The sequence below is a fragment of the Stenella coeruleoalba genome (genome assembly GCF_951394435.1).
Source record: "Stenella coeruleoalba genome assembly, chromosome: 1".
Lineage (NCBI taxonomy): Eukaryota > Metazoa > Chordata > Mammalia > Artiodactyla > Delphinidae > Stenella > Stenella coeruleoalba.
Window position 1 is genome coordinate 21,572,527 of NC_137169.1, and position 288,358 is coordinate 21,860,884.

General features: G+C 42.5%; 7 protein-coding genes and 1 pseudogene across 20 annotated transcripts in view; 4 read left to right on the forward strand and 4 right to left on the reverse strand.

The window, feature by feature from the left end:
- Positions 1–14,651: 14,651 nt before the first annotated feature.
- Positions 14,652–26,242, forward strand: THEMIS2 (thymocyte selection associated family member 2). Its single transcript, XM_079936247.1, has 6 exons — positions 14,652–14,756; positions 17,006–17,146; positions 21,198–21,608; positions 23,231–24,294; positions 25,271–25,427; positions 25,859–26,242. Exons 1-6 carry the CDS (start codon positions 14,663–14,665, stop codon positions 25,909–25,911), a joined length of 1,920 nt encoding a protein of 639 aa, XP_079792373.1. The 5' UTR covers positions 14,652–14,662; the 3' UTR covers positions 25,912–26,242.
- LOC307192240 (programmed cell death protein 2-like) lies at positions 18,537–19,560 on the reverse strand (the record flags this gene model as incomplete). Its single annotated transcript, XM_079932944.1, is given in 2 exon segments — positions 18,537–19,031; positions 19,033–19,560. Coding segments are annotated over 2 exon segments (1,023 nt in total), but the record flags the coding sequence as incomplete, so codon positions are not given.
- A 2,247-nt stretch (positions 26,243–28,489) lies between the features above and the next one.
- RPA2 (replication protein A2) lies at positions 28,490–45,771 on the reverse strand. 2 transcript variants are annotated; one of them, XM_079941203.1, is made up of 9 exons: positions 45,496–45,771; positions 45,150–45,256; positions 41,347–41,448; positions 40,312–40,425; positions 37,292–37,366; positions 36,451–36,567; positions 31,790–31,897; positions 31,521–31,615; positions 28,493–30,364 (listed from the first exon to the last, which is right to left on the reverse strand). In XM_079941203.1, the coding sequence occupies exons 1-9, from the start codon at positions 45,503–45,505 to the stop codon at positions 30,280–30,282; spliced, it is 813 nt and encodes a 270-aa protein (XP_079797329.1). In that variant the 5' UTR covers positions 45,506–45,771; the 3' UTR covers positions 28,493–30,279. The 2 variants fall into 2 exon arrangements, with proteins under 2 accessions (XP_079797330.1, XP_079797329.1); XM_079941204.1 differs by lacking the exon at positions 37,292–37,366 and having other exon boundaries at positions 28,490–30,364.
- Positions 45,772–65,142: 19,371 nt separating this feature from the next.
- On the forward strand, positions 65,143–89,020 carry SMPDL3B (sphingomyelin phosphodiesterase acid like 3B; the record flags this gene model as incomplete). 2 transcript variants are annotated; one of them, XM_079930347.1, is made up of 8 exons in its annotated part: positions 65,143–65,221; positions 75,388–75,601; positions 78,100–78,197; positions 83,196–83,339; positions 84,365–84,537; positions 85,674–85,854; positions 85,934–86,067; positions 88,342–89,020. In XM_079930347.1, 8 exons carry the CDS (start codon positions 65,143–65,145, stop codon positions 88,705–88,707), a joined length of 1,389 nt encoding a protein of 462 aa, XP_079786473.1. In that variant the 3' UTR covers positions 88,708–89,020. The 2 variants fall into 2 exon arrangements, with proteins under 2 accessions (XP_079786473.1, XP_079786474.1); XM_079930348.1 differs by having other exon boundaries at positions 65,161–65,202; positions 75,369–75,601.
- Positions 89,021–89,591: 571 nt separating this feature from the next.
- On the forward strand, positions 89,592–101,645 carry XKR8 (XK related 8). Its single transcript, XM_079916895.1, has 3 exons — positions 89,592–89,909; positions 91,966–92,162; positions 94,923–101,645. The coding sequence occupies exons 1-3, from the start codon at positions 89,617–89,619 to the stop codon at positions 95,630–95,632; spliced, it is 1,200 nt and encodes a 399-aa protein (XP_079773021.1). The 5' UTR covers positions 89,592–89,616; the 3' UTR covers positions 95,633–101,645.
- Positions 101,646–101,835: 190 nt separating this feature from the next.
- On the reverse strand, positions 101,836–225,013 carry EYA3 (EYA transcriptional coactivator and phosphatase 3). Of its 11 annotated transcripts, XM_079915922.1 has the most exons (20): positions 224,985–225,013; positions 224,423–224,522; positions 165,964–166,064; positions 155,649–155,692; positions 152,554–152,633; positions 151,430–151,466; positions 147,670–147,736; positions 144,704–144,840; positions 137,158–137,295; positions 130,364–130,449; positions 127,381–127,564; positions 125,001–125,140; positions 120,801–120,884; positions 119,213–119,302; positions 117,081–117,139; positions 114,810–114,970; positions 112,483–112,597; positions 111,035–111,156; positions 104,166–104,266; positions 101,878–102,659 (listed from the first exon to the last, which is right to left on the reverse strand). In XM_079915922.1, the coding sequence occupies exons 5-20, from the start codon at positions 152,608–152,610 to the stop codon at positions 102,579–102,581; spliced, it is 1,659 nt and encodes a 552-aa protein (XP_079772048.1). In that variant the 5' UTR covers positions 152,611–152,633; positions 155,649–155,692; positions 165,964–166,064; positions 224,423–224,522; positions 224,985–225,013; the 3' UTR covers positions 101,878–102,578. The 11 variants fall into 11 exon arrangements, with proteins under 11 accessions (XP_079772039.1, XP_079772042.1, XP_079772043.1 ...); XM_079915916.1 differs by lacking the exon at positions 151,430–151,466 and having other exon boundaries at positions 101,877–102,659; XM_079915917.1 differs by lacking the exons at positions 151,430–151,466; positions 224,423–224,522; positions 224,985–225,013 and adding exons at positions 193,603–193,762; positions 203,072–203,095 and having other exon boundaries at positions 101,877–102,659.
- Positions 225,014–250,244: 25,231 nt separating this feature from the next.
- On the forward strand, positions 250,245–251,232 carry LOC307196767 (translationally-controlled tumor protein-like; annotated as a pseudogene). Its single transcript has 2 exons — positions 250,245–250,547; positions 250,884–251,232. The product of its transcript is annotated as a translationally-controlled tumor protein-like (transcript).
- Positions 251,233–268,488: 17,256 nt separating this feature from the next.
- The window catches only part of PTAFR (platelet activating factor receptor), a 23,036-nt gene continuing 3,166 nt past the window's right edge, over positions 268,489–288,358 (reverse strand). Inside the window, exon 2 of the mRNA XM_079940336.1 lies at positions 268,489–271,720. Coding sequence (XP_079796462.1) covers positions 270,646–271,704 — 1,059 coding nt within the window. The 5' untranslated portion in view covers positions 271,705–271,720 and the 3' untranslated portion in view covers positions 268,489–270,645. The remainder of the gene's footprint in view (positions 271,721–288,358) is intronic.

A 288,358-nucleotide genomic window follows, 5' to 3' on the forward strand; every position in this document is an offset into this window, starting at 1 on the left:
CATTTCTTCCAGGTTGTCCATTTTATTGGCATAGAGTTGCTTGTAGTAATCTCTCATGATCTTTTGTATTTCTGCAGTGTCAGTTGTTACTTCTCCTTTTTCATTTCTAATTCTATTGATTTGAGTCTTCTCCCTTTTTTTCTTGATGAGTCTAGCTAATGGTTTATCAATTTTGTTTATCCTTTCAAAGAACCAGCTTTTAGTTTTATTGATCTTTGCTATCGTTTTCTTCATTTCTTTTTCATTTATTTCTGATCTGATTTTTATGATTTCTTTCCTCCTGCTAACTTTGGGGTTTTTTTGTTCTTCTTTCTCTAATTGCTTGAGGTGCAAGGTTAGGTTGTTTATTCGAGATGTTTCCTGCTTCTTAAGGTGGGCTTGTATTGCTATAAACTTCCCCCTTAGAACTGCTTTTGCTGCATCCCACAGGTTTTGGGTCGTTGTGTCACCATTGTCATTTGTTTCTAGGTATTTTTTGATTTCCTCTTTGATTTCTTCAGTGATCACTTCATTATTAAGTAGTGTATTGTTTAGCCTCCATGTGTTTGTATTTTTTACAGATCTTTTCCTGTAATTGATATCTAGTCTCATGGCGTTGTGGTCAGAAAAGATACTTGATACAATTTCAATTTTCTTAAATTTACCAAGGCTTGATTTGTGACCTAAGATATGATCTATCCTGGAGAATGTTCCATGGGCACTTGAGAAAAATGTGTATTCTGTTGTTTTTGGATGGAGTGTCCTATAAATATCAATTAAGTCCATCTTGTTTAATGTATCATTTAAAGCTTGTGTTTCCTTATTTATTTTCATTTTGTATGATCTGTCCATGGGTGAAAGTGGGGTGTTTAAGTCCCCTACTATGAATGTGTTACTGTCGATTTCCCCTTTTATGGCTGTTAGTATTTGCCTTATGTATTGAGGTGCTCCTATGTTGGGTGCATAAATATTTACAATTGTTATATCTTCTTCTTGGATCGATCCCTTGATCATTATGTAGTGTCCTTCTTTGTCTCTTTTAATAGTCCTTATTTTAAAGTCTATTTTGTCTGATATGAGAATTGCTACTCCAGCTTTCTTTTGGTTTCCATTTGCATGGAATATCTTTTTCCATCCCCTTACTTTCAGTCTGTATGTGTCTCTAGGTCTGAAGTGGGTCTCTTGTAGACAGCATATATAAGGGTCTTGTTTTTGTATCCATTCAGCTAATCTGTGTCTTTTGGTGGGAGCATTTAGTCCATTTACATTTAAGGTAATTATCGATATGTATGTTCCTATTCCCATTTTCTAAATTGCTTTGGGTTCGTTATTATAGGTCTTTTCCTTCTCTTGTGTTTCTTGCCTAGAGAAGATCCTTTAGCATTTGTTGTAAAGCTGGTTTGGTGGTGCTGAACTCTCTCAGCTTTTGCTTGTCTGTAAAGGTTTTAATTTCTCCATCAAATCTGAATGAGATCCTTGCTGGGTAGAGTAGTCTTGGCTGCAGGTTTTTCTCCTTCATCACTTTCAGTATGTCCTGCCACTCCCTTCTGGCTTGTAGGGTTTCTGCTGAGAGATCAGCTGTTAACCTTATGGGGATTCCCTTATGTGTTATTTGTTGTTTTTCCCTTGCTGCTTTTAATATGTTTTCTTTGTATTTAATTTTTGACAGTTTGATTAATATGTGTCTTGGCGTATTTCTCCTTGGATTTATCCTGTATGGGACTCTCTGTGCTTCCTGGACTTGATTAACTATTTCCTTTCCCATATTAGGGAAGTTTTCAACTATAATCTCTTCAAATATTTTCTCAGTCCCTTTCTTTTTCTCTTCTTCTCTGGAACCCCTATAATTCGAATGTTGGTGCGTTTAATGTTGTCCCAGAGGTCTCTGAGACTGTCCTCAGTTCTTTTCATTCTTTTTTCTTTATTCTGCTCTGCATTGGTTATTTCCACTATTTTATCTTCCAGGTCACTTATCCGTTCTTCTGCCTCAGTTATTCTGCTATTGATCCCATCTAGAGTACTTTTAATTTCATTTATTGTGTTGTTCATAATTGCTTGTTTCATCTTTAGTTCTTCTAGGTCCTTGTTAACTGATTCTTGCATTTTGTCCATTCTATTGTCCATTCTATCTCCAAGATTTCGGATCAACCTTACTATCATTATTCTGAATTCTTTTTCAGGTAGACTGCCTATTTCCTCTTCATTTGTTAGGTCTGGTGGGTTTTTATCTTGCTCCTTCATCTGCGGTGTGTTTTTCTGTCTTTTCATTTTGCTTATCTTACTGTGTTTGGGGTCTCCTTTTTTGCAGGCTGAAGGTTCGTAGTTCCTGTTGTTTTTTGTGTCTGTCCCCAGTGGCTAAGTTTTGTTCAGTGGGTTGTGTAGGCTTCCTGGTGGAGGGGACTAGGGCCTGTGTTCTGGTGGATGAGGCTGGATCTTGTCTTTCTGGTGGGCAGGTCCACGTCTGGTGATGTGTTTTGGGGTGTCTGTAGACTTATTATGATTTTGGGCAGCCTCTCTGCTAATGGGTGGGGTTGTGTTCCTGTCTTGCTAGTTGTTTGGCATAGGATGTCCAGCCCTGTGGCTTGCTGGTCGTTGAGTGAAGCTGGGTGCTGGCGTTGAGATGGAGATCTCTCGGAGATTTTTGCTGTTTGATATTATGTGCAGCTGGGAGGCCTCTTGTGGACCAGTGTCCTGAAGTTGGTTCTCCCACCTCAGAGGCACAGCACTGACTCCTGGCTGCAGCCCCAAGAGCCTTTCGTCCACAGGGCTTCTTAATTTGGGATGATTCGTTGTCTCGGGGTCTACATTCTTGTGGGCAGCATAGAGTTAACTTCTTCTGTCTGGTGGGGGTTACAGTATCAGCAAAACATCTAAAAGGATATGGCTCATCATATTATCTCTAGCCCGTGAAGAGGAACTAAAGGTCCTTGACTTTGTTTAATGGGAAAACTATTATTATTTCGTCTTTTGTTTTGTTTTAATATTTATTTATTTATTTGGCTGCGCAGGGTCTTAGTTGTGGCATGCAGGACCTTCATTGCAGCATGCGGGATCTTTTTAGTTGTGGCATGTGGGATCTAATTCCCTGACCAGGGATCGAACCCGGGCCCCCTGCATTGGGAGCATGGAGTCTTAACCACTGGACCACCAGGGAAGTCCTAGTATTTTGTCTTGTTTGACTGTTTTACTTTGTTTCTGCATTTTCTCACTTCTTGGATTAGATTTATCCTTTGGAACTAGGGGAAGGCCTAGGAGGCTAAAGTTTTTCCACAAATAAGAGGCAGGTGGAGGACCTGGGGGGGGGGGGTGGTCTGTCCCAGGAAGGCACCATAGCATCTTGCTCGGTTACAGAAGGTTCTGGAAATTAAAAATGTAAAAGCAGAAAAAAATTTTAAAAGTTGTAAAACAGCTAGAAGATGAAGTCTATGAAATCTCCTGGAAAGTAGAACAGAAACTCAAGGAGATGAAGAATTGGTCCAGAAGATACAACACACAAGTAAAAGATGCTAACAAAAGAGAGAAAAATGAAAAACAAACAACAAAAAAAAACCAAAACAAGAAAGTTTCTAGACCTGAAGGTGTGAGTCTCCATATTAAAAAGATTCACAAGTGCCCAGAAGCAAGAATGAAAGACCTGCAGAGGGCTGAGCATGTGAAAAGTCAGAGCACCAGGGACAGAGAGAAGACTCCCAACCTTCACACACAAGGAGTCTGGGGTAAAAATGACGCCGGACTCCCAACAGTAAACATGTTACTCCAAGACTATGGAGCCATGTTCCAAGTTTGGGGGAATACTGTTTACAACCTGGATTTCAATACCAGCCAGATCATTGCTGAAGAATAAACAATGCTGTACATTAGATTTAGGCTTAGACACAGTCTGAGAGAACTTGTTTTTTAAAGATCATGATAGGGACTTCCCTGGTGGTCCAGTGGGTAAGACTCCATGCTCCCATGCAGGGAGGAACTAGATCTCGCATGCTGCAACTAAGACCTGGGGCAGCCAAAATAAATAAATAAAAATAAATCTTAAAAAAAATAAAGATCATGATAAAACACACATAACATAAAAGTGATCACTAGGTATATGGTTCAGGAGTGTTAAGTATATTCACATTGTTGTACAACCCATCTCCAGAAATTTTTCATCTTACAAAACTGAAACTTGATCCCCATTTTCCCTCCCTCCAGGCCCTGGCAGCCACTCTTTTACTTTCTGTCTCTATGATTTTGACTACTCTAGATACCTTACATAAGTGGAATCATACAATATTTGCCCTTTTGTCAATGGCTTATTTCACTAGCATAATGCCTCAAGGTTCATCCATGTTGTAGCATGTGTCAGGATTTCCTTCCTTTTTAAGGCTGAATAATATTCCATTTTATGTAATATATACCACATTCTGTTTATCTATTCATCTGTTGATGAATACTTGGGTTCCTTCCACCTCCTGGGTATTGTCAATAACACTGTGATGAACATGTGGGTGTACGAATATCTGAGTCCCTGCATTCAATTCTTTTGGATATATACCTAGAAGTGGCATTGCTGGATCACATGATAACTCTATTGTTAATATTTTGAGGGAGAGATAAATTCTTTTAATCTCTGCTGAAAGGAGACAGCAGACCCTGCTATTCCCTGCAAGCCCAGAAACTACATAGAGGTTTTTGTAGTGTTTGGAACCCAAAGCCTGACCCAGAGGTCTCTGAGACTGTCCTCAGTTCTTTTCATTCTTTTTTCTTTATTCTGCTCTGCATTGGTTATTTCCACTATTTTATCTTCCAGGTCACTTATCCGTTCTTCTGCCTCAGTTATTCTGCTATTGATCCCATCTAGAGTACTTTTAATTTCATTTATTGTGTTGTTCATAATTGCTTGTTTCATCTTTAGTTCTTCTAGGTCCTTGTTAACTGATTCTTGCATTTTGTCCATTCTATTGTCCATTCTATCTCCAAGATTTCGGATCAACCTTACTATCATTATTCTGAATTCTTTTTCAGGTAGACTGCCTATTTCCTCTTCATTTGTTAGGTCTGGTGGGTTTTTATCTTGCTCCTTCATCTGCGGTGTGTTTTTCTGTCTTTTCATTTTGCTTATCTTACTGTGTTTGGGGTCTCCTTTTTTGCAGGCTGAAGGTTCGTAGTTCCTGTTGTTTTTTGTGTCTGTCCCCAGTGGCTAAGTTTTGTTCAGTGGGTTGTGTAGGCTTCCTGGTGGAGGGGACTAGGGCCTGTGTTCTGGTGGATGAGGCTGGATCTTGTCTTTCTGGTGGGCAGGTCCACGTCTGGTGATGTGTTTTGGGGTGTCTGTAGACTTATTATGATTTTGGGCAGCCTCTCTGCTAATGGGTGGGGTTGTGTTCCTGTCTTGCTAGTTGTTTGGCATAGGATGTCCAGCCCTGTGGCTTGCTGGTCGTTGAGTGAAGCTGGGTGCTGGCGTTGAGATGGAGATCTCTCGGAGATTTTTGCTGTTTGATATTATGTGCAGCTGGGAGGCCTCTTGTGGACCAGTGTCCTGAAGTTGGTTCTCCCACCTCAGAGGCACAGCACTGACTCCTGGCTGCAGCCCCAAGAGCCTTTCGTCCACAGGGCTTCTTAATTTGGGATGATTCGTTGTCTCGGGGTCTACATTCTTGTGGGCAGCATAGAGTTAACTTCTTCTGTCTGGTGGGGGTTACAGTATCAGCAAAACATCTAAAAGGATATGGCTCATCATATTATCTCTAGCCCTTGAAGAGGAACTAAAGGTCCTTGACTTTGTTTAATGGGAAAACTATTATTATTTCGTCTTTTGTTTTGTTTTAATATTTATTTATTTATTTGGCTGCGCAGGGTCTTAGTTGTGGCATGCAGGACCTTCATTGCAGCATGCGGGATCTTTTTAGTTGTGGCATGTGGGATCTAATTCCCTGACCAGGGATCGAACCCGGGCCCCCTGCATTGGGAGCATGGAGTCTTAACCACTGGACCACCAGGGAAGTCCTAGTATTTTGTCTTGTTTGACTGTTTTACTTTGTTTCTGCATTTTCTCACTTCTTGGATTAGATTTATCCTTTGGAACTAGGGGAAGGCCTAGGAGGCTAAAGTTTTTCCACAAATAAGAGGCAGGTGGAGGACCTGGGGGGGGGGGTGGTCTGTCCCAGGAAGGCACCATAGCATCTTGCTCGGTTACAGAAGGTTCTGGAAATTAAAAATGTAAAAGCAGAAAAAAATTTTAAAAGTTGTAAAACAGTTAGAAGATGAAGTCTATGAAATCTCCTGGAAAGTAGAACAGAAACTCAAGGAGATGAAGAATTGGTCCAGAAGATACAACACACAAGTAAAAGATGCTAACAAAAGAGAGAAAAATGAAAAACAAACAACAAAAAAAAACCAAAACAAGAAAGTTTCTAGACCTGAAGGTGTGAGTCTCCATATTAAAAAGATTCACAAGTGCCCAGAAGCAAGAATGAAAGACCTGCAGAGGGCTGAGCATGTGAAAAGTCAGAGCACCAGGGACAGAGAGAAGACTCCCAACCTTCACACACAAGGAGTCTGGGGTAAAAATGACGCCGGACTCCCAACAGTAAACATGTTACTCCAAGACTATGGAGCCATGTTCCAAGTTTGGGGGAATACTGTTTACAACCTGGATTTCAATACCAGCCAGATCATTGCTGAAGAATAAACAATGCTGTACATTAGATTTAGGCTTAGACACAGTCTGAGAGAACTTGTTTTTTAAAGATCATGATAGGGACTTCCCTGGTGGTCCAGTGGGTAAGACTCCATGCTCCCATGCAGGGAGGAACTAGATCTCGCATGCTGCAACTAAGACCTGGGGCAGCCAAAATAAATAAATAAAAATAAATCTTAAAAAAAATAAAGATCATGATAAAACACACATAACATAAAAGTGATCACTAGGTATATGGTTCAGGAGTGTTAAGTATATTCACATTGTTGTACAACCCATCTCCAGAAATTTTTCATCTTACAAAACTGAAACTTGATCCCCATTTTCCCTCCCTCCAGGCCCTGGCAGCCACTCTTTTACTTTCTGTCTCTATGATTTTGACTACTCTAGATACCTTACATAAGTGGAATCATACAATATTTGCCCTTTTGTCAATGGCTTATTTCACTAGCATAATGCCTCAAGGTTCATCCATGTTGTAGCATGTGTCAGGATTTCCTTCCTTTTTAAGGCTGAATAATATTCCATTTTATGTAATATATACCACATTCTGTTTATCTATTCATCTGTTGATGAATACTTGGGTTCCTTCCACCTCCTGGGTATTGTCAATAACACTGTGATGAACATGTGGGTGTACGAATATCTGAGTCCCTGCATTCAATTCTTTTGGATATATACCTAGAAGTGGCATTGCTGGATCACATGATAACTCTATTGTTAATATTTTGAGGGAGAGATAAATTCTTTTAATCTCTGCTGAAAGGAGACAGCAGACCCTGCTATTCCCTGCAAGCCCAGAAACTACATAGAGGTTTTTGTAGTGTTTGGAACCCAAAGCCTGACCCAGAGGTCTCTGAGACTGTCCTCAGTTCTTTTCATTCTTTTTTCTTTATTCTGCTCTGCATTGGTTATTTCCACTATTTTATCTTCCAGGTCACTTATCCGTTCTTCTGCCTCAGTTATTCTGCTATTGATCCCATCTAGAGTACTTTTAATTTCATTTATTGTGTTGTTCATAATTGCTTGTTTCATCTTTAGTTCTTCTAGGTCCTTGTTAACTGATTCTTGCATTTTGTCCATTCTATTGTCCATTCTATCTCCAAGATTTCGGATCAACCTTACTATCATTATTCTGAATTCTTTTTCAGGTAGACTGCCTATTTCCTCTTCATTTGTTAGGTCTGGTGGGTTTTTATCTTGCTCCTTCATCTGCAGTGTGTTTTTCTGTCTTTTCATTTTGCTTATCTTACTGTGTTTGGGGTCTCCTTTTTTGCAGGCTGAAGGTTCGTAGTTCCTGTTGTTTTTTGTGTCTGTCCCCAGTGGCTAAGTTTTGTTCAGTGGGTTGTGTAGGCTTCCTGGTGGAGGGGACTAGGGCCTGTGTTCTGGTGGATGAGGCTGGATCTTGTCTTTCTGGTGGGCAGGTCCACGTCTGGTGATGTGTTTTGGAGTGTCTGTAGACTTATTATGATTTTGGGCAGCCTCTCTGCTAATGGGTGGGGTTGTGTTCCTGTCTTGCTAGTTGTTTGGCATAGGATGTCCAGCCCTGTGGCTTGCTGGTCGTTGAGTGAAGCTGGGTGCTGGCGTTGAGATGGAGATCTCTCGGAGATTTTTGCTGTTTGATATTATGTGCAGCTGGGAGGCCTCTTGTGGACCAGTGTCCTGAAGTTGGTTCTCCCACCTCAGAGGCACAGCACTGACTCCTGGCTGCAGCCCCAAGAGCCTTTCGTCCACAGGGCTTCTTAATTTGGGATGATTCGTTGTCTCGGGGTCTACATTCTTGTGGGCAGCACAGAGTTAACTTCTTCTGTCTGGTGGGGGTTACAGTATCAGCAAAACATCTAAAAGGATATGGCTCATCATATTATCTCTAGCCCTTGAACTAAAGGTCCTTGACTTTGTTTAATGGGAAAACTATTATTATTTCGTCTTTTGTTTTGTTTTAATATTTATTTATTTATTTGGCTGCGCAGGGTCTTAGTTGTGGCATGCAGGACCTTCATTGCAGCATGCGGGATCTTTTTAGTTGTGGCATGTGGGATCTAATTCCCTGACCAGGGATCGAACCCGGGCCCCCTGCATTGGGAGCATGGAGTCTTAACCACTGGACCACCAGGGAAGTCCTAGTATTTTGTCTTGTTTGACTGTTTTACTTTGTTTCTGCATTTTCTCACTTCTTGGATTAGATTTATCCTTTGGAACTAGGGGAAGGCCTAGGAGGCTAAAGTTTTTCCACAAATAAGAGGCAGGTGGAGGACCTGGGGGGGGGGGTGGTCTGTCCCAGGAAGGCACCATAGCATCTTGCTCGGTTACAGAAGGTTCTGGAAATTAAAAATGTAAAAGCAGAAAAAAATTTTAAAAGTTGTAAAACAGTTAGAAGATGAAGTCTATGAAATCTCCTGGAAAGTAGAACAGAAACTCAAGGAGATGAAGAATTGGTCCAGAAGATACAACACACAAGTAAAAGATGCTAACAAAAGAGAGAAAAATGAAAAACAAACAACAAAAAAAAACCAAAACAAGAAAGTTTCTAGACCTGAAGGTGTGAGTCTCCATATTAAAAAGATTCACAAGTGCCCAGAAGCAAGAATGAAAGACCTGCAGAGGGCTGAGCATGTGAAAAGTCAGAGCACCAGGGACAGAGAGAAGACTCCCAACCTTCACACACAAGGAGTCTGGGGTAAAAATGACGCCGGACTCCCAACAGTAAACATGTTACTCCAAGACTATGGAGCCATGTTCCAAGTTTGGGGGAATACTGTTTACAACCTGGATTTCAATACCAGCCAGATCATTGCTGAAGAATAAACAATGCTGTACATTAGATTTAGGCTTAGACACAGTCTGAGAGAACTTGTTTTTTAAAGATCATGATAGGGACTTCCCTGGTGGTCCAGTGGGTAAGACTCCATGCTCCCATGCAGGGAGGAACTAGATCTCGCATGCTGCAACTAAGACCTGGGGCAGCCAAAATAAATAAATAAAAATAAATCTTAAAAAAAATAAAGATCATGATAAAACACACATAACATAAAAGTGATCACTAGGTATATGGTTCAGGAGTGTTAAGTATATTCACATTGTTGTACAACCCATCTCCAGAAATTTTTCATCTTACAAAACTGAAACTTGATCCCCATTTTCCCTCCCTCCAGGCCCTGGCAGCCACTCTTTTACTTTCTGTCTCTATGATTTTGACTACTCTAGATACCTTACATAAGTGGAATCATACAATATTTGCCCTTTTGTCAATGGCTTATTTCACTAGCATAATGCCTCAAGGTTCATCCATGTTGTAGCATGTGTCAGGATTTCCTTCCTTTTTAAGGCTGAATAATATTCCATTTTATGTAATATATACCACATTCTGTTTATCTATTCATCTGTTGATGAATACTTGGGTTCCTTCCACCTCCTGGGTATTGTCAATAACACTGTGATGAACATGTGGGTGTACGAATATCTGAGTCCCTGCATTCAATTCTTTTGGATATATACCTAGAAGTGGCATTGCTGGATCACATGATAACTCTATTGTTAATATTTTGAGGGAGAGATAAATTCTTTTAATCTCTGCTGAAAGGAGACAGCAGACCCTGCTATTCCCTGCAAGCCCAGAAACTACATAGAGGTTTTTGTAGTGTTTGGAACCCAAAGCCTGACCCCTGCTCCCAGAACTGAGCCCACTTCCTTCCCTCTGCTGGCCAGCCATGCAGGTGCTGCAGTCCCTGCTGGGAGAGAAGCATCTGATGCAGGGAGCAGGGAGTTTCTGTTCTGTCCAGTCCCAGCTGGGACATGTCGGGGCAAAAAGCTCTTTGGGCTCACACTCACTTCCCCTGGCCCAAGCCCCATGGTTCCACTTTCTGTGTTCCCGCTCTGCTCTGCCCCCAGTTCCCTCCTCGGGACCTCGCTTGTTCCCAGGCCTGAGCAGCTCCTGCCCAGCCCCCCTCAGCTGTCACCCCTACTGATCTGCGCCCCTGCAAGATGTCTTGGGACCCTCCACTACCCACACCCCCAGAGCCAGCATGCCCTAGGCCTTCCCTGAGGTCCTGGGGCTTGAAGGGGTCTTGCAGCTAACTTTCCACCACACAGGAGGGAGCAGAGTCAGTCCTTCGGAGATTCACAACCACACATGGCTCCTCCTTGAGGAGATGCGAGTACTGAATATCTTTTTCCAGAAGGGATGTTCCTCCAGTGAACATCTACCAGGGAGGGACATCCCTCCAGGATGGTCTCCACAGCTGTCTCAGGGAGGACTTAGCAGAGAGTCATTCATGTGTATAAACCAAGCTACAGAAAATCTAGCAAACAGGCAAAGAAGACAGATTACCCCTCAAGCCCCCATGGTTCCCAGCTCCGGGAGCGTTACTGGTTTCCCGTGAGTTTTCTGCACACGATGGGCAACTCGATGTGTGTCTGCTGCTCAGGTGGGGTGCCCTCGACACCCAGAGGTACCATCACGTGGCAGACTGTCGTTCGATTTGTGGAAGGGCACACGTCTCATAGCCATCAGGGCCAGTGCCAGAGGAGGAAGTCCACAGGAGCCCAGGGAAGGCTCCAGGCTGTGGGACAGAAGCCTCGTAACCTAGCAACCAGCATGCAGAGGGCTTCCAGCCTCTGCCAGCTCACTCACCCCTGAGCAGAGGCAGCCTCCTCCTCTCTCCCATACCCTGCCCTTGACCTTCCTGACTGCTGGCCTGTTTTCCACCACCTTGGGCCAACATGCCACACTGGTGGACATTGAAGTGGACAGCAGGACATTGTAACCACCATGTCCAGCACTGCACCATCATTAGTCCCCTTTTCTTCCTGGAAAGGATCATCCCACCCACTTGGATGTTGCCTGAAAACCCCAGGCCACATGACAACACCTGCAAGAGTGGACGATGCCAATGCAGCAGCAAGGGCCCCAGTCCCCAAAAGTCCCCCTGACCATCGGCTGCCCACAGCAGGTCCCGAGCCAGTCACCTTCAGACTCCAAAAACGCGACAGAGACTGTGGAGGAGACTCCAGCCCTTGGTCCTGGCAGGCACCCTCCTCTCAGCTCCTTCCCACGGCAGCTCCCCAGCCTCTCTGTGAGCCTGGGATTCCCTCTCCACACCCCATTCGGCTCTTGAGGGACCTGGGGAGGCCCAGACCAGTGTTTTGGGAGTGGAAAGGGCTCGGGTGACGGCCAGCATAGGCCTGGCTTCCAATTCCATTTCCTCCATTTGCATATTGCATAAGAGCAAAGAAGAGTTTCCCACTCAGACTCTTATTTCCCTAAAATAGAAAGCAGGGTGCTGGGAGAAGGAAATAAGAGCTGAGATCTCTAAGAAATGACACAGGCACAGGAGGCCCTAGGGAAATAATAGTGATAACAGATATCGAGCGCTTGGCATGTGCCCAGATGCCTATGTTACACTATCATTTTCACCAACACCCCACTCTCACCAGTTCCCATTGTACAGAGGAGACTGAGATTCAGAGAGGTTAAGGAACTTGCCCAAGGTCACACAGCTAAGTGATGGAGCTAGGATTCAAGCTCAGCTCTATCTCCAAAGCCCACCTTTTTTTTTTTTTTTTTTTTTTTTTTTTGTGGTACACGGGCCTCTCACTGTTGTGGCCTCTCCTGTTGAGGAGCACAGGCTCCGGACGTGCAGGCTCAGCGGCCATGGCTCACGGGCCCAGCCGCTCCGCGGCATGTGGGATCTTCCCGGACCAGGGCACGAACCCGCGTCCCCTGCATCGGCAGGCGGACTCCCAACCACTGCTCCACTGGGGAAGCCCCCCACACTGTATATTTCTTACTGATGACTCATTTATTTTGCAGGTGGAAGTTTGTACTACAGGAGCTTCTTCTTGAAGGTCAGGGCTGGACCTGATTTCAGCTGGTTCATGGGACAGGCAGTGGTGTCTGTAAACGTCTATGCAAGGAAAGAAAAAGACGGAAAGAAAACGACAAAAAGTACAGGCAACACAGTGGCAAGGAGCACTCTCAGCGACCAGAGCATGGTTTCTAAACACCATTCTCCAATAAAAGGAACCAAGGCTTCTGGGAGAAATGCCTGATTGTAGGGTGAGGGCAGGGAAAAGACAAGATGACCCTGGAGCATCTGATAGCACCAGGCAGTAAGGAGGTGCTCAGAGAAGGGAACAATGGGGATATGGCAAAGGGTCCCAGGGGCCAGACTGGGGGAACTCCCAAAGCTGGAACAATCTGAGAAACAAAATAAATAATGTAGTATTAGATTATAGTCAAAAGTATAAATTAAATATACATGAGTCCATACTGACATAAATAATTGAATAAATAAATGGGGGAGAAGAGACAAATCTTTCTTACGGAAGAATTCCAGATAATTGATTTGGATGCTGCCCCTTCCAGGAAGCGGGGCTGAGTTCCCCCTGAGTTCCTTCCAAAGAGCAGCTTTACTGTGGTGAAACCTGGAAACACCACCTTAACCAAGTGGTCAAGTGTAACATCACAGTGAGAAGTCACGTGGATATGTCACGTGCCCCCCGGAGGGTGTGATGAGAAGGACACCTTACCTTGGTAGTATCCTCCCCCTAAAATTCATAACCCCAGTCTAGTCATGAGGAAGACATCAGAAAACAACAACAACAACAAATTGAGGGACATTCTGCAAAAATACCTGACCAGTACTCTTTAAGACGGTCAAGTTTATAAGAACAAGGTCAAGGAAAGGTTGAGAAAGTGTCACAGACAGGAGACATTATGACTAAATGCAATATGGAATCCTGGTTGGGATCCTGGGCCAGAAAAAGAACAGCAGTGAAAAAACAGATAAAATGCAAATAAAGTCTGTAGTTCAGTTAACAGCAACGCAGCAATGTTGGTTTCTTAGTTTTGGCAAATGCACCCTGGTAATGTGAGATGCTACCAACAGGGGAATTTGAAACTAGCTGAGGGATATATGGGAAATCTCTACTATTTTTGCAACTTTACTGTAAATCAAAAATTAAAAACAAACAAACAAACCACACACACACCCAGGCAAAATAAAGAGTAGAAAGAAACACAGCAAAATGTTCGTTATATTTGGGAAAAGAATGTCCTCTTTTTATTTGTCAAATGCCTTTAATTAGGGTTTATTCTTTTCATTTTAAACTTTTGTTATTATTTCTGATTAGAAGTCCTCTGTTATTTTATAGTGACAAAAAACGAAATAAAGCATTTTGTACAATATCTATATTATCTCATTTAATCCTCACGATCAGTTTAGAAAAGATTCTTTCTTCCATTTTACAGATGAGGAAACTAGAACTCAACACCAAAGTGATTTGCCTAAAGTTATATAACAAGCCAGAGGAGGAGCTGGGACTTGAACCTCTGTCTGACTCCTGAGGCACAGGGAGATGGAAAATCCTTATCCCCTCCGGGGTCAGGGGAAGTGGTTGGTCTCTCTCCTAAGCTGATTTCTCTTTAGCCCAAGGAAGACTTTTTAAGTAGAATTGCGTCCTGGAAAGGTAATAAGCGGCAGAGGACCATGGAGTGTCCCGGAGAGGGATTCGGGAGGCCTGATGCTCTATCTTCCTCCTCAGACCCAAAGGGCAGGCTGTGTTCCTCCTGTGAGACTCAGAACTACACCAGGAGGGCCGTGTTTCCTCGTTCGGAGAGGACAGGGGGTATAACGAGGGTGAGTGGGAGTCGGGGGTTTCTCCATCTTCATCCTCGTCTTCCCTCCACTATGGGGCACCTCACTGATGGCTGGGCTCGTAGGGACCAGCTCTTATTTACTCAGAGTCTCCCGGATGTCAGGTCCTGGTCTTGACCTTCTAAATCCTGCCGCCAATGTGAGAGGTGGGTACTGCAACCCCCTTGTAGAGACAAGGGAACTGAGGCCGGGAGAGAGAGGTGGCGCGTCCCAGAACGCGGAGTCTCATCCCCAACGCCCCTGGGCGGGGCGCTCCAGCCACCCCCGCCCCCCTGGGCCGGCCGGGCGGGGCTGCCGCGCTCGGCGGCGGGCGGGCCGTTCAGTGTGCGCCCAGCGAGCCGCGCGGACCATGGAACCTGTGTCGCTGCAGGACTTCGTGTGCGCCCTGGACCCCGCCTCCCTCCCGCGTGTGCTGCGGGTCTGCTCGGGTGTCTACTTCCAGGGTGAGTGAAGGGCCGAGACCCCTCCGACCTCGGCCCCGCGGCGGACCGGTTCTCCCTGCCAGGGCGTTAGAAACCCGGGACACTGCGCCCTGGGTTCGAATCCCGACGCTGCCGCTACCCAAGTTGTGTGATTTGGGGCCACACTCCAACTTCGCCGGGTCACGGCTTTTGCTTGCGTGGAATGCGGGATCACTGATTGCCCCGCAGGGTGGTGATGGGAAGTCCATGAGCTCAGATACTCAAGTGGGTGGAACCGAGCCAAGCTGGGGCGGAACTGCGTTGCGCATTGCATGAGGTCCTACCGTGCAGGGTTGCGGCATTCAGGCGCTCACGACGCCGGGCTATTGCTTGATTCTCAAGAGCCAGGTCAGCCTTCCCCTCCGTATGCCCTCCCACTCCTCCCCTTGGACGTTTATCTACACGTCCTTCTTTCAGTCCCCCCATCCCGCCTTTGCCCTCTGCTTGGCACTGGGCCGTACTTGATCCGATCAACTCTTCAGTTCTCAGCTAAAATGACTCCTCCTCCGGGAAGCCTTCCTGGCTCCTTGCACACCCGCACATCTGCCCACATGGCCGCAGCCCACCTGGTTCACAGGGATGGTACACAGCTGGGGCTTAGTAGTCATTGCCTGAAAGGGTGAGAGGGGAGGGATTGACAGGCAGTGAGGGGAGAGGCGGCGGCTCTGAGGGTGAGGGAGGACCTGTGGGTGACTGAGTAGGAAAGGTGGAGGGCGAGGAGAGAGGGAAGTGAGAGTCTGGGTGGGGTGCAGGAGGCTACTTCCTTAGAGAGCAAACTACGTCTGAGTGCCCTGCCTTATCCTGTTCCCTCCATCCGCTCCCTTGCTCCGCCACAGCAGCTTCCAGAAAAGTGTTCTGAGGCCCCAAGTGGGGTTCCTAGATCAAGGGTGAGACGCCTGGAGGGCCCCACAGGGGGCAGGACGGGCCACCACACCATGGGGTCTCGCCAGGCCCACTTGGGAATCTGAGGGATCTGGGTTCAAATCCCGCTCTCCCTGGGGGCTTCCTGCAGGCATCTGTGCTCTGTTTGCCGTCCCCCTGACACCCCGTCCCACTGTGTGTCACAATACTTGCGTTTCCTCATTATGCTCCCCGCCGGGGAGGGGGGTGGGGGGGGCTGGAGTGGCGGAAGTGAGGGTAAGAGAAGAACCTGACAGGATGAGAGTGTGGGAGTGGGGTGAAGTGGAGAGGGGCAGATGGTGATACTGATGGGGCAGATGGCTGTGGTCACCGCGTGGTTAGGAGCCCCAATTCGGAGGCAGATTATGTCCTGGGCGGAGTCCCAGTTCTGCCTCCTATTACCTGATAATCTCGGGCGGCCCGTTCACCCTTGCCAAGGCTCGGTTTCCGTATTTAGAAAAGAGAAACTGTCCTTCCCTCCAGGGGCAGTCATGAGTCTTAAGTGCTACGACACGTCTGCAGTGCCGAGCACAGCGCCGGGCATATAGTAAGTGCTCAGCACCAGGGCTGCTCTTGTTACCAGCCCCGAGCGTCTGTAGACAGAAGTGTGTGTTTTATGAGCCTGTGTGTATTTTCCTGGGGATAAGGGGTGGGATTTTCATCAGTTTCTCAGGGCTGTTGTAAAGGACCCTGCCGGGGCTGCCCTGGGGGTGCAGTAGCGTCAGGTGGCCTGGAGGCTTGCCCACCTGCACTGTCTGTCCCTCATCAGCAGGATGGGTCGCTGTGTGTGAGAGATCTTTACTGAGCATCTTCCATGCTCTGGACCCTGCTATAGCCCTTTAAACCTTGTAAGTCAGGGCCCAGACCCGCCTACTGGGCCCACCCTGTCAGCAGCCCGCCACCCCCTCCTGTGCTTCTCTTAACAGCAAGTCATCTGAAGAAGAAAACGCCAGTGTGGGTGTTTGGCTTTGTGTGATCTCGGGGCAGTCACCGAACCTCCCTGGGCCTGATTTTGTAGCTAATAAGGGAACTGGGATTTACTGGGTTGTTTATTCATTCATGACTTAAACACACACACTTCGAGGCTGGGCCTGTGCCGGCTGAGATGCATCAGTCCTGCCCTGTGAGCTGAGTTCAGGAGGCAAGGGGATGTGACCACAGAGGGGTACAGTCAGCGCTAAAAGAAGGCAGAGCGGCATCAGGGAAGAGCATTCCAGGCACCGGAACAACGTGTGCAAAGGTGTGACCGAGCAGTGCCTGGGGGGAACAGGGCACAGGCGGCGCAGCGCTTGGCCTTTGCTGAACGGGTGAAACTGACTCTGTCTCCGCAGGCTCCATCTACGAGATCTCCGGGAATGAGTGCTCCCTCTCCACAGGAGACCTGATCAAGGTCACCTGTGTTCGCCTCCAGAAGGTGGTCTGCGAGAACCCGGGGACGGGCCAGACCATGGAGCTCGCTCCCAACTTCCAGGGTAAGGCAGGCACCTCTATCTCCCTGAGTGTCCTGGAACCCTCCAGGCACACCCTCGGGCACATGTGACCCCAAAACAAACTCCCACCCCTCTGGGTTGGCACACACTGCTCTCACATCCACCAATACCCAGCCCCGAGACCCGAATGTCCTCTGAGTGCTCTGACGGTGTCCTGAGCTGGCATGGCTGTGTCCTCTCCGTGTCCATCTCTGATTACATCTGCCTCTTGGCTGGGCCTTTTTTTGTTTCATGTCTTTGTCCACGTGCCAGTTTTCATGTTCGCTCCCACATTCACTCACCAAACATTTATTGACACTTGCTGTGTGCCAGGCCTCGTGCTGGGGGCTGGGGTGTGGGGTTCAGGATGAAGCAGATGCAGCCCTCTCCGGCGGGGAGTTTCCAGGATGGCAGTGAGGAGGACAACAGCACAAGTAGGCACCAGTTTGGAGAGGGCTCCGGGCAAGAGTGGCCTGCCTCTCCAGAGGTCTGTGCAGGCTTCCTGGAGGAGGTGGCACCTCAGCTGGAGGAAGGATCCCAGCTAGAGGGAGTAGCATGAGCACACTGGTGCTCCAGAAACCCCCTGTAGCGCATTCATTGCAGGAGGTGTGTAGTGTGGTGGACCATGGGCCTGGACGCTGAAGCCAGCAGCCTGGATGGGAATCCCACCTCTGCCGGCTACTAGCTGTGGCCGTGGTTAGTTCCTGTGACCTCTCTGCGCCTCAGCTTCCTCTTCTGTAATGGGGCAGTCAGCCTTGATGTGACAAGTAAATGAGTTGCCATGTATGATGCACTTAGAACAGGGCTGGGCTCAGAGCAGGCACCCTCTGTGGGCTTGTCCTCAGTATGGTTTCCTGTGATCGCTGAAGGGGACCAGTGAGGGCATGGGTTCCAGGTGAGAGGCAAGTGGTGGGGAGGTGAGCGGGAGCCAGACCGCAGGGGGGCGGGGGGGGGCTTGTGTGGGGCACGGACACACTTCGTTCTTTTTTTTTTTTGACTTAATTAGGCACATAACCCATTTTTATTATAGAAAGAAATACACATATAAGTAAAAAGATCATGTCACTTAGTCCCACTGTTCAGTTAACCAGTTCACATCTAGTGCATATCATTCCAGATATTTTTGGTGTACATACACGTGTATAAATATTTTTACAAAAATAGCATACTATGAATACCATCTACAATGGTACCTTGGCATCTTTATCTTACTTGATGTACATATAAGTCTGTATCATTAAGACTGTGTAGCCTCCTGCTGGACAGATACACAACACCTAAAACAACATCTTTGTGTATCTCTGGTATAATTATTTCCTTAGGATAAAGTCCTAGAAATGGAATTGGAAGGTCTAAGAGATGATGAATATTTTGAGGCTTCACACCGTTGTCTTTAGGCGGTATCTGTTATATCTTGCTTCCAAACAAATTCCTCTGTGTAGCCAGTGCCCAGGCCACAGCTTTCAGCACAGGTGAAGACAGCCAGGACACCCCAGTCGACACTCCTGCCCAGTCTGTCGGCCTTCAGGTAGTTGAGCAGATGAGGCATGATGTGGAATTCAAATATTCTCTTGGCACCACAGGGGCAATCTGGGATATCCTTTTCTTGAGGGATATTTTCACCAGAGATCCAGATGGGGGCAATCCCTCTGCCGTATCTGAGAATCCGTTCTGGCTCAAGGGATATTTTGGTTTTAAACTTCTGGAAAATTCTGTCTTCCCTAGATTCATGTTTTGCCATGGAATCCAATTCTTCCTCAGGTGCTTCACCCATGCTACCTATAATCTCTGATTCATCATCTTTTTCCACAACTTCAGGCATAATCTCATCTTCTGTTTCTATTACAATTTCAAATTCTGGAAAAAGGAAGCTGTGGTCTGGAACTGTTACTGTCCAATTCACCTTCTTGTGTACAAGCCTGCTTATGTCCCAATCTCCAGTCCAGAGTCTGATGCTCCTTGCTGCAGTAATGTGCCTTGCGACATCGGGAGCCTGTTTTGGGGCCTAAACAGCCACAAACTCTGCAGAGATGAGCACCGGACTCGAGCTGGAGGCACACGGATTCTCCTGTCTCCGGCGGAGGATCCTCAGAAGGTGGCTCATAGGCGTAGAAGTCATTTCTCCTAGGCAATTGATTTCTAAAAACTCGTAGGCCGGCGCAGCACGGTGGCGTTTGGCAACAGAAAAGTAAGAGACCGAGGTGGAAGGCGAAGGCGCGGCCCTGAAGCGGTGCGTACAGCTGCAGCAGGAAGGCCAGTGGGCGGCCGCACAGCGCGCAGGCCAGCCCCGCGGGCCCCGGCAGCCCGGCTGCGCCGAGCCACTGCGGCCAGACGCCCACCTTGCTGGGGAACTGCTCGCTGCGCAGCCGCCACGCCGGCGCCGCCTCCACTTTTTTTTTTTTTTTAAAGTCTTTATAAATTTAATTTTATTTTTTTATAAATTCATTTATTTATTTAATTTTTGGCTGTGTTGGGTCTTCGTTGCTGCGCATGGGCTTTTCTCTAGTTGCGGTGAGCAGGGGCTACTCTTCGTTGCAGTGCACGCGCTTCTCACTGCAGTGGCTTCTCTTGCTGTGGAGCACGGGCTCTAGGCGCATGGGTTTCAGTAGTTGCAGCACACAGGCTCAGTAGTTGTGGCTTGTGGGCTCTAGAGCACAGGCTCAGTAGTTGTGGCGCACGGACTTAGGTGCTCCGTGGCATGTGGGATCTTCCCAGACCAGGGACTGAACCTGTGTCTCCTGCATTGACAGGCAGATTCTTAAGCACTGAACCACCAGGGAAGTCCCCACATTTCAGCCTTTATTTTGAAGGTATTAAGTAGCCAAAGCGCTTTTAAATAGGGAAGTGATGTGTTTTGTTTTGTATTTTGAGGGTTTTTAAAAAATTTGAAATAATTTCAAATTTACAGAAGACTTGCTAGAACTCCTGTATACTGTTTATCCAGATTCACCAGTTAAGCATGTTGTTACATTTGCTTTCCCTCTCTCTGTATATTATATATACATACACACACACATATATACATATGAACATATTACTATATATGTGTGTGTATATATATCTTTTTTCTGAACCATCTGAGAGTTATAGACATGATGCCCCATTACATCTGAATACTCCTCCCAGTATTTAGCGTAACTCCTATAAAACAAGGACATTCACTCACAAAACTGTAGTTCAGTGATTAAATTCAGGAAATTTAATATTGATACAATACTACTGTCTAACCCACAGTCTGTATTCAGATTTCACCAGTCGCCCTACTAATATCCTTGATAGCCCGGTGTTTGCCTTGATCCAGAATCTAGTCCCAGATTGCACATGACATTCAGTTGGCCTCCTTTAGTCTCCTTCAGGCTGGAATAGTTCCTCAGCCTTCCTTTGTCTTGCTATCAACATTTTTGAAGAGTCTAGATCAGTACGTTTGCAGAATGTCCCTCAGACCGTCTTTGTGTGGTGCTTCCTTGAATAGATTTGTGTTGAGGGTTTTGGGCAGGAAGACCCTGGAAGTGATATTATGTCCAGACATGGGGTATTTTAGGCCAGTCTGGTGGCAGAAGAATGGACAGGGCAGGGGGAGGGGTAGAGGGGTGGTCAGAGGTCATTTGGCCAGTAGCTCCTGGGTTTCTAGTTTGGGAGGGACTGTGGCACTCACCCACCCAGAATGGGGTGGTAGGTGCTGGTGTGTGGGAATGGAGCAGTGGTGAGGTATCTGGAGACAAAGATGGCAAAGTGAGAGGCAGGTGGGGTCGGCAGGTAGGAAAATGTGGCAGTGTGTCTGTTCTGTTCTGTCTCTGGTGACAATCCCTCTGTGTCCGTGCCTGTGTCAGAAGGAACTGTCCCCACCCTGCCCTCACTGTCCATTTGCAATGGTCACTTGCTGCCTGCCATCCCTCAGCCCTGCAGCCTGGATATCCAAATGCTGGCCCACCCTTGGCCCCTGTCCTCGGGGGATTCTGGCTGGTTCTCTGCAGCCAGACCTGGGCATGGGATATGAGGGCCTGGGCTCGGCAAAGGTCTGCCCCACCCTGACACCCCCTGCTGTGCCCCACAGGCAACTTCAGCCCCCTCACTGGCCCCCAGAGCTATGGAACCCTGGAGGAGCTGGTCTCTGCTGCAACCCAGAGCTCCAAGCAGCTGCCCATCTGCTTCATGTCGACCCACAGAATCACCACCAAGGCCAGGGTGGTGCCTCAGGAGCAGCCCCTCAAGCTTGAGGCTGTGGAAATGCACCTCGGGACCTGCTGTGCCCGCTGTGTGCTGGGCACCGGGGCCCAGCAGGTGATTCTGCACTTGCCCCTGTCCGAGAAGGGGCCCTTCTGGGAACTGGAGCCTGGGCCCCCTCGGACTCTGCTCCAGGTGCTGCAGGACCCGGCCCTGAGGGACACCATCCTCACCTGCCCTGCCCTCCCCTGGCACTCCCTGACCCTGATGCCCCAGTATGAGGTCGAAGCCATCATGCACTGTGAGTTCCCCGGGCAGGTGGGTGGGCCCGGGGGCGGGAGGGACAGAGGGGGCCCTGGGGAGCTGCTCTGATGGGAAGATGCCCCCTATCCCCGTGGATAGTCCAGGGATTCCAGGTGGTTTACCTGGTATATACAACGTAACAGAATAAAGAATCCCCAATAGTGGAAGTTAGGTGCAAAAGGAGATAGGAAAACGGGTAACTTGAGTGAGGTCCCACGTACTTTATAAAGTTTGGCAAAAGTTGGGCTGTGAGGTTGCCCGCAGCTAGGACAAAGAAACATAGTGTTAGAAAGTGCAGCGTTGACCATTTGCTCGGGAGAAATATATTTTCCTGTTGTTGGGGAGAGCAAGATTGTTCGTGAAGGGCCTCCTGTCTGGGAGGGTACTGTCTGGCTGAATCCCCCAGCTGTTTCATAGGTTACTTCTTAGGACAGGCTGGTGGCTGCACACAGAGGGTTGGTGAAACGGAGGCAGAAGCTGGCCAGGTCTGGCCGGTCGGAGGCCAAGCTGGAGCAGAGGTAGAAGAATGGGTGTATGTGTAGAGGTCCCCAGGGCACCCCCATTCTTCACCCTCCACTCAGCCTTGGCCTCTTGACTGGCCAGGTTCTGCCTCTGCCCCACCAACCCTGCTCTGGATGCTGCCAGCAGCCTGACTCAGTCCTGTCCTAAGAAACAACCTAGGCTTTGTTTACTAGTTTTTGTAAAAATAACAAGTTGACTGCCCTGGAGAATGAGGCAGCTCAGGTAATTTATAAAGCATTCTGAATTAAAAAACAACAGTATAATGAACCCAGATGTGCCCATCTCCCAGCTTCAGCCGATTATCAGCTCATCTGGCACAGAGCAAAAATCCCAACCATGTGACCTGAGGGGAGTCACCACCACTCCTCGGAGCCTCAGTGTTCTCATCTGCAAAACAGGGAGAACATTCCGTGTGGTGTGGCTCAAACAACATAGTGGGTGGGCCAGTTTTCCTCAGACTCTTACAGAGTTTACGCACCAGGCGCTATCAATGCCAGGACAGGAGGAGGTTGTCCAAAGTCATGTAGTCAGTGTTTTTCTTGATTTGGTTCTATCTATTTAAATCCAGAAAGGATTTGGAAAGACAGCTTATAAAATGACATTCAAAATTCAATTAAAATTTTAAAAGTGAACTGATTGGATATTCAGTGATATTGAGGAATTATCAAATTATTATTATTTCAATGTGATCATAGCCTAGTGGTTATTATTTTTGAAATTTTAATTACCCCTTCTTTTAGCAATACATGTTGAAACAGTCACAGATGGCAAGATGTGATTATTCTGATTCCAAATAATCCAGTGGAAGGGGAATGGATAGACAGGGATATAAAGGAAAGAAAATGGGCCATGGGTTAAATGTTGAAGCTGGGTGACAGGTACATTGGGGTTCACTATACTATTCTACTTTTATAAATATTTAAAAAACTTTTTATAGTAACTTTTAAAAAAGAGGTTGAAGGAAAGAGTGGGCAAGGAATCTGGTACAACAGGAAAACGCTGGTAGGAAAGAAAAGATGAAGACAGGAGAGAGGTTAGCAGGCTCAGACCTCTGAGGGGTGGAGGGTGCGCACCTGAGCTGACCTCTCCCCTCCACAGTGCGCAGGACCATCGTCAAGATCCCCTCCACGCTGGAGGTTGACGTGGAGGATATCACCGCCTCCTCTCAGCACATCCACTTCATACAACCGCTGCTGCTGAGCGAGGCCCTGGCCCGGGGAGGCCCCTTCCCCCTGCCCACAGAGATCCTGGAAGTTCCGGAGGGGCCCCCTATCTTCCTCAGCCCGTGGCTGAGCTCCTTACGGAAGGGCCAGAGGCTCTGCATCTATGGCGTGGCCTCGCCACCCTGGCGGGTCCTGGCCTCAACCAAGGGCCGGAAAGTGCCCAGACACTTCATGATCTCTGGGGCCTACCAGGGCAAGCTGCGGCGGCGGCCGAGAGAGTTCCCCACGGCCTACGACCTCCTGGGTGCTCTCCAGCCAGGCCAGCCACTCCGGGTAGTGGCCACGAAGGACTGTGAAGGAGACGGGTTGGAGAACCCCGAGTTCATGTCCCTGGCCATGGGAGACAGGCTGGAGGTGTTGGGGTCTGGCCAGGCCCTTGGGGTTCAAGAGAGGGACATGAATGTCCTGGTGTGTCAGCGGCTGAGTGACCAGCCTGGGGAGGAAGAGTGTGAAGAGGCAGAGGACCAAGAACAGATTCTGCTGCCCCTCCACTTCTCTGGCGGCTTCGTGGAAGAGCTGGGTGATGGCCGGCGCTACAGCCTGCAGGATCTGATTGCCCAGTTCCCACTGCCCTGTGAGGTCAAGGTGGTGGCCAAGGATGCCAGCCACCCTGATGACCCTCTGCCCTCCTTCCTGGGCCTGCGGCTGGAGGAGAAGATCATGGAACCCTTCTTGGTGGTCAGCCTGGACTCCAACCCTGAGATGTGCTTCGAGGTCCCTCCCCGGTGGCTGGACCTGACTGTCGTGGAAGCCGAGGGGCAGCCAAGCCAGCCGGCTGGGCCCCTCCCCGTAGTCCCAGTGGAAGAGCTGACAGAGGCCTTCTATTATCACCTTCGGAAGTCACCGGCCTTTGAGGGTCAAGCTCCCCCGCCCAGGCCTCCGAAAAGTAAGGGCCTCAGTGGGCAGAAGAAGCAGGTCAGCAAGGCAAAAGGTGTCAAGGTACCAACAGAACCCAAGTGGGCAGGGAGGGGCCACCTGTAGGGATCATTAGGGTCCTGCCATTTCTTCTTTGTCTGTCTGGCATCATGCCTCTTACAGCTGTACAGGACATGCAGTTTGTTTATTTTTGAATTTTATTTTTTTATACAGCAGGTTCTTATTAGTTACCTATTTTATACACATTAGTGTATATATGTCAACCCCGATCTCCCAGCACTGTCACAAAGAGTTGTGACAAAGGTACAAAGAGTTGAGACCTCCGTCCCAGCCTTGGTTCCTGACGGCTCCTCTGGGATGGCTCCTGCTTGTTGCCCTAGAACCAGCAATTTCCCTCCCTGGGAATCAGTATTCTCCGCTGCTCATCAGGGAGCCGTACTGTTTGCTGTTGAAAGCATGACGTGGGGGGAAGAGGAGCGGCTTTACAGGTCACTGACATGGCTCTGCGTCTGAAGCCTGGCCCGGCCAGGGGTCCCGTGTGTGGCTTGACATGGCACACTCTTTCTGAGCCTGGTTCCTCACGTGTAAACTGGGAACTCAAACAGCTCCTCAGAGAGTCACTTGAGGGTGAATGAACGGATATGCATACAGCTTCTGGCACATGGTAGGATTTCAATAAAAGTCCTCTTCCTTCTGGGACCCCTCTCAGCTCTGTACTCTGTTTGTCCTGAGGCTTTGTGACTACTTTTTTCTCCTTTAGCAAAAGATTTGGAGGACAATGACCAAATCCCTGTGTAAAAATGCAGAGACAGCCTGTCTCTAGCCCCCAACCCTATCATGTTTCACCCTGGCCCCTTTCTCCCCTGCCAAAGAACAGTTCAAGTGCTTGTAGCAAAAACACCTGGCGTCCTGAGAAGCCATACACTGAAAAGTTCAGAGGGGAGCAGAGGAAGTGAGATTTGAAGGAAATTGCATTTCAGGTACTCTCTTACCCCATTTCTTGGGACCCTGCTAACTTCTGCTTTTTTTTACCACTTAGTCTTCTGAAGCCTTCGAATTGCAGGAACCACCTCTGATGCCTAAACCCAAGAGGAAGACCTTGCGAAAGGTCATCAAGGACAGCTGCAATTTATACAGTGCGATTCCTGGTCACAAGAAAGGTCTCAGGCCCACTAAGCCCATCACTCAGGATACAAGTGAGTCTGTCAGCCCCTGTTCACCCCTGTCTTTCCTTCTCCCCTCCCCCATGCCATTCTGCTGCTGCTTTTGCCTCTGATGGTGCTGGCCATACCCTCAGCAGGGCTCTGCTCGTGAGCGACCCTTCCACAGTCCCAGTTGGATGGACAGGCCTATATGAGATGGGCGTAGGCTGAAGGGTCCCTACTGTCCTTCTCCCAGTGGCTCCAGGGCCCTGGCAAGGAAAATGAGTTCATCTCCCAACTACCCTCCCCAAGGCACACAGGAGAATGTTTGCAAAGTGTTCAGACACAACAAACTGTGGTTTCTGGGCTAGCAAGGACCTTAGAGCATCCAGACCAAGCCCTCCCCTGTTCAAGGGACGAAAGTACCCTAAAGAGGGGAAGGAACCTAAGGCCAAAGGTCCTCACTGACTTGGATTCTTTTGCAGATGATGAACACAATTACGAAGAAATACTTGAGCAGTTTCCGAAAACCCTCTAGGTGCTGGAGAAACCTTACTTCCTAACTGCTGCTTCTCAGGGAACCCGAGATATCAGCCAACTATTACAAGCCTTTAGAGGACCCTGGACAAGGTCTCTCAGAAATCAGACTGTGGACAAGGAGTGGCCGGGTGGGGACTGACTGGAAATAGGATAGACCCTGCACCAGCTTCCCTCTGGCTCCTCTGGGCCCAGCACCTTGCATTTGGCTCCTTCAGGTTCAGAGCTTTGGTATCAAGTAGCCAGCTGGGTTCTACTCAATCCTGCACCCCAACACCAGTTGTCCCACTTGTTAGTGCAGAAAGGAATCCAAGACACTGCCCACCTCGGTGACGGCAGCACAGTGCCTCGTGCCTCTTGGTAAAGGGGACTCAATCCTGATGACACACTGCACCGAGAGCCTTCTGTAATGCTGGCCGCCCCTGCTCCACTCTCTCCTCTCTCTCGCCGTCCCCCACCCAGGCTCCGAGCCCCTGAGGGACCAGGACTGTCTTCCTCATCTCTGCAGCACCCAGCACATGACCGTTGTAGGTGACTATCCAAGATTATTTCACTTTAAAAGCACAGAATAAAAATGACATCTGAGCTTCGGGAAAAATGATAAGAGATGATCACTTATTAACTTCTGTCTGAGTACCAGACCCTTTACAAACCCTATCTAAATCAACTCTCTGAGGTAGACAAGGCCTGGTTTTAAAGATCGGGAAACAAACTAGTCTAGTGTGCTTCAGCAGGCAGGCTAGTCATGGGCCTGGGTCAGGATCCTTGCTCACCACCTACAAGTGATTTTAACCTCTCTAAGCTTCAGTTTCTTCACATGCAAAATGAAACTAAGTTATCTACCTCAAAAGATTGTTTTAAGGATCGACTGAGATAATATCTGTAGAGCATTTATCACAGTGCCTGGCTCGTAATAAATATTCTGTAAACATGTTAGTATCATTACTGTTGACCAAGATCTGAGAGCTGTACCTGTCTCTAAAACCAACGCCCCTTTCACATGCTTACACTGTCTCCTAGTCATGGAATTCATCCCAGTGTTTATACTGTGTTCCTGGGCTGTGGAGACAGAGCCAGTATAACGAGATAAGAGAAGAAATACAAGCCTGTGCCTATGCAGAGAATAACTCAGTTTCCAGGGTCAGTTAAGGCCTGTTTAGTAAGGTAAGACCACAGGCCTCACTTCCTAGAAGTAGTGGGACTTTGGTTTCTTGGGCTAATGCAGTCACGGAATTAAGCACCATGGTCAGCGGAGGACAGGAGAGAGACAAAAAGATGGAAGGAGTGTCCAGTGGAGGCGGGAGCCGAAAGAGGGTCAAATTCCCACTCCTGGATTCGAGGCACTACACCTGAGTGTGTCCTTCCTTTGCCTCCTAACATCCCTCTGGCTCTCTGGACCCATGTACTTCCCAGGCCGCCACACTCCAGCAGGGCATTCTCCAGGTGACCACTGAGCAGTGACTACGTGCTGCTGGGCCAGTCCCCAGTATCTAGCACCCATGCTCATCTCCACACCAGTTCCCACGCCCTCCTCCACAGACGCAATCTCTACCACACAGGAGGACCCTGAGGAAGAGAGTACTCTGGGAAAAGCAATAAGCAAGAGACAGAAAGTTCCTCCTTGGCACCGAACCCCTAGGGATCAGGACCCCATGCAAATGTCCACAGTTTCACGTTCGCGTTTGCAGTTAATCTTGGCGCCAAATTGAGCAAGATCACAAAAGGGGGGCAGAGGAGAGGGGCCACCAGTTCCCACAAAAGGGGGTTTCTGAGTGGCCAAATGCTGCCATGAGGAGAAAGCCACCAATTTCATAGCAGGGAAAGCTGGGCTTAAAAGGAAAACATGTTTGAAAACCACAACTGTGACTGTCTTACTAGAGCAGTAAGGGTAGGAAGGGAATGGACCAAAGGCAGATACCACCCTCAGGGTGCTTTTGTCTTCTTTACCTCTGGAATAAACCGCTGGGTGGTGGGGAGGGAACTATAATGGGGCTAGAGATTCCCCCAAGCAGTGGTCTCCAAAGTGAGGACACAAGATGATTGACTGGGAAACAGAGAAGAATTACAGTTGACCCCCAACACGGTCAAAAAATCCACATACAACTTTACAGTTGACCCTCCTCACCTGCAGATTCAACCAACTGCAGATCGTGTAGTATGTGTTTATTGGAAAAAATCTGCGTATAAGTGGACCTGCACAGCTCAAACCGTGATGTTCAAGGGTCAACTGTATTGGTACATCCTTTCATATTTATTTTTAATATCCTTTTTAATTTCTAATTTTGAGTGTTTTGTAATATATATAACAAACTAATATAGTAACTGATATAGTAAATAACTGCTAAGTAAATGAATATAACCTGGGGATGCATGCTCAAAAATTTATCGAGTTTTGAATTTCCCTCAACAACATTTTAAAAAACAAATCTATTAATTCACATAGGACACTAATTCTTACTGGCTTTTCTCTAGTTAAATCCAATAAAGTACCACTATTTCCCAAGGAGCCTCATCTCCCACTGTACACCTAAAGAGATCTTCCTGAGACTAGGCTAGACTCATGGCTTGGCTGTGACACTGGGGATTTCTGAGAACTTGGGTCATAGTGCTGTGCCTGCTGTCTCAACAATGTACCAAGAGAACACTGTATACCTGACATCCCAGGTGACGACAAATATCCAAAATGCAAGTTCCCCTGGCTTGAGCAGGTAGAAGCTCTACAGAGGCTGGCGTTTCACTCTGCTGAGCAGTGGCCTACCTCTGCTCAGCCCCACGGGCCTCCATAGTGCTCAGAATCCACAGAGCTCCTGTGATACCGTGTCAATGCCAAGGTGGCAGGGAATTCAGTACCCCTGAGTAGCTACTCTGTGTTATTGGGAATGCTGAATCAGCAAGTCCTGGGACACCAATTTCTTATTTTGCTTTATATTCCTAGTAGCTGACCAATGGGTTGACACAGTAGGTATTCAATAAACACTCGCTGAGGGCTCCCCTGGTGGCGCAGTGGTTTAAAGTCCACCTGCCGATGCAGGGGACGCGGGTTCGTGCCCTGGTCTGGGAAGATCCCACATGCCGCGGAGCGGCTGGGCCCGTGAGCCATGGCCGCTGAGCCTGCGTGTCTGGAGCCTGTGCTCCGCAACGGGAGAGGCCGCAACAGTGAGAGGCCCGCGTACCACAAAAAAAACAAAAAAAAACTCGCTGAATTAATGAGTAAGTAGTTTTTGATTGCTAAATCATAGAATTCAAAATCAAAAGAAAAAGTGACTTCCACCCAGAACCACTGCTATTGCCCCCTTGCCCATTTGAGGGCATTAGCATGGTAACTAGAAAGAGAAGTCCACCACCCATAGAAGTATCCTATCATGCATTCCATATTCAAATGTATATGCTTTTTTAAACCTGTTTTTAGCCACTGTTCTTTCTTTTAGGCAAAAATCAAGAATGGACATACTTGCAAATGAACATACTGGTTGACTGACTTTTAAGCGTCTGCACAGCTCCCCAGATGGGAACTATCCTGCACGTACAGAAAATAACAACCACATTGTTGTTCACTGTCAGAAACCAAGGGGGTGGAGCCTTCTCCACACAGCTGCTGGTAGATCTCATTTAGAAACACAGTTGAAGCAGTTACAGAACTTTTATTTGCATGTTACACCTCATTAACTTATCTCTGAATTAGCTGAGATGATAAAGTATTAATTATTACAGTGTAAAAAAAAAGAACATTTTTACAAGTTACTGCAATAATAGAACTATTTTATTAAGCATATGAATGTACTTATTTTGTACAAAACACGTATCTTTCTCTCTGCCCCATGAAGCCACCATTCTAGAACCCCATGCTTATAAAAACACACTTTGGGCAGCAATTATGACAAGGTGAAAGAAAGTGCAATTCTGAAAGTAACAACACATAACCACATAACCAAAGTGGGGAACAAAAACAGGCAGAGGTTAGTGGGCTTTGTGGCTAGCTCTCTGCTGACAGGCCCTAGTCCTGCTCTCAACAGGAAACAATTTAGGCATAAAAACTCCTGAGTATTATTATTATATTATTATTTAAGTAATACCGCCCAACCCTTCTTGGTAGCATCCCTCTTCCAATTCCATTTATCCTGATATTGCAACTAATTTGTAAGTTCTTTAAGAAATTCCGCCCTGGTTTACATCCCTGTCAGTTGCCCATATCCCTCCGAGCTTCAAAAACACAGAAGAGTAGTAAGTTTCAAAAGGATGTCAATTGAAACCTTTTATAGATGAAACCTACTACCTAGAAGTCAACCTGCCAAATATATGCACAGCTGGAGACGAGAGACTGCATAAAAGGTCCAGCTGGAAAATATCTCGGGTACCCAATTAGATCCAGTTATTCTGCATCTGTGGATTTAAAATGATCATCATCCACAGTGGAATAGATGTGTCCCTCGTTGCTTAGAAAATCCACAGCTTGCCTAGAAAGAAAGAAAAAACCAAATGCAGAAGAAAGGAAACTGCCTTTTGGATATGGCCGAATATGTAAACTTTACTCATTTCCCTACTTTCTATCTTAGCTGACAAGAATTCATGGCCATTTTGCTCATGGAAGGCTCTTGCAGGGAGAAACACCAGTAAAATTACAAAACTGAGGTAATCCTTGGAGACAAAGGCTTTAGGGCTGCCTTGGATGCCTCTCCCAAGTTGTGTAAAGCAAAGAAAATAGGACCTCACTTAAATACCAGTGTAAGCAAACTGAAACCAGGATCTAAAGCTATAGTTCCGGTTGCATATAATGTCTCCCAATATAAACAGCTATATAAAAAAATAGCTCCTCACTCATCCACCGACCCTCTCATTCCCCTCTGGGAAATCAAGTTGCAAGAAGGAAAGGAAAGGTCTTTCTAGAAATGGTATGACACCTTCAAATCCTTAAAGGCCCTCAGGGTCAGTGTCAGTAACATATTTAATAAGAGTAACAATTTATAGAGCACCTACTATTGTGACAGACATTCTGCACCTCATCATCACAGTAACTCTAAGATAGGAATTATTATCCTCATCTCATAGGACAGGAAATGGAATTAGACCTGAGTATTCTTTTCTGTCGAGACCTAGAATATCAACTGATTTATAGTAACAACTATCACAAACACCATAATACTCAGTTTGTTTGATTAGTTCATTAGAATCAGGAAGCTGCTTGTCTAACAGGTTATCAGGACAAGGATGTTGGAAGGACTGTCTAATGGCTTCAGGTCCAGATAGCCTGAGGAACACTGCACACTGGGGACAGCAATGCCAATGCAAATGTACACCTGAGGACTAGGAGCTTAGGATCTCATTCCTCCAGACTAAATTCCACGAGAGGTATCTGGTCAATTTTTGCTCAAAATTACATCCCTTGCACATAATGGTACTTAGTATTTGCTGAATGAAAAATGAATGAGTGAAGTGACAGGCAGCACCATCTTTGTGAGTCCTTTTTCTACTTTTCCATGACTGAACAACTTCGCTTTTGTTAGTCAACAGTTTTTTTTTTTTTTTTAAACTTACTTCTCATTACCGGGAAATCCTGGTGAGGGGAAACGGGTACAATTCTGGAGCCCTAGTTCACAGAAACCAAATACTCACTTGATGGAGGGTACGGTCATGTGTTGGAGCTGATTCTTGAGATCCTGAAAGTTCAATCCTTCAGGCCTTGGGCAAGCCTTAATCAAATTCAGTACCTGAAGATTCAAATCAGAAAGATTTTAGCAACTACTCTGAATCAGCTCCCCTATGTAAGCCAGAATCCCTTTATAGGAAAGAAATGAGTCAGGTACTTAGCACCATTAAGGAAGTAACATAATTTACAACTAACTGTCTGTGTCTTGCATGTCTGGAGCCACTCAGCTGTTTACCTGGTTCTGGGCCACAGTGAGGCCATTTGTTGGCATGAAGCTATTCCCACCAAAGTTCCCAGCTTCACCCATTCCTGGATTGCTGACAGGTGCTCTCCCTGCTGAGGGCTGAATTAAGAAATAAGTTTACAACATTAGTAAATTCACCAATTTAAACACAGTCCTTGCTCTTTTAAATAGCTTAATAAATAGTTTACAAAAAAACAATTTAAGCAGTTTTTTTTTTTGGCTGTGCCACACGGCTTGTGGGATATTAGTTCCCTGACTGGGGATTGAACCCAGGCCACGTGAAAGCGTGGTTAGAGTCCTAACCACTGGACTGCCAGGGAATTCCCTAAGCAGAGTTTTCCCAATAACAACTGCTTCCCTTGGAAAGGACAGCTATTATCTAATGAGTATTTCATAGGAAGATAAAGTCATTCTCTGAAGCATATCACATCAAACCGAGAGAAAGGTACTTCCTGGATCCTCCTTTTCTTTTGTGATGTGACAGGAGCCAGAGGAAAAATAGCACTGAGAAGAAAATTACTGAGATCTGCTATAGTGGTATCTACCTCTGGTGCTTCAATCATGCAAGCATTTACTGAGTGTCAACTAGGCATGAAGCATTACAAAGAGAGAAAAGGAGACATAGTTCTCATTACCCTCTCTTTTCTTCTTTTTTACCACCAAACTTTTAAAAAATAATAGATTATAGTCACTGTTTACATTTCCCAGCACTATTTGGATTCTCTCCAAATATACCTCTGAAACAGTTCTCACCAAACGTACCAATGCTTATCAACCAACACAGCCAGTAATCCCTTTCAGTTCTCATAACACTTGACCTCTCAGAAGCAGACACTGCTGACCACACCCCTCTTGAAATGTACCCCTCCTTAGGCTTCCTGACACCATATTCTTCTGGTTCTCCACTTAATTTTCAAACTATACCTTCTCAGTATCCTTTCTCAGCCTCTTTGTCTACCTGTCTTCCAAAAAGCTGATAGTTCTCTCAGGATTTCATCCCAGACCTCCTCCGAGGCCACAAATCCTCGTTACCAACCATCTACTGAAGACCTCCACTTAGCTATCTCACGCACTTCAAAATAAAGTTTACTTTCCTCCCCAAACCTGCTTGCCCTGGTATATTCCATTTCTATTAGTAAGTCCAAGCCCAGTCCTGTAGACCTTGGCCATCTTTGAGTCTCCACTCGCTCACCTCCCACAGCCCGTCACCACAGCCCATCACCACAGCCCATTAATACAGCGTTCAGTGGCTCGAATGGATCCTCATCACCCCTGATCTCCTGACTGGTGTCTCAGCTGCAAGTCTCTCCTATTCCAATCAACCCTCCTCACTGCTCCAAGTAATAACTTCTGATCATGTCTCTCCTCCACCTAAAAGCTTTCAGCTGGCTCCCCCTGCCTGTGAAAATAATATAAAACTCCTGGATATTAGACTGACTACAACTAGACAACAAAGTCTGTATTTTATTCTTGACCATCCCCTTTCAACACAGGGAATTCTTGCCAGTCACACACACGCCTCTGACATGTTATTCCATGTCTGGAATGCTCCTCCCCTCATCTGCTTGGGAAACACCCTTCTCATCCTTCAAAGCCCAACTTAATTGTCACTGCCTTTGTGAAGACTTCCCTGACATCCCCCCAGGCCAAAGTTAGTTGTGTTCTTCCTTCTTGGCTCTCACAGCATTTGGCCCATTCCCTCTCATAGTAGCCATCGCACTGTTTGCCTGTCACTTTCTCCCATAAGCCCCTTCAGCTTTGCACAGTGCCTGGTGGGCAGCAGGTGCTCAGTCAATGTTTAATTTATTGAACGGAATAAAGATGACAAAAGATTAAATATGTTAAGTACTCATTACAAGTAAAAGAGCATTGTGGAAGCTCATCAGTGAATCCCATGCAGTCAAGAGACTCATTCATTCAACAAACGTTCATTAGGGCTTCCCTGGTGGCGCAGTGGTTAAGAATCCACCTGCCAGTGCAGGGGACACGGGTTCGAGCCCCGGTCCGGGAAGATCTCACATGCCGTGGAGCAACTAAGCCCGCGTGCCACAGCTACTAAGCCTGTGCTCTAGTGCCCCTGTGCCACAACTACTGAGCCCACATGCCACAACTACTGAAGCCCGCACGCCTAGAGCCCGTGCTCCGCAACCAGAGAAGTCACCACAATGAGAAGCCTGCGCACTGCAATGAAGAGTAGCCCCCGCTCACCGCAACTAGAGAAAGCCCGCGCACACGCGCACAGCACGGAAGACCCAACGCAGACCAAAAAAAAAAAAAAAAAAAAAAAAAATCATTAAATGCCAATGCTTCGAGGTCATTTAAAAAAAACCCAAAATTCAGTCATGGTCTCCTGTTTTCAAGCTAGATGCCTTCACGTTGCTTGCTGGTGAGACAGAAGTCCTATTTTATGATCCAGTAATACTGAACTGAATGCTATTTCTTCCCTGGATACCTCTGCTGAAATGACCTCATAAACATGCTTCAGGTGCGCCCCTGCTCCCATATGTGTATTTTAAGACTTGGTTTAGGCATCACCTCCTCCAGGAGGCCGTTTTTGATGTCCAGGTCAGGACAGGAAACTCTTCTCTGTGGTTCGACAGCACCCTGCACTTGCCACTCCTCACTGCTTAAGTGATCTGAACCCTCAATGCTTAAGGCAAACTCTTTGAGGGAAAGGATTATTTTATTTACTCCTCAATATAACTGTCTATACTCACAACTTCCACCCATCCTCACTTTAAAACCATTTTTATCACAGAACATTTGATATATATGTATAGGTTATGAAGTATAGTCATAAAATAAACACCCTAAACTTTCTACCCAGTCCCATTCTTTTTAACCCACATTTCCCCTAACCATTGCTGAAGCCTCTCTTCTGAAGATCCACGTTTCCAAATCCGACGGACCTCTCTCATCACCTTACTTGACTTCTAGGCAGCATTCTACTGTTGAACTCCACTCCCTCCTTAAAGTACTCTTTTCAGAATATTCTATAGAACCACATTTCCTGATTTTCCTCCTGCCCAACTGGCAACTTCTCTTTCTCTGGCTCCTGCTGTGCCTCCAGACTCCTAGCTCTGTGTCTCAGAGCTTAGGTCTCTTACCTCTTAACTCACTAGTTATCTCGTCTCATCCGAGGCTTTAAATACCATCCACACAATGACTCCCAATGCTCTCTCTCTACCCCTGACCTCTCCTTTGAGTCCCAGCTTTATACAGTCAGCCGTCCATTCTGGTCTCCATTTGGGTGTCTGACACGTTGCATTTGCTAAGTCCAGAACAGAACTCTGGAGTTTGCCCTTCAAACCTGCTAGCTTCATCTAGTTACTCAAGCCCCAAACCTAGGAGTTATTTTTGAACCCTCTCTTTTCTTTATATCCTATATCTAAACCATTAAGTCCTGTCAGCTCTACCTTCGAAATGTATTAGAATCCAACCACTTCTTACCCAGCTGCTGCTACCATTCCCCAGAATTACTTCTGTTGCTATTGTTGGTGCCTCATAGTCTACTCTCCACACAGCAGCTCAAGTGAGCTTTTAAAAAGGTAAATCAGACCACATCACTTCCCTAGTCAAAACCTTCTAAAGGTTTAGTGTCAATTAGAAAAAAGTAATCCTTACTATGGCCTACAAAGCCCTACATGATCCGGGTCTCGCTCCCTTGCCTACATCCCTGTACCACGTCCCATGTCATTTGCTTCACTCCAGACAGTCTGGCCTTCTTGCTAGTCTCAAGTATGCCAAGCTTGTTCCAGTCTCATGGCTTCTGACACCACTTGGAATGTTCTTCTCTCATTTAAAATTATACCATTCTTATTCCCTCCATCACTGTCTTCTCCTACTCTGCTTAATTTCAGAGTACCTATAACTACCTAAAATTATATATTTGTTTTCTTGTTGATGGTCCATTTCTCTCAAGAATATAAATTTGAGGGCAGACACTTTACCCATCTTGTTCACTGCTTTATTCCCAGGGCCTAGAATGATGATTGGCATATAGTAGGCTCAATAAATTGAATGAATGTATCTTTGTATCCCCAGGGCTTAGCAAAGTGCTTGGCACAAAACAAGAGGCAACAGCTCCAGTCCCTCCTACTGTAACCAGTCTTCCACCTTGCCACCAGAATCATCTAAGGGCACTCTAATACTCAGATCAGCAAACCCATTATGTGGTCCTAGATGGACTTGCCAAACTCAATTTGTACCACAGAAAATGTTGAGAAATTTCGATATGAAGCAAGAAATATAGTTGCAGGGACAAAATAATGGTGCATAAATAATCCTGTTTAGCCAATAGGTTGGAAGGAAAGCAGCAAAATGCTATCTTAGTTGGGGTTTTTCTCTGAATATGGACTGAAAATCCTGAAGCTAAGAGCTCAGCTGATAATTATGTGTCTACACTTGAAGCTTGTCTTGGCCTCAGCCATCCAAGCCACCGGGGTTAGAGGAACTTGTAATTTTGAGAGGAAAGTGTTTCATCAGGAATAAAATAACACAGCAAAGCTCATGGAGAAAATTTTTTTTGAGGACTGAATGATGACTTTCTTGTGGCTCAATCTTCAAAATGTCAAGGAAATCAAAGCCGGAGCACAGAAGTGGTTTAGGTTTTTTCAGGGAAGAGAAAAAACGACGAGAATGAAGCTGCTCACCTGGCTGCTAGACTTGCTGAGCATCATGTGTGCATTGACTACTTCCAGAATATGTGTGGTGAACTCATTCATATCCTCCAGGGGCATGATCTTAAAGGCTACCAGGCTTTTCTTGTTCTATCAAAATAAAGAGAGAAATGTGAACAAATAATGAGCACATTCAAGTCAATTTCAGGTCAAAACATTGTGGCTCCTTTCTTGGTTATAGTATTTTACTAACTGAGGAAAATGTGTTATATACTGAAAATTTTTAACTCAGAGTTAATCCAAAAACAGTCAATGAAATATAGTCAAAAGAACAAAACTAGCACAGAGATGTTCAATGACTTTCCCAAGGTTATACAACCAGAGTCCAGTCTCCAAATCCAGTGTCCGCCTTCTACACCTAATGAATGCCATAGATGGCAACTGTAGGCTGAGATCTTGTTCTTTCTCTACCTTTCTGTTTGTTTTATATTGAGGAAACCCATTATTTCCTTTTGAAGAAGAAAATAATGAATTAACTTCAATATAACTCCCATTAAACATAGAGACTTACTAAGTCTTAAGTATCCTAAACTTAGGCATGACCCCAGAAACTGCTTCATGCAGATACATTTTTTTTCACCCCGTACGCGGGCCTCTCCCGTTGCGGAGCACAGACTCCAGATGCGCAGGCCCAGTGGCCATGGCTCACAGGCCCAGCCGCTCCGCGGCACGTGGGATTCTCCCGAACCGAGGCACGAACCCGTGTCCCCTGAATCGGCAGGCGCCACGAGGCGCCGTGTCCCCTCAATCTCTGCGCCACCAGGCAAGCCCCATGCAGATACATTTTAACTGTCGTTTTTTTTCCTGACTTTACCTGAAAAGATCTCAGATGACCAGCCACTTTCACATATGTTTCTGGAGGAACCACAGTGTTTTCACTGCTGGCATCCTAACAGAAAAAATACAAACACACCACTTAGGTTTTAGTGATGCTGGTGAAAGCCTCTTCAAAATTTCTAAATTATGTACAGAAAGAGAAAGTTACAAAGTAAGAGCTAAAGGATCCTAATGTAGCACTACCTAGTTTGCCCTGCCTTTTAGAATTTAATTTTTAAAAAATAAAACCAGGAATTAGAATAAAAATATGCAAGTTCTATGTTATGCACATCAAAAAACAAGCAAACGATTATGGCACTCTCATTCAGTGTTCTTAGGCACACAACTTTCTGGTGGACATACTTATTGGCATAGCAACTGTACTTTTAGAAATTTAAGAAAATAAAGAACATGTATTAAGATTTAGCTTTAATATGGTCAACTAATCTATGACAAAGGAGACAAGGATATACAATGGAGGAAAGACAGTTGCTTCAATAAGCGGTGCTGGGAAAACTGGACAGCTACATGTAAAAGAATGAAATTAGAATACTCCCTAACACCATACACAAAAATAAACTGAAAATGGATTAAAGACCTAAATGTAAGGCCAGACACTATAAAACTCTTAGAGGAAAACATAGGAAGAACACTTTTTTTTTTTGGAAGAACACTTTTTGACATAAATCACAGCAAGTTCTTTTTTGATCGACCTCCTAGAGTAATGGAAATAAAAACAAAAATAAACAAATGGGACCTAATGAAACTTAAAAGCTTTTGCAAAGCAAAGGAAACTACAAACAAGACGAAAAGACAACCCTCAGAATGGGAGAAAATATTTGCAGACGAAAGATTAATCTCCAAAATATATAAACAGCTCATGCAGCTCAATATTAAAAAAAACAAACAACCCAATCCAAAAATGGGCAGAAGACCTAAATAGACATTTCTCCAAAGAAGACATACAGATGGCCAAGAAGCACATGAAAAGCTGCTCAACATCACTAATTATTAGAGAAATGCAAATCAAAACTACAATGAGGTATCACCTCACACCAGTTAGAATGGGTATCATCAGAAAATCTACAAACAACAAATGCTGGAGAGGGTGTGGAGAAAAGGGAACCCTCTTGCACTATTGGTGGGAATGTAAATGGATACAGCCACTATGGAGAACAGTACAGAGGTTCCTTCAAAACCTAAAAATAGAATTACCATATGACCCAGCAATCCCACCACTGGGCATATACCCAGAGAAAATCATAATTCAAAAAGACACATGCACCCCAGTGTTCATTGCAGCACTATTTATAAGAGCCAGGTCATAGAAGCAACCTAAATGCCCATAGATAGACGAATGGATGGGCTTCCCTGGTGGCACAGTGGTTAAGAATCTGCCTGCCAATGCAGGGGACACAGGTTCGATTCCTGGCCCAGGAAGATCCCACATGCTGCAGAGCAACTAAGCCCATGTACCACAACTACTGAGCCTGTGCTCTAGAGCCCGTGAGCCATAACTACTGAGCCCACATGCCACAGTTACTGAATCCCATGTGCCTAGAGCCCGTGCTCGCAACAAGAGAAGCCACGACGTGAGAAACCCGCGCATCACAACAAAGAGTAGCTCCCGCTCGCCGCAACTAGAGAAAGCCCGCGCACAGCAACAAAGACCTAACACAGCTAAATAAATAAATAAATTTTTAAAAATAATTAAAAAAAATAAAAAGGGTAAAAGGAATATATTTTCTTTAAGTCTATTTTCTGCATGTTTATACATATACTCATATATATGTTGCTTTGCAAAAATTGGGCCACACCATGCATACTACCTTTTTTTTTTTTTTTTTTTTTTTTTGTGGTACGCGGGCCTCTCACTGTTGTGGCCTCTCCCGCTGCGGAGCACAGGCTCAGTGGCCATGGCTCACGGGCCCAGCTCCTCCGCAGCATGTGGGAACTTCCCGGACTGGGGCACGAACCCGTGTCCCCTGCATCGGCAGGCGGACTCTCAACCACTGCGCCACCAGGGAAGCCCCATACTACCTTTAACATGCTCTCTTCCTCTCAACAATTTATGGTAAACAATTCTTTGTGACAATACATACATTTCTACATCATTTGCAGTATTTTAAAAAATATACCAGGATTTAATTAATAATATCCTACTGCTAACATTGAGATTCCTTTTAGTTTTCCATTATTATAAATAATGATGATCAACAATCTTACAACTGAATCTTTGCGTGTATCTTTAATTATTCCTGAATGCAAATTTCTGGCAGTGGAGTGGTCAACATTTCTGAGATGATTTTGATCATCGGCTGATTTTTGAGAAAGGTGATGCTCATAACATCAAGGTAGGGCGGTATCCACTTCCCCAGACAAACAGTGACAAATCACTCCATAAATTAAGCTCCTACTACTCTCAATAGAAGTGGACATTGCCATTCTCTTTTCTCCTCTGCCAATTTAATAAACTAAAAATGGTATCTTAATGTTAAGTAAACTTGCTTTTCTTATTGTTGTTGCAATTTGTATTTCATCTATTATGAATTACTTGTGCATTTCTTTGCCCGTTTTCCTAAGGTGTGGTTGCTTTTTCCTTTTTGCTTTGTAAGAACTTTCAATAATTGAAAATTTTAAATGTTCGTAATATTTTGCAAAAAATTTTCCCACTAATTTAAATAATATTTACTCAGGGCCCACTATGTAACTGGCACTGTTCTAGGTGCTAGGGATACAGTGCCAACATAAGAATCCTTGTTCTCACAGAGTTTACATTCTAGTGTGTCCTGTCACTTGCCCTTTAACTTCGTTTATAGTATTTTGGGAAGTTTAAAAGATTTAAAATTTTTTATGACATCAAATGTATTGGCCTTTAATGTTAGGGTTTCTGCCTTTGATGTCTTGCTTATGTTTTATTTTTATAATAAGATCCACCTTTAAAAAGTAAGACTAAAAAAGTTCAACATCTCCAAAGTCCCAGAGTAACCCCACCCTGATTCAAAACCAACTACTTACATCTGTGTCAACCCACTGGCGAACATCCATGGGTGCAGCCGTCATGTCATCTATTTTGTAAACAATGTTGGTTGCAGCCTTCTCTGCATTTCTGATTATCCCCACGATAGTGACCTAGACCAGAAGAAAAAAAAATTTGGTTTTCTTGGAAACCAAAGCAACACTTATGTATTTTCTTAAAAATATTTATTTATTTATTTATTTGGCTGCACAGGGTCTTAGCTGTGGCACGTGGTATCTTCACTGCAGCATGCGGGATCTTTAGTTGTGGCACATAGGCTCTTAGTTACGGCATGCAGGATCTAGTTCCCTGACCAGGGATTGAACTTGGGCCCCCTGCATTGTGAGCATGGAATCTTAACCACTGGACCACCAGGGAAGTCCCTATGTTTTTTTTTCATAAATTTATTTATTTTAGGCTGCATTGGGTCTTCATTGCTGCGCGCAGGCTTTCTCTAGTTGCAGTGAGTGGGGGCTACTTTTTGTTGCAGTGCGCGGGCTTCTCATTGCGGTGGCTTCTCTCGTTGCGGAGTATGGGCTCTAGGCGCACGGGCTTCAGCAGTTGTGGCTCGCGGGCTCTAGAGCACAGGCTCAGTAGTTGTGGCGCACAGGCTTAGCTGCTCCACAGCATGTGGGATCTTCTCAGACCAGGGCTTGAACCCGTGTCCCCTGCACTGAGGCGGATTCTTAACCACTGCGCCACCAGGGAAGTCCCCTATGTGTTTATTTATTTTTTTTTGTGGTAAGCAGGCCTCTCACTGTTGTAGCCTCTCCCGTTGCAGAGCACTGACTCCGGACGCGCAGGCTCAGTGGCCATGGCTCACGGGCCCAGCCGCTCCGCAGCATGTGGGATCTTCCCGGACCGGGGCACGAACCCGTGTCCCCTGCATCGGCAGGCGGACTCTCAACCACTGCGCCACCAGGGAGGCCCACCCCTATGTATTTTCACCCCTATGTATTTTGTTGAGATGTTAGTTTTATCTCATTCTTCATTCCTATGATTAAGTGACTCTTCCACAAATTATTTTCACTTACCTGTGAAATCTCAACATTTCCAATTCTGAACACTTCATCAACCAGAGTAGCAGAAAGCAGCTGAGATATGGTACAGGGTACAATATGCTGAGCTCGGGCTCTCTGAAAAAAAAGTATGCATACATCCAATTAAGAAAATAATAACTACTGTTCATTTAGCACCTGCTATGTGCCAAGCACTTTACATATATTATAACATTGAATCTTCAAAATGCACCTCATTATCCCTGCTTCACAGAGATGAAAACCAGGGTTATATAGCTAACAAATGCCACACTTTAGATTTCAAACCCAGGCTTGTCTGACTCCAAAGCTCCTGATGAATGGATAAGTTTGTGCAGTACTAGGGATCACCAAAATGAGTAGGCCAGAGTGCAAACAGCATAAGGAAGATGACCTGCTTCTGGAACAGACTTTTAAAGGAAACCCCACCTTTAGGAGCTGGCTTTTTATCACAGATGAGATGGTACTCAGAAGGGGTTTGAGAGATGGCCAGCAGAGACAGAACATTGGAGTTGTTCTAACTCTCATGATAAAATACAACAGAAAGTTAGAGGTACAGCTTTAGGATAGATGTTCTGACAATCAAATGTGAGTATGGGGAAAATGGGATAAGGGCTTGGCCACACTGGACATCTTAAAGGAAAGGGACAGGAGGTGATGGGCAGAAGAGGACACCCAAATCACATCCAGAAGCAGCCTAACACCAGCATAAATTCTTATTTTTGCCTACCACTGGGCAGAGGTTGTTTGGGGAACATAAAGATGAGTAGAATGGAATAGGATTTGCCTTCAACATACTCCTAACTTAGGGGAGGTAAAAATGTAAATAACGAGCCTGATCTTGATACACTATAGAATGAGATGCTCTATGTAGGATCTCGGAAATATTTTTGGCCATTTCAAGAGGGAGCATTTAGGCTGGACCTTGAAGCACAAGAATTTCGACAGTGAAAAAATAGTGGGTAGGGAATATGCATTATAGGCTGAGGGCAAACATGCACTCTCATAGACTCTTAGAGGGACCATGTACAAGATGGAAAAAGCATGGTGGATTAAAGATTACGGTTCTTCCTGTTGGAGATCAACAGGATGTAACCCAGTAACTGTTCCACATGTAAGACTGAACATAGCAGACTCTTGGTCTTCATGGATTTAGCAGTTGAAGCTTATCCCTGAAGGTCCATGATACTCGCAACATTTCACTTTGCTGAAGCCTAATTTTGAATGGTGAGTACTGCCAGGATGGTAGAAAGTAAGCCTAGCCAACTACCAGCACACATGTCACAACAGGCAGCAGCCAAGCTTGAGTGTAAAGATTATGGCTCTACCACTCAGGAGCAGTGTGTTCTTGGTCACATTTCTCTATTCATCTGTACCTCAGTTTCCTCATCTATAAAACTAGGAATAATAAAATCATTAAAAATCATTATGAAAATTAAATATATGGTGAAGTACCTAGAATAACTGGCACACTGTAAGCACTCAATAAACATTAGGAATTATTAGGTCAGCTATTGTTCCTCACTCTTTATAGCTGCAATAGCTTTTAACAAGGATATAAAGGAATCAACTGTTTTTCAATTTTACTTTATAGTATTTTATAAGTGAAGTTATATGCTATATTAGTATTTATATATTTAAAATTTGCTGAGGTCCCAGGATTTAGCTCTCATAGTCTACTATACAGTTTTCACCTATCACACCTGAGATTTTCATTGTATCTTCAGCATAAGAAAACTAAGAGCCACTGTGGTAACAGCAGCAAGAATATGGGCTTTGGAGCCAGAAAGTACTACAGACCTGTGTTCAAATCCCAGCTCCACAGCCCTGGACACACCACCACCTATTCTATAAAATGAGGATATCTACCTTTTGAGTTGTAAATGAAATATATAATGTATATGAAAATGCTAATCCCAAGCGCCACATGTAGTAGGTATTCAATAAATATTATTACTCCTCAGGGAAAAACGTTACAGATGGGTAATTATTGAGGTGTTAGTAAATACCTTCAAATTCATCTCAAATCACAGCAAGTTCTTGTTTTTTAATGAGCACCTATTATGTGCCAAGAACTGATCACAAAGAGTTTCCAGTTTGTTCCAAAGAGATTCACAGAGAGGGTGTCAGCACAAGTACTGATATGTTTAATTCTGAAAAAAATTCTTTTCTAGCTGACTATGAACCACTGGCTACTCTGACAGTACTATAAAAAACCCACCATTTTTAAAGGCAAAACATGGCATTAGAAATTTCACATGATTCAATCAAATATAACAGGTTTATAGTCAACAGGAAACATTTTAGATAGAGTGTTTATCTAATTTACTGTGGAAAAGGCACTAGATTTAAACATAAAAAGACCTGGGTTTGAAACTCCAGTTTATAACCATCATTGTTCTCTGAAAAGCAGTCTTAATACACAGCCCCAGGGAGGGATACTGAGATTAAGAATTCTAACAACCAGAATGAAGAAAAATAGTTAAGATAAAGGAGAAAAGATGAGAACCAATGATCTATCTTTTGTTTTTTCCTTTACAGCCTCAAGGAAGACAAAGTTAGAGGACTTGGAGTCCCCTCTGGTCTTCCTGGGAAAAAGAAAATTACAATAGACAGAAGTTGCTCATCAGATTTTGGATTTGTGCAGCATCAATGTGTGGACTGTCTAACTAGCTATGCAAGCTCAGGTGTCCCTTAATCTCCCTGAGCCTCTGTTGTGCAATGCAGTAAATAATAATTAACTCACAGGATTATATAAAATAATCATATGAAAAATATAAAGCAATGCCCAAATGTATGGGAATTATCAATGGATTTTTTTCCCACTGACACACCCTTGTGAATTACCAGTTTAGGTAAAAGCTTATCAATCTGGACATAAAACACAGAAGCTACTAATACTGAATCTTAACACCAAATCCTATATTTTTTAAAGGATGAAATCAACAGCAGCTATTAAATTGAAACTCATTTCTGAAAGAGTGAGTAACAAGCATTTGGACAGCTTTTTACAGATCACTTTCCTATACGTTACCTCATTTATCAATTCTCAGAACCACCCTGGGACATGAGTAGTACTAGTACTATTATCAGATGAGAAAAATCAAGGGCCACCAAAACCAGCAGTGGAAGCTGCTTCGCTAAACTCACACCACCAGTTAAAAGGCAAAGTTGATTCTGGACACCACGTACTCTGGCTCCAATGCTCAGGTTCTTTTTAATAATACTCTCTGGAACCATTTACTGAAAGCAACTCTGGGGCAGGTGTAATTATATATATATATATCATAATATTAAGTCTCACAACAACCTCGTAAGGTATCTATTATTAATCCCATTTAGTAGGTGCCAAACATATTTCCAAGAAGGTATCATTTGTCCAATGATACCCTGCAAGGAGTGTCAGAGCAATGGTGGATCATAGATCCACTAGACTTCAAAGACCATGTTCTTTCCACCGCATTAGAGCACCTCATTACATTTCATTTAAAAACGACTTCCAATACATGAAGAATGTAAACTAGGCTATACAAACAAGTTCACTTTTCCCACAAGGTTGATTTCATTAGTTCTATTGGTAAATTTCAAAATAAAGGCAAGGAAACAATGGATGCAAAATTAGGGGAATTTCATTTTTCAAAATTACAGCACTCAATTATAAGATTCAAAAAGATAATAATTGACAATTATCGTATCAGCTCAAGTTTAACACCCTTCCTTCATCGCATAAATTTTCTCTCACAGATGAGTCAGTAGCTTCCGGACAGTATAAGATAAAACGAAGTACGCTTTCAACCTACAGATTTCTTTTCGGCCTGGGAAGGTGTCGGTGATCCAAAGCCCCCAGGGGACTGTGTGTAGCTTCCGGTTCCCCCAAAAGAGGAACTGCTATAGCTTTCAAATCCACCTGGTTTTAAACAACAACGGTATTAATACCTGTTCCGCCCTCCAAGCCTCTGAAAAATCCACAGGACCCCCAGACTTCACCCTAGCCACTTCCAGCGTCTCCTTAACCTCCCCCCGACCCCGCACGCCCCCGCGGCCGGCCCCCGCCCCTCCCCCACCCCCGCCGCCACAGGCCTCTCCCACCCAGCCCCTTGCTAAATCCTTCTTGCGGGTCTCGTAATCCGCCCCACTCATCATTACTGGTCCACATCTTCGTCACGATTCCCTCAGGAAAGAGTTGCAGAAGGTTCCGGTCTGGTGGGTTCCCCTAACCGCCTCCGAGCCCTGAGGCGGCCGCTCCGCTATATCTACTTTTCGCAGGAGCCACAAACTCCTTCCCGCGAAAGACGGAGCCAGTCAGCAGCCAGAACTCTTCTCGCTTCAGCCAATCAGTGCTCACGAATCTTACGCCTTTTCCCGTCTTCTCCAGCCGCGCTCCCGAAAACGCGCACTCTGCTCCCGGGAGGGTAGGAAGCCTCTGCGACCATCGTTACTAAGGGCAAAAAAGACTGCGCAAGCGGAAGTAAGGCTGAGGGACGTTGTGATAGGACGGTGTCTCGAAAAAATAACCAATCAAGATGATATTTCCGCTCCTCTGGCCGTGTCACCCCCCGTGACACCTTACATCACTTCCTTTGTACGGCCTCCTCCTGTTCCCGCCAAATTCTTCCCAAGCGACGCCTTAATCTAAAGGGTTGTAGTAGAATTCCTGCTTCCGCATCTGGGCCTGGCGATCACGCAGCATTTGCGCACCCGGGGAAGTCAGTACTGGCTTCACGGCACCTCGTGGAGTTGCATGTTCTTTTTCTTAAAAAGCCAAGTTCAGTTCTTTTATTGCCACTTTCTCGTCCTGATTTTCCCCAGTGAGGCAATGAGAAACCTACACTGTCTTTCCCAGAATGGCAGAAGATCTGAGAATGACATCCCCCCAACCTGTTCCTCACCCCGCTCTAATCCAGTTTCGCATCCTCGGTTGCTTCAAGTATTCTTCATATAACACAGTTGTGTCCCTACTATAGAGAGTGGAACACGTCTGTCAGTTCTTTGCTCTAAATACTACTATACTGTTAGGACTCCTCCTCCCTCCCCCAATTAATTTATTAAAAAATATTTATTGGGCTTCCCTGGTGGCGCAGTGTTTGAGAGTCCGCCTGCCGATGCTGGGGACATGGGTTCGTGCCCCGGTCCGGGAAGATCCCACATGCCGCGGAGCGGCTAGGCCCGTGAGCCATGGCCGCTGAGCCTGCACGTCCGGAGCCTGTGCTCCGCCCACAACGGTAGAGACTGCAATGGTGAGAGGCCCAAGTACTGCAAAAAAAAAAGAAAACAAAAATTTATTGATGTCTCTTTTGTTCCCAGCTCAGTGCTGGCCACTAGGATTCAATGGTAAATAAGATAGACATGGTCCCGGGCTTTTGGGCCATTGTATTTCCTTTGCTAAAACTGCAGGCACTGTTTTTTTTTGTTTGTTTTTGGGTTTTTTTTTTTTTGGCTACGTTGGGTCTTTGTTGCTACTGCACGGGCTTTCTCTAGTTGCGGCAAGCAGGGGCTACTATTCGTTGTGGTGCTCGGGCTTCTCGCTGCGGTGGCTTCTCTTGCTACGGAGCACGGGCTCTAGGCGCGCAGGTTCAGTAACTCCACGACATCCGGGACCTTCCTGGACCAGGGATGGAACCCGTGTTCCCTGAATTGGTAGGCGGATTCTTAACCACTGCGCCACCAGGGCAGTCCCGCAGGCACTGTCTTAAATATTTTACATTAATTAACTCAGTCCTGTGAGGTAGGTAAATACTGCTGTTGTCCCCACTTTACAGATGAGAAAACTGAAGCTAAGTTGTGGGCGTCTATACTGAAGCCCAGGAAGTCTGATTCTATCAACCAGTGTAGTTAGTATACCTTCTTGAACATCCTAGACCTGGGGCACAAACTCACATGACAACTGGGCTCAGGCAGGAAAACTGTAAATATAGTGGATTGAATAATAGAGGGGAATTTTTTTTTAATTGAAGTATAGTTGACTCACATTGTGTTAGTTTCCGGTGTACAGCAAAGTGATTCAGATATATGTATGTTCTTTTTCCTTGTAAGTTGTTGTTTTTTTAAATTTTATTTTTTTATACAGCAGGTTCTTGTTAGTTATCCATTTTATACATATTAGTGTATACATGTCAATCCCCATCGCCCAATTCATCCCACCACCACCACCACCCCCCAGCCACTTTCCCCCCTTGGTGCCCATACGTTTGTTCTCTACATCTGTGTCTCAATTTCTGTCCTGCAAACCGGTTCATCTGTACCATTTTTCTAGGTTCCACATATACACGTTAATATATGATATTTGTTTTTCTCTTTCTGACTTTCTTCACTCTGTATGACAGTCTCTAGATCCATCACATCTCTACACATGACCCAATTTCGTTCCTTTTTATGGCTGAGTAATACTCCATTGTATATATGTACCACACCTTCTTTATCCACTCGTCTGTCAGTGGACATTTAGGTTGCTTCCATAACCTGGCTATTGTAAATAGTGCTGCAATGAATACTGGGGTGCATGTGTCTTTTTGAATTATGGTTTTCTCTGGGTATATGCCCAGTGGTGGGATTGCTGGGTCATATGGTAATTCTATTTTTAGGTTTTGAAGGAACCTCTGTACTGTTCTCCATAGTGGCTGTATCCATTTACATTCCCACCAACAGTTCAAGAGGGTTCCCTTTTCTCCACACCCTCCCCAGCATTTGTTGTTTGTAGATTTTCTGATGATGCCCATTCTAACTGGTGTGAGGTGATACCTCATGGTAGTTTTGATTTGCATTTTTCTAATAATTAGTGATGTTGAGCAGCTTTGCATGTTCTTCTTGGCCATCTGTATATCTTCTTTGGAGAAATGTCTATTTAGGTCTTCTGCCCATTTTTGGATTGGGCTGTTTGTTTTTTTAATATTGAGCTGCATGAGCTGTTTATATATTTTTGAGATTAATCTTTCATTTGCAAATATTTTCTCCCATTCTGAGGGTTGTCTTTTCATCTTGTTTGTAGTTTCCTTTGCTTTGCAAAAGCTTTTAAGTTTCATTAGGTCCCATTTGTTTATTTTTGACTGGGGTCAGTCAGGAAAACTGTAAATATAGTGGATTGGATAATGGAGGGGAATTTTTAAAACTTTTTTCTCCACAGTAAGAAAAGCAACCACACAGGCATAATGGTAAATAGCAACTGACATGAAGAATATGGGGTCAGTGTTGCCAGGTCATCTTAAGTTTTTTTAGCAGGTACCAGAAGCCTGCATTTTTATGTAAACATTTCAGAATTTTGTTTATAAGTAAATTTAAAAATTAAAAGGAACTTCCCTGGTGGCGCAGTGGTTAAGAATCTGCCTGCCAATGCAGGGGACATGAGTTCGAGCCCTGGTCCAGGAAGATCCCACATGCTGCGGAGCAACTAAGCCCGTGCGCCACAACTACTGAGGCTGTGTGCCACAGCTACTGAAGCCCGTGCACCTAGAGCCCGTGCTCCACAACCAGAGAAGCCACTGCAATGAGAAGCCCGAGCACCACAATGAAGAGTAGCCCCGCTTGCTGCAACTAGAGGAAGCCCATGTGCAGCAACAAAGAAACAAAGCAGCCAAACAAACAAACAAACAAAAAATTAAAAATGCTATGTAGGCCAAAGAAAAGGTATCTGTGGGCCAGATGTTGCTTGTGTGCCGTTTCTTTCCTACGTAAATTCTGTTAGCGTCCAAATCATTGCTGAGAAATAAACAAGATACAGCCAAGAAGAAAAGTCATATCAAGATAACATTATTATATTAAGCCTAAGGTGATTGAAACTTTCATAGTCTGACAAGTAAGAGCATATTTATGATATGTAGGATTAAATGTTAGCAATTAAGAGTAATTGGGAAATTTAAGATGTGGGTTCACTTGGAGTAGTCAGCCTCATTTGCGGTTCAACTAGTTATAAATTCAGCTGAGAGGATCATACTTTTAAAAATAAATAAAATGAAATATGAATATCTTAAAATATAACAATGCAAAACGTCAAACTAAGGTTTTTGCAAATCTTTTCAAGAGCTTGATGATCTGATAAATTGAGCAGAGGGCTCAGTTTTCAATTAGCGCTAAAATGATTAGTATTTACCTTTTGTTTGGGGAGGGGCAGTGAATTCTCTCAAGGTTTAGTTTTATCAAGTTGAAGTCTTCCTGTCACATAGAAGGGATTTCTGAGAAGTCTTCCGTTTCCCTCTCCAGGTAGACTGTTATCAGGGAAACCCACAGCAAGACTGAGAAAAGGAGAAATCACCCTTTAAAAGCAATCTGGTGACACATCCATTAGGATGGCTACTATTTTAAAAATAGAAAACAAGTGTTGGTGAGGACATGGAGAAATTGGAAACTTTGTGCACTGTTAGTGGGAATGCAAAATAGTGCAGCCACTATGAAATACGGTATGGCAATTCCTCAAAAAATTGAAAATAGAATCATCATATGATCCAGCAGTTCCATTTCTGGGTATATACACCAAAGAACTGAAAGCAGGGACTCAGTTACTTGGACACCCATGTTCATAGCAGCGTTATTCACAAAAGCCAAAAGGTGGAAGCAAACCAAGTATCTATTGACAGATGAATCAATAAACAAAACGTATGGGACGTACAATGGAATATTATTCAGCTTTTAAAAAAGGAAAGAAATTCTGATACATGCTAAAATATGGGTGAACCTTGAAGACATTATTCTAAGTGAAATAAGCCAGTCACAAAGGACAAATATTGTATGATTCCACTTATATGAGGTACATAGAATAGTCAAATTCATAGGGACAGGAAGTAGAATAGTGGCTACCAGGGGCTGGAGAAAAGGAAGAATGGGGAGTTATCATTTAATGGGTATGGTTTCCACTCGGGAAGATTAAAAGTTTCCCTACTTCCCTGGTAGCAGAGTGGTTAAGAATCTGCCTGCCAACGCAGGGGACATGGGTTTGAGCCCTGGTCTGGGAAGATCCCACATGCTGCAGAGCAACTAAGCCTGTGCACCACAACTACTGAGCCTGCGCTCTAGAGCCTGTGAACCACAACTACTGAAGCCCATGGACCTAGAGCCCGTGCTCCGCAACAGAAGAAGCCACCACAATGAAAAGAATGCGCACCGCAAGGAAGAGTAGCCCCCGCTCGCCAAAAAGCCCACACGCAGCAACGAAGACCCAACGCAGCCAAAAATAAATAAATTAATTAAAAAAGAAAAGTTCGGGCAATAGATAGTGGTGATGGTTGCACAACAGGAATGTAGCTAATGCCACAGAACTGTACTTGAAAATGGTAAAAAGGTAAATTTTATGTCGTTTGTATTTTAACACAATTAAAATTTTTTTAAAATCCACCCTGGTATTCATTGAGTATATGCCACAGGCCAGAAACGTGCATTATCTCTGCTAAATTCTTCGTATGCATTATCTCCCAAAGTTTTTGACCTGCCATTTAAACCTCCAAGTTCATTTTGCCTCCACATTATAAATACACATATTTTAATCAGAATGTTCTCAACACTGATGAATTTTCATTTAGACTTAATTTCCTGTTCAATTTTTTGTACAGTGAGATTTAGCCATTTCTAATTTTTCCATTTTCAATTTTGCAGAAATCATTGTGAATCCATTCTTCCCTGGGCAAACTTTACAATGAGTGTTAAATTCATCATTCAAATTTGATTCATACCAAATTTTACTGGTTTTTCACATCTGCCACTATAGTTTCATGGGTGCTCATTTCTATCAAGTACAGTTTGATTCAGGGAATTTCTGGTAGTTTTCAATGTTCACAAGATGTGATTCTCCTTTTTTTTTTCCTAAGACAATTTTACTGGATGGAGTAGCTATTTTCAGTTTTATATTGTACTGATTATTTCCACCAGTAATAATCATTATGAATTGGATAATACTGATAGAATTCTTTTAATATCAAAGAGGTTTTTAGAAGTGGTGCAGAACACTATTTGTTTAATGCTCAATTTTTTAACTCTTATAGGTAATAATCCTTGAAATCAATCTTTTGGGTATTTAAACATTGTTTACAAACTTAAATATCCTTAAATTTTTTTTTTTTTCGGTACGCGGGCCTCTCACTGCTGTGGCCTCTCCCACTGCAGAGCACAGGCCCCGGATGTGCAGGCTCAGCGGCCATGGCCCACGGGCCCAGCCGCTCTGCGGCACGTGGGATCCTCCCGGACCGGGGCACGAACCCGCGCCCGCTGCATCGGCAGGCGGACTCCCAACCACTGCGCCACCAGGGAAGCCCATCCTTAAATTTTTAAACTGCAATTAAAGTGCTAGTATGGCTGGCTGATTCTTATGAATACTTCAAATATCTTAAAGAGCAGACAAAATACAAAAATGATAATTGTGAAGTTAATGAAGTTGAAGTTTCAGGGCTCTTTGCTTGCACAGCCTCTTCCAAAGCCCTTCTTTTGTTTAGATACCTCTTTAATATCTTACTTTGCATTCTTTTTCTTTTTCTTTCTTTCTTTCTTTTTTTTGCGTTACGCGGGCCTCTCACTGTTGTGGCCTCTCCCGTTGCGGAGCACAGGCTCCGGACGCACAGGCTCAGCAGCGATGGCTCACGGGCCTAGCCGCTCCGCGGCATGTGGGATCTTCCCGGACCGGGGCACGAACCCGTGTCCCCTGCATCGGCAGGCGGACTCTCAACCACTGCGCCACCAGGGAAGCCCTGCATTCTTTTTCTTAAATAGGGCTACACAAATTGTTTAAGCCTCAGGCCCAACAAAATCTGGTGCCTCCTTTCTCCTGCTTCCTTGGATCATTGCTTTATTTATTTTATCATCCTATGGTTTCTGTAGTATTATCCTTGGCTTTCAAACATTCAATCAGACTGAAAAGAAAAAGATATGTCATCTTAATCCAGTTGAGGTTATTGGATCTGGGTCTTCAATCAATTTATTCTTAGTCAGGTCTCATGACTTGCTTGTGTGGTCCAAGGGGACTGTCACCAGGCCACAGATGACTAAGCTGAGCTTCCTTTTTGTAATATCTGTTAGACTTTTAAAGTCATACCTTTCTCTTAGGTTTTCATTGTTTGCAACCAAATGTCTTTTCTCAAAATCATGGGCTTTCAGTCTCACTTGGGCAGCATTATATAAACTGCTGTCCTGTTGTTTTCTTTTAATTAGTTAATTAATAAATTTATATTTATTTATTTTTGGCTGCATTGGATCTTCGTTGCTGGGTGCAGGCTTTCTCTAGTTGTGGAGAACAGTGGCTACTCTTCATTGTGGTGCGTGGGCTTCTCATTGCGGTGGCTTCTCTAGTTGTGGAGCACAGGCTCTAGGTGCTCAGGCTTCAGTAGCTGTGGCATGCAGGCTCAGTAGTTGTGGCTCACGGGCTTATTTGCTCTGTGGCATGTGGGATCATTCCCGGACCAGGGCTCGAACCCGTGTCCCCTGCATTGGCAGGCGGATTCTTAACCACTGCGCCACCAGGGAAGTCCCCTGATGTCCTGTTTGATACATTGATGGGGACTTTTGCAAGTTTGAAAATTCATGTATTCTTATTGATATACTATTTTGTTATATTCATAGGGCCACCTGAAGGCTTCACTTCCTAGAAGAGGAGGAGTAGTCTTTGGTGTTAGCGGGACTCTAGGATGGTTGGCTAATTAGCTCTTGGAGCCCCTTCTTCTTGGTTATTGTTTGTGAGCAGTCCAGCCTGTCAGCCCATCTTGTTCTGCACACAATTCCCATTGTCTGGGACTATTTGACTTCTCACAGGTCTGTGAATTTCTTCTTTACCCAAGTGGGAACTGTACATATGTATACTTTATAAATAGGCATCTAATTAATAAAAGAAGCAAAGTGTCCATGTGTGTATACTTATGAAAATAAGTTAAACATATCCTGTACTAGTCACAGTCTTGTGTGTTTCAACTACCTTTTCATGTTCTTTTCCTGTGTGGACTGTTATCCTCATGGCCTTTCACAGATGCAACTTCTTCCAAAAACTGTGACAATAACAATAAGAAAATCGTTATCATATTATTATTAATGCTGCAGTTGTCACATCTTGGCCAGCAATGGGTTGGTTCCTTGGACCTATCAGCGCTAAGGAACCTCATGTTCCTTAAAGCCTTCTGGCTTTCTGGCAGCAGGAGCGCATCCCACCCCATCCAGCCTAAACTTTTTCCCTAGACACGGCCTCAGTGCTCCTCCTTTGAATGGAGAACGGTACAGGGGGCCGCTGCTGTTAGAGCCCTCTTAGTAGTCACTCAGGAAGGGAAACATTTATCTTTTAAGGTTAGGAGTTTACATGTATTTTTCCAGTTTAACATAGCATGTTGCTATACCTTACATTTGTTAAGCTGACAGATAAATTGTGGATAGTTTTTTTAATGTCTTGGAGGAAAGGGCATTAGATTGGCAAAGACATAGGATCTGGGTGTGTCTCTGGATTGGGAGGGCAGGATCTAATGCCCTGCTTTATTCACTTCATCTTCACAACAACCAAATGAGGTAAGCACTATCATCATCCCCATTTTACATATGAGGAAACTGAGCTTCCCAACCTTTTTTAAAATTATATGCGCATGTAGAAAATAGTGCTTGTTGGCACACTGGACTAAACACATGAGGCTGGCAGGGGCCAGAGGTGCAGGGGCTAAAGGGGCACTCATCCCAATTTGCCCAGGACTTTCCCATTTTTAAAACTAAAGGTCGGAAAAAAAAAAAAAACTAAACTAAAGGTCGGGACTTCGCTGGTGGCCCAGTGGTTAAGAATCTACCTGCAATGCAGGGGGCACAGGTTCAAGCCCTAGTCCGGGAACATCCCACATACCACGGAGCAACTAAGCCTGTGCGCCACAACTACTGAGCCTGCTCTCTAGAGCCGGCGAGCCACAACTACTGAAGCCCGTGTGCCATAAGTACTGAAGCCTGCACGCCTAGAGCCTGTGCTCCGCAACAAGAGAAGCCACCGCAATGAGAAGCCCATGCACTGCAACAAAGAGTAAGCCCTGCTCAACACAACTAGAGAAAGCCTGCGCACGGCAACGGAAGACCCAGTGCAGCCAAAAAATAAACAAACAAACAAACAAATAAATAAATGAAATTAATCTATTAAAAAAAGAAAAAGAAAAAAAGAATTAAAAAAAAAAAAGAATCCTCTTGTCGGTGCAGGGGACATGGGTTTGAGCCCTGGCCTGGGAAGATCCCACGTGCCATGGAGCAACTAAGCCTGTGCGCCACTACTACTGAGCTTGTGCTCTAGAGCCCATGAGCCGCAACCACTGAGCCCACAGGCCACAACTACTGAAGCCCGTGCACCTAGAGCCCGTGCTCTGCAACAAGAGAAGCTACCGCAATGAGAAGCCTGCGCACCACAACAGAGTAACCCCCGCTCGCTGCAACTAGAGAAAGCCCCGGTGCAGCAACAAAGACCCAACACAGCCAAAAATAAACTAAAAAAAAAAAGACACACACTCAAAAAAACTAAAGGTCTCTTGTCCTGGAAATCCCTCCAGTCCCATTCAAACCAAGATGGTTAATCACCCTTCAGAGGTGTTTGGTTAGCATCTCCAGCTGCACTAAGCCCAGCCTGCCTGGCTGACCTATGGATGACTATCTCCTTGCTCCTGTGAACTTTTAGTGATGCACTGGTGTGCCTGGACATTCCATGTGAGACTCAATAATCAGCCTGAGGTCCCAGGGCTAGCAAAAAGACCAACTGGATTGAATGCAGCTCTATGTGACTCCTGAGCCCAACTCTTTTTTAAAAATAATTAATTAATTAATTAATTAATTAATGGCTGCATTAGGTCTTCTTTGCTGCACGCGGGCTTTCTTTGGTTGCGTTGAGGGCTACTCTTCGTTGTGGTGCACGGGCTTCTCATTGTGGTAGGTTCTCTTGTTGCGGAGCACAGGATCTAGGCACGCAGACTTCAGTAGTTGCAGCACGCGGGCTCAGTAGTTGTGGCTCATGGGCTCTAGAGCACAGGCTCAGTAGTTGTGGTGCTTGGGCTTAGTTGCTCCGCGGCTTGTGGGATCTCCCAGACCAGGGTTCAAACCCGAGTCCCCTGCATTGGCAGGCAGATTCTTAACCACTGCGCCACCAGGGAAGCCCCCTGAGCCCAACTCTTAATCATGATGTTTTTTTTCCTGTACCTCCTTTTTGTCCATCCCCTCACCCTTGTCAGCTCTTCTTTACCTTCAAATGCTTAGTACTTTGATGCTGTTGTCACATTAAACAAACAGAGGTGAAAGGGGCTTATTCTTATTTTTCTCAAACATATTTGCAATTTTAAGGAGTGCCCAGGGTTCACTGCCGCACTATTTACAATAGCCAAGACATGGAAGCACCCTAAATGTCCATCAACAGACGAATGGATATAGAAGATGTGGTAGTATATGCAATGGAATATTACTCAGACATAGAACAGAATGAAATAATGCCATTTGCAGCAACATGGATGGACCTAGAGATTATCATACTAAGTGAAGTAAGTCAGAAAGAGAAAGACAAGTATCATATGATACCCCTTATATATGGAATCTAAAAAAAAAAGATACAAATGAACTTATTTATAGAACACAACCAGACTCACATACATAGAAAACAAACTTATGGTTACCAAAGGGGAAAAGGCAGGGAAGGGATAAATTAGGAGTTTGCGATGAACATATATACAGTTCTATATATAAAATAGATAATCAACAAGGACCTACTGTATAGCACAGGGAACTATACTCAGTATTTTGTAATAAGCTATAAGGGGAAGAAATCTGAATAAGAATATATATATGTATATGTATATGTATAACTGAATCACTGTGCTGTACACCTGAAACGAATACAACATTGTAAGTCAACTGTACTTCAGTTTAAAAAAAGACATTTAAGAAGACCTAAATACGTAAAGAAATAAAACAACTTCATGGGCAGAAAAATTCAATATCATAAAAATATCAAGTTGAGAAGAATTGGCCTGTAGATTCTATGCAATTCTAATAGAGATTCTCAACAAGGTTAAAAAAAAAAAAAAAAAAGGGTGCCCTGGAAGAGGATACGTGCCCAGGAGGACTGATAGAACAGAGATACCTACAAAAGGGTGACAGTGCCTGGTCTGGATGCCTTTTATGAACTTTGGACTTTTCCCCACAGTCATGGGGAGCCACTGAAGGTTTTGAAGCAGAGCAATTACATGATCTTGCTGGTAGACTGAGGGACTGACAGACAGATTGAGGGACTGCCCAAGACTGGAGACAGGGTGATCTGTTAGGAGGCTGGAGAAGCAACCAAGGTAGTAATGATGTGGGCCTGAATCAAGGCAGAGGGAGTGAGAAAGAGAGGGACAGATAAAACAGAAGTCATAGGAAAGGGGAAGGTTTAAAATGTCTTTAATTTATTAATTTTTTATTCATCCAATCAGTCTTATTTAGTCCACTATTTATTTATTCAACAAATATATTTTTAGTGCCTATTAAGTGCCAAGAGCTATGCTTCCCCTGAACTGACTCTAGTTTTTTTTTTGCGGTACGCGGGCCTCTCACCGTTGTGGCCTCTCCCGCTGCGGAGCACAGACAGGCTCCGGACGCGCAGGCTCAGCGGCCATGGCTCACGGGCCTAGCCGCCCCGCGGCATGTGGGATCTTCCCGGACCGGGGCACGAACCTGTGTCCCCTGCATCGGCAGGTGGACTCTCAACCACTGTGCCACCAGGGAAGCCCCTTGACTCTAGTTTTGAAGCTGGGTCACAATGAGAAATAGATCAGGAACTCAAGAGCAGAAGCAGGCTTCTTCAGTTCATATTTGGCCATGTGAGTTTGTCAGTTGTGGCCAACTTCAGAATTTCTCTCTGGGACCTTTAAGGATCAACCATTACAAAAAAACCCAGCTTAGAGAAGACACAAATTATATAGTATAATTTGAGGCCCCTCAGGTTTCCTCGTTAGATATTCATTCTTTTGGATCAGTCACTGCAGCTGCAAAGGGAAAATTCAATTAATTATTTTATGATCTTTTCACTTCCCTGCTCCAAAATCTTCAGTGGTTCCCCATGACCTATAGGATAATGTTCAAGGTCCTTGGAATGGAATCCTAACTGGGCACCATCACAGTTATAGTTTTAGGTTTATCTGTATGAATCTTACTGAAGCCTATTTGTCTCACAAAACTATAAATTAGTTTTGTTCATCATTGTATCGCCAGCACCTGGCACTGTTCTTGACCTTCTTGGACTAAGCCCTCTGTAGACTTGGACCCCAGGCCAACCACAGCTTCCCAGGAGCTCGGAGGCCAGGAATGGACAAAGGTCCTGGGCACTGAAGGACTGACCCCCTCATTCCCATCAGGGTATTTGTTTTATCTGCATCACTGAGGTTATAGAACTAAAAGGCTACAGCAAAAACGTGAAGAATGCTTGCCTTTATCAGCTTTCATACCACATGTTTTTCTCCTAAGAGTGATGTGTATTTTCTGGAGATGACAGTTGCCAAGAATCAAATAAGTGCTTTGGGGCAATTTGAAGAAAAGCGGCTGTTTTGTACTTAAGAAGGAATGGTCCCAACCCTTCGGATTTCTCTGCCTCACTTACCTTTTCCAGCAAACGCAGGTCCAGCAGGCCAGGCTGAACCCAGGGAGAAGCCATTATCATTTAGGTAACCGGCTCCTGGCAGAGGGCTGAGTAGGGCCTGAAATACTCCCTGGCTCCACTCTGAGCCCTGCTGGGGTCCCTTTTTCTTTCTTTCTTTTCTGGCCACACCGCACAGCTTGTGGGATCCCAGTTCCCCGACCAGGGAACAAACCCGGGGCCCCTGCAATGGAAGCATGGAGTCCTAACCACTGGACCGCCAGGGAATTCCCGGGGTACCTTTTTCTATTCGTGAAAAGTTACCTTGTGGGTTAGTGGTGGTGACAGTGACCAAAAAGCTGTGGTATTTAAAAGAAGTCCCTGCATCCAGCCTAAAGCTGAGTAAGACTCTAGCACCCCTCAGAGGGGTTTATAGGAGCACCTAGGCTCTCTCAGAGGTCTCCCCCTTGCTCCAATTTCAAGCCTAGTCATTGCCAGCTCCCTGCTCAGCCCTCAGGGAACTGCCTGCCCTAGACTCCTTGCCTGCCCTCCTTCCCTACGGGTCCCACGGGTTACCTTCTAAGCTAACCTCGATGTGCCCTAGATACTGTCGAGCAGGTATGAATCAGGCCATAAGCTAAGAAAAGCACACTGACTTATTTTCATTAAATCAAAAGCAGTTGGTCCCTGAGCCCTCTCCTCTCTGCACTGGCAGAAAATTCATCTTGGTGGTTATTTTGATGCCCTCCTCCTCCTTGGGGTGACCCAGGGCCTGAACACAGATGGCGCTGTAGTCTTTTTCTTTTTAAATTGAAGTATAGTTGATTTACAATACTGTGTTAGTTTCACAAGTACCACATAGTGATTTGATTTTTTTTTTGCAGATTATATTCCATTATAAGTTATTATAAGATATCGGGTATAATTCTCTATGCTAAACAGTAAATCCTCGTTGTTTATCTATTTTATGTATAGTAGTTTGTATCTGTTAATCCCATAATTCCTAATTTGTCCCTCTCTCCCCCTCCCCCCTTTGGTAACCATAAGTGTGTTTTCTATGTCTATGAGTCTGTTTCTGTTTTGCATATAGATTCATTTGTATTGTTTTTTAGATTCCACATATAAGTGATATCATATAGTATTTGTCTTTTTCTGTCTGACTTATTTCACTAAGCATAATATTCTCTAGGTCTATCCATGTTGCTGCAAATGGCAATATTTCATTCTTCTTTATGGCTAATATTCCATTGTAATAGTCCATATATACACCACATCTTCTCAAGCCAGTTGTCTGTTCATGGGCACTTGGGTTGCTTCCATGTCTCGGCTATTGTAAATAGTGCTGCTATGAACATTGGGGTGCATGTATCTTTTCAAATTAGAGTTTTTGTTTTTTCCAGATATATACCTAGGAGTGGAATTGCTGGATCATACTGTAGTTCTAAGTTTAGTTTTTTAAGAAACCTCCACACTGTTTTCCATAGTGGCTGCACTAATTTACATTCCTATCAACAGTATAGGAGGGTTCCCTTTTCCCCACATCCTTTCCAGCATTTATTTTTTATTTTTATTTATTTATTTTTGTCTTCATTGCGTAGGGTCTTCATTGCTGCGTGCAGGCTTTTCTCTAGTTACAGCGAGCAGGGGCTACTCTTCCTTGTGGTGTGCGGGCTTCTCATTGTGGTGGCTTCTCTTGTTGCGGAGCATGGACTCTAGGCTCGCGGACTTCAGTAGTTGTGGCACGAGGGCTCAGTAGTTGTGGTGCACACGCTTAGTTGCTCCGCGGCATGTGGGATCTTCCCAGACCAGGGCTCGAACCCGTGCCCCTGCATTGGCAGGTGGATTCTTAACCACTGCGCCACCAGGGAAGTCCCTATTTGTAGATTTTTTTGTTGATAGCCATTCTGACCAGTGTGAGATGATACCTCATTGAGCTTTAGATTTGCATTTCTCTGATAATTAGTGATGTTGAGCATCTTCTCATGTGCCTTTAGCCACCTGTGTGTCTTCTTGGAGCTTTAGACTTTAGTTGTCCATGGATCCTGCTGATATAGTCAGCGACTAGCCTTGTACGGTTCTGAGGGGCCAGAGGTTCTGCTGTGACTCTGACCCCAGGGCTTTGCCAGGCTGGGAGCCTTGTTGATTAGTTTGTGTAATGTCCTTCTTTTTTGCTGAATGTAAGCTCCATGAGAGCAGAGGCTTTGTTTTTCTCACCTCTGTGTCCCTAAGGCCTAGAAGCTAATAGAGTTTGGATATATATTGAACCCAAGTGAGTATCTCAGACTTCATGTCTGAAGACCGGCTTCCTCCTGGACACCTTGACACTTTTGGAACCCAGCAACTTCCCTCTGCTTCAATGGTTGGGCCAGTCTCCCTTCTCTTGTAGGTTCTTCCCTTCCCCTTTCTAGAGGACAAAATCTGGAGGTGGCTGTCTTCAAGAAGCTGTGGCCTTCTACCTGGCCACAGCCTCCCCCAAGGGAGGGGATCCTTACTACCTGCTTAGATCAGGTTTTCAGAAAAGATACAGGGAGAACATAAATTAACACAACAACTCCCCTGCTACACTCTATTAATTCCACTGTACTACGAGTTACTCACTCCCTCATGTAGACCCTCATTGCTTTTCTCTAGGACTTCTCTGCCTCAGCCTCCTTGCTGGTCACCCAGAACAACCACCTTCTACAGAGCCAGTGCGTCTTTCTAAGATGCTAATTTGGTTGCGTCTCTCCCCTAGTTAAGACTCTTCCATGGCTCCCCACAGCTCTCAGCTCAAACCACTGAGCACGGCTTGGCTCCTGCTTGCTGCCCCTGTTCAGGACCCCAAGCCCCAATATCACCCAACACAGCTCCCTGGGATGTTCCAGCATCTCTTAGCAGGAGTTGTTTCTTCTTCCTGGAATACCCTCTTCCCCATTTTCTCCTTCTTCTGGCTAACTCTTACTTGTACAGGCAGGCCTCCTGTTTTGAAAATTTTTATTTTATATTGGAGTATAGTTGATTAACAATGATGTGTTAGTCACAGTTTTACAGCAAAGTGATTCAGTTATACCCATACAAGTATCCATTCTTTTTCAAATTCTTTTCCCATTTAGGTTATTACAGAATGTTGAGCTGAGTTTCCTGTGCTATACCATAGGTTCTTGTCTGTTATCTATATTAAATGTAGTAGTGTGTACATGTCAATCCCAAACTCCCAATCTATAGCTCTCCCTACGCCCTTTCCCCCTAGTAACCATAAATTTGTTCTCTAACTCTGTGAGTGTTTCTGTTTTGTAAATAAGTTCATCTGTATCATTTTTTTAGATTCTGCATATAAGTGATATCACATGATAATCTGTCTTTGTATGATAATCTCCAGGTCCATTCATATTGCTGCAAATGGCATTATTTCATTCTTTTTAATGGCTAAGTAATATTCCATTGTATATATGTACCACATCTTTATCCATTCCTCTGTTGATGAACCTTTAGGTTGCTTCCATGTCTTGCTTATTGTAAACAGTGCTGCAGTGAACACTGGGGTACATGTATCCTTTTGAACCACTGTTTTCTCCGGATATATACCCAGGAGTGGATTGCTGAATCATATGGTAGCTCTATTCTTAGTTCTTTAAGGAACCTCCATATTGTTCTCCAATAGTGGCTGTATCAACTTACATTCTCACCAACAGTGCAGGAGGGTTCTCTCCTCTCCACACCCTCTCCAGCATTTACTGTTTGTAAACTTTTTGATGATGGCCATTCTGACAGGTGTGAGGTGATATCTCATTGTAGTTTTGATTTGCATTTCTCTAATACTTAGTGATGTTGAGCATCTTTTCATGTGCCTCTTGGCCATCTGTATGTCTTCTTTGGAGAAATGCAAGCAGACTTCATTTTCTTGTGCTTCACTTTATTGAACTTTGTAGATGATGAGTTTTTTACAAGTTGGTGTTTGGCAGCCCTGCATCAAGCTAGTCTGTTGGTGCTATTTGTCCAACAGCATTTGTCAGTTCATGTCTCTGTGTCATATTTCAATAATTTTCACAATATTTCAAACATTTACATTATCATTATATTTGTTACAGTGATCTGTGATAATAAGTGATCTTTGATGATGTTACTATTGTAATTGTTTTGGGGTGGCATGAAACGTGCCCCTGTAAGTCAGAGAACTTAATCCATAAATGTTGTGTGTGTTCTGACTGCTCCACTGACCAGCTGTTTCCCCATCTCTTTCCCTCTCCTTTAGCCTCCCTATTCTCTGAGACACAACAATATTGAAATCGGGCCAATTAATAACCCTACAATGGCCTCTAAGTATTCAAGTGAAAGGAAGAGTCAATTGATGAGACAAAGTTTATTGTCTTATTTTAAGAAATTGCCACAGGGACTTCCCTGGTGGCGCAGTGGTTAAGAATCCACCTGCCAATGCAGGCGACACGGGTTCAAGCCCTGGTCCAGGAAGATCCCACATGCCACGGAGCAATTAAGTCCGTGTGCCACAGCTACTGAGCCCACGTGCCACGACTACTGAAGCCTGTGCGCCTAGAGCCCGTGCTCCGCAACAAGAGAGGCCACCGCAATAAGTCCGCGCAGGGCAACGAAGAGTAGTCCCCACTCGCCGCAACTAGAGAAAGTCTGCATGCAGCAATGAAGACCCAACACAGCCAACAATAAATAAATAAATAAATAAATAAAAAGAAATGTCCACAGTCACCCAAGCCTTCAGCATCCACCACCCTGATCAGTCAGCAGCCATCAACATGGAGGCAAGATCCTCCTCCAGCAAAGAGATTATGACTCACTGAAGGCTCAGATGATGGTTAGCATTTTTTAGCAATAAAATATTTTTAAATTAAGGCATGTACATTTTTTAAACATAATGCTATTGCACACTTAATAGACTACAATATAGTGTAAACATAACTTTTACATGCACTGGGAAACCAAAAAATTCATGTGACTTGGTTTATTTATTTTTTATTTATTTACTTTTTAATAAATTTATTTATTTATTTATTTATTTTTGGCTGCGTTAGGTCTTTGTTGCTGCGCGTGGGCTTTCTCTAGTTGCGGCGAGCAGGGGCTTCCCTTCGTTGCGGTGCACGGGCTTCTCATTGTGGTGGCTTCTTTTGTTGCGGAGCACTGGCTCTAGGCACGTGGGCTTCAGTAGTTGCGGCGTGTGGACTCAGTAGTTGTGGCTTGAGGGCTCTAGAGCTCAGGCTCAGTAGTTGTGGCGCACGGGCTTAGTTGTTCCACGGCATGTGAGATCTTCCCAGGCCAGGGCTCGAACCCGTGCCCCCTGCATTGGCAGGTGGATCCTTAACCACTGCGCCACCAAGGAAGTCCGTGACTTGCTTTCTTTGATATTCACTTTATCGTGGTGGTCTGAAACTGAACCTGCGATATCTCTGAGGTATACCTGTATGTTAAGATTAAGCTGGTGGAACAAGCATACAATTACGTGCCTTGCGATGCAATGCAGCAGGAAGGACACAAGGCCACATGAGACGTCATCTTGCCAAAAAAAATCAATGTCATCAAACATGACATCTAAATGTCATCAAACCTCTAGATCTAACTACCAGTTTATAGGAAATATGGGGGACAGAAGAATAACTTAAATGATACCATGAAGAAACAATCAGCCCAATACTCCAGAATGTGGGAGATTTCATAGGACAGATGACCTGGTTCCACTGACAAAGAACAAGCAAAAGTGGGGGAGGGAGAGAGGCCTAACATTAAAGAGAGACTTAAGAGACACATCAACCGCATGCAATGTGTGGACCTGGTTTGGATCCTGATTTGAACAAACCAGTTGTAAAAAAAGTACTATGAGACAATCAGGGAAGTTTAAACATTGACCAAGTATCTACCTGGTGGTAGTAAGGAATTACTATTGAGATAGGCTGGGACCTGGGACCCTCTATGGGAGTGCTTTCACTTGCACCTGGGCAAATGTCTCCTTGAGCAACAGAAGACAAAGAACCTATAAGGGGCTAAAAATAACTGCGAACATGAGCAGTTGGGACAATTATGAAGAATAAGATACAAAAAGGCCACAAACCAACTGCCACTTCTGAGGTGCTGGGAGCAAAAGCAGGGTACTATGCATGATCCCCACACACAGCACTACCAAGGGATGGGCAGACCATCTAAGTCACCCCTTCAGCCCAACCCACTGATCCGCCCCTACCCTCATCGCATTTAAAGAGCCAGCCCTCCTCCTTGGAGCGCAAGCAAGGGCACCTGTTTCTTGTTTTCCTCCCTCGCTGCAGCACGAGCCCCAGTAAAGCCTTGCCTGAATTTCTTATCTGGTCTCTTATGAATTTCTGTTGATTGAAGAGTCCAGGGATCCCAGGTTGGCAACATTATTATTTTTTTAGATCTGCTATGGTATTATCATTGGGTTAGCAAAAGAGAATCCTTATCTTTTAGAGATATATACTAAAGTGTTTATGGGCAAAATGATATGATCTCTGGACTTGACTTTAAAATAATCCATCGGGGTTGGGGTGGGGGTACAGTAGAAGTAAGATTGGCCGTGAGTTCATAACTGCTGTTGCTGGAGGATGGGTACTGGGGTTTCCTTACACTATTCTCTCTACTTTTATTTATGTTTGTCAATTTCCATAATGAAAGAAGAGATGAAGTCTGCGTCACCTCCTCCCAGAAAGCCCTCTCACTTTCCTCAGAGGGTTAGATCCCTCCTCTGGGCTTGTCAAGCCACCTAACACAATGAACGGCAGTCCAGTGGCTTACTTCTCCCTCTTGAGGGCAGGGTGGCCTGGGGTCCCCTCTATCTCCATGGGACATGGTTTCCGGCATAAATGAGCAGATGACTCTTAGTCTTGATTCATTTGTGGTCAAGCATCTCAATCTCCAACAAGCAGTTATGTTCCTTTGGTGGCAGAGGCCTGACATTTTATACGGTATGTTTGTTCTGCTGGGGTGGGCAACATGAAAGCTTCAAAAGTAGTTATTTGCCTGTCATTGACTGGGGTTGAGTGAGTCTCTTGGAGAATCCAGTTGCTGGCTGTACCAACATTCTTTGAGGAACTGGCAGGACTGGTGCTGCTTCCTACTTGAGAGTCCAAAGTCCTGGCAGGTACAGCTCTTTGGGCAAACCCTGCTCACACCCTGCCGGGCAAAGGAAGAAAAGCCAGAGGAGACAAAGTCCTCCAGTGTCTGGGACACTCAGCAACAGGACAGGAATTCTGCTCTGGCACGTGGCCACCAACACCTAGTTGGGAAGCCTGTGGCTTGAACACTTGCTCCGGGAGAACCCAATGGCTCCCATGAGACGAGTCCCCAGGATGAGGCTGCCCGAGCTGCTGATTTTCCTGGCCCACTGGGGAGTCACCAAGGCTGGACAAGGTAGGCACTGAGAATGCCTGTGATCTCTCTGTTTGGTACTATGAACTCAGGGTCTAGGGCTGCTGGAAACTGTTCACAGAAAGCTGAAAATGCTGATAAAACTAGCAAGGCAGGGAGCTAGGCTGGGGAGACTGGGTGAGAGAGTTAGTGGGTGGTGGAGGTGCTGTTTGAGCCTGAGATTTTAAGTGGGGGTGACAACTGGCCACAGGAGGGACATTGACATTGTTCAGAGGTGTGGGTACGTAAGAGCTAGCCAGCTGGTAGAGGTAGAAGGCGGCAGGAAGGTTCAAGAATTCATTCAAAAAATATTGGTTGAGTAGCTCTCAAATCTAGTATTTTATTCAAACTCTGTTGAGGCATTTTACTAACCTCATTCCCTTTTTTTAAAAAAAAAAAATTTATTTATTTATTTATGCTGGGTCTTAGTTGTGGCATGTGAACTCTTAGTTGCAGCATGCATGTGGGATCTAGTTCTCTGACCAGGGGTCGAACCCCAGGCCCCCTGCATTGGGAGTGCAGAGTCTTAACCACTGCACCACCAGGGAAGTCCCCTCATTCCCTTTTTGACCTGTAAAACACTTTAGAATTTCCTAACAGAGTTTACTCTTGTTTAGAAATTTGCAAGGGCTTCTTTTCTGCAAATGCCACCGGCAGATTATAATTTTGGCAACAATGTAGGTCTTAATACCACCAGACTTTGACCTACATCATTCATGGTATAAACTTTACCCTTGCAAGATAACTCCTATCTCTCTCTTAAAACAAAATCAGTTAGCCAGACTCATCAAGAAAAAAAAGGAGAAGACTCAAATCAATAGAATTAGAAATGAAAAAGGAGAAGTAACAACTGACACTGCAGAAATACAAAGGATCATGAGAGATTACTACAAGCAACTATATGTCAATAAAATGGACAACCTGGAAAAAATGGACAAATTCTTAGAAAAACACAACCTTCCAAGACTGAACCAGGAAGAAATAGAAAATATTAAAAGACCAATCACAAGCACTGAAATTGAAACTGTGATTAAAAATCTTCCAATAAACAAAAGCCCAGGACCAGATGGCTTCACAGGCGAGTTCTATCAAACATTTAGAGAAGAGCTAACACCTATCCTTCTCAAACTCTTCCAAAATATAGCAGAGGGAGAAACACTCCCAAACTCATTCTATGAGGCCACCATCACCCTGATACCAAAAACAGACAAAGATGCCACACAAAAAAGAAAACTACAGGGCAGTATCACTGATGAACATAGATGCAAAAATCCTCAACAAAATACTAGCAAACAGAATCCAACAGCACATTAAAAGGATCATACACCATGATCAAGTGGGATTTATCCCAGGGATGCAAGGATTCTTCACTATACGCAAAATGATCAATGTGTTAAACCATATTAACAAACTGAAGGAGAAAAATCATATGATCATCTGAATAGATGCAGAAAAAGCTTTCGACAAAATTCAACACCTATTTATGATAAAAACCCTCCAGAAGGGAGGATAGAGGGAACTTACCTCAATATAATAAAGGTCATATATGACAAACCCACATCCAACATCCTTCTCAATGGTGAAAAACTGAAAGCATTTCCTCTAAAATCAGGAACAAGACAAGGTTGCCCACTCTCACCACTATTATTCAACATAGTTTGGAATTTTTAGCCACAGCAATCAGAGAAGAAAAAGAAATAAAAGGAATCCAAATCAGAAAAGAAGAAGTAAAACTGTCACTATTTGCAGATGACATGATACTATACATAGAGAATCCTAAATATGCTACAAGAAAACTATTAGAGCTAATCAATGAATGTGGTAAAGTAGCAGGATACAAAATTAATGCACAATCTCTTGCATTCCTATATACTAATGATGAAAAATCTGAAAGAGAAATTAAGGAAACACTCCCATTTACCATTGCAACAATAAGAATAAAATACCTAGGAATAAACTTACTCAAGGAGACAAAAGACCTGTATGCAGAAAACTATAAGATACTGATGAAAGAAATTAAAGATGATACAAACAGATGGAGAGATATACCATGTTCTTGGATTGGAAGAATCAACATTGCGAAAATGACTATACTACCCAAAGCAATTTACAGATTCAATGCAATCACTATCAAACTACCAATGGCAATTTTCACAGAACTAGAACAAAAAATTTCACAATTTGTATGGAAACACAAAAGATCCCAAATAGCCAAAGCAATCTTGAGAAAGAAAAACGGAGCCGGAGGAATCAGACTCCCTGACTTGAGACCATACTACAAAGCTACAGTGATCAAGACAGTATGGTACTGGCACAAAAACAGAAATATAGATCAATGGAACAGGATAGAAATCCCAGAGATAAACCCACACACATATGGTCACCTTATCTTTGACAAAAGAGGCAAGAATATATGATGGAGAAAAGACAGCCTCTTCAATAAGCGGTGCCGGGAAAACTGGACTGCTTCATGTAAAAGTGAAATTAGAACACTCCCTAACACCATACACAAAAATAAACTGAAAATGGATTAAAGACCTAAATGTAAGGTCAGACACTATAAAACTCTTAGAGGAAAACATAGGCAGAACACTCTATGACATAAATCACAGCAAGATCCTTTTTGACCCCCCTCCTTGAGAAATGTAAATAAAAACAAAAATAAACATATGGGACCTAATGAAACTTCAAAGCTTTTGCACAGCATAAGAAACCATAAACAAGCCGAAAAGACAACCCTCAGAATGGGAGAAAATATTTGCAAACAAAGGAACTGACTAAGGATTAATCTCCAAAATATACAAGCAGCTCATGCAGCTCAATATTCAAAGAACAAACAACCCAATTCAAAACTGGGCAGAAGACCTAAATAGACATTTCTCCAAAGAAGATATACAGGTTGCCAACAAACACATGAAAGTATGCTCAACATCACTAATCATTAGAGAAATGCAAGTCAAAACCACAATGACGTATCAACTCACACTGGTCAGAATGGGCATCATCAAAAAATCTAAAAACAACAAGTGCTGGAGAAGGTGTGGAGAAAAGGGAACCCTCTTGCATTGTTGGTGGGAATGTAAATTAATACAGCCACTATGGAGGTTCCTCAAAAAACTAAAAATAGAACTACCATATGACCCAACAATCCCACTACTGGGCATATAGCCTGAGAAAACCATAATTCAAAAAGAGATTGGGACTTCCCTGGTGGCGTAGTGGTTGGGGGTCCGCCTACCGATGCAGGGGATGCAGGTTCGTGCCCCGGTCCAGGAGGATCCCACGTGCTGCAGAGCGGCTGGGCCCGTGGGCCATGGCCTCTGGGCCTGCGCGTCCGGAGCCTGTGCTCCACAAAGGGAGAGGCCACGATAGTGAGAGGCCTGCGTACTGCAGAAAAAAAAAGAGAGAGAGAGAGAGAGAGGTACCACAATGTTCATTGCAGCACTACTTACAATAGCCAGGATGTGGAAGCAACCTAAGAATCCATCGACAGATGAATGGATAAAGAAGATGTGGCACATATATACAATGGAATATTACTCAGCCATGAAAAGAAACAAAATTGAGTTATTTGTGGTGAGGTGGATGGACCTAGAGACTATTATACAGAGTAAAGTAAGTCAGAAGGAGAAAAACAAATACCATATGCTAACACATATATATGGAATCTAAAAGAAAAAAAAAAGGTTCTGAAGAACCTAGGAGCAGGACAGGAATAAGGACGCAGATGTAGAGAATGGACTTGTGGACATGGGGAGGGGGAAAGGTAAGCTGGGATGAAGTGACAGAGTGGCGTGGACATACATACACTACCAAATGTAAAATAGATAGCTAGTGGGAAGCAGCCGCATAGCACAGGGAGATCAGCTCTGTGCTTTGTGACCACCTAGTGGGGTGGGATAGGGAGGGTGGGAGGGAGACACAAGAGGGAGGGGGTATGGAGATATATGTACACATATAGCTGATTCACTTTGTTATACAGCAGCAACTAACACAACATTGTAAAGCAATTATATGCCAATAAAGATGTTAAAAACAAAAAATAACGAGATCAGGTTAGCAAATGATATAAAAACTTCATTGTTTGGGACTTCCCTGGTGGTCCAGTGGTAAAGAATCCGCCTTCCAATGCAGGGAATGCAGGTTTGATCCCTGGTCAGGGAACTAAGACCCCACATGCTGCAGGGCAACTAAACCCGTGCGCCACAACTATTGAGCTCCCGCGCCTCAACTACAGAAGCCCGCGTGCAGCAAACTACAGAGCCCATGTGCCCTGGAGCCTGCCTGCCACAACTAGAGAAAGAAAAAACTGCACGCCACAACTAGAGAGAAGCCTGCGCGCCGCAACCAAAGATCCCGCATACCTCAACTAAGACCTGACGCAGCCAATAAATAAATAAATAAATGATAAATTTAAAAAAAAAAACAAAAAATTTGTTGTTTTTCAAGAAAAAGACAAGCTTTCCTAAGCTTGAATTTATAGTTATTAAAAAAGAAAACAAAACAAACAAGCAAACAAACAACAATAAATCAAGACACAAGAAAAAGAATGTCCTGGGCAATAAAAGAATGATTTTAAACCAAAAAATATGTCATGCACTATTCTAGGAACCAGGGACACGGCAGAAATAAACAAAAGTCCCAGACCTGGTGAAGCATTCCTTCACCTCCGGAGAAACCTCTGAAAGACACATGAACAAAGAAATACATATTCCAGGAAATAACAAGTGTTATGGAGAATAATAAAGCAGAATAAAGGAGTGGAGGGGATGGCAGGGGGAGATACTTAAGGGATAGCCAGAGAAGAGCTGTCGAATAAAGTGACATTTGATCAGAGATTCAAGGCAGCAAAGGAGAGAACCATGTGGACGTCCAGGAGAAGAACATTCCATCAGGATAGGATGGAAAGTGCACGGGCCCTGAGCGGGACGCACAGGCGATGTGTGTGAGAGAGAGCCTGAGGCCAGCTGGCTGGAGCAGAGAGGATGGGGAGGGTGTGGGGAGGGGTGTCAGGGGTTACAGAGGTGGGGGTGGGGCTGGTGGCAGCTCATGTACAAACCTATAGACAATTTTAAGAACTCAGAGTGAAATGGGACATCCTTAGAGGGTTTGGGACAGAGCTGTGGTGTGATCTGACTTGTGTGAGTTTAAAAGGACCCTTGGGCTATTGTACGGAGAAGCGCCTGTGATGGGGTAAAGGTAGGGTGAGCAAGTGATCTCAGTTTGCCTGAGACTTTCCTGGTTTTAGCACTTAAAGTTGGGCGGCCTTGGCAGTCCCTCAGTCCTGGGCAAACTGGGATGACTGCTCATCCTGGTAAAGGCGAAAGAGCAAAACCAGTGACGAGGCTACTGCCATCATCCAGGGAGAGGAGGGTTGCTGGGAGATGGTCTGACTCAGGACAAGACTTGCTGACAGGACTTCCCTGGTGGCGCAGTGGTTAAGAATCCACCTGCCAATGCCGGGGACACGGGTTCGAGCCCCGGTCCAGGAAGATCCCACATGCCGTGGAGCAACTAAGCCCGTGAGCCACAACTACTGAGCCTGCGCTCTAGCACCTACGAGCCACAGCTACTGAGCCCAAGTGCCACAACTACTGAAGCCCGCGTGCCTTGAGCCCGTGCTCTGCAACATGAGAAGCCCGGGCACCGCAACAAAGAGTAGCCCCCGCTCGCCACAACTAGAGAAAGCTTGTGTGTAGCAACGAAGAACCAACGCAACCAAAAATAAATAAAATAATAAAAAAAAAAAGACTTGCTGACGGAGGGTGTGAGAGAAGGAAGACTCAGAGGTGACTCCAAGGTTTTTGTATCAGCAGCTGGAAGGACGAGGTTGTCATTTGCTAAGATGTGGGAGGAGGGGAGGGCGGTTTGATTTGGGACATGCCCTGGGAGGGTGTGTCATTCCCTGGGAGGGTGACTGCTTGGGAGAAGGTCAAGAGTGGCCGTCCTCCATCTACTTGGACACAGAGGCCCTGTTCCCCTCTGGGGGACTCAGGGACCTGCCAGTCTGACTGGAGACTTAGGAATGATTGAAAGTATCTCCACTCCCTCACTCTTTCACTTTTTAATATGTTTTCTTAGAAATCCAAATGCCAGCAGGCACCCCCTTCCCAAGCCCAGGGTCTTAGTGGTTAAAAAGAATCTCCCCTGCAACCAAAGCACTAAGATGTTTATTGCAGTGTTGTTTATAATAACGGAAAATGCTGACAGCAATAGAATAGCTGAATAGATTATGGTAAAACCACCAGACAGAAAAGTTTCAAGATAATACCATAAATTGAAAATATTAAGTAACATTTATTAAGTACTTACTATGTGGCAGGCGCTGCTAAAATTTTTACATGATATCCTCACAACAGCCTTGTGAAGTAGGGATTATCAGCAAGGAAACTGAGCCTTAGAGAAGTTAAATAACTCACTCAAGGTCGCACATCTAGGTAAGTGTCTGAGTCTGGACATGAACCCCGGCTGTACATCTTCAATCTGTTTATAAAATAATGTTATATAAAAACACACAAAGAGCGACTTCCCTGGTGGCACAGTAGATAAGACTCCGTGCTCCCAATTCAGGGGGCCCAGGTTTGATCCCTGGTCAGGGAACTAGACCCCACATGCCACAACTAAGAGTTCACATGCCGCAACTAAGAATTCACATGCTGCAACTAAGGAGCCAGTGAGCCGCAACTAAGACCCAGTGCAACCAAATAAATAAATAGATAAATAAATAAATTAAATAAATAAAATCACACAAACAACAGTAAGGAAAATAGCCAAGAAGTGCTAACATTTATTTTCTGAGCACTTACGATATGCCATGCTTGTGCTTGACATATGTTGTCCCTTTAAAACCTATTTGAAAAATGAAATGAAAAGACCTCCTTTGATTTTTATAGTCCCTGTAAAGTAGGTACTATTACCATTATATCCATTTTGCAGATGAGGAAAATGAGACTCAGAGGGGACACAACACCCGCCCAAGATCCCGCAGCTGGGAAGTGGCAAGGCCAAGTTTGTACTCAGCCACTTTATCCGTCATGCCCTTTGATGGGTCCTCTTGGGATGGTGGGTTTTATAGGTACTATTTTCTTTTTCTCTTTTCTCCAAACTTTCAGGAATGTATACGTCTATAATCTAAAAATGGAATTAAATTTAAAAGGAATTCCACAGCACCTGTAAGATTTTTCAGAATCCGAGTCTCTTCCTGGAGTGCAGACCTTTGAGACACCAAATCAGATAGCGGTCATCCCTGATTTGCATAAAACCGTGGGGATTCTAGAGCCAGCAAGTCACAACTATTGAGCCCGTGAGCCTAGAGCCCATTCTCTGCAACAAGAGAAGCCACTGCAATGAGAAACCTGCACAATGCAACGAAGAGTAGCCCCCACTCACCGCAACTAGAGAAAGCCTGTGTGCAGCAACGAAGACCCAATGCAGTCAAAAATAAATAAATTAATTTAAAAAAAGACCTTATTAGACTTTAGGAATGATTTTTGCAAGTCTCCTCCACCCCATCGTGAATCATTGTAGAAGTATCTCACATTATCTATGATTTTATATATATATATGTGATTTTTAATATTGCATTTGAAATGGATTGTTGGTTTTGATACCACAGTTTTTGTTGTTTTTTTCTGAACTTCGGAAGCAATGCACTCTTTTTCAGGCCTCAGACATTTCCATGAGTCTTACAAAACTATTAGGCCCTGGGCCCTGTATCTGTTGTCCCCAGTGTACAAGGTGGGCCTGATGACTCCTTTGGTGAAGAAGGAGGAGGGCCAGGAGACTTTTGCCTGCCCAGGCACAGGGAGCAGAGCTGAGCTCTCAGAATTAAAACTAGAGGGTGTGCTGTGCCACTGGTCCTCCACTCAAGGAGGACCAGCCAGGAGGGGACAGGATCTGTTTTCACATTGTTCTGTTTCAAATGTCCTGGCCCCAGACCTGCACTTTCCTGCAGAGGACAGCAGCTGAGGGGACGCTGGGGCAGGCAGGGGAAGGACACAGCCACTCCCCTGGTCCCTTCTCCCTTCCATGGTGAAAGGGGACTTTCAGGACACCCCAGGGACCAAATTCAAAGTAACTGCTGCTTGGCTTTGCTGAGTGCTTATGCATATTCTCATATTCTCTCATTTTAAACCTCACAATAACCATAAAAGCTGGGGGGCGCTGTTGTCCCCATTTTACAGATGAGGAAACAGGCACAGAGTAAGTTCACCCAGCTAGTGGGCACTGGAACTGGAATTCCAACCCAGGTCTGTGCCCTCAACTTCTCACTGGATCTGATGCTAAATTTATTCATAGTCTTAATAATTAATGAATAACAATGACAGCTAAGATTGGTATACCTTTTCTTAAAACTCAAAGATTATATGAATACTTTCTTACTGTAAAATATCCAAGCAGTATGAATATAGAAAGCATCTTAATTTTCATGAGATTCCCCAGGTGAGGCAACTGCATGGTAATGTTTGAGAAGCTCTGGTCCAAAGGATAAAGTGTTAAAGTGCCCAACTCCCCACACCCTCCCAGTCTCACTCCTAGCCCCGGAGGTAATTGCCAGGGACAGTGGTGTGTTGAGAGTCTTCTGGACTAGCTCTTTCTTGTTCACTGTCTTATTTGATGCTCACAACAAGCAGGGCAGACGTCAAACACCCTCAGGCCAGCTGGCTTGCCCAGAGAGCCTGGATTAGAAACCCGATAACCTGCCTCCCTCTCCAGGAGGTGCCCATCCTCTTCTCCATGACATGATTATTAGAGCTTAATTCCTCACATTCTGTGACCAACTCCATAGAAGCCTGTGGCTCCCATCTTTTATGGGTAACATAGAGGTATTATAAAAGCCTTCTGGGGGCTCTGAGTCAACATTGTGTCTCAGCTTTGCAGTCAGAGAGGTTGGGTTTGAGCCTCAGTTTCCTCATCTGTGAAATGGGCAATAGAATCCCACCTCACAGAATGGTTGCAAGGATGAAATGAGATGAGCATGTGAAGGGCACCTGGCTAACATTCTTTGAGTGCTTACCAGTCCAATCATCCTCCCCACAGCCTTGCTCATTCATCAACTATATGGGCATCTTCCACATCCCAGGCACTGTTCTGGGTGCTGAGGACACAGGGATGAACAAGACAGGCTTTATGCCCTCATGGGACTGACACTAAAGAAGGGGAAGATGGCTGACAAGCAAGCCAACAAGATAAGTTCATATGTGAGAGTGCTCTGAAGAAAATAAAACTGGGGGAGTCACATAGCTAGTGACCAGAAGGGTGGGAGGAAGTGGAACTTGAGCAAAGGTAGTCGGGGGGGCTTCTCTGAGGAGGTGACCTTCGAGCTGAGGCCTGAATAAAGAGGAGAAAGCAGCCATGCGATGACCTGGGGAGGACTTGGGAAGGTGGCAGAGGAGCCAGGAAAGAGGCCCTGTGAGGAGAGCGGGTGGGTGGGGTTGGGCAAAGCAGCAGAGGAGGGAGCTGTGATCAGACTGCACAATGAGGGCACTGCAGCCTGAGGTGGAGCCCCTGCCTGGATCTCTGGCTCTCTCTGCCATTCTTTTCTTTTTCTTTTTAATTAATTAATTAATTAATTTATGGCTTGCGTGCGGCCTTTCTTTTTAATTGCGGCGAGCGGGGGCTACTCTTCATTGCGGTGCACAGGCCTCTCGTTACGGTGGCTTCTCTTGCTGTGGAGCACGGGCTTTAGGCGCGCGGGCTTCAGTAGTTGTGGCACGTGGGCTCAGTAGTTGTGGCACAGGGGCACTAGAGCGCAGGCTCAGTAGCTGTGGCACACGGGCTTAGTTGCTCCACGGCATGTGGGATCTTCCCGGACCGGGGCTCGAACCCGTGTCCCCTGCACTGGCAGGTGGATTCTTAACCACTGTGCCACCAGGGAAGTCCCCCAAAGAATTCTTGAGGGTCACGCAGTCCATCTCTCATGCTGCTGCTGGGGACACTGAGGTGGGGAGTTAGAAAGGGCCTTGTCAAAGGTGAGAGGTCAGGGACAGAGCCAAGCCTGTTTTCTGCTCTGCTCAGGGCCTCCCTGGGCAAAACCAGGCCCTGGGTTCGGAGAAAACTTCCTTTTACCTGTGCAAGCTCCCTTCCCCCAGCCCAGGGTTCCCTTGACTCCCTCCACATCCAGGCTCGGGGAGAGACCTGCACTGAGCAGGGACTCCTTGCCTCTGCAGGGAAGTTCTGGCACGTCTCTGACCTGCACCTTGACCCGGACTACAAGGTGTCTGAAGACCCCCTCCAGGTGTGCCCATCCGCTGGCTCCCAGCCGGTGCCCAATGCGGGCCCCTGGGGCAACTACCTCTGCGATTCTCCCTGGATCCTCATCCACTCCTCTATCTACACCATGAAGGAGATCGAGCCACGGCCAGATTTCATCCTCTGGACTGGGTGAGAGCCGTCACCACAGCTACCCTTCCCCGGGCCACCGCCTGTGCCCCCTGCCTGTCTGGCACCTTCCCCACACCATCTCCCTTAGTCCTCACCAGCCCTGTTGCGGAGAGGATGAACTTGAAGCTCAAAGTTTGTCCAGGGGAGCCTGGGCCTGGCTGATTCCAGGGTCTGTGCCCTTGATCTTGTGTCTTACGGCCTCAGCAGAATATGGCTCTCACTGAGGCTGGGGACACGGTCATGGCATGTCTGGGCATGTGGGGAACTCCCGGATTTTTAGTTGGGGGTGGGAGTGGGGGTCGCTGAACACTGGTGCCACTCCCAGCGGGGTTTGGGGACTGCAAGCCCCAGAGGTCCAAATACAGGGAGGGGAGAAGGTAGAAGGGCTGAAGGTGAGCCAGCATTGGGACCAAATGTCCTGGTCAGCTGCAGGCCAACCCCGGCTGCCTGGCCCTGGGGATCCTCACTGGTCAGAGCGCTACTCTGTGCGGAGAGAGCTTGAGGGGTGATTTCAGCTCAGCCACAGAGATGCCATTCCTGCTGCTCATCCATGAATGCTGCTGGAAGTCCTCTGAGTTCCCTCAGCACTCGAGGTCCTTCCTTCACTCATTCGCTCCTTCCCTCCCTCCCTTGGTAGGTCAGCCTGTCTTGTGCTCACCCCCAGGAGACGGGAGGAACAGAGGTGATAGGGACCTGGACCCTCCTTCAGGGAGCTCGTGGTCTCCCGGGCGACACAGACAAGGCCACTGACCGTTATATCCCAGCGACGAGAGAGGGTCACCGGGTGGATGCGGGAGCTTCCCAGGGCACCTGACTCCCTCTGGCGGGATTGGGGAGGACTTCCTGCAGGAAGCGGTGAACCAGGGAGCGGGTGAGGAGCGCTGGCAGGAGCTCGGGCTGCTTGTGTCCTCCTCCAGCCTCTATGGACACTTCTGTAGGGAAGGCGGGATCAAACCCATGGCGTCCCCAGCTGTCCCTCAGTGTGACATGGGAGCGATCGGAATGACCCTCAGATGGACTATGTGGTCAGCAGGGGGAGGGGCAAGGCTGGACACTTAAGAAACGTGACAGTGTCTCAGGAGAGGCCTGGGCAGCTCTGGCTTCCCTGGGCTCAGGAATCCATCTAAGGAGAGAGTGAGATTTAGGCCACGACCCTGGCCTCCTGCTGTCTGAGGAGGGGCCCTTGGAGAAATGCGTAACATTCTAAAAGATTTGATCCCTCTGGGAAATTGATGACCCTTTAACAGAAGCATGATTTTTCTGGGAAATCTCTGGGACTTGCAGAGGTGTATGGCATTGGACAAGATGACCTCTAGGACCCTTCATAATTCTTCAATTTCTAAGAAATTGGACCTCTCCGGGAGAATTGCAGTCCCCTGAGGGATAACCTGTAGAAATTGGATATGTTTTCTATCACACAGAATTAAATGCTCCAAACTAGAAAAAAAAAGGAATTTTGTTCTATCTTCGTATTCCTGGCCTGTCCCCAGGGAGGACGGGGCTAAAAGGCCCCTCTTACTGCCCTAATGAGGGAATCAGAGTCACAGTAGGATGTAATGGATGTGAGCACAGACTCTGGAGCCAGGCTGACTGGTTCAAACTCTGACTCCACCACTGTCTAGGTGTACACATTAGGCAGGATCCTTCACCTTTCTGTGCCTTGGCTCCTTTGTCTGTCAAATGGCACTAACAATAGAACCTATGTTGTAGGGTTATTATGAAGAACAAATTAGTGGATAAGGGTACAATACACAGAAAGTACCCAGCACAAAGTGAGCCAGTGTGGGCTGCCAGTAGCGGTCTCAGGGCGATTCAGCTAATTAACTTCCCTGGGGAGTCTCTGGGCAGCAGCTGCCTCGCCCCGTCGGTCCAGCAGAGTCCTCAGGCTTTAGCTGTGAGGGCTCCTAGCACCCCGCAAACCTCCTTGCCCACTTCATCCCCCACCTTGCTGCATCTTTCTAAGGTTGATCCAGGAATTTAGGTCTGTCAAACGTGGGGGATTAAATGGTCCTGGGGTAGGTCCTCGACCTACCAGAGTAGATCTGAATTCTATATTCTGAAGCCTTGGGGAAGCTCAGAACTCAGACATGGCTTCTTCATCCCAAGCTCCCCAGGGGCTTGCAGATGAGACTGGAAACCCAGAGCTTCCCTCTCAAGACCATGTTAACTGCAACCTAGCAGCTACTACACTTTATATATATGTTTTTCCCCCTTTATTGAAGTCCCATAAATACTCTGTGTGTAGATACCATTATTGTCCCTATTTTATAGATGAGCTAATAGAAGCTCAGAGAGGTTAAACAACCAGCCCAGGGACTCACAGCCGGTCAATGGCAGAGCCTGGGTTTGGACTTTGTCCCACGTGACTCCCAACTCCAGCTCGGTCATTCCCCTTCAGTAGATGTCTGAGGCTCAGTTCTCCAGTCTCTTTTCTTGTGGTAGAGCCGTCCCTTCTTTTCCTTGTGCCACTTCCCGAGCTGCCCGGCGGTGTTTTGCAGCGATGACACGCCCCACGTGCCCAACGAGAACCTGGGAGAGGAGGCCGTGCTGCAAATTGTGGAGAACCTGACCAAGCTCATCAGAGAGGCCTTTCCAGGTAAGACTGTGCCCCAGGTCCCCACAGCACTCCCTGATGCCCAGGCGGTGCCTGGCACAGTGGGACGACAATGGCAGCAAGATGCAGAGGAACGACCTTCACCCGTGGACAACGATGGCTGCTGGCCAAGTCCCGGGCCAGGCACTTCACAGCGATTGTGTCTTACCTTCCAACAACCCTGTAAGGAACATGAGAGTTTGTCGGCCTGTGGATACACATAGAATCCTGTTAATGGTGTTAAAAAACCAAATTCAACTGAGTAAATCTGAAGATCTATTTGGCTGTATTCAACAATCACGAATCAGGCAACATCCCATCTAGCAAATAGAAAGGAGCTCCAGGAACTTCCCTGGCGGTCCAGTGGTTAAGACTCTGCGCTTCCACTGCATGGGGCGTGGGTTCGATCCCTGGTCGGGGAACTAAGATTCCGCATCCTGTGCAGTGTGGCCAAAAAGAAAAAAAAGAAAAAAAAAAAAAGAAAGGCACTCCAAGGAGCTGTACGAATGGAAGGTTTTATAAACAGAAGGCGGTGGAAAAAGGAAGATTCTAGCAAAAAGTGGATTGTTTCAGGCAAGGTTACCTTCATTTAGGGGAAGGGGTGGTGTCTATCAGGCAGATTTCCTCACTAGTGCTGACCAGGTAATTCCAGATTGACTGTTTAAAGGTCACATTCTTGGGAGAGGCTGAAACTTCAGTTAGGTTAGGTATTAACTTGGTTAATACCTAACTTGGTTTGCTGACCTGGGACTTAGCACAAGTAACTCCATTTTGAGCCTGTTGTTTCTTTTTTAATAATGGAAATGCCTGACATTTCACTGGCTTCTGTCCTGACAGTTTAACACCAGACTCACAGCCCCTTCTCAAGGCATTTACTGTTATATTTAGGCATCTTCCCTGGGTGAGTCTCACGTGTGCTCACACACAGCCCTTGCGTCCTGCTGTGGCTCTGGAATTGCTATCTACTGCCTTTAAACCGTCCCAGCTGCTGGGACTTTGGGGAGATGCTGATTTCCAGCCAAAGTGCTGTTTCGTGGTGCAATCCAAGGCCTTCAGAGCGTGGGAGAGCAGGCCAGGACTCTGAGTGATTACGATAGCAGCCCCACGGGACTTGACAGGGAGAACGTAGCCTGGGTGCTCCATCTAATGGCCCTTGAAAATGGCTTTAATCAGACTGTGCCAAACACAAGGTCCTGGGGGCTGAATCAGGCTCTCAGCCCGCCAGCTGGACACCTGTGAAAGCAGACTCCTAGGATCCCCCCCCATCCCCCAATCTCCTTTGGGTTCCAGCACAGCTGCTTCCTCTAAAGGTCTTGGTCATGGGTCCCCAGGACCCAGATATGAAATAATGATAATAAAAATAAGTAATAGCAGCGGCAAGAACCACTATATGTATCCATGTATCAAGGGCTAAGTGTCAGGCACTCCTCTAAGAATATTATATGCCTCAGCTCATTCGCTGTCAGGAACGAGACTCAGGAGACGCATGGAGAGTGGAGCTGTCTCACGTTTTTACTGATGACAAATGTGAGCCTTGGGGTAAGGAAACAGGCAAGGTTGAGGATGCAGATCCTGGTTTGAGGACATCTCTTACCTATCACTCCTACTGCCACTCCAGGAGGGGCCCCCGAGCTGCTGTTACCATCCCACATCTGTCCCCGAGGCAACCTCATTTCTGACACCTCCTTCCCTCAACGTAAATCAGTTTGTGCAAAGAAGTTGCCTTGATGCCTCTAGTCTATGTAACTCAACCCAACCCAACCCAACCCAGATATGCTTGGGCTAGTTCTTCTTCCAGCAGAAGTCGCTACTAGGTTCAAACCAGGACACTCTCCCCCATGGCAACAATAGGTATCATTACCCCCAGTGTATAGATAAGGAACCTATGGCTCAAAGCTAGTCAGTTCCTAGGGAGGGATTCAAACTCAGATCCAACACTAAGCACTCTTTTCTCTGCTCCACATGGGGCTTCAGGAATAAAAGTGAAATAATGGATAAGAAAATGCTTTATTACTATGACTTAACATACAAGTGTAAATAAGATTTTACAGTTTATAACATGCTTGCACATTTATTGAATTTCCTAAATCCAAGATACCATTGGCTGTAAGATGTTTCATTATTTTATGTATTGCTAAGGAAAAAAATGCTCTCCGGGGAATTCCCTGGTGGTCCAGTGGTTAGGACTCAGACCTTTCACTGCAGGGGGCGCGGGTTCAATCCCTGGTTGGGGAACTAAGATCCTTTAAGTTGCATGGCGTGGCCAAAAGAAAAAAAAGAAAAAAAAATTGCTGTCCATTAAAGTATGACACAGAACTTTCTCATGGCCTCAATGGTAAGACATATCCCACTTATAGAGATGTTAAAATATGAACACATTGGAAGAGGTGAAATGAGGCATTATCTTATTTGAGAATGGTAGCAACACAGGTCAAGCAGAACACTCCCTATCATAGAGATAAATAAGCTGAAGCAACTTGTTGGAGAAGAGGAAGGGACTGAAATTTGAGCTTTTGGTTCCATGTCATGAGTTCTTCCTGCCACGTGCACCTGTGTCCCCCCCATCAGAGTCACTGTGAACACTGGTCCCTGTCTTTCCACCGATGGTAAACACAGGTGTGCAAGGCAAACTGGTCTAGGTCCCAATTCAGGTCCTGCCACGCTCTAGCTGGGCCATCCTCTGGACACTCAGTGTTCTCCCTGTGCAAAATGAGGAAAATAATGGTACCTGACCAAAGGGTTGTTATGAGGATTAAATAAGGTAATCCATACATTCATTTAGTCAGTCAACAAATACTTGAGTGTCCTCTACAGGTGAGACAGCACGCTAGGGGTAGGGGATGTGGCCGTGATCAAGATGCCAGGTCATGCCCTCATGGAGCTTAGGCTTGTAAGGATCTTCTAACAGTGCCCGACACATGGAAGTGGCAAAAACCTGTTACCCCAAAACTGGGTTTGCCTCTTGGTGGGTGTCAAGCCAAAAGACACAACCAAGCCAAAGATCAGGAGAAGGAAGGATTGATTACTTGCAACAAGTAAGGAGAAAACCAGGGATCTTTCCAAATCAGTGTGTCCTTGAACAGCAAAACTGGGGAAGCTTTAAGCTAAGAATATATGCATATTCATGAAGGGGCTTGAGCAGGAGAATGCAACTTAGAATTGGGGCAAAGGTTGACAGAGTCCGAGCTTTAGTTGATTGAAGTCACAAGGGTCAGCAAAGGTCAGTATCATCATTCCTTAGGTTCCAGTTGATCTCATGGTTGAGGGGGTTTAAATTCTGCCAAACAGCTCAAGACAGTGCTTCAGGCTAATCTTGACCATTGAAACAGAACTGGGAGTCTTTACAACTGATTTATTATCTTTGCCCTTGTTACTTCTCTTGCCTGATAACAGTAGTTTGTTGTTTTGTTCCCTTAAGATCATTGTTACTGAGATCTGTTCAAGGGCAAGCATTGTAGCCAGGCTCAGATCCCAAAATGGCTTAGGCCAAAAATGGCTTCCCTTATGTCTCTGGGCACCTCCCACCTTATCTGCTTATAAACCGGGAGAGATAACCTCCCTTCTCATCTGCCTTTGGGATGCCAGGGATTTGTGTTTTCTCTTAAATGAATTCTTTTTTTTTTTAAATAAATATCAGAGCTGTATTTAATTCTGTTGTTTATTTATTCATTTTTGGCTGCATTGGGTCTTCGTTGCTGCGCGCAGGCTTTCTCTAGTTGCAGTGAGGGGGTGGGGCTCATGGCAGTGCGCAGGCTTCTCATTGCGGTGGCTTCTCTTGTTGCAGAGCACAGGCTCTAGGCATGCAGGCTCAGTAGTTGTGGCTTGTGGGCTCTAGAGTGCAGGCTCAGTAGTTGTGCACGGGCCTAGTTGCTCCGCGGCATGTGGGATCTTCCCAGACAAGGGCTTGAACCCATGTCCCCTGCATTGGCAGGCGGATTCTTAACCACTGTGCCACCAGGGAAGTCCTTAAATGAATTCTTATGGCTGCCTCCATCTATGTTAGAGAGGTGAGGTTTTCTTTCAGGCAGTCACAGCCATGACTTCTGGCTTTGTGAATAATTCCTCATGGGAATTCTACGGCCTCCTCCTTTGGCAGAGCTTAGCATTTCCAGCTCTTGTAGGCTATACAGGGTAAAGGGTTTGTTAGAATCATTTTTTCAAGTAGGAATTGGAGGCGCCAGGCTTCCTCATTGGTTCAAGTTCACTCCCTGGGGTAAGCCAAGCTCATATAAGGGCAAGGCCCTGCCTTGAGCTCAGAGGAGTTTTTGTTTACTCTCAAATATTTATTGAGCAACTACTACATGCCAGACACAGATATAAAATAAAAGCAGGAGTGAGGCTACTCACAAGGAAGAAATGAGTCTGACAGGCTCCCCTCTCCCTCCTGGGTTCATTCACAGGCCACATCCTCAGGGAGGCTCTCCTGACCCCCACTCCCACCCCTGTTATACACTCCCACAGCAAGTGGCTCTTCCCTTCTTGTGACAGCCATTACTCAATGCCTATCAACCCTATTGCACTGCCAGGCCTCTGGGCCTGGGCCTGGGGGCCCAGGTCTACACGTTTGCACGTACTAGGTGCTCAATAAATATTTGTTGATTCATGAATGAGTGAAACTCCCAAGGCCTTCCAGGGTGCAGCAGACCCCTTCCCTGACAGTAAGATGGATCTGGAATTGACAAGAACAAGGCACACTAAATGACCAAGTGGCTGATCACGGATCTAAAGGTTATTTGGATCTAGCTTTCTCCTCCTCATCTCATGCTTCATTTCTGACCACGGAACTTTCTGCTGGGAATGGAGTTAGAGAACTCACTGCTCTTCCTTCCCAGATCTGAGCCAAGTTCTGCCAGATTCTGTAATGTGGTTTTCTGCTTGGCTCTGTATTTTTCCTTATCTGTGCTATAGCTCTTCCCTATTAGCTCTGATAGCCAGTGGCTGAAACTAACTCCACTAAGCACTTTTGCATATATATTCTTATATATTTCTTTTTCCTCCCAGATACTAAAGTCTATGCAGCTCTGGGAAATCATGACTTTCACCCCAAAAACCAGTTCCCGGCTGGAAGCAACAATATCTACAATCGGGTAGCAGAGCTGTGGCGACCCTGGCTCAGTTACGAATCCTTCGCTCTCTTCAAAGAAGGTACTTAACACCATTTGCTACTCTAAGGAGCACTTTATGCCAAGGTCTGATCTAATTTCATCTTCACAACATCCCCATGAAATAGGGACTGATTTTATCCCCATTTTACAGATAAGGAGACTGAGGCTTGAACATACCAAGTCACTTGGCCAAGGTCACCCAGCTTAGAGGAGGCAGACTTGGAAGTAGGATCCAGGGCTGATTCCAACGCCCATGTTCTTAACTCTACAGCACTAGTGAGGATCATAAGAGAATATTCACTGAGCATTTCCTGTGTGCCCGGAACTGCCCTCAGCACACTGCTAGACTCCTTACAACAATCCCAGGTAGGGGCAGTGGCCTTCAGTTCAGGCCAGGTTTCTCTTGCCACTGTTGACATTTGGGGCTGGATAATTCTTTGTTGGGGGGCTGTCTTGTACATTGTAGGGTGCGCATCCCTGGCCTCTATCCACTAGTTGCTAGTAACACCTCCAGGTGTGAAAACCAAAAATGTCTTTGGACATTGCCAAGTGTTCCCTTGGGGACAAAATCACCAGATTGAGAATCACTGGTTTGGAGACACAGTATCGCAAAGTGACCTGACCTCCTCTCCTTCCTTTCCTCAGTCCCTTGCTGTTGGGGCTCCCCACTGGTCAAACCCAACCAGAAGCTCACAGCACAGAAGCCCATGGATTTAACCCACAGCTCCTGGGGCAGAGAGCTGAGTGGAGAAGGGTTGACAGTGGATCTGGAGGGGCAAACACACCTCCATGTTATTCCCATTATACGGAGGAGGAAACTGAGGCATAGAGAGGTTAAGGAACTTTCTCAAGTTGTACAGCTAGAAGTGATAGAGCCAGGACTTGAACCCAGGCAGCCTGGCTCCAGAGCCTTTGGTCTTACCCACGATGCCACTCCTATGGGAAAGATGGGAAGGGAGGACGCAAGGGAAGGAGGAGGTGGGGGAGTGAAGTGGAGGGGGACAGAGGTGTGTCTGTTCGGAGGCTGGAGACCCTTTCAGATTCCTCCTGGCTGTGATGTCCTAGGTGCCTTCTATTCTGAGAAACTGCCGGGGCCAAGTGCGGCTGGGCGAATCGTGGTCCTCAACACCAATCTGTACTATAGCAACAACGAGCAGACGGCCGGCATGGCCGACCCTGGCCAGCAGTTCCAGTGGCTGGACGATGTGCTGACCAACGCGTCCCGAGCTGGGGAGATGGTAAGGGCTCCCCACTCCTCCTCTTCCCTCCCTGGGGTCTCTTCCCGTACAAGTCCCCCACTTTAGCACAGACTCACCCACTCACTTGAGATGCCCACATCCCAGAGGGTCCTTCGTCAGCTTGGCACCTGAGAGGGCTGCTTCCATCCTCACAACAGCCTGTGAGGCTGGGACCCTGGAGTCCATTGCAGATGTGAGGCTCCTGGTGGGCAGTGACAGTCTCAAGTCACACAATAAGTGGTGGGGTCTAGACTAGAACCCCAGTCTCCAGAATCCAAGGCCAGCACAGCTGCAGCCACACCATGGGCTAGACCTCAAGGGGATGCCCTGCCCTTGAGGTGTGTCCGTCTAGTCTGCTGGGCTAGCAGGTCCCCGATGACTGACCCTGTGTCTCATTTGCCTGAGTCCCTGCTCTGACCAGCGCATCCCAGCAGGATCTCATGGCCAGTGCTTTCGCCCTCACGATGCATCAGATACGTTGCTAAGTGCTTTACGTGGATGGTCTCATTTAACTCTCATATCTCCACCAGTCAGGTGTCCTTCCCGATGAGAAAACTGAAGCTCAGAGAGGTGACACACAGCTGGTGTCCAGCTGCAGCTTGGCTCCAAAGCCCATGCTCTAAACTGCCCTTCCTACCACTGCCCCCGCCCCCCATTCTACCTCTTGCAACGGGGAGCAAGGGCACAGGCATTGTTAGCTGAGAGACTCGAGGAATGTAAGACGTGAACACACATTACCACACAGCATATGCTACACAACCATGCAAGGAAGGTTTGGTTACAGTGCCTGAGCGCTCCAAGAAGAGAAGACTCGTCTCTGAAGGATCAGACACGTTTCAGGAGGACGTATCCTTTGAGCTGGGTTTTGAAGCACGAGTAGCGTTTACAGAAGTGAAAATGAGAAGGGCGCTCCAGGTGGCAGGCATAGGATGGGTAAAGGCACAGCGGGAGGGAAGCATGTGGCACATTCATTTCTGGGTACAGGGAGATGCCGGATCACCTGGGAGAGGGGTGGGGGAGAAGGTACCTTTGAGCCCATCTGCTTGCCTCTGGGGAGACGGGCAGGTTGTGAGAGGTAGAGATGAAGCGTTGTGGAAGGGGTCTCTGAGCCCCTGCTGGGCACCCCTTCCTCGTAGGTGTACATTATCGGCCATGTGCCCCCTGGGTTCTTTGAGAAGACGCGGAACAAAGCGTGGTTCCGGGAGGGCCCCAACCAGCAGTACCTTAAAGTGGTCCGGAAGCATCATCGAGTCATTGCAGGGCAGTTCTTCGGGCACCACCACACCGACAGCTTTCGGATGTTCTATGATGATGCAGGTACCCAACCTGGAGGGCCACGGCCAGACCAACGCCCTCTTTCCCTCGCCAGCCTCTCAGCTCCACTCTCTCTTGAAAGGTGTCCCCATCAGTGTCATGTTCCTTACACCTGGGGTCACCCCATGGAAAACCACGTTACCTGGAGTGGCCAACGGAGCCAACAATCCAGCCATCCGGCTGTTTGAATACGACCGAGACACACTGAGCCTGCAGGTCAGGAGCCTTGGGTCTGCTGGGGCCAGAGGAGGAGGGAGGAGGGACCTGATAACACCACTGCCTTCCCTAGCTGATCCACCCTCTACTGACCCCTGAGACTCAGGAAGGTCAAGTTACTTCCACCCTTTTAGAGCTCAGGATCAGAAGAACCCTGGCTCTACCTCCAAATCCTGCCACCAAGTCAGGTCAATTCTCCAAATTGCCCTTTGCCCTGGATCATTGTCAAGGCCCCCTACTTGTTCTCCCCGCCTCCAGCACTGCCCTGCTGTAGCTCATCTGGTACAGCTAAGGGGGGGATTAATCTTTTTAAAGCACTTCTTGTCTCTTTCCTGCTCAAAAACCTTCAGTGGCTCCCCAGTGCTCCCAAGATAAGTTGGATCTCTTTGGCCTGGTATTCAAGGTCTCTCACAGTGTGACTCTCCTTGGCCTGGTATTCAAGGTCTCTCACAGTGTGACCTCAGGCCCACTGCCAGGTCTTCTCTACACTGACTATGCTGCAGCTAAGCAGGCCCCTAACTCAATGAGCAATCCCACACCTCCTGGGATGTGCTTGTGATTACTGAAATGACAAAGAAATATTATTCCTTAATGTATTCAACAGAACGTGTTAAGCCTCTGTCATGTGCCAGGCCCCGTGCTAAGCTCAGGAGATACATAAGCAAACAAAAGTCACTGCTCTCCTGGAGCTGACAGACAATAAACAAACACATGAAGTTAAGTGTGGCATGAAATAAGTGCTAAGGAGAAAAGAAAACAGGGTGAGGAGGCAGGTGGTGACACTTACGGGGTACATGTATATGTGTGTGGTGTTAGATGGGGCAGGGAAGTGTCACTGATAGGGTGACATTTGAATTCTGAGTAACTTCAGGGAGTGAGCCGTGGGAGCGTCTGCGGACGGGGCAGGAAGAGCACGCCAGGGGCCCAGGGTGGGAATGTGCTTGGTGTGTTAGGGGAGGAGCACGGAGGCCCACGAGGCCATGGCAGAGGTCGCGAGCGGATGGGGCGTCAGGTAATGTAGGCCATGAGGACGACTCTGGAATTTTAGAAAACCACCATTCTGCTGGGTGGAGAACAGGCTGCAGGGGGCAAGGGCAGACACAGGGGGATCAGTTAGGAGGTGACCACAGCCACTGAGAGGTGATGGTGGTGTGGGCCAGGGTGGCACCCGTGGGTAGTGAGGAGAGCCAGATCCTGGATGTATTTTGAAGGCAGAGCAGACAGGATTTGCTGGTGGATTGGATGAAGGGTGGAAGAGAACGCAAGGAGGCAACGAGGGCTCCAAGGCTTTGGCCAGAGCACCTGGAAGGATGAGGTTGCCATTTACCGAAACGGGCTCACTGCAGGAGAAGCAGATTTTGGAGGAAGACCAGAAGCCTGGCTTTCCTGTTAACTTTGGGATGTCTAAGTGGCATCCAGGTGAAAATGCTGAGGGAAGAGGCAGCTGTGTATTCATGTTGGAGTTCCAGAAAGTGGTGGGTACAGAGATTTAATCTGGGTGTTGAGAAAGGACATTTAAAACCAGGGACTGCATGAGTTAACCTGGGTCCTCGACTCTAGAGTGAATGTATATGGAGAAGAGGTCTGAGGATTTTTAAGAGTGTGGTCCATTGTCCACACGGGCACTCAGACCACAGGGTTCGGGGAAGACTAAATGAAATAATGTAAGGTGCCTAGCAAGAGATTGCCATCCATCCACGGCAGCTCCTCTTACCCCACCTCTCCTGACCTAAAGCAGATCTGCAAATTTAGGTGGAAAGTGTTGCACAGATAAACCCTTCCAGATTCTAGTCCTGAAAATGCACCTGAGTACTCAGGTTCTTGGGTGCAGCCCAAGCCCCCTTCAAAGCACAATTCAGCCAGGCACTCCACCCCACTGCTTTTATATTGCATTTTATCCAGTCTTTCTGCAAATATTTACTGACAATCTTCTGCGTACCCGGGAGCTTGCTAGAACAGAAAATGCACAGGCTATGGGGTAAACAAGCTGGGTTCCAATCCTGCCTCAGCCACCTGTGGGACCCTGGCCAAGGGAATTAACCTCTTTAGGACTCAGTTTCCTCATCGGTGAAATGGGGACAATAAGCACAGTTACCTCATCAGATTCAATCAGAGGATGTCTGCCAAGCATACCCAGCAACTAGTAAATGCTCAATAACTAAGAGCGGTCAGGATTATAGCTATTAGAATCTGGGGGCAAATGCAAGGTGGAGGATTGGGGGCGGAAGCGGACAGCTGCTCACAGCCGGGCCGCCTCGCGCGCCCCCTCTGCAGGACATGGAGACCTACTTCTTGAACCTGAGCCAGGCGAACGCGCTGGGGGCACCGCGCTGGAAGCTCGAGTACCGGGTGACCAGGGCCTACGGCGTGCCCGACGCAGGCGCCCGCTCTATGCACGCGGCGCTGGGCCGCATCGCCAGCGACCAGGACGCGCTGCAGCGCTACTACGTCTACAACTCGGTCAGTTACGACACGCTGGCCTGCGACGAGGCCTGCCAAACTGAGCACGTGTGCGCGCTGCGCGAAGTGGCCTTCGACGGGTATGCCGCCTGCCTGCGCGCCCCCGGCGTCGCGCCCGCGCCCCGCCTCGCACTCCTGCTGTTGGCGCTGCTGGGCCTGCGCACGCTGCTTGTGCCGTGACCTTGGGCGCCGCCCGCTGATTGGCTTGGCTCGCCTTCCTCCTGGTAAAATGGGGAGAGCATCACCCCCGAGAGCTGGACTTTCCACCCTTTCCCCGGCCTCCGCAGAATGAACTGGGACGGGACAGCCGATCAGGAAATGAAGCCCCAAGGGCCCCACCAGAAGCACATTTCTTTCAAGTTTCATGTTTTATCCCAAACACAATGCTCGTCGTGCATGTTCTGTTATTAATTTGTAAATCATGTTTAAAGTAACTCCCTTGCCCACTTATTGAATCCCCCTCCTCCTATTCGGATAATCCGAGTAAAATGAGCTGCCAGGAAGATGCGCCTGGTTGATCCAGTGCCCTCTGTCTCCCCTGGCACACGGCCCGGACTCGGAGGCAAACTTAGCAAAGTCCCTCAGTCAGGGATCGGAACGGGCCTTGGCGTTCTGTTGTTTTGTTTTGCAACAATGCAGACGTGAGACATCGCAGTTCTAGCCTGGGCGCTAATCTCCGGGCCAGATTCGCCGTTTTGGGTCTCCAGGAGCCTCAAATGTAAAACAAGGCGATTAGAAGCCTCCTAAGCTAAGGGCATTGCGCCTCGGACGGTCCGTCTTCGGGCCTAGCGGTCCTCGGGGCCCTCAGGGCTCAGCGGGGCTGGGGTGAGAGTGCGGGGATGCCTAGGCAGGCGGCAGGGCCAGGGATCTGTGGCACCGCTGATACCCCAACCGCGGGGTCTACGGACCTCGCTCCTCCCCGGACAGGGCGGGACGGGGAAGTCCCGCCCCGCAGCCCGAGTCCTGGGCGGCCCCGAGGGCTGTGTCCGCCTCCTTCCTGCCACCGCGACCCTGGGCAGGGAGGGCGACCCTGGGCCGGGAGGGTGGGTCCGAGCCCAGAAGAGAAAGAGGGGCAGAGGCTGGCGGGTCATGCCCTGGTCGCCACGCGCCGCTCTCTTCTGGGACCTGGTCCTGGGCGTATTGGGCACCCTCGCCTTCCTGATCGACCTGGGCGCCGACCTGTGGGCCGCGAGCCAGTATGTGCTCAGCGGTCGCTACCTGTGGGCCGCGCTAGTGCTGGCGCTGTTGGGCCTCTCCTCAGTCGCGCTGCAGCTCTTCAGCTGGGTCTGGCTGCGCGCCGACCTCTCCAGCCCGCACGCGCCGAAGCCCCCGGGCCACTGCCTGGCGCTGTTGCATGTCCTGCAGCTGGGCTACCTATACAGGTGAGCGCCCTGCCCTCCGGGAGAGGGAGGGGGAACGGAAGTCAACGTCACCTCCTGAAGCTGGGCTGGTAGCGCAGGTGAGAGCCCTGACCCCGCGACGGGGGCGGAGAGGAGAGGACTGAGACCCTGAGGAGGAAACTAAGCCCCTTGTAGTTTAGCGGGCGCCTCCCCCTACAGGTGAGCTCCTGATCCCTGATGAGGGAGAGATCCGGCTGGCAGCCCTCAGAGCTCATGAACAGCACCCTTCCTGGCACAGCTGAAGAAACTGAGGCCCAGAGAGGGAAGGGAGGCACATGACTTGGAGTTGGACCCTTTGGGATCCAATCCTGGCTTTACCACCTGTGTGGCTTTATTCCTGCCTTTCTCTGAGCCTCAGTTTCCTCCTCTGTTAAAGGAGGTAGTGATCTCGAGATAGGTGTGGCTGGCAGGCCTGTGGTGAAGGGCAGAGAGGGAAGTGCCCCGCACAGTGCCTGGTGGCAACAGACCTCCCGTTGCTTTTAGCTGTGGGTGGAGCCTTGGGCAATTCACTTGCCCCCTCTGGGTCTCAGTTTACTCATTGTTCCAGAGGCTCACAGTGTCAGGATCAAATGGAATGAGACCTGTACATTGCCCTGGTGCAGAGTAGGCAGGCCCCACGTGTCAGCTAGCTTCGTGATCAGCTGGGTCACCCTGGAGTTGCAGCAGCCCTGACCCCCAGAGCAGCGCTTGTTCCCTCATGGCCAGTGCCTCCCACCCTGTCTTTCCCAGTTGTATTCTCCCTGAACACTTGCTCCCCACCCCACCCCCTCACTCCCAGACCAAGCAAGAGGGCAAAGGTGGGGTCTGACACATCCATGTCCCTGGAGCCATGTAGGGTTGGGCTCGGGCGGGGGCCCTCTAGAGATGGGGAAACTGAAACGAAGGGGTCAGAGTCATGTGAAGTCAGGACATGATGTGGTCTGGGTTGGCATGGGATGGACGGAGCCAGGATCTGCTCTTGAATCCATGTTTACAGATTCTCTCCAGATCTTGCCTTGAGTCTCGAGGAGTGGGCGAGAGGAGCTTTGAATGTTGCAGTGTTGCCTGAGGGACTGTCCAGGCATCAATAACACCTTGGGTGAACACGAAGGGGCACAGTTATTGCAGTCCTGGCAGCCCGCAGTGAGCCCTGAATCTATAATTACATCATGTATCTTCTGTTTTTGCTGAGCATGAGTCAGACAGACTGTACTGAGCTTTGGTTGAGAAAACGGTGTCTCTGTTCCTGCCTGTGACTAGGCTGAGGCCTCTGCCAGGGCACTGGGGGACCTCCCCCCGCCCCGAACTCGGGCCTGCTCCCTGAGTGTGTTGTCAAGTTCATCCAGGGGAAGTGACAGTAAACATCTGATGAATGAACTTGCAATGAGTGAATGGCCTCACCTTCCAATAGCCAACTGAGGTCAGTTCTGGGCGGGGGGAGATCTTGGTCCATCCTCCACTGCCCCCTCATGCCAGTGGATCTCTCAGGCCTGTCTGTCCAACCTCTGGACTCCCTTAACTCTGCCCCGTCTGTTCCCATCACTCTGGGCAGGCCTGTTAAATGGATCCCTGGGTGCTCTTTCTGTAGCACAGTAGGACCTGTCTTGCCTGTGCTCAGAAGCTCTCAATGGCTTCCTTCCCCACAGGATCCTAAGAAATTCTTACACTTGCTAAAATTTGAGAATGCTCACTTTAGGCAATTTCCCAGTACACCTTTCAAATTCAAACAGCTTTGGGTCCAAATCCTGTTTCCACTGCTCATTTGCTCTTTGGTCCTGTTTCCCCATCTGTAAAATGGGGATATTGTAAAGGAGTAAAAGGGACAAGGTTTGTGATGAGCTTGGTATGGTGGCTACCGCAGAAGTAATAGCTGTTGTATTTATCCCCACTTCACAGATGAAGAAACAAGTTCAGTGAGGTAAGTCGCTTGCCCAAGGCCTTATAGCATGTATGTGACGAGCTAGGATTTGAGCCTGTCTGCATCCACTCGATGGGTAGGGAAAGAGGAATGCCACAGGATGCTAACTGGGCCCCTTGGGGCATCGTGTGTACTGCCTAGGTGCGTGCAGGGGCTGCGGCAGGGGCTGCTGGTGTGGCGGCAGGAGGTGCCTACCCAGTTCGACTTGGCCTATGCCGACTTCCTCTCCCTGGACATCAGCATGCTGCGGCTCTTTGAGACCTTCCTGGAGATGACACCGCAGCTCACACTGGTGCTGGCCATCATGCTGCAGAGCGGCAGCGCCGAGTACTACCAGTGTGAGTGTCAGGCCCTCGGCCAGCCCCCCTTTTACACCTTGGGAAAGTTGCCCACAAATGTCAGAAAGGTTTTCACTCTTTTATAAAGGCTGCTTAGAAAATAGGAGAATGTCCTTTAGTCGGGCAGGCCTGTGTTCAAATCCAAAGTTATGCTCTAGCCTTGAGTTTGGACAAAGGACCCCACCTCTCTGAGCTATCAGTTTGTTCTCATCTGGACAAATAAATGGATGTCATAAATGATCCTACCTCATAAGGTTAATGGAAGGTTTAAGTGAAGTGATGCCTATAAAGCCTCGTGCCTAGTGCATAATAAATCTTAAGTGTAATTTTTACAATTTTGGAGACAACAGGTGAAGTGTGTAGGGTACCTGATGCCTAATAAGCAATTTGTTGATTAATAGATAAATTCCTGAGCGCCTTTGTACATGCAGAGTGCCTTTTTTTTTTTTTTCTGTTAACGCGGGCCTCTCACTGTTGTGGCCTCTCCCGTTGCAAAGCACAGGCTCCGGACGTGCAGACTCAGCGGCCATGGCTCATGGGCCCAGCCGCTCCGCGGCATGTGGGATCTTCCCAGACCGGGGCACGAACCCGTGTCCCTTGCATCGGCAGGCGGACTCTCAACCGCTGCGCTACCAGCGAAGCCCCGTGCCTTTGTTTTGATCGAGCACCTTTGTGCCTGTCCCTGTGTTAGGAACACCACAGTGAATAAGGAGATGGACACAGCCCCTGGCCTGTCGGGACCATAGACTGTAAAGCAGGTAGTTACAGGAAAGCATGTGGAGTGATCTGAAAAGGAAGAGGCGGGTGGCCCCATAAAACACAGGAGAGGTTTGTGCAAAGAGAAGCTTTGGGAGGGCTTTCAGGGAAGTTGCCCAAGGTCACAGGCCAGCTGGCAGCCAAGTTAGGACTCCAGCTCACATCTGATTCAGGGTCTAGGCTTCCCCTTCTCCTCCTCAGCCCTCGCACACCTGCTGCCGTACCAGGCACAGCCTCCCAAGGAGCCAGTCCCAGCTCTGCCTCCACTCTCTGCGGGACTTGGAGATCCCCTCTCTGGCCTCAGTTTCCACAGCTGTACAAGCTGGGGCGTTGGACTCCGTCTCCAAGGGCCCTTTCAGTTTGCTAATCTGAGTCTGCAGTATCAATTGAAAAACAAAACAAAAACCAGTAATAGCGGCCATCACGATTGAGCGCCTGCTATCAGCCAGCACTGAGGAAAGTGCTTTATTGTCATCATCGCTCACATTCATAGCGCCTCTAGTTTGGTGCTATATTTATCTCCATTTTACACAAGAGGAAAGAGATGCCGAAAGGTGAAGTGATTTGCCCTGGGACACACAGCACTCACTGTGCGCGTACCGTCGGGCCTCTGTCTGTGAGTCCGGCATCCACAGATTCAGAGGGCTGACTCTTATGCCATTTTATATTAGGGACTTGAGCATCCGCGGATTTTGGGAACCAATCCCCTGTGGATACTGAGGGATGACTGTGTTTTTTGTTTGTCTCTTTGGAGGCAGTGGGTGTCTAGGACCAGGGCTAAATGGGGACAGTCTACGCTGTGTATGGAGGGAGTGGGGATGGGGGATTGAGGGAAGAGACAGGTTTTCCCCAACTTTTGTTTAGCAAACATGTATTCAGCTGCTGTTATATGCCAGCTTCTGGGGGATCCCTGGGGAGCAGAATCTGTTTCCTACCCTGAAGGAGCTCAGAGATAAGGAAATAATTACTGTGTGATAAGACTCCAGAGAGGAATGGGGTGCTATAGGAGCCGCACAGCGGAGTGGGGTGGGGTGGGGTCCAGATGGGTGACTATAGGGGATAATGAAGCCAGAACTTGCAGGGTAAGGAGCAGTAGGCCAGGGGAACCAGGGCGTGGGTCCACCGAATACCAAGGGCACCGCTTGTCAGGTCAGAGAATGCGGCACGCTGGCAAACTGGAGGAACATCAGCCCTGACGAGACCCTGAGTGTGGGGTGGTTACAAAGGCCACAGATCTGATTCCAGGCTGGGAGTGGGTTCCTGACCCGTAGCAGGTCCCCAGCGAACATCTGTTGACTGAATGCAATAGGGAGGGGGCGGGGAGGAAGCAGTCTAGAGATGCTTCCAGCCCTCGTTGGAGGGCCTGGTGCTTCTAGTCCAGGATGGGCACCTAGGAGGTGGGATAGGATCCCCACTGTACACTTCGAGTCTTGGAAAATCAAAACCGGGGCCCAGTCTGAGGGTGGAAGGGAGTAGAGGCTGAACCACCCATATAACAGGGACATCCCTTTTGGCCCCGGAAGGCAGCTTCAGCTAGAGGCCTGTCGCCACCCCATGGGATTTCCTGCTTCCCTTTCTGAGACTAAGAAGGGGGAACTGGACTGCTGATTTTCAGATCCAAGAAAGGCGTGGGCTCTTCCGGGAAAGGAAGGGGTACAGGGCCCTAGAAGATGCTCAGGGTGTGGCCAAGGCCCAGGGGTGCCAGATGCTGGGTGACAGGGGTGCCGATGAGAGTGTATAAGTCACACACCTTCTCATCCGTGAAAAATATAACCGTGGTAGCACCTGAAAAGGAAAGGTTTGCGGTGAAGGGCAGACTCCATATGGATCCTAGCTCTGTTTGGGGTTGTGTGAACTTGCTGGTCTCCAGCTGTAGTTTTCAACAAATTGGGGTCCGTAATACCCACGTCAGCGTAGCTACGAGGCCTTCGCAGTGCCCGTGGCCTCTGGGGAGTGCCTGCAGGCTGCCCGCAGGGCTCACCTGTCTCCTCTTCCTCTTCGTAGGGGTCAGCATCTGCACGTCCTTTGTGGGTATCTCGTGGGCACTGCTTGACTACCACCGGGCCCTGCGCACCTGCCTCCCCTCCAAGCCCCTCCTGGGGCTGGGTGCCTCCGTGATCTACTTCCTGTGGAACCTGCTGCTGCTGTGGCCCCGAGTCCTGGTCGTGGCCCTGTTCTCGGCCCTCTTCCCCCGCTGTGTGGCGCTGCACTTCTTGGGCCTGTGGCTGGTGTTGCTGTTCTGGGTGTGGCTTCAGGGCACGGACTTTATGCCAGATCCCTGCTCCGAGTGGCTGTACCGGGCGACGGTGGCCACCATCCTTTATTTCTCCTGGTTCAACGTGGCTGAGGGCCGAACCCGAGGCCGTGCTACCATCCACCTGGCGTTCCTCCTGAATGATAGCCTTCTGCTGGTGGTCGCTTGGGTGACTCAGAGCACCTGGCTGCCCAGCGGTTGCCTGCTGCAGAGGCTGCTGCCTGCGGCCGGCGCCTGCTTCCTCCTGGGGCTGGCTCTGCGGCTGGTCTACTACCGCTGGCTGCACCCCAGCTGCCGCTGGGAGCCTGACCAGGTGGACGGGACCCGGGGTCTGCACTCCCTCGAGGGGCGTCAGCTGCCTCAGAACAGGCGCATGGCCCATCTGGCTAAGAACTTTTTCCCCAAAGGTAGGGATGAGGCTGCTTTGCCATGGAAGGGAGAGGTGAATGGTGTCCTTTGAGGCAGGGTCAGGCCCAGCCAAGGGGACTGAAGGCCAGATGGAATCAGTTGGTAGAATGTAGAAGATAAGCTGCTTATGCTGCTGTGGGCCTTGATTCACTCAACGAGCGCTCGATGCCTGATCTGTGCCAGGCGCTGGAGACCAGAGTTGAGTAAGACAGAGGCCTGCCCTCAAGGAGGAGAACAAGATGAGAAGGGCTGGGCCCTGGAGGGTCCAGGGCCCCAATTATGTATGAAACACTTTGGGAGGAAAGAAGAGACCGCTTCTTCCCTTCCCCCCAAACAAGTATAACCCCAAAGCATCCCAGTGTTGGTATTTTTACCTCCCTGGCTACCTCTAAAATAATTGGTGGAGCTGTTGTCCCACCCTTGGTTCCCCTGTCCTGGGCTGGAAGGCCCCAGGACCTCCAGGATGTGTTCTCTGGAATTCTTCCTCCCCTGCCCCACCCCAGTCATTCAATTCATTTAGCAAATGTTTACCGAGGGCCTTTTACGTGCCAGAAGCATCATTCTAGCCTTGGCAGATCAGCTGCCATTCCAGCTTCACCCCTTACCCTCTCCAGATACTCCAGAACAGGCTCTCAGGCTGGAAGCCAGGGATGCCTGACTGCCTGTCAGCCCTGTCAGCCCCTCCAAGGCCTTAGTGCAGCTGGCCCGGCCTCTGCCTCTGCTCTCAAGGGGCGACCTTTCAATCAAGTGCCTTGTGAACCTGCGGTCTGGGCCGTGGCTCGGCCCGCTGAGTATGTTTTTGTGCTTCAGGCAGTGTACTTTCTACCTCAGTCTGTGTGGGTGGAAGAGGTGTGTGTATCTGCGTCTCTGTAAGCGAGAGACACGTGTGTTGTCTTTGTTGAACAGTATTATTAGATTATTATTAAAACCTCATGAAATCCCCTAGCCTAGTTGTGTCATTAAATCTGCCACCAAGTTCAAAGCTGCCTGGAAAAAAGGGGTCAGGGACGCAAAGTCCTCCTCTCAAAGTCGGTAAAGGCCCTGGGACCAGAGAAGAGGGCTGGCTTAGGCAAGACTTCTTAACCTTGTTTTCTAAGCGTCAGGAGCTGGTGAGCCAGTGTGGTGTTGACCGCTCAGGTGGGCATCAGAACCCAGATCTGGGCTGACTCTAGCTTGTGCTCTTAGCCGGCTCTGCTGCTGGGCCTGGCGGGAGTAGGTACACCTTTGGTATCAGGAAGTGAATACGCGAGCGCAGGTGAAGAAAGATCTTTTTGCTGGGAGGTCACTGGGAGCGATGCAGTGATGACAGGGGATGTGGATGTGGGCAGTGGTGTTGGGGAAGTCTGTGGTTTGGAGAAAGAAGGAGCAGGGAAAGGGCACTGGAGACAGAAGGAAAGGTTCATCACCACTGGGACGGGATCCAGGAGAGTCTGTTATTCATTCATTCATCTAGTGGAGACACAGTAAACAGAATAAGTGAAAGAATGTATCAGATAGTGTTAAGTGCTAAAAGAAAAATAAGGTAGGGAGAGTGCGTGTGTGTTGTGGGTGGGAGTTACAATTTTATATAGAATGGCCGGGAAGGCCTCCCTGAGAAACTGATATACGCCCTAAAGGAGGTGAGGATGACAGCCACGCAGATGTGCTTTATTCCAGACACCAAGTCAGCAGTGACTGGATGAAGGAGGGCTTGTAGCAGTTATACTGGCCTGGAGCCAAGGCTGACACAGAGATGAAGGTTGGGAGCAGGGAGGAACTCTGGGAAGATGATGCTGGTGCTTTTTACATACACAGAATGGTAGAGGTAGAAAGGATCTCCAGGATCACTTAGTCCAATGATTTTCAGACTTCTGAATTTCATGAACCAATATAATGGCCAACATGGTTGCCAAGTTAACTTTAATGAAAAAGGGCATAAAAACTACCACCATCTATTATCTTGTCTTATGAAAGGACATATAACCTCAGAAAAAGGATCATTTTTTTAATTGACTATAAACACACATTTGCACACACACAAAAGTGAAATCATTATCTTTCTCAACTCATAGGGAATATCAAGGGTTGAGACCTCAGAGAGCAGGCTTGGCCTTTATAAATCCCTGGGCTTAGTGTCCAACCTAGCCTCAAACATAGCTTCTAAGGGGTTCACTAAAACAAATACTTGCTCTCAACTATACTTCAATTAAAACAAAACAAAACAAAACTTGCTACATTGACTTTTCTCTACTTCTTCCTGTCATATGTGGAGAAGACTAGGCTCTGGGGAGATGCCATCCATGCCCAAACAGATGATGCAGTGTAGTGTCTCAGGCTATTTCCCCTGAGAAAATCCAAAGAGATGTTTAATTTTTTGGCTAAGCTCTCATCTGTATTCTCTAGATGAAATTGTCAAAGAAGGGTAACAGGTATGTAATTTAAAAAGCTGTGGAATTTAGTGGTCGTTTCATTTGTAAATAAAGTTTACAGAATCAAGAATTTAAAAAAGATGACAGTGATGTTACTTGTAATTAGAAATTTCCTTTGAAGATTTTCCATTGTCAAGAAACTTGTTTTTGAAGAATAAAAAAGCTCTTGATTTGCTCATTTTAACCTGCCACCGGAAAGGTTCTTGAGAAACGTGCAGACGTTATACCTATGGGAGGGGGAGATGGAGATGTCTACTCTTTGGGCTTAAAAACTAATAACACTCTGATACCTGTACTTCTGACCGATTAACAAGTTTGCTTCAACTATATTGTGGCTCAAAATGTGCATCTTCTGATGCAAAGATTTAATGCCTCAGAATACAAGACAACCCCCTCTTTTTTGGGGGGAATTAATTTGGGGAAAAATACATCTTATAGTCTGACATGTAAGGTACTTGGAAGCTAGAACCCAATTCTAATCTCCGTTGGAAAAAAAGGCAAAAGGATTCCTGACTGTTTTCCAGACCAATGAACAGTCAGACTCAAATCTAAATAAATGAAAAGAGAAAAAAGTAGTTGATGTAACATGAAAACAAGCCAGATCAAACAGTTTGGTATCAATTTGTCAGTTTTATTGCTTTTGCATTTTCAGCTCAGCACAGCAAGGTATTGATTTTTTTAATAATTAAATTTCAGCACATTTGACAGCAAATGAAACCTCTTGGCGTTCCAGTCCTAAACTTTGAAAAGTGATGTATTTTAGAAACAATTAAGAAATAAACTTTCCCTTGCAAATTATTTTAAAATATTTACTTTATTTTCTCATTTATTTATACCAAGTGGTTAGTTTTATTTGTTTGTTTCTTTTGGTGAAATTAATGACTCAGTTACTGAAAGGGTGGCATCTTTCTAATGAGCTCTTCTGATTTTTTATGAAGCCCTACTTAGAAGCCTACTCAGCTGGGCAACTGGGCTGATCCTACTCAGAAAAGACACAGGAGCAAACCATATAGAAAATAAAAACTTTATTTTTTCAAGTTTATAAGATAGTTCCCATTACATATAACATTATGGTCAAGGACTCTACAGCCACAAATGCCCGCAGTCACATAAATATATCTAATCAGTGCCTTTTCCTGCTAAATGAGGCATCTGAAGTCCAGAGGGTCATGTTTGGTGTAGAGGTCGTCCTTAATGGGATGGCTCCCATCAGTGCATTAGGAACTAGCTAAGTAACCTTGCTTGCTAGAGCTGTCTGACTCAGAGGAGAGGAAGGGACAGAGGGCCTGCTGATCAGAGGTGGGACAGAACTAGATTTTCTCTCGTGGTTTAAGATATTTCAAAATCTCAGAATTCAGATTTGGCCTCTACAGGGTATTTGGGGAATTCCAACTTTTGGATGAAAAAGGAAGCCAATTTAGTGGTAAGAAACAGAAGCCTGCTTAAGAGGGGTCCTAACTGCCCTCTTCCTGCAGGAGTGAGGAGGGGAAGGCCCCAAGCCCACCAGCCCTGGGCTTAGACCATCGCTCTCCCAGGAAGAGGGAGAGCGTGGCTCCGCCCCTCGGCTCCTCTCCCCCACGGTTCAGTGGCACCGACACCCATTCAAGGTAGTGAACATCTAGAAGCTCCATATACTGCAGCTGGAGTTTGCCGATCAGATTCTGCTTGGAGCTTTAACGCGAACAAGATTTTATAAACCGCGAACAAGCTGTGGCACAAGTCTCCTGGGACACTAGCTTTGCTCCCCCAACTTGCAGAAGACAGGAATACCCCAAACCAAATAAAAGCCCAAGTAGGCATCTGAATCTGGAGCAGGCATCCACTCTCCTGGACACCACCAGCTGCCCCAGGGGCACCGGACAGGGTGATGCTAAGGCACAGTCAGTTTTACATTCGAAAGTAAAGCCACCTCTTAAACCCAGGACACAGCTGACAACTCGATTCCCTACTAGAGACGGCCTAGCTCTCACCACGAAACGTGCAGACCCATCTTACAGAACCCACGGTGCCCAGCTGGGAAAAGGACTCATCATGTGGCTTATTCCATGGGGACTCTTTCTAGTCAAGAGGGCTTCCCCCTTGATGAAAGGACCCACAGTATCCTTTCGACCTCAGCCTCCAAGAACTCGTGGTGCTGCCTACTTATTTTCCTCTCCAGACCTCTGTGCTGGGGAAGAGGAAAACACAGGCTCCAAGAAGATCACTGGGCTCCCTGAACAATTCATTTTGGCAAAGAGGAGCCAGGAAGCTCCATTTTCTGTCTACCCTCTAAACAACCAGAAAAGAGCAAAGGCGGCACTGCTCAGAGAGCTTCCTCACCTCTCTTAGCCAATTTCAAGTTCCTTTTGCAAAGACCTAAGCCGTGCAGTCAGAGCAGGAGGGAAAAGGCCATCGCAAAGGGACTCCAAGTCATATTCTAGGAATAAAGAGCTTGTCCCAGTGGGCAGGGAGAGGGAAGTGTGTGTGTGTGGACCCGTGTGCACGACGTGGGTACCGCTCTGCAGCCTGAAGCACAGCACCAACAGAGTGGCCTTTGTCCAGGGCAAGAAACCAACAGCTCTACTGCCGGTACGGGGAGGGCTTGGGGCCTGGAAGTACAGACCCACCCTAAAGCATTCTAAGATAAATTACCAAGCAAGGCAGAGCAGCATCTGGGCAACTATGCTGAACTCAGACCAAGAAGGTCCGCCTCAGGCTTTGTATTTCCCGTCCAAAGGAAACAGGCCAAAGAGGCAGCTAAGTAATGAGCACTGACTTGAGCTCCTCTCCAAAAACATCTTCTCTAAAAACTGAGTCACGAAGCACTTCCTCAATCAGTTCTGAGGGAATGTGTGTATACCAGCCTTTCTCTGGGTGACCTGGCTTTGGAAGGAACCTGACCCCTTTGTGCTGCAACATCTCTGAAAATGGATATGCAGAATCTCTGAGTACAAGCATTTGTAGCTGGGGTTGGTCAAGGATGCCTCCTACTAAGGACCCAGACTGCACCTCTCTGAGGTGCTTATAAAATCACCTCTCTCTGTGCAACCTGGAAGAGGCCGAACTTCCTCAGCTCTACGGAAGTTTACTCTGCCTGAGCAGATGCCCAGGCCAGTCTTGGAGGGATGGGGCATCCACAAACACAGCTGGACTGAAGGCTGCGACCAGGGCCTGGGCACCCACCGATCCTCCCAGAAGTCAGGTTGAGAGATGTTCCTGCATTGGGCCCAAGATTGAGTTTTCAGGCATGGAGTAGGGGGTCTACAACCTCATTTAAATCAGGAAAGTGTTTCTGGCCTTCTGGTTTCCCATTTTAGAAGGGGATTTGAGAAGTGGGAAGGGTATATTCCATGGGAAAACTGGGTTGTGATCATGGCAATCTGTTCTTCAGTTTCAGGCTGAGATCTGGGTAAATACATGTCCAGAACACCTTTCAACAGGGCTTAAAGGATTCAAAGAAAGTCAAATCCCTTCGTAGTTTTGGCCAAAATGTGATTATGAACCTTTTCTCAGACTTGACTACTTGGGTCCAAAGCCTGGGGACTGGCCAGAGCTGCATGGGGGTGGACATGAGGTACAGAGGGCAGGAAAGGGCCAAGAGCCCAGCACTGATGACTAAGAAGGGCGAGGGCGCTGTAGAGGTGAACATGTGTTGGGGAAGGGTGCTTCTCTGCAGGAGGAAAAGGTGGAATCTTCTTGTTTCAAGAGCCAAAGAAGTGGAAATTCCTAAGAAGCCTTAGTTCTTCTCTCCAGTTTGGAGGTAAGCCCCTTGGGACATACCCTTTGACTAAGAGTCAAGCTGAAGGCTTACAATTTACTGTCTAAGAGAAGGAGTTTCTAGGGTTGTGCCATTTGGTGAAAGGGGAGAGGGACTGGAAAGGGGACTAAGGCTTCTAGGATGGGAACCAGCAAAGTCTACAGTGAATCAGTGTCCATGCCCCACAGTGCAGCCAGCCAGGAGATGGAGGAGCCGGAAGGAAACCGCCCGAGAGAGCAGGGCGCTGGGCAGCTGAGGAGGTGCTACCGTCACAGAGAGGTATCTCAGAGAGTTCAGTTACGAGTTTCCAAGGAAACTTTACAGACCCCTTTCTTGCTAGAAAGAGGGCGGGAACCTGCTTCAGAGACCAGACCCTTACCTATAAAAATAACATATACATTCACTGGGAATATGTTCTACAGCTAAGGAGATTACAAAGACTGCAAGAGATGTTATTATAAAAGTCTGCTGCGTTTATCCTATCACCACAAGTTAATGGCAGTTCTCAATCTGGTCACGGACGCAGAGTGCAACTCTGCCCCAAGAATTTCCTTTTCTTTTTCTTCATTTATTTTGACACAAAATAAAACAAAACAAAACCCAGAAGAGTTAAAAGCACTGTAGCTGCGGTGAGTCTATTGTTCTCTCAATCCAACTGTCTTCCGCTCCTATGTGAGGATGAACACGGGGCTGCAGCTCACTCTTAGCAAAAATAAGCTTCATCTCTTGCAGCTGTTGGTTTTGATTGTGTTCTCGCCAGCATTCCATGGAGAAAGAGTTCCCAGTTGGTTCCGGTCTCTAGCTCCTCTCAGGAGTGAAAAGGAGCTCGCGGGGAAGGCTCTTCATTCCAGTTCTTAGAGAAAATCAAGCTCCAAAGCCTGGTGGAGGGACACCAGGTCTCCGTGGTTTGTGATCCTCCAGAAGGGCATGTTGTGCTGGAAGGGGGAGGAGGGAGGGACACTGGTTAACCCAACTTCTTTTGGGAGCTTATATTTACCCACCCCCCTTCCTCCACAGACCTCTCCCCAACGTACTTGGTAACCCTCCTTACTCCTGCCCACCTCATAAGACTGTCATACGGATCAAGTAAGTCATGTGTAAAGGGACATATGTATACTACAAGACACTTACAGATGGGAGAGATTTTTATTAGGTTTCAGTGGTAACTCTGTGCTTGTATGAGACAGATTTGTTCTAGCTACTATGTACGATCCTCAGGATCAAATAAAATGACCCATGTAAGAAATCAGTATTAATACAGTATTGTATTTTCTTATGGATAGTCTATTTTCTATAAGGTTCAGAGCTGCAAAGCCCAAATCTTGTCCATGACCAAGATGAAGAACAGAGAGATCTAGAAAATAATAATCCCACTATATTATGTGATCAGAGTTATGTCCAGAATACTGTGTGCCATTCTGGAAGCCATATTTTAAAGAAGGGCTTTGAAAAACATGAGTGTTGGAAACCATGTTCTATAAAGCTGAGGAAATTACCTTTACTAATCATTTTGTTCAGACTGGTTGCAAGTTACCTGGAATACTGAAAGTCCTAGAACACAGTTCTTTTGGCATGTAACTCAGTGCTTTTTCAAGCCTGCTGCTCACGCATAATATTTAAAAGGCCTTGAATATACTGAAGAGGAAGCAGACTTGTTATGTTGTGCTCAGAAGTGCCAGATTAGGACCAGGATACAAAACAGAAATTTTAGTTCAATGGAAGGAGGAACATCCTAAGAGCCTGGATGACCCCACAGTGGAACAGGATACCTGGGAAGCAGTCTCCTCACCCTTAGGTATATTCAAGCAAGGACTAGAAAGTCTTCCGTCACAGAGGGTGCAGAAAAGATCCCTCAGAGGGAGGAGACTGAGATCTAAGGCATTTTCCGATGGGTGTACTCTGTGGCAGATGACTAGAAGCGTGCGCTTAGAGACACAAAGTCTGATAATGACTTGAGTTGTTCTTCTATCTCCCCCACTCCCTTCTTCTTCAGACCAAGAAGCACTGATGTCTACATCCACTAGCGTCTTCCCCAGAGGGCAACAAGCACTTTAGAATTAAAGCTGGAAAGCCTGGAAAAGTCTGAATGATTGGCCTTTAGTGTAAAGTCTCACGCTCTTGAGAAAGCATTGACCTCTAAGACGAAGATGGAAGACGGGGCCCACGTCAGGTTTAATGATTGGCGTCCTTGTAGCAGGGCTCAAAGATTTTAAGATTTTAGAGTGGCAGGGAGGAGAGAGAAGGGGAGGATCTAACAACTTACAGGGAAAACTCTGCATGGGGAAAAAAATGACCCTCTTTTTTTTTAAAAGAAAAATGGGAGAGGAATAGGAAGAAGAGAACACTGTAAATGCACAACAGATTACTACGATTTCTGAGTCTTACCATTCTTCTAATTGCTCAATGTATTCCCATACAGACTATTTACTTTGCCATGTTACCTGTTTGGCTGCGATTTCTTCATCCCGTCCATCTCCAATCACTACGTATGTGACTTTCTTTCCAAACCTTGACACAATTCTCTCGAAGCAGCTCTCTTTACCTGATGAGAAAAAGAAATTTCCTATTGGGACATTCCTCCCTTTCTTTTTTTCAATACCAAAGAAAAGGGCTGCTGCTAGGTTCACCTGCCTGTGCTTAGACAGAATCAGGGCAGCCCATGTGGTTTGCTTGGTGGGGAGCAGGGGTGGTAGCTAGGGATCCAACAGGCTCTCTGCCCAAAGAATGTGAAATTGTGCCATTCACACAACAGACTTTCTAGGCACTGTGCTCTCTAGGTTATTTTAATTTTCACACTGAGGGTGAAGTACCTAAGATCTTAGTGTGGGATGTTTCTATAAACACCATATGAGAGCTGTGCACACTCCCTCCCTCTTCCATAGCTCCTGTACTTTACAATATACAAAGCAGTTTCAAAGTGTTCGTTCACTTAATTCTCAAAATAATCTGGAGAGACGGGTCCCATCCCCTATTCTGATAGATGGAAGTGGACCCAAAGGATTTGTGACTTGCCCCAGATCACAAACAAGCTAGTAGCTAGACTCTGAGACTCTCACTCCAGAGTCTAGGCTCTGGTCATTGTGCCATGACGAAAGGACGTTTTTTGTTTTTTTTTTGTGGTAAGCGGGCCCCTCACTGCTGTGGCCTCTCCCGTCGCGGAGCACAGGCTCCGGACGCGCGGGCTCAGCGGCCATGGCTCACGGGCCCAGCAGCTCCGCGGCATGTGGGATCCTCCCGGACCGGGGCACGAACCCATGTCCCCTGCATCGGCAGGCGGACTCTCAACCACTGTGCCACCAGGGAAGCCCGAAAGGACGATTTCTGAGGGGAAACCGTTAGTGTAAGAAAAAGAAGTGGAAGTCCCCAATTTCCGGTTAGTAACTATGAAAAAAACAGCCATTTCCTTCCAACTCTACATTTCCCAGAAGCAGTCCTAGTCCTGGGCCTTATGTCTTTCAGGAGGGGAGGAGTCTCAGAGTACCAATGAATATGGCAGCAATATTTGTCACATCTGGAATTTCCTATTATACTGTGTAACTGCAACTGAGATCCTGTATCAGTGACATTAACCTTGGGAAATGGGTGATTTAAATCCACTGCAGACAGCTCTTAGAAACATGGTGATGAATCAAAATTCAAATCCTACCTGGAACCAACACCTAAACGTGCACACATAATACTGCTGTGGCAAAGACACTGTACTTGCATAAGTAAATAAAAAGAAAATTATCTCTCGTGCTCTTCCTTCACCATCTCTTATGTTTTATTAAAACTGCTTCTGCCACCTTCTTCAGTTAAGCAAGGCGCTAACTCTGCTTCCTTTTTATATCCTGCTGCATTAACTTTCTCATCCTATCTTCTTGCCAGATTCAGTGACTTAGCACCAGGGTTCCTGTGTGAATAAGAAAAAGGCGCGGGCTTCCCTGGTGGCGCAGTGGTTGAGAGTCCGCCTGCTGATGCAGGGGACGCGGGTTCGTGCCCTGGTCCGGGAGGACCCCACATGCCGCGGAGCGGCTGGGCCCGTGAGCCATGGCCGCTGAGCCTGCGCATCCGGAGCCTGTGCTCCGCAACGGGAGAGGCCACAACAGTGAGAGGCCCGCGTACCACCAAAAAAAAAAAAAAAAAAAAAAGAAAAAAGAAAGAAGAAAAAGGTATCTCTTCCTCAAGGCACTTGACTGCCATCTGCTGGAAAACTCTTGTAAGAAATATACAAATATAGAAATATACAAATCTAAGATGACTACATCATATCTGACAAGAATCTTTACACCCATACTCAGAAGTCCTGATTGGTACATCTAAGCAACTGCAAGTCTATGACATGCCTAGCCCAGGTGGCACCTCACACCTGGACCAGACACTAGTCCACTTGGGGCTTCAGTCTCCCACTCTTAATACAGGGCTTGGCTTAGGTGCACTTAGGTCCCTTTCAGTGCTACCGTTTTATAATAGCATTGTCACACCTTATGTTCATATCAAGCATTCAATCCATGTGTGCTAAGTAAATACATTTTAATTTCACAAATGATTAAGGGGATGGCTCTACTCTATGCCTTGAGCCCCAATTTAAACATTAAATAATTCAACTAATAATGAGTTCTTAACATGTTCTTATTAAGTGTTAAAGAGTTATTTGTCTAATTCCATTCCAACCATTAGGTCCTTACCTAAGCCAACCTCTGCTAGACCCACAGTCTAATTTATGATTTATAGAAAAAGCTTCTACGTCGGTAGGATTTTAGAAATTTCCCCTAAGACCCAACAAAGGGAATGTCTCTTATTTAGAAGACAGGGACATAGAGATGTTTTCATTGTCCTGGCCTTCAATGATCAAGGAAGAAATACAATTAAGAATGTTTCCTCTAAAAGGATTGAGAGTAAGTTATTAACAGCTCAGGGTAAAGAAGTAGCCATATGAAAAAATAATTCCAATACAGTTGGTAAATACGCTGCTTCCATTTTATACTTTCAAAACAATCCTAGAGATGAGCTCTCCTGTTCAGGAGGATAAAACCAATGACTAGTCAGTTTACCAAATGTCAAGTGATAGAAGCTGTCACTGCAAGACCAACCAAGCCTTCGGAGAAGATTAGGTTCTTGAGTTTCCTCTATCAGAAAGACTTCTGGGCTTCCCTGGTGGCACAGTGGTTAAGAATACGCCTGCCAATGCAGGGGACACGGGTTCGAGCCCTGGTCCGGGAAGATCCCACATGCTGCAGAGCAACTAAGCCCGTGCATCACAACTATTGAGCCTGTGCGCCACAACTACTGAAGCCCGTGAGCCACAACTACTGAAGCCCATGTGCCTAGAGCCCATGCTCCGCAACAAAGAGGAGCCCTCACTCGCTGCAACTAGAGAAAGCCTGCGCACAGCAACGAAGACCCAACGCAGCCAAAAATAATTAATTAATTTAAGAAAAGAAAGACTTCTGACATCTTCAGAAATGATTTTGAGAATTCTCTTCAATGTCACAGAGTGTCCATTAAGAGAACTGCAATTCTGAAACCATTTCAGAGGAACCGAACAAACATTTCCTCTCCCTGCTCTCATCTCATAGTTCTGTAAAGGAAAGCCTCAAGCCTCTCACTGCGGTTACCATGGTGCCAGGTACCACTGTAGCTCTGCTAATTAGCTCTGGACGAAATTGAGAAAATCACCAAATAAGCACACTTACTGTCAGAAGGAATAAAATCATGTCCATTAGTTTGATGAGCCTCTGAGTGCCAGGATGCAGCATCAAGCACTACAGAAATCTACCTTTCAGGTGTGGGAAGGTTAGCGAGTGCTCTGAGTTCTTACAAAATGCATAGTAAAGCAGGGGCAGCAGTAGCAAAATCTGAAGGGGGGTTACAGATGTATCTCCCCCATCAGAGCCCTTGTAAATGAAGTAATTCAACCATACAAAAAAGAACAATAAAAAATAAATGCCTATATAGCTACCACCAACCCAGCTTTATCAAATCTTAACACTTTAGAGTTGCTTTAGATAAAAAAATATAAAAATGAGATCGTACAGATTTATTTGAAGTTTCCTATTTACCCCTACTTGATGACATTCTTCCTCCTTTCTCTCCCTGAGCGTGTATCCATAAACGATGTATGGCTATTATTGTGAACGTTTTTTACCTTTATATAAATTATATACTGTACATACTATGTGTAATGTGTTTTTTGTGTTCAGCATTGTTTTTAATACTAATCCTTAGGGATATATGTAGTTTTAGTTCATTCACCTTTTTTTTTTAAAATTAATTAATTAATCTTTAGCTGCGTTGGGTCTTCGTTGCTGCACGTGGGCTTTCTCTAGTTGCGGTGAGCAGGGGCTACTCTTCGGTGCAGTGGGCAGGCTTCTCATTGCAGTGGCTTCTCTTGTTGTGGAGCATGGGCTCTAGATGCGCGGGCTTCAGTAGTTGTGGTGCACGGGCTTAGCTGCTCCACGGCATGTGGGATCTTCCCAGACCAGGGCTCGATCCCGTGTCCCCTGCGTTGGCAGGCGGATTCTTAACAACTGCACCACCAGGGAAGCCCCAGTTCATTCACTTCTAGCTGCTATACAGTATTCCATTGTTTGACTATTTTCTGTTCATAGACAGGTTCATGTGCTGTTTCTAATTATTTTCTACTATGAACAAGGCTGCATCAAAAAAAAAATTCTTGCACATACCTCCTTGTGCAAATGAGAATGAACTCAAGGGAAGGAGTTGGCATATTTCAAGCTTTGCAGGTCATATGATCTCTGTTGCAATTATTCAACTCTACTACTGTAGTGTGAAAGCAGCTATGGAAATGATTACACATGGCTCTGTTTCAATAAAACTTTCCAAAAACAGGCAGTGGGCAGAACTTGGTATGTGGGTTATAGTCTGAGACCCCTGCTCTCGAGTATAAATATCTAAAAGTAGAATTGCTTGGTCATAGGGTTATGCACATCTCAAACTTTACTAAACATTGACAAACTGTTTTCCAGAAAGTTATATCCATTTTCAATCCACTAGCAGAGTAAGCTCTCACTTCCCTGACAAAGTTTGGCACTGTCAGACTTAAATTTTTGTCAATCTAATAGACGAGAAAGGCATCACATTTTAATTTGCATTTCCTTAATTTGCAGATCCTTAATTGGTGAGGTTAAAAAACTTTTCATGTATGTTTACTAACAATTTGGGTTACCTTTTCTGCAAATTGGCTGCTCCAAGGTTTTTGCCTACTTTTTAAAATTATGTTGTCTGTTGCTTATTGATCTGCAGGAGTTCTTTATGGATTCTGTATACTAATCAACAAGTAAATGTATTGCAAGTATCTTCTCCCAGTCTGTGATTTGTCTTGTCACTTTATGTCATCTTTCACTGTATATAAAATTAAAAGCTTCACACAATCAAAATGATCATTTTCTTCTGTTTTTTTTTTTTTAAGTACTATTTTTGGGGTCTCTTAAATGAGATCCCTCCCTACCTTAAGGTCATACAGATACTCTTCTATTTTCTCTTCTAAAAATTAACGTTTTGCTTTTCATGGTAAATTTTTTATCCACCTGGAATTTATTTTTGCAAATAGCATAAAGAAGGAATACAGAATCTGCTTTCTTCCCCCGTAAGGATAACCCAATTATCTGAGCACCACTGACTGAAGGTAAGTTCCATGAGGACAGAGGATTTTGTCCCTGCTATATTCTGAGTGCCTTGGCAATGCCTGACATTTTTTAATCTAGCAAGTAACTACAACTTATCTGCAAATGAGGACTGTCTCCTTGGCTGCAATAGGGAAGTAGGAACTGTAGGCACAGACTAAAGGGTCTGGAGGGGTAAGGAGATAGCTGTCATAGTCCTCTTTCCCCGGACCATGTACAGCACATAAGATTAGAGTGACACATTCTGCTGTCTTCTCAGCCAAACAAGTATAAATCTGGTGCCAGTTCACTAATCAATTCAGCAAATATTTATTGAGTACTTACTATTTCATGTACTTAGACTGAATACATTTTTAGGGGATAAAAAATATCTTCACATACACAGTCTCATTTGATTTTCAAAACCTCTCTGGTAGTTTTTCATCTTACATGAGAAAACTGAGGCTCAGGAGATACACTAATTTCCCTGAAAGCTAATAAGTGGGGGAGTTAGGACTCTATCCTAGTCCTTAGTTTTTTGTTTTTCCTTTTCAAAAAAGTATGGTAAAAAAACACATAACATAAAATTTACCATCCTAACCATTTAAAAATATACATTTCAATAATATTAAGTATACTCACACTGTTGTGCAATAATTCTCCATAACTTTTCATCTTACAAAACTGAAATTCTATACCCATTAAGCAACAATTCCCTATTTCCCCTCTCCCCAAGCTCCCATTAACTACCATTCTATTTTCTGTTTCTATGAATCTGACTACTCTAGGTACCTTATACATGAGTGGAAACATACAGTATTTGTCTTTCTGTGATTGGCTTACTTCACTTAGTATAATGTCTTCAAGGTTCATACATGTAGTAAGCATGTGACAGGATTTCCTTCCTTTTTAAGGTTGACTAATATCCCACTGTATGTATATACCACATTTTATTTATCTATTCATTTGATGGACAGCTGGGTTGCTTCCACCTCTTGGCTACTATGAATAATGCTGCTATGAACATAGGTGTGCAAATACTTCTTTGAGATCTGCTTTGGATTCTTTTGGATATATACCCAGCAGTGGGATTGCTGGATCATGTGACAGTTCTATTTTTAATTTTTGAGGAACCGCCATACCGTTTTCCACAGCAGCTGCACCATTTTACAATCCCACCAGAAGTGCACAAGGGTTCCAAATTCTCCACATCCTTGCCAACACTTGTTATTTTGTTTTTCGGTGTTTTTTTTTGATAGCAGCTATCCTAACGAGTGTGAGGGATTTAACCATTTAAAGTATGTATCTTAGTCCTTGTCCTTTTTAATCTAGTGCTTTTTCGATTATACTACATTACAGTGCACTCTCTGTGAAAGAGGAATTTGAAATGAGGCATAGTGGATTTCTAAACTAGATATTATGTTCTTTCAAATATTATAAAAGAAAAGAGCATGATAAATTTTAAGTCCAACAGACCTGGATTCGAATCCTGTTTATGTAGCTTACTAGCTGTGAAGTCTTGAGCAAACTACATAACTGATAAGCCTGAACTGCCCCATCAGTAATGTCAGGAGAAGAATGCTGTGAGGATTATAGATATATGTATATGTAAAGTGTCTAACTGAGGAACTGGTAAATAATAAGCACATCCTAAGTAGCAAGTATTATTGAAAGGCTAGTGACAAGAAACAGAATTGAACCCATACCAATTTTGGTAGCACTGTAGATGTTTTCAATAGGAAATATTTCTCCTAGCCCATATAGGAGAACCTTGGCCAGAGCTGGAACCAGTTGGGTTGTAGTGATCAGAACATTCACACAATTCTTTCTGGAAGGGAGAAAGAGGGAAAAGAAAAGAAAAAGGTGAAATCAAACCCACCTGCGAACAAGAATTCAAATGGATCTTCTCTGTAGGACCTGCTTGTGAAAAATTAACCTCAAAATGCCTAGCATGGTATCTGTTCAGTGCCAATGTTCACTTTTTGCTCTAATTATCTCAGGTTTATTTATTTTCCCAATTAAAGGACAGAGACTTTTGTGGTGGACACAGAGCAGCAACTTGATTCTTGCCTCACTTCCTTCTGGCCATTCTAGCTCACTGCATTGTTAGCAAACCCCACCAACCCACGGCACTGGTACCACACTCCAGAAAACACAATGAGGCTTTCAGTCACAGTGCCATTTCATCTGAGTGAGATATGGCTGAAGTCCAGTCCTCTCTGCTCATCACACCATGGCAACATAAATTTCAGAATACATATTATTTTCACGAGTCCTTTACCTTCACAGATATCCACCCCTTGGTGTCAGTTTTACTGTTTAGTAGGCTGTGAATCTGGAATTCTTGCTTTGAGGGAGGGACGAATAAGGGTATGTATTTATTTCCCATTCTAAGCTTCAAGCTCAAATCTCCTTAATCTGCTTAATGTACCCTTTTTCTTTTCTTTTTTCAAGTTATTTATTTTTGGCTGCGCTGGGTCTTTGTTGCCGTGCGCGGGCTTTCTCTAGTTGCAGTGAGCGAGGGCTACTCTTCCTTGAGTGCGCAGGCCTCTCATTGTGGTGGCTTCTCTTGTTGCGGAGCACAGGCTCTAGGCGCACAGGCTTCAGTAGTTGTGGCTCACGGGCTCCAGAGCGCAGGCTCAGTAGTTGTGGCGCAAGGGCTTGGTTGCTCCGTGGCATGTGGGATCTTCCCAGACCAGGGTTGGAACCCATGTCCCCTGCACTGGCAGGCGGATTCTTAACCACAGCACCACCAGGGAAGTCCCTGTACTCTTTTTCTTTTGAATCCCGCCTTCCTGAATAGGTTTTGCTACATTTCTCTGGCGCTTCCTACACTTAGGATGTTTGTGATATAGCTCCTACATGTATTCTTTGATGTCACCAGGCCCACCCACGTTCTGGGTTGGAGATTCTGGGTTACTGAGTATAATTTAGTGAGCAAAAAGTAAGAGAAAAGAAAAAAGCTTTCAAAGCTCTTCGGTGTGCTTTTAGAGTAAAATGACCTTGCCTCCCACCTAACCGAATCCTTCCCTGCATCATTTGAACTCTTCTCACCCCTGTCCCACAGTCTGTTTTAGGGAATGGCCTATCCTGGACTAGGGTGGAAGAAAGCATCTCTCTGAGAGGATGAAAACTAAAATTATTATTTCCATACCTGGACTGGATGAGAAGTAAGGACTTCAATGCAGTTCCTAACCAGGAATCTGTTAAAACTTCAATTTCTGCTCTTAGTCTCTGCAGTGCTTCCTTTCTCTGGGGACTGAGGAGCCCTTTGGGAATAAAAGTAGACACATTCATCATCTGACAACATCCTTGCTGGCACAGAGAAAGCGACTTCTATATTCAATTTGGAAATAGCGTGAGTTACTGAGATATTCTACTGAGCTAACACATCTCTCTCCTTGATAAAACCCTAGCCTACTCAAAATGCCTTTTTTACTTTCTTCACCAGAATATTTTGCTGGGGGAGGGGGGAGGTGCATAATCACAACAACAAAATCAGTGATAGAAACACTGTGATTAGGTTCTGGCAGAGGCTCTTTCATCACCAACCGGTAACGTAATTTGCAGACCAGTGGACCATACTTGAGTAGCACTGCTTTAGATGTGACATCAAGAACCAAAGGGGAAAAAATTACAGATGGAGAGTCCACAGCATTTCCAATCTCTTTCTAAAGAAACCGAGGCCCACAGAGGAAAGGGGGCTGCCTGAGAATACACAGCAAGTTAGTGGCTTTTGGTCACTGAAATCTTCCCACTATCATACACTGCTCCCACAGTGACTGCTCTCACCCACTTCAGAACACATCAACCGAGATCCCGGGCTGAATCACCAGCTTTCTGAATGTCATTTATTTGTACTGTACTTCTGAAACAACTCCAGCTGGTAAGAGACTGAAACACTTCTTTAAGATCAGATGATTAAGCACAAAACAAAAAACAATTCATCTGATGGGAGCACGTTACCCGACACTTGAGTTACAATATTCAAATGATAAACCTGGCTCTGAATTTTCTGTAGTGAAGGTAAAAAGAGAAATTCTGCATTCTATTACCAACACTCCATAAAAACAGAAGTCATTTCTATGAGTAGAACTGTGTGTAATTTGTTTTCAGTCTGATGGTTTTTCACAATGCAAGCCTAGAATTAGATGGCTCTCAAAATTTCTGATAAAACAAAACAAAAACCAAACAAGTATCTATACGTCATGTATGACATATACATAAGCACGCATATGTCATATATTTAACTAATATCATGTGGCACTTTTGTTAATTCATATTTTACAAAATACAGGTGGAGATTACTTTTACTATGTTCCCCAGGGTGGGCTCAGGGGAGTCTCACAGAGGGTTATAAATCACTTTCTTCAGGAAACCACATCCAGACACTCACTGGGCAGAGAAAGGACCAGAGACTTAGGTTGTATATGAAAATGAACAAAAGAAAGGCAAATGTCTGTGAGAGAGAAAGAGCAAAAAGACTTGGTTACCAAAATAAAAAGTACTGGCTCTGAATCATGAAGAAAAAAAAGCAGTAAAGAGAGGAATCTGAAAAAAGTAAATAAATTAGATTCCCGAAAGCCCAGATGCCTATGATTTTTTCTGGTATTGGAGCACTGTAACACGAATGCACCAAACTGATCTTTGAAGCCCTATTTTTACTTTCTGCCCCACACTGTAGTAGTGGTATGGGAGGTAGGAGGGCTCTCTTGACCTGAGGTAATATACTTCTAGGCAGTCTATGGAATCCCTGAAACTTCACGCAACATTTTGTGCAGATGGAGGTGTTTGAGGGTGATGGTTCACAGTTTTCAATATCTTCTCACAAGGGTATATCACTAAAAAAGGAATTGCATGAATGTAAAGTGCAGTGGACCAAGAGTTCGGGATTCCAGTTGTGGTATGGGCACTAATTTGCTATGTGACCCGACCTTGTTACCCTCATGATGGACCATCAATTTTCTCAAGTGCAAAATGAAGGATTTAGATTAGTTCCCTAATGTCACTTCTAATTTGAACAATCTACGGCTAATTAATTAATTCCAAATAATAGAATTTTAGGCATAATGGCACCTGACATTTGAGATATATCTGGGCAGAAAGAATTTCCAAGGTCCTTCAAATCACAGTGCACGGATACTGTCAACCTATCACCCTGGACCTCGTTTTCCATCCACTATAAACCTGGTTGCTAGTTCTACCTGACTTGTCCCGATGGCTATGTAAATCTGTTCAAAAATATGGCAACCTATTAAATATTACTGATAGTCGTTGTTTGCGAAGTTATACCAAGAGAAGTCCATGAGAAAGGCAGAGCTTCCTCCCCAGAGGGTTTCAATCAAACCTGTTTTTTAAATACAGAGTTCAAATGTTACTGTGGCACAAATTCATAAGTCAGGGAGCCCTAAGGAAACCCTGGAAAAGAAAACAGGAAATCAGAACAAAACAGAAAATTAGCTGGTTGTATGCCACACTTACCAGCCACATTGCTTTTATGCTTATCATAGATTTCTCTCACTTTTCGGTAACGGAAAGCCAGTTTCCTCATCCAGTCCACACCTCCCTGGACGCCCACAGAGGAACCATGGCTGCCACTACCTCCTGAGCCACTGAAACCATCTGTTGAGAAACTGTAGTTGCTGTAGAGAGAGAGGATGATGAAAATTAAAATCTACACTGCAGAGTTTTTGGTTGAATGCCACCTCGGATTGATTCTCTGTCCTATTCCTGGCATCTGACAGCAAGGCCTTGAGAATCTTCTTTCTTAATCTCTGTATGTCAGAGTCTATCTTTTCATCAGTCCTCCATCTCATCCCTATTACTTCTATCAAAGAAAGGATGGAAAGGGAGAGCAAGAGAGGCAAGACTTAATTCAAGCACCAGCATCCCCTAGAGGTTGGCTTCAGACAGACCATCTTTTCATTAATGACAGAAAATACCTTACAGTGAAAAAAACCCGGAATACAAAACTTTTGTGTACACACCCACCCACAGACACACACACACACACAATGATTGCAACTATGTAAAAAGGAGAAACGTGAAAAAGTAATGGAAGGAACTAACCCCAAAATCTAATAATAGTTAGAAAATGGGAATGTTTTCCTTCAGTGATCTTTTGGCTAGTTTAATAAGTTCATGGGTCACATATAAAATATGTCCACAAATTCTTTAATACTCCTCTAACTTTGCTCCCTGTAGGTATGGACCGTATTTGAACGTAAACAGAATGTGGTGGAAGTGATGGTGTTGGACTTTAGAGACCAGGCTTCTCTTACAGCACCTGCTCTAAAAGAAGTCAGCTGTCACAGGAGAACACTCAAGCTGCCCCATGAAGAGGCACATAGTGAGGACTGAGGCCTCCTCCTATCAGCCACACATGGAAGCAGGTCCTCCAGCTCCAACCAAGCCTTCAGATGATTTTAGCTTCAGCTATCTTGACTTCAGTCTCAGAGACCCTGATTCAGAACTACCCAGCTAAGTCATTTTCAAGTTCCTGACCTACAGAAACTATGAGATGATAAATGGTAACTGTGTTAAGCTACTAAATTTGGGGGTTATTTGTTACACAGCAATAGACAACTATTATAGCTAAACAGGTTGGGAGGGATTAATACTTCCTAAGTCAAGATTTCCAAATGACTGACAGAATTAGAGACAACTTGGTTCAATCAGAAGTCAAAATAGAGTTCAGTGTAAAATTCTACATTTAAGAAAATAAAGCTGCCAAGACATAAGATTGGTAATTACTAGTTAGCCATATGCACAAGAGAAAAAAAAAATACTAGGGTTCAGAGTGGACTGTAAACTGCTTCAGACCAGGCTTTTTCCTAAGGTGAGTAAAATCTCTTAAGACTGGTACCCTCCAAGGCTGTGGAAGGCACAGCATACATGACTGAATCTGCTCCAGAAGTGAAACCTTTCTATCCTTCTCGGCACCAAAGGGTTACGTCCTTACTAAGTGATATGTCCAGTTCTGCTCTAGATTTGAGAATTCACAGAGGAAACAATTTTAGGGTAGACACATGGAAAAACTTTTTGCCTATGAAAAGGGATAAACATTAAAACAAATTAACATGAAAAGATGTGACAACTTTTTTTCTAAAGGTCTTTAAATGTAAGGTAGATAAATTTTTGGATTATTCTTAGCTAAGACTACTGAGCTAGAAGACAGTAGCCAAGAGAGAAAGGAGGAGACCGAGCAAGCATTTTGCCACTGAGACCTTCTTGGTTTAGCGTTCACTGTGATATTAATGTTTAAGATTGTCTTCCATAGGGTCAATCCTGACACCATCAGACCCCCCACAATTAACTTCCTTGGTAAAATCCCTGATGCTTATTTGTATCTAAAACCAATCAATCTGGAAGCACACTTTTCCCGACTGAAAATCTGGCCAAAGAGAAACTAGTATATCCTTTACTTTGGAATGCTTTTTTCTCATTCCATCATGCTACCCAGTCATCAAGGTCATACTTAAATTCTACTGTGCTGAGAAGGCCACCCCAATGTTGGCACCACGTACTCCCCACACCCATCAGAATTACTTTCTATTCTGTGTTCCATCACATTTTCTATTGTCACCTTCTCACACTACATGCAAACGTTAACTACGTTTGTTTCTATCTCCTCTAATAGACTGTGAGCTCTTTTAGGGCTGTGTCTTATTCATCTTTGTTTTCCTCTGAACCTAGACAGTGTCTTATGCCTAACAGGTGTACTGATGTTTAAGACATCATTGTTTTTATCACCTCAAGTCTTGGCCATTGTCATCAGAAGCCACATCTTCCACATGCACCTGGTCACACTCCTGTTAAAAGACAAAACCACACATTATTTCAGTCCAGGGAGTAGAAGTGCTATTACCACCACAATATATTGTAAAAATATCACAAACAATGGCGAGGTGATGAAATACCATATGGTCTCTTATGTGTGGAGGATCACTCTCACCCCCCTTTCTGTTCAACTTCTTTTAAGGCCTAATTTACATTCCTCAGTCTTCATGAAATCTTCCTTAACCATCCCAACCCTCAGTTATGCTCTTATCTCAATAGTTCATTTTTCCAACAGTCCATGGGTATAAACACAAGCTCCCTTACACTGTCAGGTGTGCCTATGTCCTACACTAGACTGTAAGTCCTATTACATTGTAGGTCCCTTACGGCACGACCATGCCTTACATCTCCTTTGTACCCCTCTAGTCTAGTCCAGTGCCCTTATATAGCATGTACTCAATACATTTTTGCAGATGAAACAGATGCTGGTAGAGTGCGTGTCCTATCAAAACTGAGAATGACTGAAACAGAAATTTGTAAATTCAAACTTAGGAATTAGAAGAGGTCATCTAAGTCAATCTCCTCATATTCTAAAAGTGAGGTAAAACAATTTGCCCAAGATCATAAAACTAGTGAGTGGCAGAAAGAAACTAGAAGGAGCCTGGGTCTTCTAATCTGAATCCAAGGTTCTTTCCTTTAAGCCCACACTACTACGGACATAAAACGCCACCCACTGCCTAACTGACAGATTCATTCCTCTGACACCACCTAGGGTGGTGCCGTGATGTCCACCTGCATCAGAATCCTCTGGGGAAGATTTTTAAAAATGCATATTTTTGAACAGAATTTCTGTGAGTGAAGTCCTAGAATCTTCATTTTTAACAAGCTCCCCAGGTGATTCTTATGCCCCCTGAAGTTGAGAACCACTGACCTGGGGGGCAGGAACACATTCAGGTCAAATTCTTCACAGAACTTTCAGTCCTGAGTGAGGACTATGTCTAGAAAATCATTACAAATACAATTTGGCAACAATTACTGGCACATAGTAGGTTTTCAATAAATGTTTGCTGAATAAAACTATAATGTCCCAACTTATCAACATGTGAAGTTGAGGGAAGATTAAAGCACTGTGGAGCTTATACAAAAGTATTGGAGTTTAGAGCCCTATTAATTTAATTTGTTGGAGAATTGTCTGTTGAGTAGAACTAGACTGTATTTTATAAGAAAGAGGATTACTTCATGTTCATTTTACTTTAAAATTTTCACTATTTAAAACACTAGGTAATATATGTAGTACACAGTTCAAAATTCAAAAGGACATTAAGTGACAAGTCTGCTCCTTCCCACCTCTGTGTTCCAGCAACACACTCCCATCCTGAGATAGAACAACTGTTACTAGTTTGTTGTGTACGGTAACTGCTTAACTGAGGCCCAGAATGGGGAGATAACTTTCCTAACTTGGTACTCGCAGTCTGGTCTCCTGATTCCCAGTCCTGTGCTCTTTCCACTACACGATGTTCACCTCAAAGATGAACTCAAATGTCAAAACCAAAAAAATTAACCAAGAAGCTCTCAGTGTTTCCTGGTTTCCCTCCACCTAACTATAAAATGATCTGACACCAAGGCTAACCTATACATGGACAATAAGCACGTATAAAATACAATGAGTTAGAGCAGCCATCTACAGATCTGACAAATCAAGAGGCTATCTTTTAAGAAGGTAAAACTGAAAAACATTCAAGAGTACAAATAATCAAAGCCACCTTCTATATGTTATTTAGTATAGCTGAATACATTGGAACGTTGGTTTATATATCAGTGTTTTTGCCTGATGGGGTGGCACTGCCCCTAGAGATAGATCACTTCCAAATAGGCTAACAAAAATCAAGGTTTTGAGCCAATAAAACTGAAGCCCAGAACTAAGACTGTGGTGACCTAACCAAGGCACTATTTCTTCAAGACTATGTGCACCCAAGTGCCGAGCTGGCCTCTCCATACCTACCCTGTCTAACCACATTTCCTCTAAATACAAAAAGCACAGGCTCAATAAATAGTTAGTGAACAAAGTGTTTCACTGAAGTGCAGAAACAATTTAAAATGCTTACCTCTAGGTCATTGAAAAATAGATGTGTGTCAGCCACTTCAAAAATCATTTCTTCCATTGTTAAACCTGAGCCAATCACTACTGTTGGGTCCTGAAAGACAATAAGAGAATAATTTGCTTGACTTGGCACTCACAGCATTGGTTCTTATCTTTAAATGATTCAAAATAGTTTGGGTCAAGGCCAAAACAACACTGGCCCACAACAGTGCTTCTCACTATTACTGATGCAATTTCATTCACAGTTATAAGAATCTGGGATTGTGCAAAGTTAAACATTTCAGGACTTTAGGACTTTAGTTTCTAGAAAACTTAACCCACTTAAAAAAAAAAAAACACTTAATTTTCAGAGAAATTCTGTTTCAGGAGAAATTCTAACTGTCACTGAAATATTGCTCTTATAACACCCATTATCGTCCCCCCGCCCAACCTCACACACACAGTACAACACCAGAAGTCAGTAATCTGACAATCTCAACAACGAGGAAATCAGTAAAGAAATATTTGCAGGAAAACCAATGCACGTAGCTTTAAAATGAACTATCAGACCTTCCCTTAGAGGCAGTATGCTCTTATTTTATATATTCTCATTACCAGACTTGTTATATAGTATATGAGCTTATGTCAGCTTGCCAGTCTAGATACTAAAAGCCTGTGGGAAAGTACTTCTAACAGAAACATTGGTGACAATAAGAAATAATTAGGAGCAGTAAAAGTAGGAAAGCAAAGGAGGCTGATATTTTTATAAAATGTATTCATAGAAACTAAAAAATAGGAGCCTGGAGGTAATTTAGTACAGAAATATACAGCCACTACCTCAAAAACAGCTCATCCCTCTATCAAAACTGATGTTAATACTGATGACTAAAGTTAAATTCTGCTTGGTATATTTCATTTAAGAAGGTATATAATCTATTTTATTTTATTTTAAGGTTTTTTTAAAAGATTAATTTAGACTGTGCCGGGTCTTAGTTGTGGCATGAGGGCTTCTTAGTTGCAGCATGCGGACTCTTCAGTTGTGGCATGCGGACTCTTCAGTTGCGGCATGCAGACTCTTCAGTTGTGGCAGGCGTGTAGGATCTAGTTCCCCAACCAGGGATTGAACCCGGGCCCCTGCATTGGGAGCGTGGAGTCTTACCCACTGGACCACCAGGGAAGTTCCTAAGAGGGTATATAATCTATTTTAGAAAGATATTTTATATTTTAAATGTACAGATCTGGTATATTCTCAGCTAAATGGAATGCTCAGTTTAGGCTGTTATATGTGACACAGGGATAACAGAGTAGACTTTGGAGTAGATAATCCTGAGACTCCACTCCGTTTTGAGCCTCAGTCCCATACTTAGTCTTTGCAAAATACTGCTCTCCAACAACTTCGGCTTTCAGTACTGGTCCCAGGTCTAGTCTCTACCTTTATCATCAGCTCTGCCTGACCATGTAGTCTGCCTGGTATAAGCCATTGGGTGAAGCTTTATGTGAAAGGTGAAAGGTCAACAGGGTAAGATGGAGATAATAGAGACAGTGATTTTGGTTACCTGCACACATAGTCAGGAGAGGGACAGTTACAACAAAGGAAGAAAGACTCAAATTACCTTTCCATACTTCTGGGCATAGGATCCAGTAAGAAGGGAGTGGAAGATGATGATGGTTTCATCTAAGTCCCACAGAAATACCCGCTGAGTGAGGAAAATATTTTAAAAAATGAGTGAGCATCTTTTTTAATCGTAATGGAATGAGACAAGAAATCAATAACAGAAGGGAAACTGGAAAATTCACACATCTGTGAAAATTAAACAATAATCTTAAGCAACCAATGGATAAAAAAGAAATAAGTGAAATTAGAAAATACCTTGAGATGAATGAAAACCAAAAACAACATACCGAAATTTATGGGATGCTGTGAAAACAATGCTAAGAAGGAAATTTATAGCTCCAAACGCGTACCTTAAAAAAGAAGATCTCAATCAAAAACCAAACTGCACAATTTAAGTTGCCAGAAAATGCCAGTAGAAGGAAGGAAATAATAAAGGTTAGAAGAGATAGATAAAGCAGAGGGTAGGAAAAAAATAGAGAAAATCAACAAAACCAAAAGTCGGTTCTTTGAAGAGATCTACAAAATTGACAACTTTTAGCTAGACTGGCTAAGAAAAAAGAGAGAAGACATAAATTACTAAAATCAGAAATAAAAGTGGGACATTATTACCAATATTACAGAAATAAAAAAGATTATAAGAAAATACTATGAAGAGTTATACACCAACAAATAATCTAGATGAAATGAACAAATTCCTAGAAATTCACAATGTGCCAAAACTGACTCAAAAAGAAACAGAAAATCTGAACAGATCTTTAACTGGAGGAGGTTGAATCAATAATAAAAAACATCCCAAGAAAGAAAAGCCCAGGACCAGATGGCTTCACTGCTGAATTCTACCAAACACTTAAAGAAGAATTAACACCAATCCTTAAGATCTTCCAAAAAAATTGAAGAGGAGGGAACACTTCCTAACTCACTCTATGAAGCCAGCATTACCCTGATACTGAAGACAAAGACACTGCAAGAAAACCGCAGACCAATTCTCCTATGAACAGTGATGCAAAAACCTCAACAAAATACTGGTAAACAATATTCACCAGCATATTTAAAGAATTATAAATCATGACCAAGTGGGATTTGTTCCCAGAATGCAAGAATGGTTCAACATAGAAAAATCAATATAATATACTGCATTAACAGAATAGAGGAAAAAACCCACATGGTCATCTCAATTGATGCAGAATAAGCATCTGACAAAATTCAACACACTTTCATGATAAAAACACTCAATAAACTAGCAACTTCCTCACCATGATAAAGGACGTATATGAAAAACCTACAGCTAATATCATACTCAATGGCGGAAAATTGAAAGCGTTACCCCTGAGATTAGGAATAAGAGAAGTATGCCTGTTTTCACCACTTCTATTCAAATGGTACTGGAAATTCTAGCCAGAATAAACTGGCAAGGAAAGGGGAAAAAAGGTACCCAAACTGGAAAGGAAGAAGTAAAATTACCTCTGTTCACAGATGACATGATCTTATACATAGAAAACCCTTAAGAATCCACAAAAAATTGTTGAGAGCTAATAAATGAATTCAGAAATCAGCTGTATTTCTATAAGCTTGCAATGAATAATTCTAAGAGGAATTTAAAACACAACAGCATCAAAAATAATAAAATATTTAGGAATGAATTTAACTAACAGTTCAGGACTTGTACACTGAAAACTATAAAACATCACTGAAGGAAATCAAAGAGGACACACCTAAATAAATGTAAAGACATTCCACGTTCATGAATATAAGACAATATTGTTAAGATGACAATACTACCCAATGTGATCTACAAATACAATGCAATCCCTATCAAAATCCCAACAGTGTTTTTTAAGGAAACAGAAAAACTAATCCTAAAATTTGTATGAAATCTCAAGGGACCCTGAAGAGCCAAAATAATCTTGAAAAAGAACAAAGTTGGAAGACTCACACTTCCCGATTTCAAAACTTACTACAAAGCCAGAGTAATCAAAACAGTGTGGTACTAGCATAAGGACAGATATACAGACCAATGGAATAGATGAGAGAGCCCAGAAATAAATGTTTATATATATATATATATATATATATATATATATATATATATATATATATATAAATATACACACACACACACACATATAGGCTCAATTGATTTTTTTTTGGTGCCAAGGATACCAAGACCATTCAATGGGGAAAGGAAACTGTTTCCAAAACAAGGTCCTGGGAAAACTGAATATCCATGTGCAAAAGAATGAAATTAGATCCCTGCTTCACACTATGTACAAAAATTAACTCAGTATGGATCAAAGACCTAAATTTAAGAGCCAAAACAAAGCTTAGAAGAAAACACAGTTGAAAATCTTCATAATCTTGTTTCCTTAAATATAATACCAAAAGCACAAGCAATAAAAGAAAAATAGAACTTTATCAGAATTTAAAACTTTTAAGCATCAAAGGATACTATCAAGAGTGAAAAGACAATCTGCAGAAAATACCTGCACGTCATATATCTGATAAGGGATTAATATCTAGAATATAAAGAGTTCCTAACATTCAACAACAAAAAAATAAACAACCCAATTTAAAAATGGGCAAAGGATTTGGACATTACTTCAAATAAAACAGACAAATGGCCAATACACATATGAAAAGATATTCAACATTATTCATCATTAAGGAAATGCAAATCAAAACCACAATGAGACACCACTTCACACCCATTAGGATGGATTATGCAAAAAATGGGAAATAACTGGAACCCTGGTACATTGCTGGTAGGAATGTAAAATGGTGTAGTCATCTGGAAAACATTTTGGTGGCTCCTCAAAAAGCTGAACATAGAACTACCATATGATCCCGCAATTCTACTCCTAGGTTTATACTTTTTCAAATAATTGAAAAGAGGGACTCAAAGAGATACCTGTACAGCAGTGTTATAGCAGCATTATTCACAATAGCTCAAAGGTGAAAAAACCCCAAGCGTTCTTCACAGATGAAAATGGATAAACAAAATGTGCTATATATACACAACGGAATTATTCAGCCATAAAAAGGAATGAAGTTCTGATATATGCTACAGCATGGATGAACCTTGAAAACATTATGCTAAGTGAAGTAAGCCTGACACAAAAGGATAGATTTTGTATGATTCCATTTATATGAACTATCTAGAATAGGCAAATTTATAGCGACAGAAAGTAGAACAGAGGTTACCAGGGACTAATAGGAGGGGAGAATAGGGAATCATTGCTTAATGGGTGCAGAGTTTTTGTTTGGATCATGAAAAACTTCTGGAAGCAGATAGCAGTAACAAACAACACTGTGAATGTACTTAAAATTGCACACTTAGAAAATGGTAAATTTTATATTATATATACCTTACCACAATTTAAAAAATGAGTGAGTTCTCCGTTTTTTCCAAGAAATATATCAGGTCTTTAGATTTTCTTTCTTTCTCCTCCTGCCCTCCCCGCTGCCCCCAGTAACAAAAGGGAAGAGAGGTTTCAAACATAGCCTCAATTTACCTATGTCTTCTGAACACCTCTCAATGGACTCATTTTTAAATATGGCTTTTCCCTCTTATTAAATGATCACATTATAGAAAAATTGAAGAAAGAAAACAAAAGGATTAATATCAAAACTCCATTATTATTAGAATTTGTATGACTTTCTAGTCTTTTAATAATGAAGTCAAATGTATGCCCATAATAAATTCCTATAGTGTTTAAACTACAGAATAAGTGAGAGCCAATCTCATTAATAAGTTACCAGATCTGGTTGCATGTTTCACAGAAACTTGGCCTAAAGCACTTTAGTTCTCTCATTTTACTTTGAGATTTTTAAATGGAGAACAGTATATTACTGTGACACCCTCTGCTTTCTCAATATGATGCATTATTCTTTCTGTTCTCCTCTGGAATACAGAAAACAGTTTGTTCTTTCCCTTAAAAAGTGACCTGGCTACCTAAATTCAAAAAAGCTTTTTCAGTGCTCTTGGTGAAAAGGATCTGAAAGTGGTATGGTAAGATATGGGCATAGAGTAATGTGTTTTTACATTTCTCTTTTCACTTGGCCAATTCATTTTCTCTTGCTCAGGAATTATAGGGTATACAACACAGAACCACATAATCTCATGAGTTTCAGATATGTATTTGATAAATTTAAGAAATGAGAAAAAAAAAAGGTTGCAACTCAAATGAGTTTCTTCCCATACTTCTAATTCACTGTCCTGGGAAGAGCTGGCATCAGCTTTCCTCTTGCCCCGGTTCTTGCCAGTCATGTTTTTCCTGGATTGGTCATCAGCATCTTTACTTGGTGTAGTCTGGGTCAAAGATGGGCTTGTAGAAGGGTCTCCTGGAAAGGAAAAGTGAGACACCGGTATTGCCAGTGTAGTCACAGGCTATAAGAACCAGAGCAGAATGGTCAGCAGGTTCTCTGCCCTTAAGAATCATGTTGCAGGGATAAAGGTTGGAATACCAAACTTTACTTAAGCAATTTGGAAATGTAGACCAAACATCATGAAGAGAGTTATAACTAGAATTTATATGCCTTCCTCCCAATGGAAGAACACATCTATAAGTCATTTTGCCAAAAAAAAAAAAATTAAACCTGAACCTGATCAAGCTTCTAGATCAGGGTTTCTCAACTTGGCACAATTGACCTTTTTGGACCAGATAATTTTTGTTGTGAAGGGATGTCCTGTGCATTGTAGGATGTTTGGTTAAGCAGCATTCTTGGCCTCTACCCACTATATGCCAGTAGCACCCCCTTCCCAGTGTGACAACCAAAAATGGGTCCATACATTGCCAAATATCCCTGGGTGTGGGGGCATGGGGGTGGAGGCAGGGGGCACAGAACCACCTCTAGCTGAAAAACCACTGCTCTAGATCCATTTACCACTTTAAATAAAATACAGAAGGCAGTGGGCTGTGGTAAGCTACCCTCTAAGGTTATAATTGGCGAAATTTAGACTGAGAAATGGTATGGGACAAACAATCTATTGATTGTTTCTTCAACAAATAAATTACAATCAGAAATAAAAAGAGATAGGGGAATTTATAGGTTAAAACAAAATATCCACCAATCACAATGTATGGACCTTACTTGGCTCTTATTTTAAACAAACTGTAAAAAGAAAAACAAAACTCCTAACATTTATAAGAAAACTAGAAATATGATTACCCTTTGGTATTTTATGTTATTAAGGAATTATTGTTGAATATTTAAGATGGGATAATGGCATTGTGGTTATGTTACCAAGCATTATAAATAAATATGATACCTGGCATTTGAGGAGGGAATTGGATGAAGTATAGTTGAAACAAGATTGCCTATGAGTTGTTAATTGCTGAAGTTGGATGACAGAATATAAGGGTTCATTATACCATTCTGACAACTTCTGCCACTGTTTGAAACTCTCCATTATTAAAGAGTTAAAATTGTTATGAAGAACAAAGATATTTAGAGAAATGAATTCAAAACTAAGGCATCAACACATGTAATGATTTCAGAGTTATGTACGTTCAAAGCAGCAACCATTTGTATGTCTTTATCTAGAAGACCAGTAGAGGCAAGATGCACAGAAAACTGCATTAGTTGATGTAGACCACTTTTTAAAAATGCATCAGTGTTAACGATAAACAGTCCTTCCTCAAGTTACATGATGTGACAGCGAACCACCAAATTTTCATGAAAAATAGGGATAAAAAGTATGTGCATATGTTTACTGAATGTGTGCATAAAGTCTTTATGTCAGGATTTTTTTTTTTTTAAACACTAGTCCTTTGGTTTTTTATTAATTAATTAATTTATTTTTGCTGTGTTGGGTCTTCGTTTCTGTGCGAGGGCTTTCTCTAGTTGTGGCAAGTGGGGGCTACTCTTCATCATGGTGCGTGGGCCTCTCACTATCGCGGCCTCTCTTGTTGAGGAGCACAGGCTCCAGACGCACAGGCTCAGTAGTTGTGGCTCACGGGCCTAGTTGCTCCGCGGCATGTGGGATCCTCCCAGACCAGGGCTCGAACCCATGTCTGCTGCATTAGCAGGCAGATTCTCAACCACTGCGCCACCAGGGAAGCCCTATGTCAGGATTTTTTAATCTGGACATCATAATTCATTGATCCATTTCAAAGCTACAGGTTTACATTTGTAGGTTAAATTTTATGTATTTCTTTGGGGAAAAAGAACCATACCTTTCTTCAGAATCTTAAAGGGATCCATGACACAGAAAAAGTTAAGAACTACTGTTCTGAGGCCTAACCAGAAGTCAGTTATGCACAGACTAAAACTGGAGTCCTCCAGCTTTTATAAAATGTGCTAAGATTCTGAAGTTCTCTGTGACAAGCATATTATAGCTACAGGGAGAGTGGAGTGGGAGTCATAAACAAAGTCTTTTCATTCTTGGTACTTTTCTGTTCACAGCATCAGGTATTATATTCAGTCTGCCAACGACTCATCGTTGTCTGGTTACAGTGTTTAAATACTCCTCACCTGAGAAGGAAGGCCAATAGCATGGTAACAGTGACTTAGACCAGAACAAAGTAATCTTCACCATCACCTGTTGGATGAAATGCCCTTAAGCCAAATGTAGAGCTTACCAGAGGAAAGTCTCTGTGCTGCAGGAGCAGGTACCATGACACTAGGCTTCTCCGTCTGGTATGTGGCTGCTGCTAAAGTGGTACTCTCAGCATCACTGTTAGTCTGGCCTGTGACTCCAAAGCTGGAGCTGGGGTAGCAAGCCTGGTACTGACTTTGACCAAGGATAGTATAGGTGGGATAGTCCTGTAGGTCAAAGGGAATAAGGGAGGAAAATAAGCCACTTAGCCAGAGCATAACATTAATTTCAACACAAGAGACTTTCATGTCCCTCTTTTTCATAATTATTTCCCTAAAACATTAACCCGACTTCTTATTTACCTAACCTATATAGTCTTCCACCTAAACCAATGATTTTCAAAATGCATTCTGTGGAAACCTAAGAGTCAAGAGGACACGCCTCAGGGACTGTCTTTGGGATGAGGTTAAGGCTGAGAGCAAAGTGTCCCATGCACTGTACACACAATGTCCCTTTTCTACTATACCAGCCTTTTTTTCTTCTACTTTATGTACAGAATTTCTGCATAGAATTTTTGAAGGAAAGAGTCTACTCCTTAAGAAGTTTATAAAACACTGCACTAGATGATAGTGCTTTTAAGGACAGATGAGCTTAAACAAAAAAGTGAATATCCTACATTAAAGTTTCCCAGTTTAAAAACTGAGTATCTCTCTCTCTCTCTCTCTTTAAAAATATTTATTTATTTGGCTGTTCAGGGTCTTAGTTGTGGCATGCGGGATCTTTAGTTGCAGCATGCAGGATCTAGTTCCCTGACCAGGAATCGAACCTGGGGCCCCTGCATTGGGAGCATGGAGTCTTAACCACTGGATCACCAGGGCAGTCCCCTCTCTTTTTTTAAATAATCAAGCTTTCTTTAAAAATAAAGTTTCTTTAAAATATTTGAAGGGAACCTTTGGTAGTTTCACAGGCACATACATGACAAAACTTATCAAATCATACAATTTATATCTGTGTAATTTACTGTATGTCAATTACACCTTAAAAAAGCTGTAAAAAATGGGTATGATGCACAGCTCAAATACACACCTTAAAAAAATTCCACTGATAACTGATATTGGTGACAAGCAGGAAAAAGCTAACTGATCAGACCAATTATTTATAAAGAACACTGAGCATCTACCATAAGCCAAATATAATTCACAGTGTGAGTGTGTGTGTATATGTGTTGGTACATGGGAGTTAAAAATCTAGCAGGATAGAAGACCAAAACCCATTTCCAACAAATTAGCAATAAACTGTATGTCAAATGAGTAAAATACAGAGGAAGACAACTATCACTGCAGACTGTGACAGAGAACTTTCTGAGACAAAGAAGCACAGGGGATAGGAAAAGGAACAGGCCCTGGAAAGGTTTTATTAAGCGGCCAGAGATGTTGAGTCTGGATGAAACAAAGGATCTCTGTAGGCCTGAATGACTGGTTAAGGATTGGATTGGATTCTTTACGCAGTGGTGCATAGTTTGTGTGGGAGCAGAAAATGGGGATCATCAAATTCAAATAAACAAAAATATGAAAAGATTCTGAGCAGGTGAGTGACAGGATAAAATGTGGCACTTAAAGAAAATTAATCAGTGTTTTAGAAAATGTACAGGCACGGTGAAAAATTAAAGATGAGATGAATAGTTAACTCAAGATTAAAGAGGAAAAAGCTAAACCATGGGAAATGACAGCAAAAATGAAAAAGCAGGGATTTCCCTGGCAGTCCAGTGGTTAAGACTCCACGCTTCCACTGTAGGGGGCACAGGTTAGATCCCTGGTCAGGGAACTAAGATTCTATATGCCATGTGACGCAGCCAAAAAAGAAAAAAGAAAAAGAAAAAGCAGGAAAGAATTCCAGAAATGGCTGGATTAGGGCTGGGTAAGGAAAAAAAAAATCGAAGATGACTGGTCTGGTTTTAGGCCTAGGTATATTAAAAAATAGTGTAACTGACAAGAATTGAGAAGCCGTAGGAAAAAGTGGTATTACTTTTGGAGGACAGGGAAACGGAAGAAAGGGTGGAATGAAAGGCTGGTTTTAGATATGGTCAACTTAGGGAAATAATAGGATATTAAAAAAAAAAAGCCCATCAATCAGCAGGAAGCCTGTAGATATCATGAGGTCAGGACTAGAATCTTCATTTTGGAAGAAGTAAATGGACATTGTGAATGTGGTTAAACATTCCTGGTGATGAAATAATAAGCATGTGGAAAACTAAATAGAGACTGTCCATGACAGAAGACAGGATATGCAAAGGGAGAGAGATGTTACCCTGAAGAATTCCAGGTACACAGCAGGAACTCAATAAATACCTGTGGACTAAAAGAATGAACAAATGCAAAAACAGTCAAAACATAAAAAGTGAACCAGAATAGCAATGTTAACTGCAGCCACAAAAAAAGATCCATGGAGGCAGTGGTTGATAATACTAATTGCTGCAGAGAAAACAACAAATAAAAACAGAACAACAAAACCAAAAAAACCCTAAAACACTGAAGATGTTACAAGTGATCTAAACATACAGAGTTAGTAAAATAGTGATCAAGACCAGACTAATTCACAAAGAAATGAGTGGCTAAGTAAAAAAAAGTCAAAGTAATATTTCCACAAACATTTATTATGTGCCTTCAATGTGAGTACTAGGCATTTTTCTGAACTCTCAGAACAAATAACTAAACAAAATAGAAAAATAAATCCCTATCCCCACGGAGCTTACATTCTTGTAGCAGCAGGGTAAGAGACAGACACACACACAGTAGATAAAGGAGCAGATATAATCATATCATTCATAGTCTTGGCAATGGAATGAGAGAAACTGGGTAGTAGCCTGAGAAACCATCCAAGGTTTCAGTCCTGAGGGCATCCAGAAAAAGGCCTCTCCACAGTCCATACTGGTTGTTCCTTAGATTGGCAAACTGATAATGGAAAGAAGAAAGGAAGGGCTAGCTAGATGAACCATATCAACAGGAGGAACAAAAGCAGCACCGTACCTGGTTTGAGATGCTGGACACTGCTGCTGCTGGAATATTGGCAATAGTAGATGAAGTGGATATCAGGCTGGCATTTGTGCTTGAAGCTATAAGATTGAAAGTGTTAAAAGATATTATGTAAACGCCTAAATGAAACTCAAAATATATTCTGTCCTAAGTAAACAGATCTATAAGGAGATAAAAAACATTGGCAAAGGAAATAAATACTATATACTGGTTTTGCTCTTTTGCATGCCATACCTTAATTTAGACTTGATTAGAAATAAAACAGTTCACACATTTTTGTTTCAACTTGAGTCTTCAATTATTCCTACTAAAGTCCTAGAAGGATACAACACAATGCACTGGTTCATACTAATGATACCAGTGAAATCAGAACCTAAACCAAATCACTCCAGTCCATCTTCTCTGGCAGCTGAAAAATAACTCACCTGCAGTGTGACCTACTGACACCAGTAGAAACAACAAGAACTCTGGTAAATCCACGTGTTAAGTCCTACACTGTGATATTTACTGTCACTTGCCCCAAATTATGCCTTTCCTGGTGCAACACAATTACTCTGAGAAATTGATGGAGTTTTCCAAATTCTAAAGTGCTTGGAGTTGCTTCAACAAACACCATGTTCTGGCATTTAATGATTTCACCCATGAGCCTGGAAAAATTCGGAAAATATTCAATATTATTCTGGCCAGGTAAAAATTTACTTCATAAGCTACTTAGGCTGCCTGTCTCACGACAAGAAATTTGGGTTTTTTTCACACCCTTCTATCACAGATTCCACCAGGGTTTTAATAAAATCCTCAGTGACTAGTATTTGTCACAGTGACGTTTTCCAGGTGGACAATGTAGGTGAAATTGTGAGGTACTGCTCTTGAACTCCTCTTTTTTGCTCATCACAAGCATACTTATACATGGTTTCTACCGCAGTCACACACACCATAAAGGCTCACCATCAGGTAAACCACACTATCTGACTACCTATCCCATTGGCGACAAAGTCCTCTAGAGGGAAAGTTATTAGGAAAACCTCCATTAAGAATAGTGCAGGTGGGACTTCCCTGGTGGCACAGTGGTTAAGGAATCCACCTGCCAATGCGGGGGACACGGGTTCGAGCCCTGGTCCGGGAAGATCCCACGTGCCACAGAGCACCTAAGCCCGTGTGCCACAACTACTGAGCATGTGCTCTAGAGCCTGTGAGCCACAACTACTGAAGCCCGTGCACCTAGAGCCCGTGCTCTGCAACAAGAGAAGCCACCGCAATGAGAAGCCCGCACACCGCAACGAAGAGTAGTTCCCGCTCAAAACTAGAGAAAAGCCCGCGCACGGCAACGAAAACCCAACGCAGCCAAAAATAAATAAATAAATTTTAAAAAAAAGAAAAAGAATAGTGCAGGTGAACAAATGCAGCAGAAACCTGAGAGGACTGGTCAAAATCATAGGGAATTTGTATCCCTTTCACCAAGGGTACTCTGCTTAGAAGAAAGTCTAGAAGAGATTGAGGTAAATTAGATATAAGGAACAGCTACTGCTAGCTTTCAGAAGAACTTGGGACAAAGAAGAGTTAGAGTAATTTGTCCACAGTCGTGGGGTTAAAGGTAGATAGTCAAAATGACAACTGTGATCTCCCAATTCTTCATCCAGTGCTCTTTCTTTCCTGAGTCGGTGGCTGAGCTAGGGATCAGATTTCGTCACTATCCAGGGAGATTTTCTTTTCTACAGTACTCCTTCCCCCAGGTAAACTAAAGGATTCTTGTTTACTTTCTTAAACCCAACACCTAAATGAAACAGATTTTATAATTTATAGATGATATTTTCTTCCCATCAATATTTTTTCCCCTAAGCGGGAAGTCCTAAGAAATCATTGTATGTAAGCTAAATGACTCTACAAGTAGTTTTTAATTATTCTTGTAGGAAAAGAATTTTGAGTACATTCCAGATTCTATTACCAGTACATTATGCTAGGCAGGCCTGCTGGCTAAACATAGGTGATTTAATGTGGGAAAGAAAATGAAGTATTTAATCTCTTAAGTTTATCTCTCCCAGCAAACTCCATTTCTAGATCAATTTTTCTTTAGCCCTAATCCTAACATATATTCCTCTTTTCCTCCCATTTACCTTTAATTCTATTCTACCTTCTTAATGATTTATAAACGGTTACAGGTACAACTCATTCACATCTGATATCTGCACACATGGGGAAAAAGCTGCTCTGACTGACAAGGTAGTTTTATAAATTTAACAATTTTCAGATCACTTACAGAATTGGGCTGGAGGTAAAAAGGTAGACCTTACAAACAACTGGCCACATACTCTTAATTATCCCTGACAGGAAGTTTAATGACTTGATTAGCTACTTGTTGATACCAAGTTTTTAACAAGTACAGTACTAAAAATCACAAATTCCTCTCAGCAATAGTGGCTTCTATTACAGGAAATGTTGGTCTGCTAACCTAGAAAGTTTACAGGGCTCAATTAACAGTTCTTTCTCCAACTCAATCAAATCATTTCTAACATGTGTTATTCATTCATTCATTTGTTCATTAAACCAGGGTCTACTATGTGCCCAGAAACAGTTCCAGCCACTGAGGAGTAGAGTAGTGAACAAGACGAAGTCCCTGCCCTCATGGCGTTTAAATTCTAGTGATAAAAGTTAGATGATAATTAAAGAAATAGTATTTATTTAGGCTCTTGTAACCAGCATTGAACCCAAGCTAAACTCATTTTAAAATATACACAATCACTACATGCCGTACCCCCTGCAAAACTATGACTAAAAAGCCAGGCACCTCAAAAAAAAAAAAGCAATGATCATCCTACATAAATATACATCTAGGTCTCAACAACAACAAATTCAACTGCAGATTTAAAAAACAAAAGCAGCAGCAATAAAATATGCAACAAAAATAAATTTAGAGGATAAAATAAAACTCAAGTGGTAACTCCTATTGATACATGTATTTTAAAGACTATTAGCTCTCCAAATGCCAGTGGCATGGCCAACTGTTTTCCGATAGTTCCCACTCCTGTTTTGCAACAGAGCTGTGAAATCATAGACAAAGTTTCTGAGAACCATGCCCCACTAGAGATCCACCTGAAACAGTCAGGATACAGAGATAGCTTTAATCAGAAGACTGTGGTTATAGAACTGTGAGGCACAGCTGAATTAAGTGACATTGCCCCAAAGCTGGAGGGTAAACCCAAGGCTTAATGGCACATAGAAGTTGGTGCAAGATTTAGTTTCTACCCACCTCTCTAATTTTATGAATGTTTCTCTACCACCCATGCTCACCCAGCTTTCGAGTTACTCAAAACAAGAGAGACTCTTTCTCACTCAAGGACCTTTGCAATGCTGCTCTCCCTGCCTCAATTGTTGTTCTCCCTGGTCTGTCCCTCTTGCCCTCCAGCATGATCATTCCTTCTCAGCATGTCTACTTCCAGAGAGACTCTCTCTGGACTCCTCTATTAGAACTAATTCCTTTCTTGTTTTCCCAGTCACAACAAACAATTCTTTTTTCCTCTCAGAGCACTTTTCAAAACCTATTTATTTACTTGTTTGTTTTCTGCCTCCCCTCCTAGTCTGTAAGCTCCATGAAGGCAGAAGCTTACTACCTTATTCGTCACCTCCAACGTCTAGCAAAGCACCCGGCCTACAATAGGTAAAGCTCAATAAATACTCGTGGGATTCATGAATAGCATGTCAAGGTTATCAAAAACAAGCAAAGTGTGAAAAACTGCAGTCAAGAGAATCCTAAGGAGCCATGACAATCAAATGAAATGTGGTGTCCTGGATGGGATCCTGGAACAGAAAAAGGACATCAGGTAAAAACTAAGGAAATCTAAATAAACCTAGGATTTAATTAATAATAATGTACCAATATTGGTTCATTAATCATAACAAATGTTCCATTCTAATGTGAGATGTTAATAATAGGGGAAACTGTGTGCAGGGTAGGGAGATATATAACTCTCTGTATCATATGCTCAATTTTTCTACAAATCTAAAACTACAATAAAAAATAAAGTCTATTAAAATACACAACAAATCTCCTAGTCAACGAAAGACTCTTGTGTGTTACCAACACTATCAGAGCCCAAAGACATTCACTGAAATTCAAGGTTGGGTTAAAATCAATTCTGAAATTTCTGAAATTAATTTTGCTACTTGAATTTTAATTATTTAAATCATCTCAATTGAAGAAAATAACCAGAGATTGGGCCATACAGTCACAGACACTCTAGGAAAAGGTTGATATAAAGAAGCCAGATCTATTTAATCAAAGGGTTTTCATGAGCATTGAAGTATAAACTAAAGAAAAGGTTTTGGTCAGAGCTGATCAAGCCAGAAGTGGAATTTGCTGTAATTTCCCTAACTTGCCCTGGGAAGATGGGCTACTGTCAATTGTTGAAAGCTTCTGGAGGGGATGAGGGGACATTGCTGTTTTGACCACTTTAAAAAAAAAAATCAATACAATGCTCCTTGTTTTTACTCAGTGGAATGACTGGGTAGTTACACAGGGGGGAAGATGAAGCTCTGGAGAGCTGACATTAATTATCTGTGCTAAAGGAAATGAAAAGTGGGGGTGAGGAGAGTGATACTGATAGAGGAGAATCCAGGTGATTCAAATGTGCCAGTAATGCCCATATTTCCTTTTAGCCAATTGTTACCACTTGCTTTCTACCAACTTTTTCTCAGAATAAATGGCAAAAATTGATAACTTGATGCTTAATTTCTGCCTTAATTTCTACCCTTTGCCAAAGTTCTAATGGCAATATAATGGGCCAATAGGTTAACCAGAAAAGGGAAGGGAAATGAATTTAAATACTTGCAAGTATAGGTTCTCAATTATGGGAGTTGATATTGATACCATGACTTCTACATTGAAAATCATAAACATTACACCCGTGTGCTGGGGTCAGGCTGCCCAGCTTACATCCTTGACTTATTTTCTGTGTGTCTTATGTGCCAAATCTGTAAAATGAGATTAATGACAGTACTTCCCTCATAGGTGTGTTGTGATTACATGAGTAACACCTATCTCTGCTAAAATAATGCTAAGCACATAATATGCACTTAACAAATACCAACAGTGATCATTATTAGCACAATGGAGGAAACTGGGTTAATTGATCTAAAGGGAAAAAATGTACTAAAAGGTAAGAAATTAGGATAGTGGCAAATGAGGTTGAAAGCACAGCTTCGTGACTTTTTTAAAGCAATGGGTCATAAAAGACCCCCACAAGGTGGTTCCTCTTGTTTTACAAAGAGGGAGAAGTAAGCACAGCTATCAGGCTCCTCAAATTCAAGGTACAGGTACAGATGAGTGGTGGTTCTACACCTGGGGAGAGGATTATTAATATAAAGGAAGAGAACTCCTTGCTTTTCTTTCATGACCTAGGTGTAGTCATCAGAGATATATCAGTTTAGGAGGAACTTGGCTACTAGATTTGCCTGTAGTTGGACCCCAAAGCCTACCAAAGTAGAGGAACACTTTATAAAAATGAAAGGGAGTAGAGGAGAAGACAAAGTCATGCTCTTGAGTTTTTTTCCTCCTGGTTTGTTCCCATTTTAGAAAGAAAGAAGGGGGAGGGGACAAACATAAAAAGAAGGGAAAATAATTAAGAGGAGACTCCATAAACAATAAGAGAAAAAGGTAGCTCAGAGCAAGGTCTTAGGAATGTAGTAACCAGTTGTTCCCAACAGACTAAGAAAAAGTAGTCCTCAGTCATTTTATTGAAAACAGTTAATACTGAAAATCAAAATATTTTGTTTCATATAATCTACATCAAAACAGTTTTTCATCATCAAAGTTTATATTTTAAGAATACCTAGGACTGGGCTTCCCTGCTGGCGCAGTGGTTGAGAGTCTGCCTGCTGATGCAGGGGACACGGGTTTGTGCCCCGGTCTGGGAAGATCCCACATGCCGCGGAGCGGCTGGGCCCAGTGAGCCATGGCCGCTGAGCCTGCGCGTCCAGAGCCTGTGCTCCGCAACGGGAGAGGCCCGCGTACCACACACACAAAAAAAAGAACACCTAGGACTGGTTTTATAAGGAATAATATTTAAAAGCTGGGAGAAATCAGGAGAAAGGAGGCAGATGAGAAGCCAAGTAGATGGACATTAATTCCCAATTTGGAACAATGATAAATTCCCTGCATTGGACTTGGAAGGGTAAGGAATTAACTCCACAGTGCCTTTTGAGTTTCTTTGTCTTCATTCCAAATAGTCCTGTCATAATTCTAACCTTTTAGAGGAAGAACTCAGGAAGGCAGAGGTGTTTAGAGTTCAAGCTTTAATGCTATGCTTTCCATCACAAAATAGAAACAACATTGAATTTTTTGAACGAGAAAAGCTCACCAAGAAGTAGTAAATGGGGGTGGAGGTATAACAAAAACCACAGCAGAAAAGCAGCACACATCTCACAAAGCAGCACTCAATCTCACTTTCCATTCTATTTGGACTTCACATAAAAGAAGTCAGCAAAGCTCTAACCCATGGAGTCTTCTGCTCATTTACAGGACAAAATGCCACTGAGAACAGACTAGAACAAAATTAGACAGGTTTTCTGGACACCAACGTGCAAAAGAGGAGTCTTCAATTCTATTAAGCAGTTCACAAAAGCTTAAACTACTTATGAACCACACTCCTAGGTTCTAGTTTGTCTAACACAAAAAGCATGCACAAATGCAAATATCCTATATTACCCAGTATGTTTGGAGATACAGGTAGATTAAAAACAAAAAACAATAATAATTTTTTTAAAAAAACAAAACACACACAACCATGCCTGTTTACCTTGAATGGGATAAGAATAATGTGCTGGGCTTGGCTGGCTTGTGGTTAACCCTGTAGTGCAGGTAAGAACACTGTGTTGACTTGGAGATGGAGTCTGAGTTAAACCACTTTCAGGTTTCATACCTGGCCACAATGCACCTGAATCAGATAAATTGGACCAATTACAAACAAAACACTGGAACTGAGGAGCATGGTTATGCTTTCAAATATCAGCCAGTAGGTTTAAAATCAAAATCTTAAAACAAAAATAAATTTGCTTGTAAGAGAAAATTATTGAATCTCCCACTCGTAATATACCACAAGCAAATACAATTTCAAAGAATTGGGGAATGGGGCCATAGAAACAAAAATCTTGTCAAAAACCCAACAGTGATATGCATGTATGTAAGTTCACTTCAATGGATGGGGAAAATGGATCAGCATTCAGAAAAAGGGCTACTGACACCCTACCATTGTTGTAGAGTGCCTGACATTCCTGTAGAGTGATAAATCATTTATCTGCATTGTCTAGGTAGGAGACATTCCACATACGTTTAAAATTCACTTACCCATTAAACAAGCACCAGATTTTTCTAAAATGTATGTATACTTCTCTGCCTTCTTAAGCTGGTTATTTTGTTACCTTTATTTCTTCTGATTAGGAAAGACATACCTGCTTACTTTTATAAATTAAAAAACATTAACAGAAATATAATTTCTAATTTTTAGAAATAATAAAGTCATATATAATCCCACCATCCAGACTTAACTGCTATTCAGTTTGCATAAGAGTCACTCAGATTTCTTCTGTTTACTAATCTTTTTTTTCTTCTTTTTAATAAAAATGGGATGTTACATGCTGTTCATAATTTGCTTTTCCACATAATACCTGAGACATATCTTTCCCTGTTAGAACATATAATAAGACATCATAGCTATTCAGTTTTATTTTTATCACAATGCTCCTAAGTGACAATCTTTCTAAAAAATATTTATATCCTTTCCTGCCTTCTTAGCAGGGAGGAAATAGTGACCATACCTTTTCTCAGATCTATACTGTGCTGTGCTATGTACATTACAGAAAAATCCCCAGAGGCTACTGCAGTATGTGAAGACATTTGCTTAGTACTAAGTAGAACTCAATTACAGTTCTATGATTTGAACGCTCTTGTATCACTTTGTCTTTTCTCTGTGATCTGTCACTTCTTGACAATCTCCTGTTTCTGGCTGTATCTCCTTTTTCATTTGCAGTAAACTAGGAAACCATAAAAAAAAGCTTGCTTCTACACGACAGCCTAAGGATATCCTTTATGAGTGAAGAGTTTTTGTCATAAATTTTTTTTTTTTTTTTTTTTTTTGGCCACACTGTGCAGCATGTGGGATCTTGGTTCCCCAACTGGGGATCGAACCCATGCCCCCTGCATTGGGAGCACGGAGTCTTAACCACTGGACTGCCAGGGAAGACCCCAAGTTTTTGTCATAATTTTGGCTATGCAAAAGTCTATTAAAAACCTCACTGTAGGGAGAAGATATGGGGATATATGTATAGGTATAGCTGATTCACTTTGTTATAAAGCAGAAACTAACACACCATTGTAAAGCAATTATACTCCAATAAAGATGTTAAAAAACAAAACAAAACAAAAAAACCCTCACTGTGCTCTGAATAGTTATAGCTACTGGATCAATATAGTTGAAGCTGATGATTAGGCCCAAGAAGATTCATCAAACACATTCCAGGTAAGAAATCAATACCAAGGTCAGCCACAGATTCAAATTCAACATTACCTCACTTCATATACTCTTAATCTGATAAGAAATTTATAAATATATAATGCTTTGAGAATAAGGACCTCTGCTTCACCAGGGCCCTCAGATATCTTAGTGTAACTCAGATCTGTAAAATTTGTTGACAAGTAAATGTAAGAATAGTAAAAGGAGATGTTAGGACTTCCCTGCTGGCGCAGTGGTTGAGAGTCCGCCTGCCGATGCAGGGGACACGGGTTCGTGCCCCGGTCCGGGAAGATCCCACATGCCGCGGAGCGGCTGGGCCTGTGAGCCATGGCCGCTGAGCCTGCGCGTCCGGAGCCTGTGCTCCGCAGCGGGAGAGGCCACAACAGTGAGAGGCCCGCATACCGCAAAAAAAAAAAAAAAAAAAAAAAAAAAAAAAAAAAAAAAAAAAAAGTTAAAATCTGAAAAGGTTCACAGTGGAACATGGTAATTGCCTTGTCTCAAACTTTTTTTTTCATTGAAGTATAGTTAATTTACAATGTTGCTAGTTTCTGCTGTAGAGCAAAGTGATTTAGCTACACACACACACACTTTTTCAGATTCTTTTCCAGTATAGATTATTACAAGATATTTAGTATAGTTTCCTGTGCTATACAGTAGGTCCTTGTTATTTACCTATTTAATATACAGTAGTGTGTATGTGTTAATCCCAAACTCCTAATTTATCAAACTAAAGCATTAAAAAAACAAGACATATTCTTTTCTCACCTACTAAACACATGAAATAACATATTTGAGGAGATTAAGGAATGCCACCATCTCTATAGCACAAATTAGGAGGGTTGCCCTCCACCCCCTTCCACCCCTTGGTTCATGATGGTCTTCAGTCCTGCCCAGGTAAGCCACAGCTTAATTCCTTGTTATGGCTGACATTTAACAATAAAAAATATTTGAGAATGTAGTTTTTTTAAACATTTATGATGTGAAATTTGAATATTAGTGCTAAGATTCTTGGTGGTTGACTATCACACTTTTTAGAAACATAGAAACAACTTGCCTTTTCAATGTCACAATAACTTTCAGATTTATTGTAATCAATGTGTTTTTTTTCTAAATAGGTTCTGAACCTGAGGTGTTGGGTTTGTAAACATGTTTATTATTACACTGTCCTAAAATACTATCTTACTAATAAGAATAGTATTAACTGAGAGAATTTTGTTAGTTTCATTATTCAGTATGTATTTTTAAAGTTTCAAAATGTAAAATTTCTATAAACTGGTCCATCTTATAAGGTCAGAAATTAGTGCAAAATGTCCAAGACAAGTAGAGAAAATAATAGATAGTTTTGAATGTTTTGGGGCAGAAACATAAAGTAGCTATTGAATATTATTTTATGAAGAACAGAGGAATAAAAGACAATATGGACACTGCCTCCAGTATCACTGTAGCCCTGCTCTTTAAGTGTGTGTGTATCTATCTGTCTATCTTCCTTTAAAAGCACTCTTTCCAGAATTCCAAGTAACAAGTAGCATGACCAAATGGTGTGACTGTAGAGCACTAATGCCGGCAGCAAAGAAGAAATGAAATCCTGGCTTCCTGACTCCTGGTCCACTGTTCTTTGCCTACAAGTAGACTTTCTCAAGTCATTTTAAGTACCAAGAGCCTGATGTAGAGCAGCAGCTGATCTAAAAATGGCAAAGGAAGTCTGCCTCTGAGTGCTGTTCTCGTGCTGCCCCACAGTGGGGTCTTATCACAAACTCTACCCAAGTTTCTCAGCACAAATACTTCCCCCCTATTGGCTAGTCACTAACCAAACTAATCTGAGCAGTTCACTTTGCAGTAATATATATCAGAGTAGTGGAAATTTAGAGAAGACTAGTTTGGTTAAGAATCGAAGTACAGGGCTTCCCTGGTGGCGCAGTGGTTGAGAGTCCGCCTGCCGATGCAGGGGAGACGGGTTCGTGCCCCGGTCTGGGAAGATCCCACATGCCGCGGAGCGGCTGGGCCCGTGAGCCATGGCCGCTAAGCCTGCGCGTCCGGAGCCTGTGCTCCGCAGCGGGAGAGGCCACAGCAGTGAGAGGCCCGCGTACCGCAACAACAAAAAAAAGAATCGAAGTATATATAAATGCTAAAAAAACCACATGAAAGAATATCTTGTTGATTTAATACCTCACTGGGATGAGCTCTTATAAATACTAAGTAATTTAATCTGAGTACTTTCGTTAACTATAAGTAGATGTATATTATAGAAAATTGGGAAAATATAGAAAGTGAAAAGAAAAAAATTGCATAGTCTCATCACACACACAAAAAATACAGACAGGGCTTCCCTGGTGGCGCAGTGGTTGAGAGTCCGCCTGCCGATGCAGGGGATACGGGTTTGTGCCCCGGTCCGGGAAGATCCCACATGCCGCGGAGCGGCTGGGCCCGTGAGCCATGGCCGCTGAGCCTGCGCGTCCGGAGCCTGTGCTCCGCAACGGGAGAGGCCACTACAGGTGAGAGGCCAGCGTACCGCAAAAAAACAAAAAAACAGACAATTCTCACTTTTGCACGGGACTGTGTTAACTGAAACCTGTACACATTGGAACTGTGTCCTCACTTTGCATGATTCCTTGGTAATTGAGATCAAATCTGTACTGCCTGTACTGTTAACATTCAGTTTTTCTTCCAAATTATTCTTTATGTACATATTTTTAAAAACTACTAACTTGGTATATTATATTTTTAGTTTTATATACTGCTTTTTTCAATTAATAATAAACTTTTTTCAAGACGCTAAATATTCTTTAAGAATATGATTTATAATGGCTACACAGTTTTCCATTCTATGGATACACTGCAATTTAACATATACCTTTCAATTCAATATGTCTGTTGTTTCCAGTCTTTTGCTATTATAAATAATGCTGTGATGAATATCTTGGTAGTAAATTTTTGTGGTTATCTCTAATTAATTCCCTAGGATAAATCCCTAAAAGTAAAATTACTGAGGGATATGGCATGAACATCCTTAAGACTCAATACATACTGTCAAATCTCCATCTCATATTAAAGTTCTTTTAAAAGAAGGTAGAACAATGGCAGTTAAGCCAATCTTTTATGAGCCCCTAAAAACGAACGAGTACCCTTTCTCTCACATGTACTCATGCAGATCACTGGAACCTCAAATCCTCATTCTACCATCTCACCAGATTTCTATATAGCCCTGAAAAGATATGACCACCATTCCTTTACTTTTAAAGATTAGTCATAATATGGGCTTCCTAGATTTCCTCTAGTCTTTTCTCACTTCTTTAAAAGGAGGAAACTTTTAAATTTCAAAGTCAACTGTGAGATTAACTTTTTCATACAGACCTAAATTTATGAGCACTTCTGGAGTTAAACAGACTGGGGTGCACTTCTAATCCTAGGCATTTACTAGCTGTATGACCTCAGGTTAGTCACTTAATATTTCTAAGCCTGTTTCCTCATCTATAAAAAGGGATAATGCTGCCACTTACTTTTTAAGGGTGGTCCTGAGGATTACATAAGAAAGTAATGTAAAGTGTGAAGCACTCATTCTCAGCATACTGCTTGCGCAGTAAGCACTCAATATTATTACAATATATTATTACTGTATAAATATATAACATACAATCGTTTTACAGTAAGATTTTCTAAAGCTCTGTTTACATCTGAAATAAAATAACAGACTAGCTAATCTAGTTTTAGTGCTAACAGGTAACACTAAGATAATAAAATTACCAAAATCTTCACAAGAAAAAAAGAAATGTAGTCTTTTTTTTTAACTGAAGTGTAGTTGATTTACAATACTGTGTTAATTTCAGGTGTATAGTATAGTGATACAGTTTTTTTGTTTTTTGCAAATTATATTCCATTATAGGTTATTACAAGATATTGGGTATAATTCCCTGTGCTATACAGGAAGAAATGGAGTGTTTTACAACTGAGTGATATAAAAGAAAAGAAGCCATGTGTTAAAACATAAGAAAATGGCTTTCAAAAATACAGGCACTTTAAAAAGCATTACACACACACACACACACACAAAGTATTATAAACATTTCCTTAAAATTTCCTTTATAAAATTTAAGAATATGCCATACCTATCATTCAAAGGCAAATTAAGCTAATGAACAGTTCTCTCTGAATTACTGATAAGAAAAACTTATTAAACAAGTTTCCCTCACCCCCAATTATTAAACAGAAATAGATTAATAAGAGCCTGTTATAACCAATATTTCTATATAAAATAAACACTGTTTCCTTCAAGTTTTTAACAGGGATCTACCTATTTTACAGATTTTTCTTTCTTTCTTTAAAATGAGAGAAATGCTGTGATTATAAAAGATACCATAATATCTAGGACCTACATGCACATGGCATTGTGCTAGATATTCCAAAATCTGAGTTCAGAGATATAATAGGAGTTTTATTTAACACTGAACAGTAGGATCAATCAACTGTTCAACAATGTCATAAAGTGCTTTTGGCTTTCTAATAAAGAATTTAAATAAAAACAGAGAGTAAAAAAAAATGTGAAATACTTTATACTTGCTAGCCTATTGTTAGCCAGCTGTTGATAAATTAGCTTTAATATATGCAAAAAGAAATAAACACAAACATATTCACAGAGTCCTGCTTCCAAAAGGACTGCTCAGTCTTGTCTGGTTAAATATATCAGAAACATAAAAGTTTAGTATATACTGACAGGCACGAGGCATGGGTGTACAAACAGGAAAACAAGAGCATTTCTGTTTCTCTTCTCTCATGAAGTTATCAACTACCACTACCATTAAACATAACCCCCAATTTTTGTTTCTAGTAGTTGTCAGGAGCTAAGGAATGCTAACAAGCCTCAAGATAAGAAAGCTGTCAGTATCATAAAAGAGCAGCCAAATCGGCCAGGAAAACTAGGAATCTCAAAACGAAAGGCAAGCAACACCCAGAATCTGTGGCAATCTGAAAGATTTTTCTAATTCCTAGCTAGTTTCAATAAAGGCTACACAGTTATAATTTTATTAACATATTGAATATTTTTTAAAAAATACAGTATTTTCTTAATTTTCTGACACCAGTTCTAGGAAAGCAGGGAAGGGGCAATAAAGCACACTGACAATATCTATCAATTCACACACACACAGAAAAAGCACAGATATTAAGTGCCCAAAGAACCTCAAACTGACTTCTAGTAAATCATTCTAATTTATAGTTCATGTACAAGATACCTAAAACCAAAGAACAAACCTCTCTATGCACATGATAAGGTTGTACAAAATTGGGGATTTCCCCCTCTAAGACGACTTTCTGGTTCAGCAGAGCAACAACTGATCAGTTTGGGGCAGCAGGGAAGGAGAGGGAGAAATTGACAAAACAGAGCAGGGTTGGTGGGGGCAGAAAACTATAAGGTATATTCCATCCGGAATATGTAGATTACTTGGTTTTAGCAAGAAATTAGCCACCTCAAAATATATTTGTCATGGTATCATGTTTTGTATGGTAAGTCAAATCAACTGTAATTCCTCAAAGAGTTTCCAAACACTTGAAGATTCCAAGCTTTACAGTCAAGACTTAGTATCCTGGAAATAGCTACATTATGGCAGATAAAGAACTGAGTATTGAGAAGTTATGATTTTATATGACACGCATCAAATATACTGCTGGAAAGTTGCATACCCAACTTCTATCACACCTGTGCCTGAGCAGGTGCTCTGCCAAGAACAGCGTGGCATCTCTCAGCTTCCTGATCAGCCATGCTCGCTTTCGGGGGAAAGACGGACATTTCTGGGGGATAAAATCAACATTCTTAGCAACTCCTCACAATAGAATGCCTTACCGAAAGGAGGTAGTCCATATGTTTGGGTTGCCTGAGGGTAGACAGCATAGGGTTGAGACTGCTGCAGTGGCTGATACTGGGTCTGCCCAGGGTAAGCAGTTTCCGAAACAGGAACTGAGAGGATATGTGCATAAGGTCTAGAAAAGTTCAAGAAAACAAAAACTTTCATGTGAGAAAAGTAGGGGAAATAGCTATACCACTAACAGCAAAGCGTCAGCAATGAGGAGACTAACCTGCCACGTAAAATGTCTCTTACTATGGTCAGAAAGTAGAATTATTTTTTCCTTTCCAGGTTCTACTGTCACCTACCTATTTTACAGAAAATTTAATAGCTTCAAATATCTTCCTCCCAAGGTCCAGTTACTATGCCTCAAACATTTGTGGTGTGCCACATGCAAGGCCCTATGTGAGATGCAAGTATGGACTAAACTCATTTATGCCCTTATGTCTAAATATAGAATAAAACCCTAAAATGACATAAAACTGGACAGAACAGGATTGGCAATTGGCTCCATTCTCCACCTAGCCCTCTGGGCCAAACTAAAGTTCTGAGAGGGAAAGTGGGACTTAGAGAAGAGGGTGAGGCTGGCAGAGAAAAGGCAAGCAACCATATTAGAAAACAGGGAGTACAGGTGTGGCCCAATATCCCCAGATCGAGCCTATAAAATAGAAGTCACATAACTAATAAAATCCAGGAAGTTCTAGACAGGACACAGAATTGCCCTGCTGATACTTAAGCCAGAGTACTGCCACTAGTTGGTGCCAACCACATCAGGTTTAGCTAGAGATTTGAACTTAACAGTGAAACTTCTGGGATTTTAAACTAGCTAGATGACCTCGTCATTTTATCCATGGAATAAGATGGTGCCACATTTTATGCACTGAATTTTTAGATACCGGTTATTTTATTTGATAAGTTATGCTGTACTCATAAGCAAGAAAGTGTCATATGTACCATATAGATCATAACAATAACATAATGGGGGAAAGGGGTGTTTCAGAAAGGAAAAGATTTTTTTTCCCCCAGTTTTGGGGAAGAAGAAAATGAAGGAAGACTATAAAGAAATGGTCTGTGAGCTGAGCAGATAGCATGTGCAGAAATGGGAGAGAAAGGGTGTTTTAGGAAAAGAGAAAAACTCTGGCAAAGGTACAGAGGAAGGGCTTCAGCCTGCAAGGAGCACATATTATATTAAGGCAAAGTATAAGAAGATAGACAGCAAAGACCTTGAATATGAGGCTAAAAGTGTTCAACTGGGAGTCACTGAAATTGTTGAGCAAAGAATGACAAGATCAGAGCTGTTCTTTAATAAAGATTGGTTTGACATTTCTTTGTAAAATGGATTGCGGAGGGTGGTTGAAATAGAGGCAATTAAAAAATGCGATGGTTTTAGCTAAGTGGTAAGGAGGTCTGCATTAAGATAGAAGGCATAGGGACTCCCCTGATGGCGCAGTGGATAAGAGTCCATCTGCCAATGCAGGGGACACGGGTTCGAGCCCTGGTCCGGGAGGATCCCACGTGCGGCGGAGTGGCTGGGCCCCTGCGCCATAACTGCTGAGCCTGTGCTCTGGAGCCCGAGAGCCACAACTGCTGAGGCCCACCCACCTGGAGCCCGTGCTCCGTAATGGGAGAGGCCGCCAAAGTGAGAAGCCTGCATACCATGGCGAGGGGTGGCCCCCGCTCACAGCAACGAAGACCCAACACAGCCAAAAATAAATAAATAAAATAAATTTTTAAAAAATTAAAAAGGAAAAAGATAGAAGACATAGCTAATAAGGTGTCCTGAGTACAGCAGGTATACAAATATTTTTTGAACAAATGAATGAATTTGGAATATGCAATATTCACATCTCGGTAGACCCTAAAAGACTGAATTTGAAAATTTCTATTCTTCTTAGCCAGATCTGAGACCAGAAAATAGCTCAGGTTGTAGCTGTTAATCAAATCACGTGGGAATGATTTAAAATCTTAGTGACTTCAAATGGATTAACCTCCAGATATGATAAAGATCATAATATCATTTTTTATATAGTGTCTTTATAGCTCAAGTTATTTTCTTATCTTCTTCATAATGATCTCAGAGAATAGGTTCGGTCATTTCACAGAAGAAGAAAACCACATGAAAATGACTGGCCCAAGAATGCTATTAGTGTTAATACCAGGTTAGAATTTGAAGAACTCATTGAGCTGACTTTTCAATTAGCTCATTTTTTTAACTGACGCAAAATTCAAAAGGAAAAAGTTTTTTTATAACATACCCATACATATCACTCACCTGTGTTACCAAAGGTGAGTGTTCCTTATGTACCCTGCCTATGTAAGCACATCAGAATTTATCCCAATTTAATAAAGCACACTTGTATGTATCTATGTATGTAGGCTCACTCTATCAATGCACAACTGCTGGCTCGATATACACACTGTTCTGCACCTACTCATCTTGGAGATGATTAACTTAGTGGACCTTAAATGCTGATCTTACCCCATGAGGCCCAAAATATTGCCTCTTAATGACTTCAACCCACTAAACCTGTTTAATCTCAAGCCTAGTTCTACTCTTCAGGACACTCCTAAAACAATAAACTGAACATAGATTAGGCTGAGAAGTCCCAGTCTGAGGCTGGCTTTAGCTTTTTAAATTGATCTCTCTATTAAAGTAGAGCAAAGACAGAATGAGCAGAGGTCAATCAGTAATATGTTTACATCACTAAGGGTATTTTGCATTTTTCAGTGCCTATTCATTTTGAGCAAGCTCCTGGGTAACAGTGATCTATTCCAGACAATCATCAACTTTTTAAAAGGATGTTATATAGACTGTATTTAGAGGGAATGAAAAAACTGGAGTAGGGAAGAACAAGAAAGGTGAAAATAAGTTAAATGTCAACTTAATAACTTAAATATCAAGTTAAATTTTGCAATGAATCTAGAGAAAAAGCATACAGATTTTTGAAATAATTATTCAACTTACTTTGCAGAATACATTTGTGAGGTATAATCATTGGATGAGCGAGGGATGTAATCGGTGCATGTCATAACTGAAAGAAAGATATCACCAGGAAAAAGTTAGAACATTTCAAAAATGAAATGGGGAAATTTCATGTCTCACTGTATAGTCTTTCAAACTAAATAACAGAATACAACTTGGGCATCAGAAATTTAGAAAGACTATGCAGTAGGAAATACCTCACTCTTCTAATAATGGGTTTAGAGACTTTTAGAGACAGTAAAAGGAGCTAGAGTGCAAAGGGTATGGTAAAGCACTCGAAAGTCAGTACCAACAGACCTCTACCTTCACCCATCACTGATCTACAACCATAGATGAAGCAACTTCCTAAGCTCTCAGCTGTGCTCATAGGCAAACTTAAAATGCAAGATCTATGTCTAGGAAACCACATTATACTTCTTCAGCTTATTCATTCTCTGGGTGTTTACCCTATTCTGAATAAAAGGTCATAAGAATGACTTGCAGGAAGACAGATTTGGAGCAAGAACTCAATTTTATTAGAAAACTGTAGCTACTGCTATATATAATCAACAGCAGAAAGACCTAAGTATGCTTCTGTATTACTATTTTTTAAGCTTTGTAGTAAAGGCTTTACGTTTGGCAAAGCAGACACACACCTGAGGAACTGATGTAATACTCTGATAAACCATCAAGTAAAGAGACTTTCACAGCTAGTGTCCTCTTCACCTCCATGACTTCATCCAGAATAGATACCGTCATGAGGCTTGACCCTAATGATTTCATCTGGGATAAATACTGTAAATATTCAACTCAAGTTTGACAGATAGCAGAATCCTATTCATTAGCACTATTTCAGTCCATATTGTAGACAGAGTAACATCACACAGAGCTTGTACCAGACTCCTCAACTGTTCAAGAACTTCCTTCAACAACTATAAAGGAGGTTGCTCTATTGTGATTAGGGACTAAGGGTGAACCAACTAACTTTATGTCCAGCTGGGTTCCCTGAGTGTCTGACCCAAAAAGGGAACCCTGATCAAGATCAGATGCAGGGACAATTCATGCCCAACAGTACGATAAATCATCATCTGTGAGTTTATCATGAATCTTGTCCACTGCCATTGTTCAAAGTCTTTGAAAATACTTAATGGCAATTTGCAGATTAAATCGTTAATCCATAATCACTTTGACAAAAATGAAGGGGATCTCAATTAGATCTAAAGTTCTTAGCATTCATCGCATAGAATGGAAGTTCATTTGAAATTCTACATAATGGTTCCTTCTCTGCTGACAAGTACATTCAAAAACCCAAATCCTTCTCCTCCTCTGATTTAATTTAATTGTAGAAGAGGTCCACAAAACATCCTGGGAGATACAGGCCAATTTTTACTTCTCTAGAGAATGAATGAGACTTGATCTTTGCAGTACTTGGGAACTTAACAAGAGTCAGGGCAAGGGACTTCCCTGGTGGTCCAGTGGTGAAGAATCCGCCTTCCAATGCAGGGGACGAGGGTTCTATCACTAGTCGGGGAACTAAGATCCCACATGCCAGGGGCAACTAAGTCCACGCGCCACAACGACTGAGCTTGTGCGCCTCAACAAGAGAGCCCGCATGCCGCAAACTACAGAGCCCACGCACCACGAGAAAGAAAAGCTCGCGCGCCACAACTAGAGAGAAGCCCACGCACCGCAACGAAGAGCCCATGTGCCGCAATGAAAGATCCTGCATACCTCAAGGAAGATCCCATGTACCGTAACTAAGACCTACTGCAGCCAAAATAATTAAAGAAAATAAATAATTTTTTAAAAAAAGAGTCAAGGCATAATCTGCTTAAAATCTGTAACTTCTCTGTCCCCTTGCCAAGCTGTGGGACAGCTGCCTTCCTACTAAATTGCGAAAGTATTAAGATCATTATTGTATGTGCGCTAAATACCCAAGTCTTCTGTTCCCTTGTGACAAAAAATTGCATGTGAGGTGGGATAATCAAGTTTCAATGACCTATGTCAGCTACACAACAAAGCCAGACCCCAGAATAAAATTACACAAAATGGAAACAGAACCCAAATTTCTTGAGCTTTGTGTAAATAAATCTGGATGTGTTTAACTTTGTACTGGTTAAAAAAAAAAAAGCAGTGGAGATGAAGCAAAACCTTGAAATATATCCTGAAGGTAAAACTAACACGACATCCTGATAAATTTGTAGGTAAGGAATGAGGAAAACGGGAAAACAGGATAATTTCTAGGTTTTCAGCTTGAGTAATTAGATGGATAGTGAAACCACTTCCAAATATGGGGAAATTCGGGAAGAGAACAGATTTGGTGAGGGCTAAGGGAATAAAAAGCTTTCACACATTTTAAGTATGACTTTCCTTTTAAATATCTAAGTGGAGATGTCAAGTAGGCAGCTGGATTCACAAATGAAATTAGGGGAGAAGTCAGACTAGAAATACAAATTTGGAATTCGTTAACAATGTATAAAACATTTAAAGTAATGTAGTAATGGATGAGAGGATGCAGAAAGAGCAAAGATGGTAGACTAGAACCAAACCCTGAGGCCCACCAACATTCAGAGTTCAGATAGTAGAAGAAAGGCCAGCAAAGGAGAAAGGTGGGAGAAAAAATAGTGGGAGGCAGGATACAAGGAGAGAAATGTCCACTAGAACTAGCACTTTCAGTTACTGAAAGTAACTAATGACCTTGACAAAAGCAATTTCATTGGAAGAGTGGTGACAGAAGCTAAATTTGAGAGGGGTGAAGGGCGAATGGGAGGTGAGAAAGCAAGTGAGGGCAACTCTTTCCAGAGGTTCCAATGGGTCATGGAACAAAGAGAAGGTCTATATCTAGCGGGGGATGTGGACCCAAAGGATGGTTTTGTGTTTTAAGATGGTAGATACTGAATCATGTCTCTTTACTGACAGGATGGATTAAGAAGAGAAGAACATGATGATGCAGGAATGGTATTAGGATAACCAAAGTACCAAAGTACCAAAGTACCAAAGTCCTTGGGGGAGGTGAGAACAGACAGGTATGAAGCACAAATAAAAGGTTTTACCTTTGACAGGAGCAAGAATACTATTCCAATTCTGACAAGAATGAAGATAACATGGGTACAAACACAAGTAGCTTTGAAGATCCGGTGGTGGTAGGATAATAAGGGAGCTTCCTGTCACAGAGAGCTTCTATTTGAGAAGGAGTCATCAGGTAAGCATGAAGGAAGGTGAATGAGTATGGGTGCTTCGAGAGGAAAGAAGTGGTGTGAAATATTAAAAGGTAAAACTCATGAGTGAAATGTAGTAGGGTGCCCACTTGAGGCCCTGTGAGTAAATAGTCAGCTAGGTGTATAATTCATCCAATAATGTTCAGCTATTTGAATGCACTTATAGAGAAGGTGGAGAGTTGGATTAAATTATGGCTGGGGTTTAGCAAGAAGAGTACAAGAGGCCAAATTATTGAAGATATTTGTAAGGGAGTAATTATAATAAAGAACCATAGAATCTATGCTGAGTAAAAAGGGACAGGAAAACAAGAAGGACATTATGGGTATTGGATAGGTCATCTACATGAATGTTGAAACTACCAAGAATAATAAGAGTCTGGATGGAGAAGAAAAAGAAGATCTAGTCTTTAAAGAGCAAAATGACTAGGAGTTCAGTCTGAGGTAAAAAGAAATGTGGGGGAGGGGCATAAATATAGACTTCAAAGGAACTAGAGTTTTTGAGAAAAAAAGAGAAATGCTTTTCAAGAAGCAAGAAGACAACTTACCTCTGGGCCCTGAAGTATATAAGGAACAGGCCTTTTTCTTGGGGATGAGTGAGATATTAAAAAAATTAGAATAGACACTTTTCATTGATTAGAGCAGTTTCCCATATGTATCAGAATTAGCTATCTTCTTGGAAATGCAGATTCCCATCCACATCAGGTCTACTGAATGATAATCACTGAAGATGAGGCTAGAATTCTACATTACAAACAAGCTCTCCAGATGACTCTTAGGTATGTTGAAAGTTTGAGAACCACTGGAACAGCATCTTTGAGGAAATAATATATACAACTCAAGACATACCATTTTTTTTAAAAATAGGCACACCATTTTTTAACACATGGGAATTATACAAGGTTAAGCATAATCATCTTAAGATATATCCCCCAAATAAATGTCTTTTCAAAAAGCGTCTTACACAAATTTATCCTTTCAAAGTGTGTGGGAAAATATGGAAGGGCACAGCTATTGGGTTGGCCAAAAAGTTCGTTCAGGTTTTTTCCGTAAGATCTTACTTTAATTTCAAGGAGGACTATTTGCCCTATGGAGCATACCACCATGATATGTCAGAGAACGCTCATGCCTCCACAGGAAAAAAAAAAAGAACATTCTACAAATTTTTGTCTAATGCATGAGTATAACTGTTCTACAAGAGAATAAGGGTTGGTAAGTGGATACCTGAGATGGATCTCCCTCAGGGCCCAGTATCAATCCTGGGCTCTCAGGGGATTACTTTTCTTTTTTTTGGCCTAGATGGATAGGTAGAATTATTTGGTTATTAGGAAGGGAGAAAAATATCAAGCCCTCTGGAGGAACAGTCAGAGGTTGGCCCACAAACTTTTCTGATTTTGAGTAAGGCACTATTTATTACCTTTAGAACATCCAACCTCAAAACAAAAACACAATCACCAATCCCTGGGGAGTGAATTCCATGTGATTTTGTTCCTTAGCTGGTATGTCAATAAGGCTTATAGGAGAGCACAAGGATGAACACACAAACAAGGCAATGAAAGGATTCTGGATATTCTGAGACAAACAAGGCAATCAGTGAAAACCAATTATAAAAGAAGAGCATCACCTGGTCACAGGAGCACCTCTTCCATGGTGCACAGAATATGGTACTTACTTTCCTCCGACATGGTAAGGTTTGAAGCAAGGCTTGAAGTTTCAGGTTTCTGATCATTGACTTCGGAGTTGCTTACTTGACTGGGAAAACCAAAATGATACATTAGCCCCTGACTGACCTGCTGCATTGCTAAAAGTGATTAAATCAAACCCTTTCTTCCTAGGTAAGTTAAGAGGCAAGGTAACTCTACTTTATGAAATACTTATTCTTGGATTTTAGCGGCTACCTAAAGAGCTAGGGCCAGGGCTAGTACCTTCAGCATTCTACTGTTCTTCGTCATCACTTCAATCTTTTTATCACTTGGAAATTCCACCTAAGCCACAGGCAAGTTGGATTTTCTCTGAAGACCACATGGTAAAAGAAAAGTTCCACAACACCAAAAACTGCTGTCATTTTATTTCCAAAGTACCAAAGGGAAGTAGGAAGATGCTTGATTTCAGACAATGGTCCTCATAATCACTTGACAAGTTTTTTCAAATCATACACACTTGCTTCCAAGAAGGGGTTCTGAACCTTAAAATGGTACATTCCGCTGTATTTCCTTTCCCCCAATTAAAAATAAACAAATTTTTATTTTTATCATTCCCAAAACTTAGCAACATCTTTTTAAAAAAACTTGTAAGACAAATTAAGAGAAACTGTAAAAGATAAGTCATGTAAACTGGGAGGACAAGTCATTATGTTAGACACTTTAATGTTGGGAAGATCCTCACTGAAATTCTGAATTGGAGATTATACTTTCATCCCTCACAATGTCCTCTCTCTTCCTTCTACCTTACTTTCCACTCTCCACATATTCTCTCAACTACCAGTATAGCACAGTGCTTAAGAGTGTGGATTCTAGAACCAGATTGCTTGAGTTCATATTCCACTTTGCCAAAACTAGCTTTATGACTTTAAGCAAGTCACTGAACTTGTTTGTGCTCCAGTTTTTCAACTGTCAATGAGGGATAATTATAGAAGCTACCTTTTAGGGCTGTTATAGAAATTAATGAGTTAATACATGAAAAGTACTTAGAACAGAGACTAGAACAAAGTACAATATAACTGTAGCCAGTATTATTACAATACAACTTCTCCCCAGCCCAGGTATTCTTCCCACATTCATGTTCCCTAGCAAGAAATCTGCTTTGCTGTTCTACACTCTAGGGAGACGTGGAGGACACTGTCCCAGACACTACACATATCTGGAAAGAGTAGTTTTAAAAAGAAAAAAATTTTAAAAAGAAATGTTATTTATAAAAAAAATACACAGCACCAAAATTCTTAAAGCTCTCATTATCTTTTCTGAATGGACCTCTAATATTCAAGCATAATAAAGTTTTTTTTTTTCCGGGTATATTCTCAATGTTCAAACAATTTTCCCTAAGATGTAATTAATTTTTAAAGGTAAATCCCCAGATGAAGTTTATTTTAATATATTTACTCAACTGTCTGTACTTCTGGAATAGCGCTTAATATACCAACCAAGATATTACTATGGGAATTGAGGGTAAGGGTCATACTGAATAGTTACATCATTGTTTCCCAAAATGGCTTATTTCTTATAATTACCTGAGTAGTAAAAATACAGACTTCTGAGCCCCATCTTATGCCTAATTAAATAAGATTCCAAGGAGAAAGGTATAAACCCAGACAAGAACTTCACATTTCTGACTACAATGACTGGTCTTCTATGTGTACCTGAATAAGTCTGGGGTTCACTGTTATACCCACTGTTGAAGGACTATTTCTAGATCCTGTATCTTAGAAGGTATATTTGTATGGTCTGGCATACAATGGACCAGTGCCTAAAATCCTATGGTCCTGTAATCTTATAGCAAAATCCCCTACCTATTCAACTGAGTATCTAGAGATTAAATAGAAACAACAGCACCAAGACAGTGAATTAACTCCAGTACTTTGCTAAATATTTAAAGTTATTGTATCTAGAAAAATTATTACTGTCTCAAAATATAATTATTTTCAGTTATATAAACATAAATTTTACTTAACAATGTGTGTATATTAAAATAAATGCTCCAAAATAAAATTTCCCTCCTCCAAAAAAGAGCAAAAACACCCAAACTCCAAAAGTAAGCACCACAAATATTTCATTCTCATTCACTAGAACTCTTGTCAATAATTAACACAACCAACTAAAGAGTGGATAAACAAAGTGTGGAATAGACATACAGTGAAGTATTATTCAGCCTTAAAAAGGAAGGAAATTCTCACACATGCTACAACATGGATAAACCATGAAGACATTATGCTAAATGAAATAAGCAAGTCACAGAAAGACAAATAACTTATGATTGCACTAATAAGAGGTACTTAGAGTACTCAAAAATCACAGAGACAAAAAGCAGAATGATGGTTGCCCAGGAGCTGGGAAAAGGGGAAAGTGGAGTTACTGAAGTCTTTTTTGGGGAAAGGGTCAATGCTTGATAGTGAAAATATGACAGATCATTTAATTGGAAGTGTATAAGACACAGGGCTAGTGTGACAATAGAATAAATAAGCTGGAATGATAGTGTGTGTGGTGGTATAAGAGTAGGATTCTTAAAATTTAGATGTTAGAGGTGATGCAGTTACCGGTTCATATGGTTGGTAGACAAACAACAGAAGGTAAGAACTGTGGACAACTGAAAATCATGGTGTTGTGGAAACCAGAGCATGATATGCAAAGAAGCTGCCTCTTTTCAACAAGGGGAGCCAAGCTAATGACTAAGGTGTCCCATATCCATTTGGTAATTAATGATTAACCCCTTGGATTTTCCTTATTTCTGTCTTCCCTATTAAGTATACAGTACATCTGACTGAAGAATATTCACCATTGTGTCTCTTCCACATATCACAGGATCTGAGAGATACCATGAGATTGGTATATATTGTTGAATAAATAATGAATAAATGAAGAAAATCAGCACCTATGTGTTTCAAGGACAAACTTTTAGAGGAAAATCTTCACCTTAAACCAAATAATTTCAAAACGTAAAGACTGATGCTAAAAACCAAAAAGAGGGTAGTCAACACAAATCATGCCCATATACTAATCAGCATGTAAAAACAATTATAAGTAGGTCATTAGAAAGAAATTCAACTCTGTATACCTTAAAGTTTGCTCTCCTGATTCCTGCATCTTGGCTTTTTTCACCTGTAAAACAATTATACAAAAGCATCAATGTCTTGATCTGTTTTTAAAATCATCTAGCTACTCAAGTGGCAGCCTAATATTAACGAATAAATTACAGGGTAACTGTTTCCTTTTGTTTCCCTTAGATTTATTTTATTAATCCCTATTATATTTTAGAGTTAGAGATGTACTTTTTTTCACATGAGGCTCTCTCTTTTTTTTAAATGAAAAAAGTGTTTTTCAGATTCAAGGTAAATAAAAGGTTTACCAGGATTTTTACTCAACACAGAATGTTTACCAGGATAAGGTATCCAAACTCGGATATAAACTGGTTAGTTTAAAATTTTACCAGACACACAGTTTTATTCTCAAACAGTAAGTATGGCAATCTCACTATCATCTAATCATTTAGTTAACAGAAATATCTTTATATTCAAATTACTTACATGCCAAAAATAAAAATAAATTCTAATCAGGTTACCAGTAATCTAAAAAATATTCTTCACACTATACTGTTTTTTCCCCATATTTTCACCTTCTCTAATTCCTTCTAAGGTAAAAGCATTTTCATTGAAACAGTTTAAGAATCCATAAATGAAAGATCAATGGTTAATACTACTAAGTTTCCCCTGTTTTTTTATATGACAAAGAATCTGATTTTAGAGTTTTCTGATTAGAATTACTAGTTATAGCAGAAGTATGCTTAGTGTGCTTAGCCATACAAATTATGAACACTTAAAGTATTTCAAGCTGACAAAGAGTACTGCCAACCACTACAAAGAGTAAGAACTCACAGAGGCAGCAACTTTGCTAAACAATTTTAAATAAACATATCCGGTGGGAATATAGCTATTTAATATGATTAAATTTAACAATTCAGACAAGGTAAATAATAAATACAAGTTAAATACAAGGCCCATACAATTTCTCATGGACAGCCACTCCTCATGAGAAAACATGACAAAATAAATAAAACCAAATACTCTTGGTTATTTGCTTATGGCATATCAACTCATTATATAATGCTGCCTAAATTTTCAAAGGTACCAATAAAGATAAAGAAAAAAGGGGCATTAAAAAAGAACCCTCTAGGGACTTCCCTGGTGGTGCAGCGGTTAAGAATCCACCTGCCAGGACTTCCCTGGTGGCGCGGTGGTTAAGAATCCGCCTGCCAATGCAGGGGACATGGGTGCGAGCTCTGGTCCGGGAAGATCCCATATGCTGCAGAGCAACTAAGCCTGAGAGCCACAACTACTGAGCCCACAAGCCACAACTACTGAGGTCTGTGCACCACAACTACTGAAGCCCACGTGCCTAGAGCCCGTGCTCCACAACAAGAGAAGCCGCTGCAACAAGAAGCCTGTGCGTCACAACGAAGAGTAGCCCCCGCTCTCTGCAACTAGAAAAAGCCTGAGCACACCAATGAAGACCCAACACAGCTAAAAATAAATTTTTAAAAAACCCTCTAAATTTAGAAACAAAATTATAGAAGCATATGAAGAAAAAAGAAAAAAACAAAGAAGTTTGAGGTAGATAAACCCTTACTAAGCATGATATTAAATTCAAAAGCCATAAAGGAGAAAACAGACTGATTTTACAAAAATTCAAAACTTCTGTATGATAAAAGATACCAAAACCAACCAGGAGGTCAAGGAATTCCAGAATGGTATACATACTGTGACAAGAGAATTTAATTGTATTACAAATGTATGACATAACCTCACTGAAAGGCATAGGAGAAAAATGTGCTGATGGAGTAATGCTGGAAAACACGTTTTGACTGGAAACTGCAAGGCTAAAGATAAGAAAAATTCAACTTTCTAGTTTATCTACTTAAACTTTCTAGTTTATCTATTTATGTCATTTCACAAATGACAAAATACAGGCTCTTGCTATAATATAAATGTGCTGCCCCTCCCACCTGAAGATGACAGTATTTACATAAGGTCAGATAATACTGTAATTTTCCAATAGTGGTGATGAATCTATGCTTAGCTCACCCAAAGACCTTCTTTGCGATCAAAGAAATAATTTTAAAACAGTCTATGGTCTCCTAACAGTAATCCATATAAAAAAACTAGAGCACTGAGGAATCTAATTTATCAGTCTTCATTTTATTAGCGCCACAGAGTAACAAACTTAGCTAGAGAACTAAAAAAAAAAGCCCTGGAGCAAAATTTTAAAATATACCATAATGGCCTTTCAAGTAAGAACTACGCTTTTTTACTTTCTATTTACTACAGTGCCAACTCGGTACAAAGAGTATGTACTCATAAATAGAAATGGAGAAAATGTACTTAAAGACATATCTACCAAACAAAAACGTCTGGGGGAGGAAAATGTGTTATCAACTAATTTTGTACCTTTCACAGCCCATTGTTAGCCTTGATTTGGGCAATTATGTCCTCCTGTAAGTCAGGGATAGGAAACCTTGGCACTAGAGGCAGGTAAACTAAAAGGATACAGACAGATTTCACTGGATTACAAAAAGGATGGGTTCAAACAATACAATCCAGAAACTGACAGAATGTAAAATAGTACAGCTAGTTTGGAAAACAGTCTAGCAGTTCCTCAAAAGGTTAAACATAGAGTTACTATTACATATAATCCAGAAATTCCACTCCTGACTATATAACCAAGAGAAATGAAAACTTATGTCCACACAAAAACTTGGACATGAATGTTCCTAACGGCATTATTCAAAATAGCCAAAAAGTGGAAACAACCCCAGTGTCCATGAACAGATGAACAGATAAATACAATAATGATAAATAAAATGATGAATGATAAAATAAATCCATACAATGAAACATTCAGCAGTAAAAGGGAATGAAGTACTTATACATGCTAACACAGATGAATCTTGAAAAGATTATCCTAAGTGAAAGAAGCCAGTCACAAAGGACCACATATTTTATGAATCCATTTACATGCAATATCCACAAATAGGTCAATAGGAAAGTAGATTAGTAGTTGCCTAGGACTGCGGGAGGGAGGGAATTGAAGGGTGACTGCTAATGGGTACAGAATTTCTTTTTGGAGTGATGAAAATGTTCTAAAATTGACTCTGGTGATAGTTGCAAAACTCTGTGAATATACTAAAACCCATCAAATTGTATACTTTAAAATGGATGTGAATTGTATCTCAATAAAGTTGTCATTTAAAAAAATGACAATCTTACGGGCATGTTATGACTAAAGGTTACACAAAAAGGAAGAACCACTGGCAAATTCATGAATCAGAGCTCTACTTGTGCCTCTGCTTTAAAAAAAAAAAAAAATCAGGCTTTAGATATAACAGAGCAAAGGAATACATATAACCCAATAAACAAATTCAGAATATCCAGGCTCAAGGCTCAGTTCTGAGAGTTAATTCACTGTATGTCTACTTCTCTACATCTGTTTTCTCAACTGTAAAAGAAAACTATGACTATTTCACAGGCCTGCTGTGAAGATGAAATTGGTGGTGGTAGTGGGGCGGGTGGCAAGGGAGAGCGAATGAGAGAGAGGTGTTTATGAAAGACAAAGACATTGTTAAATTTTAATGTTACCACCAAAAACAGCAAAAACAAAGCTCAATTTCCAAAATTTCAAAGACCAGATTAAGAAATACCACCTTCTAGATAAGAAAATTACATTATGCATCTCAAATGTCATTCCAGAACTATTCTGATATGACTTTCAAGTATGTAACTATAGTGCCTCCTAAGTTTTAACAAGAGGCTAAATCATACTAGGGCTTGGTAAACTATAATCTTGGGAATAATAAATCCAACAGAAGTCTGCATGAAGCCTATAAAAAGGAAGATGTTTTTGTCAGAATTTATCCACCACTGTCAAACAAAGCGTATCATTCTCTTTACTAGAAAGTCATACTCTATATTCTAGAAGGGGAAAGGGCTTGATCATAACCTGGATGAAATTATACACAAAAAACATTTAATGCTATTTTCTTTGATTGTGCTTACCAACAGTCTTTTTTTTTTTTTTTTTTTTTTGCGGTACACGGGCCTCTCACTGTTGTGGCCTTCCCGTTGCGGAGCACAGGCTCCGGACGCGCAGGCTCAGTGGCCATGGCTCACGGGCCCAGCCGCTCCGCGGCATGTGGGATCTTCCCGGACCGGGGCACGAACCCGTGTCCCCTGCATCGGCAGGGGAACTCTCAACCACTGCGCCACCAGGGAACCCCACAGTCATCTAATTATTAATTTTACTTCCAGAACTTGACATAAGGAAATGAGTATGTGGAGAGTGAGAGTAAGCATTCTAAATCACTAGAAACTAGAAAGGTAAATACCCGTGGCAGAGACAACTGCCTGCTCCACCATTGCATGTGGGGTGTGACTTGCGATGGGAGGCAAAAAACATGTCTTTTAAGTTCACAGGTACCCGTCCAAAAGAAGTCACATCTGGACCTAGTAGAAACTAGTGGGCATCAGATTCTGGATTTGATCTGGATTCAACAACTGATGGAAGCTGGGGCTGTTTCTCTTAAGAGGAATGTGTGGGGTAAGGAGTTACATATTGTTCTTTAGATGTAAAAAATGAAACAGGTGAACCAAAGAGAAGATTACTGTAGACTCACTTATAAATATTCAGTGGTCTTTTTCCTGTTCCTGGGCACACAGGATGCTATAGACTGAACGTCTGTGTCTTCCCCCAAAATTCATATTTTGAAATTTTATCCCCAATATGATGAAATTTGGAGGTGGGGCTTTTGGGGTGATTAGGTCATGAGGCTGGAGCCCTCATGAATGGGATTAGAGGCCTCCTGGGAATTCCCTGGCAGTCCAGTAGTTAGGAGGTTCACTGCCGGGGGCCCAGGTTCAATCCCTGGTCAGAGGAACTAAGATCCCGCAAGCCGTGCAGCAAAAAAATTAAAAGATAAATTAAAAAAAGAAAGAGATCTCCTTTTCCCTTTCCACCATGTGAGGTCACAGCAAAAAGATGGCAGTCTATGAACCAGGTAGCAGGCCCTTACCATACACCAAATCTGCTGGTGTCTTGATTTTGGACTTCCCAGACCCCAGAACTGTGAGAAATCAATTTCTATTGTTTATGAACCACCAATTCTATAGCATTTTGTTACAGTAGCCAGAATAGACTAAGACACAGATTGATGGCATTTTCCAGACCCCCTTGCTGTCAGGTTGGAGCCAACCACATAAGCCACTTCTACAACTACCCCTTAAAAACATCTCATGTGATTCTCCAATCCTCTCTTCCGTTTCTTTGGCAACCATGGAGGCCACAGTTGAAGATAACAGCATCAAAGATGAAAGAAGCCTTCATGGAAGACTGGCCCAGGAAAGCTGTCAATCCACATGAGACTAATGTGAGAGAAAAATACACTGCAGATTCATTCTCCAATGTTAAATGCCTACAGTGAGAATTCTAGTTCATATTCACGCTATCATTCATTCAACTGACTGTTCTCTACCAAGCCCTCCTGAAAGGGAATATAATGATAAACAAAATACAGTCCTTGACCTCAAGGAAGTTATAGTCTGGTTGAAAAGAAATAGATAATTTCTAAAACAGTGAAACAGGGACTTCCCTGGTGGCATAGGGGTTAAGAATCCGCCTACCAATGCAGGGGACACAGGTTCGAGCCCTGGTCCAGGAAGATCCCACATGCCACGGAGCAACTAAGCCCGTGAGCCACAACTGCTGAGCCCGCGTGCCATAACTACTGAAGCCCGTGCACCTAGAGCCTGTGCTCCACAACAAGAGCAGCCACCGCATGCAAGGAAGAGTAGCCCCTGCTCACCACAACTAGAGAAAGCCCACACGCAGCAACAAAGACCCAACACAGCCAAAAATAAATAAAATTTTTAAAAAGTAATAAATAAAACAGTGAAATAATGATTCTGATAGAAGTTCAAGGTTCTATGGAACACAAAGAAGGAGCACCAAACCCAGTCTTTTTACTGGGGGGAGTCTAGAGAATTAGAACTCATTTGAAATAACTTAGGTACCTGCTTATAAATGTGGAAATAAAACATTTTTAATTGATATGGTATCCTTTATAGTTTGAAAATTACCCTCCTTTTTTTTTTTTTTTGCGGTACGCGAGTCTCTCATTGTTGTGGCCTCTCCTGTTGCGGAGCACAGGCTCCGGACGCGCAGGCTCAGTGGCCATGGCTCACAGGCCCAGCCGCTCCGCAGCATGTGGGATCCTCCCAGACCGGGGCACGAACCCGTGTCCCCTGCATCGGCAGGCGGACTCTCAACCACTGTGCCACCAGGGAAGCCAAAGATTACTCTCCTTTATCGATAAGACAAAAAGAAATTAGGGGTTGAGTACAGTCGTTCTCTCTTAGCCACTTATTCCATCCTTTTATTCTCCAAGACAAAAATACAAATTTTAGGGTCCTTTTCATTGCTCTCAATCAACAATATTTCCCAAGCTTCACTCCTTTTCCATGTTTTAGCCTAGAGTACACTGTGGTTGTAATCATGTACCACCTCTTTTGTCTACAGTATTACTAATTTCTTTTTAATATTTAAATACAAAAGGCACATATGCTCATAGTTTTAGAAACCCAAACCATACAGATATGTATAAAATAAAATATAAAAGACCTTATTCTGCCCCCAAACCTCCATGATTTCAGTATTAAGTTTTGTGTATATTCTTCTAAAAATTTTTCCTATGTATATATGTCCTTTTAAAACTTGAGCTCAAAGAGCACCCTGATAGCTATAAAGGAGTTTTTTAAGTGCTTCCAGTTTGCCAGGAACAGTGTTAATTTATACCTCCTATCCTAAAACCGAGTTTGGTTAGTGCCTCCTTTCACTCTACAAAAGAGTTCTAGTTTGGACAATAATATGAGCTGCTTCAGAGTAGCTGAGAAAGATGAAGACTAGGGTAAAAAGATGGAGTGATGTCAAGGTAAATGATGACCATAGATAGAACCATTTCTGACTGCAGAGGATTGAGGACTGACTGGCAATAGGGGAAAGTGAAAGAGAACCTGAGGCTAGGATTTATGTTGTATTGTGAACAATGACTGGAACAATCTTGAGATAGAGCTAGCAAGTAGTACAGAAACAAGAAAGGGATAACTCAATAAGGAGGAGACAATGTGATTAAAATAACTCCAATAGTAATGCTCATCAGCAACATCTCTCTTTATACACAAGTAAACAGCAGGGTTAAAAATCTTGGCTTTATTCAAGATATGGAAACAACCTAAATGTCCATCGACAGATGAATGGATAAAGAAGGTATGGGGTGTGTGTGTGTGTGTGTGTGTGTGTGTGTGTGTGTGTGCGTGTGCGCGTGTGTATAATGGAATACTACTCAACCATAAAAAAAGAATGAAATAATGCCATTTGCAGCAACATGGATGGACCTAGAGATACCACACTAAGTGAAGTAAGTTGGAAAAGAAAGACAAATGCCATATGATATCACTTATATGTGGAATCTAAAACACGATGCAACTGAACTTATCTATGAAACAGAAACAGACTCAGACATAGAGAACAGACTTGTGGCTGCCAAGGGGGAGGGGAGTTGGGGAGGGATGGATTGGGAGTCTGGGATCAGAAGATGCAAATTATTATATATACGTATAACTTATCACTTTGCTGTATACCAGAAACTAACATAACGTTGTATATACCTCATAAACTATACCTCAATAAAATAATTTTTTTTTTAAATCATGGCTTTATCATCAGCAACTTGGGACAGGACCATTCTTTCCACTCAAGTTTTAGATTTCTACTACAGCCTGTGAAAATTAGCTTTACTCCTCAACATCTGACATTTACTCTTCTTATTCTAATTATTTTTAACAGTTAATAAATGCTCTATATTTTCTTAGATTCTATATTTGTCTGTTCAGCACCCACTAATCACAGTGCCAAACTAAGAGCCAAAGTTGCTTACATCTCCCCTGCAATCTAGAGCCTATATTCTGAACCATACTCTGAACCATATTCCCCTGCTGTGAAATCAGATACCTAGTGATAGCTTCTATACCCCAAAACCCTCTGCAATTATTCAAACTAGCCAATCCTAAATAAACAATTACCCTATGTTACGTTGCTTCACCTTGCCTGTGGAAACCTCAATTAAGGCTGTAGCCTATGCATTCTCTTACAATTCCCCTATGCATCTCTGCCTCCTGAATGACACTGGTGCTCACCCCCGTGACCCTGTGTGGTCTGCTACATCTCTCATCTCTAAGAGAAATGTAACATGAAATTTAAAAAAAAAATAAATTTATTTATTTATTTGGCTGCGTTATGTCTTCGTTGTTGCACATGGGCTTTCTCTAGTTGCGGTGAGCAGGGGCTACTCTTCGTTGTGGTGCACGGGCTTCTCATTGTGGTGGCTTCTCTCGTAGCAGAGCACAGGCTCTAGGCTTCCAGGCTTCAGGAGTCGTAGCACACAGACTCAGTAGTTGTGGCACACAGGCTTAGTTGCTCCGCGGCACGTGGGAGCTTCCTGGACCAGGGCTCAAACCAGTGTCCCCTGCAGTGGCAGGCGGATTCTTAACCAGTGTGCCACCAAGGAAGTCCAAACTTTCTTTTTTCTTCTTTTTTTCAATGGCACTGACCTCTTCATGTAGTCACTCAATCACCTTTATAAATTTATAAATTAAGACCCAGGTACAAATCAATTAAAAAAAAAAAGATGCCTCATGACAATCACCATTTATAGTCAGCAGAAAATTTGTGGGTTTAAAAAAAATTTTTTTTTAGTATTTAAAAAAAAATTTCTTTTTTTAATTTTTTGGCCACATCACTTGGCTTGTGGGATCTCAGTTCCCAACCAGGGATCGAACCCAGGTCCCTGGCAGTGGAAGCACAGAGTCCTAGTGACTGGACTAACCAGGGAATTCCCAGAAAATTTGTTTTTAAAGCACTTTAATTTCTTAACTCTCTCTGAAGTAACGATCAGATTTTGCACATCATATTATAGATACTGAACAGAACAGCAAACAAATGAAGCAGAGAGGAAAAAATGACTCACCAGCAGGTCAGCTTCACAATTCTCATTACCTTAAATAGGTAAGGAGTGACTAACAACAATACTCATTTCAACAGTATGTCAACACTTACATAAGTCTTTTGAAACTATGACTAGACCTTTGTCTTACTATATTAAAAACTCAATGACAGAATCTTCTTTGGTACCTTTAGTGTCTCTAATTCAGCTATTTGTTCTTATAGTGTATAACTTAGATACACCGCTGAGGATGATTTTTAACCCTACCATTTCCCTGATTATTAATGTTCCACCAGGGATATGGGATGACATTTTAAATGTTTCAAAAGGTCCTTTTACCAACTGCTTATGTCTTCCTAGTTTTATACTTAAGTGAGGGGCTAAAAGACTAATAGCAAAAGAATCACCAGTATGCACCAGTATGTCTCAACATAAAGTAAAATATTAAAAATGTATCACTGATGTAAAGAATACATCTAGAACATGAAAAACATACCCTATTATCTGCTTTCAAAATTCAAAGTTTTTTAGGTTGGATTTTCATAGGGAGGTAAACATGTACCACTCTACATTCTCTCTTAATATAAAATGCAAGAGGCTCATTCAGGAGAGCAAATTGAATAGCAAATTGAATCAGTATTTATCTAATTTCAGAAAAAGAAGGTCAAGCCAAAAGGAAAAGATTCTTTAACACAAAAGTATCTTAATAGAATGATTACTATTACCTTCCTTTTTTAAATGCTAAGGGTCAAAAAACACTTCGGAAAAAACAAAAAAGCCATGGCAAGGCAATAAATCTGTATCACTTGGGGACATTTAAAATGATTTTATTTATTTATGTTAAATATTTAAAAGAAATTAAGAATTCAACCTATTCTCGAGGGTCTTATCTATTTTTAAGAATTAGCTAGTGGTCAAATTATACTTTCTTCAACTACTACTACTACTTTAAAAAAAATAAGTCAGGGAAATTTAGGTAATGATAAAACTAGATTTTCTGGCAGAAATGGTATATACTGTTTGGTAAATAGATGTCCTCTTTTATTTTCTAAAAACTGTAAGAGTAGCCATTGCTTTTTTTAAATGACACTTCTAAAGACAATATTTATTTTGTAATGCTGAATTTTCTAAGCAAGTCCTTGGCATTAAGTTAGCAAAATATGAATTTAGGAACACAGAACATCGTTTCTTAGAAGGAAAGTATTAAGGAGTCCTTTCCTTAATTTTATTTCTGATTTAGAATCTGTAGTACAACTGAATAATATTTAACATCTCTTAAGATTAGCTTTTCTACAATCAACTTTAAATTGTTAAAGGAAATACTTACTGGTTGCTCTGGTAAATCTTGCTCTTCTTCCATGAGGACCAATATTTCTTTATTACACTTATGTGACTGGACTGCAAGTGTCTCTCAGCAGTCTTCACAGTCTATTTAAAAAAGAGGGGGGATTCAAAACTTTATGTACTCTTAAAGCATTATCATTGAGGCCATCAGAGAATAATTTTAAAAATATTTTGCTACCTCAATCTTTCTACGTGAGCTCCAATCTCAAAATCTCAAATCTGCACGTGGCTTTTCAAAATGGACATACTGCACCAAGTCAGGATAGGTTTACACAATGACTTTTATAATTCCTTGCAAAAGCCAACACGTGGAGCCACTTCTGCTGTACTTAAAACATGGTTACTATAGTGCCCAACGCATTAAACGCTTTATAGCAGCCATGTGCAATTAACTAAAACACAACTTTTTTTAGAATTAGGGTTACATTAAAAAATGATAAAAACTAGCTTAGCCAGTCAAGAAGTTATGATAACATCTAACCTGCTTTAATGGGGAACATTTACATAACTGTTAACACACAATCACTTTAAATAGGGCACACTGGAATATCAAATAAATACTTTTGCAACCAACTATCTGTATATATGTAATCAGCTTAAAGGAAAACTCAACTCTTCTGGATCTATCTTAATAATGCAAATAAATAAGTAAAGTGAAACACTGAATTTTAGAATTAAGGAAAATAATCATGTAGAGCTAGGACCCAATTTATCCTGAAATAGCTCCACTACATGTATTGCCTAGTCAATTATTTAAGCAAAATCTTTACCTTCTCAGACCCTGCTCTTCCTGCCCTGGTTTTCAAACTAAAAAAGAGAAATAGGACTCTAAGCCCCACATTTACTGGTAAGAACACCTTATTGTGCCCTGCTGCCGAGTGAGACAGAAAGATGTTAGAAAACTAAATAATTATAAAAACTATAAACTCCATTTCTATTTAACAAAAATGAAAGTAGCACTTCTCCAAAACAGATGTGACTGTTTATGCATTTAATGAAGGTCACACCTGTTTTCACTTATTTTACCAACCACTGTAACCAACTTAACAGACAAAGCTAAAGCAAGTATAGAATCTTATTGCAGAAGTAATGAATAAAAAGGGAAATGAAAAACTTCACTTATACCAATTTACCACCACTCCACTAATACTGCTCTATTCTGGTGTAATACAACACACTTTATTTTAGAGTCACACTCTAGAATGGGAAAAGGAGAGAAAACACATATAGGGGACACAATCAGACGCAGAAGTGTCCACCTCTGACACAGCTTTCCTCCCTGCCCTGATCTAGAATGTCAAAAGAAAAAAAAATTTAAAGGTCAGAAGAACTTGATGCTCAATGCACTCACGTGTAACTCATACACAGAGCCTCAAAAGCTAAGTTTTCATACTACGTGACGTAGATAACTAGTACTGCAGAATTACAGCAGGCAATAACTAAAGCTCACAGGAGCTATCTTCCCTGCATTTGTTTTGCTCTACTCACAAGAGCACAACCAATGTGACGTGAAACTGATTCACAATTGTGAAAGATGAACTGTTTGTTTTACCAGCTTATATCTGTTTTAGCTTTAAAATGAAATGTCTTGTCTTTATGGGATTTTAACAGTGTCAATGTACATAATGTATTTAATACATATATGATTTCATCCCAAAAGAAAAAGCAAACTAGGGTCAAATCATTAGAGAAATGTAATGCCTTTAATACCTCATTTGTTAAACTTTTGTGTGACCAGATCTCTTCTAAACAAAAAGTGATAATATCCCAGGTTTTACTCAATTGAAAGCCATAACTGTAATGACTGCAATCTCTAATTAGTAGATTCTCAGCAAAGGAGAAGGAAGGGATATTCTTTCTCATGGAGGAAGGGTTATAAATCTACACCTAAACAAGAGGAAAGTAAGAAAAATTGTGTTAAAAAAAAAAAAGAAAAAAAAGGTACTAATAACATGTCCTTTAATTTTTGTTTTAAACACAGAAATGAATTTATTTTAAAAATATGAACAATGTTAAAGGAGAACATAGATTTTTTTATAAATCAAAAGGGGTCATGGGTTTTATTTATTATTATTATTTTTTTTTTTGCAGTACACGGGCCTCTCACTGTTGTGGCCTCTCCCGTTGCGGAGCACAGGCTCCGGACGCGCAGGCTCAGCGGCCATGGCTCACGGGCCCAGCCGCTCCGTGGCATGTGGGATCTTCCCGGACCAGAGCACGAACCCATGTCCCCTGCATCGGCAGGCAGACTCTCAACCACTGCGCCACAAGGGAAGCCCGGTCATGGGTTTTAAAAGGTAAGAAATACTACTCTTAATAGTGGGGAAATAAATTCTCAAGCCATATAAAACAAAATGTTAAAATCTTGAATTTTGTTTCTTAGGAATATGGTAATATTACAGTGATTTTATAACAGAAAGGGAACAGCTTTCTATTTTTCTTGAGATAAATTCTATAAGTTGAAAGAAAACCTTCTTTAAGGGAAAAGATTGGAAGACATTCTTTTCTACCTCTGTTTCTTCTTTGAAAATAAGCACCTTCTGTTGTTTCCATCTTAAAAATCACCTTTACCTTCTTCATTTTTCAATTTAGGGAAAGAAAAGGTCACAGATAATTTCTACATTTGGAAAAAAACCGTAAAAAAATCAAGTAATTAATCAATGACCACCAATAATTTTGATAATTTTAAAACAAAAAAAAAGGCAACCTACAAAGGATGCATATGATTTATTACAGAATTTCTGGGATTCTACTGGCAACATGTGATATATGTGAAGTTTGTAAACATACATTCTGGTACACTTGTATATAAAATATATTAATAATGACTATAAATTATGTAATTCCATTACAACATGCATCTAAGATACTACTTTCCATCAATATAGGATTCTTCCTTCCTTCCAATATTTTGTAATGTCAAACACCTAAAATATACTAGATAAAAGAATGCAAATATTTATCATGCTTCTAGCATTTATCAGTGTGATAATAAAACTTTTAATATTAAGATCTTACACCATTTTCTACAAGTGGCACATGCTTACAATCAAAAGTCACATTTACTAACCACCAGATGAAAGTGTTATATAACACAGACAAGGTGCTCCAGTACTGGATAATAAAAAAAAGTACAGAATTACCATACAAACCTTAGTTTTCTCACTTCCATGTACTAGTTCTAGAGTTTAATTGTGTATTTTGATATTTTCTTACCATTAATATAACCTGACACTGACAATGGCTCAAGATGGTGGAATAGAAAGACATGCGCATACACCCTCTTGCGAGAGCACCACAATCACAACTAACTGCTCAACAATCATCAACAGGAAGACACCGGAACTCACCAAAAAAGATACCCACATCCAAAGATAAAGGAGAAGCTGTAATGAGACGTTAGGAGGGGCGCAATCACAATAAAATCAAATCCCGTAACTGCTGGGTGGGTAACTCACAGACTGGAGAACACTTACACCACAGAAGTCCACCCACTGGAGTGAAGGTTCTGAGTCCCACGTCAGGCTTCCTAACCTGGGGGTCCAGCACCAGGAGGAGGAATTCCCACAAAATCAGACTTTGAAGGCTAGCGGGATTTGACTGCAGAATTTTGACAGGACTGGGAGAAACAGAGGCTCCACTCTTGGAGGGTACACACAAAGTAGTGTGTGCATCAGGACCCAGGGGAAGGAGCACTGACCCCATAGGAGACTGAACCAGACCTACCTGCTAGTGTTGGAGGGTCTCCTGCAGAGGCGGGGGGTGGCTGTGGCTCACCGCGGGGACAAGGACACTGGCAGCAGAAGATCTGGGAAGTATTGCTTGGTGTGAGCCCTCCCGGAGTCCACCATTAGCCCCACCAAAGGGCCTACAGGCTCCAGTGCTGGGACAGCTCAGGCCAAACAACCAACAGGGAGGGAACTCAGCCCAACCCATTAGCAAACAAGCAGATTAAAGTTTTACTGAGCTCTGCCCACCAGAGCAACACCCAGCTCTACCCATCACCAGTCTCTCGCATCAGGAAGCTTGCAAAGGCTTGTAGATAGCCTCATCCACCAGAGAGCAGACAGCAGAAGCAAGAAGAACTAATATCCTGCAGCCTGTGGAAAGAAAACTACACTAACAGAAAGACAGACAAAATGAAAAGGCAGAGGACCATGTACCAAATGAACAATAAAACCCCAGAAAAACCACTAAATGAAGTGGAGATAGGCAACCTTCCAGAATAAGAATTCAGAATGACAGTGAAGATGATCCAGGACCTCAGAAAAAGAATGGAGGCAAAGATCGAGAAGATGCAAGAAATGTTTAACAAAGACTAGAACAATTAAAGAACAAATACCGAGAAGAATTAAAAAACAAACAAACAGAGATGAACAATACAATAACTGAAATGAAAAATACACTAGAAGGAATCAATAGCAGAATAACTGAGGCAGAAGAACGGATAAGTGACCTGGAAGACAGAATGGTGGAATTCACTGCTGCAGAACAGAATAAAGAAAAAAGAATGAAAAGAAATGAAGACAGCCTAAGAGACCTCTGGCACAACATTAAATGCAACAATATTCACATTATAGGGGTCCCGGAAGGAGATGGGAGAGAGAAAGGACCCAAGAAAATATCTGAAGAGATTACAGTCAAAAACTTCCCTAACATGGGAAAGGAAATGGCCACCCAAGTGCAGGAAGTGCAGAGAGTCCCAGGAAGGGTAAACCCAAAGAGAAACACACTGAGGCACATAGTTATCAAACTGACAAAAATTAAAGACAAAAAACATTATTGAAAGCAGCAAGGGAAAAAACGACAAATAACATACAAGGGAACTCCCATACGGTTAACAACTGATTTCACAGCAGAAACTTTAAAAGCCAGAAGGGAGTGGCAGGATATATTTAAAGTGATGAAAGGGAGGAACCTACAACCAAGATTACTCTACCCGGCAAGTATCTCATTCAGATTCAATGGAGAAATCAAAAGCTTTACAGACAAGCAAAAGCTAAGAAAATTCAGCACCACCAAACCAGCTCTACAACAAATGCTAAAGGAACTTCTCTAAGTGGGAAACACAAGAGAAGAAAAGGACCTACAAAAACAAACCCAAAACAATTAAGAAAATGGTACTAGGAACATATATATCGATAACTAGTTTAAAAGTGAATGGATTAAAGGCTCCAACCAAAAGACACAGGCTTGCTGAATGGATACAAAAACAAGGCCCATATATATGCTGTCTACAAGAGACCCAGTTCAGATCTAGGGACACATACAGACTGAAAGTGAGGGGATGGAAAAAGATATTCCATGCAAATGAAAATCAAAAGAAAGCTGGAGTAGCAATACTCATATCAGATAAAACAGACTTTAAAATAAAGAATGTTACAGGAGACAAGGAAGGACACTATATAATGATCAACAGATCAACCCAAGAAGAAGATATAACAATTACAAATATATATGCACTCAACACAGGAGCACCTCAATACATAAGGCAACTGCTAACAGCTATAAAAGAGGAAATCGACAGTAACACAATAATACTGGGGGACGTTAACACCTCACTTACACCAATGGACAGATCATCCAGACAGAAAATTAATAAGGAAACACAAGCTTTAAATGACACAATAGACCAGATAGATTTAATTGATATTTATAGGACATTCCATCCAAACACAGCAGATTACACTTTCTTCTCAACTGCGTACAGAACATTCTCCAGGACAGATCACATCTTGGGTCACAAATCAAGCCTTGGTAAATTTAAGAAAAAGGAAAACGTATCAAGCATCTTTTCTGACCACAATGCTATGATATTAGAAATCAATCACGGGAAAAAAACGTAAAAAACACAAACACATGGAGGCTAAACAATACGTTACTAAAACCAAGAGATCACTGAAGAAATCAAAGAGGAAACCCAAAAGATACCTAGAGACACATGACAATGAAAACACGACAATCCAAAACCTATGGGATGCAGCAAAAGCAGTTCTAAGAGGGAAGTTTACAGCAATACAAGCCTACTGCAAGAAACAAGAGAAATCTCAAACAATCTAACTTTACACCTAAAGGAACTAGAGAAAGAAGAACAAAGAAAACCCAAAGTTAGCAGATGGAAAGAAATCATACAGATCAGAGCAGAAATAAATGAAATAGAAACAAAGAAAACAATAGCAAAGATCAATAAAACTAAAAGCAGGTTGTTTGAGAAGATACACAAAATTGATAAACCATTAGCCAGACTCATCAAGAGGGAGAGGACTCAAATCAATAAAATTAGAAATGGAAAAGGAGAAGCTACAATAGACACCGCAGAATACAAAGCATCCTAAGAGACTACTATAAGCAACTCTATGCCAATAAAATGGACAACTTGGAAGAAATGCACAAATTCTTAGAAAGGTATAACCTTCCAAGACTGAACCAGGAGAAACAGAAAATATGAACAGACCAATCACAAGTAATGAAATTGAAACTGTGATTAAAAATCTTCCAACAGGGCTTCCCCGGTGGCGCAGTGGTTGAGAGTCCGCCTGCCGATGCAAGGGACATGGGTTTGTGCCCCGGTCCGGGAAGATAAAAATCCATGTGGTCATCTCAACAGACGCAGGAAAAGCTTTTGACAAAATTCAACACCCATTTATGATAAAAACTCTCCAGAAAGTGGGCATAGAGGGAACCTACCTCAACATAATAAAGGCCATATACAACAAACCCGCAGCAAACATCATTCTCAATGGTGAAAAACTGAAAGCATTTCCTCTAAGATCAGGAACAAGACAAGGATGTCCACTCTCACACTATTATTCAACATAGTTTTGGAAGTCCTAGCCATGGCTATCAGAGAAGAAAAAGAGATAAAAGGAATACAAATTGGAAAAGAAGAAGTCAAACTGTCACTGTTTGCAGATGACATGATACTATACATAGAGAATCCGAAAGATGCCACCAGAAAACTACTAGAGCTTGTCATTGAATTTGGTAAAGTAGCAGGATACAAAATTAATGCACAGAAATCTCTTGTATTCCTATACACTAACAATGAAAGATCAGAAAGAGAAATCAAGGTAACAATCCCATTCACCACTGCAACAAAAAGAATAAAATACCTAGGAATAAACCTACCTAAGGTGGTAAAAGACCTGTACTCAGAAAACTATAAGACACTGATGAAAGAAATCAAGGATGACAGAAACAAGATGGAGAGATATACCATGTTATTGGATTGGAAGAATCAATATTGTGAAAATGACTGTATTACCCAAAGCAATCTACAGATTCAATGCAATCCCTATCAAATTACCAATGGCATTTTTTACAGGACTAGAACAAAGATATCTTAAAATTTGTATGGAGACACAAAAGACCCCAAATAGCCAAAGCAATCTATAGGGGAAAAAATGGAGCTGGAGGAATCAGACTCCCTGAATTCAGACTACACTACAAAGCTACAGTAATCAAGACAATATGGTACTGGCACAAAAACAGAAATATAGATCAATGGAACAGGAAAGAAAGCCCAGAGATAAACCCACACACCTATGGTCAACTAATCTATGACAAAGGAGGCAAGAATATACAATGGAGAAAAGACAGCCTCTTCAATAAGTGGTGCTGGGAAAACCACTGGGACAGCTACATGTAAAAGAATGAAATCAGGACACTCCCTAACACAATACACAAAAATAAACTCAAAATGGATTAGAGACCTAAATGCAAGACCGGACACTACAAAACTCTTAGAGGAAAACATAGGAAGAACACTCTTTGACATAAATCACAGCAAGATCTTTTTTGATCCACCTCCTAGAGTAACGGAAATAAAAACAAAAATAAACAAATGGGTCCTAATGAAATTTAAAAGCTTTTGCACAGCTACAGAAACTATAAACAGGATGAAAAGACAACCCTTAGAATGGGAGAAAATATTTGCAAATGAATCAACAAAGGATTAATCTCCAAAATATATAAACAGCTCCTGCAGCTCAATATTAAAAAAACCAAACAACCCAATCCAAAAATGGGCCGAAGACCTAAATAGACATTTCTCCAAAGAAGACATACAGATGGCCAAGAGGCACATGAAAAGCTGCTCAACATCACTAATTATTAGAGAAATGCAAATCAAAACTACAATGAGGTATATCACCTCACACCGGTCAGAATGGCCATCATCAAAAAATCTACAAACAATAAATGCTGGAGCGGGTGTGGAGAAAAGGGAACCCTCTTGCACTGTTGGTGGGAATGTAAATTGATACAGCCACTATGAAGAACAGTATGGAAGTTTCTTCAAAAACTATAAATAGGATTACCATATTACCCAGCAATCCCACTACTTGGCATATACCCAGAGAAAACCATAATTCAAAAAGAGTTATGCACCACAATGTTCATTGCAGCACTATTTACAATAGCCAGGACATGGAAGCAACCTAAATGCCCAGTGATAGATGAATAGATAAAGAAGATGTGGTACATATATACAGTGGAACATTACTCAGACATAAAAAGGAACGAAATTGGGTCATTTGTAAAGCCGTGGATGGATCTAGAGACTGTCATACAGAGTGAAGTAAGTCAGTAAGAGAAAAACAAATATCATATCTCAACACATATATGTAGAATCTAGGAAAACGGTACAGATGAACCAGTTTGCAAGGCAGAAATAGACACACAGATGTAGAGAACAAACGTATGGACACCAAGAGGGAAAGCGGGGTGGGGTGAGGGGGGCAGTGGTGGTGGTATGAATTAGGCGATTGGGAATGACATATATACACTAATATGTATAAAATAGATAACTATTATATAAAATAGATAACTAATAAGAAGAACCTGCTGTATAAAAAAAATAAAATAAAATTCAAAAAATATGTATATAACCTGCCATAATTCTACATTCAATGAGATTCATCTTTTGAAATACCCAATAATATAATGGCTTGACATAGAAGTGGAAAGTGGATACTTAATGTAGTGTAAATGAATATAATTTTAACTTAGTCAAACAGCCAATGAAATAACATAACATACTCTGAGTTAACTTTTTGTTTTAAGTACCTTCAAGGCATTTGGATAGTAATGTCTTTTCATAATTTTCTAGTTTCAATTCTTACTGTTGGCTTCTAAATACAGCTGTTTTACCACCTTTTTTGGAGAGAATTTATTAGTATCCACATGCCTTCACAGGCAGAAATCTGGGAAAACCTGTAACTGAGTACAGAAATAGTATTTCCTAAGACTTCACATTTCCCTACCTGCAAATACTAACAATGAAAAAATAGGAATTTTGGTTTGTTTGAAAAGATCACATAATTTTAAACATTGTGATTGCACACGCTCATAAAGCAGGATTCTTTTGTAATATGACAGTCATAATTTTTATTTTTAATACTTAAAAATTACAAGGGAAATAAAAAGGAACAAATATTTTATTTCAAAATTCTCATTAGATTCCTACCTCAAAATTTCTGTTTTGTACCAATTTCAACATACTATTTACCCTGTAATTATAAATGGTCACAAGCAAGAACTTAGATTACTTCAATATGTTATTATAGCTCTTAAGTATAGGAAGGGGAAATATATATACTGTGTATATACATATTTATATTTTAAAACACAGAATAAACGTCAAATTGTTTTCAATGAAAGCAAAGTATACATCACTCTTAATTACAACATCACGAGAAGTGTCAAAATAGAGCAGAACAGTCTCATTATAGGTCCTAGAAGGGGAATTTGCATATGGCAAAGTGTGCACAGAGATATTCAGGAGTTAACTGAATATCTTTTTTTTTTTTTTTTTTTTTTTTGCGGTACGCGGGCCTCTCACTGTTGTGGCCTCTCCCGCTGCGGAGCACAGGCTCCGGACGCGCAGGCTCAGCAGCCATGGCTCACGGGCCCAGCCGCTGCGCGGCACGTGGGATCATCCCGGACCGGGGCACGAACCCGCATCCCCCGCAATGGCAGGTGGACTCCCAACCACTGTGCCACCAGGGAAGCCCTAACTGAATATCTTTTGTTCAGCTGTAAGTAGAAAACAGGTAGCTCATAAATTTGACCATTGACTACACTGTATTTTAGAAGTCTATTTACTACCCCCTTCCAAAGCCTTATATGTATTTTTAGAGCACACCACAGAAAAGGCTACAGAAGTTTCCCTGGGGAAAATGAACAGCACGTTTCCCAAAATTAAATATATCTCAACAATAGTTATAAACAACAGTAGCCTGAAGAAGGTATCAAAAAAGTAGTATATCATCACTTATGATTTTTATTAATATGTGGATTACTTTAGGATATAAAAGAAGTAGGTAATTAGCAAATGTTTACCATGGTGTCCTCAAATATAATTATACGTATGCCTTGAAGAATAAAAACAAAGAGCAAAATACCCTGTTCTAGGTGGCTTGAAGAAAACTACTTCAAGTATTATTATTCAACAATAACTGATTCTTCTAAAGAGGATCTATTAATTAATTCAGAAACAAGTGTCCTAACACCCAAAGTACCAAACATAAAGCCTAAAGATATCTCTTCAAAATAAATTCTATTTTATAAACTAGGAGGCCTCATAAAGCATAATCGGAAAAGATGTCAGGAAAATGATTTCAAAACATAAGAAAACATTTCTATGGTCTCTTGCAGAACAGTACTTAGTAATGTCAGTGGGGATGATACTAAATACTAATTTGGGCTTCACAATCTATAGAACACTTACAATAGGTTTCAAACAAGAAGTAAACAAAGGTTTATTCCAATACCTACAAATTTCTTACTGAAAATTAGGCAAAAATAATAATGAACATCTTGGAGGAGAATAACAGAGGCAATTAAGGAAGATCTGCCCTACACCAGTCTTTAAAATCAATTACAGTGGGGAGGATAAGAGACCTATCATTTACTGAGCATATAAAATCCACCAGGTATTTTTACATTCGTTGCCTTACTTAATTTTATCTCGTCAGCCATTTTAAAACACAACTGGTACCATCCTCATACTATGGACAGGGCAACTGGGATTCAGAGACTTAAACAATCTGCCTGAGAATAAGAGCAATCATGTTTTCAGACTAAAGTAGAAATATATCAAATAAAGACAATAGAGGAGAGTGCTGATGGCTGTGCAACATTGTGAATGTACTTAATGCTACTGAACGGTATACCTACAAGTGGTTAAAACTGTTTATTTTGTTATGTATACTTACCACAAGAAAAAAAACTACAAAAAGACCCCTGAGACTAGAAAGAGCAAAATAATGACCAAAGCCAAAAAGTGCTCATAAGTGGAGAAAATCATTATTTAAAAAATATTGTCAGGGGGGCTTCCCTGGTGGCGCAGTGGTTGAGAGTCCACTTGCCGATGCAAGGGACACGGGTTTGTGCCCCAGTCCGGGAAGATCCCACATGCCGCGGAGCAACTAAACCCATGTGCCACGACTACTGAGCCCATGAGCCACAACTACTGAAGCCCGTGCGCCTAGAGCCTGTGCTCTGCAACAAGAGAAGCCACTGCAATGAGATGCCCATGCACTGCAACAAAGAGTAGCCCCCACTCGCCTCAACTAGAGAAAGCCCGCGCACAGCAACGAAGACCCAATACAGCCAAAAATAAATAAAATTTTTAAAAAATGGTCAGAAAAACTGAATATCAATGTGGAGAAAAACATAACCACACCATACACTATGAGTAATTCTAAATATATGAAAAACCAATAAGCCTGCAAATAATTTTGGAGAAAACAGAAGAGCATATTCATTGCATCTGTGGGAAAGAGATAAAATTTGGGGCAATGAAGGAAAGCATAAGCAACAAATTGACAGATCTGGTTATGTAAAACACACTTTCATGCAGTGAAAAAATACAAATCTAAAATTAAAAGGATATAACAGGGCTTCCCTGGTGGCGCAGTGGTTGGGGGTCCGCCTGCCGATGCAGGGGGCGCAGGTTCGTGCCCTGGTCCAGGAGGATCCCACATGCCACGGAGCGGCTGGGCCCGTGGGCCATGGCCACTGAGCCTGCGCGTCCGGAGCCTGTTGCTCCGCAGCAGGAGAGGCCACAGCGGTGAGAGGGCCGCAAAAAAAAAAAACAAAAACAAAACAAACAAACAAAAAAAGGATATAACAAATGGAAGCAATGCCTGCAATAATTATGACAGATAAAGCTTAATGTCTACAATATAAATCCAACCAGGGCTTCCTTGGTGGCGCAGTGGTTAAGAATCCGTCTGCCGGACTTCCCTGGTGGCACAGTGGTTAAGAATCTGCCTGCCAATGCAGGGGACACGGTTTCAAGCCCTGCTCCGAAGATCCCACATGCCATGGAGCAACTAATCCCCTGTGCCACAACTACTAAGCCTGCTCTCTAGAGCCCGCAAACCACAACTACTGAAGCCTGTGTGCCCAGAGCCTATGCTCCACAATAAGAGAAGCCACTTCAATGAGAAGCCCACACACCGCAACAAAGAGTAGCCCCCACTTGCCACAACTAGAGAAAGCCCGCATACAGCAATAAAGACCCAACTCAGCCGAAAATAAAAATAAATAATTAAAAAAAAAATCTGTCTGCCTATGCAGGGGACACAGGTTTGAGCCCTGGTCCAGGAAGATCCCACATGCCACGGAGCAACCAAGCCCATGAGCTACAACTACTGAGCCCCTGTGCTACAACTACTGAAGCCCATGTGCCTAGAGCCCATTCTCTGCAACAAGAGAAGCCACTGCAATGAAAAAGCCCACACAACACAACGAAGAGTAGCCCCCGCTCGCCGCAACTAGAGGAAACCTGCGTGCAACAACGAAGACCCAACACAGCCAAAAATAAATAAATAAAATAAAAATAAATTTTAAAAATAAAAAATAAAATAAACCCAACCAGTTCAACATTTACTGCTCATCTGTTATGCGGCAAATGATGACTAACATACACATCCATCAAAGGATACAAACAGTTTAAGTAACAACCAAGATCAAATCAGCACTTTGGAAAAAAGATTCTCACTAACTGAATAAATTTTAATATTTTTAAGAACCACTTCACACGTATTAAATTACCAAAAATAAATCTAAACAATAAAACCTAAAGTTATGTGGGCCATAAGAAGAAAAGAAATATTCAGGCACTGCTGTAAAATTGTATGTATATTCAGACTGTTCTCTGGTTAGAGTATAAAAGAGGTCATAAAATTGCCCATGGCCTGAATAATTTTTCTTGGATTTTCCCCCCAAAATTAAATAGAGGAGTAAAAAGCTAACTCTACTTTAAAAATTGAGTAAGTTTCTTGTTCACAGTAATGAAAAATTAGAAACAACCAACATGTGGAGAATGATTTATCTAAGCTGTAATTCTATATTCTATATTAAATGAAACTGCAACCTATTTCAATAAAAGCTCATTTAAAAGATGAAAAAAAAAGTAAGATTTTACATTAATTACAGCATAATAATAATACCTTAAATAGTTTAATAAAAATCAAAAGTAGGGCTTCCCTGTTGGTGCAGCAGTTAAGAATCCACCTGCCAATGCAGGGGACACGGTTTTGAGCCCTGCCTGGTCCAGGAAGATCCCACATACCGCGGAGCAACTAGGCTCGTGTGCCACAACTACTGAGCCTGAGCTGTAGAGCCCATGAGCCACAACTACTGAACCCGCGTGCCACAACTACTGAAGCCCGCATGCCTAGAGCCCGTGCTCCGCAACAAGAGAAGCCACCACAATGAGAAGCCCGCACACCACAACAGAGTAGGCCCCACTCGCCACAACTAGAGAAAGCCCACGCGCAGCAATGAAGACCCAACACAGCCAAAAATATAGATATACAGATAGATAGATAGATAGATAGAATTGAGCACACGACCCTCCCTTTTAAAATTACATTCCTAATATTAACTTAAGCTATTTACTCCTTTTCTTTCATTAAATCTCAAACTATTCTGTTACATTAGTTTGACCTCATGGTCATACTCTTGAAAGTTTTAAAATGTTTTAAATTTATAAACTCAAAATTTCTTTTTCACTACTGTTAACTGGTACTTTAAGGACTGTCTAAAAATCCTAAAAAGATTCTTCTTTTAAGCTACTTTTTAATTTCTTGTACAATCTAGCAAAAATAACAATTTGATTTCTCTTTATAGCCATAAGTCTTTAATTTACAAGATACAAACTTCGATCTATTGTTAATGAAACAGGTAATTTTAATTATACAGGATATAAAAATAAATTATTTTACCATTTCTAGTCAGAGATGAGTATCATGGTTTTGGAAAAACAAAATATCTCCTAACCTACCAAAACCTCAAAGTTATTAGTGAAAGAGTTCCCTGCTTCATTATTAATTAATAATTAAGAATTCTTCAAAACTACTTCTCTGACCCTTACTGTGTTCTATAAATCTGGCAGTTAACAATTCTGTCAAAACTACTAATTTTCCTTAGGTCCTAAGATTCCTGTGGAATCTTGATCCTAAATTCCACAATGGCAGAGACCACCTTCTTTTTAGTATCTGAGAGCACATAGCAGGCAATCAATAAATATTTGTTCAATCAAGTACAATTTCTAGGCTCTTGATTCCTCTAAATATCTACTTAAAACCAGTTCATTAAGAACCTTCAATATATTTAGAGGCACAAAGAATTCAAAACTTCACTTTTCTCATTTCTCACCAGGAATGCCTAAGTCTTTAATTCTTTACAAGGTTTTATTAACTAATTTGAAGAACATCATTTTGAAGTCTGTGTTAAGTGAAAAGCTCCCTTCAAAAAAAAAAAAAGGACTGATATGCTTTAAATCAAATCTTAATATCACATACATAACAAGGGATCACAACACACGCACTACTTACTTAGAGGTGAGGAGTTAGGAGACCTTAAGTTTCTGCCCCTTAATAGGCTGAGAAAGGAAGGAGGGAAGGAATGAAGGAAAAGAGGGAGGGAGGGAGGGAGGGAGGGAAGGAGGGAGGGTGGGGAGAGAGAGAGATCAAGTATGAAATCACCTTCCCCAAACACAAATATACACAGCTATCATGAAACATTTCTGGCCAAAGATGGGTCCGCATCCTAATCCCCAGAACCCATAAATGTTACCTAATTTGGAATAAAGAGTCTTTGCAGATGTAATTAAGGATTCTGAGATGAGCAGATTATCCCGGATTATCTGGGTAGGCCATAAATGCCATCTTAAGAGAAAGGCAGAGAGAAATTTAACACCCACACACATACAATGAGGGGAAGGCGATACAAATATGGAGGCAGAGACTGGAGTGATATGACCAAAGAATGCCAGCAGCCACTAGAAGCTGGAATAGGCAAGGAACGGATTCTACCCCTAGAGCCTATGGAGGGAGTGCAACCCTGCCAACACCATGATTTTAGACCTCTGGCCTCCAGAACTGTGAGAGAATAAATTTCTGTTGTTTTAAGCCTCCAAATTTGTGGCAATTTATTATGGCACCCACAGGAATCTAATACTATTTGTAAAGAAGTTTATTTTGTTTTTCATTCGTTTTTGCTATTACCTCTCAGCTTGGGTTTGTTGGCCATCTGGCCACTGAATGAAACACATAAGCTGAAAACAAAGGTAGGAAATGAAGAAAAGTATGTAAATAAGACGACAGAACATGATTATACATACAGTTGCAAAAATGCTTCCAAACATTAAGAAGAATAAAAAGCTTTCCAAATAATTGGACAGTTTGCCTAACAGAACTGTCATATTACAAAATTAGCATTTTCCTGCTTTCACTCTGGGTCAAATCCTAAATTTATAGTTGAAGAAATTTCCAGGTAACATAGTAAAATTGGCAGTCCCAAGTGTTTCATGGATCTTGAGACACCTTAGTGATCCATCTAATGCCCTGAGAACAAACAAGTATTAGTATCTGTAAGATAGCATTTAAAACCAGCATACAATCACTGTACTGGACTATTTGATGTGTTCTGCCTGGGGAAAAAAAAAATACTGCTAGAGCTAAACCTGAAAGATAATCAAGTCCTCCTTTCCAGCTGGTCTTGAATAACTTTCTTAGGCACACCATGCCTCAAGACTGAAGCTCATATTTTTCTATTTTGATTGACTGAAGTTCCTATTTTGTATTTCTTTCATGAAGTCATTTTGTGATATCTATAGAGTAGTATGCTTCTTCATAAAAGCATTTACTCAACATTTAGCTTAAAATTTTGTAACACTGTGCTAAGCACTGTATTAAGAACATTAATAAACAGATTACAGAATGATACTGGATAATCAGAAATTTTTGTCATTAGAAAAACATGACTTTTCTAACTAAGCAAATACCTCTTTTTGGAGGGGGCATATACTTCTTTCTTTGGAGCTTCCTTTTTTGTTTTTCTTGAATAGAGCCCTAGAATTCTTTCTCAACATAAAATATTCATAGAATATCTGAAACCAGAAGAAAAACACTAAAATAAAATAGAGGATAGAATATGCCAGGTGTTTTAAGACATATTCTGAACGAAATCATAATTAGTGTGTTTTGGCTGCTTTCAAAATTTTATGTCAGTGTTGAAAATGCCATTTAACTAAACACTAAAATGTATATATCAGAGTAAAAATATAAAGGCTTCATTAATTTAACCAATAAAAGCTGTTAATGCTAACTTCAAGCAACAAAGTAAACAAGAAGAGTAAATTTTAGGAACTTACTCTTTTTCTTGATAAAGACTCTTAATTGAAACAATTTTCCCAGAGGCTATTATTTTCTGGTTGGTCTAAAATGAAGGGATCAAATCTACAGAGGCCAGCAATCTCAAACTCTGGAATCTCCTCTGAATGCAACTCAAAAAGGATGATACACAAATTAAACTTAATCACTAAAAAAAAGTATACGCTTTCCAAACAAACTTCAGGGTAATGTTATCAAAGTTTTTTAAAAAAATGATATTTTAATTTAAATGCATTAAACACATAAATTAATTTAGGAGGAAATGATGAGTTTACAATATTGTGTTCTCCTATCTAATAACACAGTATGTATTTCCAGTTACTTAATATTTTTTTAAAAACATCTCTTGGCAGATCCTCTACGTTTCTTTATGTTGGCATTTTATCTTTTCATTTGTTATATTTTTCATTTCTAAAGAAGTTATTTTTTATATATAGGATAGTTGTTGATATTGGTACATTAATTTTGTAAACTCCCATGTTACCAAAGTCTCTTATTGTTTCTAACAATGAGAATAGTAAGATGGTTGATTCTTGAGTTTCACGTATATATTTTCCCCAGCTGCATAAAAATAGCTCCTCTTTCCCCAATATTAACTTCTTTTTTTTTTTTTTTTTTTTTTTTTGTGGTACGTGGGCCTCTCACTGCTGTGGCCTCTCCCGTTGTGGAGCACAGGCTCCGGACGCGCAGGCTCAGCGGCCATGGCTCACGGGCCCAGCCGCTCCGCGGCATGTGGGATCTTCCCGGACCGGGGCACGAACCCGTGTCCCCTGCATCGGCAGGCGGACTCTCAACCACTGCGCCACCAGGGAAGCCCCCCAATATTAACTTCTTTATTTCTTGTTCTTACCTAATGATATTGGCTTACACCTCCACTATAATATTAAGTAACAGTGCTAATTGTTGGGCATCCTTTTCTTGTTCCTCACATTAACAAAAATACACCTAGCATACCACTACTAAGCATGACATTGGTCAAGTGCTTTTTTGGCATCCAAAAAAATGACCATCTGGTTTTTCTCTCGACTATTAATATAGTATATTACTAGATTTCCTAATATTGAACCACATATGCATTTGGTTCAGAGATGAAACTCTGGCGTTGTAGAATATTATTTTAATGTACTGTTGAATCTATTTTCTAGTACTGAATTTATGATGTTCAATAACTGCTTTTAATTGTTTTAAATGAACACCCTGAGAGGGGAAAAGCTATTTGTACAGGGTGAGCTCCACTCAGGTCAAATATAGTTTTGAGAATGAGGTCTTTCAAGGAACCTCCAGACAGGTCAAATAATGACAATTTTCTGGGAACAGGGCTGTGAAGGAGCTCCAATCTTGTTCTGCCCCTTCCAGTGGCTTCCAGGTTGCTAGTTCTCACCATGACTGGGGGCTGCTGTTTTCCAAGGCTACTATGGAGCTGGAGAGAGGAGAATGGGAACAATGCAAGCTAAAATGCTATACAAAGTTCACTGTTTTTGCTGAGATTCAGCCATTTTTCTTGAATAAATGTTCAGATTGCTGCAAGCCTATAGTTAATTTTCAGAGTCCTGAAAGAGTTGATTCTGACTATTTTTGCCAGTATTCTCACTGCTTTTACGAAGAATTTTCAGAAGTTCTTACTCTGCCATTATTGTTGACATCCTTTGCATTTCAATTCAGCTCAATCTTTATACTTATTAATTTGCTATTCACACTTTCTGATTCTTAAAATTTCAATATTTACATTTATTTCCTTTTTCATTTCCTCTGAAATTACTAATGATGGTTATCTTTAAAATCTCCTTCAGTTTATACTATTCACTATTTTCTTTAGCGTTGGAAGCATTTCGTACCTCTCTTGCATAGAATTAATTTTTCTTAAATGGCCGATAAGTCTAGGTTAGTAGTTCATATTTGCAGTCAGGAATTTCTTTTTTTTTTTTTTTAAATAAATTTATTTATTTTTGGCTACGTTGCTTCTTCATTTCTGCGTGCAGGCTCTCTCTAGTGGTGGCGAGTGGGGGCTACTCTTCGTTGCAGCATGCAGGGTTCTCATTGCGGTGGCTTCTCTTGTTGCAGAGCATGGGCTGAAGACGTGCACCCTTCAGTAGCTGTGGCACGTGGGCTTCAGCAGTTGTGGCTCACGGGCTCTAGAGCGCAGGCTCAGTAGTTGTGGTGCACAGGCTTAGTTGCTCTACGATATGTGGGATCTTCCTGACCAGGGCTTGAACCCATGTCGCCTGCATTGGCAGGTGGATTCTTAACCACTGTGCCACCAGGGAAGCCCCAGGAATTTCAACTAAACAGTGTATCCTCAGAGTGGGTGAGAATCTTTGTTCGTATATTATTATATGCAGGTTCTAGCTATATACATACACTTCTAGTAACTATGGAAGAGGGGTGAAATATGCAGTTAGGCAGTGTCGGCAGGTCTCCTGCTTTCTGGATATGAATTCTTTCCTCTTCTGAACATCACATAAATTACTAGGGATATCTCTTGTCTCCCACGCCAGGACTCTAACTTTAGAGACTAGCTATCATAGCTTTATCTAGGGGAGAAACACTTCGTTAGCTAGCTACTCACTTTGCTTTTTGCTTCCGCTGCTTTTGGGTGGAAGTCTATAGTTGCTTCAGGCAGTGCTTGCTTCTTTCTCTAACCTCCAAATTCATTCATTCACTCACTTACAAAATATTTATTGAGTGTCTACTACGTGCCAGGCACTAGTTTAGATACTGGGAATTCAGTGATGAACACAAAGTCCCTAGTCTCAAGGAACTTATATTCCAAAAGGAAGATAAACAAATACATAAGGTAATACAATTTCACAAAGTAATAATGCTTTTCTTTTTAGATCTTTTTCCTTGATGTGGACCACATTTAAAGTCTTTTATTGAGTTTGTTGTAATATGTTTTCTGTTTTGGTTTTTTGGCTTCAAGGCATGTGGGATCTTAACTCCCTGACCAAGGATTGAACCTACACCCCCTGAATTGGAAGGCAAAGTCTTAATGACTGAACCAGGGAAGTCCCCAAAGTAATAATACTTTGGAAAATAAAACAAAGGAAGGAGTCCCTCCCATCAGGAAGCTTGCACAAGACTCTCAGATAGCCTCACGCACACGAGGACAGACGGCAGAAGCAAAAAGAACTACAATTCTGCAGCCTGTGGAAGGAAAACCACATTCACAGAAAGACAGACAAAATGAAAAGGCAGAGGACTTTGTACCAGATGAAGGAATGAGATAAAACCCCAGAAAAACAACTAAATGAAGTGGAGATAGGCAACCTTCCAGAAAAAGAATTCAGAATAATGACATTCAACATGATCCAGGACCTTGGAAAAAGAATGGAGGCAAAGATTGAGAAGATGCAAGAAACGTTTAACAAAGACCGAGAAGAATTAAAGAACAAACAAACAGAGATGAACAATATAGTAACTGAAAAATACACTAGAGGGAATCAATAGCAGAATAACTGAAGCAGAAGAACGGATAAGTGACCTGGAAGACAGAAGGGTGGAATTCACTGCAACAGAACAGAATAAAGAAAAAAGAATGAAAAGAAATGAAGACAGCCTAAGAGACCTCTGGCACAACATTAAACGCAACAACACTCACACGATAGGGGTCCCAGAAGGATGAGAGAGAGAAAGGACCCAAGAAAATATTTGAAGAGTTTACATTCAAAAACCTTCCCTAATATGGGAAAGGAAATAGCCACCCAAGTCCAGGAAGCGCAGAGAGTCCCAGGCAGGATAAACCCAAGGAGAAACACGCCAATGCACATAGTAATCAAACTGACAAAAATTAAAGACAAAAAAAACTACTGAAAGCAGCAAGGGAAAAACAACAAATAACATAAAAGGGAACTCCCATAAGGTTAACTAACAGCTGATTTCTCAGCAGAAACTCTACAAGCCACAAGGGAGTGACAGGATATATTTAAAGTGATGAAAGGGAGGAACCTACAACCAAGATTACTCTACCCGGCTACAACCAAGATTACTCTACCCGGCAAGGATCTCATTCAGATTCGATGGAGAAATCAAAAGCTTTACAGACAAGCAAAAGCTAAGAAAATTCAGCACCACCAAACCAGCTCTACAACAAATGCTAAAGGAACTTCTCTAAGTGGGAAACACAAGAGAAGAAAAGGACCTACAAAAACAAACCCAAAACAATTAAGAAAATGGTACTAGGAACATACACATCGATAATTACCTTAAAAGTGAATGGATTAAATGCTTCAACCAAAAGACACAGGCTTGCTGAATGGATACAAAAACAAGGCCCATATATATATATGCTGTCTACAAGAAACCCACTTCAGACATAGGGACATATACAGACTGAAAGTGAGGGTATGGAAAAAGATACTCCATACAAATGGAAATCAAAAGAAAGCTGGAGGGGCTTCCCTGGTGGCACAGTGGTTGGGAGTCTGCCTGCCGATGCAGGGGACATGGGTTCGTGCCCCGGTCCAGGAAGATCCCACATGCTGCGGAGCGGCTGGGCCCCTGAGCCATGGCCGCTGAGCCTGCGAGCCAGAGCCTGTGCTCCGCGACGGGAGAGGCCACAACAGTGAGAGGCCCGCGTACCGCAAAAACAAATTTAAAAAAATAAAAAAAAAAGAAAACTGGAGTAGCAATACTCATATCAGATAAAATACACTTTAAAATAAAGAAGACAAGAGACAAGGAAGGACACTATATAATGATCAACGGATCAATCCAAGAATAAGATATGACAATTATAAATATATATGTACCCAACACAGGAGCACCTCAATTCATAAGGCAACTGCTAACAGCTATAAGAGGAAATCGACAGTAACACAATAATAGTGGGGGACTTTAACACCTCACTTACACCAATGGACAGATTATCCAGACAGAATATTAATAAGGAAACACAGGCTTTAAATGACACAACAGACGTGATAGGTATAACTGATATCTATAGGACCTTCCATCCAAAAACAGCAGATTACACTATCTTCTCAAGTGTGCACGGATCATTGTCCAGGATAGATCACATGTTGTATCACAAATTTAACAAAACTGAAATCATATCAAGCATCTTTTCTGACCACAACGCTATGAGATTAGGAATCAATCACAGGAAAAAAACGTAAAAAACATAAACACATGAAGCCTAAACCATACGTTATTAAATAACCAAGAGATCATGGAAGAAATCCAAGAGGAAATCAAAAAATACCTGGAGACAAATTACAATGAAAACAGGACAATCCATAACCTATGAGATGCAGAAAAAGCAGTTCTAAGGGGGGAAGTTTATAGCAATAGAAGTCTACCTCAAGAAACAAGAAAAATCTCAAATACAATCTAACTTTACACCTAAAGGAACTAGAGAAAGAAGAACAAACAACACCCAAAGTTAGTAGAAGGAAAGAAATCTAAAAGGTCAGAGCAGAAATAAATGAAATAGAAACAAAGAAAACAATACCAAAGATCAATAAAACTAAAAGCTGGGTTTTAGAGAAGATAAACAAAACTGATAAACCTTTAGCCAAACTCATCAAGAAAAAGAGAGAGCGGTCTCAAATCAATGAAATTAGAAATGAAAAAGAAGTTATAATGGACACCACAGAAATACAAAGCATCATAAGAGACTACTACAAGCAATTCTGTGCCAATAAAATGGACAACCTGGAAGAAATGCACAAGTTCTTGGAAAGGTGTAACCTTGCAAGACTGAACCAGGAAGAAACAGAAAATGTGATCAGACCAATCACAAGTAATGAAATTGAAACTATAATTTAAAATTTTCCAACAAACGAAAGTCCAGGACCAGATGCCTTCACAGGTGAATTCTATCGAACATTTAGAGAAGAGCTAAAGCTAACACCCATCCTTCTCAAACTCTTCCGAAAAATTGCAGAGGAAGGAACACTCCCAAACTAATTCTATGAGGCCACCATCACCCTGATACCAAAACCAGATAAAGATACTACAGAAAAAGAAAATTACAGATCAATATCACTCATGAATATAGATGCAAAAATCCTCAACAAAATACTAGCAAACAGTCCAAGAACACAGTAAAAGGATCATACACCATGATCAAGCGGGATTTATCCCAGGGATGCAAGCATTCTTCAATATATGCAAATTAATCAATGTGATACACCACATTAACAATTTGAAAAATAAAATCCATGTGGTCATCTCAACAGATGCAGGAAAAGCTTTTGACAAAATTCAACACCCATTTATGATAAAAACTCTCCAGAAAGTGGGCATAGAGGGAACCTACCTCAACATAATAAAGGTCATATACAACAAACACACAGCACACATCATTCTCAACGGTGAAACACTGAAAATATTTCCTCTAAGATCAGGAACAAGACAAGGACGTCCACTCTCACCACTATTATTCAACATAGTTTTGGAAGTCCTAGCCAAGGCAATCAGAGAAGAAAAAGAAATAAAAGGAATACAAATTGGAAAAGAAGAAGTAAACCTGTCACTGTTTGCAGATGACATGATACTATACATAGAGAATCCTAAAGATTTCACCAGAAAACTACTAGAGCTAATCAATGAATTTGGTAAAGTTGCAGGATACAAAATTAATGCACAGAAATCTCTTGCATTCCTATACATTAATGATGAAAAGTCTGAAAGAGAAATTAAGGAAACACTCCCACTTACCACTGCAGCAAAAAGAATAAAATACCTAGGAATAAACCTACCTAGGGAGACAAAAGACCTATATGCAGAAAACTACAAGACATTGATGAAAGAAATTAAAGATGATACACACAGATGGAAAGATATACCATGTTCTTGGATTGGAAGAATCAATACTGTGAAAATGACTATACTCCCGAAAGCAATCTACAGATTCAATGCAATCCCTATCAAATTACCAATGGTATTTTTTACAGAACTAGAACAAAAAATCTTAAAATTTGTATGGAAACACAAAAGACCCCGAACAGCCAAAGCAGTCATGAGTGAAAAAAACAGAGCTGGAGGAATCAGACTCCCTGACTTCAGACTATACTACAAAGCTACAGTAATCAAGACAATGTGGTTCTGGCACAAATACAGAAATACAGATAAATGGAACAAGATGGACAGTCCAGAGATAAACCCATGCACCTATGGTCAACTAATCTATGACAAAGGAGGTAAAGATATACAATGGAGAAAAGACAGTCTGTTCAATAAGTGGTGCTGGGAAAACTGGACAGCTACATGTAAAAGAATGAAATTAGAACACTCCCTAACACCATACACAAAAATAAACTGAAAATGGATTAAAGACCTAAATGTAAGGCCAGACAGTATAAAACTCTTAGAGGAAAACATAGGCAGAACACTCTATGACACAAAACACAGGAAGATCCTTTTTGACCCACCTCCTAGAGAAATGGAAATAAAAACAAAAATAAACAAATGCGACCTAATGAAACTTCTAAGTTTTTGCACAGCAAAGGAAAACATAAACAAGATGAAAAGACAACCCTCAGAATGGGAGAAAATATTTGCAAATTAAGCAAGTGACAAAGGATTAATCTCCAAAATTTACAAGCAGCTCATGCAGCTCAGTATCAAAAAAAAACCCACCCAATCAAAAAATGGGCAGAAGACCTAAATAGACATTTCTCCAAAGAAGACATACAGATGGCCAAGAAGCACATGAAAAGCTGCTCAACATCACTAATTATTAGAGAAATGCAAATCAAAACTACAATGAGGTATCACCTCACACCAGTTAGAATGGGCATCATCAGAAAAGCTATAAACAACAAATGCTGGAGAGGATGTGGAGAAAAGGGAACCCTCTTGCACTGTTGGTGGGAATGTAAATTGATACAGCCACTATGGAGAACAGTATGGAGGTTCCTTAAAAAACTAAAAATAGAATTACCATAGGACCCAGCAATCCTACTACTGGGCATATACCCAGAGAAAACCATAATTCAAAAAGACACATGCACCCCAATGTTCACTGCAGCACTATTTACAATAGCTAGGTCATGGAAGCAACCTAAATGCCCATCAACAGATGAATGGATAAAGAAGATGTGGTACATGTATACAATGGAATATTACTCAACCATAAAAAGGAACGAAATTCGGTCATTTGTAGAGACGTGGATGGGTCTACAGACTGTCATACAGAGTCAAGTAAGTCAGAAAGAAAAAACAAATATTGTATATTAACACATATATGTGGAACCTAGAAAAATGGTACAGATGAACCGGTTTGCAGGGCAGAAATAGAGACACAGATGTAGAGAACAAACATATGGACACCAACGGGGGAAAGTGGTGGCGTGGTGGTGGCGGGATGAATTGGGAGATTGGGATTGACAAATATACACTAATATGTACAAAACAGATAGCTAATAAGAACCTGCTGTATAAAAAAATAAAATAAAATTCAAAAAACAAATAAAATAAAATTGGTTGTGGTGATGGTTTCACAACTCTGTGAATGTAGTCAAAACCAATGAATTATATACTTTAAATAGGTAAATTGTATGGTATGTGAATTATATCTCAATAAAGCTGTTACCAAAAATATAATAAGTAAATAAATAAAACAAAGGAAGGAGTAGAGCATGACTAAAGGGGAGCTATTTCAGATTTGGTGATAATTTCTCTGAGGTGGTAACAACATTTCAGCAAAGATGTGAATAATCAAAAGTAGAAAACTATACAAAGATGTAAAAGAGGGCCTTCAGAAGGAAACAAGTGTAAAGAAACTAAAAGGAAAACAGCCTGATATGTTTGAGAAATAGCAAAAAGGCTGATGTTAGTAAGTGAATAAGTGGTAGGAAATGAGTCCTGAGAAGCAGACAAGGGCCAGGTCACACACAGCCTTGTAACACATGATAAGCAGTTTGGGGAGGTAATGGGTGCTTCAAGCAAGATAATGACATGATTTGATTTATATATACTAAATGCCACGGGGAGAAGAGACTATAAGGAAAGCCCTCCCCAGGCAGATTGTTCCATATGTTTGGAAAGCATTTCTCTGGGCTTTATCCAGGGGACAAACACCAGAAGCTCAAAATAGAGCAAGGACCGGGAAACTGATGAATACTCCAGGGACTCTTCCGTTCTTCATATTCATTTACTTGGAGTCTGGTATATTTCTGAAACTTCTACACATACTTTCCGATGTGATTTCTTCTCCTAGTTTCTCTATCAATCCAATTTCACTGTTTCCTATCTTTCAGAAATTCACTGAAGTCTATCAGCTGATGGCAATCTTTCTCAAGTACTACCTTTAAAAAAACTTACCTAACTTATCTACTAACACATTCACTCAGAGTCCTCTGTACTCAAGAGTCCTGCTAAATAGACACAAATATCCAGCAGACCTGCACGCAACTGACCTCCTTTAAGGCTCCCTTTAAAGTAACCCTAAGAGAGCCTTTTAGCTCTCACAATTCAGGCATCAGCACAAATCACATTTCTGTGGCCAAAAAAACTGCAAACAACCATACCTTCTCTGCTGGACTTCCTGTGGACGGACAAAAGCCATCACCATGTTGGTTAACTCCCTCCATAAATAAACAGCCCAGCCAACTGACTCTGGTAAAGTTGGTGAATTCTTCTGGCTACTTTATTTGAGAGGCATGACTAACACATCATGGTACTGTCAGCTGTAGGAATATTTATAGCAACTTTACACTAAACAGAATACTATCAGAACTTACTGAGAAAGAATTTTTTAAAAAATACACTTAGGCTATACCAAATTCTTAACAGGAAAAAATATTTTATCAGGAATAGATTCTCCGAAAAGAACTGTTTTTACAATTTCTAACCTTACTTCTTGGAAAATCATCCTTTGAAGTTGTCTGTAAAATTATCCTTAATAAAAATTAACACAGGGCTTCCCTGGTGGTGCAGTGGTTAAGAATCTGCCTGCGAATGCAGGGGACACGGGTTCAAGCGACCTGGTCTGGGAAGATCCCACATGCTGTCGAGCAACTAAGCCTGTGTGCCACAACTACTGAGCCTGCGCTCTAGAGCCCACAAGCCACAACTACTGAGCCCATGTGCCACAACTACTGAAGCCCACGTGCCTAGAGCCCGTGGTCCACAACAAGAGAAGCCACCGCAATGAGAAGCCCGCGCACCGCAACAAAGAGTAGCCCCCGCTCGCTGCAACTAGAGAAAGCCCACGCACAGCAACGAAGACCCAAAGCAGCCAAAAATAAATAATAAAATAAATTTTAAAAAAAATTTAACACAAACTTTTCCCCACAAGCTTCCAATAAAATTGGGAGATAGCGTTCCACAGGAAAACTTCCAAAACCACAGTATAAAGTATTGAAAAGGAATGAGTTCATCTGAATTAGAGTGTCAAAATGACCTTAATAATAATCCAACAGTTCTACTACATTCCTTCCAACGCTCTTTGGACCTCTCTTCAGTTTTTAGTAACGTGTCAGTCACAAAGCATAAGAGTTTCTCTAATGCATGGAGATCCAGACTCCATAAAACTCTCAGCCTCCAAAACTTTATCTCCACCCTCCTTTAATCTAAAGTTAACATTTCTAAGAGAATCACATTTTTTTCTATAGGTGCTGTGGCCTGACACATGGTATACTCCAACATGAATGTTCTATAAATGTGTCTATCTACCCATTTTCTAAAATCAAAATTCTATATAGCATTCTATATATCTATCCATCACATGTTTCTATCAATCCACTATCCAGTATTTGAACAAAACTTACTACATGCTATATTAACAGAACTGAGCCTTTTGGAATGCATGTCTTTAGCTCTCAGAACTATAAAATCTAGGTACAGATCTTTTATTAATATTTTACTTCGAATTTATTTATTCCTTCAAAACTCCATCAGCCAAAACACCATCACACGTAATTTCAGTGCTGTCATTCAGTACAGAGAGTAAAGAACAGTGAAGTAACTTTTAACACTTGCTATTTTACCCTTTTCAACATAATTCATCTCTGTAAGAGGCAGGCTTGGCAAGCTTGAAGCATGAACTCTGGAGTCTGACTCTTAGGTTCAAATCCCAGTTCTGGCACTGATGAGTGGTGTGGGAGCTTAGACAAGTTATTTAACTTTTCTGAGCCTCATTTACTTCATCTGTAAAATGGGAAAAATAATAATTAGTGTTTTCTCATAAACTTGTCATAGGTTTAAATGAGTTAATATCTATAAAGCTCTTAGAATAGTGTCTGGCACATAGTTAGGATGATATAACTGTTAAAGAAAAATAAAATAAAGAAATATCTTAGACATAAGCTAAACAGACTCAGGACAGAAATGTGGTCCTGAGTGAAAGTCAATTCATTAACTAGTTCCTCTTAGTTTTTCAAAGGGCAAAATATTAAAATTACTAAAGGTAAGGTCCAGGGACTTCCTTGGAGGTCCAGTGGTTAAGACTTCACCTTCCAATGCAGGGGGTGCAGGTTCAATCCCTGGTGGGGGAGCTAAGATCTCACATGCTTCACAACCAAAGGCCAAAAAAACAAAACAGATGCCAAACTGTAACAAATTTAGTAAAGACTTTAAAAATGATCCACATCAAAAAAAAAATCTTTAAAACAAAACAAAACAAAACCCAACAACAACAACAACAAAGGTAAGGTCCAAATAACAAGAGATTCCTGTGAGAGATTAAACAAGTTGGGCCTGTAGCTGATACTCTGTCCCTGGCTTTGATTCCAACACTCTGCACAAGAACTTCCTTCCAAGTCCTCAGGAAAGCTGTTTTCAAGCTCCTGGGCAATAAAACATTGAGTATCAATCACGTCCTGTTACTTAGCAAATATGAACTCATCATGGTCACAAATACTTTCAGGAGATCCAACTGTGAGTTGTGAGTTACTAATAGCTAACATTTATGTAATGTTTTTTATGGGTCAGGCACTGTTCTAAGTACTTTACGTATATTAACTCTTTTAATCCTCTCAATAAGTCTATAAGATATGTACTGTTTACTATTATCACCATTTTACAGATGAGAAAACTGAAGCGTAGAGAGTAACTCAACCAAGGTCAAATACCTAATAACTCACCAACGTGGAATTCAAGCCCAGGCAGCCTACCTTCAAAGCCTGAGGTTTTAAACCATAGCTTCGTGCCTAAGTACAGAACATCACAGACAGGACTAATGATTTTAAAAAGCTGGCCAAGTTAAAAATATATGCTGGGACTTCCCTGGTGGCACAGTAGTTAAGAATCCGCCTGCCAATGCAGGGGACACCGGTTCGATCCCTGGTCTGGTAAGATCCCACATGCTGTGGAGCAACTAAGCCCGTGCGCCACAACTACTGAGCCTGTGCTCTAGAGCCTGCGAGCCACACTACTGAGCCTGCGTGCCTAGAGCCCGTGCTACGCAGCAAGAGAAGCCACCGCAATGAGAAGCCCATGCACTGCAACGAAGAGTAGCCCCGGCTCACCGCAACTAGAAAAAGCCTGCGCACAGCAACGAAGACCCAATGCAGCCAAAAATAATTAATTTATTTATTTAAAAAAAATGTATGCTATGTCATGCTACAGTCACCAATAGCCAGAACTCACAAGCCAGGTAATGAGAAGATACTAAGAAAGCCAGTTTTCTTCTTTATTCTTTCTCATTCTCGTTCTTCCCCCAGGCCTCCCAAATAAATATGAGTTAATACAAGAGAAATGCTTTAAATAGTGCCTGGCACATAGGAAGTGCTCATTACGTGTTAAGAGGAGGTAGTGGTAAAAACAGTAGTGTATGCCTGCTGACCCTGCCTCACTCTAATAGCTGTGATATGCTAGGAACTGTTGATATCTCTACCATCTTTCCCCCTTTATGATTAGAGGAAATGAAATCAGGATAATAAATAAATACGGTCCACTGTAACAAATCCTAATGACTCTTCAATTGTGTTACTTTGACCTGACTATATACACAGAAGGAAAACTGCTTCACTCCTTGGCTCTCTTTTCTTGGTTTACAAAGACTGGAATGGGGCCAGAAAAAAGCAGAATAAAGCAGCTTTGTAACCTTTTGACTACTTGCCAAGAACAGAAGCAAGGTTTGTGAAAGGAACTTAATCAAACTAAACTTTGACTGTCAGATGGAAACTAGAAAAGGATTCTAATGATAAAAGCTCTACACATGACCAAGCGTTGTCAACCTCATGATTCTGTATCACTGCAGTTTTTTAAATGATGTGCCTAGACACAGAGTAAAGGACAGAGGTGACAGTAACAATAATTGGGGCAACAGGGTCTCCCTCTCTCAACTGTTCTGCACAATTATTTAGGTTAAAAGATTAAGAAAATCAAGATATATTTCAGTGAAAAAAAACCTAACAAACCCAAACATCTCCAATTCCCAAAAAACAATATTGGAAAAAATCTAGCAGTCACTAGAATTTTTCAAACTGCAGGTTCAACACATTACTGGGTTATCATATCCATTTAGTGGATACCAACAGTTTGTTTTGAATGAAATGCAATTAAACAAAATAAACAGAAAACATTACAATGCATCACCAATAGTAAAAATAAATATTGTTTCATGAAACGTCTGTTTCAATTTTAAATATTAATATGTACATATATGTGTATAAGTACTGGATGACAATGAAAAATGCATCTTATAGTGGGGTTGTGATCAAAAAAGTTTGAATGCCATTTTACCCAAAGACTTTAAGAAACTGACCAGGGACTTCCCTGGCGGTCCAGTGGTTAAGACTCCGTGCTCCCAATGCATGGGGGCCGGGTTTGACCCCGGTCAGGGAGATAGATTCCGCATGCCACAACTAAAGATCCCGCACACTGCAACTAAGACCCCGTGCAGCCAAAATAAATACTTTTTAAAAATAAAAAAACTGACCAGTCAAAAAGGAGGGAAATATCCACTTCAAGCTACATATGAAAGAACACTCAAAGTTTTAGTGGTTCTCTAAATTACAGTTTTTTAAAGGCAAGCCTCTGAAAATGAACAAAAAAGGAAAAAGGAACCATCTGGGTAAGAATCAATAGTTTACCATAGTTATTTCAAATAAGCAACAATTTCACCGAATGAGAGGTACCAAGACTAAATAAATATTACTAACAGGAGATAAACAGAAATGAGATAAAGCAAAGATTTTCAGTTCATCTAGCTATTAAATACCACACTAATATGACAGATGGTGCATAAGCAAAAGCTCTAGTACTCACTCTCAAGAACACTTATTTTTTAATGTTATCTAATCACTGCTTCCTAACCTATAGCAAAGTTAAAAACTGATGAAAAGGAAAAACAGATTTGAAAAACTCAGTGAAGTAATAACACACTGATTACTAGGGTATGTTTTTTAATAAGATATGTATGTACTCTTTTGTATCCTAAAATGTTCTCTAAATTCTGAAACATTTCAAGAAAAAGTCATACACACGCATTTTGGATTATGCTGTCAGTAAAGAGAGTGAGATTATCATATTAATATAATCAATCTAGTAGGAAAAAATTAACATCGTTGTGCTAAATTAAAATGCCCTCTTATTTTGAAAAAAGGAGGAACAACAGGTGAATCTGACCTAAATCTTTTTCAACTACTATGGAAACTAAAGAATAAGTTCAATTCCACCTAAGAGCTAATCATTCTAATTTATTCCCATAGTAACAGTGCTGATAGCAACAAACTACCAATTTTCCTAAATTCAGTAACTGTTACATTATTAAATTTCAGGCGAAAGGAAACTATTGAAATTTTAGAAAATAAACTGATTACCAAACCCACATATAAAAGAGAGTTGCTTTTGAAATAAAAATCAAATGTTTAAATCAAAGTAAAGAACATTCTAAATACCAGTAAGTAAATCATCATAGCAAAGCTTACACTTTTCACCTCAATAACAATACTTTTCTGACAGAGAAAAAAAAAATCAAGACAAAAGCTACTATTAAAAATCAGTGCACTTAATTAACATGTCTGAATTAATAAAGGGGGGTTAATAGTATATAAGAATGAAAATAAGTAGTATTCCTAACCAAGTGTCACTTCTGACTAGAAACAACGGTAGTTTTTTTGTTAACCAGATTCCATGATTCTCAAGTGTATTCAAAAATACTCAGAAAAATAACTTCTTATCACATGTAAGTCCCAGGCTCTTCCATTAAGCTGCACTCAACTGATATAAAATCATCTCCTTCCCTTAGAGATGCAACAAAATTTTTAAATCTGGAAATAATAAAAGTACAAAAAAGTAATAGTAATATGATTAACAATATTCTAAATGATTATTTGCATTTTTATTTAAAAAGGAATTGTTTTATGAAAGTACACCTCCTCTTTTCTAAAGTAAAAAGACTAATTTAAATATATTACTCTAAACATGTAAGTCCTGAAGAAATGGATGCACTTAATTTTGTACAAATTTCCAAATCTCAAAATGAGACTATAGGTAAGTCAGAAATTTCAGCTTTAGTCTTCTGTTTTATATTTCAAAGTTGCTAAATTCATATTGGGGACAGTAAGATTTCAGAGTTCAAGACTATTACATAAATTTATTTACTATTCTGCAAATCAGAGAAAGGGAAAAAATTAATGTCAAGGGGTAAACATTTTAGTAACATAGAATGCATTTTATTAAATAAACTGCCTTTTCTCCAAATAACTCAAAAGTAATTGACTTCCATATGATAATTTTTTTAAGAGGGAAGGATATGGATATTACTTGCTTTCTTAATATGTTGTTTTTGCCATCTAAGAAACCTAGGTAGTAAAGGGTTTGCTATTTGCCTTAAGCCAGCATTTATAAAAGGACCAGGTAAAACCCCTCTCTAAAGTTCCCAACCAAATGCAGTATTCTTCTATGTTTCAGAGAAATTGGATTTTTTAACTGTTTTAACCTATGAAGGAAGAAATCATTAAACTAGTAGAACTTTGTACAAAAAGGTCATGAACTCTGGAGCTAGAAAAGCTAAGTTCAAATCCACCTCTCCTGCCAACTAGCTGTGGTACTTTGGGCAAATTGTGTAACTTCTGTGCCTTGGTTTTCTCATTTGTAAATGGAGATAAATATAGTACTTACTTCATAGTGTTGTAAGGATTAAAGCGTTAATACTATATGTAAGCCACTTGGTAATTCCTGGCACAGAGTAAGTGCTACACAAAATGTGCTTTTTTAATAAAATTACTGCTTTACCGCTACAGATTTTTACAGTTCAGTTGTGAAAAAGTTTCCCAAATGAAAATTATTTAATTGTATGTATAAAGAACATGACTTTATTTATATTAATTAAGCTGTGATACAGATTAATGCAAGAACCTTAAACTCAAATAATGAAATCACTGAGTGTTTTGAAAATAGAAAATCATAAAATCTAGTTAAAAAAATCATATGCCGTTGTACTGATAAGAATTGACACCTTTTTAGGATTAAATAAAGCTTATTTTCATTCTAATATGTTAAGTCTTTCTTTTTCCCTACACCCTGGTGATGCAGGTTATGTTTAGTCTTATAGTTTAATTCAGATATATACAAATAAAGTCAAATTCAGAATCTAAGTGTAAATGTCAGCCTTGTATAATGTCACCTAGTTCATATGAACTGTCTATATATGTAATATAACTGTACATAGTAGGTATCCAATAAAAAAATTGCTGAAAGGAATGTATTACAAAGATTATTACTATTTCCTAACTACTATAAAACTATTTGGTTTTATTTCCTAGGGAATAAAAACAAATTTAAGTAGTACAAATATTAACCAAGCTAATAAGTTAAAGTGCATCCAACACAATCTGTAGCAAGATCTTTAAGATATTAAGCGCTGACCGCCTTGGGCTAATCTGTTAATTAACTTACAATAAGTCAGCACTATCTACAGTTCCTCTTCTGGTTTAAAATACTACTACATATTTAAAAGGGGAAAATAGCAAAGATAAATTTTATGAAGCCCATATTTCAAATATCCTTTTTAATATACTATAAATAATAGAGAAAATACCCTAATTATTTCTACATTTAATAATTAGATACCCTAGATCTTAGGTTAATGGGATCAAATAAAAACATCAAGATGATCAGGTCGCTGCTGTTTGCTGTGTTCTCTGCCAATAAAACATAATAAGGCAGTTTTTGCTTAAGCCATATATTCTGTACAAGAACATGCACCTGTATTTTTAAGTTAATCCGCAGATAGAAAGTCCACATATTTTTCCACTTTACTATAAATATTACAATTCGGCCCCTTGGTATAAACCAATTAAATGAATGTATTGGAAAAAAATAACTATTCTTAATATCCTTAAATACATTTGGAACTATTTCTATGTTGAACTATATTCTATGTTGAACAATTCTGAACTATTCTTCCTCCATTTAAATCACAAAGAAGTTAAAATATCCTGCTATTATATGCAGAACACAAAAATCTTTTAGACAACTACCAAAAAAGAAGTTCTATGAGCCTTTTGTCTGTAAACAAAACAAAAAGAATGAAGTCATGGAGTGGCTTAGGCAGATCACAGAAACCATCATACCGCAAGGTACAAATGACCAGGACACTGTAAAAATTTTAAATTTTTAAAACTGCATTTTCCTTAAAACATATCCTAGGGTTCAAGGATAAAAATTAAAGCATGTAAAACAAAGTACAGTAGCAAGTAAAATGACAAAAAGTAACAATCAAAAATAATCAAACAAAAAAATCCTGCAGGCATAAAACTAATATGCATAAATGTATTTTAAATTGAGCCATCGGGGTTACAAACTAAGACTTTGCCAAACTAAAGCAGAAATTTTTATAGGAAACCGACAGTCATTCCTCTCCTGACCTTTAAAAACACATACACTATGTTGTCTCTAGTGATATTTTTTCCTTTGGCAGCTAAGCATGAGGTGTAGGCTTTTCAGTAATTATAAAGTCTATCACTGTTCTGTACAAACAATAGGACTATGAATACAACTGCTCCAATGAGACCACAGGATGTTCGTTTCATGTTAAGGGCTTTTATGCAGAATTTGTATCATAATAGGCCAAAGAGATTTTAGAAGAAAAGAGAGAGAGAAAGAGACTCCCTAAGACTTTTCAACTTCTACTTCTGTACAACAGTTTCTTTCTGGAGTCCCTCTTTGAAGGCAAAATGACTTCAGCCTTGAATTTTAAATTCTGCATCATAGATTTCTTAACCTAAAACGTTTATTCCTATGACATAAATTTATTGAAATGAACCACTAAATACAATATTGTGCTCTCCAGCCTACAGCTTTGAAAGAACTAAAACCCATTTCTCTAACACATGAACAGGACTTATTTGTGAATAATGACGTTGGGGAAAACACCACCAATTTAAACCCTGATTTCCGTATTTTGTAAAATAAAGGGATAAGTTTGAACTCTTATGGTTCCCTCCAGCTGTGAACTATAGAAATCAATCTAGATTTAAACAGGCATGCTGAAGAAGTAAAAAGTTCAGAAATGAAAAAGGGTGAAAGAGGGCCTTGCAGCAATCCAAATATGGGTATGTATGTACAAAAAACAAAGGGTCCCCCAGTCTGGAGGTAAGAAAACATAAGAGTGTCAGCCAATATTCATTGGGGTTAGTTTTTAAAGATTGGGAAATGATGAGGCCAGGATGAACAGAAGCTAGAGTTTCCAATGTAGGTGCTGGGTTCGAGGAAGTACTACTAAGGAGCTTTCAAAAGGGCTTCCCTCAGCAGTGAAATAATTCCTGAAAGCCAACCAGAAGGGTCCTTCTCTGTGGCTTCTAGGACTAATACGGCCAAGTTCCAAAGTCCTTTGCTAAAAATAGCTGAAGGGATCAGCCCAATTTTGGAATACGCCAAGGTCTATGCGATGTTTGCATATGTATATGTCTCATATAATGAGGGAGACTTTTCTATAACTTATTAGTCAAAAGAAAAGCATATGCTAAAAGCTGTATTTATTCTGTTCACTGAAGTACTAAATTTTAGAGCACAATTTACATGAGAACAGAAACTGATCACACAAAAACATTTATAATCAAATGCTAGAAATACACCATAAATATTGGAAAGACAAAAATAAAAATTATCCAACTGTGTCTCAAAATATACCTCAGATAACAAATTTTGGAAAACAGGACATTAACCCTTATTAAAACTAATCCCTTCATTTTAGAGATGACTAAAAGCCTACAGAGACATTTAAGAAATTTACGAGAAACTGAAGTGTCAAAATGAGAAAAAGATGGTTTCAAGACGGTGAAAACAGTAAAGAAAAAAAGAGTCAGAAGAATATGCTAAGTAATAAAGTAATGTAATGTCTGGTCTATGAAGAAAAACAGAAAACTTGTCAATACAGTAACAATGAAGAAACAATGTATAAGAAGCAAAGATAAAGATACACATGCACACTGAGTTCAACTAAAGAAAATGTACTTCGAAACTACTATAATGAACTCTAACAGAAATTTTTTCAGTAACAGTACACTAAAATTTTTGTCAATAAGCTTAAAAGTCTGGGGCTAATAATCTCCCAAGAAACTCTGTCCTCCAACATAGCAACTGTCCTGTAAGTAAAGCCCATGCAGAAAACAGAGCTGATCATCCCAGAACATCCGCATTTTTGCCTCAGTTGTGCATATCCATTCCCATGGGACAGAGAACAAGAAAATGACAGAACGTCCTCATGACCTGTCGATTAACAAGATGACACAAGCCCAATCTACCAGCAATTCCGAGTGCCTGCCACCTGTTAGCCTGCTCTAGCGAAAGCCCCCAAAACTGTGCTCCAGCGAAGAACTGGGAACGCCTTTGTTGTTCCCTAACCATGGAAATTCAGTCTAACCCAGCGCCTTAAGGAAAACTTCCCCCAGGCCGGGTAAATCTGCCCAGATCCGGGCTTGGGCAAAGGCCTCCTCTAGCGAAGAAAAGGAGGGAGAACCCCAGGCGAAGCACAAATGTCACCTACTCGTCCCGGGAGGAGTAGGGGTCAAGGATGAAGGAAGTTGGAGAACCAGGACCTAGGACCCCAGAGAGAGACAGGCTCAGTTTCGCAGTGGAGCAGGGTGAGCACAACGAGGAGGTGGGTCGTCCTGCTGTGTGAAAAAACAACAAGATCCCAGGATCAACAGTCGGGGAAGAGAGGTGCTAAAGTGAGAGTAGGGGCAAAACCGAGGGGCAGTGGCTTAGGTAAGCGCTGAGGCGAAAAGGCAAGAAACCAGGGCTTTTAAAAGGCGGATGAGGCGGATGAGGCGGAGGAAAAATAGCAAGGCGAGAGGTGAGCGGCGACAAAACAGGCTCAGCTGAAGGGAAAGAGGCGAGGCCGGCTTCGGGGGGAAGGAATGAAATGAGCTCAGGAAGCATTGCAGGGACAAGGGACAGGCAAAGAGAACCCCCACCCACAGGGACCGGGACACAACACTTGACCCGGCCCTCTACAGGCTGTACTCGACCGGCCGCACTCAGAACCTGTCGGGAGCGGAGACTCACCCAAAGGCTGCAGAGGCCCCACAGCAGGACATGGGGACCGGTCCAAACACACAGGAGAACCAAGCGGCTGCAGGAAACGGCGGCGCTGGTGCGACCCGGATGCGCATCCCTAGAAACCGGAAGTTGGCGGCCAGGGTCATCACACAATCCACACCTCGTTCCAACAGAAGCCTTTGGGCGCATGTGTCAGGCCTCACGTGGAGGGGCGGGGAAGCGCCTAGACCCCGCCCACTCGACCGTCCCGGGAGCCCCGCCCCTAGTTACGGCCCTCCCGGCCCCTCGGTGGTGCTTGGGGCGGGTAGGTTGGTTCATGCGGCGCCTGGGTACCACTGAGGCCCAAGCAGCACCGGTAAAAAAAAAAATACTCAGCACTCATGTTTCAGGAAGGTGTTTTAAGTTGCGTGTAAATCTTGTCTCTCTAAAGCGAAAGTGAAATGTTGGACGTATTTGGTAGATTTAGAAAAACTGTGGGAGGAAGAATCGCTAGGAAATTATGGAAGGCACTTGGAGGGGAGGCTAGCCCAAGGTGATGGTTTTATTCCGGTATTAGTTTATTCCTAATATTGTATTGAGCTTCCAGTTAACTTCTATTTCGTGCACAATATTTTATGTAATAATTTTATCAGAAACGAGGTTTTTAAATGCTTCGTTAACGTTAAATTACTACCCCAATATGGAAAAGGAGCAGGGTTGAATTAAGGTTTTGTGGGGGCCTGAAGTTTATTCAATTCGGGGGCTCTCTTTAAGTAAACCCACAATTACAAATACAATATTAGGTCTAAAAATGAATCTTTAGTGTTAGCAAAGAAATCACAAGTTAAAAAATTTCATAAATAACACAAAATCCAGAAAAAATAAACACTATTAGTTGATACACCTCTAAAGTACGTTTTTTTCCTACCTTTTTTGGCTGTATCTTCTTTGATCACCTTTTCCTATGACAATTTACTAAGCAATATCATTTACCAAGATCCTTGACTCCTGTCTCTGACACCATACATCTAAATCATCAGCAAATTCTTCAGGATCTACCTTTAAAATCTGTCCAGATTGTGACTATTTACTGCCTCTGTTGGTATAAGCCACAGTTAATGTGTGGCTGTTTGCTGTTTTTATACACTTGCCCTTCCAGGGTCTATTAACACAGCAGCAGTGGGCTCCTGTTAAAACCTTAATCAGATCAGGTCCCTCCTCCAGTGGATTCCTATTTCTAAGTGAAAACCAGAATCCTGCATAAGCCTAGAGGACCCTCAAGACTTGACACCCCCCAGTACAAATAACCTCATCTCCTACTCTTTCCATTAACCCTCTTTTCAAGGCACATTGGCCTCTTTGCTATTCTTCTAACCTGCACATAGACTCAGGGTATTTGTGCTTGCTGATCCCTCTGCCCAGAATGTTCTTCCTCCAGATAACTGCATCTTTCACCCTATCACTTCTTTTACATCTTGGTTCAAATGTCACCCTCTCAATGAGAACTTTCCTAACACTATATTTGAAATTAAAGTATTACCCACAAAAATAAACTCAAAATGGATTAAAGACCTAAATGTAAGGCCAGACACTATAAAACTCTTAGAGGAAATCATAGGCAGAACACTCTATGACATAAATCACAGCAAGATTCTTTTTGACCCACCTCCTAGAGACATGGAAATAAAAACAAAAATAAACAAATGGGACCTAATGAAACTTAAAAGCTTTTGCACAGCAAAGGAAAACATAAACAAGATGAAAAGACAACCCTCAGAATGGGAGAAAATATTTGCCAATGAAGCAACTGACAAAGGATTAATCTCCAAAATTTGCAAGCAGCTCATGCAGTTCAATATCAAAAAAACAAACAACCCAATCCAAAAATGGGCAGAAGACCTAAATAGACATTTCCCCAACAAAGATATACAAATTTCCAAAAAACACATGAAAGGATGCTCAACATCACTAACATTAGAGATGTTAGTGATGCAAATCTCTACGAGGTTTTGATTTGCATTTGCATTAAATGCAAATCAAAACTACAATGAGGTATCACCTCACACCAGTCAGAATGGCTATCACCAAAAACTGTACAAACAATAAATGCTGGAGAGGGTGTGGAGAAAAAGGAACCCTATTGAACTGTTGGTGGGAATGTAAATTGATACAGCCACTATGGAGAACAGTATGGAGGTTCCTTAAAAAACTAAAAATAGAATTACCATATGACCCAGCAATCCCACTACTGGACATATACCCTGAGGAAACCATAATTCAAAAAGAGTCATGCACCACAATGTTCATTGCAGCACTATTTACAATAGCCAGGACATGGAAGCAACCTAAGTGTCCATCAACAGATGAATAGATAAAGAAGATGTGGCACATATATATAATGGAATATTACTCAGCCATAAAAAGAAACGAAATTGAGTTATTTGTAGTGAGGTGGATGGACTTAGAGTCTGTCCTACAGAGTGAAGTAAGTCAGAAAGAGAAAAACAAATACTGTATGCTAACACATATATATGGAATCTTAAAAAAAAAAATGGCTCTGAAGAACCTAGGGGCAGGACAGGAATAAAGATGCAGACGTAGAGAATGGACTTGAGGACACGGGGAGGGAGAAGGGTAAGCTGGGACGAAGTGAGAGAGTGGCACGGACATATATACACTACCAAATATAAAATAGAAAGCTAGTGGGAAGCACCCGCATAGCACAGGGAGATCAGCTCGGTGCTTTGTGACCACCTAGAAGGGTGGGATAGGGAGGGTGGGAGAGAGATGCAAGAGGGAGGAGATATGGGGACGTATGTATATGTATAGCTGATTTCACTTGGTTATACAGCAGAAACTAATACACCATTGTAAAGCAATTATACTCCAATAAAGATGTTTTAAAAAATTAAAGTATTACCATCCTCCCTGCACTTCCTAGTCCAGTTCCCTCACTTAATTTTTCTATAATAACATTTTTCCCGTCCAACAATTTGCTAGTGAATTTGGTTTAACACCTTGCCCCCACCCCCATCTCCCTCCCCTTCCTCCCCCCACCAGAATGTGAGCTCCATGAGGGCATGCATGTTTGTCTGTTTTGTTCCCAGATGTATTTCAGTACCAGAACAGAACGTTGCATGTGGAGGGCACCCAATAAATGCTTGTTGACTAAAAGGATCAATTGCTCATTTACTTTGCTTTTGCTCATCCAAAACCATGCAAGCTGAGCCAACAACTCCACCAGGGGGAGCACATGAGTAACCAATGAGGTCTCCCCAGAAAAGTTTTTCCTAAAGCGTACGCATACACATAATTCTAAAACACACCCACAAGAAAGAACACAAATACCTCCCCAGAGCAAAGAATGCTGCACCTTCTATCAATAAAAACCCTCCAATGTCTTCACAGTCCCTTAAGAACAAAATCCAAGCTCTTTATTATGGTCTACAAGGCCCTTCTTGGCCTGCCCTTCCCAACTCTCTGATGTCATTTCCAGCCTCCCTTACCCTCACGTACAGCCATCCTGTTCTCCTTTGTGCTTCTTGTACAAACCAAGCTTTCTTGCCTCAGGGTCTAAGCAAATACCCTTTCTGTTCTCTTGAACACTCCTCTCCAAACCTTCCAATGAATTATTCCTTCTGCTACTTTCAGTTAAATTTCAGTTCTGAAGGCTTCACGCAGGCCCCCCATGACCCCCATCGCCCGTCTAAAGTAGCTCTTCCATCCCCTTCTCATACCTTATCTTTTCTCCATGGTCCCTATCACTATCTGAAATTACCTTGTTTATTTATCGTCTGTCACTAGAAAGTAAGCTCCATGGGGGTCTATATCTCTCTTGTTCACTGCTAAATTCTCAGCACTAGAAGAGTGACTGGCATATAGTAGGTGCTCAATAAACAAAACAAGTAATTACTAATATTTACTGAAGCTTTACTATGTGTTACTTACCATACACAGTAAATATATAAATGCTCATATTTCTCTTTTAATCCTCCCAACAATCTTGGGAAGTATTATGATTATCTCCATTTTAGAGATGAGGAAACTGAGGCAGGGATAAGTTAAGCAACTTGCTCAAGGCCACATAACTGGCAAGAAGCAAACCCATGACTTGAATCCAGGTCTGCAAGACTACAGAGCCCATGATTCCTCTCAAACGACAGGAACAGGGCTTCCCTGGTGGCGCAGTGGTTGAGAGTCCGCCTGCCAATGCAGGAGACACGGGTTCATGCCCCGGTCCGGGAAGATCCCGCATGCCGCGAAGCGGCTGGGCCTGTGAGCCATGGCCGCTGAGCCTGCGCGTCCGGAGCCTGTGCTCCGCAACGGGAGAGGCCACAACAGTGAGAGGCCCGCGTACCGCAAAAAAAAAAAAAAAAAAAAAAAAAAAACCACACTGCAGGAAGAGTAAGTATGGATTCATTTATTTACTAGTTTCTTTTCTCTGACTTCAGACAATTGTGCTTGCTGTCATGGTCAGCAAGAGTGGAAATGTTTGTTGGGGTTTTTTTCCTGCCCTACTGCACTACTCCTGGGGACAGATATCAAGAAATATGCTAGGGACTTACCTGGTGGTGCAGTGGTTAAGAATCTACCTGCCAATGCAGGGGACACGGGTTCGAGCCCTGGTCCAGGAACATGCCACGGAGCAACTAAGCCCGTGCACCATAACTACTGAGCCTGTGCTCTAGAGCCAGTGCGACATAACTACGGAGCCCGTGTGCCACATCTACTGAAGCCCACGTGCCTAGATCCTGTGCTCTGCGACAAGAGAAGCCACCACAATGAGAAGCCCGTGCACCGCAATGAAGAGTAGCCTCCGCTCACTGCAACTAGAGAAAGCCTGCGCCCAGCGACGAAGATCCAAGGCAGCCAAAAAAAAAATAAATGAATGAATTAATTTTTTTAAAAAAAGGAATATGCTAAAAATATGGTTTTGCTCAAGCCGAGTTATAACTACTTAGATATTTGCTATATTATTTCTGTAGATTTGAAATATTTCATTCAAATAGTCCAAAAGTATTATGGCCATGTCTTTCTAAACAAAAGCCAAAATGTAAATCAAAACACAAGCCTAATTACACTAAAGCTATCTAAAAATAAGTTCTCTAAATTATATATTTCCATTAAAAACACATAATGAATCACTGTTTTGTAATAGTTACCAACTTAAACTCTCCTGATTGATCTGAGAGGCTAATGGTCTAGCTTTTGTTTCTGTTGACTTCTCTATGGTACTTAAGGCAATATCTTATTATGTACATGATAGTTCAGCCTCTAAAAGCAATCGATAGTTGATGGGATTGTAAAATGGTGCAACTGCTATGGAAAACAGTAGGGCAGTTCCTCAAAAAATTCAAAATCAAACTACCATATGACCAGCAATCCCACTTCTGAATATATAGCCAAAAGAATTGAAAGCACAGTCTCAAAATGATATTTGCACACCCATGTTTATAGCAGCACTATTCACGATAGCCAAAAGGTAGAAGCAACCCAAATATCCATTGACAGATAAATGGATAAATAAAATAAGGTATATGCATACTTTATTTTTTAAATATACTTTAGAATACAAAGCAGCCTTAAAAACGAAGGAAATTCTGTCACATGATACAATATGGATGAACCTTTAGGGCCATTATGCTAAGTAAAATAAGCTAGTCACAAAAAGACAAATACTGTATGATTCTACTTATCTGAGGTCTTTAAAGTAGTAATTTATATATATGTATATATATATATATATATATATATATATACCAGTGGCTGAGGAATTCCATGGTGGTCCAATGGGTAAGACTCCGAGCTCCCAATGCAGGGGGGCCAGGTTCAATCGCTGGTTGGGGAAATAGATCCTGCACGCATGCTGCAACTAAAGAGTCCGCATCCTGCAATAAGACCCAGTGCAGCCAAAATAAATAAATAAAAATAAACATTAAAAAAAATAAATATACCAGTGGCTGGAGGGAGAGAACAAAGGGGAATTGTGTAATTGGTAGAGAGTTTCAATTCTGTAAGATAAAAAGACTTAGGAGACCTGTTTCACAAAAATGTCAATATACTTAACACTACTGTTAAGTGTACACTGAACTGTACACTTAAAAATGGTAAAGGTGGTAAATTTTATGATATGCTCTTACCACAATAATTACTTAGCTTTTAAAAAGAAATCTACAGCAATCTAGTCATTGATATAATAAAGACGTGGGTCACTTTATGCCTACTCGGCCCTGCATGGACATTATCATAGTCTTTTTCACAGTTTTGTCGAAATTTATACCAGTAAGAAGGCTCTGGAGTGGAATAAATTCACATTTTCAAGATGCGCAGTAACCATTGCTGTCTTTTTTTCTTTTTTGAATTTTCTTTCATTTATTTTTTTATACAGCAGTTTCTTATGAGTCATCCATTTTATACACATCAGTGTATACATGTCAATCCTAATCTCCCAATTCATCACACCACCTACCCCACCGCCACTTTTTCCCCTTGGTGTCCATACGTTTGTTCTCTACATCTGTGTCTCTTCTGTCCTGCAAACTGGTTCATCTGTATCATTTTTTCAGATTCCACATATATGTGTTAACATACGATATTTGTTTTTCTCTTTCAGACTTACTTCATTCTGTATGACAGTCTCTAGGTCCATCAACATCTCTACAAATGACCCAAGTTCGTTCCTTTTTATGGCTGAGTAATATTCCATTGTATATATATACCACATCTTCTGTATCCATTCATCTGTAGATGGGCATTTAGTTTGTTTCCATGACCTGGCTATTGTAAATAGTGCTGCAATAAACATTGGGGTGAATGTGTCTTTTTGAATTATGGTTTTCTCTGGGTATATGGCCAGTAGTAGGATTGCTGGGTCATATGGTAATTCTACTTTTAGTTTCTTAAGGAACCTCCATACTGTTCTCCATAGTGGCTGTATCAATTTACATTCCCACCAACAGTGCAAGAGGGTTCCCTTTTCTCCACACCCTCTCCAGCATTTGTCGTTTGTAGATTTTCTGATGATGCCCATTCTAACTGGTGTGAGGTGATATCTCATTGTAGTTTTGATTTGCATTTCTCTAATAATTAGTGATGTTGAGCAGCTTTTCATGTGCTTCTTGGCCACCTGTATGTCTTCTTTGGAAAAATATCTATTTGGGTCTTCTGCCCATTTTGGATTGGGTTGTTTGTTTTTTTAATATTGAGCTGCATGAGCTGTTTATATATTCTGGAGATAAAACCTTTGTCTGTTGATTCACTTGCAAATATTTTCTCCCATTTTGAGGATTGTCTTTTCATCTTGTTAGTAGTTCCCTTTGCTGTGCAAAAGCTTTTAAGTTTCATTAGGTCCCATTTGTTTATTTTTGTTTTTATTTCCATGTCTCTAGGAGGTGGATCAAAAAAGATCTTGCTGTGATTTATGTCAAAGAGTGTTCTTCCTGTGTTTTCCTCTAAGAGTTTTACAGTGTCCAATCTTATATTTAGGCCTCTAATCCATTTTGAGTTTATTTTTGTGTATGCTGTTAGGGAGTGTTCTAATTTCATTCTTTTACATGCAGCTGTCCAGTTTTCCCAGCACCACTTATTGAAGAAACTGTCTTTTCTCCATTGTATATCCTTGTCACTTTGTCATAGATTAGTTGACCATAGGTGTGTGGGTTTATCTCTGGGCTTTCTTTCCTGTTCCATTGATCTATATTTCTGTTTTTGTGCCAGTACAACATTGTCTTGACTACCGTAGCTTTGTACTATAGTCTGAAGTCAGGGAGTCTGATTCCTCCAACTCCGTTTTTTTCCCTCAAGACTGCTTTGGCTGTTTGGGGTCTTTTGTGTCTCCATACAAATTTTAAGATTTTTGGTTCTAGTTCTGTAAAAAATGCCATTGGTAATTTGATAGGGATTGCATTGAATCTGTAGATTGCTTTGAGTAGTATAGTCATTTTCACAATATTGATTCTTCCAATCCAAGAACATGGTATATTTCTCCATCTGTGTGTATCATCTTTAATTTCTTTCATCAGTGTCTTGTAGTTTTCTGCATATAGGTCTTTTGTCTCCCTAGGTAGGTTTATTCCTAGGTATTTTATTCTTTTTGCTACAGTGGTAAGTGGGAGTGCTTCCTTAATTTCTCTTTCAGACGTTTTATCATTAGTGTATAGAAATGCAAGAGATTTCTGTGCATTAATTTTGTATCCTGCAACTTTACCAAATTCGTTGATTAGCTCTAGTAGTTTTCTGGTGGCATCTTTAGTATTCTCTATGTAAAGTATCATGTCATCTGAAAACAGTGACAGTTTGACTTCTTCTTTTCCAATTTGTATTCCTTTTTTTCTTTTTCTTCTCTGATTGCCGTGGCTAGGATTTTCAAAACTATGTTGAATAATAGTGGTGAGAGTGGACATCCTTGTCTTGTTCCTGATCTTAGAGGAAACGCTTTCAGTTTTTCACCATTGTGAATGTTGTTAGCTGTGGGTTTGTCATACATGGCCTTTATTATGTTGAGGTAGGTTCCCTCTATGCCCACTTTCTGGAGAGTTGTTATCATTAATGGGTGTTAAATTTTGTCAAAAGCTTTTCCTGCATCTATTGAGATGATCATATTGTTTTTATTCTTCAATCTGTTAATATGGTGTATCACATTGATTGATTTGTGTATATTGAAGAATCCTTGCATCCCTGGGACAAATCCCACTTGATCATGGTGTATGATCCTTTTAATGTGTTGTTGGATTCTGTTTGCTAGTATTTTGTTGAGGATTTTTGCATCTGTATTCATGAGTGATATTGGTCTGTAATTTTCTTTTTTTGTAGTATCTTTTTCTGGTTTGGTATCAGGGTGATGGTGGCCTCATAGAATGAGTTTGGGAGTATTCCTTCCTCTGCAATTTTTTGGAAGAGTTTGAGAAGGATGGGTGTTAGCTCTTCTCTAAACGTTTGATAAAATTCACCTGTGAAGCCATCTGGTCCTGGACTTTTGTTCGTTGGAAGATTTTAATCACAGTTTCAATTTCATTACTTGTGATTGGTCTGTTCATATTTTCTATTTCTTCCTGGTTCAGTCTTGGAAGGTTATACCTTTCTAAGAATTTGTCCATTTCTTCCAGGTTGCCCATTTTATTGGCATAGATCTGTCTGTAGTAATCTCTTAGGATGCTTTGGATTTCTGCAGTGCCTGTTGTAACTTCTCCTTTTTCATTTCCAATTTTATTGATTTGAGTCCTCTCCCTCTTTTTCTTGATGAGTCTGGCTAATGGTTTATCAATTGTTTTTATCTTCTCAAAGAACCAGCCTTTAGTTTTATTGATCTTTGCTATTGTTTTCTTTGTTTCTATTTCATTTATTTCTGCTCTGATCTTTATAATTTCTTTCCTTCTACTAACTTTGGGTTTTCTTTGTTCTTCTTTCTCTAGTTCCTATAGGTGTAAGGTTAGATTGTTTATTTGAGATGTTTGTTGTTTCTTGAGGTAGGATTGTATTGCTATAAACTTCCCTCTTAGACTTCCCTGGTGGCGCAGTGGTTGAGAGTTCGCCTGCTGATGCAGGGGACACGGGTTCGTGCCCCGGTCCGGGAAGATCCCACATGCCGCGGAGTGGCTGGGCCCATGAGCCATGGCCGTTGAGCCTGCGCATCCGGAGCCTGTGCTCCGCAACGGGAGAAGCCACAAGAGTGAGAGGCCTGTGTACCGCAAAAAAAAAAAAAAAAAAAAACAACTTCCCTCTTAGAACTGCTTTTGCTGCAACCCATTGGTTTTGGATCATCGTGTTTTCATTGTCATTTGTCCCTAGATATTTTTTAATGTCCTTTTTGATTTCTTCAGTGATCTCTTGGTTATTTAGTAACGTATCGTTTAGCCTCCATGTGTTTGTGTTTTTTACGTTTTTTTTCTGTAATTGATTTCTAATCGCATAGTGTTATGGTCAGAAAAGATGCTTGATATGATTTCAATTTTCCTTAATTTACTGTGGCTTGATTTGTGACCCAAGATGTGACCTATCCTGGAGAATGTTCCGTGCGTACTTGAGAAGAAAGTGTAATCTGCTGTTTTTGGATGGAATGTCCTATAAATATCAATTAAATCTATCTGGTCTATTGTGTCTTTTAAAGCTTCTGTTTCCTTGTTTATTTTCATTTTGGATGATCTGTCCATTGGTGTAAGTGAGGTGTTAACGTTTCCCACTATTATTGTGTTACTGTCAATTTCCTCTTTTATAGCTGTTAGCAGTTGCCTTATGTATTGAGGTGCTCCGATGTCAGGTGCATATATATTTATAACTGTTATATCTTCTTCTTGGATTGATCCCTTGATCATTATGTAGTGTCCTTCCTTGTCTCCTGTAACATTCTTTATTTTAAAGTCTATTTTATCTGATATGAGTATTGCTACTCCAGCTTTCTTTTGATTTCCATTTGCCTGGAATATCTTTTTCCATCCCCTCATTTTCAGTCTGTATGTGTCCCTAGGTCTGAAGTGGGTCTCTTGTAGACAGCGTATATATGGGTCTTGTTTTTGTACCCATTCAGCAAGCTGTGTGTTTTGGTTGGAGCATTTAATCCATTCACGTTTAAGGTAATTATCAATATGTATGTTCCTATGACCATTTTCTTAATTGTTTTGGGTTTGTTTTTTGTAGGTCCTTTTCTTCTCTTGTGTTTCCCACTTAGAGAAGTTCCTTTAGCATTTGTTGTAGAGCTGGTTTGGTGGTGCTGAATTCTCTTAGCTTTTGCTTGTCTGTAAAGCTTTTGATTTCTCCATCGAATCTGAATGAGATCCTTGCTGGGTAGAGTAATCTTGGTTGTAGGTTCTTCCCTTTCATCACTTTAAGTATATCATGCCTCTCCCTTCTGGCTTGTAAAGTTTCTGCTGAGAAATCAGCTGCTAACCTTATGTGAGTTCCCTTGTATGTTATTTGTCATCTTTCCCTTATTGCTTTCAATAATTATTCTTTGTCTTTAATTTTGCCAGTTTGACTACTGTGTGTCTCAGCATGTTTCTCTTTGGGTTTATCCTGCCTGGGACTCTCTGCGCTTCCTGGACTTGGGTGGCTATTTCCTTTCCCATGTTAGGGAAGTTTTCGACTATAATCTCTTCAAATATTTTCTCGGGTACTTTCTCCCTCTCTTCTCCTTCTGGGATCCCTATAATGCAAATGTTGTCATGTTTAATATTGTCCCAGAAGTCTCTTAGGCTGTCTTCATTTCTTTTCCACAGCAGTGAATTCCACCATTCTGTCTTCCAGGTCACTTATCCATTCTTCTGCCTCAGTTATTCTGCTATTGATTCCTTCTAGTGTAGTTTTCAGTTCAATTATTGTATTGTTCATCTCTGTTTGTTCTTTAATTCTTCTAGGTCTTTGGTAAACATTTCTTGCATCTTCTCGATCTTTGCCTCCATTTTTTTCCCGAGGTCCTGGATCATCTTCACTATCATTATTCTGAATTCTTTTTCTGGAAGGTTGCCTATCTCCACTTCATTTAGTTGTTTTTCTGCAGTTTTATCTTGTTCCTTCGTCTTGTACATAGCCCTCTGCCTTTTGATCTTGTCTATCTTTCTGTGAATGTGGTTTTTGTTCCACAGGCTGCAGGACAGTAGTTCTTCTTCCTTCTGCTGTCTTCCCTCTGGCGGTTGAGGCTATCTAAGAGGCTTATGCAAGTTTCCTGATGTAAGCGACTGGTAGTGGGTAGAGCTGGCTGTTGCTCTGGTGGGCAGAGCTCAGTAAAACTTAATCTGCTTGTCTTCTGTTGGGTGGGGCTGGGTTCCCTCCCTGTTGGTTTTTTGACCTGATGCGACCCAACACTGGATCCTACCCAGGCTCTTTCGTGGGGCTAATGGCAGACTCTGGGAGGGCTCACGCCAAGAAGTACTTCCCAGAACTTCTGCTGCCAGTGTCCTTGTCCTCACAGTGAGACACAGCCACCCCCCGCCTCTGCAGGAAACCCTCCAACACTAGCAGATACATCTGGTTCAGTCTCCTATGGGGTCACTGCTCCTTCCTCTAGGTCCTGATGTGCACACTATTTTGTGAATGCCCTCCAAGAGTGGAGTCTCTGTTTCCCCCAGTTCTGTCGAAGCTCTGCAGTCAAATCCTGCTAGCCTTCAAAGTCTGATTCTCTAGGAATTCCTCCTCCCGTTGCCGGTCCCCCAGGTTGGGAAGTCTGACGTGGGGCTCAGAACCTTCACTCCAGTGGGTAGACTTCTGTGGTATAAGTGTTCTCCAGTTGTGAGTCACCCACCCAGCAGTTACGGGATTTGATTTTATTGCAATTGCTTTCCTCCTACTGTCTCATTGTGGCTTCTCCTTATCTTTGGATGTGTGGTATCTTTTTTGGTGAGCTCCAGTGTCTTCCTATTGATGATTGTTCAGCAGTTAGTTGTGATTCCGGTGCTCTCACAAGAGGGAGTGACAGCACGTCCTTCTACTCTGCAATCTTGAACCAAATCCCATTGCTGTCTTTCTATTTATTTATTTGTTTGTTTATTTATTTATTTACTTATGGCTGTGTTGGGTCTTCATTGCTGTGCATGGGCTTTCTCTAGTTGCGGTAAGCGGGGGCTACTCTTCCTTGTGGTGTGCGGGCTTCTCATTGTCGTGGCTTCTCTTGTTGTGGAGCATGGGTTCTAGGTGCACAGGCTTCAGTAGTGTGGCACATGGGCTCAGTAGTTGTGGCTTGTAGGTTCTAGAGTGCAGGCTCAGTAGTTGTGGTACACCAGCTTAGTTGCTCAGTGGCATGTGGGAATCTTCCTGGACCAGGGCTGGAACCCGTGTCCCCTGCATTGGCAGGCAGATTCTTAACCACTGTGCCACCAGGGAAGCCCCCCATTGCTGTCTTTAGAGCAAAGCATTTCCAGTCTCCTGAGTATGTTATCTTTACTTTAACCACAGACATCTTTTCCATACGGTTACTATTATTCATATTTTTCCCCAACAAATCAGTATCATTTGGAAATACCCAAGATCTGTTGCTCTGTAGAGAATAATTCTTGAACAAAACTAGGGTGTTCTAGTACATCTCACCAGACAGGATTAAAATTATGACCCTGGAAATCTACATGAGATATAAATGGAACATTTTCTGCATCTTTACCACAGGCAGTTTTGTATTCATTAATATCACACTTGAAGTGTATTCTGGTTATCTATTGCTATGTAACAAAACTCAGTGGTTTAAAACAACCACTGTATAATATCTCACAAGTTTTGAGTCAGGAATTTGGGCAGGCCTGATTTGGGTGATTCCTTTCTTCCATCTGGAATGAATCAGAGTTCATTGGTAATGTTCTAACTGGCAGCTAGGCTGATCTGGAGGGTCCAACACAGTCTTATTCATATGCCTGGCACTTGATGGGAATGCCTGAAAGGCTGGGTTTAGCTGTGTAGTCTCAGAGCCTCTCCACATGGTCTGTCCATCAGGGTAGTTGAACTTTTTACATGGCAGAGACAGGTCCTGGAAGCTGCATTTCTTTTAAGGCCAGCCTGGAAACTGACAGAGCATCACTTCCATCCACTGGTCAAAACAATCATAAAGCTCATCTAGATTCAAGGAAGGCAACGTAGACCCCAGACACTGTCAGAGTAACTTGGACCTCTTGCCACTATTGTTATCTTTCTGATGTTCACCCGAAGAGCTCCTGAGGAGACATTCATTTTGATGTGTATCTACCCGTTTATTTAGCAACTAGTTTGTAATATTTTAGGCTCTGAGGACACAGCAGAAAACAAATCAGACAAAAACCTCTGCCTGCATGGAGCTCACATTCCAGTCAATCCATAGTCAGAAATCTAGTGAGTTGACTAGCTTCAGTTGGGGTTAAACATCTATTCCCACTTCCTTCTAGTGAGCCTTTTTATATTGCAGAAGTGAGAAGGTTAAAGATGGCATTTCTCAGGCTCCCTTTCAGCTAGGATTCTGTTGGGGTTTTTTTGTTTGTTTTTTTGTTTTTGTTTTTTGTTTTTTGCGGTACGCGGGCCTCTCACTGTTGTGGCCTCTCCCGTTGCGGAGCACAGGCTCCGGACGCGCAGGCTCAGCGGCCATGGCTCACGGGCCCAGCCGCTCCGCGGCATGTGGGATCTTCTCGGACTGGGGCACGAACCCGTATTCCCTGCATCGGCAGGCGGACTCTCAACCACTGTGCCACCAGGGAAACCCCAGCTAGGATTCTGGATGAAAGCTCGGTATTGCCAGTTAGATGCACTTGGGTAAGATTTACAAGGTGGAAATGAGGAAGAGACCATTTTCCTGCACTTTGGCCATTTCTACTGGCCAATAGGGTCATCACTGGAGACATGGGGTTTTCCTGCAGCAGTCTTTCCATTTCCAGTCTCCAGCTCCATGAGTTGGGAAGGCAGCTGTAGCAACAGTGGCCACCAAAGGAGAGCTACTCAATCCTAGCTTTCTGACCCCTGAATCTTAATTGTAGAGAAGTATGACCATGTTCTTGAAATTAGTGATTCTTGAGTTGACCTCTGATTCTCTCTCCTCCAGATTTTCAATGATTTACAATGATTTTGTAAGCATTCAATTTCCTGAAATTAATTGCTTTCTGCTTTAAACATCTAGAAAGATTTCTGTTGCCTGTGCTGAAAACTGACTGAGAAGGTATGATATTAAAATTAAAATACTCAGTTCCCACCAACTCTGCCTTCTAGGTAGACCCTTTATATTCATCTGATGATTACATTAGAATCCCTCACATGGAAATCTGAGCATCTGATGTTCTTGACTTTAGCCCCTCCCAGACAGCTCTGCAGCTTTCCAGGCACAGGGTGAACCTGACCAGGTCCCTGGTAGAGAGAAAGCCAAGTGTTAGACCAGAGAGCAAGTCCCGGGAATCACGTGAAGCTTGGAAAGTGCCATTGCAGCAACCAAGGGACCCAAGGTACCATCTCAGCATTAGCTCTTGAGAGACAGGACAGCCTAGTTCCTCCCCTGCTCCATGGCAGTGTGCTTTAAAGCTCTGAAATGGGAATAAGAATACTAGTCCTAATTCACAGAGTTTTGTAAACTATACAGTACTACACAAATATAAGAGGCTACATAGTATCTGGACTGGTTGTTCTTAAAGTATGGAGGTCTCTGAGCCACTATCAGGGAGTAAGTGAAATTAAAAATAATATTAATGCAGCATTTTATTTTTTTACCCTTATTCTCTCAGAAAGTGTGGTGTTTTCCAGAGACTCTCTGATGCCATAGCTGTTCTGATGGCTAACTGGAATATATGCTGGTGTATTCTTTATTTTTAAAATTTCTGTTTTAATTTCTAAAAGAGAAAATATTAATAGCTGTAATCCATATAAACAAAAGTTCTTTGGGGGGTCCTAAATAATTTTTAGGAGTGTTAAAGGATCCTGAAATAAAAACATTTGAGAACCGCTGACTTAGGCCCTTGTGTATACCCATTCTCGTACTATCTGTAATGGCCCCCACTCTAACCATTTCTGGTTGCCTGATTCCCACTCATGGTCATAACCCTGCCATGTCCAGCACTCTTCTACTAGGATGCCTTTCTATTTTGATTAACATACTTGAGACAGTATGTTCTTGCACAGATGTCTAGTAGCATTTGTCTTGGCACAGCCTTGGGACGCCATATAACTGTGACCTGTCTTCATGGGCAACACTAAACCCACAGCCCAGTCCCTTGCTTTACTTTCCTTTCTGGCTGGACTCATCTGGGATACCTGGTTTCTGCCCCTGCTTTCACCCTATTTAATATTAATCTCACCCACTTTGGCCCCCTGTTCCTACTTGTTGTTCCCCTCCTGTTCAAGTGGCCACCTGCTATGGGGATCATTGCCAGCTGCCCACAGCTAAACTGAGCCATCCCCACCCCTTAGCCCTGTCCAGTTGGATAGCTTGAGCTGGGTCAGACTGAAGCCTCTTGGAAGTTTCCTGCCAACCACATAATGGATTAATACTTGCTTTTAATTTTGACTATAACTTCCACCAAAAATGTTGTTATCTGTGTATTTGTACTCTATAACTAGATTTAAAATTAAAACATAAACTGTTAGCACTGAATATTTCTTGTGGGTAGGATTAAAGAGACTTAATTTCTATGTTGTATGTATCTATCTGTAAAGTTTGCTTTTTGTTTTTTTTTTTTTTTTTACTATAGTGAGAATATATAGAGGTTAAGAACAAAGGCTCTGGAAAGAGATTGTGTCTGATCTCCCAGAACTCCCTGGCTATCCCACCACTGTGTGACACTGGACAAGTCAAGTACTTTCTCAGTGCCTCATTTTTCTCACCTTTAAAATGGAGATTTTTTTTTTGCAGTACGCAGGCCTCTCACCACTGCGGCCTCTCCCGTTGCAGAGCACAGGCTCCGGACGCGCAGGCCCAGCGGCCATGGCTCACGGGCCCAGCCGCTCTGCAGCATGTGGGATCCTCCTGGACCGGGGCATGAACCCATGTCCCCTGCATCGGCAGGCGGACTCCCAACCACTGCGCCACCAGGGAAGCCCTAAAAAGGAGATTTTAAAAACCACTTATCGAAGAAGAAGGAGGAGGAGGGGGAGAGGGAAGGAGAGAAGGAGAAGAAAGTCCTTATAGGGTTGTATGAGCATTAAATATATGTAAAGTGTTTAGAATTATGTCAGATATCTATCTATATAAGTGATTAAAAATCAAAATAGAATGGAGAAATAGAAGGTACATTATGAAGCTTTCATGAGTTTAGAGATACAGGAAAACGTTATAATAAACCATAAAGGTCTGATCTTTATCAGGAAACTTGAGAAGATGAGAAGCTATTAATCTAAGTGCTTTAGAGAATGCCAACACCGGATTATCCATCCTCCTTTGTTTAGAAAGATAAGGAAGAAGGCTAGTGAATTTTTACATAGGAGTTACTGTAAAATTTAAGACAGATCCAAATGGCTTCCAAATCATGTCATTATAAAAAGACTGTCTAAGTCTTTTAATTAAAAAGACAAAGAGCTTTTCTATAATATTGGAATGTTTGTTTTAATGATTCCAGGAAGTATTTACTTGTAACCCTGAGGCTAATAATTCTTATTATAGAAAACTACATTTTTTTTTAGAAAGCTACATTTTAAAAAGAATGTTTGTTGTAGAAAACAGTGGTTATTCATTTAAAGCTGTAAACTATTTTTGTTATAGAAGGTTAATTTTATCCCAGTTTGGTGATAAATTAACCCCCTATGACCTCACTGATCTAGATCTAATTAACTTGACAAGTATAAAAGTCTAGGCAGAGTCTCTTAAATTTGATAATGCATGGAAATACTTTCCTTCATGTGAAAAAGTTATCTTATAAAAGATTAAATATAAAACTACTCTAACAGATTAACTTTAAAAAGCAATACAAAGAATGAAATTCTGATACATGCTACAACACGGATGAGCTTTGAAAACATTATGTCAACTGAAATAAGTCAAACACAAAGAACAAATACTGTATGATTCCACCTGATGAGGTGCCTAGAATAGGCAAATTCACAGAGACAGAAAGTAGAATAGAGGTTACCAAGGTTACCAGGAGCTGGGGGAAGGGAGAATGGGGACTTATTGTTTATTGGTACAGAGCTTCTGTTTGGGATGATGAAAAAGTTCTGGAAATAGATAGTGGTGATGGCGTACAACCTTGACAATATACTTAATGCCACTGAATTCTTCACTTAAAAACAGTTAAGATGGCAACTTTTATGTTATGCATATTTTACCACAATAAAAAAATACTATACAAAAAAAAAGCAGTTCAAAGGAAACAATGTAATATTTTCTAAAAGACAACTAACCTGGATTAAAACATCAATGACATGAAAAATCCAAAAATGTAGAGGAATTGCTCTAGATTTAAAGAAAATAGAGGGAATTCTCTGGAGGTCCAGTGGTTAGGACTTGGCCCTTTCACTGCTGTGGGCCCAGGTTAAATCCCTGGTCGAGGAATTAAGATTCCACAAGCCACGCGGTGCAGCCAAAAAATAAATAAATAAAAGAGAATAGAGAGACCCCAAAACCAAGTGCAATGAGTGAACTTTAATTCAATTCTGATCTGGAAAAAAATCTATAAAATATATTCTTGTATCAATTGAGGAAATTTGAACATGAACTTGCAATTAGAAGATATTATAGAATATATATTAACTTTCTTAGATGTGGTAATAGTATTGCATTTATGTAGACGAGTGTTGTTATCCTCCGGAGATACATGAATTATTCACTATTTAAAGGCTAAAGGGCCATGATATCTATGGCTTTCAAATAGTTCATAAAATTTTTTAAATGCAGAGAGAAATTAAAGCAAATGTAGCAGGACTTTCCTGGTAGCGCAGTGGTTTAGAATCCGCCTGCCAACGCAGGGTGCACGGGTTCGATCCCTGGTCCGGGAAGATCCCACATGCCACAGAGCAACTAAGCCTGCGTGCCACAACTACTGAAGCCAGCATGCCTAGAGCCCGTGCTCCGCAACAAGAGAAGCCACCACAATGAGAAGCCCGCGCACCGCAACGAAGAATAGCCCCCACTCTCCACAGCTAGAGAAAGCCTGCGCAGCAACGAAGACCCAACGCAGCCAAAAATAAATAAATAAAATTTTTAAAAAATAAAGCAAATGTAGCAAAACGTTAGCAGTTGTTGAATTTAGAGGAAGGGTAGATGTGTGCTCATTGTTTTATTCTTTCAACTATCGTGCATATTTGAGAATACTAGAAAAACCCAGAATCTTGATATTTCATCACAGGGAGAACAGTGTTTGTAGGGAACACTTGCTAGTTGTGCTCACCCAGCACACATAGCCCTCTTCCTGTAACAGCACTTCCATTTACCTTCTGGGCATTACCCTCCCCCAGTGTATGCCCACTTACTCTAAATTTCAGTCTAGGTGTCCTCTCCTTCCCTGAACCAAGAGGGTAGGTGCACAGCCCATGTCAGGTCAATCAAACGCTCCCTTGTAAGAACTTAACCCAGGGTAGATTAACACAAGGCACACCTGAGAGTGCCTGGAGGTACCGCTCAGCACTTCCTGCTTCCCAACTCCCTAGAGCTACCCTGTGTGCTTTTTCTGAGGCTTGCCATTTAGCTTTTGCCTCAGTGAGCTAACCTATTCTTTCCAATAAAATATTGTTGTTGTCATGAAGACCAGAATTGGTCACTGATTTTGACCAGTGAACCATTTTAACACCAATCCAATGTTTTTTTTACAAAAAACAAACACACAAAAAGCAAACAAAAACAAAAAAACACCTACAGAAGAAAGAACACCTACAGAGAAAATGCCTAGCATGAAAAATCTATTGCTTTTATAGGAGGGTTAAAATCTTCCAGGCCGGAGACAAATTACAATTGTGAAGTGAGCTGTGAACCATAAAAACAATTTAAAAATTCAGAGTTTGAACAAGTGAAAGGTGAGAGACATATTAAATTTACTCTCTCCCTGGAATGCAGTCTCACTTTACTACGAAAGTAGGCAATGGGAGTGAAAGCAAGCGGAAAGCAGAAAAAGCTTCACCGCCTCAGCAGAGGATGGAATCTCGCGATAATATGGCTGCCGTTTACCAAGCGCCCACCGCCCTAGGCACCGAGTTAGTCCTTCATATCCGTCACCTCACTGAATTCTCCCAACGGCAAATTTATTATCTATTATTTGGCTGTATATACTCTGATTATCTGCACTACACAAACCTGGGGCTCAAGATTGTTAAACCTCTAAGTCGTAGACCTAGAAGGAGGAGGGGCAGGATCCAAACTCAGACGTGTGACTACAGCACTGGGGCCGTAGCACCAGGAGGGCGAGCGAGCTCCAGCTTCCTGGTCCAGCCTCAGATCAGCATCCCAGCGGCCTAAGCCGCTCCCCTTCAAGTTCCTGAGCCAATCCAGAGAGCGGTCAATAGATGCTGAGAGACTCTGCTTCTCTCCACCCACTCTGGACCCAAGAGCCTCCTTTGCAGACACCTTCCACAGCACCCAGTTCCTGGCTCTCAAGGGTCTCCTGAGTCACCTCTGCTACCCGCAAGAACTGGGTCCGGGGGAGCCGTAGCCACCTCTGTGCCACACACTCCCAAGTTATGGCACCTGCTAACCCCCGCTTCGCCGTGTTAACTTCATCGACAGAAAGTAGATTTCTCCCGCTCCCATTCGCCTTGACCTAGTAAAGCCTAAAGGATATAAGCATGGCTTTTGGAGCCAGATACACCTAGGTTCAAGTCCCTGCATCACCACTGCCTGCCCGTGTGTAAGTTTCTTCATCTTCAGGCTCCCAACCTAAAATTACGAATGATAACCCTATCTTTATAGCAGGCTTGTTGTGAGGATAAGATGCACTAACCTACAGAAAGCATCTAGCACAGTGCATGGCCCTTTGTAAGCACTTGATAAACAACAGTTCTTATTTTCTTACTTTCATTGTTATCCCCACACTGTAGTCTGTCCAGCCTTTCAACCCTGATTTTGTACTTTGGGGTCTAGATCTCCTGCCTTCTCTTGTCAATTTTTTTTTTTTTTTCTCTCTCTAGAAGTGAATCCAAACCCTGGGAGGGTTCCCAGTTCACCGGTGGGTCTTCTTCATTTAGACAGATCTTCCAGAAACAAGAATTTAGCTTGCCTGACGTTTTCATTTATAAAACTTATTTCCAGGTAGAGTTTTGCTGCAATGCCCACCAGTTTTCATCTAGAACTTGAATGTAGGTGATTATGCCCCTGGGAGCACCAGTAAAGGATGGAGAGGTCACGAGGTGGGGCTGGAGCCTGGGCCTCAAGTCAGCTGGGCCTGACCCTGCTCTTGCTGGCTGTGAGGCGTGCACACTACTTCTCAACTCCGAACCTTAATTTCCTCAGCTATAACATGGAGAGTCTGGCTCTTAAGGAATCCACGAGATAGCAACTGGAAAGCCCATGTGCCTGGCACAGAGTAGGCAAGGGTAATGTCAGTTTCCTTTCCCCTAGCAGACCATCACTGTCTTGAAGTACTACCATTAGCATCCTAAAAGAGAGGTCCCACCCCTAAGGAAGCAAGGCTTCCCCTCTCCTATTGCATTTTCTGCCTTTTCCCTAGTCACTCCTTTTGCTTCTCTGAACCTTAGTCATTCTGCAGTTGGGGGTGGGGCAACACAGGAAAGAGAGGCGGTTCCTGGGACTCAGCCAGCCGCAAAGTGGCCCTGCTCAGATGCCATCTGGTCAGGAGCCAGACTTGCTGCTTAGAAAAGCACATACGTTCTGAGCACTACTACCTAAGGGAAAACTCTGAGACACTTCAAAAGCAGCAGTAAAGATGATTAAAGAGCTAGAGAAAAGGGCCTGTGAGGAAAGTCTATAGAACCTAGATTGTTAGGTTAAGGAAGTGAAGGCAGGAGGGGAAGCCTGGGCTTCTGAGAAACAAGTTTCCAAAGAGACGAAGCCAAACAAAATAAAATACGTACAGTGGTAGGTCAATGTTGTAGATTGGGAGGGGTGAGTGGTGGGTGACAGTGGAAGGGTCTTGGCGGGTCCACTGAGGCAGGACCTGAAGTCGGGGGATTTCTGTAAGAAAAAGAATGCAAAATTATTACCACAAAATTGCTAGGGCCCTTCCTGGGCTTTGAATGGTATATGCTGGTGAGGGACCCTGAAGCTCTGTTGATATCACCTCTAATCAAGTAAATTTACTTCCAATCGATGGTGTGACAAGTGAGCTGGTAACAGATCTGAGAAACGGTCACAAAGCTTGATTGTTCTGCAAACTCTGCCTGGCAATGCCTTCTTCCCCTAACTAATGCCTTTTTAGCCTGCAAAACGCAATGCCAGCCTGCTCTCCTCTCAGACATCTTACCAGATGCAGCCCTTCCCCGCCACAGTGGTTCAGTGCCTCCCCTTCACGTGTGCACCAGTCGTCTGTCACACACTGCGCTTACATTGACCACTCCACCTGTGCATTAGTTATCTAATGCTGCATAACACATTTCTCTAAAATGTAATGGCTTAGAACCATAGGCATTATCTCACCATTTCTGTGGATCAGGCGTCCGGGCATGGTTTGTCTTAAGGCTCAGCTGGAAGAGATCGGCTTCCCAGCTCACATGATTGTTGGCAGGATTCAGTTCCTCATAGGCTGTTGGACTGAGGCCTCAATTCCTCAAGAGCTGCTGGCCGGAGGCCTCCCTCAGTTCCTTGCCATGTAGACCTCTCCGTCAAGCAAGCATGGCAGCTGGCTTCATCAGAGTGAGCACATGAGAGGGCAAGAGACAGAGTGGCAGCAAAGTGACAGTCACAGTCCTTTGTAACCTAATCACAGAGGTGACATCCTATCACTTTGGTCATATTCCATTCATTAGAAACAACTCACTAGGTCCAGCTCACACTCACATGCAGGGAATTACACAAAGTCATAAATACCAGCAGGTGGGGGTCATTTGGAACCTTGTCCGGAGCTGCCTACTGCAAATGTCACTCCTGCTCCATCTTGTCACTGCCTGTTGTCCTGCCTGTCCCTGCCAGTCCATTATGAGTGCTTTGAAGACAGGAACCACAATTTACTCACATCTTAGTGCCCCTTAGCGACTAGCACAGGCCTCTGGGGCTTGTTCAGTGAATGGATAATGAATAAATGAATGACTGGTTATTCCCTGTAGCAGAAATGGAACCAAAGGCAAGTGTATCATTTTAATTAAGAGAGTGTGCTATTTATTACCTTTTCACCCAGTCACTGCATTTCTAGAAAATTAAGGAAATAATCAGGAAAGTAATTACAAGGATATATTTAGAAGTTTGTAAGTTAGTTGCAAGGATGGTCTATAGAATTGTTTATAACAGCAAACATCCCCCTCAAAAACAAAAACAACTAACCTGTAAACTACCTGAATGTCCAATAATAAAGGATTGATTAAATGCATTATGTTACAGTCCTACAATGGATATTCTGAAGTCATTAAGGTGAAAAATATTGAACAGTAGTAAATGACAGGGAAAGATGTACATATATATAGATGTAGGTATATATAATATTGTACATTATTTTAATATTGTATAATGCACATTATTTATTGTACATCTAGAAAGCAGGTTACAAAGCAGTGTATGTATTTCACATTTTTACAAAGTAAATATACACATAGAAAAAGTCTGGAAGGATTTAATCAGTTTTGAATGGCCATGAGGTTCAGATAAACTGATTTTAAATTGCTTAAACAAACAGGTATGTGTTTCTTTTTTTGTTTGTTTTTTTCACATAACAAGATGTCTGAAAGTAGGCAGCCTCTGGCCTTGGTTCTCTCTGGCTCAGTATCACCGCAGTTCTTTAGGCCTTCCCCTCATGCTTGCCACCTCATGGTCATAAGATGGCTGCCCCAGCTCCAGGAATCACATACACATTCAAAGAAGGAAGAACAGCTAAGGGGAAGCTCCAGTCATGACTAACTCTTTACTAGGAAAGCAAAAGGTTCTCCAGAAGTCCCCCACTATACTTCCCTAACTCTCTCATTGGCTGAGTGACATGGACATTCCCAGCTACAAGGGAGGCTGGGGACACTAGAAACAGAAATTTCATGATTGGCTTCGAAAGTCGTGATGTATACCCTAGTTACACAACTACCTAAACAAACTTGAAGGTCTGTTAGCAAAGAAGGGAGCAGGGACATTGGGTAGGCAACTAGATCTTGCCCCCTTTAGATAGGACATGCTGTCCACTTTGTCACTGTCACTATCACCTCACTCCTTCTAGTCTTACACCTGGATTGCTCTACTCAGTTAATCATCTGCTAGTCCCTGAGGGCATCTGAGCTTTCAACACTTGAATATAAAACTCAAGATTAGGGGGCTTCCCTGGTGGCGCAGTGGTTGAGAATCTGCCTGCCAATGCAGGAGACACGGGCTCGAACCCTGGTCTGGGAATATCCCACATGCAGTGGAGCAACTGGGCCCGTGAGCCACAATTACTGAGCCTGCGCATCTGGAGCCTGTGCTCCGCAACAAGAGAGGCCGCGATAGTGAGAGGCCCGCGCACCGTGATGAAGAGTGGCCCCGCTTGCCACAACTAGAGAAAGCCCTCACACAGAAATGAAGACACAACACAGCCATATCTAAATAAATAAATAAATTTAAATCATATGGGCTTCTAAGAAGACCTCTGCTTAAAAAAAAAACCAAAAAAACCTCAAGATTAGAAAATGTGAAAAAATTGCTAGCTGTCCTTCATTATTCATAACTTCCTTCTTTCTTCTGGTAACAAAGCAACCTTCACCCCAAGAACTAGCAGGGCATATGGCTGCCCAGCTCAAGATCATATCTTCCAGCCTCCCTAACGGCTAGCTGGGTGTGACCATGCAAGTGCTCACCATTGGAAAGTGACTAGAATTGATATGAGCATCACTTCTTCTACATCATATCCTAAAAGGAAATGTTAGCCATCTATGCCCTCTTTTCCCCCTTTCCCACAGGCTGGGAATGTAGATGCTTGCTTCAACAATGTTCTAGGAGAGGGCAGAGCAACAAGATAGAGGGAACCCGTGTCCTTAAAATGACCACGTGGGGCAGAGCCACTTACTCACCACTGGACTCATGCTGACCCACTCATAGGCTTAAAGAGATAAAACAACAACAACAACAGCTATTAAACAAGATGTGTATTTTTAGAGTATCCTGTATTTTTTTTATCTCTTTATTAAAACAGCTATTCCGTTCCCCAACTAATATAGAAAACAAACCACATTATACTAATGTTTGTCGTTAATAGTTGAAAAGGGGGTTGGAGCTGAGTTGAAAAAAGAGAAGAGTCAAATAAGTGCTGGAATAGGAGAAGATGTTTTTGTAAAGAGGTCTTGGAAAATACAAAGGCCTTCATTACCGGAGGAGGCACCTGAACTATGAACAGGCAGGACATTGATGGAGCTTGGTCAGAAGCCCTGCTGGGCTCTGCTTTGACCTAGAATGGAATTAATATGGTTGGGGCTGAACCTAAATAAAGACCAGGGTGAACCTGAACAGTGCAGCCTGAATGGCACAAAGACCCATCGTTCAAGAAGGGTCTGTGCAGTTATGAATTAGGTGACAGGGCCATCGGTCAGGGTGTTTAGGTTGGAAGCAACAGAAGGCAACTGTGACTCTCTCACATAAAACAAAACCAAAAAGGAATTTATTAGAAGGACACGGAGGAGGTCAAAGAATCTACAGAAGATCTTGAGAGCCAAGTTCCAGGAAAGAACAAGATCCAGGTAAGCTCTGGGAATCCCGCTGGCAGAAACCTAATTTCCCAGCATTAGAAGTCAGAATCACCTGGAGGGCTTGTTAAAACAGAGATTTCTGGGGCCTACCCCCAGAATTTCTGATTCAGCTGATGAAGGGTGGGACCCTGGAATCCGTATTTCTAACATTTTCCCAGCTGCTGATGCTGGTGGGCCAGGGGCTGCATATGAGAACCATTTTTCTAGGTAAACACATCAAATGATTCAGCACCGACTGCCTTCCATCTCCGTGTCCCCACTCAAGATTCCAAAGTCCTGCGAAAGTCTAGTTGACTCAGAGTTGAGTCACTCCTGTGGTCAGAGGGATAGAGTCCTGTGACTGGCAGCCCTTTGAGTCTCACATGGGTTGGGGGCAGTGGGGGGCTGGGAGGGAAGTTCCCCAAAGGAAGTCTTGCTGGTCAGACAACAATAGAAGACGGCCAAGCTGAATGCACAACTCTCAACATCTGGAGCAAGATCTGCTGCAGCAACTGCTCTCAGCACAGACAGTTCCAGAGGAGAAAACTTTTTAAAAAGAAAAGAAAGAAGGGAAGGAAAATGTGGACTCTTGGACAGTTATCTTTATTCAAACTTCATTCTCTTTTCCAGCCCAAGATAGGAGACTCCTGCCCCCTAGAGGCCAGAAATCAATTCCACAGCCGTCTTGGTGACTTAGAGAAGCCCCGAGGAGGCAGTGGACTTTGCACTGGGGACAATTTTGACCAGTTAGGCCACGGCCCAGGACAACGTGTCATCATGCCTGCTGTAGCTTTTCTCAGCCGCAGAGAGACTGACACCAACAGATATTTCCTTAAAAAGCCTAAACATATTTTTGCATTATATTTTATATGCTCACAATGAATTTTTTCCTTCAGAAAAACTTAGAGAAAAAAAAATTTGTTAACCTAAGTAACCAAGCCTATACTTCCGTAAGTCTGTATTGCCGTCTATCAAATTTTCTTAAAATGAAGCTCACTTGAGCTTATAAACCAATGTGATATGATGATTTAACATAGCAACATGGAGTGTGTTAAAAACATCATGTTTGTATTTACACAGCAATCAATGTCATATGCCATATTAACAGGATAAAGGACAAAAATACATGATTATCTCAATAGATGCATAAAAAACATTTGACAAAATCCAATACTCTTTCATGATAAAAACACTCAACAGACTAGGAAGAGAAGGGATCTTTCTCAACCTGATAAATGTCACCTACAAAAACCCCACAGATAACACCATACTTAATAGTGAAAAACTGAATATTTTCCCTTAAGATCAGTTGTAAAGATTAGTGGTTGCCAGGGGCTGGGGGAGGGGGAAACAGGAATTTACTAATGGGTACAGGGTTTCTTTTTGGGGTGATAAAAATGTTCTGAAATTAGATAGTAACAATGGTTGCACAACCTTGTGAATGAATGTACTAAAAACCACTGAATTATTCACTTTAAAATGGTAAGTTTTGTGATATGTGAATTATATCTCAAATGAAATTGTTATTAAAAATATATATTTACATGGGGGCAACTATTGATTGTGTAGCTAGAAGTGGGGAGAAATCCCATGATCCCTGGAAGCTTGTTTGGGACAGAAGGAGAATTATTTGTTATAATATTCTCTTTAACTTCCCAAAAACTGGTTACAAGGGAGCCCAGTTGAAGAATTTAGTTTTGTTAAAGAAAAAAAAAACAAACCCTATAATTGTCAGGTATACTTGCTCCTTTGTTTCAAAGGGCACTTTAGTGTTCCCTGGGTCAGTTTCAGCCTGAGCTTTAGCCTGGGGTCTAGAACAGAGAAGAAAATACTTCACCTTATAGAGTAAGAAGTTTTAGAACAGACTGCTGGAGACTAGACTGGAGCTGGAGGCTGGAGGAGATGGTAGCAAGCTGACTCCCAAGGAGGGATAGAGCCCGAAAGAAATTCCTCTTGGCAGTAATGGCCCATGAACTTTTAGGACAGTGATGTCTTATAGATAACTCTAAGTGGGTGCCTCTACTGTGCTGAAATTCTCCCTGTGTGTCACTAAAGCCTCAGTAGAACCTGCTAAATGTTAGGAATACTTGGAGAAATGAAGGAATCAACAGCTTGTCCAGAAGGGGCTGAGAAAGCCTGCCAGAAAAAAAAATAGCACCCAAGGAAAAAGAGTAACAATGAGAAACAAACTATTTCTTGGGCTAGCCTGGGGGGTGCGGCTCCAAATCCACTCAACCCCTTGGCTAAAATCACCGGAATTACGGGGAGAGGCCTGGAGACCAAGTTAAGGATGGTTTTGGCTACATGTAAGAAAAAACCCAATTCATGATCACTTAACCAATAAGGAAATGTTATTGTTTCACAGAATGAGAACTCCTAGATTAGATTGGCTTCCGGGCTGGTTAATTCAGTAGTTTAATGATGTCATCAAGGGCCCAAAGTTCTTTGCCTCTTGCTGCTCTGCTATCCACAGCTGTTGGCTTATCTTCAGGCCATCATAGATCCAGCTACCCTGATTGCATATTAAAGTAAATCCATGTCTTGATTAGAACGCTTTTGATTACAAACATCAGAAATCCAACCTAGATGAGCTTAAGGAAAATAGGAATCCAAGGGGACTTCAGGCATATCTGAATCCAGGAGGGCATCAGAACTTTCTTTCTTTCCATCTTTCGGGCTTATTTGACTCTGCTTGGCGTCACTCTCAGACAGGAGATGGCTGCTGGCATGCCAAATCTTCAATGCCGTGTATCTCATGCTGAGCGTGAGAGACAGAGACAGAGAGACCTTTTTTCTAATGTCCATTTGACAAATTTCATGAAGGGATTCTGATTAAGTCACCGGCCCATCCCTATCCCTGGATCAATCACTAGAGACGCAGGACAAAAACCTTGGATTGGCCAGCCTTGGGTCTTCTGCCCACCCCTGGGACTTAGAGTCAGAACCACCCAAGCCACAAGGACTGAGCTGCATTTGGGGGAGGAGGAATGCTTCTCCATTGGAAGACAGTCTGAGCAATGAAAGTGTGTCTGCCATTTGCCAGAAGGCTGTCAGACATGAGTACGTGGGATTCCAATGCGAACTAAGGTTTAATAGGCACCCTCCAAGAAACCAGAAGGGAAGGGTGAAAGGAACTGGAAATTTTGGGGGGCCTACCATGTGCTTTCCCAAGGTCGCAGAGCTAGGACATGGCGGAGCCTGGATTTAAATCCATGCCTTTTTAGTTCCAAAATCCATGCACTTAGCACTGGGGGGACTGAGCAAAGGCAGAGGGGCCACGACAGAGAAGAGCTGTGCTGTTGAGACAGAGAAAGCTGTCCAGCAGACACCATGGCGGAGCACTTAGCCCAGCCTGGATATGAATCAGGAAAGTCTTTCTGGAGGAGGAGATATTTGAACCGAGGCTTAAGGGACAGCAGGTGTTTGTCAAAGGAATAAAGGAGAGAAGCAAGAAAAGAGGTTGTCTGGCTAGGCAGAGGAGGTCACAGAGGCCAGAGTTTCGGCTTTGGACACTGTCTCCATGAGATAGGGGCTTTCTTATCCTGTCTCCTCCCAGCTCTGCCCCCATGCCATCACACCACAACAAGCCATCCTTGTTCTGACAAACATAGTTATTCAAGTGGGGATTTCCAGAGATATTCTCATAGTGGTTGGGACAGTGGTCTGTGTTCTGCATCCTGTGTGACGATTACCTAGTCATTTCCCCTCTTTGGGATAGAGCTACCTTATCCATAGACTTGTAGCGGGCAAATTGACTGTGGAGATGGTTGTACATATCTGTGACTATACTAGAAACCACTGAATTATACACTTTAAATAAGTGAATGTGAATTCTATCTCAATAAAGCTGGGAGTTGTTTTTTAATTGTAGTGGGCACGGTGATGGGGGAAGTTTGGCCTAAGGGCTGCAGAGCTGTTGCAGTCAAGGCTCTGTTACTTTATAGCCAGGTGGCTTTATGTACATTTTTCTTTTTACTTTATCTCTCGGAACCTCATTTTCCTCATTGTAAGAGGGGAATTATGTCTTTATCTTGTTTAGGTGGTGAAGGAACAGATGCAGTCGGGGGCTGGAATGCTTAGAATTCTGGCTCCATCACTGACAATCTCTCTGTGCCTGCACATCTTCATCTATTTAATGGAGATAATAGTACCTTATTTATTGCATCGTTGGGAAGATTGTACACTTTGATACCTAGCGTTGATACCTATAAAGTTCTTAGACCTATGTCTGGCATGTGGGTCAATAGTTCATAAAAATGGTAGCTAGTTTATTATCTCTATTTCATAACCTGGATTCCACTTGGGATCTTCTAGACAAGGTTTAATTGCCCACCCAAACCTAGTACTGGACTCCCTGAGGACGGGGGATTCCCCATACCTGAGCCTTTTCCTAGAGGTAGTACACAATTCCGAGGGTGGTCTTCCAGCCCATGTTCCTCTTTTCTAAAAATGCCTTTCCCATAGAAGTGGGCTTCAGCAGTCCCCAGCCATAACTGAATGAATAGGGGTGGATCCCCTCATCCAAGCTGGACCAGTCAACTTCTCTCTTCCAGATATTTGGACTCTGGGATGTGTTAGCAGGTGATGCTGAAGCTGAGAGGTGACATTGGCTGGACAGCCATTTTGCACCATGTGAATGGGAATGGCAAGAACTCAGAGAGAGAACCGTGGAAGACTCACAAAGAGTGACAAGAAACCTCAGAGGGAGAAGGAGAGAATGGTTCTGCCAGGAATCCTGGTGCATTTCCATTCAGTCAATCAACAAATTTATTGAGCACCTACTATGTGCCATGCCCAGGGATATAGCAGTGAACAAGAGGACAAATTCCTGCCTTCAGGTACAATGGGACACCGCTGAAAGGTTTTGTACAGGGAAACAACACAATCTTATTACATTTTTAAAAGATTGCTCTGGCTGTTGTGTGAGGGGGACAAAGGAAGTGGGGGGGGACAAAGGAAGAAGCAGAGACAATGTCGCAACCACCCAGGCAAGAGCTGAAGATGGCTAGGCTAGGGTGGTGTGGAGGGAGTGGTGAGCAAAAGTGGGAGTTTGGTTCTATTTAGAAGTTTCCAGTTCCTGGTTCTAGTTCCTCATGAGACCTGTCTACCTCCTGCCCCCAAGTGTTCATCTAGATTTCCCCCTTCCTTCCTCCCCCATGATGTTTTTCTTGCATTGGTTAGTGTGTGACAAGGATTCTGTTATTTGCAACTGAACCATTCCTGACTAAGACACCTTGGCTCTTCAGGCTGGTCTAATTCATCACTGTCTAGAACATGACCGGTTTCATTTTCCCTGTGTTAAGGAAAGTGTTTTCTCTTATAAGTAACCCACATAGGAATTAACAACCTCCTGAAGGAAACTTTTCTTCCAGAGAACTTTCAAAGGAAGCAAAGATTTATTTTATGATGTGAGAAAAATGCTTGTATCATATGCCGCCTCCAGTTATGCCCACAACATCAGATAAGGGGACAACAGTTGCTAAAATATGGAGCTGATTATACTCCAGGCCTTGTCCTAAAAGCTTTATACGTATTGAACTTCCCTGGTGGTGCAGTGGTTAAGAATACACCTGCCAATGCACAGGACACGGGTTCGAGCCCTGGTCAAGGAAGATCTCACATACCGCAGAGCAACTAAGCCCGTGAGCCACAACTACTGAGCCTGCGTGCCACAACTACTGAAGCCAGCATGTCTAGAGCCCGTGCTCCGCGACAAGAGAAGCCACCACAATGAGAAGCCTGAGTACCACAATGAAGAGTAGCTCCCGCTCAACACAACTAGAGAAAAGCCTGCACCCAGCAGCGAAGACCCAATGCAGCCATAAATAAATAAATAAATAATATTTTTTAAAATAATAATTATTTTTTAAAAAAGCTTTGTACATATTAACTCATTTAAGCCTCAGAGCAACCCTGTATAAGGTAGGCTGTCATTGTTCTTATTTTACAGATCTATCATTGCTCCCATTGTACAGATGGGAAAACTGAGGCACAGAAGGTTCAGTAAGTGTCTAAGATCACAAAACTAGTAAGTGATAGATCTGTGATTCAACCCAGGCATTCGAGTTCCATGCTCTTAGTCAGTGTTTCTCAACTAGGAGCACTGATGGCTTTTTAGGTGGGATGGTTCTTTGCTGTACAGAACTGTCCATCTCACTCTTGTGGTTAGTTTAGTGTCCCTGGCTTTGCATACATGAACTCAGTTTAATCCTCTTGATGACCCTATGAGTTAGGTATTGTTATTCTCATCCCCATTCTACAGAAAACTGAAACCCAGGGAGGTTCGTAGCTTACCCTGAGTTACCCAGCTCATAACAGGGGAAGCCAGGATTTGAACCCAAGCAGTCTGACTCCAGGTCCTGTGCTTTTAACCATCCTGCTATCCTGCCTCACTAAGAGTTAACAGACTAGACTAGGTATGGGGTGCCCTGGCCAGATAGGACCTTTAAGTAGAGTCCAGCAGGCCTTTTAGAGTGGGCTCGGCAGCTCAAAGGAGCCACTCCAGGCTGGAAAGGCAAAGACTGGCAGGAACCAGTGACCCTTTCCTCATGCAGGACTGGCCAGCAGGTAAGGGGGAAAGTGGTATGATTAGAAAAAGTCTAATCTGTAAAGGACACAGCCCGGGAATGGGATAATCAAGGAGTGGGTATCAGGAATCCACAGCAGAGTGAGGCCAAAGGAATGTCAGGAACGCTGGACTGCTGGGTGAGTGCCTTGTGTTCCCCCACTTGTTTTTTCTTCAGCTCCTCCACCTGCAGCTGGTCCTTCCCTTAAAGGTATAAAGTTGCCAGGGACATCCTGGGCACTCCTTTGCCTGTAACTCTGTACTTTCAGACTCCCAGATATGCTCACACATGGCTCATGGCAGGGCTAATTAGTACCATTTTGGATAAAGCCACTGGTGGCTAATACCAAGAATCAAATCTTCTGGCTCTATAATCCCACTCCAAAAATAACTTGACAAAAACCGAAAGCCAGGGGCCTGGAGATATTGGTGGCTGCCATCCCTGTCCTTGTACCTTTAAGCCAACTGCACATCACAAGCTACAGAGTCTGAAAAGCAAAATTGTGAAAAGCAGGACACCACCCAGGACACCCACTGTCCATTGCCCAGGACACCACCTCACTTTGTTTTGTTTGTTTGTTTTTGCGGTACGTGGGCCGCTCTGGACTCGCAGGCTCAGCGGCCATGGCTCATGGGCCTAGCCGCTCCGCGGCATGTGAGAACTTCCTGGACCGGGGCACGAACCCGTGTCCCCTGCATCGGCAGGCGGACTCTCAACCACTGCGCCACCAGGGAAGCCCATTTTGAATTCAACCTTCTCCTCTTTAATTGAAGTTCAGCTCTGGGGCCTGGCCCTGACCCTTAACTCTGACTTCCATTTTCTGCCCTTTGAACTTTTGGGGATTTTAACTCAGACTCTCTGCTCTGGTTCCTCTTATTCCTGCCCGCTTCAGGAGGAATGCCCCATCCAAGCTCAGATCTTTAGGACCTACGCCTTGGTGAGCAATCACTTGTTTGCAAGTAGAAGGAACCCACTCAAACCAAAAAGGAAGAACGTATTATGAGAGCCCAGAGGTCTTACAGAACCCAAGGTCATAATTGCAGTCATGTAATAGGATGTTGAAATGGGGCCTTTCCCCACCTCTGTTTCTACAGAGATGCCAGTACATGGATATCATATCCCAAAGTGAATGTGAGGCTACCTCCTACATAGAAGTTACAGAGGAAAAGTATAGAATCAGCTTTATTACCATTTTCAGACCTCTCAGCCAGATCAAAGATATTAAAAAGTGGTCCGAATGCAGAAAGGGGAGATTTGATGAAGAGATATCTTTGGAGAGAGCCGTTGTCTGTACTGTTGTTCCCACCATCTTACCAGCCCAGGGTGGAAGGGAGAGAGGTGGAGAGGAACAGCATACATTATTTCAAACCTAGGGAGGCAGTTCTTCAAGAGCAGGGTGCCTCTCCACACTGTGGCCTGGGGCCTGACTTCTCCCTAAGAAACCCTGAAGATGAGAGATGCCTCACCAACTACTTGGGCAACACTTATCAAGAACTTTCCATGTGCTAGGAACTGTTTTCTGTGCTTTCCCTGTATTAACTCATTTAATCCTCCCAACAACCCTGGATGGTTAGTGCTGTATTTTGAAATGTGATGCTCTCACTCACCAACATATTGTGAATATTTTCCCATGTCAATAAATATTCTTCTGCCACATGGATTTAATGGCCACATGGTCTTCCTTTGCACAGCTGCAAGCCCTCATGGCTAAGCACATGGATTCTGGAGTCAGCCTGCCTATTTTCAAATCCCATCTCTTCCAGTTACATATGGTAGAGGACCATTTTTAGAAAGGAAATGAATGTATGTAACCCGTGACTTGGCAGCCTGGATGTCCCCCACATCTCCAGCCCCCTAGGGTCACCTGTCACTGCATTAATATTCCTTGAACATCTAGCATCTTCCAGAAACTAGAGATACAACAATGAATGAGACAGATGTATTCCCTAACTTCAGAGAGTTTATATTCTAGTAAGGGAGACAGGTAGTAGCCAGTAAAAATGCCAAAGACGAACGCAAAATCATGTAAATGATAGATTCAATGAAGTGAAAAAAACAAGGGGCTGCTGAGATGGAGCAAACAATAATTCTTGGGAAGTTAAGTAAAATTGGCTTGAACTCCCAGATCCTGGAGAGTGGGCGACTCACGAGTCCCTCCCAATATCTCTAACGATGTGATGGGGCATGGAGGACAGTGGATCTATGGCTTCTGGCCTACTCTAGCTCCACTTCCCTTCTCTTGGTTACTTAACTCCTTGTCATTTGATAATTTCCTGGGATGAACAAGCAGGACATCAAGAATCACAATGCTGTTTGTTCTTGGATTAAATCCTCCTCGTCTCAAGACATGTTTTTCCAACCAAGTCCTTGCAGGTCTTTGCAAACCCATGAAGCTTCTCTTTGGACATTATCTCATCCCAACCTCCCTCTCCCATTTTACAGATGGAGAAACTGAGTCTCATCATCTTCAATAATTTTCTAGAGAAATTTCAGCTTCTCCTCTGATTTGGAAAGTTTTCATGAGAAAATGCATATTCAAAGAGACATAGAAATTGATCTGAAAGTTCATCAAATGTTTATTTCAAGTTGTTAAATCATCATCATCATTCAGGGTACTTCCACATTCCAGATCTACAAGTGTCAAAGCCAAGGGAACTGAACAAGTTATATAGAAATGGATGTCTCAGAAAAGAGAAGTAGCTGCAGTGGACAGGAAGAACAACATCCTCAATTTTCAGGATATTTACAAAGTGTGTGTGTGTGTTTTTCTTTGTAAGTTCCCTCTTCAAAGAAAGGATCCCTCCTCAGTCCTGATGAACTTTTACTTATTGGCACACCCTGTTCACCTATGCTGTGAAAGGAACAAAAACTAAGTCAACTATGAGACACTTAGAATAATTATAATGGTCAGTGCTGGCAAAGATGTGACAAAACCAGTATTTACACAATTTGCTGGTGACATTGTAACTGACATAGCCCTTCTAAAAGCATTTTTTTTTTAAGATGGAGAGCACAAATTTTATTCTAAAAATAGATCTCAGTAACAATGAAATACCAAAAGCTGGTCATTATAATAAAAAAGGTAACAGGAATTTGCTTTAATTTTTTTCCTGAAAAATACAAAATTATCACTATAATATACTGCCAACTCTCATTTATCTGTATTTGAATTATTCATTTTATAGATTATCCAAGGACATTTTAAAATCATAGATTGAATTCTGCCTAATATTTAGACATATACTTAGATTGATTTTATCCTCAAGTAAACACATTCTCAAAGAACGCAAACAAAATTGAACATTTGCTTAAATAAACATAATTAGGAAGATAAAGTGATGTTGAGGAAATGTTCTCCGAAGTGAAATTCTGGTTTGCATCACTGTTTTCCCCAATTTTTGCAGATAACCAAAAAAAAAAAAAAAAAAAGGCTGCGTTGAAGTGCTGGTATTTGAAAGTAACAAATTATACAACTTATATGCAGAGGAAAGAGATAACTAAATTATTTCAAACCCAAAGCACAGGAAACTTTATAGGCAAATAACGACATTCAGTACTTAAAAAGTGGTCTTAGGGCTGGGTTTCCCTGGTGGTGCAGTGGTTGAGCGTCCGCCTGCCGAGTTAGGGGACACGGGTTTGTGACCCGATCCAGGAAGATACCACGTGCCGCGGAGCGGCTGGGCCCGTGAGTCATGACTGCTGGGCCTGTGCCCCAAATCTTTGAGTAAAATGGACAGTGAAGCAGCCCCACAATCCCTGGCTTGATAAACACAGCATTCATCAGTAGCTCAGAATTCTAAGTGTTGTTTTGGAAATCATACGATGGGCTTTTTTTTTTTCTTTTAATTTAAGTGTGTTTCCATTACACCAAACATTTCCAGATATAGAAAGAAGCTCTACAGCTCTTAAAAATATTCACCAAATATGAAATTAACAGCTAAGTATGAAATGAAGCAGTATGCAGTGGTGAGAATATTCTCACGGTACCAAATAATCCAACTTATTATTTAATACTGACAACTAAGTCTTTAAAACATTAGCATGTTAAACATTGCAATTCACTGAAATTATATCAACTGTCATGGAATGCTCAAAAGAAGTTATTAATAAAAATACAGCCTCTCCAACAGCTCTCTAACGGAGTTAAGCCCAGGTATTTTTTCTGGGTTTATCTGGTTTTTTTCTGGGGTTTTTGTTTTTGTTTTTGGTATGTGTTTTGTTTCTAAACCAAGTACTAAGTTTTGGGAATTACCTGATGGTCCAGTGGTGGTTAGGACTCTGCACTTCCACTGCAAGGGACACGGGTTCCATCCTGGTCAGGGAACTAAGATCCCACAAGCCTCGTGGCAAACACACACACACACACACACACACACACACACACACACACACAAATCAAGTACTAAGCTTTAAAACATATAAAATACTGATGCATTCTGAAGAGACATTGAAACTAAAATTATGCTTAAAACCTGGTTTGGGGCTTCCCTGGTGGCACAGTGGTTAAGAATCCACCTGCCAATGCAGGGGACACGGGTTCAAGCCCTGGTCTGGGAAGATCCCACATGCCACGAAGCAACTAAGCCCATGCGCCACAACTACTGAGCCTGAGCTCTAGAGCCCGCGAGCCACAACTACTGAGCCCACATGCCACAACTACTGAAGCCTGCGTGCCTAGAGCCCATGCTCCGCAACAAGAGAAGCCACCACAATGAGAAGCCTGCGCACCGCAACGAAGAGTAGCCCCCACTCACCGCAACTAGAGAAAGCCCGCTCACAGCAACGAAGGCCCAACACAGACCAAAAAAAAAATCAAACCAGGGACTTTCTTGTCAGTCCAGTGGTTAAGACTCTGCGCTTCCACTGCAGGGGGCACGGGTTCCATCCCTGGTCGGGGAACTGGGATCCTGCATGTCGCGTGGCAAAAAAAAACCAAAAAGCACCCACACACACAAAAAATCCAAATCCTTTTTGCCTTTAGTAATCGTGAGGAAGCTTTATACATTCATATAATACATTGTACATTATAGGCACTGGCTCGTTAATACTATTTTCAAGAAGAGAATATTGTTTTAAACTAACAATAAAACAAAGTTAACTGACTGGGCTGCATCAATCTTTCTTCTTTCCGTTGGTTCTTGGATTTCCTTAAATGATGGCATCATGTTCACAGATGGGTCTATAACAAATGCCTCTTCTTGAATAGTACATTTTGCATCCAATGTAAAGCATAGAATAAATTCCATAATTTAATATAATACTACCAACAAAGCTGCCAGTATCAAATTTTGATCTTTTATTTTCTTTAGAGTTAAGAGTTGCTGTAATTGTTACCGATGAAGAAACAAATGTCATGTAACTACTGTGGGTTGTAGTCATAGTGGGTGTTGATTGACATCCGGGATGTTTTTCGAAACACTTGTTATTTTGGGTGTAGACTCTAAGGTGGTGGAAGTTATATCTGTTGAGACCCCTGTTGTCATTTTAGATGTTACTATGGGTTTCACCGGTGGTGACTGTCCCATTCTTTGAGACTGAGGAAACTGGAGTCGTTGATGGTTTCATAACGCGGTTGGAAGATTCATTTGCATGGCTGAAAGCCACCCGTGGGGTCTTCCCTGTTGAGTTAGCATTGGAGTTTTCTAGAGACAGCGCTCTTTGTGCTTCGCGACCCTCTGGGTCTGTGCGGTCCATGGCGGCCTGCGGCAGCGGCAGCGCTAACCTGCATCACCGCCCCAAGTTGCATCACCGCCCAGACACCTCGCACCAGTCCTGCTGTTCCGAGAGGACGACATGGCGCCCCACGTGTCCCCAACTGAGGTGGCCATTGCGCTGGTGAGAGCAGCCGCTTTGCTCAACTGAGCCCCGCTGCGCGTTTCCTCTCGCCGCCTGTTCCCTCCCTCCCAGTACGCCCCCACTCCCCCGCTCCCCCAACCTCCCATTTCCCCTCACCTCCCCCCACCCCCAGGATCACCAAATAGGGCGCGGGTGCCCTTTTAAGAGAGCTGGGCCCTTTTAAAAGCAATTTGGCAATCTATTTTAGGAGGCGGTAATTCCTCCCCTGGAACTTTATCCGAATAAAATCATCTAAAGAGACAAAAACTAAAGTAGCAAAAACTTGAAAACAACTTACGTTACGTATCAAAGGTGTTTTGAGTGCTCACTTTGGAACAAACTCGTGTTATACACAAGACACAGATGATCTCATTTAGTTCTCAAAAAAATTCTAGGCAGCATATGCTATTTTACCCCTCATATACCAAATGGGGAAACTGAAGCTACAGGAAATACTGTGGTTTGGCCAGAGCTCAACAAAGTTAAAGCTGGGGTTGGCACCCAAGCCATCTGCCACCAGAGTCACATGCTTCACCACTGCATTTTGCTGCCTCTGCCAGGTCTCTGTCTTTAGTGACCCTTTGCTTCACTGCAGTTTCCTGTTCGCAGACCGATGCTGATATCTTGATCTGATAAGAGGCTCATGAAAAGCTTCCGCAAGGGATGACAGGTAGTTGAGGAGTGATAATGATACAGAGCTCCTTTCCCTTCTTCAGAGCTGTGTGGAGCAGGGGCAGTGAGCAGCCATTTCTGGAGCCTCCAAAAGGCGCTGGGGTCTGTAGATAGGTAATCTCATTAGAACCTCCCAGCTCCATTGCAGGGGATCATTAGGCTCTTTGACAGGTGTGGAAACTGAGGCTCAGAGAAGGGCGGTGACCAGCTCAAGGTCACACAGCAAGAAAGTGATAATGGATCCAGAATCCTAGCCCAGGGTGTCTGATTGTAGAACCCACCCTCCTTCTCCCGGCTGTCTCTTTGACAGAGACTCAAAATATAATTACTGTAGTGGACTCGGCATGGGGAATGTTGGGCTGGTGCAGGCGGGGAGGATGTTTGGTAGATAGGTCTAGGGGACACTGACCCAGCTCCAGTAGCAGATCCAGGACAGGAAGTTAGGCAGTCCCAGGTCTGGGATCCAATGGGTCCCTCCTCGGATCCCAGACCTTGGCAGATGCTTGACTAGTGCAACTAAGAAGAAGGTCATATGCAAAGTCTGAAGCTACGTTCTTGTGCAAGTGGAGAATACATAGGGAAACAGAGGCAGAATCCCAGTCAAGGACTGGGGTCAACAGGGCAGAAGGAGAAGCCTGCAGCACCATGGGTCTATGGGTCCCCCGAAGCATCTGCCAACTTTATGGCCTTTTCCAGTTCACAACTTTTTTCCCCACAAGAGAGAAGGGGAAAGGGACAATGACAACAGCTGACTCATCTCAGGGAAATCACCCTCCTGCCTGCCCCCCCCAACCCAGAGGCAAACGAATACAGAAGACAACTTTATGCACTGTTGGTGGGAATGTAAATTGGTGCAGCCACTATGGGAAACAGTATGGAGTTGCCTCAAAAAATTAAAAATGGATCTACCATATGGTCCAGTGATTCTACTTCTGGGTGCTTACCCAAAGAAAACAAAAACAGTAATCCAAAAAGATGTATGCACCCCTAGGTTCATTGCAACATTATTTACAATAGCCAAGATGTGGAAGCAACCTAAATGTCCGTCAATAGAAGAATGGATAATAAAAGATGTGGTATATATATGCAATGGAATATTACTCAGCCATAAAAAAGAATGAAATTGTACCATTAACAACAACATTGGTGGACCTAGAGGGTACTATGCTAAGTGAAATAAGTCAGACAGAGAAAGACAAGTACTGTATGATCTCACTTATACAGTAACAAACACAGTAAAACAGAAACAGAGTTGTAGATACAGAGAGCAAACTGGTGGTTACCAGGAAGGAGTGGGGGGTTGGGCAAAAGAGGTGAAGGGGATTAAGAGATACAAACCTCCAGTTATAGAATAAACAAGCCATGGGGATGTAATACACAGCATAAGGAACATAGTCAATAATATTGTTATAATTTTGCATTGTAACAGATGGTTACTGGACTTGTGGTGATCATTTTGTAGTGGATTTAATTGTTGGATTACTATTTTGTTGACCCAAAACTAACATAATATTGTACATCAACTATGCTTCAATTAAAAAAAAAATGTTCCTAGAACCTCCCATCCCACTTACCCACACGCCCTGCCCTTGCTGGGCTTGGCCCGGGGGCTGAGCTGGGTGGTCATAGAGTAGGGGCCTCAAAGGGAGGAGCTAGGAGGGCTGAGGAAGCTGGTCAAGAGGAAGAAAACCTCCCTGTCATGGAATTATTCACCCCCGAATATTATCACATGAATCAAGAAGCTCTGTCCACATCTCCAAGCCTCTTGCCCCTGTTCTCTTAAGCCAGTGGCCCAGTTTTCTCCTTTCCTATATAGCTCTCAAGGACCAGGAAAAGGACTGTACCAGCAGGGGACAAATAAGGAAGGGGTAAGGTTCAGCTCTCTTACCCCTGTTGCCCACACCACCCCTGCCCCCACCAAGAGCTGCTGTGCCCTGGGTTACTTCCCCAGTAATGAGAAAATCTAGAGTGCATCGGAGATGAAGTCTTCTCAGGGGGGAAGGCACCTCAGGGTCAATGAGTCACTCCTCTGAGTGCAGAATGAAGTATTGAGACGTGTGGTTCTAAGAACCTTGTAAGAACAGATCAGACTCACCTTAGAAAGGAGCCAAACCAAGCTGTGGCCAAAACCGTCCACACCAGAAGCACCGTCTCCCATGCGTGGCCCCAGTTGGAGTCTGAGGAAGGCAGGGTAGGAAGGATGAGAAGCATGTAAATATTGAGTACCTACGGTGTGCCACGAGCTGTACTCATCTCATTTCATCCTTGCTGCTACTCCAAGAACTCAAGATTCTTAACTTTCCCCATTTCACAGGTGAAAATGGTATTAGTTCAGATTCTTTGCACTGGAATCAACAATCCACTGAAGTGAGTGTTTCCGGAAAGGGGGTGGGTGGGGTGAAAAAGGGGTATTAATTTTAAGGATCAGAGACTATGACCTGGAAACACATGGATTAGTACTCACCATGCATTAGACATAGTTGTATGCACTTTTATTTCATCATTATGGCAACCCCATGAAGTAGGTATTAATGTCATTCCCACTTTACAGATGAGAATGAGGGCACAGAGAAGTTAAATAACTCAGCTAGTAAATGATAGGGCCAGAATCTGAACCAAGGTAATCGGGAACCAGAGACTATGCCCTTAACCATTACACCAGTGGTTACCTAGCTGCCTAGCTAGCTGTCTGATAGCTGACTGGGCCTAAGAACTAATCTGGAATGAGGGCTTTATTCTTCCCTCTGGCTGTAGACCAGCTCTCTCTGGTGGAAAATGACCATAGCCAGCTCCTGATTTCCTAGCTCCTCCATTTAAGAGGCCAATCAGACTAAGACTGGAATTCCAAATTTCTGGAGAAGAGACTCTGATTGGCCCATTATGGTTCAGATCCATACCCCTGGTCCAATCAGTTGAGACAGGGTTGGGGGATGGGGACAGGGTCACGTAATACAGAAGCCCCATCACAGGAAATATGTGGAGATGGAAGGGACAATTACCAGAATATGGGGAGGTTGCACTGAGAGATCACCCAAAAGTTTTCCACTATAGAAAAATGAGACTCAGAAAGACTGGATAATTTGCCCAAGGTCACTGGTAGCAAAGGATGAAGCTCAGATTCGAGCCCAGGTTGATTTGTGTCCAAATTTAAGTCCTTTCCTCCATAGCATACAACCTCCCCACAAAAGTGAAAAATCTTGGTTAGATGCATAAGGTAAGTTCACAAGGGAATTTTCACTGAATCACTATTTGTTAAGCACCTGTTATGTATCCAGCACTGTTCTAGACAGTGGGGTTACATGGTGAGTAAAACAGACAAAAGTCCCTGTTCTCATGAACCTGCCATTCAAAGTGATACAACTGAATAAGAACAGAGGCCTGTCTTGGAGAAAAGCTCCTTTGGTTGCTGCCCCAGGTGGTGTGGAACATGGAAAGAACTTGGACTTTGACATCTGTCACAGACATTGACTCCTTCTAGACATTTCCCCATGGACTGCAAACATGGCAGCAATTCTTCACCTTTCCCTGTACAGTCTTCCCTTGTTATCTGCTGGGGATTTGGTTCTAGGACAACCACCACCCCACCCCTGCAACTCAAATACCAAAATCTGCAAAGTATTTGCATGTAACCTATGCGCATCCTCCGGTATACTTTAAATCATCTCTAGATTACTTATAATATCTAACACACTGTAAATGCTATTTAAATAATTGTAAATACAGTGTAAGTGCTATGTAACTAGTTTTTCTTTTTGGAACCTCCTGGAATTGTTTTTTTCGAATATGTTTGATCCATGGTCGGTTGAATCGGTGGATGTGGAACCTGCAGATATGGAGGGAGGGCCAACTGTATCCACAACCTTTGCCGTGATATTTCACAGTGCTCTCTCACTCTGATGCTGGCCTTGGTCATGTGACTTGCTTTGGACAATAGGGTATCAGCAGATGTGATGCAAGCTGGGCCTTAAAAAGCACTTGTGTGATAGGGTTTGCCCCCTCTTCTGCCTCTGCCATTACCCAGGAGAACATGCCAGAAGTAACCCACTGGAGGAGCAGAACCAGAGGGCCTAGTCCTCCCAGCCAAGGTTAGACTAGATCAGCCAATAACCAGCCAATCTCCAGACATGTGAGCAAGTCCAACCAAAATCAGCAGAGCTGCCTAACTGACCACCAGATGTATGAGCTGATTGTTACATGCTTTGGAAGCATGTGATTGTTTGCTATGTACTATTATTTCGGCGATAGATAACTGATAAACACCCCCTAACACTGCATTAATTTCCTCTGTGGCCTTGATGGAAAGGTAACTCCAAATGACCCATCCCACTAAAAAAGCCATTTTCCTATCCTCACCCTGGAGGACAGGGCCATGATGGAAACTAACCCCATCAAACACCTTATGTCCTGAGAATTTGAATTTGGAGGCAGTACAGCCAAAATAGGAGATCTCGCTGGAGGTCATTCATCGTGCTGGTGGTGGCAGCACTCAAGTGTAAATATGTCTCCAACATGATCCTGGACCCTCCATCTCTCCTTTGCTTCCTGTCTGTCCCCAGACTTGCTTCTACAGCTCCCCATAAATTCTTTGAGCCTCGCCCACATCCCTCCAATAAATTCTCTTTTGCTGAAAATTGACAGAGGTGGTGTCTGTTGCTTGTAGCCAAGAACTCTAACTGCTACTCTGCCAGCTAGACCCAAATTCAAGTCCCAGTCCTACTACTTAGCAGCAGATCATTGTGCAGGTGGCCTCTCAAGAGATCATTTAGCCCTGGTGTCACCCAAGAACCACAGGGAAATGAGAGCAGCAGTGTCAGGGGCTCTGAGTGCCAACCCCCATTCTGCAGTGGAAGGGAGCAATTATCTCCTCTCCCGACATCTAGGCAGCTGGAGTCTGACTAGGTGACTGACCCATGCTTGCTTCATGGGATGCTCCCACCTGGGTCTTTGAATCTTGGGGGACAGTCTCAAAGACAAGGGAACAGCTGGAACAGTCACAGTGGGGACAGTGCCGGTGGCATTGTCCTCACAAGCTAGTTCCTAGAGCATGGACTTGGCTCCATGAGCTGCCCACCCTCCTGTTTCCTGGGTCTGGTTCTCCTGCTTTTCTTTCAGCTCTGGGATCCATCCAATGCCCTTCCAATAAATTTCATTCCTAAGTCAGTTTCAGTTACTTGCATCCAAAAACTCTGGTGTAGTAAGGATGATGCCCATTTTACAGAGGAGGAAATGACACTGGCTTGGAATTTGTTTACTTGACCTAGACTTCTAACAGACTAGATTTTGAGCTCTTTGAGGACAGAGCTCTTTGATTCATCTTTATGTCACCATCTCCCAGAACAGAGTCTGGCAATGAGCAGGAACTTTGTGCATATTTTGGAAAAGAGGAAGGAAGAAAGGAAAGGAAGGAGGAAAACAGAGAGAGGGAGGTAAGAAGGAAAGACAGATGTAAAAGGAAGAAAAGGAAAAAGAAAACTTCCCCCCCACCCCTATAAGTTCAGGCAAACTGTCAGCCTTTTCAGATCCATTTCCAAAGGCTTCCAAAGGAAGCAGTTGAGGTTTCTAGAACTGCACACCCAGAAATGGCACAATCCCAGCACTTCCCCCATCTCAGAGGACAGCAGAGTGAAAGCAAGAAAGGGCAGGTTTTGGAGTCAGATTTGGAATTTATCTCCCTGCTGGTTGTATGACCTTGGAACAAACCTCAGTATTCTGATTCAAAAATGAGCATGTGCGTCTGTGGTTTTAAGAGACGTAAAGTGCCTACAGAACAAGGTGCAGGGATTTAATGGTGAACAGACACAGACAAAGCCCTTGCTCCCCTGGAGCTTACAGACTAATAGTGGTTGTGTTGGGGACAAGTATTAATCAAATGAATAGACAAGTAAACGGAAAATTGGAATTGTGTTAGCACTACCTAGGTGAAATGCAGAGTCTATAATGGAATTCACTGACAGTTTATAATGGGAGAATTCGACCTAGTCCAGGAGGTTGAATAGGGTCTGTGGGAAATATAAAAGATGAGTTAGAGGTCTGGCAGACTGCACAGAGTATGCCCTGGTTAAATGATGAGAAATAACATGGCAAGTTTGAGGAACAAAAAGAAGTAAAAGACCAATAGATTCTTGAAGGGAGACAGGACTAGAGAAATAGACAGGGAGCAGACCCCACAAAGCCTTAGCTACCATGGGAAGGGTTTTGGTCTCTCTCCTAAGAGCAATGGAAAGCCAGTGAAGTGTTCTGAGTGGGTGAGTTAAATGATCAGATTTGCATTTTGGAAAAATAACCCTGGCAATGGTATGGAGAACAAACTGGAGATAGGTCATAATGGACCCAAGAGACTGGTTTAGGTGGCCAATGCAGAAGTCCAGGCAAGAAGAGTTAACAGTTTAGACAGAGGTGGCGGCTTGGAGTGGAAGATGAGAAGACTGAGAGAAATCGATGAATTTAAGATCAAGAAGGTAAAATGGAAAAACTCAGTCAAACTCCACTGAAAGGGTTTTGACAAATAATAGGTACCATTTCCATTCAGTGGAGGGTATTTTTGTTTTTGTTTGTTGCTTGGTTTTAATGATTGTTGTTGCTACAAATAAAATTCCATCAAATAAATAGAAAAAAGAAAAGACTCAGTCAAAGATTGGATTGAGAGGAGGGAGAGGATGGACATTAAGGATGATTGTCCAGGTTTCTGGCTGCCATAACTGGAGGGATGGTGGGGCCATTTACTGACTTGGGGCCTGGTTTGGAGAGAAGCTTTGAGACATCTTGAATTTGGAGGGCCATCAAGATAGCCAAGTGGAGATGTCAAGTGGGCATTTAGATAAATTGGTCTGGACTCAGAGGTGTTTGGGCTAGAGATGTGGATAGGTAACCATAGTTAGTAATTATGCCTTGGACTCAGTGGGCTTGCCTGGGGAGAGAATATAGAGTGAGGATAGAAGAAGTCTAGAGCTGAAACTTGAGAAACAATATTTAAAGTCAAGTAAAGCAGAGAGGGGTGGGGGAGGGAAGGATTGGGAGTTTGGGATTAGCAAATGCAAGCTAGTGTATATAGGATGGATAAACAATGAGGTCCTACTGTATAGCACAGGGAACTATATTTGATATCCTATAATAAACCATAATGGAAAAGAATATGAAAAAGAATATGTATTTGTGTAACTGAATCACTTTTCTGTACAGCAGAAATTAACACAACATTGCAAACCAACTATACTTCAATAAAATGAAAGAAAGAAAGAAAGGAAGGAAGGAAGGAAGAAAGAAAGAAAGAAAGCAAGAAAGAAAGAAAGAAAGAAAGAGAGAGAGAAAAAGAAAGAAAGAAAAGCCATGGGACTTTCCTGGAGGTCCAGTGGTTAATACTTCATGCTTCCACTGCAGGGGTGCAGGTTCAATCCCTGGTCAGGGAATTAGGAACCTACATGCTGCTTGCGTAGCCAAAAAAAAAAAGAAAGAAAGAAAGAAGAAAAGAAAAGCCAAGAAAAATACATAAGTAAAGTCAGGTAAAGAAGGCTGAATCTGCAAAAGATACAAAAGAGTAGCCAGACAGATGGTGGACAAAGCAGAGAGAATAGATACTTACTGCCTTTGCCTTCCAGCATGCACTCCATGGTAGGCAGAATAAGGTCTCCCCCTTACCCCATTTCCCTGGCCCAAAGATGTCCATGTTCGAATTCCTGGACTCTGTGAATATGTTACCCTACATGGTGAAAGGAGCTGCACAGATATGCTTAAATTAAGGATTTTTGAATAGGGAGAGTACCCTGGATTATCCAGGTGGACCCAATGAAATCACAAGGCTCCTTATATAAGGGAGGAAAGAGGGTCAGAGCCAGAGAAAGAAACTTAACAACAGAACCAGGAGCTGGAGTGATGTGGCCATAAGCCAAGGAGCTAGAAAAAGGAAGGGGAGGGATTCTCCCCTAGGAACACAACCTGCCAACACCTTGGTTTTAGCCCCATGAGACCCATTTCAGACTTCTGACCTCCAGAACTATAAGAGAATAAATTGTGTTGTGTGAAGCCACTGCGTTTGTGGTAACTTGTTACATACAGCAGGAAATCAATACATGACCCCTCTTCTTTTGACAACAGTACCCCAATTTTGCTTTGGGGAAAGCAGCTCAATTCTAAGCCTATATACTCCAAAGAAGCTAACTCTAAGCTGGGGCTCCAATGGTGGGGTAGGTGACATAGCCTAAGCCAGTCTCCCATCCCACCCCCTCCCCCGCCAGCCACATTGATCAATCAGGCATATGATCTCAGCCAGCCCCATCAGAGCAAATCTCGGGATTTACGCTAGGGCTGCTGGGGGAAAGGGCCTCACCCCTCTTTGCTGAATGTGAAGGAGGAAGCACGCAGCCCTGGGAGCCACTGGCAGCCATCTCACAACCAGGGGAGAGAGACTGTCTGAGAACCGAGTCCATATGGAATAGTACGGCTGAGAGAGGGAAGAAAAAGAGTAACTGGATCCTAACACAGGGCTGCTGTTCACCTGGTACGCACTGGAATGGCTGATTATTGTTGAAATATTTCTGTTGGTAAGTAAATGCTGCCCAGACCCCCCTGGGAATAGGAGTGACTTTGCCACTTCCTCCTAGCCACCCTTCTGCAATCCCTGAACTTCCCCATGATCCGGTAACTGAAGAATTAATGTCAGAACCAGCAGGGGACTTCCAGGACACTCCCTCTTACTGTTCTGAGGGTCAATGACAAAGCAAGGCCAGTTGTTAAATATTTTGAATGTCATTCCAGTACTCATACTATGGTTTGAACCCCTCTATTCAACTGGGTCCAAATATCTACTCCTGGACTATTCTGGAGTTACTGAAACAATATGTTCTTTTGATGGTGTTGTTGAAACCAGTAGAAGTCAAGGTTTGTCACTTGATAACCCAAAGAGACGCCACACTTTTCCAACCGCTCTCCACTCCCTGCCGTGCGCTGCTGCCCTGAGCTCTGGGCTCCTACTAAGCTAGCGCCTCCCTCTCCTTCCCATCATGATCATCTACCGGGACCTCATCAACCATGATGAGATGATCTCTGATATCTACAAGATCCGGGAGGTCATGGGGGTGGGGTGGGGGGCTGTATCTGCAGGTGGAGGGGAAGATAGTAGGACAGAGGGTAACACTGATGACTTGCTCATTGGTGGAAATGCCTCCACTGAAGGCCGGGAGGGCGAAGGTACCGAAAGCACAGTAATCACTGGTGTGGGTATTGTTATGAACCGTCACTTGCAGGAAACCAGCTTCACAAGAGAAGCCTACAAAAAGTACATCAGGGACTTCCCTGGTGGGTCAGTGGTTAAGAATCCGCCTGCCGATGCTAGGGACAGGGGTTCGAGCACTGGACCGGGAAGATCCCACATGCCACTGAGCAACTAAGCCCGTGCGCCACAACTACTGAGCCTGCGCTCTAGAGCCCACGAGCCACAACTACTGAAGCCCACGCACCTAGAGCCTGTGCTCCACAACAAGAGAAGCCACCGCAATGAGAAGCCCACGCACCACAACGAAGAGTAGTCCCCGCTCGCCTCAACTAGAGAAAGCCCACACACAGCAACAAAGACCCAATGCAGCCAAAAATAAATAAATAAATTTCTTTTTTTAAAAAAAGTACATCAAAATTATATGAAGTCAATCAAAGGGAAACTTGAAGAACAGAGATCAGAAAGAGTAAAACCTTTACGACAGGGGCTGCAGAACAAATCAAACACATCCTTGCTAATTTCAAAAACGATCAGTTCTTTACTGGTGAAAACATAAGTCCAGATGGCATGGCTGCTCTGCTGGACTACCGTGAGGGTGGTGTGGCCCCATGTATGATTTTCTTTAGGGAAGGCTTAGGGATGGAAAAATGTGAACAGATTTGCCTGTTACTTCGGATCTATCACCTATCGTCATAACTGGCCGGCTGCTGCCTTTCATCCACACAACACCAGGGCTTAGACAAATGGGACTGATGTCACCTTGAACTCTTCATTTATTTTGACATTGTTTTATTTGGAGTAGAGCCATTGTTTTTGAGGAAGAAAACCACAAAACATGTCATGTAGGTTGTCTAAAAAACGAAATGCATTTAAACTAAACAAAAAACAAACAAAAAAAGAGACCCCACAAACACCAGGAGATGTGAGGTCACAGAAGCCAGGTGATAAGAGTTTTAAGAAGAAAGGACTGGTTAACAGAGTCAAATGCTGCTGAGAAGTGGAAACACTGAAACCTCATAAACGTGTAAACCATTTGAGCCCAGGGCAAGTGCTCCCAGAGGTGGTTCCTCTCTCTTCTAGTCTCCTACAGCTCCATCCAGAAATATTCATATAGGTTAGATTTAGCTGCATGTAACAGGAAATCCAAAACAGCAGAGACTTAAACAAGAGAGAATTTTATTTCTCTCTCAAATAGAAGTGGCCCAGAAGTAGGCAATAGAGGGCGGGGATGGTACGCCACCAGTATCACGGGCCCAGGCTCCTTGTATCATTCTCTTCTACCATCACGGCAAAGAACTTCCATTTTCAAGGTCACTTCAAGGCCAAAGACAGCCGTTGGAGTACCAAATTCCAGGTGAGAAGAGAAAGGAGGCACAGGCAGAAGAGGCTCACTTAGCTGAGTCAACTCCCTTGAAGTAACATTTCCAGAAGTCCTATCAGCTCTTTCACTTACATCTCTAAAGTAAGTCAGAAAGAGAAAGACAAGTATCGTATAATATTACTTATATGTGGAATCTAGAAAAATGGTACAGATGAACTTATTTGCAAAGCAGAAATAGAATCACAGATGTAGAAAACAAACTTATGGTTACCAAGGGGGGAAGGAGGGGTGGGATGAACTGGGAGACTGAGACTGACATATACACAGTACTATATATAACATAGATAACTAATGAGAACCTACTGTATAGAATACTGTGTATACTGCACAGGGAACTCTACTCAACACTCTGTAGTGACCTAAATGGGAAGGAAATCTAAAAAACAGTGGATATATGTATATGTATAACTGACTCACTTTGCTATACAGCAGAAACTAACACATCATTGTAAAGCAAGTATACTCCATAAAAACCTTTTACTTACATCTCATTAGCTGGAACTTAGTCACAAGGCTGGTTCCCCGAGGCTGTAAGGAAGTATAGTCTTTAAGCTGGATGCATTGTTACTGCCAATAAAATAGGGGTTCTGGGACTTCCCTGGTGGTACAGTGGTTAAGAATCTGTCTGCCAATGCAGGGGACACGGGTTCGAGCCCTGGTCCGGGAAGATCCCACATGCAGCAGAGCAACTAAGCTTGTGCTCCACCACTACTGAGCCTGCGCTCCAAAGCCCGTGCGCCACACCACTGAGCCCACGTGCCACAACTACTGAAGCCTGCGCGCCTAGAGCCACCACACTGCAACGAAGAGTAGCCCCTGCTCGCCACAACTAGAGAAAGCATGCACGGCACCGAAGACCCAATGCAGCCAAAAATAAATAAATTTATTTTTTAAAAATAGGGGTTCTGTTTTGGAGTAGGGAGAGAATGGATATTAGGTAACCGGCAACATTGCCGCAATTAACTGCTCACATTCGATGGCCCATGTAATGGTCCTTGACAGGTTACAAAATGGTTTTGTCTCCATTGCCTCCCCCTCACCTTCTAACACATCTCTGCAGTAGTTGTCATCACCCCCATTTTTACAATTGGAGAAAATGAGGCTCAGAGATAGGCATTCAGTTACCTAAGGCCAAACAACTAGTGATGACAGAAGTGGGAGACAAATCTAGATCTAACTCCAAGGCCAGGGTTCTTCCGCATTCCCCATCTTGCCTTCCTGAACAATTTTTGGCTGCTGCTGTAATTAGAATTCATAATGTTGCAGGCCGTGAGATCAAGTATTGCTATAAACAATGAAACAATGAACTGCAGAGAGCAATGATCATCTCCTCCGTTTCTAGTCTCCCCCTCCCGCTCCCCAGTGCCCACAGGGTACATAATAAGCCAGGGCACTGTAAGTTACTGCCCTCCCTGGACAATGCCCAGCCTGGGGCAACATCGGTGCCAGTTGAGGAGATACTGTAGGGGTATCAGCAGTTAATCTGAGGAGAAATCGGCTTCCTGTCATCCAAGAACAACCGATTTGCATTCCAAGTGTCAAATCATCCTCTCCCTAGGAGAGAGAAAAGAACCAACATTTACTATATCCATTTTACAAATAAGGAAACCGAGGCTGGGGAGGTGAAGTGATTCACCCAGGATTGCACAGCCAGTGACGGAGCTGAGATTCAAAAGATTTGTAGCATTTGCTAATTTCTGTGGTGTAAATACTCAGTCAAGCTACCAACATGACATCTCTGAACACAGACTTGGGAAGAGATGCTCACAGTAGACCCTCACAAGCCAGGATGACCCAGCTCTAGCACCACCGAATAGCAGACATAACATACTATTGCATTTTAACACATCTGCCACTTGCTGGAGTGTGAAGGCAGAGACTTTATCTTTTTCTGTCCCCACAGCACATGGCAGAGTGCTACCTATGATGGGCAATCATTAAACATTGGGGAATGAAAGAAGGAAACCCATTCTCTTTTTTTTAAACTAATTTTTATTGGAGTATAGTTGATTTACACTGTGGTGTTAGTTTCTGCTGTGCAGCAAAGTGAATCAGTTATCCATATACATATATCCACTCTTTTCTAGATTCTAGTCCCATATAGGTCATTACAGAGTACTGAGTAGAGTTCCCTGTGCTATACAGTAGGTTCTCATTAGTTATCTATTTTATATATAGTAGCGTGTATATATCAAACCCAATCTCCCAATTTATCCCTCCCACCCCCCTTCCCCCACTTGGTAACCATAAGTTTGTTTTCTACATCTGTGACCCTACTTCTGTTTTGTAAATGGGTTCATTTGTGGCATTTTTTTAGATTCCACATATAAACGGTATCATATGATATTTATCTTTCTCTGACTTACTTCACTCAGTCTGACAATCTCTAGGTCTATCCATGTGGCTGCAGATGGCATTATTTCATTCTTTTTTGTGGCTGAGTACTATTCCATTGTGTATATACATATATATATGCCCACACCCATTTTCTTTTCACGAGGCCATGCTGCCTCAGACAGCCACATGTACCAAAAATATTACATATGTATAGAATTTTACTGACTAAACTCTTTCACACACAGTAACTCAGGCAGAGTTTGTTGACTCCATGGCAGGCAACCCCACCTTGAACATGCTGGACCCACTGTAAGAACAGCTCCTTTGGAAGTCTGAATTTCTCTCCCCTCACCTCACTTCTTCCTACCCCATCCTCCCCCCACTTTTTTCCAACTTTTGTGTGTGTGTGTTAACATAAAATTGACTATTGTAGCCATTTTTTTGGGTCATTTTGTAATTTGATTTATTAAGTTTTGCAAAGGAATTTTATTGCTTTTTATGGAAATTTAATCTTGATCTTCATACCTAGAATCTATTATAATTTTTAATACTTTTAAAATTATTAGTATTAGTTTACTCAGTCCCTCACTTTATTTCCTGTTGTTTTGCTGCTCGGACGTTTTGGACTTTTAAATTATTTTAGATAGCTCTTCTTCTCACTCCCAGAGGAAAATGACCTGCTCTTGTAATAATCCTCTGGCATTATTCTGATTTCTTTTAACTCAATAAGGGGTCTATTCAAAGGAAATTGAAGTCCTGACATTGAATTCTAAAACAATTCTCCCTTTGACACTTTATCCAATTCTTTTTTTTAAATTTTATTTTATTTATTTTTTTATACAGCAGGTCCTTATTAGTCATCAATTTTATACACATCAGTGTATACATGTCAATCCCAATCACCCAATTCATCACACCAACCCCCCCGCCACCGCCGCTTTACATCCTTGGTGTCCATATGTTTGTTGTCTACATCTGTGTCTCAATTTCTGCCCTGGAAACAGGTTCATTTTTCTAGGTTCCACATACATGCGTTAATATACGATATTTATTTTTCTCTTTCTGACTTACTTCACTCTGAATGACAGTCTCTAGATCCATACACATTTCTACAAATGACCCAATTTTATTCCTTTTTATGGCTGAGTAATATTCCATTGTATATAATGCACCACATCTTCTTTATCCATTCGTCTGTCAATGGGCATCTGGGTTGCTTCCATGACCTGGCTATTGTCAATAGTGCTGCAATGAATATTGGGGTGTATATATCTTTTTGAATTATGGTTTTCTCTGGGTATATGCCCAGTAGTGGGATTGCTGGATCATATGGTAATTCTATTTTTAGTTTTTTAAGGAACCTCCATACTGTTCTCCATAGTGGCTATATCAATTTACATTCCCACCAACAGTTCAAGAGGGTTCCCTTTCTCCACACCCTCTCCAGCACTTGTTGTTTATAGCTCTTCTGATGATGCCCATTCTAACTGGCGTGAGGTGATACCTCATTGTAGTTTTGATTTGCATTTCTCTAATAATTAGTGATGTTGAGCAGCTTTTCATGTGCTTCTTGGCCATCTGTATGTCTTCTTTGGAGAAATGTTCATTTAGGTCTTCTGCCCATTTTTGGACTGGGTTGTTTGTTTTTTTAATATTGAGCTGCATGAGCTGTTGATATATTTTGGAGATTAATCCTTTGTCCATTGATTTGTTTGCAATTACTTTCTCCCATTCTGAGGGTTGTCTTTTTGTCTTGTTTATGGTTTCCTTTGCTGTGCAAAAGCTTAGAAGTTTCATTAGGTCTCATTTGTTTATTTTTGTTTTTATTTCCATAACTCTAGGAGGTGGATCAAAAAAGATCTTGCTGTGATTTATGTCAAAGAGTGTTCTTCCTGTGTTTTCCTCTAAGAGTTTTATAGTGTCCGGTCTTACATTTAGGTCTCTAACCCATTTTGAGTTTATTTTTGTGTATGGTGTTAGGGAGTGTTCTAATTTCATTCTTTTACATGTAGCTGTCCTGTTTTCCCAGCACCACTTATTAAACAGACTGTCTTTTCTCCATTGTATATCCTTGCCTCCTTTGTCATAGATTAGTTGACCATAGGTGTGTGGGTTTATCTCTGGGCTTTCTATCTTGTTCCATTGATCTATGTTTCTGTTTTTGTGCCAGTACCATATTGTCTTGATTACTGTAGCTTTGTAGTATAGTCTGAAGTCAGGGAGTCTGATTCCTCCAGCTCCATTTTTTCCCTCAAGATTGCTTTGACTATTTGGGGTCTTTTGTGTCTCCATACAAATTTTAAGATTTTTGGTTCTAGTTCCGTTAAAAATGCCATTGGTAATTTGATAGGGATTGCAATGAATCTGTAGATTGCTTTGGGTAGTATAGTCATTTTCACAATATTGATTCTTCCAATCCAAGAACATGGTATACCTCTCCATCTGTTGGTATCATTTTTAATTTCTTTCAGCAGTGTCTTGTAGTTCTCTGCATACAGGTCTTTTGTCTCCCTAGGTAGGTTTATTCCTAGGTATTTTATTCTTATTGTTGCAATGGTAAATGAGAGTGGTTCCTTAATTTCTCTTTCAGATTTTTCATCATTAGTGTTTAGGAATGCAAGAGATTTCTGTGCATTAATTTTGTATCCTGCAACTTTACCAAATTCGTTGATTAGCTCTAGTAGTTTTCTGGTGGCATCTTGAGGATTCTCTATGTATAATGTCAACTGCAAACAGTGACAGTTTTACTTCTTCTTTTCCAATTTGGATTTCTTTTATTTCTTTTTCTTCTCTGATTGCCATGGCTAGAACTTCCAAAACTATGTTGAATAATAGTGGCAAGAGTGGACGTCCTTGTCTTGTTCCTGATCTTAGAGGAAATGCTTTCAGTTTTTCACAATTGAGAATGATGTTGGCTGTGGGTTTGTCATATATGGCCTTTATTATGTAGAGGTAGGTTCCCTCTATGCCCACTTCCTGGAGAGTTTTTATCATAAATGGGTGTTGAATTTTGTCAAAAGCTTTTTCTGCATCTCTTGAGACGATCATATGGTTTTTATTCTTCAGTCTGTTAATAAGGTTTATCACCTTGATTGATTTGCGTATATTGAAGAATCCTTGCATCACTGGGATAAATCCCACCTGATCATGGTGTATGATCCTTTTAATGTGTTGTTGGATTCTGTTTGCTAGTATTTTGTTGAGGATTTTTGTATCTATGATCATCAGTGATATTGGTCTGTAATTTTCTTTTTTTGTAGTGTCTTTGACTGGTTTTTGTATCAGGGTGATAATGGCCTCATAGAATGAGTTTGAGAGTGTTCCTTCCACTGCAATTTTTTGTAAGAGTTTGAGAAGGATGAGTGTTACCTCTTCTCTAAATGTTTGATAAAATTCACCTGTGAGGGCTTCCCTGGTGGCACAGTGGTTGAGAGTCCACGTGCTGATGCAGGGGACATGGGTTCGTGCCCCGGTCCAGTAAGATCCCACATGCCGCGGAGCAGCTGGGCCCGTGAGCCATGGCCACTGAGCCTGCACGTCCAGAGCCTGTGCTCCACAACGGGAGGGGCCACAGCAGTGGGAGGCCCGCGTACCACAAAAAAAAAAAAAAAAAAAAAAAATTCACCTGTGAAGCTATCTGGTCCTGGACTTTTTTTTGTTGGAAGATTTTTAAATCAAGTTTCAATTAAATTACTTGTGATTGGTCTGTTCATATTTTCTATTTCTTCCTGGTTCAGTCTTGGAACGTTATACCTTTCTAAGAATTTGTCCATTTCTTCCAGGTTGCCCATTTTATTGGCATAGAGTTGCTTGTAGTAGTCTCTTAGGATGCTTTGTATTTCTGCGGTGTCATAATTTCTCCTTTTTCATTTCTAATTTTATTGATTTGAGTCCTCTCCCTCTTTTTCTTGATGAGTCTGGCTAATGGTTTATCAATTTTGTGTATCTTCTCAAAGAACCAACTTTTAGTTTTATTGATTTTTGCTATTGTTTTCTTTGTTTCTATTTCATTTATTTCTGCTCTGATCTTTATGATTTCTTTCCTTCTGCTAACTTTGGGCTTTGTTTGTTATTTTTACTCTAATTCCTTTAGGTGTAAGGTTAGATTGTTTATTTGAGATTTTTCTTATTTCTTGAGGTAGGCTTGTATAGCTATAAACTTCCCTCTTAGAACTGCTTTTGCTGCCTCCTATAGGTTTTGGATCGTTGTGTTTTCATTGCCATTTGTTTCTAGGTATCTTTTGATTTCCTCTTTGGTTTCTTCAGTGATCTCTTGGTTATTAGTAACATATTATTTAGCCTCCTTGTGTTTGTGTTTTTTACTTTTTTTCCCTGTAATTCATTTCTAATCTCATAGTGTTGTGGTCCGAAAAGATGCTTGATATGATTTCAATTTTCTTAAATTTATTGTGGCTTGATTTGTGACCCAAGATGTGATCTCTCCTGGAGAATGTTCCATGCAAATTTGAGAAGAAAGTGTAATCTGCTGTTTTTGGATGGAATGTCCTATAAATATCAATTAAATCTATCTGGTCTATTGTGTCTTTTAAAGCTTCTGTTTCCTTATTTATTTCCAATTTGGATGAACTGTCCATTGGTGTAAGTGAGGTGTTAAAATCCCCCACTATTATTGTGTTACTGTCGATTTCCTCTTTTATAGCTTTTAGCAGTTGCCTTATGTATTGAGGTGCTCCTATGTTGGGTGCATATATATTTATAATTGTTTTATCTTCTTCCTGGATTGATCCCTTGATCACTATGTAGTGTCCTTCCTTGTCTCTTGTAACATTCTTTATTTTAAAGTCTATTTTATCTGATATGAGTATTGCTACTCCAGCTTTCTTTTGATTTCCATTTGCATGGAATATCTTTTTCCATCCCTTCACTTTCAGTCTGTATGTGTCCCTAGGTCTGAAGTGGGTCTCTTGTAGACAGCATATAGATGGGTCTTGTTTTTGTATCCATTCAGCAAGCCTGTGTCTTTTGGTTGGAGCATTTAATCCATTCACAGTTAAGGTAATTATCAATATGTATGTCCCTATAACCATTTTCTTAATTGTTTTGGGTTTGTTTTTGTAGGTCCTTTTCTTCTCTTGTGTTTCCCACTTAGAGAAGTTCCTTTAGCATTTGTTGTAGAGCTGGTTTGGTGGTGCTGAATTCTCTTAGCTTTTGCTTGTCTGTAAAGCTTTTGATTTCTCCATTGAATCTGAATGAGATCCTTGTCAGGTAGAGTAATCTTGGTTGTAGGTTCTTCCCTTTCATCACTTTAAGTATATCATGCCACTCCCTTCTCGCTTGCAAAGTTTCTGCTGTGAAATCAGCTGTTAACCTTATGGGAGTTCCCTTGTGTGTTATTTGTTGTTTTTCCCTTGCTGCTTTCAATAATTTTTTCTGTCTTTACTTTTTGCCAGTTTGATTACTATGTGTCTCGGCATGTTTCTCTTTGGGTTTATCCTGCCTGGGACTCTCTGTGCTTCCTGGACTTGGGTGGCTATTTCCTTTCCCATGTTAGGGAAGTTTTCGACTAAAATCTGTTCAGATATTTTCTTGGGTCCTTTCTCTCTCTCTTCTCCTTCTGGGACCCCTATAATGCGAATGTTGTTGCGCTTAATGTTGTCCCAGAGGTCTCTTAGGCTGTCTTCATTTCTTTTCATTCTTTTTTCTTTATTCTGTTCCGCGGCAGTGAATTCCACCATTCTGTCTTCCAGGTCACTTATCCGTTCTTCTGCCTCAGTTATTCTACTATTGATTCCTTCTAATGTAGTTTTCATTTCAGTTATTGCATTGCTCATCTCTGTTTGTTTGTTCTTTAATTCTTCTAGGTCTTTGTTAAACATTTCTGGCATTTTCTTGATCTTTGCCTCCATTCTTTTTCCGAGGTCCTGGATCATCTTCACTATCATTATTCTGAATTCTTTTTCTGGAAGGTTGCCTATCTCCACTTCATTTAGTTGTTTTTCTGGGGTTTTATCTTGTTCCTTCATCTTGTACATAGCCCTCTGCCTTTTGATCTTGTTTATCTTTCTGTGAATGTAGTTTTTGTTCCACAGGCTGCAGGATTGTAGTTCTTGCTTCTGCTTTCTTCCCTCTGGTGGATGAGGCTATCTAAGAGGCTTATGCAAGTTTCCTGATGGGAGGGACTGGTGTTGGGTAGAGCTGGCTGTTGCACTGGTGGGCAGAGTTCAGTAAAACTTTAATCTGTTTGTCTGTTGATGGGTGGGGCTGGGTTCCCTCCCTGTTGGTTGTTTGGCCTGAGGTGACCCAACACTGGAGCCTACCTGGGCTCTTTGCTGGGCCTAATGGCGGACTCTGTGAGGGCTAATGCCAAGGAGTGCTTCCCAGAACTTCTGCTGCCAGTGTCCTTGTCCCCACGGTGAGCCACAGCCACTGCCCACCTCTGCAGGAGACCCCTCCAACACTAGCAAGTAGGTCTGGTTCAGTCTCCCCTGGGGTCACTGCTCCTTTCCCTGGGTCCTGATGTGTACACTACTTTGTGTGTGCCCTCCAAGAGTGGAGTCTCTGTTTCCCCCAGTCCTGTCGAAGTCCTGCAATCAAATCCCACTAGCCTTCAAAGTCTGATTCTCTAGGGATTCTTCCTCCCGTTGCTGGACCCCCAGGTTGGGAACCTGACGTGGGGCTCAGAACCTTCACTCTAATGGGTGGACTTCTGTGGTATAAGTGTTCTCCAGTTTGTGAGTCACCCACCCAGCAGTTATGGGATTTGCTTTTACTGTGATTGCACCCCTCGTACCATCTCATTGCAGCTTCTCCTTTGTCTCTGGATGTGGAGTATCTTTTTTGGTGAGTTCCAGTGTCCTCCTGTCGATGATTGTCCAGCAGCTAGCTGTGATTCTGGTGTTCTCACAAGAGGGAGTGAGAGCACGTCCTTCTACTCTGCCATCTTGGTTCCTGATCTCAGTCATTTTTAAAAAAATAACTTTTCTTTTTTTTCCTTTAATAAATTTATTTATTTATTTATTTTTGGTTGCGTTTGGTCTTTGTTGCTGTGCGTGGGCTTTCTCTAGTTGCAGCGAGAGGGGGCTACTCTTCGTTGTGGTGCACGGGCTTCTCATTGTGGTGGTTTCTCTTGTTGCGGACCATGGGCTTTATGTGTGTGGGCTTCAGTAGCTGTGGCACATGGGCTGAAGAGTGCAGGCTCAGTAGTTGTGGTGCATGGGCTTAGTTGCTCCATGGCATGTGGGATCTTCCCGGACCAGGGCTCGAACCCGTGTCCCCTGCATTGGCAGGCAGATTCTTAACCACTGCACCACTAGGGAAGCCCTACTGTAGCCATTTTTAAGTGTACAATTTAGTGACACTTACAGATTATTGTGCACCGATCACCACCATCCATCTCTAAAACTTTTTCATCTTCTCAAACTGAAACTCCAAAGCCATTAAACACTAATTCCCCATTCCCCTCTCCCCCACCCTTTGTAACCACCATTCTACTTTCTGTTTCTATGAACTTACTGCTCTAGGCACCTCATACAAGTGGAATCAAACAGTATATTTTTTTTGACTGGCTTATTTCACTTATTGTAATGTCCTCAAGGTTCATCCACACTGTAGCATGTGTAAGAATTTCTTTCCTTTTTTTTTTTAAGGAATTTTTTCTTTTTTTTAATTTTAATTTTTTAAATTTATTTATTTTTGGCTGCATTGGGTCTTCATCACTGCATGCGGGCTCTCTCCAGTCGCGGCGAGGGGGGCCACTCTTCATTGTGGTGCACAGGCTTCTCATTGTGGTGGCCTCTCTCATCGCAGAGCATGGGCTCTAGGCGCGTGAGCTCAGCTGTAGTGGTTCACAGGCTCCAGAGCGCAGGCTCAGCAGCTGTGGCACATGGGCCCAGCTGCTCTGTGGCATGTGGGATCCTCCCGGACCAAGGCTCGTACCCATGTCACCTGCATTGGCAGGCAGACTCCCAACCACTGTGCCACGGGGGAAGCCCAAGAATTTCCTTCCTTTTTACGGCTGAATAATATTCCATGGTATGTATACACTACATTTTGTTTACCCATTCATCCCTCAGTGGACACTGGGGTTGCTTCCATCTTTGGCTATTTTAAATATTGCTGCTATGAACCTTGGTGTTAAAGTCCCTGCTTTCAGTTCTTTTGGATATATAACCAGAAGTGGAATTACAGGGTCATATGGTAATTCTGCGTTTACGTTTTTGAGGAACTACATGCTGTTTCCCACAGCAGCTGCATTGTTTTACATTCCAACCAGCAATGCGCAGGATTCCATTTCTCCACAGCACTGCCAACTCTTGTTATCTCCTGTTTTCATCTCATCATGGTTTTGATTTGCATTTCCCTAGTGATCAGTGATAATGAGCATTTTTTCATGTGCTTGTTAGCCATCTGTATATCTTCTATGGAGAAATGTCTATTCAAGTCCTTTAACCCACTTCTTAAATGACTTGTCTGTTTTTTATTGTTGAGTTGTAGGAGCTCTTTATGTTCTGCATATAAATCTCTTATCAGATATATGATTTGCAAATAATTTCTCCCATTCAATGGGTTGCCTTTTAACACTGTTGATAGTGTCCTTTAATACCCCATCCTTTCTTTTAAGGAACTGATTCATCATTTCCTTCCCAAGGCCAAAATCCCCTGACTCATGCATGTGGCAGGTCTTCTTAAAACACTCTCTGAATGTATTTTATTTTATTTTATTTTTGTTTATTTATTTATTTATTTTTGGCTGCATTGGGTCTTCATTGCTGTGAGCGGGCTTTCTCTAGTTGTGGTGAGCAGGGGTTACTCATCGTTGCAGTGCACTGGCTTGTTACTGCGGTGGCTTCTCTTGTTGTGGAGCACAGGCTCTAGGCACGTGGGCTTCAGTAGTTGTGGCTCACAGGCTCTAGAACGCAGGCTCAGTAGTTGTGGCGCACAGACTTAGTTGCTCCACAGCATGTGGGATCTTCCCGGACCCGAGCTCAAACCCACGTCCCCTGCATTGGCAGGTGGATTCATAACCACTGCACCACCAGAGAAGCTCTCTGAATGTATTTTAGAATGATCTGGGAAGTTAAATAAAAAGAAAGCCAGGCTGGGCTTCCCTGGTGGCGCAGTGGTTGAGAGTCCGCCTGCCGATGCAGAGGACACGGGTTCGTGCCCCGGTCCGGGAGGATCCCACATGCCGCGGAGCAGCTGGGCCCGTGAGCCATGGCCGCTGAGCCTGCGCGTCCGGAGCCTGTGCTCCGCAACGGGAGAGGCCACGACAGTGAGAGGCCCCCTGCGTACCGCAAAAAAAAAAGAAAGAAAGAAAGCCAGGCTAATCACACTCTGTTCCTCTTGTTAAAAAATGAAATTTAACTGAGTAGATTATGAAGATCTTATTGGCTTTATTCAATGATTCATGAATCAGGCAGCACCCCATCTAACAGACAGAAAGGAGCTGTACAAAAAGAAAGATTTTTATAGGCAGAAGGGAGCAGGGACAAGGAAGTTTTACTACAGGAAGCAGATTGTTTGTGGCAAGGTCACCTTCCTTTAGGGGCCAGGGAAGGCAAGGGTGTATCAGGCAGATGACCTCACTAGTGCTGTTTAGGTAATTTCAGATTGACTGGTTTAAGATTCCATTCCTGGGAGAGGTTGAAACTGCAATCAAGTTAGGTATTAAGTCTTGGTTTGGTGACTTGGGGTTTAACATAAGTTACTCCATTTTGGGTCTGTTGTCTTGTTTTTAACACTCTTTTTAACAGTTTCACAATTCTAAGGAAAATTCATATGAATATGCAATATGAACTTCATGAAAAGGTGTCAGGGAGGTGGGAGGAGATGGGGAGAGTGGAAAAGGAGGCTGCATGGAGAACAACACAATCTATCAGGACAGGATGTAGCGTTTACTAAGTACTTATTCTGTGCCAGGCACTGTTCTAAGCAATTTTAAATCCTCGAAACCACCCTATTTTGTTGACAGTAAAATTATTCCCATTTTACAGATGAAGAAACAGAGGCCCAAACAGGTTAAATCACAGACTAGGTGGAGCCAGGAATTGAACCCTGGCCCTGCAGACCCAGTGGCTACTTTACTGATCACAGTGTGACACTTTGTAGGCTTTGGAGTCGGAATTAATCTGCATTCAAACTCAAATGACTAACAAGAACATGATTACAAACCCATTAGTAATCTGACAGAAATTCAAACTGAAAACAAGTTTTCACTTTACACTTACCAGCAGTTTGAAAGTTGGACAACATCAGGTGTGGGTGAAGATTCGGGGAAATAGAAACTCATGTCATTATGGGTGGGAGCATAGCCTGGTGCAGCCGTTCCAGAAGAGAATCGGCAGCTCTTTACCCAGTTAAGTATAAGTGTCACCACTGGGTGTACATACGGGGACATTCTTACACTGGTCCATAGGGGAACATCTGGAAGGCTCTCCTCACAGCATCATTTGTAGAAAAGGGAGTTGAAGGCAATCGAAGTGTCCATTGCCAGGGGAATAGGTAAGTAAAATGTAGATGCACATGATGGAGGACAAGACAGATGTTTACATCAATGAACCAGATGCACACACTTTAACATGGTTACATCGTAAAAGCAATGCTGAGTGGGAAAAAAAATGAGACACAGAATGAGGTCCATAGCCCAATTTACGTAAATCATACCTTTTATGTAAATTTTAAATGAATATGCATGAAAAATAACACTACATTTTCCAAGGGTACATAAAAGTCAAAGATATTGAACGTGCTAGAGCTACCATGGAGGATGGGACTGGAGAATGGTGATGAAGGGAAATAACATGCGTTCAGATGGAAAAATGGATGTGAGTAGTGTCTTGCAAAATGGAGGTAAAAAAAGAATCTACGCATCTCAGTTCTACCAAGTTATTGCTATGTGGCCTTGGATAAGTCATTTCCCTCCTTGATACTTGTTTTTCTTATCTGGAAAATAGGAAGATATGAGCCTTCACATCCTATGTCATGAAGGATGTCTGCAGAGGAAGTCAATGTGATAGAATGGAAAGTGCATGGCCCTTGGACATGACCCAGCTGATTGCTGTGTGGCCTTGGGGAAGCACTTTACTCTCTCAGCTTCTGTTTTAAATGAGGTGGTCTCAGGCCTCACCGAGAAGGGGACATTTGAGAAAGGTCTTGGAGGCGAGGGAGTGAGTCGTGGGGATATGTGGGGGGAAGAGTAATTCAGGCAGAGGAAAGAGTCAGGTCCAACCACAGGAAAGGACACGACATTCCTTTCACAGTGCCTGCCACACGGTCTGTGCTCAGCAGCTGTTGACTATTCACTCACCCCTTCCCCTCCTCTTGCAGAAATGTCAGCATCCAGGTGACCTTCTAGCTTCAGTAACAATGGCACTCTGGCTTCAGAAGCTCTTTGTAACACTGCGTTCACATATACCATCCACTGCAGGAGTGCCCTCTCTAACTGACCACAGAAGCCTCAGCCTGGAAAAAAGTCATTGCTGCTGGGGCTTCGGCCTGCATGGGGAGCACAGGAGCCCTCAGACAGCAAGGCAGACCCTTCACCAACTGCTATTCCCCTCAAGAGACCCCTACCCCAGCACACATCAAAGCTAGGACAGTACCTAGAGGGGCTTGAGTGAGGGTACAGTCAAACAGGGAGAGGAAAGAAGGGAAGGGACCCATATTTACTGAACCAGATCTGGGTTTGAATATTATTCTTCTGCTTACTGGCTCATGTACACTTACAAATCACTGAAGCCCTCTAAGCCTCAATTCCCCCATCTGTAAAATGAGCATGAAAAATATCATTTCTGTACAGTAGTTGTGAGGACTCAGTGAGATAAGATTTGTGAAAGTGGCAAGCAAATATCTGGGGCTCACCAAAAAGTAGGCCCTTTCCTTCTGTACCAAGTACCTGGGAGGCATCCACTGCCTTATTCAGTCAGCTCAGGTCCTTATTTATTTTATTCATTTCTGTGGGGATTGAATGACTTAACTTTCAAGGAGGGTGTGAGGTTACAGTGAGGCAGTAGACAAAAACTGTGGTTAGCATAGTTACTGGACCAAAACAGGTACTCCACAGGTATTTGTTGGATACCTAGATGGACAGGTGGATGGATGGATGGATGGATGGATGGATGGATGGATGGATGGATGGATAGATGACTGGGTAGATGGGAGGATGGCTTGCTGATAGGGAAAACATGATTTGCATTACAGAAATACCAAGTCTGCACAAAAACCAGGTGTTTTAACAAGAGGGTTTTATTATATCTGTTTGTGGCCTCAGGTCTTAAGCACAGATATAGCATAGATGAGTAAAAATAGGCATAAATGTGCCCAGTTCTAGTCAGCTGTGACCTACACTTACCACTCTTGTGTCTACGATTCATCTGGATGAGGTAAGGGGCCAGGTCTTGCCTGAGTGAATGTTCTCTAAGTGAGATCACTGGTGGTTCCCTGGGGTCAAGGCTGAGATCAGGGGAAAATGAAGGGTGAGGACGTCGTGATGTCCAACATGGGTTGGAAATCCTGATTGGTGATGTTTCATTAAAAGAATTATAACTCAGCTTTTCCGGTAATCCTGCCACCGTTGCAAGAAGGGAGAGACACAAGTGCATTCCACGCTATGTAACTTCTGCAATCACATGGCCCCTCTGAGCCCCATGTTCCTCTTAGTAAGATGGAGGAACTGGACCCTACCAGCTTCAAAAGGTTCTGATCCTCTGAAAATCCCTGACACCTTTTTTTAAATATGGATGTAGAACTCCAGAAAAATATATATTAAATTCCTTCCTTGTCTGTCTGTAGAGAGTCCTCTTAAACCCTTTCACAATAAGTGCATGTATACGTCAATGTGTGCTTATGCTGCACCCTGGGGAAGCAGGAAGCTTTGGAGATAGACAGCTCATTTCTAGGCGTCACATGAGAAATGTGGATACACTGATTATGATTCAGTTCCTGCAACTATACTTCGATTAAAACAAAGAAAGATTCAGTTCCTGCCCCCAGGGTAGGAAAGAATACATTGAAATGGATAAACTTCAACAGTTATTAGGGTATAAAAAAGTCGCACCCTCCCAGACCTAAAATGCTGCTAGGTCAATTAACCTGTCTAGAGGAATTCAGGAAAGCTGCCTCGAAGAGGTGTTCTGGGCTGGGTCAAAAAAAAGAGAAAGCATCTGAGAAGGTCACAACCAGGCAGAGGTCACAGGGGCAGTAAAGGTGGTTGTATTCAGAGTGGTGAGGCAATCATCAGAGCCGTAGCATGAGCTACAACCTAAAATTACCACCTCCCCTGGGCCTGGATGGGAGTGAGATCCTGGCTTGTGTGTTGGAGCAACATTCTGAGAGAAACAAGGGGGCAATCACAAGATACCATCTCGGAACTGCCTGTCTCTTTATTGAGCACTTACTGAATGCAGACCCTGTGTACTTTATATACATAGCAATGTTTCCTAAAGTGTGCTATGCAACTTGTGGGGCATATGAGGTGACTGTAAACAGGACACCAAGAGCATTTTGATTTTCTTTTTTTTTTAAATAAATTTATTTATTTTATTTTATTTATTTATTTTTGGCTGCATTGGGTCTTCATTGCTGCACGCGGGCTTTCTCTACTTGCGGCGAGCAGAGGTTACTCTTTGTTGCAGTGCACGGGCTTCTTATTGCAGTGGCTTCTCTTGTTGCAGAGCATGGGTTCTAGGTGCGCGGGCTTCAGTAATTGTGGCTTGCGGGCTCAGTAGTTGTGGCACGTGGGCTCTAGAGCGCAGGCTCAGTAGTTGTGACGCATGCTCTGCGGCATGTGAGATCTTCCCAGACCAGGGCTTGAACCTGTGTGGCCTGCATTGGCAGGCGGATTCTTAACCACTGCGCCACCAGGGAAGTCCCTTGATTTTAATATTTGTGTTTTGTGTTTATTTTTACCTTCTATGTGTGGCAGGTGGCATTTGTTTTCATTTACAATTTAGTTCTAAAGCATTCTTTTAAACAGGTGAAAGTTTTAAAAAGTGACTCGATTTAGAGAAATATATTTCTTGAGTAAACATACAGATGGTACATGGATATTGCAAAATTTACGAGGGGAGTACACAAACGGCTGAAATTCAAGAAACACTGTGCTTTAGCATACAAGCATTTATCTCATTCAGAACTCTTTCGGTTGCAAGTAATAGATAATCACTCAAATCAGCTTAAGCAAAATAAGAGAATGTATCCTAAAAGGGAATCTCACAAGGACCCGAAGGAAGCAGCGCAGATGTTGAGCTTCGAGAAGGGCTGGGCCTGGAGGAAGGGAGCCAGCAGGCCCCTGGAAGCACGGCGCCTCCTCTCTCCAGGCCCCTGCGGTCCCCCCGGTCTCTGCCTTGCTCTGCACACCTCTGTCTTCTCTCTGAGCAGAGCCGTTTTCTCTACTACATTCATGCAGGTGCCTCCCTCAACCCTGGCCCGCTGGCCACACTCACACACCTCACACACATACACACGCACACCTCTCACACACACACACACACACACACTCACACATACACGCAGACACACACCTCACACATACACACGCGCACACACACCTCACACACAAACACACGCACACACACACCTCACACACAAACATGCAGACACACACACACTCACACATACATGCAGACACACACACACACCTCACACACAGACATGCAGACACACACCTCACACACACACTCACACATACATGCAGACACACACACACCTCACACACATACACATGCAGACACACACACCTCACACACAGACATGCAGACACACACACCTCACAGACACACACACCTCACACACACACACCTCACACACAGACATGCAGACACACACACCTCACGCACACACGCAGACACACACACACACAGCTCCAGAGTTTAAATGTGTTCCGGTAAGTGGCCTGCAGAGCCTGAAAGAGCATCCCTGAATCTTGCTGCTTATTCCCAAGCGAGAACCTGACTGGCCCCACTAGAGACAGACGCTCACCTCTCATCCCTTCAGCGCCTATCGGAGGGTCGGGGGAACAAATTCTCAGAAGGCGGGAGAATCTGGGATGAGCAGTCAGCCTGACCTAGAGGTATCTGCTCCTCATAACTCTATGAGGTAGGAAACTCAGTTCACAGGCCCTGGGCAGGAAGTGACAAAGCCACAGCTTGAACCTGGGTCTGTGTGACCCCGAAGTTCAAGTCCGCTGCAGTATCCACCTAGTCACCACCTGCTAAGTCCAGCCCACAACTGCCACCCCAGACCCAAGCAGGTCTCTGGCCCATTGGGAGGCATTTATCAAAATCAGCCCAGTATGCGGGAAACGAGGATCCCAGCTTTGTGGGGTCACTGGCTGGAAGGGAAGACGATTTCTGGAAACCAGGGAAGGCTCCTCCTAGCCCCTGGGTCTGAGGCTGTCAGGTTCACACTGCAGGTGCTCAGGGTGCGAGAGGAGGCTCAGGCATCTAGAACTCCTCAAGAGAAGTTTTCACCTCTCTTCTGCACCCAGAACTCAAAGTGCCTGCCCGCCCTTGGGATTCTAGTTGCTCTTCTCAGCTCGTGGCAGCTAAGTCAGAGGGGCCTCTCAGAAGGTGAGGTGGGGAGGGGAGCTACGGACTCCTTCCACTCTGGAGGCCTTCCTGCAGGTACTTCTCAGCCTAACTGCCCTTTCCCACGGAAGCCTCTGGGCATCGCAGTGGCCTGGAGGGCCCCAATTTGGCTTTGAGGGGACTTTGCCCACCCACAGTGGGTGGCTGTGCTGCAGGAGTTACTTCTTCAGGGTCCCTTGTTGAGACAGAAGGTGGATGTGGGTGTTGTGTCTCTCCCGCTGCCCCAGAGCTGCCCCAGGCCTGAGGTGAGGCCTGTGCGGAAACACACATCTGCCCCAGGAGACAGGCTCCCCATCCTAGCTTTCGGTCTCTGCATGTTTTATCTTCTCTGGTCATCACTCAATACAGGTTGTTGCATGACTCGGGAGAGGGTTCCACCAAGCCACTTCCCCTGAGAGTGCCACAAAGACCTTGTGCCTTTAGGTAGAGACTGGGCGGCACCATCCTAGCTTAAAAGTCTATCCCAAAGACGGTGCCACGCAGCGAGGGGAGCGTCCCTTTTCCAAAACCCCTTCTCTGACTTTTTAGTGATAAAGGGAGTGGTTGCCCAAAACTTTAGAACTTACTCATTTGGGACTGCTGTCCTGGTAGGATGAACTGGGTGGCTCAGTGTCAACCCCCAAGGACTGCCCCTGGCCCTGACATTCCTTCCAGAGCTGTCAGACTCAGGCGCTCGGGACGAGGTTACCAACCAAAGTTATTATGGCATGTGCCCAAAGGTGGCTGAAAGGGCTCGTTCAAGTTCTGGATTTCCCAGCAGTCTGGCTCTACCCAGCATCGACACCTTGGTGAGGTAGCCTCCATACCTAATGGGCCACCAGTGCCCAGGGAGCAGATGCCAGGGCCGCATCAGACACCCCTTCCTCCCCCAGGTCCCTCCATGATGTCCATGGAGGATAAGCCTCTGGGCTCCAAACAATCTGGGCCTAATCTTTGAGGGAATTGACAGGGACCTGTTTGAGCGGCATGACCACTTCGGTGCCTGTCTCCGTGGTGAGCCGGGAGCATTTCCGGCTGCTGCGCATACTGTAAAACTTCTCCGTTAGGTGCTTACGGAACTTCTTGGTGAGGAAACAGTAGATGATGGGGTCTAAGACACAGTTGGTACTAAGGAGGCAGAGAGTGACCTGATGTGCATCGTTAATAGCCTGGTGGGAGTTGCTCTTCTGGAAGCCCAGCTCAGCTAGGGTCCAGGGCAGCTGTACAATGTGGTGGGGCACAAAGCAGATGATGAACACAGCCAGCACCGTGCAGACCATCCAGAGCGCCCGGCACTTGATCTCTGCATTGCGCTGCATCTGCATCGGCTGCGTGAGCAGCGTGACGATGATGATCAGGTTGCAAAAGAGGATGATGAGGAAGACGAGGAAGAAGCTGAACACGAGGAAGACGTGGATGATGAGGACTGGGATACTGCGCTTCTCGTAGTGCTCAAAGCAGCGTGTGATGTTGCCTGAGCCCGTCTTGTTGGGCACTGTGTTGGTGGAGTCCAGGATGAGGTAGTAGGATGCAGCGGCCAAAATGGCCACCCAGATGATCAGGGACAAAAGGATGCCACGCTTGCGGGTGGTGACCTGAACGGTCTTGATGGGCTGTGTTACAGCCTGGAAGCGGTTATAAGTGATGACGGCCAAAAAGGCCACTGAGCAGTAGGTGTTAATGAAGAAGAAGCAGCCAGCGAGGTTGCACAGGAATTCAGGAAGAATCCAGTTGCCCTCGTTGTAGTAGTAGAAGATCCACAGGGGCAGGGTGACCAGGAAGAGCAGGTCAGCCATGGTGAGGTTCACCATGAAGATCTTTATCTCGTTGAATTTCTTGGAAGGGTACAGGTGGGCAAAGACCCACAGCACATAGCTGTTGGCGAGGACCCCCAACACAAAGATGATGCTGTAAAAAATTGGGAAGAGGGTGTATCGGAACTCAGAATCCACACGAGAGGAATCATTTGCCTCCATCACGGTGGGCTGGAGTGGGCAGCTGGTCATAGGATCCTACCTGTGCCTGGAAGACCACACAGAGATTCCGGTTAATGAAGGGCTAACAAGGGACTATCTGATTTACTCAGTTCCAAGACTCCCATTTTGCACATTTTAAACACTCTAAAATTGGTGGCATTTTCCAATTAATTGGCATTTTTTTCTTCCTACATAAAATAATGGTGTGTTTTTTAAATGAATGGCCTCTGACATTCAATAAAATCAGTGGCAGTTCAGTTTCTTTTCTCTTGTTCCATTTAAAAATATACTTTTTTATTCTTTAGCTTGTTTTGACTTAGAGTTTTAGATAATCTATTCCTGGTGATGAAACAGATGGAAATTAAATTTTTTTTAAATTTAAATTCTATGGTTTAATTTCTGACAAAATTTGAATATTGGTCTAGTGATGAAATTTGAGATAAAAATTTTGATGGTAAAATGCCTTATGTTAAAAAATAATTCACATGCCCATACACAATCTAGAAAGTACACAGATGTATATTAGAGTCACCCAGAGAATGAAATAGTAGCTATATATTAGAAAGAATGAGTTAGATCTGTTTGTACTGCCATGTAAAGTTGTCCCTGGATAATATTGTTCAGTAAAACAAAACAAAACAAAAAAGTTGGTATGACCCCGTTATGTACTTGTATATGATATAGAAAATGATCTAGAAGGTTACCCCTCAAAGCGATGACAGTAGTGAAACCTCTGGAAAGGTGAGGTGGGCTTGGTGGGAAGTATAATTACTTTACATTTTTTTTTGTTTGTTTAAACTTTTTAGGAGTGTGCATTGCTTTAGTAATTAAAAATTTTTAAGTATAATTTTAAAAGAAAAGTATACAATGGAGAAGCCCAACAGACAATACTTTAACCAAGTAAACAAGAGTAGCATCATCATTAGTAAGACATGTCAACATCATGTACCCCTGGTACGATGTACTGACAACGACACAACACCACTTCTGTGGTATTCTTGCCAAAAATGCATAATCTCAATTTAGCCATGAGAAAACATCAGACAAAGCCAAATTGTGCAACATTCTACAAAATGACTGATCAATAGTGTCAAGGTCACGAAAGACAAGGAGACTGAGGAACTATCATAGATCAGAGGATATAAAGGAGACATAGGACAACTAAGTGCAAAGTGGGATGCTGGATTGTACCCGGGAACAGAAATATTGTTAGGGGAAAACTGGTGAAGTTCAAATAAGGTCTATAATTTAGATAATACTGTAAACATGTTCATTTCCTGGTTTTGATCATTGTACTATTGTTTTATAAATTGAGAATGTTGGGTAAAGGGCATATAATGAACTCTTTGTACTATTTTGCAACTTTTTTGAAGGCCTAATATTATTTCAAAACAAAAAGGTGTTTGTTTTAAGTACAGTTGACCCTTGAACAACACAGGTTTGAACTGTGTGGGTCCACTTATACATGGATTTTTTTTTTGATTAATACAATACAATACAATACAAAAATACAATACTACACGACGCATGGTTGGATGAATCCACAGATACGGAACCCCACAGAAGGAGAGACAACTGTAAAGTTATAAGAAGATTTTCAACTGCGGGGAGGGTGGCGCCCCTAATTCCTGTGTTGTTCAAGATTCAACTATATATGAAAGAAGATTAAAAGTAGCCATAATCGCACTACCCAAAGTCTGGTTCATTTTCAACAGTTCTTTGTCCCCATCCACTGTCCAGAAAAACCAGTTCCTCCCTCCCCTCTTGTCCCTCCCACTATGTTGCCATCACGTGAGCCTGGAAGCCCCTCTTATGTTTGTGTTGCAGCTGAGGGGGATGGGATGGCAAGAGACTCGGGATTAAGCAAGGCCCAAGGCTCATCATATATCATAGTAGAGTGAAAAGAGCAGGGAATAGGCAGTGAGAAGCAAGGAAGACAATTAACACTTAAGAGCATCTCTTTTGGAGCCAGGCACCCTGCTCAGTGCTTCCACACGCACTACCTTTGAGTCTCGCGAAAGCCCTTTGAGATAGGAAGTAAGATCCCCATTTTACAGAATAGGAAACGGAGTATAGGGTGGTTATGTGACTTGTCCAAGGTCACACAGCATTAAGGGATGGAGCCAGGATCTCAAATCTAGCTCTGTCTTCATATGTTCATTCATACATTCAACCAAAAATATTTCTGAGCACCAACTGCGTGTCAGGCTCACTGCCAAACACAGGAGAGGCAGGGTGAACATGACTGACAGGACCCTGCCTTCAGGGAACTTAGAGTCTCGTGGGGGCGATAGACAAAAGCAGTGTAAACAAACATAGCTGCTATACAAAGAAAATAGGGTGCTGACAGGGAGAAGAAAACAGAGATCTACTTTTTTAATATAAATTATTTATTTATTATTTATTTTTGGCTGCATTGGGTCTTTGTTGCTGCACACGGGCTTTCTCTAGTTGTGGCGAGCGGGGGCTACTCTTCTTTGCAGTGAGCGGGCTTCTCATTGCAGTGGCTACTCTTGTTGTGGAGTACGGGCTATAGGCACGTGGGCTTCAGTAGTTGCAGCACATGGGCTCGGTAATTGCGGCTCACAGGCTCTCGAGCGCAGGGTCAGTAGTTGTGGCACATGGGCTTAGTTGCTTTGTGGCATGTGGGATCTTCCCCGACCAGGGATCAAACCCGTGTACCCTGCATTGGCAGGCAGATTCTTAACCACTGCGCCACCAGGGAAGTCCCAAGATATCTAGTTTGAAAGGAGGTGACATTTCCATTGAGGCCTGAAAGAAGAGCCTAGGAAGAGAGTTCCAGGCAGAGGGATCTGCATGAGTCTAGCACTATGGCAGGAAAGAGATTGGTAGGTTCCAGGAACTGGAAAAAAGGCCACCTGATGGCCCTTGCCCTGACCTCTGGCTGCCACTCCACCCTCATCTCATGCCACCTTCTCACCAGGTTCCAGCCAAAATGGACTTCCCAGGTGGGTCTTCAAACTCACCCAGAACTCTCCTGCTTCAGCCTGCACACATACCACGCCACTGCCTTGAACATGCTTCCCTATCCACACCCCACTGCCACCTGGCCAACTCCAACTCATGTTTCAGACCTTAGCTGAATTTCACTTCTTCAGGGAGGTCTTCAATGACCTCCAGGTCAGGTCAAGTCCCATCTCAAAGCTCCCTATACTTCTTCTTAAATCTTAGCACAATTGTAATCGTATTCATGTTTGTATGATCGTTTCACACTCTCCCACTTGACTGTGAGCACTGGCAGATCAAGGACCTTGTCTGCCTAATCAACACTATTCCCAGCACCATGAATCAATAAATAAAAGGAATGGGTAATAAGCCTTGTTAATTACACCCACCCCTTAGGGAGCCCCAGAACAGTGGAAACACTTGAAGAAGTCTATAGATACTTACAGGTGAGTTTAAAGAAACGACTGGCTGTAATTAGAATTTTTCTCTTGATTGAGAAAAATTTTGTTCTTTGTTCTATTTAGTATATGGTAGTGGTTTGTCTATGTTAATTAAATAAATGTAGGTTCAATTATTCCAAGAAATCATTGCGATTCCTTTAAAAACAAAAAACTCACCCTCAAGTTGCATTGTGAATTACATAGTTGATTTGAATTACATACTTTTATTCTGCTTCCTCAGCAGCAAATTGCTAGCTTCTACTCAGCTGGGATCTTTTCCACTCCTAAAGGTGACCCTGCCATCTGATCCCATAGGTGTAAGACAGTAACTCTCAAAGGGTGGTCCGTGTAAATGAGGGATGAGAGAGGAGGTCTATCTCTGAAAACTTTCAGGGAATCCATGAGGTCAAAATGATCATCATAATAATACCAAGACATTATTTGTCTTCTTCACTGAGGTGACTGACATTTGCACCGACATTACAAAAGGGTGAGCAAAACTGCTGGCTCCTTAGCACCAGTCAAGGTAGGGACGCCAAACTATCATAGGAGTCATATCTTTCACAGCTACGCATTCAGCGTAAAAAAAAAAAAAGCCAATTTCACTTTATTTTTTTATTATATTTTTTTAAATAAATTTTAAAATTCTTATTATTTTTGGCTGCATTAAGTCTTTGTTGCTGGACACGGGCTTTCTCTAGTTGTGGCAAGCGGGGGCTACTCTTTGTTGCAGTGAGTGGGCTTCTCATTGCGGTGGCTTCTCTTGTTGTGGAGCATGGGCTCTAGGCACGCGGGCTTCAGTAGTTGTAGCACATGGGCTCAGTAGTTGCGGCTCGAAGGCTCTTCCCGGACCAGGGCTCGAACCCGTGTTCCCTGCATTGGCAGACGGATTCTTAACCGCTACGCCACCAGGGAAGCCCAGTACACATCCTTTTAATAATCTGTGTATCGGAATGGGAAATACACATGAAATATCTCTGCTGCAAACTGGAGTAGAGTGGTTGTCTTCAGAAAAAGACCCAATGCCACTGTTTGAGCTGTGAGCTGAGCTGTTTTTTGGATCATCATTATCACTTGAAAAAATGACTGACAAACTATGGCTTTTCAGAGACTTGGGTATCTGGCAGACTTTTTTCTCAAAAAGTCACTATGGAAATAAAGCGATCCTGTCACTTCAAGTAAAACCGATGATGGGATTTTGCTGCCATGATTAAAATTTGAACTTCCAAGAAAAGATTAAAATGTTTGGAAAATCTGTATCTGCCAGCATGAGCTTGACAGCTTTCCAATATCCAAAGAATTTTCTGATGAGATTGGTAGTGATATTAATTAATACAATTGTTTGATATCTTATAATGAAAAGTCAATATCTGGAAGACCTGTATATCTCAGTGAACCAATATTTTCCAAATGAGGAAAGCATGATGTTTCAAAATTACATAGAGGTAAAAGATTCAAAGGGCAAGATAGACCAATACATTGCCTTGTTCACGGATGACAAAAAGTTTGTTGATATGATTCAGTATACATTGCAACTAACTTTTAAGAAACTACCTCTTGTGGAGTTCTGATGTAGAATCAAAGAAGAGTATCACCAATTATCTGAAAAAGCCATTAAAATATTCCTCCCTTTACAAATACACATACATCTGTGTGAGGGCAGATTTTCTTCATATACTTTATATCACATATCACAATAGACTGAGTGCGGAAGTGAATATGAGAATCCAGCTGTCTTCTATTAAACCCAACATTAAAGAGATGGGCAAAAAAAAGATGTAAATCAATGTTACTCTTCTCCCTAAATTGTTTGTTTTGAAAACTTTAGTTATTTTACACTAAAAACATTATTTATGTTAACATGAAACGAGTTTATTATTGGTTTTTACATTTAAAAACAAAAATTTTTAGAATGTCTTAGTTTTCATTTTGAAGATGGTAAATATTGGTAGGTATACCCATGTAAACAAAAGTTCTCTGGGGCCCTCAATAATTTTTAAGAATATAAAGAGATCCTGAGGCCAAAAAATTTGAAAATCAATGCTCCACAGTCTCAGTTCACCACCCCGCCCCGTCCCCCCATTTCCTTTGAGCCTAAGACGCCCATTCATCTGGGACTGGCCTTGTTTCTTTTTCCTGCTGGACCCTTGTGCCTTAGGCGACCCTGTTCCTGGGGCCTGAGAGGCGGGGGTGGGGAGCAGCCCACAGCTGGGAGGTGTGTGGTGCTCACTCTGGGTCTTTGAGGAAGTCACATCCCTATCCACCCCCAACACCCTATCCCCACCCCTAAGTAAGTCCTGTCCTCTTCTTGGGTTTAGGCTCCAGCACAGTGGAGTAGGGACAACTGTCCTCCAGAAACTATCCTTCTCCAGGCAAAGGACTCCACTCAGGACATCCTCCTGGTCCCTGCCCCTTATGCCACCCCTGCCCAGGCCTGTTGAGAAAGTCTTCCCATGAGGATCAGGATTTGAATAAGGCTCATGAGGTGCTCACCTGGGTACAAAATTCAAGGGAGCGCCAAAAACCTCAGTAATCAAGATAAATAATATTTGGATGCAATCATTTGAAGAATCAAAATCAGTATTACTGATGCTTCCTTTTGCCCCAGGCTCTAATACGGCCCTGCCTGGCACTATTATGATCCTGTCTTCATTTAAACTTTTGGTATTTTGTTCATCATGGATTTCGAGGGGTTTGGGGGGTTTTTTTTTTGGTATTAATTGATTTAAAAAAAAAATAGTCTCACCATGTGAATGGGGCACACACAGAATAGCCCAGCTCACCCATTCAGTCACTCATTCATGCCTTCTCTGGACAAGCTCACTGCTGCTGGCCTGGGCAGAGTCCTGAGGCTTCTGAGAACAGACCTCGTCTTTGCCCTTCAGTGGCTCACAGGCCATTTTGCAAGAGAGAGATTCAGAAATAGATAGGTGCTTAGTGTTAGGATGGTGGAGGTTCTAGATGTCAGGGTCATTCTGAGTGTGCCCGTGACCCAGACTTGACGGTCAGGAACGACTCCTGCTTATGCTGAAGGAAGACAAGGAGTTAGCCAGATGCAGCTGGGAGAGAGGAAGACATCTGGAAGAACAGGAGAGGATGTGCCTTGTTCTCAGGGAACTTGAGAAGTTTGGTTTGGCTAAAACTTAAAAGGTGGGTGGGGTGGTGGTGAGGAGAGACAGGACCTACAAAGCAAGCATCAGTCAACTGAAGTAGAGTCTTGCATACTAGGCTAAAGGAGTTTGTATTTGATTCTGCTGGAAATGGGGAGTCATTGAAGGATGTGGAGTTTCAGGTTTATGGAATATGGCTTTGACTGTTGTGTACAGAATGAATTGGAGGGGCCTCAGGTCAGAGGCAGGGAGATAACAAAGAGATAACTGCAACTGTCCAGAGCACCAAAGGGAAGCTTGGAACATGGCGGAGAGGATGGAAATGGATGGCTGTGAGAATGATTTGGGAGATAGAATGGACAGAACTTAGAGATGCACGGGATAGTGGTTGAGAGAAAGGGAGGAGACACGGATGGCCAGGTTGTCTGGCCCAGATGAATGGAGCTGGGTGGCGTCTGTCTTCACGGAGATGACACTGAGGAGGAAGAGTGTGGGGCGTAGAGGATGAACTTCGTAGGGGCCATATCACAGGTGGAGTGCCTGAGAAACACCCAGGAGGATCCAGGGTTAAACCCTGAAGAGCCCAACATTAGAAGAGAATGGACTTCCCTGGCAGTCCAATTGTTAAGACTCTGCACTTCCCTTTCGACAAAATTCAACACCCATTTATGATAAAAACCCTCCAGAAAGTAAGCATAGAGGGAACCTACCTCAAGATAATACAGGCCAAATATGACAAACCCACAGCCAACATCATTCTCAATGGTGAAAAACTGAAACCATTTCCTCTAAGATCAGGAAGAAGACAAGGTTGTCCACTCTCACCACTATTATTCAACATAGTTTTGGAAGTCCTAGCCATGGCAATCAGAGAAGTAAAAGAAATAAAAGGAATCCAAATCAGAAAAGAAGAAGTCAAACTGTCACTGTTTGCAGATGACATGACACAATACATAGAGACTCTTAAAGATGCCACCAGAAAACTACTAGAGCTTATCAATGAATTTGGTAAAGTAGCCGGATACAAAATTAATGCACAGAAATCTCTTGCATTCCTATACACTAATGATGAAAAATCTGAAAGAGAAATTAAGGAAACACTTCCATTTACCACTGCAACAAAAAGAATAAAATACCAAGGAATAAACCTACCTAAGGAGACAAAAGACCTGTATGCAGAAAACTATAAGACACTGATGAAAGAAATTAAAGATGATACAAACAGATGGAGAGATATACCATGTTCTTAGATTCTTGGAAGAATCAACATTGTGAAAATGACTATACTCCCCGAAGCAATCTACAGATTCAATGCAATCCCTAACAAAGTACCAATGGCATTTTTCACAGAAATAGAACAAAAAATTTCACAATTTGTATGGAAACACAAAAGACCCCGAATAGCCAAAACAATCTTGAGAAAGAAAAACGGAGCTGAAGGAATCAGGCTCCCTGACTTCAGACTATACTACAAAGCTACAGTAATCAAGACAATATGGTACTGGCACAAAAACAGAAATATAGATCAATGGAACAGGATAGAAAGCCCAGAGATAAGCCCACGCACATATGGCCACCTTATTTTTGTTAAAGGAGGCAAGAATATACAATGGAGAAAAGACAGCCTCTTCAATAAGTGGTGCTGGGAAAACTGGACAGCTGCATGTAAAAGAATGAAATTAGAACACTCCCTAACACCATACACAAAAATAAACTCAAAATGGATTAAAGACCTAAATGTAAGGCCAGACACTATAAAACTCTTAGAGGAAAACATAGGCAGAACACTCTATGACATAAATCACAGCAAGATCCTTTTTGACCCACCTCCTTGAGAAATGAAAATAAAAACAAAAATAAACAAATGGGACCTAATGAAACTTCAAAACTTTTGCACAGCAAAGGAAACCATAAGCAAGATGAAAAGACAATTCTCAGAATGGGAGAAAATATTTGCAAATGAAGCAACTGACAAAGGATTAATCTCCAAAATTTACAGGCAGCTCATGCAACTCAGTATCAAAAAAACAAACAACCCAATCCAAAAATGAGCAGAAGACCTAAATAGACATTTCTCCAAAGAAGATATACAGATTGCCAACAAACACATGAAAGAATGCTCAACATCACTAATCATTAGAGAAATGCAAACCAAAACACAATGAGGTATCACCTCACATCGGTCAGAATGACCATCATCAAAAAATCTACAAACAATAAATGCTAGAGAGGGTGTGGAGAAAAGGGAACCCTCTTGCACTGTTGGTGGGAATGTAAATTGATACAGCCACTATGGAGAACAGTATGGAGGTTCCTTAAAAATCTAAAAATAGAACTACCATACAACCCAGCAATCCCACTACTAGACATATACCCTGAGAAAACCATAATTCAAAAAGAGTCATGTACCACCATGTTCATTGCAGGTAGGAACAGGATGGTCAAGATGGAGGAGGAGGACCAGGGGACCACCACGCAAGACCCAACAGAAGAAAGTTTCAAGAGTGTGGCAGCAAGTGGCCAATGGTGTGAAAAGCCTCAGCGAGATCCAGCACAATGAAGACAGGAAAGCAAACATTGCACAGGGCCACTCAGAAATCTATCTCCCTGATCAGACGGACAGTAGTTTCCTAAGTATGCGTTCAGGAGTGAATGAGAGGCAAGGAAGTGGAATGTCAAATTCTCGTTTGAGAAGCTGAGTTAAGCAAATAAAGCCTGTGTGTGGACCTTGTATGTATCTTGATTTAAACAAACTAACTGTAAAATATATATATATATATATATATTTGTTAGACAGCTGGGAGAACTCAAACACAAAGTATTAGATGGAATTAAGAAATCGATGCTGGGAATTCCCTGGCAGTCCAGTGGTTAGGACTCAGCACTGGTCGGGGAACAAAGATCCCGCAAGCTGCAAGGCACAGCCAGAAAAAAAAGAAAAGAAATTGATGCTAATTTTGTGAGGCTGTGATCGTGATATATTGGTTATATACTTTTAGATTTTTAATTCCTTATCTATTATACACACATATTGAGGAATTTATAGGTAGGATTACACAGTATCTCAGTTTTGCTTTAAAATATTCCAGGAAAAACATGCCAGTGTGCTAATCTCAAATGAGAAGCAGGAACCCAACCTGAGACAATGTGTACTCAGGTCCTTCCGAACCCAGAGCCTCCCCAGTCCACACGGCCCTCACAGGAGGCCCAGCAGAGGTAGGCCTCTTCCTTCCAGATACAGGACCAGAATCAGTGTGGACGTCTTGGGCAGAACCCCTGCCTTTGCCAGTAGCCTCGTCCTTGGCGCCTCCAATACCCACCACCCAGGCCCTTCCTACTTCTGCTGCCTTCTCTCCAGTCACAGGTCCCCAGGTGACTCCCACTCCCTTGGCCTTCATCCCAAACATAATCCCTTTGCACCAATAGAACCCTTGAAATCACCCAAAATGTAACCAGCCTAGTCTCCTCTGGGTCTGGGGGCTCATACATCAACGCCTTCATTCATGCTCCCCTCCCTCTCTCTGCCCAGCTGACTACTGATCATCCTTTAAAGCTGTTCAGGCCTCCTTTCCTCCAGGTAGTTTTTCCTAAGCCTCTCCGACTCTTTCACATCCTGCCTCTCCCCCAAGACCCGGTTAAGTGCCCATCCCCTGGGCTCCCAAAGCTCACTGAAATTGCCTGTGTGTGTCCTTCTGCCACTAGGCCTTAGCTTCTTGAGGAATGAGCCCATGTCCATTCATTCACCTGACATCCTGCTGACTGCCCAGCACTGTGTTGGGGACACTGTGGGAATAAAACAGGCAAGATTCTGGCCCTTGAGGAGCTTATACTCTAGTCATGGAAAACAGACAAAAATAAGTACAGAGATAAATGAACAAGGTAATTTCAAATTGTGATGAATTCAATAAAAGAAATAAAAATAGTGACATGATGAAGATTGGATAGAGGGCTACTTAAAATAGAGTGACCAGGGAAGGCTTCTCAGAGCAGGTGACATATAAATGAAACTAGAGGCAGATATACCATGAAGCCAAGGAATTAAGCTTTAAGACCCCTTCCTAGGCCTTGTTCCTAATTGTATATTTATAATTTTGTGTCTCTTAAAGAGGGGCCCACATATTGTATAAGCTTCAGAGTCCTACAAAACCTGTGTCTTCCCCTGGCTAAAATCTAAAACGTGAAAAGGAACAAGTCAAGAGAAAATCTAGAAGCATATTCCAGGCACAGGGTGTCACGTGCAAAGGGCCTGCAGTGGGAATAAGTTCATCATATTCTGAGCTAAAAATAAATGTGTCACATTCAGGGAACTGAAAGGTCACTGTCCCCAGAGAAATGGGAAGAGTAAGATGAGATCTGAGGGCAACAGACCCCAAATCACTCCTACGCCATGGTAAGGAGTTTGGGTTTTATTCTATGAACATCAGAGGGTCTGGACTATGTCAAGCACATGAGCAGCAGGATCTCTCTCTCCAGCTGCTGGGCAGAGAATAGAGGGTAGGGGACAAGAGTGGAAGCAGAGAGACTATGTCAGAGGCAAGAGATGGTGGCGACGTGGACCAGAAAGTAGCATTTCCAATTCCTCTCTCCATCCCCAGCACCCAGCACAAGCTTGGCCAGAGTAGGAGCTTAACAAACATTTGTCTAGTGAACAAATATCTAGCAACTAGCAAGATTGACTCTTTTGTGAGGGCTGCAAGAGGGCTGACCCAAGAAGATGGTAGAGGCCTGATCTCTCCAGTGACAAGAGCACCAGTGGCTGCCTGCTCCCCAGAGCAGCCTCCAGGCAAGGCAGAGTGAGCCCTCTACAACCTCATTTACTCAAAGTGTGGTCCTTGCACCAGCAGCAGCAACATCACCTGTGAGCTTGTTAGAAATGTAGAACCTGACTCTACCTCAGGCCTGCTGTTTCAGCATCTGTATTTTAACAAGATTCCCCGGTGATTCACGCACACACTGAATGTTGAGCAGTGCTGTGCCTCCACACGCTGTCAGCCACATACTTGCCTGTTCTAACACCTTCCATGGCTCCCCATTGCCCAGGACCAAGTGCAAGCTCCTTCCCCATCTCATCTCCCACCAGCCTCTACTACCACTCACCCTCTACTCCAGCCACAATGAACTTCTTGCTGCTTCTCTAAAAACTATTTCTCCTCAAACCTCTGTGCCTTTGCACATGCTGTGGCCCCTACTGAGAATGCCTTTTGCCTATTGCTTTACCTAGCAAAATCTTACTCATCTTTGAAGACCTAATCTAAAGAGTGCTTCCTCCGGGACGCCTTCTCTCTTTGCCCCAGGCAGAATGAGTTGCCTCCTTCTCTGGGTTGCCATGGTACTGGGCACATTCCTCAGCATAGCATCTGACACTGTATGTTGTAAATATTGATTTCTGTGCCCTTCCTCGCCAGGCTGAGAGCTTCTTGAGGGCAGAGACTAGATCATTTTTATCTCTTTATCTTCAGTGTCAGACATTAAAGACTGAATGAATGAATGACCAAGCCCTGACAATTATTCAGAGGAAACTAGTATGAAGGAAAGGTGTCCAGTCTCTCTGGGGGGAAAAGGCAGGGTAGGGAAAAGGCCTCTGGAGTCAGAAAGACCTGGGTTCTTAACTGGCTCTGCCATTTACTTGCTGTGTGACCTTGGGCAAGTGACTTCACCTCTCTGAGCCTCAGTTTCTTCATCTGCAAAATCTTATAAGCCAAACTATGTTTCCAAAGATAAGCATGCAAAGTAGCCACAAATGGCCAGGACTTCCTCTCACTATTGGCCCAGTCACTTGGAGCCAGGGGAGGGGACTGTGGATCACCAGTGACCCCAGGGACTCTAAGCCACATACTGGCTTTCCTGCCAGCTCTGGACAGGGTGTTGGGCTAATGCCAACAAAGCTTTCAACGCCTCAGGAAGGGAAGGAGCATTCGGAGGGAGAAGGAAGAGGAGACTCAGACCACTCAACTTAACACGTGGGCAGGGCTCCCTGATGGATCAAGGCCGGGCAGCAGGCCCAGGCCCAGCATTTAGCTGGGGGGTGGGCTAGGGGGGCATAAATATTTATGGAGACAAGAAGAATTCTACCATCTGTATCTCCCACCCTCTGCCCTGCAGAGTATTCAGTCCCATCCCCCACTGACTGTCATTCCCATACTGTCTGCAAACAATCCCATCCCCTTAGGGGACCTAGAGAAAGGGCTCCCATCCTCAGCTGGACAGTCAGAGGGACCACTGAGATCTGGGCAGAAGGAATTACGTGCTGATTACTTCCCCAGTGTGGACTGTGGGTTGGGACGTTGCGTTTACCAGTCAGACTGGCCCCTAACATTTGTGGGGCCATTTGGGGTCAAGAGTACAAATGTCTAAATATTTATAAGCTATAAATCAGTCATATCTAACTTCATGCACATTCCATGAATCAGCAGCTCCTCGCAGCCTGGCAAGCCTGGGAGCATGGGAGGGACACTGGCTCCAAGTGGGCACTCCCTCCGGGATCCAAGGACTCCGTGCTCTGTGGGGGAGGGCATGACTGGAGGGGAGCCAGAGCCAGCCCACCTAAGCTCAGGGCACTGGGCATCATTCACTGATTAAATGAACAGACACCTCTTACCCATGATCGTATTTCCTCCTCAAATCAGCCTTGCAAGGTGAGTTTTACAAAATTTTTCCAGCAAAAAAAGTGAGGTCAGAGAAGGAAACAGACTTGTCCACAGTCACATAGCTGGGAAGTGGCCCGTGAGATTTTGAACTCCAAGGCCCATCCTGTCTCTCCCAGGCCGAGCTGTGGCCCCTGGTGGAAGCAAACGACTCCTTGGCCAACTCATCCACTCACAGACCTGTCCTATTGCCTGAGAACAGGCGCTTCAGAGGCTGCAAGGCCCCGGGAAGAGTTGCCTTCGACCTGGGGCCCTGCTTTTACCTTTGCTCCCCAAAGTGGGGAATTGAACAGGGCAAAGGCAGGGGAGGGACTGCTCTGCATTCATCTAACTCCTGCCAGGCAGCGTTGAAGCTGGAATCAAATCCTGGTTCAAACGTTAAACTCACCCCATGACTCTGTGTCTCTGTCTCTTCACTGGTAAGATGAGGATTTAAAAATGGGCCTAAGAGAAAAGGAAATTAAGAAAGTAATCCCATTTATGATACCATCAAAAAGAATAAAATACTTAGGAATAAACTTAACCAAGGAGGCAAAAAACTTGTACACTGAAAACTACAAAATATTGCTGAAAGGAATTAAAGAAGACACAAATAAATGGAAAGACATCCTGAGGTCATGGATTGGAAGACTTAATATTGCTAAAATGTCCATACTACCCAAAGTGATCTACAGATTCAACGCCCTATTAAAATCCCAATGGCATTTTTTGTAGAAATAGAAAAAATAATCCTAAAATTCATAAGGAATCTCAAAGTACCCCCAGGAGTCAAAACAATCTTGAGAAAGAAAAACAAAGCTGGAGGCCTCACACTTAATGATTTCAAAACATATTACAAAGTACAATAATCAAAAGAGTGTGGTATTGACATAAAAACAGACATGAAGACCAACGGAACACAATAGAGAGCCCAGAAATGAATCCCTACATATATGGTCAAATGATCTTTGACAAAGGTGCCAAGACTACACAATGAGGAAAGGATAGTCTCTTCAACAAATGGTATCTGGAAAACTGGATATCCACATGCAAAAGCATGAAGATGGACCCTTATCTTAAACCACATACAAAAATTAACTCAAAATGGATTAAAGACCTAAACATAAGACTGGAAACTATAAGATTCCTAGAGGAAAACCTAGAGGGAAATCATCATGACACTGGAATTGGCAATGATTACTTGGGTATGATACCAAAAGCACAGGTAACAAAAGGAAAAATAGACATTTGGAACTATATCAAACTTAAAAACTTCTGTGTAGTAAAGGAAACAATCAACAGAGTAAAAGCCAACCTACCAAACTGTAGAAAATATTTGCAAATAATATAAGGGATTAATATTCAGAATATATAAAGAACTCTTACAACTCAATAACAACAAAAAAAATTAAAAATGGGCAAAGAACTTGAAGAAACATTTCTCCAAAGATATACAAATGGCCAACAAGCATATGAAAAGATGGGGAGGGAGGGATTGCAAGTTTGGGATTAGCAGATGCAAACTATTATATATAGAATGGATAAACAACAAGGTCCTACTATATAGCACAGGGAACTATATTCAATATCCTGTGATAAACTATAATGGAAAATAATATGGAAAATAATGTATATATATATATACATATATATGTATAACTAAATCACTGTGCTGTAGAGCAGAAATCAATACAACATTATAAATCAACTATACTTCAATAAACTAAATTTTTTTTTAATTGCCAAGAGGCAGGGGGGAAAAAAAGCATATGAAAAGATGCTCAACATCACTAATCATCAGGGAAATGCAAATCAAAACCACAATAAGATATCACCCATTAGGATGGCCTCAATCATAAAAGTAGAAAATAACAAGTGTTAGTGAGGATGTGGAGAAATTGGAACACTTATGCACTCACTGTCGGTGGGAATATAAAATGATGCAGCCACTATGGAAAACAGTGTGGAGGTTCCACAAAAAATTAAAAATAGAACTCCCAAATGATCCAGAAATCTCACTCTGGGTATATTTCCAAAAAAAAAGTGAAAACAGGATCTTGAAGAAGTATTTGTATACCCAGGTTCACAGCAGCACTAGTTACAATAGCCAGGAGATAGAAGCAACCTAAATGTCCATCAACAGATGAATGGATAAACAAAATGTGGTATAATGGAATACTATGCAACCTTAAAAAGGAAGGAAATCCTGTCCTATGCTACAACATGGATGAAACTTGAGGATATTAATAAGTGAAATAAAACAATCACAAAAAGACAAATCTTGAATGATTCTACTTATATGAGGTTTCTAAAGTAATCAAACTCACAGAAACAGAAAATAGAACGGTGGTTGCCAGGGGCTGGAGGGAGGGAGAAACAGGGAGTTGATGTTCAATGTGTACAGAGATTCAGTCATGCAAGATGAAAAAGTGCCAGAGATCTGTGGTATAACATGTGCATATAGTTAACAATACTTTAAAATTGTTAAGAGGGCGAATCCCTCTTACATGTTTTTTACCACAATAAAAACAATTTTTAACGGGTCTCAGAGATGGCAGATTTGAAAATACATTGCATAATTTTAACTCGGAATCATATGGCTCAGCTTTTTTATTTAATGGTTGTGTGACATTTGGTAAAACTGCTTCCCCTCTTTGGGTCTCATCTATAAAATGAGGACAATAACACATCTACCCTATAGAGCTTTTTGTGAGCACCCAGCAAGATAAAGGATATAAAGTATTTGGGAAAGGACAGTGGTTAAGATCACAGACTCTGGCGTCAGACAAACCTCCGTTCAAATCCTGTCTCTGTCCTGGCTTCACGACCATGGTCAAGCTTATCCTTCTCTGAGCCTCTGGTCCTTCCCCTGTAAATGGAGCTGATAATATTTCAAGCACATAGCTCCCAGCATGGTGCGAAGATTCAATGAATAATGTAACACAATTTCAGGTATTCATGAGCAACAGCTCTAAAAAGCTGTATCTACAGGGAATCCAGACAATCAGCTGATTAGATCAGATCAAACGTTTCTCAAAATAGCACCACTGTCATTGCAACCGTTCACATCTAGCTCATCCCAAGTTTACCCCAGCTTGAAGCCACCTATATCAAGCTTCCAGATATATCATTAACCCTGAAAACTTCTAGGAACCAGTCACATCTTTTTATGGCAGCTAGAGACAGTTGGCAAAATGCTATCAGCCGATTCTCGCCCAAGACAATTTCACCTCCATAAGCCTCTGTTCATTCATCTGTTTAAAAAAAAGAATCCTAACACAACATCATAGCATTTTTGTAAGGATTAAATGGAAAATGCCTGATCTATAATAAGAGCTCAGTGAATGCTAGCTACTGTTAGTCTTACTTCCCTGCCCCAGAAAGGGTTAGAGGCGCCACCTTTGGTTCCCGTAACAAATCACACTGCATTATAATGGCTGTTGATTTCTCTTTCCATTCTGGGCTGGGAACTCCCTGGGTACAGGTCCTCAGGCATTACACACACACACACACACACACACACACACACACACACACACACACA

Bases quoted from the DNA above. Each gene is read 5' to 3' on its own strand.
- THEMIS2 (XM_079936247.1), top strand. From the start codon at position 14,663: ATGGAACCTGTGTCGCTGCAGGACTTCGTGTGCGCCCTGGACCCCGCC. The intron at 14,757-17,005 runs GTGAGTGAAGGG...CTGTCTCCGCAG, and splicing joins CTCGGGTGTCTACTTCCAGG to GCTCCATCTACGAGATCTCC. The intron at 21,609-23,230 runs GTGAGTTCCCCG...TCCCCTCCACAG, and splicing joins GGTCGAAGCCATCATGCACT to TGCGCAGGACCATCGTCAAG.
- RPA2 (XM_079941203.1), bottom strand. The intron at 41,449-45,149 runs GTAGGTTGAAAG...CTTTTTTTTCAG, and splicing joins CCCAGGCCGAAAAGAAATCT to AGAGCCCGAGCTCAGCATAT. The intron at 31,616-31,789 runs GTAAACAGCTGA...TTGAATCTTCAG, and splicing joins TCACTGTGGCCCAGAACCAG to GTACTGAATTTGATTAAGGC.
- XKR8 (XM_079916895.1), top strand. From the start codon at position 89,617: ATGCCCTGGTCGCCACGCGCCGCTCTCTTCTGGGACCTGGTCCTGGGC. The intron at 89,910-91,965 runs GTGAGCGCCCTG...TGTACTGCCTAG, and splicing joins CAGCTGGGCTACCTATACAG to GTGCGTGCAGGGGCTGCGGC. The intron at 92,163-94,922 runs GTGAGTGTCAGG...TCCTCTTCGTAG, and splicing joins CAGCGCCGAGTACTACCAGT to GGGTCAGCATCTGCACGTCC.
- EYA3 (XM_079915916.1), bottom strand. From the start codon at position 165,996: ATGGAAGAAGAGCAAGATTTACCAGAGCAACCA. The intron at 152,634-155,648 runs GTATACAGAGTT...TGGTTTTCCCAG, and splicing joins TCAGGAGAGCAAACTTTAAG to TCAAGTAAGCAACTCCGAAG. The intron at 147,737-152,553 runs GTAAGTACCATA...TCTTTCTTTCAG, and splicing joins CCTTACCATGTCGGAGGAAA to TTATGACATGCACCGATTAC.